This window comes from Mustela lutreola, chromosome 8 (genome assembly GCF_030435805.1).
Source record: "Mustela lutreola isolate mMusLut2 chromosome 8, mMusLut2.pri, whole genome shotgun sequence".
NCBI lineage: Eukaryota > Metazoa > Chordata > Mammalia > Carnivora > Mustelidae > Mustela > Mustela lutreola.
Genome location: NC_081297.1, coordinates 133,356,756 through 133,645,113, shown reverse-complemented (window position 1 = coordinate 133,645,113; position 288,358 = coordinate 133,356,756). Strand labels below are relative to the sequence as shown.

Here is a 288,358-nt window from a genome sequence, read left to right as displayed (position 1 = left end):
AAAATACATATAACGTACCCAGCTTTGTTTAGAAATTGTCTGAATAGTTTTATTAATTAATTTTATTTCTGTTACGCTCATTTGATTGTTACAAACAGAGGTTCTTCAAGTTATTTCAAACCCCTACCACCACCTGTCCCTGCAACTAACAAGCAAAGTGCTCAGAATAGGGTGTTCCATTACGCTTAACCATTATTATTTTTTTGTTAAAATATGCCAGTGTCATAGACAGTAGCTACACAGATCTCCACCCTTCTCCCAGGGCAGTTCCGAACTGGGTCTGGATTTCCTCTGTCCTGAGTCACCCCAGTTCTGTTGAGCAGTGTGTTGTGTTCCCCCTTAGTGGGGAGTGTCTACTTTCTCAACTGCCATCCATATTCCCTTTTTGGCAGATTGTTGTAATCTCAGTCTCTAACCATTGAGAATTGGTTTGAGACAAGGGTTTTTAATCAGCAAACTTTGCTCTCTTCCAGTATCCCCTACCGTGCTGCTGTCACTTACTCTAGATGCAAAAGTTGCTTTCCTTCAAGCACCATCCTTCTGCATTCTCACAGCTTCCTGCTTGGTCCTCCTGGATTAGCACACGTGTCCTTTGTTCCTGTCATCTGTTCTCAGTGTGGTACCTCGAGAGGGGCTGGTTGCCTCTTGAGTGAGAAGATTCATGGCTGGATTGGAATCTGCAGTTTTCCCATATTGGGAAATGCAGAAGATGAGCTGAGACCCTTCCTGGGTGACAGTGTCCTCTGTGACCCCAGGATTCTAGGTTGTTAGAATCTTGTTAGCTCTTTTCTCTACATCATGCTTGCTACTGAGATTTCAGTCCTTGGTCACTTTGAGTAATAAAGCATTTCATGTCTGCATGCCAAGAAGGGGGTCATCACCTTCACCATCATCGTCTCTGTCATCACCATCCTCCTCCTCTGCATCATAAACCCAGGCACAGCTTTTATATGGGCCAGGTATTTTGAAAAATATTTAGCTCAATTTACTTAATCTTCCCATGAGTCTATGACATCCGTATTATCGTTATCTTATCACCACCCCCACTTTACAGATGAGACTGAGGCAGAGAGAGGTTGAGTAGCTTGTCTAAGGTCACAAGGCTAGTAAGTGGCGGAACAGGGATTTGAACCTAGGTAGTATGGAGTCAGAGGCTGATGCTGAGGCATTTACGTGACATGATTTTGTTCTTGAATCTTGAGCAAGGTTCTTACGGACCTTGTGAGGTGGCCAATGGAGCAAAAGTTAATGCTTCTGAAGTAGGACAAACCTAGCAGTTTATATGGGGATCTATTGTATTTTTTTGCTTTTCTGGAAAAAAGGGCAGAAATAGGGGATTTAAGGTTGATTTTCTGGTTAGAATTCAGGTTTCATTCTCTCAGCAGTTTTTGCTAGATGGAAGAAGAAAATGATCGCAGGGTAGCAGCTGGGTTTTGATCTTTCTTGAGTATCAGTCTAGAAAATTGAAACTGTTGCTTCACATACTTTCACAAATCAAACAGCTCCTAGAATTTTTCCCCTTTCTGAATTTTTACTTTGGGAAGTAAAGATTTAGAAAAAGGAAGAATAATCATATGTCCCTGAAAACTTCCAGTAGGAGAAATCAGTGAGAACTCTTTGGAAATGCTTCCTATCCCAACTGGACAGAGTCCTCTCTGTCCGTGTGGTCCTTGATAAATCTAGATTTAAATTTAGATATTGACCAACGTGGAGCAAATAAGACTAACAAAACAGGCTTTCAAAATCTTGGTTCACAGTATTAAATCTCAGTTTTATCGTTAAAGATAATGTCTTGGTAGGAGAGATGGATTTCTCTGCCTGAGCATGTGGTTTTCATGTAGAGTAAGAATTTTCAACAGAATCTAGTTTTATTAAACAAATAGTTTGGGGTTCCATTCACCTGGATGTTTTTTGTGTGGGTGTGTCTATGTATTCATTGGGCAGAATTTTTGGCACCCACAGCATCTTGGCCAGCATACAAAATACTTCCTTCTCTCCTTTACATCTTCTTGTAACATTGAAACAATTCAATAGCTATTTATATTCCAAATATATAAATGATTAAAAAGGAACTCATGTTTGTCTTCATTTAAAAAAAAAATCTCTTTTTTGTACTGATCTGCTGAGCAATAACGAATTCTTTTTCCTTTGTCCTTCTCCCTTCCCTGCCTTAGGGAAGAACATCTTGTGTTTTTATGGATCAAAAGACTTCAGTTAAGCTGGGAGTAGTCTATAATTTTTAAATCATGTTTTGAAATAACTTCTGTTTAAAAAATCTTCAAGTGAAAGTCTAAATGTTTTATTTGGCTTGATTTATATAGAGATAGCTATCCCAAATACCCACCTTTACTTTGATTGTGTAGGCATGAGTCTTACCTAACAGGATGATTTTTTCCCCTTGATTGTTATCACTCTATAAATTTCACTTACCTATTCATTTATTCAACAAAGATTTATGGAATGTCAGACACTATGCTGGGCTGGGGACATAGAAGTGGACAAGCCACACTGCATCGTGTATTATTGCCTCCATCATACTTTTGCACGTATTACCTCACCTAAACCTTATTTCAAAATAGGTTTGGCAAAGAATACAAATATTGATTTTGTAAATGTGAAAGTGGAGGCATAAAGGGGTTGAGTGATTTAGTCAGGGTCAATGAAATAGTATGAACTAGTAACAGATGCCAGGTAATCTCACTCTATTTGCCTGTTAGGGTAGACTGCCATTCTGATATCTGATGCCTAAGGTCATGGGTGGGTTATCTGTGGTTCACCTAAGTCAGTCAATTAAAATGCTGAACTGAATTGGGTGCTATGTATTGCCACACTGAAAGAAAGCTCTGGTTGCAGAAGTCTTGAAGAGCAAGTATAAAGAATATGGTTGAGATTAACCACAGGCATAACTTGGACCAGAACTGAGGGTTGGGTCAACAATTCCCAACAGAGCATATGCATGGTCAACTGGCCTTGTTGAACACGGCATAGTACGTTTTGGCTAAACTGGGTGGATCAAGGCTCCCTATTCCATATGAAAGATCTTAGCCACGCGCTAGGATCAGGCACCACATCAGCACTATGGAGCATGTGGTGAAGCACTCACTTGCCAGTCCTGCCTCAATCTTAGTGGCTTGTCTCGGTCTGGAACGATCTTCCCTAAAGAGTCCATTCGCTAACTTCTTCATTTCCTTCAAGTCCTTGTTCAAACCCCCTCTCTCTATAAGACCTGAGTAGATCACTCTATTGAAAACTGCAACACGCATCCCTCCCACCCTGCTACTCCCACTTCTTCTTATCCTGATCTTTTTCTTTTTCCTTGCATGTATCAGTTTCTAAGCCACCCTACAATTTGCTTATTTGCTGTACATATGGTTAGTTCTCGGTCTCTCTAATTAGAATATATGCTCCTTAAGGACAAGGATTCCCCCAAATTTGGAAGAGTGCTTGGCGGATACTAATGATTGACAGAGTAACTAACTTATGGAAGTGAAATTTTCTCAACTGTATAGAAAATCAGTTTAGATAATTCAACTAAAATACTGCCATCTTCAGAATATTAAAAAAATTTTTTTAAATTTCTTTTCAGTGTTCCAGAGTTCATTGTTTATGCAACACACCCAGTGCTCCATGCAGTATGTGCCCTCCCTAATACCCACCACCAAGCTCACCCAACCCCCCACCCCCATCCCCTCCCAAATCCTCAGTTTGTTTCTCAGAGTCCACAGTCTCTCATGGTTTGTCTCCCTCTCTGATTTCCCCCAACTCACTTCTCCTCTCCATCTCCCCATGTCCTCTGTGTTATTCCTTATGCTCCACAAATAAGCAAAACCATATGATAATTGACTCTCTCTGCTTGACTTATTTCACTTAGCATAATCTCTTCCAGTCCTGTTCATGTTGATACAGAAGTTGGGTATTCATCCTTTCTGATGGAGGCATAATACTCCACTGTATATATGGCCCATACCTTCTTTATCCATTCATCTGTTGAAGGGCATCTTGGCTCTTTCCACAGTTTGGTGACCATGGCTGTTGCTGCTATGAACATTGGGGTACAGATGGCCCTTCTTTTCATTATAAAACATTCTCCTTTTTTTCTTTAAATTCTCTAAGCCTCTTATGGAATCAGTTTTCCCTGCTCTTTGTGCCACTTTGCTCTGCCATAGCACCTTCCTCGAAATGAATCATCTGAAATCCCCTTGGTTTGTGTTCCACATTTTATTCTGTGGGATTATTATTCTTATTAGATTACTATTTTGATATCTACAAAATCAAATTCTTGCAAGTATGTTAAATATGTTTCTATTTTTTTATGAGCGAAGTGATTTTCATCCATAAATTCTCACTCTTTCTATGTATCACATATATGGTTCAGAAAAGAGAGCTGGTTTGACAAACCAGGGTCTGGCTCCAGCCCCGCCCCAAACCACTGACCCTGTCCTTGAGCAAACATACCACCTCCGTGGTAAAGTAAGAGAACGGGAAGATGGGATACTCCCTCTCCAGCTCTACATTTACAGGACTGGGAATATTTCTTTTCACACTTCTCAGCCCAAGGGAATTGTTTCCACTTCCAAACTCCTCCTCCTCTTCCTCCTCCTCCTCCTTCTTCTTCTTCTTCTCTCCCTCTCTTTTTTAAAAGATCTTATTTATTTATTTATTTACTAGAGAGAGAGAGTTCACGAGTAGGCAGAGAGGCAGGCAGAGAGAGAGGAAGGGACACAGGCTCCCTGCTGAGCAGAGAGCCCAATGCAGGGCTCCATCCCAGGACCCTGAGATTATGACCTGAGCCTAAGGCAGAGGCTTTAATCCACTGAGCCACCCAGGCACCTCCCCAAACTTCTTTAAGCCTTGAACATTTTGGTGGTTGACTTGAAAGCAGGGTGCATCCCGGAGGAATATGGCTAAATCGTTTTCTCCTGCAAGTAATCCAAATTGCTCCAGTCCCTCAAAATTACTTTCTCAAAGGAAACAGAAGGATTCTAGGATTTTGAAGAAAGGATAGTGGGATATATTTAAGATAAGATTTATTGCAATGGCTGAATTTTGCCCACGTGATTTCATTAGCCTACCAAGGCAGATATCAGGTTGAACCATATGCAATAGTCACTATTTTAGGTTAAAAAAAAAGACTAATACCAGCAACTTCACATAGCATGCCCTAATTTATATACGTGTTTAGCGTTCTACATTAAATTTTTAATCTTCTTAGAGAAGCACCCTTAGTACATTGCCATTCCTTAAGGACTGAATTTTCCAGGAAGGACATCATTGTATTGGGGCTCAAGGGGCTATCAGTTTTGGTAGAAATGTTGTGTCTTCAGGTAGCAGGTACATTGGGGCCCAGGCATTCCCTCCCCGTAATGCTTCCCATCCTACAGAAAGGGCTGAACAAACAGATGGATGAATGCCCATGCCTTTACCTGGCCCCAAACACCCATCCTAGTTCCTCTGCCTTGGGCTTTGAGAGGGTAAATAGAACGCACCAGTTGTTATTAGGAACTGACAGGGCAAAAGGGCTTCCTGCACACTCATCAGATACTGGCCTTTTCAGGAGTCAGCTTTCCCAAGAGGGCGATGTGTCCAAACACATGCATCCCCGTCCTCCTGGCCCTTTCCTCTTCCTTTGTTAGTTTAAATCTTTCCATGAGGCAGACTTTTTTTTTTTTTTTTTTTTTTTTAAATTTTGTTTTTCCTTTTTGTAGAGACCAGTCAGCAGGTCCTGCTTTCGGCAAAACTGTAAAGTAGGCAAAGTTCCCCTTGAGCTTCCTCCTCTACTTCCCATTCAGGGTTCTTCCTCTCCCACAGTCAGGCAGTCTGTCCACTGACATTCCCTGACACTACCGGCACCAGCGCTCAACCAGGTGCCTTTCTGGTTGGGATGTTAGCCCATGAGAATATCCTGATTCTTCTTGAGGATTCATGGTTACTTAATTAATTGTTATGAACCATTTGGTATTTATATCATCATATTTCGTATTTATGTGATCATCATGAACACTAATCTGCTCAACTGGCCTGAATCATTTTTGTTTCTTCTCTTTTCCTCACTGCTGAGATCAGCAATTCCTACCGAATCCACCTGCAATGGGTCAGATCTGATGGATCTGACCACTTTTCATCTCCACCACGATGGTCCTGCTTCAAGCTGTCCTCATCTCTTGCTTCCATGATGATGGTGGTAGAGCTGCAACCTACCTGACACACTTCCTTTCGCCTTTGGCTTCCCCAGCCCATTCTCCCAATAGCGGTCAGAGTCATCTTTCAAACGTGCACGTAAGATCAGGCCTTTCCAGCTTACAACTCCTGAATGACCAGCACTAACCAGAATCAACCTGCTGCTATGGCTTTGGGTTCTACTGGGTCTGCGCTCCAGTCTTCTCTCTGGCCTCATCCTGGAGCGCTCTGTGATGCTCTCTGCGGCAACACCCACTCTGCCTTTACTCTGTGCCTCTGACGCCCCAAGTGAGTTCCCATTCTTGGCATTTTGGGGAGCTACTCCCTTTGCCTGGAATACTCTTCCCCCTGCTTTTAGCATGGTTCGGTTTTTTCCCCTTGTCTTCAGTTTTCATTTAAATGTTGCCTCACAGGGAAGCCACCCCTGACTATCCAAGCTAGTGTGGTCATCCAACCACTCTGTCACATTACTCTGTTTTGTTCCCCACATAGTACTTGTTCCATGTGATAGCAACTGTGGTTCCCTCACTGGAATGTAAGGTCCATGACAGCGACTGTTCATAGGCATTTCTGCAGTGGCTAGAACATTGCCCAGTGCATCATAGACAATCAAATTGTTGTGAATGAATATGTAAGTATTACATGCCTGGCACTTAACACTTACTATATTATTTAATCCTCTCAAAATTCCCAAGAGGAAGGTACTGTTATTGTCTGTATTTTACAAATCTGAAGATGGAGGCAAGTAGAGACCTTTAAGTAAGGGTGACTACATAACCTGTGGGATCCTGTGTGAAATGCAAATTCAAGGTCACTTATTAAAAGAACACTTAAGAATTAAGGCATTAAGGAGGGCTTGTGATGTGATGAGTATTGAGTGTTATACACAACTGATGAATTGTTGAACACTACATCTGAAACTAATGATGTATTATGGGTTGGTTAATTGAATTTAAATTTAAAAAAATTAAAAATTTCAAGACAGAGGCAGTTGTATAGATGAAAGGGGTTCTGGAGAGCTAGGAAAATTAAACAGAGCAGTGAAACATTGCAGAAAGTAAGCCACAGTGTAAAGGTGAAATGTGAGAAGGACTTCCAAGAGGTGGGGGTTTGCTAAGTGGTTATCCAAGAGGAGCACTCCACACAGAGGGAACAGAGATATAAAGGCCCTCATGTGGCTGTGGAAATGGGAGCCAGGAGGTAAAGGTCCTAAGTGAGGATGATATTGGAGAAGTTGAGTAGAGGAAAGACATAATCTGGCTTCTGTAGAAAGCCATCATCCCAGCTGCTGTGTGGAGAAGAGATCTGGGAGGGGCAAGGGTCACCTCCCAGCAGGCCGTAGGACAGGCCAGGTGAGACAAAATGGTGGCCTGAGCAACAGTTGGAGCTGAGGAGATAATGGGAAGGAGTTAGCTTCTTGGTATATTTCTCACTGAGGGTCAAAAAAGTTGCTTATAGTTTGGATGTGGGTGAGTCAGAAAGGGAGGAGTCAAGGAGGACTCCCACGTTTTTGGCCTGAGAAATTCTAAGAATGAAGTTGCCGACCATTGAGATGGGAAGGTGGGAGCAAAGCAGGTTTTTGTATGTGTTGGGGGGGATATTTAGGAATTCAATCTTGGATATGATAAGTTTGAATACTTTGTTAGATATCCAAGTGGAGTTGTCAAGGGATAGTTGAATAAATGAGTCTAGTGTTCCAGACCAGGGCAGGATATCCATACTTGAGCATCATTAGCAGTACGGGTCATATTTAAAGCCTTGGGACAGGGAGTATCCCCAAAGGAGAGAGTACAGAGAGCAGACTGAGCCTGCGCTCTGACAGTCAGAGGTGAAGGAGAACGGGTCAAGGAGGAGGAATGCTCACTGGTGTTGAGTGGTGGTAGAAGGTGATATATGGTGAGGATGAATGCTTTGCTTTTGGACTCAGCAACATGGTGGCTTTTGGTGAACTTGACGAGCAATTTCAGTGGAGAGGTAGGGAAGAATGCCTGAATGGAGTAAGAATGGGAGGAGAGAAAATGGAGACAGAGTAGATCTCTCACTGTGTTCTGTAGTAAATGAAAAGCAAAGAAATAAGGCAGTAACTGGCAAGAGTGGTGGGTGCCAATGAGTCAAGAAAAGATGTTTGGAAGATAACAGAAATAACAGCATTTTTATATGCTGGAGGAAACATTCCAAAAGATAAGGAAAAATTGATGATAATCACAATGTCAATACCGAAAAACTTTCCTTTCTATGTCATACTATAATTCACCACCTGGTGTTGATGGGATGTTTCATTACTGAAATGGTGGTTATTTCTGGTCTATCGGCTTTTGTTTGGAAGCTATCTTTTCCCCCTCGCCTCCCCTCTCCTATCTCTTCTCTTCTTTTCTTCTTTGGAAGATTTCAAATGTCAACCAGCCTTTTCTCATGTTTGTACTCCAGATGGAAGGGAGATAAATTTGAACCAGGTTCCATGATGAAGGTCAAAAACTAATACGTGGTCATGCATACACGTGCCGTGTTGTCTATCCTAAGTAATTTAAAGTGTACTGCAGGCAGTCTGGTAGCTGGAACTTGGTGACTTATGCCCCAACATCACCTATGTTCTCCCTCTAACATTCCCATCTGCCATGTTCCCTCCTGGAGTCCCGGCCGCCATTGGTTCCTGAGAGATAGAGCCATCACTGGCTTGAGTGGCCTATAAGGTCCCCCCTGGACTTCTTGCCCTGTGGGGCTCTGAGGGAGTGAATGCCTTCCTTAGAGATGCAGGGTGATGTGGTGCTGTCACAAACTTTCAGATAACACTCAAAGAAGCCTTTGGAATTGATCATTCTTATAAGGACTGTAGAAACTGTCCCTGCTCCCCTTCCCCCAGGGGATTTACTTGGAGACAAGTCTGGGAAACCAGCTTCAGGTAACAAAGCCCAGATACAAAGGTGGGTCAGGCCAGATGGAGACATCCAAACAGTGGGGGGATGCATACTGTCTCCCTGGTTACCAAGGAGTATGGGCCTCACTCTTTGGGAGCCTTTTGGGTGCCAATCCCAATCAAGGTGTAATAGGCTAGTTCAAATGTCTACTAGGGTAAATTGTAACTCAGTTGGTCACCTAGTATCACTGTGGAGTTTCCTGTGTGTGTGTGTTACAATCTCATTGGCCACCTGTGTGTGGCCAGGCTGACTGCATGGTTTTTGCCCTTAAAAGCTAGACTGTGAAACAGAGAAAGGTCGCCCTCTCTTGTAAGAGGTGTGGCTCCGAACATTGGTTAGATTCTTTTTTTTTTTTTGTTAGATTCTTGATGCTTGGCGCGAAATAAAGCTTTGCTTGACCTTCACTTTGTATCAGTCTCGCTCCTTTAATCACAGATCCATTATTGGGGCATAACAATTCTCAATGTCTTATCCTAAGATATAAAAAATCATGAAACTATCACACTTTCTCCAGTTCATGGATCGTATAACCTTTGACAAGCCACATAACTGTCAAGGTTCTTGGGCTTTTCAACTAGATACTTTTGTGTTGACTTTTTTTTTTTTTTTTTAAATCAATCTAGCTTCACTAAGTCTTCCTGGAGATCTGAAGCAGAAATTTTCTGTTTTCATTTTACTTTTCTTTTTGGTTGAGGACTACTAACCTAAGAAAAATACAGTTCAAGGGTACATAAGTTAAAAGGCAATCATTTTCTCTCCTTTTTTTTTCTCATGGCAGTAAAATGTATGTAATAGAAAATTTACCATGTTAGCCATTTTTAAGTGTATAGTTCATAGCATTATGTATGTTCATATTGGTGCAGTATGACACAGATATGTGATGCAGAATATGCATCATTACTCATCCTCTCGAACCGAATACCCGTCTTTCCCAAACTGAAACTCCCAAACAGTTGCTGCTCTTGCCCCCGCCCTCAGTCTCGGGCATCCACCACTCTACTTAGTGTCTGTATGACTCTGACTACTTGGGATGTTTCATATAAGTGAATTACACAATATCTGTCCTTTTGTGTCTTGCTGTCTTCACTTAGCAAAATGTCTTCAAGGTTCACCGATGTTGAAGCATTTGTCAGAATTTCCTTCCTTTTTAAGGCTGAATAAGATTCCACTGTTTCAATCTGTCATACTTTGTTTACCCACTCATCCCCGAAGAACACTGGGGCTGTTTCCACCTTTTGGCAATTGTGCATAATGTTGCCAGGAACGTGGGTGTACAAATATCTATTCGAGTCTCTGTTTTCAAATCTTGTGGATATATACTCTCAAGTGGAATGTTGTATCATCTGTTAATTCTATTTATTTATTTATTTATGAGAGAGAGAGAGAGCGAGAGAGCAAGCGAGCAGCAGGAGAGCAGGGGGACAGAGAGAGAGAGGGTGACAGAGAATCTTTTTTTATGTCTTTTTTTTTTTTTAAGATTTTATTTATTTATTTGACAGAGAGAGAGAGATGACAAGTAGGCAGAGCAGCAGGCAGAGAGGGGGTTGAAGCAGCAGGCTCCCTGCTGAGCAGAGAGCCCCATGCAGCGCTCAATCCCAAGATCCTGATACCAGGACCCCAGCTGAAGACAGAGGCTCAACCCACTCAGCCACCCAGGCGTCTCAAGACAGAGAATCTTAAGCAGACTCCACACTCAGCACAAAACCCAAGGTGGGGCTGGATCTTATGATCTCAATATCATGTCCTGAGCCATAACCAAGAGTCAGATGCTCAACTGACTGAGCCATTTAGGATCCCTTATTTGTTTGTTTTGAGGACGAACCAGATTGTGCCGGTAGGTCATGAATTTGGGAGAAGCTTAGCTGTATGGTTTGTGAGGTTATAGTTCTTTGTGTAATTTCTGAGGACCTGCTATCCTCAGAGGTTGTATCAGTGTCCATTTCTATCAGCAGTGCACAGTGATTCCAATTTCTCCACGGCTCGCCAGCACCTTGTTATTTTTATTTTTTTTATAATAAACATTCTAATGGGTGTGAAGTGGTATCACAGTGTGATTTTCATTCACATATACCTGATGATTAATGATGTAGGGCATCTTTTTAGGTACTCACTGGACATTTAGATCTTCTTTAAATAAATGTTTATTCAACTCCTTTGCCCATTTTAAAATTGCGTTTTTTTTGTTTTTGTTTTTGTTGTTGTTGAGTTGTAAGAGCTCTTTACATATTCTGGGTTGTTTTTTTTTTTTTTTTTGAAAGGGAAAGCTACTTTAATACTCAAATGAACAAGAAAATTCAATTAACCATAACTCTGCACCCCCTCCCCCAGCATTATAGTTTGTTAAAACCTGGCTCATCTATGCCCTCAAAACCCCTTGTGCAATAAAACCTTTTGATGTGTTCAACTATGACAGTTTTTTAGTCTATTAAACTTAAAGTTATGTTTTATTCTACTGAGTATCACAGTTGTATGGCCTCTCTCAGACCCATGTTCCCTAGTTCTAGGTTCTACTTTTTTAATTATTATTATTATTATTATTTTATTTTTTATAAACACATATTTTTTTATCCCCAGGGGTACAGGTCTGTGAATCACCAGGTTTACACACTTCACAGTACTCACCAAAGCACATACCCTCCCCAATGTCCATAATCCCACCCCCTTCTCCCAAACATATTCTGGGTATTAATTTCTTTTCAGATATATGATCTGCAAATATTTTCCCCCATTCCATGACTTACCTTTTCATTCTGTTGATAGTGTCCCTTGATGCACAAACATTTTCAAATTTTGAGGAAGTCCAATTTATCTACTTTTTTTTGTTGTTGCCTGTGTTTTTTGTGTTACAGCCACAAATCAATGTTACAAAACTTTTCCCTAATGATTTCTTTTAAAGAGAGGGAGTAGGGAGGGGCAGAAGGTGAAGGAGAAAGAGAATCTTAAGCAGAGTCTACACCCAGGGCTAGCCTGACAGAGGGCTTAAATCTCACAACACTGAGATCATGACTTGAGCCAAAATCAAGAGTTGGGCATTTACTTAATTGGCTGAGCCACTTTAATGATTTTTTTTTAATTTTAGTACTTACATTTTCATAATTTTGTATATTTGTGTCCTTGATGTAGAAAAAGTTGTACTAAAGCTGTTTCTTAAAGAACAGGGACCATTATAGTTTATTCAATAAATATGTTGATTAAAACTTTTCAGTTGAATATGGCCAACAGTCAAGGCGGCAAAAACCTGAAGGATCAAGAGAGTAAAAAACACGAGACAACTAAGATACAGGGTAAGCAATTTCTTCAATCGGCCCACGGAGTGTGTGTGGGGTCGGGGGCGGGGCAGAGGGTGAACTGCACCTACCTCAAGTTCCTTCTTGCTGGGGAGGAGTTAGCTAGAGACTGATTTTAGCTGGTAGCAGGGTACACTGCCTGACCTTAAAACGTGTTTTCTATTGTGAGAGAGGTGCCTTCTGGAATCATGAGGGCAATTTCCTTTTTAAAGGCACCGTGTCTGGCAGCCACTGAGGAAGGTCTTCCATAGAGGGGAAGGAGGATGTAATGCGACAATTTTTAAAAATGGTCACATTGAAGGGGAGCCTGGGTGGCTCAGTTGGTTAAAGCCTCTGCCTTCGGCTCAGGTCATGATCCCAGAGTCCTGGAATCGAGCCCCGCATCCGGCTCTCTGCTCTGGGGAGCCTGCTTCCCTCTCTTTCTCTCTACCTGCCTCTCTGCCTATTTGTGATCTCTGTCTGATAAATAAATAAAATCTTTTTAAAAAACGGTCACATTGAAGAGGAAAAGCGGGACGGTGATGCTGGCGGTGAGGAGGTAAGTGATAGAATGAATTCTGCCTGATTCCGTGAGCCTGGAGTTGGCTGAATGTTGTGAAAGGTGGCGTGTGAATTGGAAGAGCCAGTCCCTAAGAGAGGCAACCTTGGGAGCAGGCTAGATTCACTTTGGTACTAGATGGACTTCCTTTGGGAGCCAGGACAGGACACCTGGAGCAACAACTAGGACCGGCCAGCACCTGGCCTCTGGCACCTGCAGCATCTGTCTTTAACAGTGACCCCGTGTGGCGACAAGCTGCAATGACCGTACCCAAGACCAATTTTTCTCCTAGCCTGAGCGTGGAGTCTTACTAATCTGCCTTTTGGCCTTCCCTTTTGGACTATACATTCTCCTGAGGTTTGTGGCCCGCCAGGAGATGGGATGGGGTGGGATCCTATAGAAAGAGATAATAGATTCCACATAAAATAAGGTTCACGGGGCCTTGAGAGGTGTTTTGAGAAAATAAACAGTTGCTTCTGGTTTGTGGGGAAGTTCATGCTGGTGATGTTTTAGTTAAGTGAAAGGGCATTTTGGACTTTGTACTTGGTTCCCTCCTGCCACCTTACAAGAGAGGATTTGCACTCACAATAAATGGAAAATGGAGCTTTGGATCTTTGCTACTTTTGGTTTGTGTGTATCTCTGGTTGCTAATATATGAAGCTTCCAGCTTTCAAAAAGTTCATTTCCTCCAGGGTGAGCTAATGGATCTGATTTGGGTAGTAAAAGAAATTATTTTTCCCCCCACAATCTCGTGTCAATTAAGATAGGAGGAGAGGTGTGTATGGAGGAGAGAGGGCTGCATATGAAAAGAGAGAGTGGGGAGAAGCTACGGAAAGATCGGGCAGCTAATACCTTCTTTGAGGTGAGGGCAAAGGATACAATGTAGGTCTAACACACCAACACAGTAACAATCATAAGTATCTGTATAGTCTTCTTAAGCATTATGCATTATTCTCAACATTTACATAAATCAATCCACAAATCTTCAACAATCTTATGAGGTAGGTACTATTTTTGTTCTTTATTTATCAGTGAGGAAAACAAAACTGTAATGTGCTCAAGGGAAATTGGTAAATATTGAGGTTCAAATCCAGGCAGTTTGGCTGCAGATTCTGAACACTTAACCTCTCCTTTTATTGCCTCTTTGCCATCAACAGAATTGGGAGGACAGAAGAATGGAGTTTATTGGCAGCCAACAATAACAGTATACCTTAGACAAATTTAGTAACAAGCAAAAGAAAACCCAAGTCAAAATGATTTATACCAAAAGGGGATTTATTGGCTCACACAGATGGAAAGTCCAGAGATAGGCCTGGCTTCAGGCATGGCTTGATCCAGGATTTAAGTGATATCCCCAGTATCCATGTCTTAGCTCTGGATTTTGTGGGTTGGCATCATTCTCAGACTACTTACTGATGCCAGAATTTCAGACACACTTCCTCTATAAACCCAATCAATGGGGTATCTTTTCCCCAGAATTCCCAGCAGAAGTAACTTATGCATCATTGTCTCTGATTAAAGTAAATTCCCATCTGTGATAGAGACAGACTCACTGTTTACTAAATCCAGCATCTCTTTCTTCTGTGTAAACATCTAGGCTACATTTCTCAACCTCTATTATAGTTAGATGTGGCCATGTGACAGAATTCTGGCCAAGAAATTTGAATAACAGTGAGATGATCTTGAGGCATTCTTTTCTTTCTGGCTGACAGGAATGGACATGACCCCTAGAATGACTTTGGATACATGTGTTTGAGATGGGTGGATCAACCAAATAGAAGGAGCCCGAGTCCCTGAATCGTTGCATGGAGGAAAATCAATACCACCAATTAAGACTCTATTCATGTGAACAAGAAATAAACCCCTATTATATTAAAGCCATGGAGATTTTAGCGTTTTGTTTTTCATTTGTTGTTGTTGTTTTTGTTTTGTTTTATAAAATAGTTTGCCAGTATGGCTAGAAGGATGGACTATATGTAAACTAATTAGGATCCATCCCTGGGATGAGGAAAGGGGTTCTTAGATAGATCACATAGGTGAGAATGGGGAAGAGGGGGCTTCTTGGAGGAAATTCAGTTATTAGCACTAGAAGGTGATAGAGATGTTGGGCCAACAACAAACGATCAGGGCAAACTAGAACCAGGAGACCAACACCAGATCTCTTAACCAAGGATACCACAAATTGCCTTCTGGAACAGCTGGTCTACCACTTGTTTGAGGCCCTTCTTCAGTTCCTCAGTCATCAGGTCTTACTCAGGATCCCAATGTAAGACTGCCCAGCACAGAACAACTGCTAAGCTCTGTAGGCAGAAACAGAAATCAAAGATGAGCCTGGACCTTCACAGCGCTGGCATTCTCTTGGGGGAAAGTCCAGGCATTCATATTTAAGCTAAGAATTTTGATGGAAGCTTTAGCTGGAGATTGTGTTCTGATAATCTGATTCAGCCAAAGCCTTTGTCAAATCTCAAAGCCAAATTCAAGTTTTAGTTGCCAAAATGACTACGTTCATTGATCTCTCTGAATGTTGCGGTCTACATTTCTTATTGCAAGATTGGGAATCAGATGCATGCTTTTCCTTTGATATAACTAGAGGCAAATGCACCATTTTAGTCTGCCCCCTTTGTTCTCTATTCTTTATATTATCTCAATGTAAATTCAATGTATCTTCCACCATCACCAGCTTCCTCTCTCCTTCTACTGCTTGAATAGGACAGAGGATGGGACACTTGGAGCCAACTGGCAGGAACCCAGTACCATTGTATCTGATTTACAAGTGATATTTATGCCCTATTCATTCCCAACAATGGCTCAAGCAATTCTCCAGGACAATAATAGAGCTGACACATCAATGTGAAGTGGTTGTGACTTCATGAAGACCTTGATAGGTCAGGATCAACAATAAATCAGCTGCTTTCTAACTATTCATGTATTCAATTCATTCATTTTTTTCAATGTATATTTACTGTTGACCTACTATGTGGCAGATGCTGTTCTAGGTTCATTCTTTTCCCTCTGGCCAGGGTCAGCAAATTTTCTTTTTCTTTTCAAGATTTTATTTTTAAGTAATCTCTGCACCCAATGTGGGACTTGAACTCACAACCCCAAGACCAAGAGTCGCATGCTCCACTTACTGAGCCAGCTAGGAGCGCCAGCAAACTTTCTCTCTTTTCTTTCTTTCTTTCTTTATTTTTAAAAGATTTTATTTATTTAGTTGACAGAGACTGAGCTGGGAGGGAGGAAGTGGTGGTTGGGGAGAGCATAAATAAGAGCAGCAGGCAGAAGGAGTGGGAGAAGCAGGCTCAGAAGGGAGCTCAGTGCCATTCTGGGCTTGATCCCAGCACCCTGGGATCTTGACCTGAGCCCAAGGCAGATGCTTAACTGAGCCACCTAGGCATCCCTCCTCAGACTTTCTTCATGAAGGGCCAGGGAGTAAATATTTTAGGCTTTGTAGGTCCTAAGGTCTATTTGGTAACTATTCAACTCTGCCACTGTAATGCAAAAGCAGCCATAGACAACATGTATGCTGTTGATGAGGGAGCAGGAGGCTGGCTGAGGACAAAGCAAAAGCTGGCGCCTTGCACCCCCTCTTCACCCTTTCCCCTCCATAAGTGTAGCATCCCTCAGGCAGCCCTGACTGCCAGGAACAATAAGCAAATAGTTAACTTGCAGAGCTCACAATCCTGCTAGACAGGAGTCTCCCTTGGCTTACAAATGTCCTAAATCTCACTAACAAAGACGATTGATAGCAGGATTGTGACACCCCACCAAAAAGTCTCCCAACTATCTTAATGTTAATGGCTGGTCTAAAGACAACATTGATCCAGCAGCAAGGGCAAGGCCTCCGGCAGGCCTGGAACATCCTGGAACCTTGTAGGCCCTCTTTAGCATATGAAAACTCCACTGAAACCTCCCTTCCCCTCACCTTCCCCCAACAGCAGGGTACATAAGCTGCCATCCCTCACAACCCCGGGGCAGCAGCTCTTCCTGCCCACGGGTCCTGTCCCTGTGCTTTAATAAACCACCATTTTGCACCAAAGATGTCTCAAGAATTCTTTCTTGGTCATCGGCTCCGGACCTCAGCCCACCAAACCTCACCTAGGTTCTAGAACTTCATCACTGTGAGTGGGGTTTATTGGGTTTCAAATAAAACTTTATTTACCAGAGCAGACAGTGGGTTTTGGATTTTGCCCTGTGGGTTCTCATTTATTAATCCCTATTCTAACCTAATTCTAATCCCACTTCACCTCCATTCTTCAGGAGATTTCATCTTCCTTTCCTCCCAGAATTGCAGAGAAAAGAAAACCAGTAGCTAATCTATGGACCAAATCAATTGAGATCTGCTTCCAAAAGATCTGTAGCCTCTCAATCAGTAATAATCATAACAATGACAATGCTATCAACAACAGCTGGCAATTATATGGCACTTACTGTGTCTTTCAGTGCTTAGAATCACTTTTCAAATAGTAACTCCTTTTCTCTGATTAGAGAAAGGGATTGAACCTGATGAAGAGAAGATCTAGGAACTAGAGTATATATATATATATATATATATATATATATATATATATATATACACACACACACACACACACACACACACACTTGTCTTTGTCTATTGTTTTTAGTCTTAACATATATTTGGTAAAATAAAGAATATCTCATATTTCCTGGGCTCTAGAAGGTGCCAGATGTCAGGTGAGGTGCTGTTCATGCCTTATGCCACTCAGCTCCCTGTAGCCCTTTGGGGATACAATTTTTTACATAAAATGGGTTTCTATATCCATTTCCTAGCTGAGAAACTTAGAGCTCCAAGTGGTTCCATGACCTGTCCCCTCAAGCAAGAGAGGACTTGCGACTTGTTCATGCCTCCAAAGCTTATGCTCTAAATTGCTTTGCGCTAAGGACTTGCTCTGTCTAGAGGAGAAGTCACAAAATCCACCAGACAGGAATGTGGATTTTACTGTGATTGTATTTTATTTTTTAATGAAAAAAAAAATTATCGTAGTTGTGCAGACTTCTCTGATGGCAGAACCCAAGACGGTTTTGTCCCCTGGTGCTTTGGCATTACTATGACTGTCATTTACAAACACAGTGCCCAAGAGGCCTCATTCAATCAGCAGTACAATGGGACGTGTGCAGACGTAAGTGCAGCTGCTCTGCGGAGGAATGTAGTCTGTGGGCCGGACCGGCCTTTATCAGACTGAGCCCGGTGGCGGGAGTAGGGGTGGCAGGGTGGCGGGGTGGCTGCGTTAGGCAGAGGACACATGCTGCTCTTCCACCGTGGAAGTTGACAGCCACCCTGCTTGCCTGGAAGGGGTGGTCTTAACCCATAGATTAGATCTTGAAAGCTGCCTCTTTTAGTGCCTTTTTGTTGTGTGGCTCAAAAGAGCCGCTCAGCTGGTACAATCGCTGTCAACAAAAGGAAACTCTAAAGGGCTGCAGGGTAGCCCGCCTGGCAATGGCTGCGGCCAGAAGTGGACTCTGTGGAACATGGATACTGAGTCACAGTGTGAGAGCTCAGCTTCTCCTGCATTTTTCAACGAAAGGTTCTACTGGGTCATGCACCTGCTTTGAGGACGTTCCTGGCCTCCGTGTAAGCCACTGGCTTTGCGGAGGCATCACTTCTTCCTGGTGGAGCCCGCATTTGGTGTTCTGTGGAAGGAGAGGTTTCTCTTATTTTTCTCAACTCAAAGTTATACAAAGTCTCAAATGACTTCTTTCTGGATGCGGGAGCGAAGATTATCAGAGAAATAGTGGGAATGATAATGATTAGGTTACAGAAAATCTGGGCTTTCGAGGCAGTCTTGTCCCAAAACACTAGGTAACCTTGAATTGTTTTTTTCAGCTGTTTGGATCCTAGCGGCCTTATCTGTTAAATAATGGGGTAGACAGGGACTGCTTTCAAATTCCCTTCATAAATGTTATGGCTACATATAAACGACCTTGGAAAAATTCTCGTTTTAAATATTGCTATGGAGAAATTGTAATGAGAGAGGAAAATAAAGTCTATCCTCTTATGCCTAGTAAGATTTGTGGATTGAGACTGGCCATGAGTCTTGGGGTTGAAGTAGAAATGCAAGACAGAAGTCAAGTCAGTTTCTCTCTGTAATGAGCCTGTTTCTTTTGTATCTGTGTAACTTTTTCCTTCTCTTAAGAATGTAATCATTTTGGGGGCACGTGGGTTAAAGCCTCTGCCTTCGGCTCTTGTCATGATCCCAGGGTCTTGTGACTGAGCCCCACATCAGGCTCTCTGCTCAGGGGAGCCTGCTTCCCCCTCTCTCTCTGTCTGCCTCTCTGCCTGCTTGTGATCTCTCTCTCTCTCTGTCGAATAAATAAATAAAATCTTAAAAAAAGAATATAATCATTTTTTAAAAGATTTTATGTATTTATTTGAAATAGAGTGAACAGGAGGGAGAGGGAGAGAGAATCTCAAGCAGACTCCCTGCTGAGCATGGAGCCCAATTCGGGGCTCAACACAAGGCTCCATCTCATGACCTGGAGATCATGACCTGAGCTAAAACCAAGAGCTGGACACTTCACCAAATGTGCCTGAAATTTAAATTTAATCATGAGTCTTATATTTTATCTGGTGACCCTACCTCTGGGGAACCAGGCCTTTCCCATTCTGAGTCTATGGGCTTTGGGTGACAGGATTTTCACTGGCAGCCGTGCTCTGAGGGGTGACCTCACAGTCCCACAGGCCACTTGGAAGTAAATGCACCCTGAGAGAAGCCAACGCGGGGAGAGCAGAGTTACGAGATTAAGAGGAGAGAATGAGCCCTAATTATATTGGACTTTACCCATCAGGTCCTTAACAAGATTTACCCCTGGGTTTTCAGTTAATTGAGCCTACAAAAAATATCTTTTTCTTAAGTGGCTTTGAGTCATATTCTCTACCTTTTGCAAATCAAATTGTTCTTACGGATCTACACCTGTTATTTTAAGACCTACTTTTGCAGCCTCTTCTAGTGGAGAGTGGAGGAAATGAGAAGGGACCTAATGTCTCTGGCCCCTGTTGTGCACTCACTGCACATTGTCTCACTCAGCATTCCCAACTCTCCCCGCAGAGAGATCCTATTCTGGCTTTGCAGACAAGAAAGTCGAGGCTCAGATAGGGGAGCATGGCCTTTAAATGAATAAGCTAAGAGGCCAACCAAAAACTGTTTGATTGAAAACCTGCACTTTCCCTCACATGCAACAGTTATTAAAAGAGAACGAGGCTAGGGAGCCATGGGCAAACATCAGAGAGAGAGGCGCCATCCAAGGGAGTCACTTAGGAGGAGAAAGTGACATTGAATGCACCAGAGATTTCCAGTGCCAATACATCTTCCCTGGGCAGTGTCCCTTTGTGTTTTCATTTCTTGTGGTTCTTGGAGAAAGGACAGACAGAAGTGTCAGGGACAAAAGCAATCTATAGAATATGACACCTATCTGACAGGAGTAAGAGATCTTGAGATATGCAAGAGTCTGCTTTCTTGTATTGATTCATTAAGCAAAACATTTATAAAATTGAAACTCAGAGATTGTTCCTCATGGATGGACTTTATATGAGGGGCTGTACAGGCCATGTGTTATGGGGTTGAAGTCTGGAGTAGAGAAAATTGCCTGGTTCCTGTTCTTTACCTCTGCTTTTATCCATAACTTTTGCAGTGTAACTTTGTAGAACCCTCCCTGTTTGACCTTGAACTCTGGTCTATGTTTTGCTGTTGCCATGGGATGTTAGCGGATGTGATGCAAGTAGAGACTTGAAATTGTCTTAAGCACTGGGACTTGATCTCCTGATTCTTTGCCATAACCATGAAAATTGTGCCAGGAATGGCTTACTGGAGGATGAGGGACAAGTGGGACAGAGGTGAGTCATCCCAAGAACTGCAGCTGAAACCAGGTAGCTGACTCCCAGATACATGAATGATCTGAGAGGAGATAGCAGAATCCCAAGGCCAAATCTCAGATGAACTCAAACATGTTAGCAGTAAATTCTTGTTGTTGTATGACAATGAGGTTTTGTGGTTATTTGTTATGTAGTGAAAACTTACCACATGGACTCAGGGAATTTGACTTCTGTCACAGCCTTTAAATGCCAGGCATGTTCATAGTGCAACTAGGCCTCCAATGCTATTCTAGATCTTTTCTAGGATGGAATATAATTGGTTCTAGTGCACTAAGGTAACTTACAAGGGAACAAGAGAATATCTGGGATTAGTCCAGGATTTATACTCCTGGTACTGGACCAAAACCAGATTGACCTTGAGGCTGGGGCTCCAGAGAGGTACTTATTGACAATTCACTGCTCTGTTGGACATAGGTACCTGTGAAGGTTTACTTGTTCCAGGAACCTGAAGAGAATATGGATACTGATCAGGAGCACAGTCAATATAAAAGAAGCTATGAATTGACTGCCAAGACTTAGAAGAGATGTCAGAATAACCTATTGATCAAACAAATCCAAATTGCTCGTTGTAGCAAAGGATACTACAACACTGACAGTCTTAATAACATCAGAGATGGGGAGGCCCTGCATCAAGGCAGGAGACTTATAGTGCTTTTGAGGTCTGACCTGTTGGTCTTTCAAAGCAGGGATCTGATGGAGAGTGGGCACCCATTGAGATACAGTGGTTTAGGATTGATGCACAGAGCAGGGTGAGGTTCAGAAGTGAGCCCTTAAAAGTAAGCAGTGGTTTGATGACCCCGGTTGAGAGTTCTGAGAAAGGGCCCACTGCTCGTTAAATAGCCTATTGTTTGGATAAATGGAATTTCAGAAAGTTCCTGGAACAAACAGCTAAGTTGTTTGGATCTTCATCTTCCGGGACTAGAAATTTCTGAAATAGTAAAGTTGTGCCGATAACAAGTGTGGAAGGGCTGAGTCATGCTGCTGGAGACAGTCAGCTGTGTTGTGGTGGACACTTTTGGTCAAACCTGCATTCCCACCATGTGGGTTGGGAAGTTATGTGACTTTTCTGAATGTCCCCCCTTCACTGGTACAGTGAGGATCATGATAGTTCCTTTGGGGAAGTGTTGTTGTGGAGACTGAAGGTGATAAAGCATGGGATGTGCTAACACAATGCCAAGTTTGCAGGAAACGCTTGATAAGTGGGAACCATTTCCAATCAAATGACTTTAGCAACAGTTCTGAGGTGTAAGGTTTTTGTTAATCCAACTGCTGGAGCGAGAAAGGAAGAAAATGTAACTGCTTTGCCTGGAACAGATATCCTGGCACCAGCAACCAAGGGGAATGGTGTGAGACACCTAGATAGACTGAAAAGGTGAAAACTAAAATGAAGTACTTACAGCTTCATGGACTTTTAGCATTATAGACTGATTTTTGCAAAGCCTGACTCAGAGATCTCCTGCAGCAGAATATATAATAATTATTTGCTTTAGAGCTTCTAGAAGGGATACAATCCCAATGACTCATTTTGGACTTCTGATGGCCAAAACTGTAAGATAACACATCTGTGGCATTTAAAAAGCCTACATTTGTGGTAATTTGTTTCAGTAGTGAGAAAATACTAATATGGAGGATCCATACTTTTTAAAAGTGTAAAGAGTTCCTGAGACTAAAAAATTTGAAAGGTATAGGTCTAGATCATCTAGATCAATGCTATCAGCAGAGAGGAATGAAGCAGAAATAGGGAGAAAGGCAAAGGTGCAGCCAAAGACTATGGTTTAATAGTGCCAAGTACCCCCATAAAGCATTGTTTACAAAAAAAAAAAAAAAAAAAAAGGGAGGCCTGGGTGGCTCAGTTGGTTGGGCGGCTGCCTTCGGCTCAGGTCATGATCCCAGCGTCCTGGGATCGAGTCCCACATCGGGCTCCTTGCTCGGCGGGGAGCCTGCTTCTCCCTCTGCCTCTGCCTGCCATTCTGTCTGCCTGTGCTTGCTCTCTGCCCCCGTCTCTCTCTGATAAATAAATAAAATCTTAAAAAAAAAAAAGGTAAAATTAAAAAAAAAACAACAAAACAAAAGCAATGCAAACTTTGTGGATTTTGTACATTGAGCTTCCTTCCAGTTTAAAGAAAGGACTGAACTGCACAGGGCTGCCTGGCTGGCTCAGTAAGAGGAGCATATGACTCTTGATCTAAGGGTTGTGAGTTCAAACCCCATGTTGGGTATAGAGATTACTTAAATAAAATTTTAAAACATACAAACAAAAAGAAAAGAAAATACACAGACAAATAACCACACACACACACACACACACACACACACACACACACACTCTTTTGGAAGGTGCAGGGTTTGAACAATGCAGGTCTCCTAAATTAACTCTTTCCTGCACAGACCCTCAGCTCATTTTTTACCTCTTTGCACAAGCCTTCCCTAACTAGTCCAAATTTGTCTAGTTTGAGCTCTGTAGACTCTCTGGACAAAACACTTTCCACAGTTCTAGCCTTAAGATTGCATGTGTTATCTGTTTAACAACTGTCTGTTTCTTGAACTCTTTCTCTAGTGAAGGTGGGACCATGTTTGTTTTTGATTGCTTGATACCTCCCACACCAGTAGGGGGACTGGGCCTGGTACATATAGAAGCTGAGTAAACATTTTTTTGAATGAACAAATAAACAAAGAAATGGAAACACACCTGTTATAGGTTCTACAAAGGAAATGAACAGGGATGATTAGTGAGGCACATGGGTGGATGATTTTAGATGAGTTAGTGAAGGAGAACACTTTCAGAGAAAGAGTTCTGAAAGATAAGGAGGAAGCATACATAGAAAGTGTCTGGGCAGAGTACTGGAGGAAGAGGGAAAAGCAAACACAAGGATCTGGAGCCTGGGAGATGCTGGGTCCATTCTTGGAACCAACAGGAACTAAGTTCCCCAGAGCATTGAAAGTGAAGAGGATAGTGGCTTAAAGTGAAGGCTGGAGAAGTCTTGTGAGCTAGGAGAGGGAGTTGGGATTTCATTCCGTATGCAGCTAGCAAAGATCTCCTGAAGGGAGTCACATGGACTGATTTATGTTTTTGAATAATTTCCTTAGTTGCCATTTGAAGAGTAGGTTGCAAGGCTCGAGAGGGGAAGTGTGGACAGACCCCAGACACTGTGACAGTCTTGTGGGAGATGGTGATGGGAGATCAGGGAAGTAGCAGTGGTCATGGAGAGTACAGACTGATATAAGGTGTGTTTTGGACTCAGAACTAGCCTTTTGGGGTTTCTGGGGGGCTCAGTTGGTTGGGTGTCTGCCTTTGACCGGGGTCATGATCCCAGGGTCTGGGGATTAAGCCCTGCATCTGGTTCTCTGCTCAGCCATGAGTCTGCTTTTCCCTCCCTCTCTGCTTCTCCCCATGCTTGTGCTCTCTCTTTCTCTTAATTAAATAAATAAAATGTTAAAAAAAAATGAAAAAAGAACTCGCCTATGGTGGAGGGCAGTTTGGGGTTGAGAAAAAGGAGAGCTCTATAACTTAGTGTGTGTCTCCTTGGAGTGATGTAGTAGATGTTGAAGTCAGGCAAGGCCTGCTTAATTCATTTGACCATTTTCTAACACTGCAGTGAAATTGGCAGGCAGTTAATATATTAAGAATCCCTAAAGAAGACAAAGGCTTCATGTTACGCTTTTTGGTTCTAAATTGCTTCTAGCATGGTACTTTTGCAATTTGTATTTTAGTTTGAGTTCCTCAAGAAGCAGACTCTCAGACAAGGACTCCAGAGGAAGTGGTTTATTTGGGAGGGAGATAGAAAAGGACAGGAAGGGAAGCATCCATCATGGAGCAGCTTAGTGCTTTGGGCAGTCAGGGGTTAGTCCTGCTGGGAAGTCACTGATCAGAGAATCCCAGAGAGGGATTGGGGCACATACTCCTCAACTCCCATCAGGCACGGCTTGCTGAATACCTCTGGGGAGTCTTGCTTCCCAGCCCTCCACCTTCCCATGTGCCCTAAGCAGACCAGGCTCTGGTGGCCAGAGGAAACTCACAGGCAAAGAGTTGCAGGTGTTGGCACTTGGTGGCTGGGCCGAATTGCACCAGAATGGTAAAGCATAGAAGAAGTGACATTACCTACTGCTGAAATACTCTATAAACTGAATGCACTGTGGCTTTCTTTCAAAGGATTAGATAATTGCATGAGTGAGTATAGACAGTTTTAGTTTGGAGCTTTTTTTTTTGAGTTAAGACACTTAAAGGTTTTTTTTTTTTTTCTAGCTAAGATATTATGGACATATTTTATGTGATTTCTAAACTTTGTGTCCTTCACTGGGCTCCAGCTCTCTTCCTGTAATTTTTTTTTTTTTTTTTTTTTTTTTTTTAACTTGCATGCCTCTGGGTGAACTCAAGTGGTTTCTTGGAATTGAATATTTTCTTCTTTTGCTCTTGGATGTGTGTTGGTTTCCTAGGACTGTCGTGACAGATCATAATACACAAATCTGTCCTCTCACAGTTCTGGAAGCCAGAAGTCTGAAATCCAGGTGTTGGCATGCTTTCTTGAAAGGCTCCAGGGGGATTTTTCTTGTTTCTTCAAGGTCTTCCTTTGTTTGTGCCTGCATAACTCCAATGTCTCCTCTGTCCTGTGATGGCCTTCTCTTCTTCCTCTGTCTCTCCTCTCTGTGCCTCTTAGAAGGACACTTGTTGTTGGATTAAGGGTGTGTCTGGATAATCTGGGGGTGATTTCATCTCCAGTTCTTTAACTTAATTACATCTACAAAAACTGTTTGAGAAAGGTGACATTCATCGGTTCTGGGGATGAGAACGCGGACTGCTGCTCAACCCACTACACACCCTATGAAGGTCTTTTTGTTAGTTTAAATCTTCTGACCTTCACATGAGCCAAAAGTTTCCAAAGAAATGTAGCTAATGCATATTTTCAGGATTAGCTTGCATGAGGGTTCCTCAACCAGGTTAATTCTGCTAAGCTGCTGCTACTCTGCTCAGGACTATTGCTCTAAAGATAGGTGAGCATTTTCCAAACAGAAGAAGAAGCCTTTGATAAAGTAACTCAGGACTAACCTCTCATGGGGATGATAGGATGGTTAGTTTTATGTGTTAACTCAACTGGACCAAGAGATGTTCCAATGGTTGGTGAAACATTAGTATTGGTTGTATCTGTGAGGTTGTTTCTGGAGGAGGTAAACCTTTGAATCAGTAGACTGAATAGAGATCTTCCTTACCAAAGTGGGTAGATATCATCCAATCCATTAGGACCTGAATAGAATAAAAAGGTGAAGGAAGGGTGAATATGGTCTCTCCTTGAGCGGGAACAGCTTTCTTCTCACACCTTTGCTGCTGGCTCTTGGGTCTTTAGACTCAGACTAACACCATTGGCTTTCCTTTTCCACCAGGCCTTCAGGTTTGGGCTGGAAATACACAAATGTCTTTCCTGGGGCTGCAGCTTACAGATGTTGGGACTTCTCAATCTCCATAATCATATGAGCCAGTCTCTCTTAATAAATCTCTTTCCCTGTACCTCTATGTGTCATATTGGTTCTGTTTCCCTGGAGAGCCCTGACTCATGTACAGGGTTGTCTAAGCTCTTACCCTGATATTCATTATGTCTCAGCCCTTAACTTCAATTTATGAGATTTCAGTCATACGAGGGTCATAGCTTGGCAGTGATAACAAAATAATGATAGTAGGTATTGTTTTTGAGTGCTTAGAATGTTCCTGACTACAAGGGATCAAGGAAGGTTAAATATCTCCATTTTTAGATGAAACCTGAATTTTTGAGAGGCTGAAATAGGAGATCTCTCCTATCGGGAACCTGATATGGGACACAGTCAGGTTTTGTACCCAGGGCTGTAGGACTCCAGAGCTTGGTTCTTCCCACCAGTGCATGCTGTATCTCAAGGCAATAACCCCCACTCTTCTAGGTTGTGTATTTATATCTAGTGGATTTCAACCAGTGGCTAATAAGACTTGGTATATGAACACCCTAGTTCTTTGGAGGTATAAATCCAAGATTCGTGTTCTGTACCAGGGATTTTAAAGCTTTCTTGTACATACAAACACTTACAGTTTTGTTCAAAATCTGATTCTGACTCAGTAGTTTCGAGGTGGGACCTGAGACTTGATGTTTCCAACCAGGTCCTGGCAATGCTGGTGTGGCTAGTCTCCTTTCCATTCCAAGTGTGGTCCTCCTGCTAGCAGCACTGGCAGGTCCTGGGAGGTTGCTAAAAATGCCAGTTCCTGGGCTCCACCCCAGACCTACTGAGTTAGAATCTCTGGAAGGTGGGGCTCAGGTGCCAGGTATTTCTTCTGCCCTGCAAATTTAAGAAGTCCTGCTCCTCACTGTTTTTCCATTGTCTGCAGTTGTTAAGTCCACATGGTGGTGACCTTGAAAAGTACCCAGCATTTCCTCACTTGCCTTCCGAATCTTACTTCCTGATTCCTACAAGGTATTTCTCATGGCATCCTAAAAGAGTGATTTGTACTTGAATCCTGGTCTCAGGGCTGCCTTCTGGAGAGCTCAAACTAGGGTAACACTCTATGTTGTTTGCTTAATTATTGATCTTATATTGTGATGAAGCTCCATGTAAGATGTGTTTAGCTGAGTAGCACAAAACTTGTATTTTCAACTCTTGTGCCACAGGATGGTCTTCAGCCCCCTCAGCCACCCCCGCCCCCTGCCCCACTTCCATCCCTGTTTCCTTTCAAGGCTACACTTGTTTATTTTGGTCTAATGTCATTTATATCAGAGATGGGCAGATCACGTTACCCTACTGGTGTAAATACCCTGTGTATTGGAAACCAGCTATGCCGAGCTGGTTATGTATTGTCCATAGCTACTTTGGAGCTACATCACGGAGATCATATGGTCTACAAAGTAAAGGCTCTTTTCTCTCTTGTCCTTTACAGAAAGTTTGCTGACCTCTGATCTACATATCCCACTTCTCAACCCTCCTGTCACCCAACTTGGGAGAGCCATTTTCTGGGCTTTCCTCCTGAGGCCTTTGCTGGGCCTGTCAGGTTGGTGTAAAGGAAAGAGCACTGGACTAGGAGTCAGGAGCCTCCTGGCCTGAGTCCTGGGTTGTCACTTTCCACCTGGGGGATGATGAGACAGTCACTTCCTAGAGCTCAGTATCTCCTCTGATAAGGACCACCCTGGATGGGAGTTGGGCAAACTCACCAAATCAAAAGAACCATCTGAGCACTTACTAAAAACAGATTTCCAGGTTCCACTTTTGACTATACTGAGCAATTGGGACTAGGGTGAGGCCCGAGAATCTGCGCATTTGCCAAGCAGGCTGAGAGTCTAAGAACCATTGACCTAAATCATCGCCAATGAACTTTTGGTGCTAAAGTGCCATGTGGCTATAAATAACACTAGTGAACTGGATTTCTTTTAGGGATATACACATTTTGTGCATAAATATTTTTATTCATGCTGTGTTGCTGGCCAAGGAGCTGGTATTATGGTTGTCTCTTTGACTCATTCAGAAGAAGTATGGGAAATTTCCTTGAGGTTACAACATTTCCTTGTAGATTGTGTTGCTTGAGAAGCTTCTTTGTTTTATATAAATATAGTATATAGTAGGATATATAGGACTATATAGTATAAATAGTACATCCAGGGAAGGATGGATAACCAACTGAAGTGTGAGTCCTACTACTTTCTTATATTCTCCAAATGTTTATTTTTTGCATTCAGAAAGGGATGTATTCAGATAGGATTAGACTAGTGGTTTTCCACCAGGGGTGATTTGTGCTTCCCAGCATCTAGTAGGTGCAGGCCAAGGATGCTGCTGGACACCCTACAATGCATAGCACAGAACCTACAACAGAATTTTCCAGGCCTGCATACTGATAGCCCTGAGGTTGAGAAACCCTGGATTAGACCTGCGTGCTCATCAACATTTTTGACAGTGTGAGTGGACTTAGGATTTGTACTGAATGCCCAGTATTCCTACCTCCAGCACTGTGTCTTCCATGAAGTCTTCCTAGACCTCACTGGATTCCCAGAGAGACAGCTCCTTCTCACCTTTCTCCTGCAACAATTGGTCAACCTGTGGCAATTGTTCATTTGTCTTCTCTCCTTTATTAGTCAGGTTCTCTGGAAACAAAGGACTTATAGGATCTTTACAGACATACAGCAAGAGAGTTAGGATGAAGGATTGGCTTATTGATTATGGAGGCTGAGAAGTCCCACCATCTCTGGCAGCTGGAAACCTAGGAAACCTAGTGGTGTAGCTCTAGTCCAAAAATGGCAGAAACAATCAAGAGACAGATTCCTACATTCCCAAGAAATATTAAAAAAATATTAAATATAAAATAAAAATAAAAAATATAAAAATGTAAAAATGTAAATAAAAACAAAGAGATATAATTTTCTGGCTATAAAATTTTAGGCAAAGTTTCAAAAATAATAATTATTTTAGCAAAGGTATAATGCATACATATGAACAGATGAACAGGTGTAGAAAGAACTGAAATAAAAGTAAATCCTTCAAAATATTAATTCTGTATCATCAGTGGATGAGATTATAGGTGATTTGAATTTTCTTTTTTAATACATTTTGGGGGACATTTTTGTAACACGCAAATATTTATTACATTTATATGTAATACAAGAGTAGTTTTGTTTTATTTTATAATTTTTATTTTTTAAAGATTTTATTTTTTATTTGACAGATAGAGAGATCACAAGTAGGCAGAGAGAGAAGGGGAAGTGGGCTCCCCGTTGAGCAGGGAGCCTGATGTGGGGCTCAATCCCAGGACCCTGAGGTCAGGACCTGAGCCGTAGACAGAGGCTTAACCCACTGAGCCACCCAGGCTCCCCACAAAAGTAGTTTTAAAAAGAAAGTTCTGATCTCTTAGAGCCGTAGAATTACTAGAATATCATTTCTGAGAAGAACACTTGCCATTTTTCCGATGGAAAAACAAAGACCTAGAGAGTGAGCCGCTGCCCCAGGTGAAACAGGCATTCAGCAGCACTTTAGAGACAGCCTTAAAACAACAAAGACACAAAGAAAAGGTGCATGTCAGGGTCTCAATGGCCACCTGAACAGCAACTGAAAATCCAAGTGATTCTATAATATGTAGCGATGTTGTTTGTATGGGTGTCTTGAGGACTGGCATATTGAATAATCAACTAAGTAACAAAAACCATATGGTAACTCTGAGTGATAAGCTGTGTTTTAACATTGATCTAGCCTGTTATCTCAGAAAAAAAAATCCACTAAAGTACTACTTTCAATTTATTGGTGGATTTGTTTTACTAATTGCCAGGAGTCCCTTCTCCTCCCCCCTCCCTTCATCCTCTTTTTCTCTAGGTCTTCCTTCCTCAACATCTAAGGAAAGTCATTTGTCTGCCAGGAACTGTACTAGGAGCTGGGTAATCTAAAATGAGCAAATAAATAAAAATGCCCCTCCCCGCCCCTGCACACAAAGCAGTGCAAGTAAAACTGGTAAAACCTGAATAAGAGCTTTATCTTTGGGCTCTAGGCTCTGCACAATGGTCGGTGAACTCCGTCCAAGTTGGTTCTCCCCGGTTTCCAAGGACTAGTTCCAAGGACGCTCACCACGAGATGGCAGCAGAACATAAGCCATCCAGATGGAAGGCCCTGCAGCGGTCCCGTGGTCGGTAATACTGGAGTCCTAGCCTCCTGTTTTTGACTGGGGACCAGGACTGGCACTGCTATCCTGACTTATTACCTACATGATGACATACACCAACAGACAGAGTTAGGAGATGATGTAAAAATGAAGTAGATAAATCAATTCCCTGGCTTCATTCATTCTGTCATTAGTTGGCAGAGTGTATTCGTACTTACAGTGAAGTTCACAGTTAAGGAGAGTTGCATATATGCCCATATTGCAAATGATGTTGATGGTTTCACATGTTAGGGGCTCACTCCATATCAAATCTTATTAGATGGTCATTGTTTCTGCCTTATAATGTGGCTGATTGGCTGGCACTGGGAATAGAGGTATTTTCTTCTTGTTTCCAAGTATTAGTTTGAACCATATTAAGTTGTTATTTTTCTTAGGTAAAAACTGAACAAGTATTGGAATATCATGTGAGTTACCTTTAGATGCACTCTCTGCATGCATTTTCTTTGGCAGAATTTTTTTTTAAAGGTTGTATTTATTTTTTTAAAAAAAGGTTTTATTTATTTATTTGAGAGAGAGAGAGAGAGAGAGAGAGAGAAAGCACAAGAAGGGGAGGGTCAGAGGGAGAAGCAGACTCCCTGATGAGCAGAGAGCCCGACTTGGGACTTGATTCCAGGACTCCAGGATCACGACCTGAGCTGAAGGCAGTTGCTTAACCAACTGAGCCACCCAGGTGCCCTCTTTAGCAGATTTTTTGGTAACTGCCCATTTTGGAGGAATTGATGATCTAAGTAAATCACATAACATACATCTATTCCCTGGGCCCCCTGCTATACAGAAAGCATACATTCAAGGTACAGACCATGACATCCCCATGCTGTGGAGCTCTTGCTTCTCCCTCAGACTTCCTTATGTACCTTAAGAGACCACTTCTGACCTTCTGACAGCCCCCAGGTGAGAGCTGGAGTCAGTCCAGTGGAGTAAAACCTCATTTTTTTCCCCTCATATTTTCAGATAAAATAATGTAACTCAAACATGATATTTTTATGACTGTAAATTATTTTGCAATCCAACTTACTCATTGTACAAAAGAGGAAATAGGCCATGACAATTTCATTTATATTCCTTCTTTGGAGGAAGGTGACAATTTTTATTCTATCCTGAAAATGCAGCAGGGGAGAAAGCTTTAAAAAAATCCTATTCTTGGATTCTCTCCTGGAGACCTATGTGGTCCCAGTGTACAAACCTTATTCCATCATCCCCAAAGTTCCAGAGACCTTCACTTTGATGCTAAGATTACAGACTTTGTGATGTGGTACCTTATATATTTTCAGGCTTGGAAGAAACTGTGCTTGAGGAAAAGTTCCTTGAGTTCTTCCAGTCCCTGAAGCAGGTTGGGGCAGTGGACATATCTAATTTATTAGTTTCTCTTTCTCCCCCAGTGTGTGGTTCAATGTCTTGCATCTAGAAGGTGGTTAATAAATACTGAGGTGGACAGAATTTCCATGTAAGACATTTGATTTTGGACAACAACGTCCTGTGTTGAAAATTTTATCTGTAAATGTGTAGTAGGATGTGAGGGAGAAGCTCTGCTTCTGAGTTCAGTCCAATAGAACTCTCTGCGATAATTGAAAGATTCTCTCTTTGAGCTGTCTGACGCATTGGCTGCTTGCCACAAATATCTATTGAGCACTTGAAATATGGCTAGTGTGATTGAGGAATTTAAACTTTAACTTTACTTAGTTAAAGTTTAAATAATCATGTGTTTAGTGGTTACATGGACAGCATTGAAGATCCAGATGGTAAATTACTAAGTTGTAGTAGCTTCAAACTTCAACACTTTTCCTTTCTCTTACAATGACACCTCCTTCAAAGCACCTCACCATTTTGTACCCATACCATCAAATGACTGTCCAATTTTCTCCCACTCACACATATCCCTTAAAATCTCAAGAAATATTCTTTATTCTGTTTATTTTGTTCAGTTCATTACCTAAACAATAACAAGTACAAAAAATTCTAAAACCAACCAGGAATATAATGCTAATTGAAATAAAGGGTTGATTGCATCAATCTCTTTAGGAAGATGTGTCCTGGGTTCTTCCAGAGGGAGCAGTGACAGGACCATTTGGCTGCAGCTCCAAACTCAACAGAACTCCAAATTTTGGCTCCTCTTTAAGGGCAAATGTGTAATCTGATCTTTCAAAAAATATATCCATATAGCTTCCTTTGCCAATGGAAAGGTTAGTATTGAGTCATTACATGATGTATTTTCTGGATTCAGTTCCTTGGATATGCAGTCACCTGTTTAGCTCCCGCCCATTCTACAAGAGATGACTTCATCATCACCTCCTCATAATGAGTGTCCTGGTTTCCCTTGCTAATCAGATTTCCCTAGGATGCTTTCTCTCAAAGTTTGGGCCTCTATTCATAGTGTTGGTATAAAGACAAATAAAATAATGCTTGGTAAGCACCCATTTAGTGCCTGACATATATGCTTGTCACATACTAGAGGCACATTATTCCTGCCCTAGAGGCACATGGAGAATATGAGCCATATTGATGGAGAATATGAGCCATATTGAAGTTCATCAATACTGAGCTTTGGGTTTAAGAACCAAAGCAAAATTATAAACAGATGGAAAAATTCCAAGGTCACAAGTAGGCCAAAGTGAGTACCAGAAGGATGGGCTGCAATGTAAGTATAGAATAAGACAGAGGAAGTTGTTTAGGACTGTAACAGGGAAAGAGAAGAGTTTGCTGTATATTCATTGTAATTTAGGGCTACCCAAATGGAAATTTAAAGGATTGTGCAGGACCATCTTGTCAACCCCTTTATAGTTGGACAAGGTAATATCTTAACCATTGAGACATTTGTCCATATTACCTCTCAGTCCTTGTCCATAGACTTATTAAACTTGTACATATTCAGAAGGATATTTTGTTGTGCATTTCATGAACTTGTGTATTTTCTCTCTTTTCATAGTATTTTCCCCTATTTCTCACATCCTGTCTTAGCCATTCTGAAATAACCCAAACCATTTTGTATGTAGGCCTTTGCATCTTTCTTTATGCTCATATCCATATACAAACAAATGTGTATTTCAAGCTTTTTTAAATATTTATTTTTACCTAAGTTGAGTTGTACTGTATACTTTTATTTGCTACTTGTTTTTCATATGTCATAGATATACAACATCTGTTTGAATCACTCATAAAAAACTGAGATATGTTGTGCTGGATTTGGAGTCTGTTCGTATCCCAATTTAAAACAAACCAGTTTTCTATTATTGTAAGAACAATAATAGCATACTCTGAATTACCTTCCACTGAATTACTCAGTGCAATCTTGCAGAATACACTTTTCAAAAGTCCTAAAATTCACTAATGAGCTGCTAGGAGGAAAGGAAATCAAAGAGGTGTACAGATTTCTAATGACAGTTCCATTCTGAGGACATCGACATCTGCTGAAACCCCAGTGAAGTTTAGTGTTGATTGCAATGAGAAAAAGGAGAAAAACTAGATTCCACTGAAAATGAGAAAAATAAGAGACCCAAATATGGCTGCTACCCCTTAAGCCAACAGAAACTGAGAATGTAAGAGGAAACTAAAAATAAACTGCCAACCTCTCAGGAGGGAACAGCAAGGAAAATGGTCTGCTTTGAAATGTACTGGATGAAGAGAGAAAAACAATCAATAGATGAATTTTTTAAAAGATTTTATTTATTTATTTATTTGACAGAGAGAAATTACAGTTGACAGAGAGGCAGGCAGAGAGAGAGAGAGAGAGAGGGAAGCAGGCTGCCTGCTGAGCAGAGAGCTGGATGCGGGACTCGATCCCAGGACCTTGAGATCACGACCTGAGCTGAAGGCAGCGGCTTAACCCACTGAGCCACCCAGGTGCCCCTCAATAGATGAATTTTAATAGTAGAGTAGACACAGTGAAAAGGAGAATTGATGAATTGAAACCTAGATCTGAAGAAAGTATCCAGAATGAAGCACAAAGATATTAAGAGATGAAAAATAGTTAAGAAAGATTAGGAGACACAAGGCTAGCGTGCAGTGGTCTGATATTTGGAGTTTCAGAAGAAAAGAGGAGATAAATGAGGGAGAGGAAATGCTCAAAGAGAGAGTGGTAAGTATTTTTCAGAACTGATGAAAAGCACTAATCTTCATATTTAGGAATCTAATCCATCCCTGTCACAGAGAAAGGAAAGAAATACACAGCTAGAAATATCACAGGCAAACTTTAGAATTCCTAAAGAAAGAGAGTATCTTAAAAGCATATATACAGAGAAAGAGACTATTTATAGAAGAATGGCAATTGAATGGGATTGACGTCTGAACAGCAGGAATGAAAGCAAGTAGAGACCGTGGGTAGAGAGAAGGGAATTCTGCAGCTCAACTTTACTAGTGAAAGTGTAATAAAGACACTTCAGAGAAGAACAAAAAAAGAGTCTGCTACCAACAGACTTTTACGACAGAGAATTCAGAAAGTATGTCCTTGAACAACTTAAGGTGTTCCTAGATGGAAGGTTCATGGATCCAGGAAGGTGTGAATAGTGAAAAAGCTGTATATGTGTATCTCTATATCTCTATATCTGAAACAAACATCAATTATATGAAACATTTATAGTGAGAAGCCAAATAAACAGAACAACAATAGCATGCAAATTAGAAATGGCTGATTGAATGAAAGCATTTTAAAGCTTTGCATTTCATGGCATGAGGATAAATGTACGATTTACTTTGGACTTTAATAACTTAAATAAGTATGCTGCAATCTCCATGGGAATATGAAATAATAGAAATAGTGACTATAAATTCTAAATTGCTAAGAGTCTATGGAATAAGAAAGAAATTCAATCCAAAAGAAGGCAAGAAAAGAGGAAAGAAACACAAAAAGTGAGACAAATAGGAAATACAAAATAAATTGGTAACAGTAAGCCCCAACATATTTGTCATTGCAAAAAATAAAATTGTATATATTGCAGTTAAAAGACAAAGATTGTCAGACTAGATTTTTTTTTTTTAAAAAGAAGCAAATTTAAAACATCAGGATACAGAAAAACTAGAAGTATAAAAAGTGATGTAGCAGGCAAATGCTAGTCATAAGAAAGCAAGCAATATTCATAACTTTAGACCTTAAGGCAAAGAATGCTATGAGAAATAACGAAAGTTACTATGTAATGAGAAAGGATTCACATTATGAGAATATAAAAATTCTAAATGTGTATTTGCCTAGCAACGTACCCTCAGAATGCATAAAACCAAAATTAGCCACAAGGTAAAAAAATCAACAAATCCAATATTATACTAGGAAGATTTTAGTATGATTTTCACAGTAATTGATAGGTCAAGTAGATAAAAGTATTAATAATATGAATGAATTAGAAAATACAAGCAATATATATAATCTCATCCTGTTTAATAAAGTGTGAAACAAAAAAATTGTTTCATGGGGTGCCTGGGTGTCTCAGTTGGTTAAATGTCTACTTTTGGCTCAGGTCATGATCCCCGGGTCCTGGGATTGAACCCCATGTTGGGCTCCCTGCTCAGTGGGGAGTCTGCTTTTCCCTCTCCCTCTGTCGCTCCCCCTGCTCATGCTGTCTCTCTCAAATAAATAAATAAAATCTTAAAAAAAATAAATGACCAAGAACCAAGGATATTAATCCAATTCCAATTCTGTAACTGAGTATCTATATCGTATCTCTACTTATATCTAGATCTATCTGAAGATGGACTGCCCAAGTTAGATTCTGGCTCTGCACTCAAATCTCCTGCATCTTAGTTCCCTCTTTTGGAGATGATATCATCATATTATCATATGGAGATGATAATAATTGTACTGACTACATCATCAACACGAAATGAACTAATACATTCAAAGTCCTTGGAACATGTACTAGGGCATCAATAAATGTTAGGGATTGTTATTGTTTCGGAGAGAGAAAAGAACTTTGATGTCCTGCCTTCTGTTTCACTTTAATTTTCTCATGCTCATTTTTGCTTCCTTCTCTTCTGAGAGAATTAGGAAAGGGCTCCTTCACCTCTTTGAGTCCTTCTCCTTCACTAAAACTCTGAATCCTTTCCTCATCTCCATAACTTCTGTGTCCTCATTCTATAAACTGTAATGCTCCCTCTTGCTTCTCCCATTTCTTTGTATCAGTAAGGTTGGGTCAAGAAAACAGAATCCATTGTAGATATTTCAAGCAGTGAAATCTATGTTATAGGGAATTAGAAGCTCCCAAAACTATGGGGTTGGGTCAAGGTCAGGAACGTCATTTCTAGCTTTCAGGGAAACAGATTATTCATGTCATATTTCCCCCCATCTGAGGCAACTTCCCTCCCCTTTGATAAGTGAACTCTATTGAGCCTTCAGGGTTTGGCTTCTTAATCCCTGTGTCTGGGAAGACTACTCTAAAATATTAGCCTTCCATAGTCTCCTAAGTTCTGGCAGAGTGACACGAAGGCAGGTTACTCACAGAAATTGCAGTTGCCAGAGAAGCATCCTTTTCTTGTTCTGGTTTACTGAGTTCAATTTCCATAGAGTGAGGTACAGAGGGCCCAGTGACCTCTGTACATGTGTGGATTGGATCACAGGAGAGAAACCCAGAGTTTAGAGAACATGGATTTTTTTTTTTTTATAGTGGGTTGCAAGCAAATTTGCCCCAAATTTACTCCAAGGAGAGATATTATTTTTATTATACTAGACAGTAAAAAAAAAAAAATACCAAAACAAAAATCCTCCCTTTACTCTGGAGGGAATACTGTATCTTCCAAGACGGTTTGCAATGCAAACATCCTTGAAGAGACAGTGTGAGCAAAAGGGCAGTTAGTGTTTCTGCTTGCCTGATATGTAGAGATTTGAGAGATGCATGAAGAATTGTCTCGTATCACTTATTACAGCCAACTCTAATTGCTTGTTCATTTGACATTTTCTCTAACTGCACTGTAAGTTTCTTTTGGGTGGGGTATGTTCTCTTTCCATTCCTTTATCCCGAAGATGGTGTTTGGTGCACAGTAAATGTGAAGCGAATATTTGTGGAACGGATGAACGGAGGGATCTCAACATCTTTCTCCTTTCCCCTCTTCCAAAGCACGCTAGCTGGATGTATGGAGTCTCAGAATAATCGTTGTGATATTTGCTTGAATCTTAATTCTGTCTCTAGGCTGGTGAATAGCAAATATTTCTGATAAAAGAAGAATCTTTAAATACCCATCAAAGAATGTTGATAAAACAATAATATCCAGGGTGCCTGGTGGCTCAGAGCGTTGAATCTCTGCCTGCAGTTCAGGTCATGGTCTCAGGGTCTTGGGATCGAGCCCCTCATTAGGCTCTCTGCTCAGCGGGGAGCCTGCTTCCCCTTCTCTCTCTGCCTGCCTCTCTGCCTACTTGTGATTTCTGTATGTTAAATAAATTTTAAAAAACTTAAAAATATGATATCCATCAGAGTGAATGCTGTATGAGGATATTTGGGGAAATAATAATAGATGATAATATTATTGGTTGAATCAAAGAAGTAAATTTATGGACCACTCACTCTATGCCCAAGAGTGGGGCTAAGCACTTAATATAATTCATTAATCTGTACAAGGATCCTATGAGGTAGGTACAGAATAGCCCCATTTTGGACAAGGGAACAAGGCCTAGAAAAAGTCAGGCTTGCCCACTACAGCGCTTTAAGCAAGTGCCGGGCTGGAGTTCAGACCCAGGCAGTGACTCTACACAAAGCATCTCTATGCCCATAAAATGTCATTGATGGAGGATTATCATTTATTGAGAAGGAAGGTGGCAGAATATTAACCTGTGTTATGCATTTTCGGTGGATCCTTCTCTGATTTTATGATCTGAAAATTTGTAGCTTGACAAGTTTTGTGTGCTTGAATGAAACCAAATTGCTGATCTTTAACCCTTTTTGCCCTACAAAAATGTCAGCCTCATGTAGTTCAACCTCAAACTTCTGCCATAAACATGACCTTAGAAATTGTTGTTTTCAAAAGGCAGCTTCAGAAACTTTAAATACCCCGAGTACAGTGTGTGCTTTGGGTCCCCAAACCAGACTTGTCACCACAGTTTTACTATTTACCTAGTCCCCGAGTCACCCAGGGGACCTTATCATGGAAAATAGGGACCAAGGAGAGGATGTTTCTTAACTGAGACCCATATGACCAAAAGCACAGAAGAAAAGAACAACCATGTAAACTATAGCAGGGACTGAAGGCGCCCAACTAGCGAGCCTCCCATCCGCTGAGAGGCCTCCAGGGGGTTACAAATATTAAGCTTTATACTGTCAGAATGAATTCCTGCCTGGAAATCTGAGGGGACAATTTTGTTGTTTCCAGCAATGACAAATCACCACAGTATTCAATAAGTAGAGTCATTACTGAGTTCGAGGACATAACCAGCATTGTTGCTCCAAGTTAATATTCGAGGCTAAATATTCATTTACATCATTAGTGTTATGAAATGCAGCCAGAACATATTCAGTAGCTCAGTCTGTTAGCCGACTCCATCTGAAAGGAATCACAGCCCGTCAAGGACTGAACGGAAGGCTGAACTTTTGTTTGATTGGCATTGGTTCCATTCATGCCAGCAGACACACAATTCCCCGTTGTCCATGTGATCCGTGCTTCACCTTGCCTGTGGGGCAAGAGCGGTTTGATGTGACCTCTTTGAAGGCTCAATGGGGCATCTCACCCCCGTGTTAGATGAGGCTGGCAAGCCTAGATGCTACTAGAACGGTTACTGCGGCCGTCCGTTTCTCTGCATTCTACCACAGAGAGGGTCACACATACTAATGATAATTTAATAAGCATATCATTCCAATGGAGATGACAATGTTTGATTTTTCCGTGGAGGTCGTAGATCTGAAAGTCATGAGGTTTCCGTGTCAGTGAGTCATGAGTTCGCAGAGAATTCAACAAAATCGAGCGATTTTCCTCCCTTATTTAGTTTTCTTTCATTCAGAACATCATTTGTGGTGAAGTGCTGCCGATCAAATACATGACTTTTCTTCTGATGGACAAAATGCAATTTTATAAGTTTATCATGTCAAAGGTTTTAAATGCAGAGTATAGGAAAGAAAGTCCAATCCTCACCATTTGGTGATAATCACTATTAGTATTTGTATATATCTTTCTAACCCGGGCATGTAAATGAATCCATTGATAAAACAAATTACATGTAGCACACATACTTTTGGCATCAGGCTTTTTCCCCCTGCTTCGTATGTCATAAACGTTTTCTCATCTTGATGAATATTCTTCTCTTCCCTGTTCTTTTGTGGCTGTTTGGTATCCCATGACGCAGATGGCTATGTACATCGATGGGACTTTTCATACATAGGATGTAGAGGAAAAGCAGTAGGGTTGGAATATAGAGCTCTCAACCTAAGCTCTTTAAGGGTCTCAGTTTCCTCAACTAGAAAATGGGACTACTAACATTGGCTTGGCTGCCTTTTTGGTATGAAAGTTAAGGGAGTTTCCATGAAGCATGAAACAACAACAGGGATTCTTGTTTTGTTTTTGTCACTTTTTAAAAAGCTTTTGTTTATTTGACAGAGAGAGAGAGAGAGAGAGAGAGAATATGAGCACACAAGCAGGGGGAGCAGCAGGAGGAGAGGAGAAGCAGACTCCCCACTGAGCAGGGAGCTTGACACAGGGCTTGATCCCAGAACCCTGGGATCATGACCTGAGCCAAAGGCAGACACTTAACTGACTGACCCACCCAGGCACCCCCAGGGATTCTTGTTTAAAGGTGTCTTCATGGGGCACTTGGGCAGACCACCATACCAGAATCAGCCTTCATCATTTGGTCTTAAAAACAGAAATATGAAACAACCAAACATCACCACCCAAGTTACGACAAAACTTTAACCCTACCATGTCTCATTATGCAGTTTTAAAATTTCGGTTAAAATAAACTTGTTAAAGAACCAGGACGCTCTTTTAGGGATCTGTTGTCTCTTCAACAAAGAGCTAACCCAGAGTGACTAACTCAAGCTCCTGTGTGCAGATTTGATGAGGGCTTTCGTCTTCAAACCATGTCACTGATGGGCTTTGATATTCAGTGGGAATTCAGGGAAGTCTCTGAGGTTCCAGGAATTAATATGTTTTGATGAATGCTAGCTTTTAAGAGTTCCCAGGTTCAAATTCTCTTCCTAAAAATGTAGTAAAAGGGACTTGCCTTTCATACCACCAAAATCGTGAACTGGGAGAAAACCCAGGGTCCTCAGTATTTCCAGTCCCAAAAGCAATCCTTTGCTTTAAGACAACAGAAAACCCAGTTTAGACAAGATGCTCCCTGGGGTAAGCAGCCCTTGACCGAGTTCTTACTGCTATAGACTTCCCAAAGGATTATCTCACATGGATTATCTGACAAGAGGGTAGGGCTGGCAAGAAATTATTCTCTCCTTCTTACAATGTGCAAGATTTTTTGGTCGTGCATTGATCACAACCCAGGGTGAGGCAGGGTTTATTAAAAAAGAAAAAAAAAAAAAGGTAAAAGTAAAAAAAAAAAAAAGGGGGGGGGCGAGGAATCCCACAATTTAAACCCTTCCCATTGCTGCCCAGACTGAAAGCTAGTGCACCATTTTTAACGTTAGCAAGAAAGTCTTTTGGAGGGAAGAGACACACATTAATTTTTGTTGCAGAGAAAGATGATTAGGAACAAGTTCCAAATCCTTCAACTTGGAGGAGATGAACTTGCTGGATACGGCCTCCTCATTGTTACAGTGATCCCCCCTCCCCCCTTTTCTTTTTGAAATAAGTCCCCTGGAATTGTCAGGCAATGTGGGAAAATATTGTGACAAACATGGCTGTTTACGTTTGTGGTGGGGGCGACTGTTTTGTTTGCAACTCGCTGCCTCTGCCCCTCCTTTTCATGGTTGGCGGTTCCCGACAGCTCAGATTCCTCCGCTGACATCTGTTATAATGAGAGCTCTGACGGGAATAGATTTGCAAAATGATGGACTCACAATGGGACGGGAGCTGTTCCCCAAACTTTCCTTGAGATAAGCAGATGGGATCTGAAAATAGAGCATTTGAACCGATTAGGTCGAGGTGAACGGATTTATTCAGCGCACACTGAAGCGCCATTCTGCTCCTACCCCCACCCTACCCCAACTTCTCTCCCTACCCCCTTCAGCCCTCGACGACCCCCCCACCCCACCCCCGTTGAAAAACAGGACGGTTTCCGATGGCTTCCTTTTTTTTTTTATTTGCCTCCTGAACACTTGCCTGGAGACAGGCCCCTTCCAGTTCTTACAGCAGAAGCATGCTGGGTACTTACCTTGTGCCAACCGTCTGAACAACAGAGAGAAACCACCCCTCATGCCTCATAAAGAGAAGCGGGGGCAACACATGGGGCTTTCCCACTCGTCACAAATGATGGCTGTTTGTGCTAGTTAACCTCTTCCAAGCCCGGGTCAGCTCCTGCTGGGAGGCAGGGGCAAGCTGGAGAGAGTGAAAGCCTGGCAGACCCCAGAGTCGCCAGCACGCCTCGGCCCCCCAACACACGCCACTGCCTTGCTAGAATACCAAACGAGCGTGCGGCCCACTCTTCATAACTCAGCCTGGCCCCATGTGCTGGTGACAGTTCAGATTCCAGAGGAGGACGGCTTCCAGCAAAACTCACACTTCCTGATGCCTTTGATCTCCTGGAAGCCGTCACCTTCTCTTCTCAGAGGAGTCTCTGTGAAAGGGTTCAGGGGAAATATTCCCACCCCCAGCCTTTATTATTTCCAGCGTCTCAACAAGTGCCCCGGGTATAAAGAGAAGAAGGCCTTGCACTTCTTAAACCTAAAGTCAAGTCAGTGACACGCATTTAATAACTCCTGCCCCAAAGCGTATTGATGGTAGCCCGACTAGGACAGGATGACTGTAAGGCATTCAGTCCTAAGATGTGTCTCTGGGAAGCATCCTGAAGTGTCAGAGGGGTAGCGCTCTCTGATGAGGTAGGAGAGGGGGGCAACTGCAGAGGGAAGTTTGGGAGCTAGCTTTTCAGGGGGCAGCAAAAGCAGAAGACTGGTCTTTCTGTCCTGTTGGCATGCCACTAGTCACAAGAGAAATCAGATTTCTGCAAATTATAGGCTGAAACGATAAGTGGGAATGCATCTGTTAGAGCCATCAGCGTTCTGAAGAACAGAACACATACCCTTCAGTTCTCTGGGGAAATCCAGCAGTCGGTAGAGCTCCCATTTCTCAAATCTCCCCATCCCTGACTATCTCCTGCTACCAGCCTAGTCCTGTGGATTATTGTGCTAACTCAGCACAAGGCTCTTGATGCAGCCGTATTGTTCCTATTGGGGCATTTACCTGGCAGCGGATACCCTGAGGATGGAGAATGAGCGGAGACACAGCTGAAATAGTCCACTAGCCCTGACAGCTGTTGGTGGTGAGGGGCTCTGACCTGAGCCACCACAGCACTTTTATGGATAAATCAACAACACTAACATTTCAGGGGTTGCATCCTGAAGGAATCTGACTTGGAGTTACATCCCTGTTTCTCCAGAACAAATTGTAAGGGATCCATAGAGCTTAATGTTTGTGGTTGTTGACAGTGGTAAAGAGAAGAGTGAAATAAGTGAACACACAGGTGATGTCTGAACTACTTGCATTGGGATTATTTGAGACAGGTTCCATGTAGGAGGCAGGGATTACCTCTGTTTTGAGGTTATGTCTTTCATGGAAGCTCTCAGGTACTTAGAAGAGAGACATTTATTGGTTCTCATAAGATCATGGGACAAAATATTAAATTCAGTTGGAGTCAGTGATTTTTTTAAGGGTCTAAGCATATAGTCCTTTGGAAACATTACTTGGTAGAAAAAATATTGAGTTTTGGATCCAGAAAATTTGAAATTTGGCTCTACCACTTTCTGGCTGTGTGTGACTTTGAATCTTCTCGGAGCCGTGGTGCTGTGGAATGAATGTTGTGTCCCTCTATAATTAATATAATGAAGACCTAACCTCTGATGTAATAATATTTAGATGTGATGTATTTGGGAGGTGATTAGGTCATGAGGGTGAAGCCCTCATCGATGGGATTAGTGTCCTTATAAAAAGAGACACAAGAGAGATGATTTACCCTACACAGAGAAAGAGACAGAGAAAGAGTGTGGTTCTTGCAAGCCAGCGTAGCTTACATATGGTTTAAAAACCCCCAACTATGTTTTATTCTGACCGAGGAATATGTTATTTCTCTGAAAAGTAGTATCATAATTTTGCTGTTAAGATTATTATTATGGTTTCTCTGTCATTTTTTGTTGAGGATCCAAAGGTATAAAACCAGAAGTTCTGCACTGTTGGAAGATGCAGCCCACTACCGTGGTCGGTTTCTCGGAAACCAGCGCCATTGCTTACGAGACGCATCTCAGGAGACACTGCCACCACAGCCCAGCACTGCCTCTTACTGGCTCTGTCATATGGAGAGTTCTGTAACGACCTCGGGCATCCTCCTTTGGTAACCGTATGGTAACCAATGTGGTAACCGTAATTGCGCTTACTTGTTAGGGTTGTTATGAAGACAAACTGAATTAATACATGCAAAGTGCACAGACCAGTGCCATGTATCACCCCTCTCCCTGCCCCCCACTTCGTCACCATCACCATCACCATCACCATCACCATCACCATCACCATCACAATGATGGGCAACTCTATAGCCAAATCTCGGTGTGAGTTAAGAAGAATTTCTAGAGGAGCTCAGTTTTTGGTTCAAAGAGCATTTGCCACACTGCTTCTTTAAGACTCAGGAACGCCACGTAATAGATCTCATTTAGCAGTGGGGCCAGGTGTGTTTTGTGACCGGCGTCCCTTGCGCTCAGGAGGAGGCAACCCTGACTGACACCAGATGTAGGTATTGTGCATGCTGGGCTTCCTTTGTCCCTATAGCACCATAGGTGTCCCTGGCGATATTTCCTAGAGGTCTCCCGTGACTGTGTTGGTGCTTATGTTTACCCACATGCTATCTGTTGATGGATCTGGGAACGGGACTTCTTGGCAGTCATTTGTCAGGAGATACCCTGTCAGGGAACAGCCCATGCCATGGTGACAGATACATGTACTTGGCGAATCACACATTTCAAATAAATCAAAGTTGATTAGGTCCAGTCTCACTGTGTCACTGGGCTGAGAGTCATTTTAATAAGTGGCAGGGTTGATGGCTGCCTGGCTTTGCTAGGTTTGTTCACGAGTGGCATTTTATTTTCTTATTTTTTTCTTTTCTTTTTTTTAGGTTTATATTTATTTATTTGACAGAGAGAGATCACAAGTAGGCAGAGAGGCAGGCAGAGAGACAAGAGGAAGCAGGCTCCCTGCTGAGCAGAGAGCCCAATGCGGGCCTCGATCCCAGGACCCTGAGATCATGACCTGAGCCGAAGGCAGAGGCTTAACCCACTGAGCCACCCAGGCACCGCATGGGTGGCATTTTAAAGGGAGGACTTGCTCACGGTTCTCGCTGTTACTTGGTGTGACTGGGGGAGGATGTGCACGTGGAGACCCGGAAAGCACATCTCCCTGATTTTGGAACAGAAAGGGCACATTTGGAAAACATGACCACACATGTCTCTCTTGCCCCCACTCTGTGCCTCAGGGAAGCATGGCTGGACACAATGGGACCCCGTTCTTGCCAACGTTTTGATTCCTTTCTACACACCTAACCTCTCCTCCCTGGCAAAAGGAAGGGATTTGGCTGGCGGAAAAGATGCAAGTCACTGGGTTTGTCTCCTCTTTCACCTTTCTTTGCAGGTGAGTTAAAGGCCAGAGAACAAACAGGTGATAAAAGAAAAAGGAACCCTTGAAAAAGGATAGGCAGCATCGGTCTTAGGGGCTGCAAAAAGAAGCGAAAAGACAAGGTCAGGTTCTGTTACTCTAAACCTGCTTAAGCTGAGCGGAAAGAATAATTGAATTAAATTGGCAGAAGAAAGATCTTTTGAGGAGCAGGGCTTGGCTAACGGCTATGTGTTCCCCAAGTTTATAGCACGAGCCGTGTCCCCAGAGGTGCCTATCCAGTGAGTGAATGAATGAATGAGTGAATGATGGTGATGATAAGGTCTCAGAGGCCTGGATTTTGATCTTCAGTTCATCACTTAGTATCCCTGCGGCCTCAGGAAAATCTCTTACACATTCCGAATCTGTTTTCTACCTTTAAAATAAAACTTATAATACTGCCTTTCAGGATTGTGGAGAGGGCTAAGATAATACATGTAGGCACTCGGTGCATAGAGGTTAATATTAAGCAACTATTGTTTTCTATTAATATCACTTAAAACAGGAGTTGTCAAACTTTTGGAATATGGGTGCCCCTTTGTAATTAGAAAGTAGTTTGCAGATGCCCCCATGTTAATCTCCTGTTGGAGATTATACATCCTGGCTGAAATCAGTATCACTTTAATTAATTAATGAGTTTAGAGAGGAAGGGAGAGGTGCAGAGGGGAAGGGAGAGAATCTTAAGCAGGCTCCACTCCCAGGGCAGAGCTCAATGTGGGGCTCGATCTCACAATCCTGAGATCATGATCTGAACTGAAATCAAGAGTTGGGCACTTAACCGACTAAGTCACCTAGGAGCCTCAAATCAGTAACATTCTTTTTTTTTTAATTTAAAGATTATATTTATTTATTTGACAGAGATCACAAGTAGGCAGAGAGACAGGCAGAGAGAGAAGAAGGGAAGCAGGCTCCCTGCTGAGCAGAGAGCCTGATGTGGGGCTTGATCCCAGGACCCTGGGATCATGACCTGAGCTGAAGGCAGAGGCTTTAACCCACTGAGCCACCCAGGTGCCCCAAATCAGTAACATTCTTAAATGAATATTTCTCTAAGTAATCACAACTCATCTACATACATACATGAAAGATGAGCCATTTATTCTCTCTGCATACAAGGCACAGTGCTCAGAAACATTATCATGTGTTCTTGCAACAGCCTCACTGACTTCCAGGAGCCTGGGAGCCACCAGTGGAAAAGACAGCTCTAACGATGGGTGGGCCATCTTTAGAAGAGAGGATTAATTTATCTTAGCATTGGTAGTAAGTCGTGTTGGATGGATGGTCTCGCCGCACAAAAATGGTCCTTCAGACTAAAATCTTTCCAAGTTGGGATTATTTTCCTCTCTGAGAGTGAGAGTTTTGTGCTCATGTAGCCATAGGAGCTTGCTAGATACCATCTCTTCTCCTAACAAGGGGACCGCTTTCCAAGCTCATCTGCTGAGGATAGAAGAGTAGTCTTTGTGGATGTTCTATTTTTCTGTGTGCTTTATAATCAAAACCATTGTGAACTTGTATCTTAGTAGAGCCCGAGATGAGGGCTTGTTTGCAGGTAGTTTATTTTGGGAAGTGATTCCAAGGTGTGTGTGGGGTGCTTGCTAGACAGAGTGAAAGTGGGAAGGCTGGAAAGCCTTTTGAATGTATTATTAGCTGGTTACTGCTGAGAGCAACTGGAACCAATGCCATCAGGGACATTTTAAGAGGTGTGTAGAATGTACCTCAAAATTATCCCCTGAGGCATGTGAGAGGAGGGCATTTCTTTCACCGGCTCCCATCTTCTGATGGTCAAAGGTGACGCCATAGGATCTTAACTCTCTTTTCTGCCTAGGTTTGTACAACATATCAAGATGACTGGATGGGGCTGATGAAGAAATGGGGGTGTGGTTGAGGTACAAGATTGACAGCTGGTGCCACAGCAAGGGCTGGGTCAGAAAAGTGAGCCAAGAAAACAGGAAGTGGGACACAGCAGGTCCCCAAGCAGAGAGACAAAGCACAAGGAAGGAGTGACTAATTCCTTCCGTAGTAGTCCCTGGGGAAGGTTTTACAGGGAAGACACTAGATAATCAGGCTGAGGTCTTGAAGGATGAAGAGGAGCCCACCACGGTATTACAGGGATGAAGGGCATTCATGCAAGACACAGAGAGACAAAAGGGCATGTGTGGTGTGGGCCTGCCCTCGAAGCCTTCACATGCCTACTTTCTTTCAGGGGTTCCTGACTCAGGCCACTATTTCACTTTGGCTTTTTATTTGTTTTGCTATGATCATAAAAAATAGTTATTCTGGATGGATTATTACTGTAAGGGAATACTAGAAATCAGGGATTACAGGGAAACCAGGGTGGCTCAGTTGGTGGCTCAGCGGTCATGACCTTGGCTCAGGTCATGATCTCAGGGTCCTGGGATCAGGCCCCACTTTGGGCTCCCCACTGAACCAGGAGTCTACTTCTCTCCTCCCTCTTCCTCTCCCTCTGCTTGTGCTCTCTCTGTCTCTCTCTCAAATAAATAAATGAAATCTTAAACACACACATACACACACCAGGGATTACCTGTAGGAGGGGTTTTTCCCTGGTCAGAAATGAATTCAGCCCTCTGTGACTGAGGTCTATGTGTGTCCCCTGCATCCTGGGACTGCTTGTGACCAGGAATTGTGGGTGTTTTGTGCCCCTTTCTAAGGTGATGCTGAGCACCAGGGTTTTCCAGTCCTCTGTGATGCCTATCCTAGAATCCCTATAATACAAGTTAATTCTATTCACGGCTCACCCTCTACATTGGTTAAACGGAGCTTGTCGGTTGTCACGTTGAGGAATATCTGGGCCGCTTCAGCAGTTGTGTCATCTCTTACTTCCAGCAGTCCTCTGTGGTGTCTGTCTCCTGCCACCACCAGATGGGCAGTGTCCTTGGTCTTTCCACTCCTCTTCCCATACAGTAGCTCTCCGAATGGGATCTCATAACTACCACTTCTGTCTCAATGTGGGTTCCTCAAATCCATGGCCTTGTCAGACTCATTTCTCATGGCTAGATCCCAGCATCTCCTTGACTTCAGTCATCAGTGAGCAGATGTGTGTGTGTGTGTAGCAGGGTTTGGTTGAAAGGTGGGAGGGTTTCTTGGGATGTTGGAAATCACACAGCTAGGTAACTGCTTATTCCATTAAAGCATAAAGCTCATGCATGTGTGGATCTTTTATTTATCGTGTGTCTATTCCAGTCCAGGCTTGTGTCCCATTTCCCAAAATGTCATTGCATCAACTCTATGAGAAACTCATCATGCCTGTTGTGTGGAGGAGGCAGCAGACTCATAGGGTTGAGTAATTTGCCCAACATCACATAATTTTTAAGTGGCTGAACTAGGCTCCCTTCTAAGCATTAAAAATGTAACTGTTAGGGGAAAAAAAAAAAGCACAACTGTTGAAATAAATTAAATTGCTATCTGCTTAGGACATGTTACTAAGTACCTAGTACTTTGATACTTGGGGAACAGTGTGAGGGATCAACTTTAAGTAATAAACTTTTAAATAATAAATAACTTTATATAAATGTTTAAACCAGTCTAAGAAGATTTTTTGTTTGCCACCAAGAAATCTGACTGGTTCAGCGTTAGATTGTGGCAGGTCTATGAACCAGTTTATGGCTTGGGGTTCAAAGTAACATCTGTGTATTGTTCCCCTGACAGAAGTGCTTTAATTTCTGCTGGGTTTTCAAAGACATTAAAGTATTTCTATTACCCTTAGAATATTACTAAAAAAAAAAATTTTTTTTTTGTTTTGTTTTGTTTTCTGATTCATGATGATAAGTAAGAAAAAAAACGAAAGGGAAAAAAATACAGAATTATTATCAAATGTAATTAATTTACATGTCCTTTCAGGAGAAATTATTTAAAATTATTTGCAGTGAATTTTCTTTAAAATTTTAAAAAATGTCATCCATGACCCTTTATTCTTTCCTCTAAGCAGGGCCTTTGCTTAAGGCTGTCTTTAAATGCTAAATGCCAGAGATGGGAGTTTGATAATGAAGAAATATAGGAAGTATATAATTCAGTTTGAAAGAATAGACATTCCCATTAAAAAATCACTAATTCAAAGCTCATGGTAAAGCCCACGGGCCAACCTCTCTTCTGTTACTGGGCTCTCTTGTCCTTTTTTTTATTTTTAGGATTTTAGTTATTTGAGAGAGAGAGACAGCATGCAGCATGAGCAGAGGGAGGGTCAGAGGGAGAAACAGACTCCCTGCTGAGAAGGGAGCCCCACATGTGGCTCAATCCCAGACCCTGGGATCATGACCTGAGCTAAACTCAGATTCTTAACTGACTGAACCACCCAGGAGCCCCCCTGTAGGTATCTTTTAATCAGAAAAAAAAATCAGAAAAAAGTTTTAGTTCATCTGACTCCAACCATTCACCTGAAATGGTCTATTTAATTTGTGGGTCCTCCATCAGGTGGATCATGTCATTCTTGAACTTCAAGCAGGCTAACTAACATTCCATATTTGACATTGGCAAAGGCATCCTAGAGGCCTCCTTCCCACCCTGCCCTTGCTGCTGTAGCCTTGACGACTTCTGCCAAAATCTCATGGGCGAGCCACCTGGGCTGCAGGCTGCAAGCTTCCCAGTCCATAGCTTTGCTGGTCTGGGGTTGCTGACTTGCAGTGAAGGCAGGGCCATGCGGACATGCAACTCCATGGTTAGTTAATTCTACTGGTTTGACCAGGGCCAGCAGAAGAAGCTACTTGCCTGTCTTACCCAGAAAGTTCTTAAGCAGACAGTTTTGGATGCGTGTATAACTACAAAAGAGAAACATGTATTGGGTCTGTCTTACTGTGTCACTAGACTGGTTTGCCACAACTTCTTCCTTCTGTGATCATGTTATCCCTGGACAGGAATAGACAGAAGGGCAGCTTTGTCTGACTGCTGTCCTGGGCTTCCATGGTGGTTCCCTGAGTAGCCCCATGCTGGTAGGTTCTCTTGAAAAGGGATGTTGTGCCATGGCACACGTCTGTGGTCAGAGCTAGGTGAGAACCTGTGCTTCCGATAAAAACAGGTAGATACAAGTTGGTGTTTAATCAATAAGTAGAATACCCGCTGCTTTTGTCATCCATTTACCCTCCAATACTAGAGCCCTGTTTCTCTTCAGCCATTTAAGCCTACCAATTCATCAACAGGCTACTTGAACTTGAACATCTATTAGGCCGTCTATTTGGCTTCCCGTTGGGCTTACCTCCTAAATTCTTTGTATGTGGAATTTTTGTGTTAGTCGTTTTTTGAGAAAATACCAATTGGTAAAACAAATGAACACATTTCCATCTCTTTCGCTTTTGGTTTATTTTTAAATGTCAAGATAAAAACATCAAACGCTTGTGGCTTCTTTGAAGGATGGTCTGTCCGTAGGTTGGTCACATTACGTCTTTTAATTATCATAATAACATTTTAAACAACTTGTCAACTTAGGAATTTCTTATGGTTGCAGGTCCTCTGTTTGTTGCTGTAATTTTTTAAAAGTTTCCTCAACCTTGTTAAGACAAACTTTCCAAAGACTAATAATCTTTATAACAAAGCGAAAAACTTAATCTGACATCCATACCTATTCTACATCTTTCTTACCCATGATGTTCTCCAGAGCACGAGGAAAAATATTATTCAGCCTTCCTCTAAGTGGAATTGTTGGCGAGTTAAAAATCCAGAAAGCATTCCTACTGCCCTTATAAACTGGAAATTAATAGCCCTCCTTTCTTTTTAAAAATTAGATTATCGTTCCATTTTGCATAAAACGTTACATATGGTAGCTTGCTTTCCTGTTCCAAGGAAACATTTCTTTCTATTAAACATGGTTTGCATCTACAACTTAGCATATCATTAGAAAGCAAGCAGTTTGAAAACATAATATTTGTATTTCACACTTTTTTTTTTTTTTTTTGGAAACACCCCTTCTGTAGCAGTTAAAGGCCCTGATTTGCACTTCACTTGATGAGGGACCAGTGCGCTGAGGGATTTAGCTTTTCAAGCTCAGATTCAACTCCACTGTGCTGGAATGGAATACAAAGTACAGCTCTGCATTCATTATCACTTAATTATACAACTCGTTGGGTTTTCAAAGGCATTTTCCTCCCCAAAGCGAAATCTGTGCCAGGTACTTTTGTTTCCCTGAAATGACATTTTATATGAAAAAAAAAAAATTAAGTCTTCTTCCTGTTACAAACTGAGGAATATTCTTAGGTCCCGTCTTTTCCTAAGGATCTACAGGAGAGCTCAGGCCGCTCTTTATTATTTTCTTTTTCAATAAGCTGTTCTTCAGTGGAAAACAGCGATGATAGCTTTTGTCTTTCAAGTGATTAGCCCAAGGGGCAAATAACCCAACTCAGTCTGTGCTTCCCTGATTTCATATTTAGGGCAAGTTTAAGAGTCACTAACACAAAAACTGAGAACAATGAATCTTTACACTCCTTAAACGAGGGTGTCTCCACCTCAGCACTATTGCTATGTAAGGCTGGACAGCTCGGCTCATTGTTGTGTGGGGCTGTGTTGAGCATTTTGGAAGTTTAGTGGCCTCCCTGGCCTCTACCCACAAGGCTCTTGGAGCATGCCCCCCCCCCCCCACAAATTTGTGACAACCATCAAGGTCTCCAGACATTGCCAGATGTATCCTGGAGGAATAAACGGGTCCTTCTTTGAGAACCACTGGTCTAGAACTATGAGGGACTAAAATCATAATTATTTATGTGCTAAGGTTTTGAACTCATTCTCTGCAAGGCTATTTGAAAATAGTTTTCTAATCCCCGGTTCTTCATCTTCTGGCAGACTGTTTGGATTTAGAGGTGTTATGCTATTTCCATCGGAGAGCTTGGGTGGAATTAGGACAGCATCTCCCGGCTTCTGACCTCTCCCACCCCCAGCTCCCTACCCCTGTTACTACCTATTTTCCACACAGCAGCTAAAGCCATGCTTTAAATGACAGGAGGTGACAACTCTCCTCTTTGCAAAACACTCTCCCAGCTCACTCAGAGCCAAAGGAAAGTCCTTACAATGTCTAGGGGGTCCTTCGAGATCTGGCCTCCATTCTAACTCTGACTTTAGCTCCTGTGGGTCCTTTCTAGCTGTTCCATGGCTCTGCCCTGAGCCTTTTCACCTTGGGATTTTTGCTCTCTTCCTGAGAGAGGGAGCTCTGTCTTCTTCCTCAGAGAACTGCATCGCTACCTTTTGCTTCTGCTTATTTATTTATTTATTTGACAGAGAGAGAACACAAGTAGGCAGAGAGGCAGGCAGAGAGAGAGGAGGAAGCAGGCTCCCTGCTGAGCAGAGAGCCCAATGCGGGACTTGATCCCAGGACCCTGAGATCATGACCTGAGCCGAAGGCAGCGGCTTAACCCACTGAGCCACCCAGGCGCCCTTGCTTCTGCTTTTGACTTGGATGAGGGATCTCTCTTTCTTGGCCCATCCCCCACTCCCTACCCTCCTCCTTCTCCCAGTTTATTTTTCTTCAAAACAGAGGCCACCGCATGATGTAGCACTTCCTTGTTCATTTTCTGTTTTTCTCCACTAAAGTATGAGCTAAGGTCCGACCTTGCTGCTTGCTCAGGGGCTGTGTCCCGGTGCCCTGTGCACTGACTTGTCCAGCAATGCATCTGGTGCTCAATAAATATTTAGTAAAGAATTAAATACTCTTTGTGTTAATAAAATGAGTTCAAATACTTTGGTTCTGTCTTCATTTTCTTTCCAAATTAGAGTCCTCCCGATCTTAATCCCAGTCCCGAGATGGACTATGATCTGTGCTCCAAGAAAGAGCCCATTTCCTAATCCTGGTGGGATCTTGTTATTGTTGTTATTTATTTGAGGGGGAGATTGATCATAGAGCTTGCTTTGTTAATCAGGACTTTTTCCATTGCAAAGGACAGAAAACCCAACTTAAGCAAAGAGGGGAAGATATTTGCTCATGAAACTGAAAATTCAGGAGCCCGTCTGGCTTTAGGCATGGGTGGTTCAGTTGTGAAGTCACATCCTCAGGAAACTCTCTTTCTTGCTCTGCCCCCTCCCTGCCGCTTCGTACTCTTGTCATTCAAGAGCAAGAAATGGCCAAAAGGAGCTGCAGGGTTCCCTTCTATCGGTTTAGCAAACCCCGTGGAGAGCAAGTTCCCTTATCCTTCCGGTCCATGCAGACATCCCGGCTCTCCCTGGTCTGGCTGGGGCCACTAGGTCTTCTCTTAACCTGTTATTGTGCGGGATCTGGGACACATGCCCCATGGGGTATATGAACAAAGAGCAGAGAATGAGCATTTCCCCAAAGGAATATCAGCAAACTCTCATGGAGGAAGCAGGAATGATTGCTGGGCAGACAGAAGAGCAAATGTCTCCTGCACTAAGACCAGATTCCCTTCCACTCCCAACTACAACTATCCTACAGATTCCCAGAGCCTCAAAGGAGGGCAGGCCCACTGGGCTGTTTGCTATACATTCCATAAAGCAAACTAAACTCTGTGAAAATGCAACAAGAGGGAGAAAAAGGTATATATATTAGTACTTGTCACGGATAGTGATAAAAGGAAAATATGGCTAACCCACTTGGGAAGGGGTCAAGTTTCCTCAGAAGCGGGCTCTAGTATGAACACTCTCATTTCCCAGATTGCTGTCTAAGGATACTGGGTTTGGGTACCTTCAGGACTTCTGTTTTGCAGAGTAGACGAAGGCACATTTGAAGCAAGAACTTGACTTTCCAAAACGTACAAGCAAAACCAGAGCTGTTCCTTAAGAAGAAATGGTCTATATTTTAAAAAGGGTATTTATATATTTAAAGACAATGTAGATGCACCTGGCTGTGAAAATGTTAAATATTTAAGGAATAACCGTTTGAAAAAGCATGAAAGCATCACAGTACCAGGGAATGTCACATTACTGGTCAACTTGGAGGCCAAGGAACATGTGTTTCCCTGGCAATGCCTGCAGGTATACTAACTTTTGAAGATAAAATAACTTGTCACTGGCTCTTTTGAGTAATCAAATGCATTTATCTATGCCTCTAGAGAGCAAGTAGAAGTAGAAGTAAGTAGAAGTAGAAGAAAGAAGGAAAAGGGGGGTGGAGCGATGGAGGGAGCCAGCCTGGAACACCTTGCATCCCCAACTGAGGGTTAAAAGGTAATTTTATAGTGTGACAATCTTTGTTACATCTTTGTTACATATATTTTATAATATATTTATATAAAATTGTATTATGTTACAACTTACATAAATTACAAATATAATTTTATTAAATATACATAACATCTGTTTTAGTTCTTGGTTCTCTTTTACTTCTTAGACCTTCCAAACATCCCTGGGCTCCAACTGAAGGTTATAATGAGACTAACATCTTGGGTAAATGAAATTCTATTTTCTTTTCAAAGATTTTTTTTTTTTGTCCCTCCTATTTATTCTCGGGTGGCTTTAAAGATGACAGCTTTACCAGTGAGCCTCTTTTATTTTTTTTTTTTTAAGATTTATTTCTTTATTTATTTGTGAAAGAGAGTGCACACCAACAGGGGCAGGGGTAGAGGGAGAGGGAGAGAGAGAGGGAGAAGCAGACTCCCCACCCCCCATTGAGCAGGAAGCCTGGTATGAGGCTTGATCCCAGGACCCCAGGATCATTACCTGAGTGGAAGGCAGATGCTTAAGGGATGGAGCCACTCAGGTGCCCCACCAGAGCCTCTTGAGAGTCAGGATGGGCAAGCCTGTTCCCTGGCCTCATGAAAGGGAACCTTGATGACTCTCCAAAGTGGTTGGGTAATGTCTTTCATTTTCTAGCTTGGGACCACCTAGCAACATGCAGGCTCCTGGGAGAGGGGAGGGCTAGACCTGACCTGCAATGGACAGGATATAAAAGAGAATCTTGGTGGGCACAAGCAATTTGGAGGATGGAACATGAACCAGATTGCAGCCATTAAAGAAAGGACCATATGTGGGATTATTAATGTCACATAAATGTTTCCTTCTTTCAAATATCTATGATCTGGGCTCTTGGAAGCCTATAGCACAAAAGGAAGGAACCCAAAGCAGGAGAAGGATACTATAATTTTATCACAAATTAAATGACTGCTTCCCAGGGATTTAAAGAAAATTTTGTCTCCATGTCAGAACTCCCTAGGTTCAGAAAGTCTAAAGGTGTAAAATGAAAAGAGATATGGAAATTGTTGTGGTGGGTTTAGGGAAGAAAAGAAAAAAGTCTCTCTCTAAGGATTTATTATATCCCACATCTGGGTATGACTTCTGACAGCTAGCTCAGCTGCACTGCTCCGTAGAGGAATTCAGAATAAAAATGCAACTTGGTCAGGGGTCAGTGTAGCCATGCATAAAATCCAGTACCTGCTTAGTTCAGAAATCATGCTAAGTTGGTTCAGGCTTGGAAACCTGCTTTGTTCAACCCATTTTCTTTCTTTGGCAGTATCATCTATATTTTACACAAGGGATTTTTTAAGTTGTTTTTTAAATTGCACTTTCAAGCCTGACTATAGGTGTTCAAGCTTGGCTCAGGGATCGAGATTTATTTTTTCCCTTTGAAGATGGCAGATTTGGAAATATTCCAGGAAAACAGTTCTTCCTTGAAGCTCTCAGTTGGGTGGTGATTAACTTCAGAAGCAGTGAGTTATTTTATAGATTATTCCTGTATTCCCCTTCCCCCACACCATTCTTCAGCAACAAACATTATAGGATTGGAGCATAAAGTGGTTTAGGGTTGCTAACTGCTAAATGGCACAGATGGGAAGGGGCATGAGGAATCCCTGGAAAAGCTCACTGTAGGCATACAGCTACTGCTCTGAGCCCTTTAAAAGCATTACTTCATTCTAATTTTCAATGCATTGGGTTTAAATGCCACCTCAATCACCTATTGGCTGTGTGACTCTGAGCAAGTTACTTAATATTCTCATGCCTCAGTTTGCCTCCTCTAGAAAATAGGGAGAGTAACTGTAGCTACCTCAGAGGGTTCTTACCGGGGCTAACTAGAACCCTTACAATACTTAGCATGTACCCGGCACAGAAGCATTTATAAATGTTAGCTATTATTAAATTTCTTAAATGATTACTACCATTTTAGAGATGAGGGAACTAACACTTAGAGAGATCAAATAATTTGCAGAAAGACATACAGTTGGCAAGTGGCCACCCCAGGACCTGAATCCAGGCATCTCTGCCTCCAGTACTTTGGTTATTGGCCCTTGATATTATGTTGCCCTAAAGGAACTTACAGTGCAGGAGGGAAAGTACATATATTTATAAGTAACTGTAATTTACAGAAAAAGAGGGAAGGTCCAAGGGGAGATTCTGTCCAGCTAGGAAGATGAGGGCTGTTTCAGAAAAGAGCAGTATCTCTTCCTATCATTGTTCTGAACAATTCTAACACTGAATTGCATTTACATTAATTGGAATGCAACTGAATTGCCTTTCTAGTTATTGGTTGTGGGTTTTCAAATCTGGCTTGGGACATTTTTTTTTTCTTATGTAAGGGTTAATTTTGGAAGGATACCATAAAAATGACATCCCCAGTGGCTTCAATATTGCTCCAACTCACAATCACTTCTCCATGCTTCCCCGATTCAACCCGACTAGAAAACCATCCCACCACTTACAGGATCTACCGAACTTGGCTGATCTTACCACCATGTTCCATTTCTTCCCCTCTAGCCTTTGTATTTTCATAACCATCAAGTAAGATTTTGATCTTATAATTCTTCATGACATCAGACATTGTCCCAGCGATTTTTAGGTGCTCACAGCATCTCCAGCTTTCTTTTTAACATGTCTGCCTTTTCCCCATCCTATTCATTTGCCGCAGTCACCGCTAGGCAATAATCCTTCACTTCATCACTTCTTCAAAGGGGTTAGAGAGACTTTTGGATTTGTTTCTAACAGGTTCTCTACAATTTTGTTTATAGCGATTTTTGGGTATCACAGAACAGGCAAGGAAATGATAATAATTTACTGCCACAAATTAGGCTGGGTTTTTGGTATGGTTTGATCAGGACTGAGCTGAACTACAGTAACCCAGAGGGAGCAACACACTAAAGATGGACCACAACATTCCTTAACATGCATGATGTTCTATTCTTATTCTTTCCATTATATCATGGATGGGATCTCCCCAAATTGGAGAACATCAGAGGTAGCTTAATAAAAGCATAGTACGACAGCCCCCCACCCCACCAGGAATTCTGATGTGGAGGTCTGGGGGATTATCTAAGATATGTCACAAAGGGATATGCTAGAGAGTTGTTGAAGGAGGGTGGTAGGTATGAGAGCTGCTGTGCTACACTGTGGATGTCCAGGGAAGGCCTGTCTGAAGATGTATAGTTGATTCATGCTGAGACCTGAATGAGGCGAAGGTATCTATGGGTATGTGGTAAAGAACATTCCAGGCAGCAAGAGTATGACTGCGGTGTGTGTGAAAGAGAAAGGGAAACAGTGTGACTGAAGAATAGGTAGAGTGTCCAGATAACATAGTCCTTTAAGGACCATTTTAAGGAGTTTGTGTCTCATTAGAATGACTCTGTGCCATGAATTGATTTGCATTTTAAAAAGACCACTCTGTGTGCTCTGTGATGCGTGGTATGGGTAAAAGCAGGCTGAAGGCGACTTGGGAGTCTCACTTAGAGCTGATTGGAATGGAAGAAAGAGTGGGAGCTTGCCCAGTGAAGGGAGAATGTAGTGGAGTATTTCAGGAAGAAGAATGGCAGGTGCGGGGCCCTGAGGTGGAAAGATTGTTGTAGAAACCGAGGGATGGTAGAGGAGTGCTTTCAGAGGAAAATGGAGAACAGATAACATGAACTCCAGGATACCAGGATAAAAATGCTAAGTATAAAATATCAGCTAGGGTGGGCTGAAGGATCTGACATCTTTTGTATGACTAGGTTTTGTAGGCAGAGGCATTTTTCATTTGTTCATAATGTAGCCTGCTCTGATTTTCCCAAGAAAATCCAGAAATTTGGGGTTTTGTTTTCTTACTTTTAAATTTTGGCAAGCTAGTTTTTATTTTTATCTTTCATTAAGTTTTTTTTTTTTTAATTATAATCCAGCCTAGTTAACATACAGTGTAATATTAGTTCCAGGTGTACAATACAGTGATTCAACACTTCCATACAACAGCCAGTGCTTATCAGTGAGTGCCCTCTTTAATCCCCACCTCTTATTTCATCCATCCTCCAACCCACCTCCCCTCTGGTAAACATCACTTTGTTTTTTTATACTTAAGAGTCTGTTTCTTGGTTTGCCTCTCTCTTTTTTCTTTTGGCCATTTGTTTTGTTTCTTAAGGTCCACAGATGAGTGAAATCATATGGTATTTGTCTTTCTCTGATTTATTTCACTTACCATTATACTCTCTAGCGCCACCTATTTATTGCAAACAGCAGGATTTCATTTTTTTTAATGGCCAAATGATACTCCACTGTTTATACCATATACCACATCTTCTTTATCCATTCCATACAGAAACACTAATTCAGAGGGATACACTCCCCCCCACCATGTTTATTACAGCATTACTTACAGTAGCCAAATAATGGAAGCAGCCCAAGTGTCCATCGATAGAGGAATGGCAAATTAGTTTTTAAAAAACAAACATTTTTAAACTCTGTGAGCTAAAGAAAAAGGTGCCTGTGGGATGGATTCCCACTATGTGGTCTTTGAACAGCATGCCAACCTAGTGATGCCTCTGTGAAATTGGGGACAGTCTCCTGTTCTCTATACGTACCTGCGATCTCAAGGAAAGCTGTTATATTATAGTGATGACTGTGATGAACACGGTTCTGCCAGAGTTGTGCCCTGTATAGTTGCCCAAGTTAGCAACCCTACCTTTGAAAAGAATACAGAGTTGGAAGAAGTGACAGGGGAACATGAAACAGAGAAGGACAATGGTATGTTGGAGTCAAGTTGCACTGGTTCATCAGAGCCGATTGGGCACCCATTTTGCAAACTCTGCACTCACTAATGTCACCTCAGAAGCTGAAGTCCATCATGGTGGGAGTATTTACACCAGGGATATTGGCAGATGCTACAAATCAGGGCTTTATCCTCTCAGAGAGCTGGTTGTTAAACATTTACCAGGGCACCACTGGACTAGATCATCTCATGAAGGGCTTCAAGGACTTTAAGTATTTGGATTTTACACTGTAGACAAGGGAGAGACAAGAAACTAACCTCTACATTCTTGGCCTCTTCTTTCAAAGAGCCCTCCACTTCTGACCTAAGTAAAACCTTGTTTTCCTTTGAAGAGATGTCTGCTTTTGCACCCTGCTGCTATGGATGTCTTCACCCTTGCTCATCTGTGTCCAGGCACAAAGGAAAGAAGGGAACAATATACTTTGATCCCCCTCAGTCTCTTTCAACCACTACTTCTCTGATCTCCAATAACCTCCTGTCCTTTGGGACTCAGTATGTTTCTTTTCTTTTCTTTTTTCAGGTTCTAGGATTCATTGTTTATGCACCTGACCATTAAGTAGAGTTACTGCTGAACTCAAATGAGGGCTTCGGTACCTTCCTCTAAGACTTCCCATCCACACCAAGGGTCATCGGCTCCCTGGAAGACTCACTGCTCATGTGGATAATCTATCAAGCACCTTAATCTCATGATCTGGTCACGTCACCAATGTCAGGGACATTTCACTTCTGCTCTACCTGAGACAGACCCAGAGTTGCACCCTGGAGAGCAGAGCCAATTTTGGAACTGATGCATCTTTGAAATGTGATTATGAGGACACCTTTACTGCAGGGTTGAGGTAAGGGTTAAATGACATGACCTATGGAAAATGTCTAGTAATGCCAGGCAAATAAAAGGCGTCCAACATGGGGCACCTGGGTCGCTCAGTGGGTTAAGCCACTGCCTTTGGCTCAGGTCATGATCTCAGGGTCCTGGGATCGAGTCCCGCATCGGGCTCTCTGCTCAGCAGGGAGCCTGCTTCCCTCTCTCTCTCTCTGCCTGCCTCTCTGCCTACTTGTGATTTATCTCTATCAAATAAATAAATAAAATCTTAAAAAAAAGGTGTCCAACAAATTTTTCCTTTCCTTATCTTTTGTTTTCTTTTAAAGATAGAAGTATAATCTTGAAGCTCTGATATTTCTTCCCCCTTTATTTTGTAGTATCATTTGAATTTGACATAAATGGCTCATGTGTATGTAGTAAACTTTCTGGTAGGTGACATCTCTAGGAATCTGTTTTCTTCAGCACTCAGGAGCTTCTGGCATCTGATATTATTGGCAGCAATTGTGCTAACATGCACAACACAATACCCACCCTTTTAATTACAGAACATTCTTGCAGTAAAGTGACACTGATTCTCATCTGATTAATATTTATAGTTTTCACTTTTGGCTAAATGCCAGCTATCTTCATCATGTGAATTTTGTTGGCTTCCCAGCTCCCCTTTGCTGCCTCTCTTCCATTAGCTTATTTGCAAGAGCTTATATCTTTGTTTTACCCAGTCCATAATTTGTGGTTCCCTTAGGTCATAGGCTTTCTACCCATGAGGGGCTTTTAATCAGCAATTGTATCTAAATATTAGTGAGCAATATTATATGTGAATATTACGTGCCTTTTAAGAACAAGAATTCTCACATTTGAGGGAGTGTAAGCAAGAGTCACTGTTCACCATCACTTTGATTACTGTGTGCAAATTGGTTCTCCTGGTTATTAATTAAGGGAGTACGGGACCCCTCTCTTCTGTGCCCTCCTTTTTGCTGTTTTTCTTAATCTTCCATTTGCTTCTCTTAGAATCCAAAAATCTATATTCCGAGATCCAAGCCATATTTTAACTAGTCACTGCAAAGGAATTTGTATTTTTTTCACAAACTTTTGCAAGCGTGGGAAGGTGCTGACCATAACAACAGCTGTGATGTACTTTGTTATATATATTATCATTTAAAAATATCCAAATCCAGATGTACCAGAGGTGAAATTATTTTCCCTGAAGTAAAAAGACCATACATATTAAGGATTCCATCTTCAAAGTCTCTTTATCTTTCATTTCAGTATGATTGTCACTGGTCTAATTTAAATCCTCATTATTTTGTGCTTGGACAATTTCAATCGCATCCTAACTGTTCTTGGCTTCTTTCCATCCAAACTTGCATCGTCATATCCAATAATTTTCAGTGATGACCCACAGACCATGGCACTGGTTTTCAAAGAGTGGTCCAAGGGGCATGCTGGGTTCCGCAGCAGTGTCTAGAAAGATTGTGGCCAGAGGGGGCAGGGTGTCAGGTCCTACCTCTGTTTCAAGTAGGGCAGCTCTGTTTTGATCAATTTTATTATATTTGGGTTAAATATAAAGCAAGCATTTTGCTGTTGAGAATTTTTTGGTCCTGAAGAAAAGTCTGCCTTCTTGCATGATATGCAAATCCCTCTTCCACATGCCTCCACACTGGCATTCCCCCTACCCCTCTCTTCTCCTTATATTGGCTTACAGTGAATTGCTCACTCATCATCCCTTTAATAGCATTTCCTGGAGCCTTTGTTCATACTATGACATCTTTGCCTGGGTTTTCTTCCCTTTGTCTACTTGAAAATTACATCATTTATTCATTTAACAACAAATTACTGAGCATCTTCTATGTCCGTGACTTTTTAGGTGTTGGGGATTCCTGCTAATTCTTCATGGCCCACTTTATGACCTCTTTGAGGTGCTATCCGGGCAGATTTATCTGATGCATCCTCTTTACTTCCATGATACTTTGTCATACTGGTATTTTCTAATTAACTACATTATGCTCTAGTTTTTTGTGTGTTTTTCTTTTTGTGAGAGAGATATCCCTACTTATTTATGGATATTTTTTTCCCTCTTATCATAGTTCTTGATTAGTTGCTCAAGAAAGGTTTATTGGGTAAATGAGTAAAGAAAAGACTTTTTTGTTTTGTATTGTTTTTTTAAATCTATTTACCCCTGCTAAACAGTGAGTGCCATAAGGGTGGGATCTTTGTCTAGCTTGCCTGACATGTGGCAGGTGTTCAATGATTATTTGTTGAATTGATGAAGAGTTCTCATCTCTGCTGTGAAGCTAGCAGCTGTCGGAGTAGGAATAGAGTGGATAAAAGGCATTTCGAGGTGTTCTTGGTTTGGAAAGTGCTCCCTCGGGAGGTTTGTGGTGTTGAGAGTGCCCTGGGCATCCGCGGCTACTGTCTTTAACAGTCTTGGGCTGGTTACTTATATTTCTGTTTCAGTTACTTTGCTGTTAGAATGGATGGTTGGTCTCAAACTCATCCTCTTTTAAATAGGAATAATGCTATGATTCTCTGTATTTGGAAGCACAGCTGACCCTTGAAAAACACAGTTTTGAACTCCATGGGTCCACTTATATGCAGATTTTTACAGATTTATAAATATATTTTCTTTATGATTTTCCTAGTAACTTTTTATTATCTAGCTTATCTAAGAATACAATTTATATACATGTAACATACAAACTATGTGCTGTTTTTGTTACAGGTAAGACTTCTTGTCAGCAGCAGGTTATTACTAGTTAATCTGGGGGGAGTCAAATGTTCTACATGGATTTTTGACTATGTGGGATATCAGTTCTCCTAACCCCCACATTTTTCCAGGGTCAACTATACCTTGTGAATCGAAGAGACTGCCTTCTCAGAACTCTCAACTTTAATCCACAAAAATCACAATTAACAGCAGTTTCCAATAGGTAGAATTTTCTTTATCTTTTAAGCAAGTTAATACATTACATACTTTTTTTTCCCCTTCGTCTATTATGTCAAAACACATGGGTATTTGTATAGTTGACTTTCTTCTCTTACATATAAATGATAGGAACAGCGAATAGATGGTGGCAACAGCCAATTTTAATACTATAATTTTAATTGTGAAAATAGTTTTATGTTCATATATAGAAATCATAAAGGATGAGAGAAATCATTTTTGATGATTCTGAGATATTAGTGAGAGAAATACATAGGATCGATATTATCACCTTGTATTTAGTGTAACTTTACATAAGGATTTGGTTAAAGGAAAGAAGAATGGCTGGAGTCAAAGGAGAAAATTTGAGAGGGTTAATGCACAATTTAATAATTTCTTCAAAACAAAGGGTTGCCTGGAAGAGAGGACAATTTCTCTGTTCCTTCAGAAAGCAGAACTGTAGGAAAAGGGTTGGAGTGACTAAGTTAGTCAAAGAAAGACTGTTAATTCTCAAAAGTTGTCAGCCCCTGGAATGAGATCTAACAAGGCAGGTTTGGGACTTTCTTGATTCAGAGATCTTTAGAAACAAGTTGGGATTTTACCCGGCTGGAAATGTTTTAGATACGGGTCTGGAAGGTCCAACCTGGGATTTGGTCAATCTCAACTCTTTGCTGCTTCAGGTTATTCTGCAAGGGAATAACAATGCTTAGCCAGCCCAGAAAGAAAACATGATATATTACCAGCTGTGATTAGAGCTTAATAACGCCTTGCTACTCTGGAGTCCATGGAAAACTTTGGTAGGAACGGGAGTTTAAGGGGCATGGAATCCTTTGGCAGATAGGAAGGACCTTTGTTGGTGGACTTTGGAGCAACGTAATCCTAAAGCAGACTCTCGTTTCCCTCCACGGCCTCGCTCTGCCCCCTGTTGGCTGCATCGCTCATTGTACTCCCGTGTTCAAAATTATTTCCAGTGAGAACAGGAGTAGGTAGAAAGGGGATATCAGGATTTCATTCCCAGAACTACTTTTTCCATGGAAAATGAACCCGTTTGGGTAAATCTTGGGCCCATCCTCCCGCAAAGAGCAAGTGTCACACATATTCTGATGTCAAAGGCTACGCCAGTCTGGGCGTTGGGCGGCAGACCAAAATATCAGATGAGAGGTGTGGAAGTTATCGGCAACTTAGGTGACAGGAGCCAAGGAGGGTCTACCCGCCATGCGCACCCCATTGTGGTTGCCCAGCGACTGCGGGGCGCTCAGAACGGGGGCGTTGCTCAGAATGGTTCCAGGGACCCGGTTGGGCAGGTCAGTTTCTCTGCAGGAGGCTGCAGACGCTCGTCCTGGGACATGGCCCCAGAAGCTCCAGGTAGACGCGAGGGTCACAGTTCGCGCCCTCTGGGTGGGTTCAAAGGGCGGGATCTTTTGCTGTTTGCTCCTCCTCGGGACACCAGCCACCTCTGCCAGTGAAGGCGGCTCGGCTGTCTTTGCCAAGCCGGAGGGGCAGCGGCGAACTGCTGAGCCAGCCACTGTGGTCACGGGCCCCCTCCGCCAGGCCGACAGTCCCAGGCCAGGGGCGGCCGAGGAGCGCCCCGCCCCCGCCGCCGCGGCCCGGACCGAGACGCACACGCTCCTTAATCCCCCGCCCCACGTTGCCCCGGCGACGGCCCAGACGAGCAGGTGATGCATTGACAGCGAGCAGATGGTCCCCCGCGGAGGCGAGCGCGGCCCACAATGCGCCCAGCGCGGCGATCCCACTGCCGCCCTCCCCCGCCCGGCCGGCCCTCTGCGGCCCGCATGCTAATACGGGTGGTGGTGGCGGGCGGAGGGGGGCGGGGGGTGCGCCGCGGGGGCGGGGCCACAGGGGCTGCGGAGGGCACCCCGGCCGTGCTCTCTGCGGTGCGGCGCGCACCTCGGCCTTGTGAACGCGGTTCCTAAATCCCTGCCCCAGAAGAGTTCCTCTCTTTCAACTCCCCGAGACACACTCTCCTCCGCCCAGCCTGCTCCGGCTCTCTCCTAATTCCCCCCAAGTGGTTAATTTCCATTGAGATAAACGCTTAACCCCCTCCTTTCGTGGCCTCACCCCTCGTCTGCAGCCCCTACCCGCATCTGCTCCCTGCTGGCATTTAATATTCAATCTTGGAAGACCAGAGGAATGGATTTACCATCACACATTACCCCCTCGCCCTTGCCCACTCCCTGCTTCTTAGAGTTGGCGCTGACACTTGCTAAATGTGTACAGACGTATTATTTATCTCACCGCTCTACCCCCCTCCCCGCAACCCCATGCTTCAGGATCTCTTAGGCAGCTTCTCTTGGCCTTTCTTCCTGGAATTTCAAAAATAAATCACTCTTCCCCCGCGACTACCGTGCTGCTCCATCTAGGGAAACCCTCCCATTCACATACCCTCCTCCTCCCATTCATTTGACACCCCCCCCCCCTTCTCTACCCTATTCACCGCTGTGTGGCAAATTGAGGCGATCTTCTAGTAAGGGCATGAAAACTGCTAGGCACTATTCACAATTTTAATACTAACTTCATAGCTGTCACATAAATTCATTCCCGAGCCTACCCTATAATGGCCAAGAAGAAACTTTAAGGGAAAAAAAAAAAAAAAAACCCACAAAAAAACAACACTGAAGACACTGCTATGGTGTCTTTCTTTGATTTGCAGGTGTTTTTTTGAAACTATTACTACAGTAACCATAGATAGCTTTTTCTAGCTGTCACATAGGGTGCTTTAAAAAAATCCTCCTTTTTATTTTACAGTAGATAAAAAAAAAATGCCAATAGGCTTTTAAGAAAAGGAATAGAGAGAGAAAGAGAAAAAGACTAGTGAATAAAGTTAGGATAATACTAGGTCACAGAGCTGTCGAAACTAATGTCATAGTGCGGCTGCTGGGCAGGAGTACAGAAAACTTCTTGTTTCTTGATTTTTATGGAGATTTGGTCTAAGGCACGGAGCACTCTCTGAACAGGTTTAGAACAAGTGGCAAAGAAAGAACTCTTCACAATAAACTCCCTTCTGATGGGCTTTATGCCCGCAAACACCTGTGATTTACAAAGAGGCATTGCAGGGGACAAAGGGAGGCGAGAGGGTCAGGCTTTGTGGGGAAATGATGCCTCATGTACCCATGGCCCTAAGGGATGGTTGTTTTATTTTAAAACTTGTCTTGGATGCTTGCTACACAACCTCACAATGAGAAAAGAAGCATTAGACTCTTCTAGTGCCGCCTAATGACTTCTTCAAATGCTTGTAACTCATTTTGAACTTTCATTTTGATAAGTTCTCAAACTGGAGAGTATTGCAGTTGCCAGAATTCAAGGAAGATCGACTTACGTGAAGACAGGAAAGCTAGAAATCATTTCATCAGACTTAGAAATAAGTGTTCAGAATGTTCACTTGAGAGGTGGACAAGATTTGTGTTTATTAATAATTTTATGAACTTTCTTCCTCTGATGAGTTTGATAATTTTATGTCCGTTTCCTTTCCATTTCTTGCTTCCTCCCCCTTCTCCTATTTTTTGAAGTTTTATTTTCATGACTTCTTATGGATTTGGCTCTCTCTCTGTTTTCTATAGTTTCTTTCCCTCTAATTTAGGGGTTCAGGCAAAACGTGAAAGCACAAGGCAAGGACATAGGAATTACATACAAGTCAGGGAAAATTTCTTTTGGACAGGGTGACCAAAGAGAGACCCTTCAGAGATTGCTTGTCTAAAACAAGGGAAGGAACAGAGGGAGACTCAAGCAAGTGGAGGTCTGTGAAGAGGCCCTAAAACAGGAAAGAGCTTCAGGGGTCCCGAGTCACTGAGAGAAATTTGGTGTGCCTGCACACTGGGAGTGGGAGCTGGATACCGTGAGATCAGGCGGAGACATGGGAAGTTGTGTCAGGCATGAGAAAAGACTGGATTTTACTCTAAGGGAAATAGGGAGCTACTGAAGAATTTTAAGAGACTCTTAAGAGAGTTTAAGAATTTTAAGAGAGAATTTAAAATCCTTAAAGACAATTTTAAGAAGATCGTTACTGCTGCTGTGAGGAGTGTGGATAGAATGATGGAAGAGTCGGAGGTGTAATAGCTAGTTAGGGAGATGATAGAAGGCTTTTGTAATAATCCAGATAGGAAATGATGGTGTCCTGGATTAAGGAGATGCTACTGAAAATTCAGAGAATGGATGGATTTGGGACTTAGCTTAGAGAAAGAACGATAAGACGTGATGAATGAGAGTGTGTGGGTGAGGTGATGGGGGAAAGAGAAACCAAGGAGAACTCATAGGTCTGAACAACTTGGCAGATGGTGGTTACATTATGGAGATGGGGAGTGACACATTATGGACGTTAAGGACTGAAAAAGAGTATGAATCAAGAATTCTGTTTCAGGGGCGCCTGGGTGGCTCAGTGAGTTAAAGCCTCTGCCTTTGGATCAGGTCATGATCCCAGGGTCCTGGGATTGAGCCCCGCATGGTGCTCTCTGTGCAGCGGGGAGCCAGCTTCCTCCTCTCTCTCTGCCCGCCTCTCTGCCTACTTGTAGTCTCTGTCTGTCAAATAAATAAATAAATAATCTTAAAAAAAAAAAAGAATTCTGTTTCAACATGTTAATTCTGAGGAGGCCACATAGAGATGGTAGGCTTAGGAGCCAACACCTGATTGACCCTATGTTGTCATCATTCCCTAGGCTTCTCAGGATCAGTTTTGTGGCTTGGCGTGAAGGCATGAGCGGGCTAATAAGATTCCTGGCCTCCCGAATCCCAACTGGATATCCTGAGACAGCTGGTGGTTAGCATCACCAGAGTTGCCGAGAAGTTATGAGCTGGAAGAAGAACCATTAACGATCGTGGTCGAATGACTGACATGAATAAGCAGAAGCTATGAAAACTGGTCCAGGAGGAGGACGTAATTTGTTAGAGAGAGAGAAGGTGGCGGGGGGAGGAAAGTTCATATTAAGAAGCTGTAATATGTGGGGTCCCTGGGTGGCTCAGTCTGTTAAGCTTCTGCCTTCGGCTCAGGACATGATCCCAGGGTTCTGAGCTTGAGCCCCGCATAGGGCTCCCTGCTCAGCAGTGAGTCTGTTCCTCTCCCTCTCCCTCTCTGCCTGCTTGGTCTCTCTCTCTCTCTCTCTCTCTCTCAAGTATATAAAATCTTAAAAAAAATCTTAAAAAAAAAAAGCTGTAATATGTGACTAGAGAAATATTAGAGGGAAGATCTGTGCAGCCATGCACTTGACGTCTTTACAGTTGCTTTTGACCCAGGCTGAATCTCTTCTCTTAGGCTGTGAAACAACAATGACCTGCAAATTGCTATAAAGATGATTTAAGAAAAAAGGACAAACCACAAGCACATAAAATTGGGAATGGAAAGAGGTCTCTAATATGTTAGGGGTTATGTTTGGGAAGTCAGTAATTCCTTTCCCCCCTTCAGGGTCCTGCTTCATAGAGTAAACATCTGTTTTGCATCAACTTCTCAGCTCTGTTAATGTAGGCCAGAGGACTCTCACAGTAAAGAGCTCCCTGGTAAAAATGAATTGGGGATTGAGGCTTAACTTTTAAGCTAGCATGGGTTTCCTACTCTCTCCATTCTGAGTTGACTAAAGATAACTCACAAGTCACAGTGGAGAAGCTGAGTAGATGAAATAGTGTCTGGGAGGCATATTGGCCGTAGTGTGAATTCTGCTTGCCATGTAGAAATCAGGAGCTTGCCAGAACCCAGGTCTGTTGTGTCTGGACACAAGAAAGCAAAAGAGGAACCAAGAGGGAAGCCTGAGTGTCTCAACTGGTTAGGAGTCTGCCTTTGGCCTGGGTCATGATCCCAGTATCCTGGGATCAAGTCCCACATTGAGGTCCTTGCTCAGCAGGGAACTGGGCTCCCTCTGCGTGATGCTTCCCCTGTTTGTGCTTTCTCTCTGTGACAAATAAACAAATAAAATCTAAGGAAGAAGAAGCAGCAGCAGCAGCAGCAGCAAGATAAAGACACACAGTGAGAGATATACCCTTATTACTTTTTAAATTTTATAACTACTGGTAAATTTGGCCCAATAATTTCTTTTTTTTTTTAAGATTTTATTTATTTATTTGACACAGAGAGAGAGATCACAAGCAGGCAGAGAGAGGCAGGCAGAGAGAGAGGAGGAAGCAGCCTCCCTGCTGAGCAGAGAGTCCGATGGGGGGCTTGATCCCAGGACCTGAGATCATGACCTGAGCCGAAGGCAGAGGCTTCAACCCACTGAGCCACCCAGGCGCCCCTTGGTCCAATTATTTCTTGTGAAGGAGGAGTGTTTGTTTCTAAATTTTCTCTAGAGAAGTGGAATAGAAGCTACTATACCTATAATTCCAAGGAAATAGAATGGATAAACCAGTTTTCTCTTGCTATAGTAAACAAAGATTTAAAATATAAGAAAACACTGTGTAGAATTTTGTGTTGATCTATCCAACAGCCTCAAAAATTATTATATTGTATTAATAGGCAAAATAATTAAAATCAACTCAAGGAGAAATGGAAGACCCAACTAGAATAGCCGTCATGACAAAAATAAAAATGGTTTCAAATAATTGACTCTAAAAAAAGTCTCTGAGCCCAGACAGTTTTACAAATGAGTTCTTACAATGTTTTAAAGAATTAGAAGTTCCACATTATAAATTATGTTGAATTAACTAATTGGATGCCAAATAATAGTATAAAATTTAATTGTTAAAGACATTAATAAAGATAAGTTGAGGGGCGCCTGGGTGGCTCAGTGGGTTAAGCCTCTGCCATCGGCTCAGGTCATGATCTCGGTGCTCTGAGATCGAGCCCCGCATCAGACTCTCTGTTTGGCGGGGAGCCTGCTTCCCCCTCTCACTCTCTGCCTGACTCTCTGCCTACTTGTGATTTCTGTAAAATAAATAAAATATTTAAAAAAAGATAAGTTGAAATAGATAATAAGGGTTTTCTATTTCTAAGGAAACTGTAGATGAATTATCCCATATTATTATCTATACTAACCAAATACGCTGGATAAAATATTTTAAAAACCAAGTATCAGTGAGTTAAGAACAGTGGAATAAACTCCAAAAATATATAAGAAAGACAATAATTTAAAAGACAGAATAAAAATTAATCAATCAGAAAATAAACATATAAACAGGATCAATAAAAATAAAAGTTGGCTCTTTGAAGAGGATAATAAAATTGATAAGCCTCTGGCAAGATTTATCAAGAAAAAGGAGAAATGCAATATAAATAACATTAAGAATTTTAAAAGGAGCATATACTGAATAGATTAAAAACACAAGTGGATATTACATACACTGTAATGTCAGATTCGGAAACTTAAAAAATAAAAATTTCTTAAAAAACACAATTTACCGAAATAGACTCAAAAGAAATAGAAAACATAAATAGCCTTAAAATCATTAAATAGATTAAATGAGTAGTTAAAAAATTTCCCCACACTAAAAACATCAGAAGATGGTTTTACCAATATAATCATCCAAATATTTAAAGGGCAGGTGTTTCAATCCTATGCAAACTCTATCAACAATCAAAAAAAGAGAGTATTCTCCAAATCATTGTATAAGGGTTACGTAACTTGATAACAAAACAAGGCAAGAATATTATAAGGGAGAAAAAAGTCAATTTCCACATGATCATTAAAGAAATAAAAGTAAATAAAACAAAATATTATCAGACAAAATCCAGCCATATGCTAAAAAAAAAAAATACATTATGACCAAGTTGTTTTTATTCCACGAAGGTCCAGTTGGTTTAATACTAGAAATTTGATTAATGTGACATCACTTTAACAAGTTAAAAGGAAAAAAAAATGATCATCTTACCAGATGTAGAAAACACATTCAATAAAATTGATCATTTCTTTCTAATGAAAAAGCAAACAACTCATCCCTACCCCAAAGGCTTTGCAAATTGGAAATAGAAGGGAATTTATTTAAGCTGATAAAGCAATCTACAAAGAATAAATAAATAAATAAATACACCAAACTTTGTATTTGTTGGGAGAAATGTATAGATTCCTGTTTACATCAGGACCAATCAGGCATACATAGCTTTTGCAAAGGCTGAAGCTTATGTTGTTTTGGAAGCTCCGTCTCCTGAGGGTTAACAACTTGTCATGTGTCAAAATTACCTCCTCTATTTTTTGCAACTGCAAGCACCTTTTTTTCCCCAGCACCTTTGCAATGCAATTTCCTGTCTTAACTTCCTTTTGATTGAAATACTTCATAGTTCAATCCTCAATACCATAATTTAAAATATGTACCTATGTAAAAATATGTACATATATAAAATATGTATTTTTTATAATTATAAACTGCATATGATAATAAACATAAAAAATTTGAGACTTAGAGATTTAGGTTATTTCATTCTGAGACCTTCTTTTAGTCTTTGGTAGTTTTAGGTCTATGGCAGAACTGGAAAGTTGGTACAGAGATATCCAATATATCTGACCACACAAAAGCCTGGCCTCTCCATGGTCAATGTCCTCCACCTAAGTTGTACCATTGTTTTAATTGATAATCCTATAATGACACATAATGTCACACAAAGTCCATAGTTCCCATTTAGGGTTCATTCTTGGTGTTGTTCTATGGGTTTGGACAAATGTATAAAGACATGAGTCCATCATTATGGTACGACATAGAACACTGTCACTGTCCCCCAAATCCTCTATTCTCTGCCTATTCATCCCATCTCCACCAGTCCCTGGCAACCATTATCTTTTTACTGTCTCCACAGTTTCACCTATTCCAGAATGTCATGAGTAGTGCATTTAGTTGAAATCTCAGTATGTAGCCGTTTCAAATTGGCTTCTTTCCCTTAATAGCACACATTTAAGCTTCCTCCATGTCTTTTCATGACTTGATAGTTTCTTTTTATTGATGAATAATATTCCATTTTCTGGATATATCCTAGTATGTTAAACCATTTACCTACTGAAGGACATCTTGTTTCCTTCCAAGTTCTGGCCATTATCAACAAAGCTGCTATAAACATACATTCATGTGTAGGTTTTGTATGGACATGTTTTTAATCTCTTCGAGTAAATACCAAGAAGCATGATTGCTGGATTATATGGTAATATGTTTAATTTTGTTATTTTAAAATCTTTTATACCAATTTATTGAAAGTGTTTCTCAATTTCACTAGGCTTTCCCTCTCTACCTACAATACTCTGTAAATCTTAATGATTTTTAGAGCTCACAGGGGCTGGTGCAAGCAACCTTTATTTGCTTTAGTAAATAAAAAATAAATGTGTCTGTGGGAAAAACACAGATGTCCAATATTACAACAGCTGTTCAACACTATATTAGAGATGTAAACTAGTGAAATAAGATAAGAAATTTAAAGTATAAAAAATTGAAAGGAAGAAACAAAACTCACGTCGTCGCAAATGGCAAGATTTCATTTCTTTTGATGGCTGCATAGTATTCCATTGTGTATAGATACCACATCTTCTTTATCCATTCATCTGTGGATGGACATCTAGGTTCTTTCCATAGTTTGGCTATTGTAGACATTGTTGCTATAAACATTTGGGAGCATGTACCCCTTCGGATCACTACATTTTTATCTTTAGGGTAAATACCCAGTAGTGCAATCGCTGGGTCATAGGGTAGTTCTATTTTCAACATTTTGAGGAACCTCCATGCTGTTTTCCAGAGTAGCTGCACCAGCTTGCATTCCCACCAACAGTGTAGGAGGGTTCCCCTTTCTCCACATCCTCGCCAGCATCTGTCATTTCCTGACTTGTTAATTTTAGCCATTCTGACTGGTGTGAGGTGATATCTCATTGTGGTTTTGATTTGTATTTCCCTGATGTCGAGTGGTGTGGAGCACTTTTTCATGTGTCTGTTGGTCATCTGGATGTCTTCTTTGCAGAAATGTCTGTTCATGTCTTCTGCTCATTCCTTGAATGGATTATTTGTTCTTTGGGTGTTGAGTTTGATAAGTTCTTTATAGGTTTTGGACACTAGCCCTTTATCTGATATGTCGTTTGCAAATATCTTCTCCCATTCTGTCAGTTGTCTTTTGGTTTTGTTAACTGTTTCCTTTGCTGTGCAAAAGCTTTTGATCTTGATGAAATCCCAATAGTTCCTTTTTGCCCTAGCTTCCCTTGCCTTTGGTGATGTTCCTAGGAAGAAGTTGCGGTGGCTGAGGTCGAAGAGGTTGCTGCCTGTGTTCTCCTCAAGGATTTTGATGGATTCCTTTCTCACATTGAGGTCCTTCATCCGTTTTGAGTCTATTTTCGTCTGTGGTATAAGGAAATGGTCCAATTTCATTTTTCTGCATGTGGCTGTCCAATTTTCCCAACACCATTTATTGAAAAGGCTGTCTTTTTTCCATTGGACATTCTTTCCTGCTTTGTCGAAGATTAGTTGACCATAGAGTTGAGGGTCTATTTCTGGGCTCTCTATTCTGTTCCATTGATCTCTGTGTCTGTTTTTGTGCCAGCACCATGCTGTCTTGATGATGACAGCTTTGTAATAGAGCTTGAAGTCTGGAATTGTGATGCCACCAACTTTGGCTTTCTTTTTCAATATCCCTTTGGCTATTCGAGGTCTCTTCTGGTTCTGGTCTCTTATTTTTTCCATTTCTTTGAAAAAAATGGATGGTAATTTGATAGGAATTGCATTAAATGTGTAGATTGCTTTAGGTAGCATAGACATTTTCACAATATTTATTCTTCCAATCCAGGAGCATGGAACATTTTTCCATTTCTTTGTGTCTTTCTCCATTTCTTTCATGAGTACTTTATAGTTTTCTGAAGATAGATTCTTAGCCTCTTTGGTTAGGTTTATTCCTAGGTATCTTATGGTTTGGGGTGAAATTGTAAATGGGATTGACTCCTTAATTTCTCTTTCTTCTGTCTTGCTGTTGGTGTAGAGAAATGCAACTGATTTCTGTGCATTGATTTTATATCCTGACACCTTCTTAAATTCCTGTACAAGTTCTAGCAGTTTTGGAGTGGAGTCTTTTGGGTTTTCCACATATAGTATTATATCATCTGTGAAGAGTGATAGTTTGACTTCTTCTTTGCCGATTAGGATGCCTTTAATTTCCTTTTGTTGTCTCATTGCAGAGGCTAGGACTTCTAGTACTATGTTGAATAGCAGTGGTGATAATGGACATCCCTGTCGTGTTCCTGACCTTAGCAGAAAAACTGAAAGTTTTTCTCCATTGAGAATGATATTTGAGGTGGGGTTTTCATAGATGGCTTTGATAATATTGAGGTATGTGCCCTCTATCCCTACACTTTGAAGAGTTTTGATCAGGAAGGGATGCTGTACTTTGTCAAATGCTTTTTCAGCATCTATTGAGAGTATCATATGGTTCTTGCTCTTTCTTTTATTGATGTGTTGTATCACATCGATTGATTTGCGGATGTTGAACCAATCTTGCAGCCCTGGAATAAATCCCACTTGGTCGTGGTGAATAATCCTTTTAATATACTGTTGAATCCTATTGGCTAGTATTTTGGTGAGAATTTTTGCATCTGTGTTCATCAAGGATATTGGTCTGTATTTCTCTTTTTTGATGGAATCCTTATCTGGTTTTGAGATCAAGGTGATGCTGGCCTCATAAAATGAGTTTGGAAGTTTTTCTTCCATTTCTATTTTTTGGAACAGTTTCAGGAGAATAGGAATTAGTTCTTCTTTAAATGTTTGGTAGAATTCCCCTGGGAAGCTGTCTGGCCCTGGGCTCTTGTTTGTTTGGAGATTTTTGATGACTACTTCAATCTCCTTATGGGTGATGGGTGTGTTCAGGTTTTTCTATTTCTTCCTGGTTCAGTTTTGGTAGTTTATATGTCTCTAGGAATGCATCCATTTCTTCCAGATTGTCAAATTTGTTGGCATAGAGTTGCTCATAGTATATTCTTATAATTGTCTGTATTTCTTTTGTGTTGGTTGTGATTTCTTCTCTTTCATTCATGATTTTATTTATTTGTGTCCTTTCTCTTTTCTTTTTGATAAGTCTGGCCAGGGGTTTATCAATCTTATTAATTCTTTCAAAGAACCAGCTCCTAGTTTAGTTGATTTGTTCTATTGTTTTTTTGGTTCCTATTTCATTGATTTCTGCTCTGATCTTTATGAATTCTCTTCTGCTGGGTGGGTGTAAGGTTTCTTTCTTTTTTCTCCAGCTCCTTTAGATGTAGGGTTAGGTTGTGTACCTAAGACCTTTCTTGTTTCTTGAGAACGGCTTGTACCACTATATATTTTCCTCTCAGGACTGCCTTTGTTGTGTCCCACAGATTTTGAACAGTTGTGTTTTCATTATCATTTGTTTCCATGATTTTTTTCAATTCTTCTTTAATTTCCTGGTTGACCCATTCATTCTTTAGAAGGATGCTGTTTAGTCTCCATGTATTTGGGTTCTTTCCAAATTTCCTCTTGTGATTGAGTTCTAGCTTCAGAGCATTGTGGTCTGAAAATATGCAGGGAATGATCCCAATCTTTTGATACTGGTTGAGACCTGATTTATGACCCAGGATATGATCTATTCTGGAGAATGTTCCATCTGCACTAGAGAAGAATGTGTATTCTGTTGCTTTGGGATGAAATGTTCTGAATATATCTGTGATGTCCATCTGGTCCAGTGTGTCATTTAAGGCCTTTATTTCCTTGTTGATCTTTTGCTTGGATGATCTGTCCATTTCAGTGAGGGGAGTGTTAAAGTCCCCTACTATTATTGTATTATTGTTGATGTGTTTCTTTGATTTCATTATTAATTGGTTTATATAGTTGGCTGCTCCCACATCAGGGGCATCGATATTTAAAATTGTTAGATCTTCTTGTTGGACAGACCCTTTGAGTATGATATAGTGTCCTTCCTCATCTCTTATTATAGTCTTTGGCTTAAAATCTATTTGATCTGATATAATGATTGCCACCCCTGCTTTCTTCTGATGTCCATTAGCATGGTAAATTCTTTTCCACCCCCTCACTTTAAATCTGGAGGTGTCTTCAGGCTTAAAATGAGTTTCTTGGAGGCAACATATAGATGGATTTTGTTTTTTTATCCATTCTGATATCTTGTGTCTTTTGATTGGGGCATTTACGTTAACATTAAAGGTAACTATTGAGAGATATGAATTTTGTGCCATTGTATTACCTGTAAGGTGACTGTTACTGTATATTGTCTATGTTCCTTTCTGATCTACTATTTTTAGGCTCTCTCTTTGCTTAGAGGACCCCTTTCAATATTTCCTGTAGAGCTGGTTTGGTTTGCAAATCTTTCAGTTTTTGTTTGTCCTGGAAGCTTTTAATCTCTCCTTCTATTTTTAATGATAGCCTAGCTGGATGTAGTATTCTTGGATGCATGTTTTTTTCCTTTAGTGCTCTGAATATTTCATGCCAGCTCTTTTGGCCTGGCAGGTCTCTGTGGATAAGTCTGCTGCCAGTCTAATATTTTTACCATTGTATGTTACAGACTTCTTTTCCCGGGCTGCTTTCAGGATTTTTTCTTTGTCACTAAAACTTGTAAATTTTACTATTAGGTGATGGGGTGTGGACCTATTCTTGTTTATTTTGAGGGGGGTTCTCTGCACCTCCTGGATTTTGATGCCTGTTCCCTTATTAGGGAAATATTAGGGAAATTCTCTCCAATAATTCTCTCCAATATACCTTCTGCCCCTCTCTCTCTTTCTTCTTCTTCTGGAATCCCAATTATTCTAATGTTGTTTCATCTTATGGTGTCACTTATCTCTCGAATTCTCCCCTCGTGGTCCAGTAGCTGTTGGTCTCTCTTTTGCTCAGCTTCTTTATTCTCTGTCATTTGATCTTCTATATCACTAATTCTTTCTTCTGCCTCATTTATCCTAGCAGTGAGAGCCTCTATTTTTGATTGCATCTCATTAATAGCTTTTTTGATTTCAACTTGGTTAAATTTTAGTTCTTTTATTTCTCCAGAGAGGGCTTTCATATCTCCCAGGAGGGTTCCTCTTATATCTTCCATGCCTTTTTTAAGCCTGGCTAGAACCTTGAGAATCATCATTCTGAATTCTAGATCTGGCATATTACCAATGTCTGTATTGACTAGTCCCTAGCCTTTGGTACTGCCTCTTCTTCTTCTTCTTTTTTTTTTTTTGTGGTGAATTTTTCCACCTTGTCATTTTTGTCCAGATAACTGTATATGAAGGAGCAAGTAAAATACAAAAAGGGTGGCAAAGGCCCCAGGAAAATACGCTTTAACCAAATCAGAAGAGACCCCAAATCATGGGGGAGGGAGAAAGGGGATAAAAAGAGGTTCAGAAAAGAAAAAAAAAAGAAACAATTAAAAAAAGAAAACAAAGAAAAAATATAAAAAGGAAAAAAAAATATATATATATTAGATAGACTAGTTAAAAAACATTAAAAAAGAAAAGGGTAAAAGTTAAAAAAATTTAGCAGCAGAAGAAAAAAGTTGAAAAGAAAAAATAATAAATTAACTGCAAGACTGAAGAATCTTGGGGAGCAAGCTATGAGTTCCGTGCTTTGCTTTCTCCTCCTCTGGAATTCTGCTGCTCTCCTTGGTATTGAACCTGCACTCCTTTGTAGGTGAACTTGGTCTTGCCTCAATTGTTGATCTTCTGGGGGAGGGGCCTCTTGTAGTGATTCTCTCAAGTGTCTTTGCCCCAGGCAGAATTGCACCATCCTTACCAGCGCCTGGGCTGAGTAATCCGCTTGGGTTTGCTTTCAGGAACTTTTGTTTCCCGAATGCTTTCTGTAGGGTTCCGGAGGACGGGAATGAAAATGGCGGCCTCCCAGTCTCCAGCCCGGAGGAGCTGAGGGCTCGGGGCCCCACTCCTCAATGTGTCCTGAGAGAATAACACCCAATCACTCCTGTCTCCCTGGCCTCTGGCTGCACTCCAAGCTCACCCAGACTGTGACCAGTTCAAGGTAACCCTAAGCTGAGAGCTCACTCCTCAGCTCTGTCTCTGTAGCTGGCTTCCCCATTCTAATACCTGCAAGCCCTTCCCCATTCTAATACCCAATCCTTCTGTGACCCTGCAGGACCTGGGGCCATGCTGACCCCACATGGGCTTCACCCTGGTTTAGCCTCTGGAGCAATGTCCCTCAGCAGAACAGACTTTTAAAAGTCCTGATTTAGTGCTCCATTGCTCTGCCACTTGCTGGTAGCTGGCCCCTCCCCCCCATGGTTTATCTTTCTGTCACTTTGGATTCACTTCTCCGCCAGTCCTACCTTTCAGAAAGTGGTTGATTTTCTGTTTCTAGAATTACTGTTCTTCTTCTTTTCAATCTCCCGTTGGATTTGTAGGTGTTTGCAATGTTTAGATAAGCTATCTAGCTGATCTCCTGCTACCTGATGTATTATCAGCCTGCTACTTCTCTGCCATCTTGACTCTGAATAGCATTTCTGTACTCTGCAAATCACTAGAAAATTTTTAATTTGAAAGCTATTGTTTATAATGTGAAACAACCAAAACCAACAAAACAACAAAACCCAACAATACTTAGGATTGTATCTTACAAGAGGTGGTCATGAACTTTATATAAAATGGCATAACATTTTATTGACAATCTTTGGAAAGAAATATGTTCATATTTAGGATGGCTCAACATTAAAAAAAAAAGTCAGAATTCCCCATCGTTGCAACATTGTAAACCTGCTCTTCTTTCTCCATCAATCATTTATAGGGAGTTGAACTCACCAGATGGATTTCTAAGTGACATACTATGGAGCAATGGGAGAAGATGCACTCCTGCTGACTATGTATCAGAGGACCCTTAACAACAAGGATGCAGGTAGTGTATGAGAAATAATACACTTTTATACATTTTAGCTTCATTTCAGCCAATAATTTTGATTCTTAATTTAGTGCCATTTGTTGTATTTTGGAATATTCTCTTGGTTTCCATATTTATCCACATTATTGTGAATTATAGCATAATTTTACATGCCCTCATAAAAAATATATGTATTTTTGCCACCCTAGGGACACATTGTACCTCAGCTAGGAAAACCTGGAGACACAGCCCATGTTTCCTTTACCATTCTTTCTTTTGTGTACTTGTAAGGTGACCCTAGACCATTGGGGTGGGGCACGTGTACTCACTTTAAAGTAACCGATGTTGTTCTTGACAAGTTGCGTGAGTCAAAGCTTTTCAGTACAGAAAGAAACTTTCTGGCATAGAAGGAAAGCAAGAATTGTCTGGTAATGTTAAGAATGATATTACACAGATTTCTATTGCTGCTGTAACAAATCATCACAAACTTAGTGGTTTAAAACGATGAATTTATTATTTTACAATTCTCTAGGTCCTAAGTCTGGCATGGGTCTTACCAGATTAAAATCAAGGTGTTGGCAAGGTTACATTCCTTTCTGAACACTTTAGGAGACATTCTATTTCCTGGCTTTTTCCAGCTTCTAGAGGTTACTCGCATTTTGTGGCTTATATCATTTTATTCCATCTTCAAATCCAGTAACATCAGATCGAGTCTTCCTTATATCACTCTAACCTCTTTTACCTCCTTTTCTAACTTTTTAAGGACACTTGAGATTACACTGGGCCCACGTAGATAATCTAGGATAATGTCCCATTACAGGGTTCTTAACTTAATCATATCTGCAGAGTCCCTTTCACCACATAAGGTCACATTTTCTCAGGTTCTGGGGATTAAGACATGGACATCCTGGGGGTGAGTTGGGTGAGTGGGCTGTTTAACGTCACTTCCTGTCCCCTTCACCTGCTCATTCTGCTCTGGCCACACTGTCACACTCCAGAGTCAGTACTCATTATTCCCGTAGTGTAGAATGCTGTCCCTTTCAAGGCTGTCCCCTTTAATTTGCTCACATATCTGCCCAGATATCCCTTCCTCAGAGGGCTGGCCTCTACCTGAAGTCCATTCTGTGATTTTCAACCTCTTACTATGTTTCATTGTTCTCCATAGTGCTTCTCACTACTCTCCGGCTTCCTTTCTGGAAAGTAAGCTCCTTCTATATAACTGACTTGATCACTTTGGCTCTCCTGTACCACCCAGTGTCTAAGCCAGTGCCTGGCACATAAGAACTCAAGTAAAGGCATGAATGAATCAATTTCTTACTTTCGTCTTTTACTTCAGTGAGCTGGACCAAAATGAAATCTCTATAACTCAAACTATCAGTTGAATTCAAATCGAAGTACAGAAAGCATGACCATTACACTTAGCTATTTCACTGAGAGTGCTATTTGAGTATATAGTCTAAGTAACCAGATTAAGACTAACATCAGTTAAGTGTGAACTTGATGTTCATCAATGTTATGTTTCTGTGAATGCTCCTATTATTGGTTATAACTTTTGAGACTAGAGATTGATCATAATGATGACAGTAATAATTACTATCACCTTTATTGCCTTCTATGGAAATGCCTGGTACTAAATCCTTTACATGGATTCTTTTATTTAATCTTCTCACTCCATGACATCACAGAGTGTACACATTTACTGTTTTGTTTACCCCAGAAAATTATTTCCCCCTACTCAACACTTCTTTTGGGAAACTACTTCTCACTTCCACTGAGTGGTCCTAGAGGCAGCCCATTTACAGTACCCCAGCTATGCATGGGCATGTGACCCTGTCTGGGCCAATCAAAGTGGGGGTCTGGAGGTTGACACATAACCTCTGTCAAACTGATCAGAATTCTTCCCATGATTTTTTGGACTCAGGCTGGGAAGAGAGGTTTCATTTTTCTCTTGAGTCAAAAACTGCCAAGGATATGAGCCCACAGCTTCCTGTGGTCTGTGGAGAAGTAAATCATCAGAGAAAATGGAACAAAGATTAGAGTTGAAAAATCCTCACTTATACATTATATATTTTTTATTTTTCCTGTTTTACCAATGAACAAACATATTTCAGAACAGTTAAATAATTACCAGAGCTCAAGTAGCTAGTAAATAGCTAGTAAATGAAGGACTCTGACCCTAAGTCAGCCTAACTGCAATAACCATCTTTTCTTTCCCTTTGCTGTACTATGTCCTGGTACCCCAGATTCGTTAAAGATAGCTACTCTTGCCCTTCTACCTGGTTACCGAAAACACACAGCAGGAAAAATTCATGCTCTGCAGTACTAGAAGGGGACATTAAAAAAAAAAAATCTATACATCTTATATTCTGATACATTTGTTCCCTTGAGGCTCAAGGACTCGCTAGAATGACAAATATGTTCTATATTTTGTACTAATTCCACTGGAGTGGGAGTGGCTTCTTAGACCTTTGTGTTGATAAGGATTCTGAGGCTTCATCTTGGCTAGCAGAAGAAGAAGTGGAGGAAGTGGAAGAAATAAGCTACTCATTATCTCTATGCTTCATAATGTTTGATAATTTGGATGACATTTTTGGAACTATTGAGCTATAAATTGTAGCCTACACCTTTTTCAGGGAGTGGTGAAAGAAAGGCTCATTATTCAGTTCAAAGAATGTTTCAGTTGTTGGTCAAGGGCTCACCTGTGTTCCAGGCCAAATACCTTATTTATCTCTTCTTTATCAAACACCTTTTACAAAACTCCCAGACAGCCCTATCCCACAGGGGATAGGGGCAGCAACATGACCTGAATTTTTAGATTCTAGAACTGAATGTCATTTATTGGAACCTCTCTTTTCTGGTGAAGGGGTGCTAAATCACAGCCACCCTGAAAAATTGTCATGTGCTGGTATTGTTGAAGGTTTTCTTACAATCAAATTGGGCCTCGCATTTTGTTGGGTGGAAGTTCCATTTCTTCATCTTTGGTCCAAGTTACTTAGCAATGGCCATCAAACTATGCACCCACCATATTGTTTTGCATGTTTGACTAGAACATTGACAGATTAATAGGAAGGGTAAATAGCAGAGCACAACTGCAGGGGCCCAGTGTGGGGTGGCAGGATTGACTGCTCTGGACTTTGTTGTGTTTGCTCAGAGGAAGCCACAGCAAAAGCCTGCTGGGAGGAGGTGACCCGGGTCACAGGCGTTTGTTTCTTGTCTCTATAGAAAACAATTGTCTTCTCAATGGAAGATAGCTTTTTCTGAATCTACATGGTTCCACTGAGGAGGAAGCATTTGCCATTCCAGGGTGCTTGCTAAAACACACACATACAGATAAAAGGCCACACAAAAGTTCAAATTTACTGTATTTCCCCCGAGAATCCTTTGTCTGATGTGAACCAGCCTAACTTTGGAAAGTTTATCTAGAGGGTCTCTAAACCTTCACTGCTTCATGGTTAACTCCCAATATTTGATGTCTTTAAAGTTTTTATGAAGTTTCGAAATGATCCAACCACCTTTCCACACCTCTGATTGATGAGTGTGGAATCCATTTCACGTTTAGCACTGTTGACTTTGTAGACTCTGGCTTTGCTGGAAAGCTATTTTGATCTCGAAATTGTTCTATTTGGAATTAATATGAGTGAAATATGTAAATGGTGAAGAAAAGTCTACTGTGCAAATTTGAATCAACCAAAAGTAGTGTAGTGGATCTATTTAAAGGTGTGAACTGTGTTTCTGGTTGATAGATTTTATTTGTTTGTTTTGAAAATGGCTGATTTTATATTTGCAGAGTTTTAGGAGTTTTTGGAATCAGGTTTATTTCTAATAGAAGAGTTCAAAGGGTTCCACACTGATTTTTGATTAGTATTTCTTGATCTTTCTCTGTGTTTCTCTCCCTAATACATAATAATATATATTGCAAATAAATAACATGTAATCATTATTTTTGCTATATACATTATATCTATATTCTACCTACCTACCTATCTGTCTATCTAATCAGCCAGACCTTCTTCTGGATTTGGTGGGAAAGAGGTGTGAACAGGTGGCTCTTTAAAATTCCTCTTTTTGGTACTTTAATTAATTTTGCTTTGTCATGCTCAACTGCCTGTGAACTCTATTCCACCATCTCTCTCCATCTTCACTTCCTTTTCTCTCTTCTTCACACTTTTGCTTACTTTTCTCTTCTGCCTTCCATCTCCCTAGAGCTCAGATCTTGGATATTGTATGGAAATGTTACTACTGGTGGTTTAGTGGAAGCCATTTTAATTCCTGGCTGTTTACTTCAGGTTCCACCGAGTTATATGTACCTCGTCAGCAGAAACCCACCATGTGGGGAAAACACAACTCAAAAAACTCTGAGGAATAAAAATTTTCATGACACTAAAAACTGGGATCAATCTGAGAATGAAGAAAAAACAAGGCAGCTGCACTTCTATGAGAAACACTCTTTTATGGCATTAAAATCCTCTGACTCTGTGCTACTCCAAGCATAGTTCTTGTCCTTAGGGAGCTGACAGACTTGGGTTGAGGCATGAGGACAGATCATTATTCAGGAGAGTTATAAAACAGCATATCCAGTGCCATGGTAGAGTGACCCCAGGAGGCTGTGACAGGCACAGAGGAGACACCAACTCTAATTTCTCAAGATACAAGAAGATGCATGTATAATTGTTTGCCTTTGTATTGCAGCTTAATTTAAACTCCTTTGCAAGGCATAAAACAAAGCAAGAGCAAATATTTAGTTGATACCTGTATTGTAGACACATGATAAGCCTTGGGGAAAGAGCACTTGACTGTGGATGTAGAAATCACATCTGTCACATTCTCTGTGTAGGGTGTGAGCCTGACACTGATCCTGGGACTCCATGAATAACTGTGGAATGAATAGATGCATGACACAAAGCCCAAAGACCTTAATTACCAGTTATCAGCTGTGTAATCTTTAGCATGGCTGTGGGTCTCTCCAAGTGTCCCATTTCTTTACCTATCAGATGACTCCATAATGTCTGCCCATGTTCCAGTATGATCATAAAGTCAAGTCCTATTTATTGAGGACCTACTATGTGGTAGGTACTAGTCTAAGGATTTTCATGTGTTTGCTCATTTCATCTCCACAATAAAAATATGAAGAAGGTAATACTATTAACTCCAATTTACAGATGATTATGTGTCATCAGTTTTTTTTTTTTTTTTTGGACTATAAAGTCCTTTATCATTTAAATAAAAAGCATTGCCATTAATATCGTTCATATTTCCAAAACAAAAGCATGGGAATAGTCTTCTAGGACGTCCTATCTCTTGTCTGTGACTCTCTGGCTGTCCTACACTCAATTCTGACTGGGAGAATATTTTTGATATCCATTTTAATTAAGGATCTTTGGATCATAAAGAAGTGAAAGCATTTCAAATTTTCAGGAAGATCAATAGGTCTTTATTTTGAGTGTACATGTTACTGGAATTGGAAAGCCAATTCCCAGAATGCTAGCAGGACAAGCTGCCATGCGAAGGGCCAGCTTCTCTTTGACAGAGCACAGGGCCTCTGCTTCCCCAAATGAGCCCTCCATTCTCCTTTCTTTTCAGTGGCATCTTTGTGTTTTTCACCATTGTTCTTTGTCACCAAGGCCCTTCCAACTCCAGTGATGCCTCAAAAGATGGGTTACTTCCCTGTTGTATTCATTCTAGTTTATGTCTTTGGTCCAGCATATTTTCTCATGCAAATTCACCTCACAACTCTTTAGTCACCAGAGGGTCTGAACAAGGAGCAAGGAGGGATCAGCAGTGTTCTGTGCCCTTGAGCCTCCTGGGGGCTGTGGCTGGTTCCTTTCTAGAAGGAGAGGAAAAAGGCAAACCTGAGACGGACATCTGTCCTTCATCTTATTCCTGTCCAGCAACTGGATCTAGTGTGAACTGAAGCATCAATTTTATTGTTTGCTAAATTTACCCAATAGAGCTTTTTTTGCAGAGTCTCACATTACAAAGGAAAGAGGTGGATAGAACTTTTTCTTTTATTAGTTTCAGAGGTAGAATTTAGTAATTTATCAGTTGCATATAACACCCAGTTCTCGTTACATCAAGTGCCCTCCTTAACATCTATTACCTTGTTACCCCACTCCCCACCCACTTCCCTCCAGCACCCTCAGTTTGTTTCCTAGAGTTCAGTGTCTCTTAATGTTTGCCTCTCTCTCAATTTTCATCTTATTATATTTTTCCTTCCCTTCCCTATGTTCATCTACTTTGTTTCTTGAATTCCACATATGAGTGAAATCATGTGATATTTGTCTTTCTCTGACTGACTTATTTTGCTTAGCATAATACCTTCTAGTTCCACCCATGCCATTGCAAATGGCAAAACTGCATTCTTTTTAATGACAGAGTAATAACCCATTAAACACACCCTCCCCCCACATCTTTTTATCCATTCATCTATTGATAGAGGTCTTGGCTCTTTTCATATTTTGGCTATTGTGGACATTGCTACTAGAAACACTAGGGTTGCATGCAGCCCTTTAAACAACTGTGTTTATATCTTTTGGATAAATATGTAATGGTGCAACTGGAGGGTCATAGGGTAGCTCTATTTTTAACTTTTGAGGAACTTCCACACTTTTTCCAGAGTGGCTGCACCAGTCTGCATTCCCACCAACAATGTAAGAGGGTTCCCCTTTCTCTGCATCCTCACTGACATTTGTTGTTTCCTGACTTGTTAGTTTTAACCATTCTGACTGGTGTGAGGTTTTGATTTGTATTTCCTTGAGTGGTAGAACTTTTAAGGATTGTTTCTAACTGAAAAAAAAAAATTAAATGAAAACTTTGGTTTTTAACCTGTCGTTAAATAAGAAAATGGTCTTGGGGTAATGACTTCCCAGATTTTAAGTCCAATTAGAGAAGGTGCAATGATTTTGTAGTGTCTGTGTTGTCAACAATTAGCAACAGGTTATGTAATTGATTTGATACATTACTACCTACGTTTTAAAAAATGGAAAATAAACAGAAAAGAATAGGGGTTAAGGTGCTGTGTACTTGAAGGTATTCATTGTTTCTTGGCACTTTTATTGCAATAATCTATGTGTGGTCGTGTTCATTGGTCATGGTGGAAGATGCATTTTTAACTATGGGATGTGACCAAAAGATCTGAAAAGTACTGATAATGGTTAACACCTGAGTCTGGGGTCCTGTGGTTCCTGGTTCAAATCTTGACTCTACATTTTGGAGCTATGTTACTTTGCCTCACTGAACCACAGTTCCCTCTTCAATAAAATGGGTTAAGAATATTAACTCATGCAAACAAGATGCTAAGGTAATGCGGGGAAAGTGTTTAGCATAGCATTCAAATAAATGGTAGCTTTAAAAAAAAAAATTAAATTGACCTCTGCTAATTATTACTTGATTGAATGTGGAAAGTTTCTGGAAATTCTGTACATTCAAGATGTGGATAGGCATCAGGAACTGGGAAATTGATGGCAAACAAAAAATAGCACAGAAAACATTTGACATTTTAATGTCATCTGGAAAATCCATTTCTAGGCCCCTTCGTGTTCTGGGTGAATTTAAGTCTCTTTTTCAATGCAACCATCAACAATATTCATACTAAATATTGTTACAAATGCCCCCAATCCAATCCTCAGAGATTTTTGGAAGTAAGGTAGGGGAAATGGTAGTTCATGGCCTGGTGAGGAAAAGGAAGAAGTGGAGAATAGTTGTCTTAGTCCATCAGGGCTGTTATAACAAAATACCACAGACTGGTGGATTGTAAACAACAGAAACTTACTTTTCTCAGTTCTAGAGGTTGAGGTCCAAGATCAGGGTGCTGCCATGGAGGAATTCTTGTGAGGACTCTCTTCTGGGTTATGGACTGCTGACTTCTTGCTGTGTCCTCTTGTGGTGTGAGGGGACTTCTCTGGGGCCTCTTTTATTAAGGGCACTAATTCCATTCATAACACTCCTCACGACTTCACCACCTCTCAAGGGTCCCATCTTCTAAAACCATCACACTAGGCATTAGGATTTCGACATATGAATTTGGGGTGTGGGGGAAAGTCACAAATATTCATAGCATTAATGAAATAAGATGGGGCTATTTCAGGTACTTAGTGGTGTGCGACAAATGCTTCAAACATATTGTCATAAAACAGCAGCATTCTATTATGCTCATTAATTGTGTGAGCCAGGAATTCAGCCAAAGCACAGAGGGATGGCTTGCTTCAGTTCCATGATGCCTTGGGCATTAGCTTGGAAGACATGAAAGCCAAGGTTGACTCAAATGACTGGGTGCTGGAATGGTCTGGAGACTTCTTCACTTCTCTGTCTGGCATCTGGGCTGAATGACTTGAAGGCTAGGTTTAGGTAGAGCAGTCAATCAGCACATCTATTTGTAGCTTTTCCATATGATGTGAATTTCTTCATCATATGATGGCCTCAAGAGTGGTCAGACTTCTTACGTGGTGGCTCATGGCTCCCAGCACAGGTATTCTTAGCGAGTAAGGAGGAGGCTGTATTGCCTTCTGTCACCAGGCCTTGAGCATCATGTGGCATCACTTCTCCTGTGTTCTATTAGTCAAAGCAGTCACAAGCTTGTGTAGATTCAAGGCGAAGGGCCATAGAACCACCTAGCATCAGGAAGAATTTATGACTGTTCTCAAGACATGACAGGGTCAGATGGAGAAGATGTTTGAATGCAGAAATTAAAAGGTGCTTTTAGATGGGAAAGGTGGTATTACAGAGAGTCTTCAGTCAGGCCATGACTTTCATGTTCTTGTCATAAAAGGCAAGAAGGGAGGCAACTCAGGATGAAAGACAAAGAGGCAGGAAAGTGTCATTCGTATTTGATTTTAGATTGTCACTTGAGATATTTTCAGAATGGACTGAGTTTCCTCCTGACAGTTGGCTCTATTTAACTCAGAAACAAATTTGAATTTTGGGACCCTTCTTCTCCAAAAGGACCCTGTGGGAGATGTGGAAGTTGATGGTGAACTGCGGGGTGCGGGAGTAGCTGTCTTGTGCACTGCTGTAAAGATGTGGACAATGGATGGGGAGGAAGTTTATCAAATGAGCATCAGAAGTCTCTTCTATATCTCCATCTCTGCTTTGCAAAAATGGGATGGGAATTAGAGAAATTCTCAGTTTTAGTTCCAAGTTCATCACTAAATGTTTGCATGACCCTGGACAAACCACTTCACCTGGTGGATCATGTGCTCTGTGAGGTCACTTTCAGTTCTCAGTGACTGATTTCATCCCTTCCCAAATGGGCCAGATATGTTAATTTTATGAGCAAACCAAGCTATACATAATGCATTTTCTATCTATAAACTGAAAAAGTCACTTTCCATCTGTAATTTTGCCTGTCAAATGAGCACAGATTAAAAACTGAATGTGGCTGAAGGGCATTAATATGGGACTCCTGTTCTGTCTAATGGCTGCAGCTTTTCTGGAAAGCAATTTGACTCAATTTTATGTACCAAGTATGTTGACATGTCCATATCTATTGATACCATTCATCTCTTCTGAGAATCCATCTTAATAAAATAGGGTGTGAGACCAAGATTTCTGTACAAGGATGGTCCCTACAATGTATTTATAGTTATGTAATAATGGGAGCCACCGCTGTGGTCCCCTAACAGGAACATTCTATGACTTACAGTGCATACAAACAATGATATTAGGTGACTATAAGAATCAAATTAAAAAAAAAAAAGGATTCATTCACAATAAAGTTGCTTACAGTAATTAAATTCTGGACAGAAAAAGACTGGAAGAGGGCACCTGGGTGGCTCAGTAGGTTAAGTGTCTGCCTTTGGCTGAGGTCATGATCTGAGATGGAGCCAGGCATCCGGCTCCCTGCTCAGCCAGAGTCTGCTTCTCCCTCCCCCTCTGCCACTCCCCTTGCTGTGCACTCTCTCTCTCTCTCTCTTTTGCATGCACATGCTCCCCCCCCTCTCTCAAATGAATAAATAAATAGTCTTAAAAAAAAAACTGGAAGGAATGGAGTCAAGATGTCTAGATAGAATTATTGGTGATTTTATCCCCTTTTGAGTTGAAAATCTTCATAATCAGAAAAGAAAATGAGTAGTATTGATAGATGTCTTTTATGTATTTTTTTTTTAATTTCCTTTTTGTCTTGCTCTTGACAGAGTGCCCTAAAAGAGAGCTGTCAGGTTAAGACCTCTCAGAATTTGAGTCTTCGGAACACCAAGCCTTCTTCCTGAACCCTCGCCAAACTCCTTGCTCCCTCTCCCATCCAGCTGGGCTTCCCTCCCTGGGCGCTGGCTCTGAGGTTGTAAGGTGGGGGAAGCGGGCAGGACAGAGGTGTCCAGCAGGTCCAGTGGGGAAAAACGTTTAGCAGCGGATCTGTGAGTGGCTGTGGGAGACTTGCAGGCACCAGATAGCCTGTGGGCATGCATGTGGTCTCCCTGAAGGAGGCCTCAAATCTCTGCAACTATTAGCTAGATTTTACTGCAGTAAATTACCCTTGCTCTGCAAGAACATTAACAAATTACCATGAAAATGCTGTCCTCACCAGCACAAATGTCTCTCAAACACTCACTTCAGTGGTTTTTTTTTTTTTTTTTTTTCTGCACTATAAGATTCACTTGTTAGTTCTACAGAAAAGGGGAGCCTGAGTCTCATAATTTGCACTTTGGGTGAATTCATCCTCCCCCTCTTTTTTCCCCCATAGGGTTTGTTTTCGAAGCCGGCTTCGCTTGTAAAAGACAGGAGCAGTTCTGTGGGCACTTAAAATGGGGGGAGAATTCCAAAGTTGGTGCCTCCTGTTACACACCAAGAATGAGGAGATTGCCTCTTCGTCTGAGTGAGAGAGGTCTGAGTTAAGATCAGTGAGAATTTTACCCATAACACTCTGATTAGGAAAACCCCCACAGTTTACATTCTAGAAGTTTGCTCTCTGGTGGATAAAATTACTTAACCATTCTATGAATAACTATCACATGCATTACGTTTACAGTTCTTTGGAGAATAAACACCTTTCTTCACCCAGGGAATCTTAAGCTGTGTAGAGGGTAAGTCTGGGATTCAGAAAGGCAGGCCCCATTTATGAGGAGGAAGACCATACTTTGCACATCAACTCCTCTCTGAATGCTAGCTAGAATTTTAGGCTTTTCTGAACATTACATCTCATTAAGAAGTAAAAGCTGGCTTAAAAAAATCAGAAGGGTGATGAAATAAATAGCAGGTTATGAAATAAAAAATAGTATTCAAAATAAACATTTATAGGTTGAACTTCTGTTACCAATTAAAGTTTTATTCTATAAGTGCAATCATGTTCAGACATAAGTTATTTTGGGGGAAATGTTATATGATTTATTTTGCATTTTTGAGAGTTCTTGTTTTTCTACCCATTCCACCCCTTGAGACTAAGTTAGAATTTTAACATGGCATTTCAGAAACAATGGCCTTGGAAGCCAGTTTTCAATTGTGAGAGTCAGGTGTCTGAGAGAGAAAAGATCCTTTTGAATTCTAAAGACTTTCCTAGCAATAATGTTGGCAAAGTGACCAGAGCTTTATCATTACAGAGTAGATGGATCCTGGAAAAATTATCTGGCAGCTTCCTTCCAGATAGACGAGAGATAGAAAGACTTTCTAAGCTAGGGAGAGGGGGAAGGGGAGGGCTGATGAGATATGGAAGGGAAGGCCCAGAAGATGATGGGCTGTGAGAGAGAGAGAGAGAGAGAGAGGAAGCAAAATGAAGCAGCTCTCATTTGAGAGGGCTGTAGGGGAAGTGAGATCCTCAGTAAGAATCTGGGTTCAGATAGAATAGTCTTCTTAATGTGTTCTTCTAGATCAGCATCATCAGTTGAGAACTTGACAGAATTCCAAATCTTTGGACCCCACCCCAGACATACTGAATCAGGACTTCTGGGATGGACTTAACGACTTATATGTTAACAAACTGGTATTGGTTAGGTATTGGTGTGTAACAAATTATGCAAACCTCAGAAGCTGAAAACAATGGATATTATCTTTCAGTGTTTGAGGGTCTGGAATCCGGGAACATTAGCTGAGTGCCTCTGGTTCAAGGTCTGTCATGGGGCTGTGGTCAAGCTGTTGGTTGGTCTGCAGTCATCTTGAAACTGATGTAGTCTTAGAAGGGATAAAAAATGACTTCTGTGTTCTATTCTTAAGAGGTGGGTCGTGACTTCAGCTCACATTGGAGGGTATTACACAATGTATGAATACTAGGAATGAGGGATCATTAGGGATTATTTTAATGGCTGTCTACTACAAAGTTCTCCAGGAGACCCTGATGCACTTCAAGTCTGAGTAACACTGAGTTACAGTAAGAGGTCAAGAGGACCATTCAGAAAAAAGTCTGAGAATATAAGGAATTTTGTACACCATGGATTAGGGATTCCAGAGGGCACAAAGAAAGGACTTAGGGTTGTAGCTTTGAAACATTTTTGATGGTGTCCCACATTAGAAAATATATTTTTCATCCTTATCTCAGTAACACACACACACACACACACACACACACACACATGCACATCCCTGCCCCCACAGCTGCACATAACAATATTAATCTCATTACATGTGATGTATTTCCTTTTCTACTGTATCCTGTCTTACTCTTTCATGTTCAATCCCTTTGCATTGTACTCCATTCCATTTTCTCTAAATAATTGGTGATTGTATCCCACTAAACTGACCCTATGATATGCCAAGAGGTCATAATTAGCAGTTATAAAATATTTAGGAGAGTCAGGGAGAATTAGAAGATAGGATCAGAACAGAAAGCAGATCTCAGTGAGTCTTGATAATCCTGGCTGATGCTCAGGCACGGTGCTGAGCATTCTATATAGGTATATATCTGTATATATCGTTATATATATAACGATATATATATTGTATATACTGTATATATTGTTATATATATATATCGTTATATATATAAAATGATATATATATATATAGATGTATATTATATATCATTCTATTACATTTGGAGGAGCAGTTTCCTTAATACAAGGGGAAACTGAGGCACAAAGAACTTAAGCACTTTGCCTGATTCCATAGAGCAGGCAAGTGACCCACCCAGGATTCGAACCCGCCAGCGGCAGCTCCAAAGGCTGGCTCTTCATGATTACCACCTTCTTGCTCAGGACATGGCCTGGACCAGGGGGAGGTGAGAAACAAAAGGTTCATGCATTGGTTTTTAGGACATTCTCCACTGATGGACTTTTGTGAGTAATGTGATCAATGACCCTACAACATCTTTGATAATACTTAGCCATCACACTGACAGTGCTTTCATGGATGTGCAGACACCCCTAGTATTCTTCAAATCAAGTCGGGTCCATTGGACTTCCATGCCTTCCATGGCAGAGTTTACCAGCCTGGCTCCCTCATAGTAGGTAATGCCCTTCCTAATGGCAGCAATACTTTGTCTTTACCCAACGAGTTTGCTTTCCTGTATTTTAGTCTGGTAGACAAGCTCTGTGTGTGGCTTTTAGGGGACATTCCAGTTGGAGTTGCTAAAGAAGGCAGCCTACAGTAGCACCCTATTGTGTGTTGTGGTATTAGGAGGGTACTTTGGTTTCTGGCTGTAAACAATGTTTCTTTGTCTGGACTTCAGGCCATCTTCCATACCTTGTCAAAAATGGAAATAACACCCAGCTTTCTAGATGATGTGTAGATGGATCAGCAGAGCTAAGTCTTAAACTCCACTGTATCTACTCGGGTTCCAGACTAAGCAAGCATGCAAAAGATTTGGACAGTATGAATGTGACTATTTCTCTTTAAAAATCTTACATTTGCATAACACTTTGCAATTTCCAAAGCTTGTTTTCATATACTTCTTTTTTATAATCCTTAAGAGTATTTTAAGATTAAAAAGGGGTGGATAGTTTTTTTTTTTTTTAAGATTTTATTTACTTGTCAGAGAGAGAGAGGGAGGGAGAGAGAACGCACAGAAGCAGGGAGAGAGGCAGGCAGAAGGAGAAGCAGGCTCCCCACTGAGCAAGGAGCCCTGATGTGGGACTCCATCCCAGGACCCTGACCAGAGCAGAAGGCAGATGCTTAACTGACTGAGCCACCCAGGCATCCCCAAGGGTTGATAGTTTTATAACCAGTTTTCTGTTTGTGGAAATGGAGACCCCAAATGTTAAATATATCATATGAATCCTAGATGTGGAAAAGTTATGTATGTATGTATGTATTTTAAAAATTTACTCATTCATTTATTTGACAGAGAGAGAGGGGGAGTGAAGGAGAGGGAGAAGCAGGCTCCCTGTGAGGCTTGATCCCAGGACCCTGGGATCATGACCTGACCTGAAGGCAGATGCTTACTTAACCCGCTAAGCTACCCAGGCACTCCTGGATGTGGCAAAGTCATTTAACCTAAGTCTTTGTTTCACAAAGGAGGGAACAAAAGCCCAGAGAAGTCAGGTGGCTTGTTCAGGGTCACACAGCTAGTAAGGGCAGAGTTGAATCAAGAATTAAAGTCTCCTCGTCTTATCACAATCTGCTATTGCTAATCTAATTTCCTGAACGTAAGTGCAGACATGGCAAATATGGTATCATTTATGTCCACATGTCTATAAGTGTTATGGAAATGTTTTATAAATGCAAAGTGCATCTGGAATGCAGTCTTTGCATATTTCTCTAATCAGGAATGTATTGTTCAACTTCTTCAGAGACCTAAAATTTCCAGACTTTAATTTGTAAGCTCATGATATTGTCTGTCCTCTACATGGACGATGCAATGCAGGATTATGTTGTTAGGGGATTATGAAGAGCTATTTGTCATCTTCAAAGTAAGGGGAAGCTCTGATGTGGCTTGAAAAAAAAGACACTATTGTTAATTGTCTGAGCTAAGTGGCTGGATTGCGGGCAGTTTTTGCATTCTCTCTAAGCATATGTTTGAAATGGCATATTTGCATTTAAGTGTGAGAATATAAAATGAAATTTCATCGTAATGCAGTGAATGTGGTCCTAAAATTGTATTCTTATAAGACAGATTGCTTCATTGGAGGTTAGTGGAAGACAGTAATTTTAGTCGACCTGTCACAAGGACCGCGGAAGTAAAGATTCGTTTAATGGTGTTTTCAACAGACAGGATATTGCACCAAGGAAATACCTAAATGATCACAAGTGTTACTTCCTAACATACCTTGGATCTACTCATGCCAACGACAAGAATTTAAGTTTGTTAGAGGCTAGGAACCAATCGTCAATTACCTGATCTCCAAATTCACATTTAACATATGTGCATTCACTCACATGTATATATTTAGCTCCTCTAATTTACAGGTAGGACTTTCTTACTAAAGTCTGCTTATAAATAGGTTGTTTATTTTCCACCTGGAAACATGTACTAAGTGTTCAAAGCTGAGCTCAGTCCTGCGGGTAGGCTCTGAAGCCAAACTCAAAAACATTTGAAAACAACACTGTAAGGGTCTATTTAGCCAGAGCGGCCCCACCTCAGTTGAACAGCCATTTTGTTGTTTATGCAGTAAAACTTAAATTGACCCTGCACCCCCCAGGGGAACTTAATTAAAAGCAAGTCCAGGAAACCAGTTCCCGGTAGCAAAGCCCAAATACCAGGGTGGGTCAGGTCAGGTGGAGATAACAGCCCAAATGCAGGGATGAGTCTGGTCAGGTGGAGACATCCAATCAGTAGATCCCACATACTGTCTCCCTAGCTACCAAGGAGTATGGGCCCTGCCTTTTGGGTGCCAATTCTGACCAAGGTGATAGGCTAGTTCAAATGTCTATTATAGGGTAAATTGTTAATTCAATTGGTCACTTATGTGTGACCTAGAATGACTGTGCAGCTTTCTCTGTGTGTTACAATCTCATTCGCCACCTGTGTGTGGCCAGGCCCAACCACATGGCCTTTGCTCTATAAAAGTTAGTCTGTGAGGCAGGGAGGGGGTCGCTCTCTCTGTAAGGGGCAGCCACGACCGATCTGTTTGATGGTCGGTTTGATTCTTGATGCTTGGCGCGAAACAAAGCTTTGCTTGACCTTCGTTCTGTATCAGTCTCTCTCCTTTGACCATGGACCCATTCTTGGGGGACCCAACAACACTGCAGCTCCCATGGCATGGATAGTAATTTCAGTAAGTCTCAGATCCCAGTCCCCAGGTCCCAGTGCCCCAGGCTCCAGCACTGGGTCTTTTTTCACTGAGCTGACTAGGTGCTAATCAAATCTACTCCTGCTCTGGAGTGCACAGTGGGACTGTAATTTCCAGCCTCACTTGCAGGTAGATGTGGCCTTGGAATTTGTGCTGGTCAACAAGATGTGAGTGTGGAAGCAATCGATTCCATGCCAAGGCTTGGCCCAGAAAAGTCTCCCAGGATTTCCTATATTCTTTTCTTTTCTGTTCACTAGCTGGAAGAGAAGGTCCCCAAGTCTCAAGGGGCTCATCCAGTAGAGGTTCCTGAATGATTGTGTGGAAGGCTGACTGTTACATATCTTCAGGGATTGTCAGATATGCAAAAAATAAATTTCAATTGTGTGAAGCAGTTGAACTTTTGGGATTTATGTCTCATAGCAGTGAGTGTTAACAAATACTCTTTTATGAATCCTGTGCCCACAGAGTTAAGCCACTTTGGTCTGAGCTTTTCAGGAAGACGGGATGGCTTAGGGTACAGGAAGCTCTCAAGGTAGCTGAGGAGGAAGGCTTCTTGCAGCAGAGGTATGGAGAAGGACAAGGGTATCAGGGTCCTCAAAATTGGGTGAAAGAGTGTCCTCTAGCTGTGGCAACAGTTTCAGGTAGAGCAAAGGCAGTGTCTTCAGCATCTCTGTGCATTGCTTGCTTCATGTAATATTTCTTAATTGAGAGATTGGTGCTACACACACACACACACAATCATTTTTTTAAACATCTAAATTTTAATTTAAGATTGTGTCAATATCTGGAGAAAATGTGAAACCTAATTAGGAAGCTGTGGTTACTATAAGAATTCCCCTCTCTGATCTGTTAGGAGGCCAAGCATGATAGGGATACTGAAGCCCATCCTGGGAGGCAAGAGACTCTTCTGATGGCTGACTTTGGCTTGAGGACTCCCAGGCCTTCTAGATGTATTTTCCATAGACTGTGTGGCAGTATAGGAAGCTTCCACCCAGCCTCCACTCTTTTCCTTTCTCCTTGCCTGCAGGGGTCAGACTTGTTTCTCCCCATTTTTTTCAAGAGTCATTTCCCCTAATACTTTTCTTCATTGTTTAATCTGTTGTGGCATCTTCTTCTTGGAAGATCTGAACCAACACAAAAATCATTCTAATCTGTTTGGAGGTATAAAAAGGGACCAATTCTCTTAAAATGTGAGGGAGCTGTGGTTGTCTCATCTAGTTCCCTGACCAGGTGTGACTCCATTGCAGAGCACGACTTGGCCCTTGAGCTATAGATGGCATCTTGGGCAGAGACCCCTGTGGTCCACTCAAGAAACAGGACCAGAGTCATTAAGAAAGAGAATTTTTGCTTTTAGGTCCAGGGATCCCTGATGGAGATGGGGACAATAGAAAAGGAGGAACATAGACTAAGACCTTGCTCAGCTGGATGTTTTCCACAGGGATCTCTTAGGATTATTAAATGGAAATCCATTTCTGGTAATATTTTCACCCCAAAGAAAGGATGATGCTCAGACACTGTAAGAAACATCACAATCTGGTAAGAGGCAGAGCTGGTATTTGAACCCAGATCTCAGTGTCACTATTTGTTTTACTCTTTCTAATTTGCCACATGCCTCTTTTTAGAGAGCAGTTTTGCTGTGAAATCTTGAAAAAGCACTGTCTGTTTTCTTTCTTATAGGCTGATGCTAGAAACCTACTAGTTTCAGAGTCTGGAGAAGGAAATACCTCCTCCCATGGTTGTTGGACTCACCCCCGCCCCCCATGTCTTCTTTATGTGAAATGTCTCATAATTAAAAAGTACAGATTCTATACAGACACAGAAGCTTTTCAGTATAGACCACATTTCCAAAAGTGGTTATTATGCATGGATGTGCTTGGAGAATTAGATTTCTGTGCTCTTGACTTTAATTGCCCTGTCTAGATATGTGATTAAGCTTTTGTTCTTTGTTTCAAGATGACCAGTCAATGGAGTTGTGTGGTTTTCATTCTATCTGAAGTGCAGTTGGAGGACAGGCAACTGAGCCCGCTGCTTTTCCCCACTTCTCCTTCCTAGTTGCTATGATTATTATTTCAATATATTCAGGTCTTATTAAACACCAAGACTGATATAAAATAGCACTACACTATGGCCAATTTTTTAGCTATGTGAAGTTTTATTTTATTTTTTTTAAAAAAGTCGTACAGGAAGATAACAAAGACTGAAAATTTTACTTGTGCCTTTACCCCACCCCACCAAGACAGAGCATATAGATGTAAAGTTTGTGGGAAGTCGGGGCAAACATAGTTTAACACAAAACTGTAGGGCCCTGTCTTTGAACATCTGTTACTATGGCAACTGATTTAAAAGCTTGAAAGATCAGGTTTTTTAGGCAACTTAACTAGATGTTTTTGAAAGTATGGGAACTAAAAATATTTAAAAAACAGACCCTTGTAGATCCCCATTCAGCTGACCTGGCTGACACAGCAGTAAGGCATTGTTGTGACAACTGGAGAGAATGCACAAAGGAATGTGGCTCATAAACAACAGCTCCAGCCAGGAGAGCTAGCCTGGGCACTAAGGCGGCCATTTTCTCTCTGTTTTCCAAGAGATGGTCAGCTGGGCGGAGCTTACAGACTGCCGCCCCTCCCGCTCCAACTACAGCAGTACAAGGGTGCTATTCGCTTCATCTTCTCTGCACCTTTCAGTCACAGATGAAGGAGCCAGCTGACTTTCTCATGGGGCACAAGCATGGAAATGAGAGAAGTGAACTTCCTCAGAGAAATACAGTATGCATCTTGGAGGTACCTTCTGTGGATAACTATGCTAAATGTGACTTTCTTGGAGGAATATGATACAGAAATTGAGACTTACCTGCATGTTCATTTGGAATTGCAAACTACCAGAATTCTCTCTGTTGCATCTTATGCATAGGTTCAAAGTAGAAAGTAAACAAATAACAGTTTCCAGGGACGACAAACAAAAGGGTCCAAGTTCTATGAACACAGTTCTTCAGCCATACTGGTGAACACAGTAACTGAGGAAAGATTACAAAAGGAAGAGGAAGCCTCAGGGTCATGCATCCTTCCCTCTGTGTCACAAGTGGACCATTTAGGCTTCTTAAGAATTGCATATTTAAGATGGTAATTGGTCAGATAATCTTTGAGAAGTCTTTTCATCATTCTTGTGAATTTTTCAAAGCAGATTATATTACCTTAAAACTCAGACCAAGAAAACAGAAATCACAAGTGACTGGATGAAGGATTTTACTAGCTTATTAACTTACTGCATAAAGTCACACATAAGAAACATCCTTAAATCTGCAAGGAATTTCTGTTTATTTATTTACTTGAGAGAGAGAGACTCTTGAGAGAGAGAGAGGGAGAGAGAGGGAGAGCAGGAAGAGTCGGGGACAGGCAGAGGGAGAGAGATAATCTAAGCCTGCATGCCCAAGGTGGAGGCTGATGTGGGGCTTGGTCTCACCACCCTGAGTTAGTGACTGAGCTGAAATCAAGACTCAGGCACTTAACAGTTTGAGTTACCCAGGTGCCCCTGTGAGGAATTTCTAAAAGGAAAGAGAAATGGATAAATTCAGACTTAAGAGGAAAACTATACCTCGATTTCCAAGGTCTATTGAAAAAACAACCTCAGTCTTCAAGCAAGAATTGATTTGTAGAGAAATGTTTGCAGTACCATGTAACTAACTGGGCAAGTGTCAGAAGAAATATCCGGTTCAATTTCCAAACACTTACTTTATGTTTTGCTGTTGGTTCTTTTCTCATGTATGCTGTGTTTTACTGTTTGCCTGAAGAAAATGGTGGATATGGAGTTAAAAGTCTGCTTTTCCTGGTATAGTGAAAATGGCAGCTCTCAAACTCTGGACTTTTGAACCCAAACATTAGTGAACTGAGGCAGGAATGAAATGTCTTTGTACTGATCTTTGACAAGATTTGAAAAATCCCTGTTGTTTCCAGAAAATGTCCTATAAATGTCAAAAGCCATCATATTCAAAGGGGCTGTGTTCTAGAGTCATCAGCAACAGCAACATCTAGTCGGCAAAGAAGAACACATAAGTCTGGGATTCTTAGTGAAGTTTATCCTGGATAAAGTAAAAAGGAATATTGTACAATAGATGTTTTTAATAGAAAACAAGTAGATAATTTTAAATATCTCTTATTAAACTCATAAGTACTTACTCTAAGCTTGACAGGTTAAAAAGTAACATGCAGATTCACATCTTTCTTTTCCCTCTTTCTAAGGAGATAATAGGATGAAAAGATCCATGGGCTTATCCTTAAGAGAAAAATCAGTGAAGGTAGAAAGAGGAACCTCACATCTTAGGGGATATGAGGGAGCAAGGAGAACTCTCAGACAGTGTGAAGAGGAACAGAGAAGAAAGGGCCATCCAGGATGGTGGAAGGAGACCTGAATAGTGGGAGATCTGTATGGTGCAGACGAGAGTTTATTTGAGGAAGAAGAACAAAAGACTGCATAAGCAAAGATAAAAAACAATGGAATATTACTCAACCACAAAAAGAATGAAATCTTGCCATTTTCAATAACATGGATGGAACTAGACAGTATTATGCTAAGTGAAATAAATCAGAGAAAGACAAATACCATATGATTTCATTGGTGTGGAATTTAAGGAACAAAAGATCACGGGGGGAAAAAGAGGAAAACCAAGAAACAGACTCTTAACTATACAGAACGAACTGATGGTTACCAGAGAGGCAGTGGGTGGGGGGATGGGTTAAATTGGTGATGCGGATTAAGGAGGGCACTTGTGATGAGCACCAGGTGATGTATGGAAGTGTTCAATCACTAAATTGCACACCTGAGATGAATATTACACTGTTTGTTAATTAACTAACTAAAATTTAAATAAAAACATAAAAAAATTTTTAATAAACATTGCTTTGAACCCAGGAAAGGTTTATGATGGACATTTCTACTTATTCCATTCTTCTTTGAAAATTATATCACTCCAGAACCATAGTATAAGAGCCACTTTTTTGTATGAGTAATTCAGATGAATTTAATCCAAGAAACATTTGTAGGTGTGAGAGACTGCTATGTGTGTACTCAGTTCATCATTTTGAAATAGAAGTCTCCATAGCTTCCTTTTACATGGTTTTTCTTCCTAGCCTCTTTGCTATGTTATCTGAAAGATAAAAAGATGAGAAAGGCAGTTTTTCTCTCTGAGAGCTAATAATGTAGTAGAAAAGACTTGTATGTTCCTTGGTGTAGCACTACTATGATTGTCAGCGACAGTTATGTATATATGTATATATATTTGTATATGTATATATATATATAAAATAACAGTTATATGTAAGTGTTGTTCTAATTGTGAGGAGAATTCCAGCAAGAAGACAAGTAGATGGGATTGTTATTGCTGTTGTTGCAGGTTGGTGATGAAACAAGGAACTCTTCAACAAATGGTGCTTGGGCAACTGCTGACTCCTAGATATATCTAGATTATCCTTAGGAAAAAAAAGAAGTATAACTCTTTACTCATACTTTACATAAGAATCAATTCAAGATAGATTAGAGACTTAAATATAAAATACAAAGCTATAAACATTTAAAACACAATATAGGGGTGCCTGGGTGGCTCAGTGGGTTAAGCCTCTGCCTTTAGCTCAGGTCATGATCTCAGGGTCCTGGGATCAAGTTCTGCATCAGGCTCTCTCCTCAGCAGGGAACCTGCTTCCCCCTCACTCTCTGCCTGCCTCTCTGATTACTTGTGATTTCTCTCTGTCAAATAAATAAATAAATAAATAAATAAATAAAATCTTTAAAAAAATTAAAAAAATAAAAAATAAAAGCAATACAGAAGAACATTCTCATGATCTCTAGCTAGGGAAGATTTTTGAGAACAATACATAAAAATATCAATCGAAAAGTCTTGATAAGGACAATGTATTAAAAATTAGTTCTGTTCAGTTAGACACCACAAAGAAAATGAAATAATAAGTTGAAAAAGGGGAGAAGATATTTATAATACACATGATCCAGAAAGCATTAATACCCAGGATATACAAACAAGTCTCAATAACCACTTTACTATATATATTCTTTTATATATGCCAAATATATATATTTAAAATTATAAATATACAATTTCTGATATTTTATTTTATACAATTCTGATATTTTACACTTAAAAATGACAGTAATGCAGTAAACATTAAATATATGTATGTATATGTACATATCTCCTGATAGAGGAGAAAAGATGTTTATTTGTATAATTGAAACACCCATAAGGAGAAACTAAATGTGGGTGAGTCTTCAGATAGAAATGAATGAGTCCAGTAGTCAAAAATTATTATGCCTATGGAAAATTAAGTAACATAATTAGCAGTTATTATTTTTTTAAAGATTTTATTTATTTATTTGACAGACAGAGATCACAAGTAGGCAGAGAGGCAGGCAGAGAGAGAGGAGGAAGCAGGCTCCCTGCTGAGCAGAGATCCCGATGTGGCACTGGATCCCAGGACCCTGAGATCATGACCTGAGCCAAAGGCAGAGGCTTTAACCCACTGACCCACCCAGGTGCCCCCCAACATAATTAACAATTAAATCCAAATATATAGTAAGCATAATTTAAAAATACATTTGGACAACTTATAAAAATCAATTATGTATTTATACATTAAGTACATAGGAACACTCAATGAATTTCAAAATTTGCTATCATAGAAGCCGCATTGATGACAATCATGCAATAAAAACTTAGAAAATGCTTTCATTTTACTCTAAATTTTTAATTTGGAAGTGTAAAATTAAGAAGTAAAGGGTAATAAATGGAAGCCCTTCATATCAACACCAACCAGAGATCAGCCATACAGGGGCCAGGGAAAAATATCTAGCTTTTGGTCGCATTTAATTAAAAACAAAAAACAGTAAGAAAAAAAAGAAAGAATCAAGCTTTCAACCTAAGAAGCTTCTAAATGAGTAACAACATCCACCCTGATCATTACAGTTACTGAAGATAAAATTATTGAAATGGGAAAAAAAGCTAGTAAATTTGACCCATAAAACCAAAAGTTGAATGTTTGCAAAAAACAGTAAAATATTTGTCATATATAATAAAGAAAAAAGAGAAAGAATGGAAGAATTTTTATTTGATACAAATAAATGTATCAAATTGGTAAGACACAAACATATTTTAGAACATTAAAATGAAGAAGTACAGCATTAAATCTATAAATATGTAATAACATTTCAAGGATTTAGCCACGCGCACTCGATGTGAATTTAAGTGTGTAGTAATCTCTGTCTTTCACAGTCTAAGGCCCTGAAGAAAATAAACTGAAGACTGATGCCAACTCAACATGACTTCATATGCCACCTCTGGTAGTGTTTATGGTCCGTGTCTCCCCAGTGTATTTGGGTAAGTTCTGCTGAGCAAGATGTTGGCAATGTTTCTAATCAGCATTTGATTACAGATGCGCTTTGTTTGGCCTGCATAGCATTTACAAATTATTTCTGAATTATTACCAGTTTTTTTAAAAAAGAAATCCAGAGATCTTACTTAAAAATCTAGGTTTCTGGGGCACTTGGTTGGCTCAATCAGTTAATGGTCTGACTCTTGATTTTGGCTCTGATCATAATCTCAGGTTCCTGGGATTAAGCCCGGCATCAGGCTCCGTGTTCAGTGGGGAGTCTGCTTGAGATTCTCCCTCTGGCTATCCCCCAACCCCCTTAAAAAAATCTAGATTTCCATCACAGTAAAACTGGAGTTAGTGAGGGTTGGGTGGGGCCTGTGTTTTTCTACCTCCTGCATCTCCTGTGGAGTGAGCGGGCCTCAATTTTAATCCCACTTCTGCCACACACCAGCAGGATTGTTTTGAGAAAGTTACCCTACTCTGAGTGTGTCAGTTTTCCATATTTGCAGGGTGGAGGAAATATTTGGCTTATAAAGTGATGGTTCAGGTTCATGGGTGTTAACTAAGGTAGAGAACATGGACACATCAACTAGTAGTTTCCTCTCTACCCTTTGTTATTGTTCTTATATAAAATCACTGCCAGCTGTTATTTAGTCGTAGAAACAAGATGTGCAGCACAATTATTTGACAGAACATTCTGTAGTAAGTCATATCCTCTGCTTGGTTATTTGCACAATGATCTGCATGCTGTTTGATTTGGGTTTAATCTCATGATTAAAGCCTCTGCTGGTTGCTAGCCATGCACCTTCTCACTAGCTTGTGAACTCAAGACCTGTTTCTTTTCATGACCTCCCCTAGCCTATCTTCATCTGTCATCTCTCTTCATTAGACTGTAAGCTTACCTAGGCCCCCCTTAATCCTCCATTCTCAGAATGTTGGGCAAATCTTGGCATCTAATAGGCAACTCATTCATATTTGCTAAGTGACTGATTTTAAGAGATTATTATATACAGAATTATATATTACCTATAATTATCTATAGTTAAATATAAAATATATAATTAATATATTTATATTATGTTCCATAATATGAATATAAAACTAAACATATAATTATAAAATTAAAAATATATTATGAGACAGAAACAGTGTATGTATAATTTCCAAGGCAATTTTCCTTTCAAATAATATGAAAAATTGTTTCTTTACTCCTTAAAGGATCTGTTATTTCTTAGTTCATTTGTTCTTTCATTTTCTTTTAAAACATCATTTGCAACAGAAGGAAAGCATATAGGACAGTGTCTGGCACATAGAAGGAATTTATTTGCTCATTCAACAAATTGATCTCCACTATTGTAATCACAAAGTAGTGTGATTTATTGATTTGTTAAAATATAAAAAATAAGAGGCACCTGGGTGGCTCAGTTGGTTAAGCGTCTGACTTCAGCTCAGGTCATGATCCAGGAGTCCCAGGAAGGAGCCCGGCATTGGGCTTCCTGCTCAGCAGGGAGTCTGTTCCCTCTGCCCTCATCCTATGTGTGCTCTCTCTCTTTCTCTCTCCCTCTTTCTCAAATAAATAAACAAAATCTTTAAAAAAAAAGTAAGCATAAAAAATAAAAATTCAGTGATTATCAAGACATGCATAGAAAGGTTGCACCAGGACCTACAAGGAACTGGCTGAATGGAGGGCTGATTTGATTTCAGCAGGAAGAAGCCATGATGAAATAATCTAGCACACCATTTACCAGACTGGAACACCCACCACAGGGTTTTCCAGGGAGAACTACCTTGTTTTCAGCCTGCTGAAGATCTTGGGAGATCTGCTGGCTTGCACATCAGTAAGGTTCAGTGCTTGCAGATGTCGTTGGTCCCAGAGCTGTCATACCCGTGTGATTGTGGCCCGGAAAGCAGATAGGAGATCATCAGTTACTTCTCTCCTTACTTTTGCGAAGAAATGGCAGTGAGTGTGCACATGTGTTACGGTTACTGGCTGGTGTGATCTTGTAAGAATCAGATTTCACAAGATGGAATAGGGAGTAGGGTAAAGGTGTGAATGCGGAGGAAAACGAGCGTGTTGTGAAAATTTTAGCGGAAGTTGTATAGGTTATGATACAGGTTCTTGATTTTTAAGAGAGAAGATTGTTTTGAACAATTGCATTTCCTTTCTAGTGGAATGACATTTCTCCCTTTCTCAACAGAAGGTTCTGTTTTTCTTTTTGTCATTTGAGAACACATTCCCTGATTTCACAATTACCCATCTGAAAATTGCATGGGACCTGAAACATGAAAGACACTGTGGAGAACATCCTGAAGGTGGGGTCTTCTTTGCACAGCCCCTACTTAGTACAGTTCATTGTCGTGGCAGCTGAGGACTCTTCTGTGCTGAACTGTAAGGGTTCTTGTCTGATCAGAGCTGTGCTGGGTGCTGCTCTAGACCTCAGAGGCTGTTGCTCTTGGGTGGCAGATCCACGGAGTTGTCTGAGTTCAGAAATGTATGAAAAATAGAGACATATGGAGACGGAAGAAGAGGTGACAAGTTTTTGGGTATGTGTGGAAAGCGTTTCTTGAAATAGCATGGTTTGACGTTATTGCTCCACTTTCTCTTTTTCTTTTAATAATCAAATTTCAGTTCAAAGCCTTTTACATTTGGAGAAAAAAAATTTTTTTTTCATTTCTGTAAAATCGGGTTTGTATTAACATTAACAGCAGTATAAAAGTACAAGACTGTCTCGCAAAATGTAAATTTCCTCCCCCCTTTTTTGTCCATTTTTCTAGTTAATGAAATTTCCAATGAACTTGGGTTGGCTAAGGGGTGTTTAAAATCTCATGACCTTTTGGGAAAGTACAATACTAGGAGTCTAAATACTTGGAAGGAAATAATATTGCTTCTCAGGGAGCAAAAGTAATTGCTTGTCAATGACAAATGATGCTGGTCATATAGCCAATTGTTTGCTTGCTATATAAGTGCATTTATTCCTTTCCCATTTAATGGTATGCATTAACATTCCCAAATCAAAAATGATGGGGATAGAGTAAGATTCCACCCACTGCAAGCACAGAGCAATAGCACATTTTTCAGGGTGTGTTCTATGGGCAAATGGGAAGTTAATAGATGTTAAATGCTAATAAATAAATAAATAAATAAATTCCATGGTCAAAGTTTTGGAATTTTGACTAAGCCAAAGTTTACTGCAACTCATCAGGAAGGAAGCTATAGTATGCAGAGATTGCCACACTGATTTGGCCCCAGGACCAGAGATCTGAAATCCTCTTTTGATATGAAGTCAGACAGGTCTAGGTTGACCCCTGTGCCACTTTGGGCAAATCATAAAATCTCTTTGAACTCTGGTTCATTGGCAAAATGGGTCCAATAGCACACACTCCATGGCTTTTTGAGAACATCAAATGAGGTAATGCATATAAAACACTCAGCAAAGCTACTCCATAAGAATAAATGTTAATTTAAAATTATGCCTTTATCCCAAATTTTGGAGTAGGGGTCTATAGTGAAATACCCATATGCATGGGACTAGGATTTAGAAGCAGGTCCTGCTACTTTCTGACTAATCTCAATAAACCTCTTAACTAAAAGAATTGGGTTCCTGATGCCTTCACCTTAAAAACACCATCATCATCATCATCAATGTCATCATCAAAAATAACTACAACAACATCTGTGCTCGTTTACAAAGCACATTTATGAGAATCAAGTTAATTTTAAACTTGTTTTGGAAACTCTCAAACATCATGCCATTTTATCCACCAATTCTTCAGTATGTATCATTAATACTTCATACCGAAATTTACATCTCTCTGTATTTGCACATACTTACCATGCTATTATTATTCCTGAAAAAATTATCAATAATTCATCAACATAATGTAATGTTAGTCCACATTTCTTTTACCCATATTGTCTCAAAGTGTCATTTTTCCATTTCATAAGATTGGATGAAGTATCAAGGCAATTGCACATACTGTGTATGTTGTTATATCTTTTGAGTTCACTTTTATTTGTAACTCTCTCCTTGTCTTTTTCCTTCCAACCCATACCACTCTTTTGTAAGAAAAAGTGGGTTATTTTTTTGCAAAATGTTCCATATCCTGGATTTTGCTGATTGCTTCATGGATGTGTCTTTTAACTTGTTCTATCCCCTGTATTTTTGTAGACAGGTAGTTGGATCTAGAGGTTCAGTTAGACACTGGTGCAATTTTTATATCTATCTATTTAGATAGATATAGATATATGGTATATCATGTATCTATATCTATATAGATATCACCTCTTCTTTATATAGATATATACAATATATATCATATATATATCACCTCTTCTTTATCCATTCATCTGTTGATGGACATCTAGGTTCTTTCCATAGTTTGGCTATCGTGGACATTGCTGCTATAAACATTGGGGTGCATATGCCTCTTTGGATCACTATATTTGTATCTTTAGGGTAAATACCCAGTAGTGCAATTGCTGGGTCATAAGGTAGCTATATTTTCAACTTTTTGAGGAACCTCCATACTGTTTTCCAGAGTGGTGGCACCAGCTTGCATTCCCACCAACAGTGTAGGAGGGTTCCCCTTTCTCCGCATCCTCACCAGCATCTGTCATTTCCTGACTTGTTAATTTTAGCCATTCTGACTGGTGTGAGGTGATATCTCATTGTGGTTTTGATTTGTATTTCCCTGATGCTGAGTGATGTGGAGCACATTTCATGTGTCTGTTGGCCATTGATGTCTTATTTGCAGAAATGTCTTTTCATGTCTTCTTGCCTATTTCTTGATTGGATTATTTGTTCTTTGGGTGTTGAGTTTGATAAGTTCTTTATAGATTTTGGATACCAGCCCTTTGTCTTATATGTCATTTGCAAATATCCTCTCCCATTCTGTTGGCTGTCATTCGGTTTTGTTGACTGTTTCCTTTGCTGTGCAAAAGCTTTTGATCTTGATGACATCCTGATAGTTCATTTTTTCCCTCGATTCCCTTGTTTGTGGGAAGATGTTGTTGTGGCTGAGGTCAAAGAGGTTGCTACTTGTGTTCTCCTCAAGGATTTTGATGGATCCCTGTCTCACATTGAGGACTTTCATCCATTTGGAGTCTATTTTTCTGTGTGGTGTAAGGAAATGGTCCAATTTCATTCTGCATGTGACTGTCCAATTTTCCCAACACTATGTGTTGAAGAGACTGCCTTTTTCCCATTGGACATTCTTTCCTGCCTTGTTGAAGATTAGTTGACCACAGAGTTGAGGGTCCATTTCTGGGATCTTGATTCTGTTCCATTGATCTATGTGTCTGCTTTTATACCAGTACCATACTGTCTTGATGATTACAGCCTTATAGTAGGGATTGAAGTCCTGAATTGTGATGCCACCAACTTTGATTTTCTTTCTTTTTTTTTTTTAATTTTTAATTTTTTATAAACATATATTTTTATCCCCAGGGGTACAGGTCTGTGAATCACCAGGTTTACACACTTCACAGCACTCACCAAATCACATACCCTCCCCAATGTCCATAATCCCACCCCCTTCTCCCAAACCCCCTCCCCCCGGCAACCCTCAGTTTGTTTCGTGAGATTAAGAGTCACTTATGGTTTGTCTCCCTCCCAATCCCATCTTGTTTCATTTATTCTTCTTCTACCCACTTAAGCCTCCATGTTGCATCACCACTTCCTCATATCAGGGAGATCATATGATAGTTGTCTTTCTCTGCTTGACTTATTTCGCTAAGCATGATACGCTCTAGTTCCATCCATGTTGTTGCAAATGGCAAGATTTCATTTCTTTTGATGGCTGCATAGTATTCCATTGTGTATATATACCACATCTTCTTGATCCATTCATCTGTTGATGGACATCTAGGTTCTTTCCATAGTTTGGCTATTGTGGACATTGCTGCTATAAACATTCGGGTGCATGTGTCCCTTTGGATCACTACATTTGTATCTTTAGGGTAAATACCCAATAGTGCAATTGCTGGGTCATAGGGCAGTTCTATTTTCAACATTTTGAGGAACCTCCATGCTGTTTTCCAGAGTGGCTGCACCAGCTTGCATTCCCACCAACAGTGTAGGAGGGTTCCCCTTTCTCCGCATCCTCGCCAGCATCTGTCATTTCCTGATTTGTTGATTTTAGCCATTCTGACTGGTGTGAGGTGATATCTCATTGTGGTTTTGATTTGTATTTCCCTGATGCCGAGTGATATGGAGCACTTTTTCATGTGTCTGTTCGCCATCTGGATGTCTTCTTTGCAGAAATGTCTGTTCATGTCTTCTGCCCATTTCTTGATTGGATTATTTGTTCTTTGGGTGTTGAGTTTGCTAAGTTCTTTATAGATTCTGGACACTAGTCCTTTATCTGATATGTCGTTTGCAAATATCTTCTCCCATTCTGTCAGTTGTCTTTTGATTTTGTTAACTGTTTCCTTTGCTGTGCAAAAGCTTTTGATCTTGATGAAATCCCGGGAAAAAATGAACTACTGGGATTTCATGATTTTCTTTTTCAACATTCCTCTGGCTATTTGGGGTCTTTTCTGGCTCCATATAAATTTTAGGATTATTTGTTCCATTTCTTTGAAAAAACTTGGTGGTTTTTTGATAGAGATTGCATTAAATGTGTAGATTGCTTCAGGTAGCATAGACATTTTCACAATATTTGTTCTTCCAATCCATGAGCATGGAACATTTTTCCATTTTTTGGTGTGTCTTCTTCGGTTTCTTTCATGAGTACTTTGTAGTTTTCTGAGTAAAGATTCTTTGCCTCTTTGGTTAGGTTTATTCCTAGGTATCTTGTGGTTTTGGGTGCAATTGTAAACAGGATTGACTCCTTGATTTCCCTTTCTTCTATCTTGCTGTTGGTGTATAGAAATGCAATTGATTTCAGTGCATTGATTTTATATCCTGACATTTTCTTGAATTCCTGTATGAGTTCTAGCAGTTTTGGAGTGGAGTCTTTTGGGTTTTCTGCGTAAAGTATCATATCATCTACAAAGAGTGAGAGTTTGACTTCTTTGCTGATTCAGATGCCTTTAATTTCTTTTTGTTGTCTGATTGCTGAGTCTAGGACTTCTAGTACTATGTTGTATAGCAGTGGCACTAGTAGACATCCCTGCCATGTTCCTGACCTTAGGGGAAAAGCTCTCTGTACTTCCCCATTGAGAATGATATTTGCTGTCGGTTTTTCATAGATGACTTTGATGATATTGAGGTATATACCCTCTATCCCTACACTTCAAAGAGTTTTGATGAATAAAGTGATGCTGTACTTTGTCAAATGCTTTTTCGGCATCTATTGAGAGTATCATATGGTTCTTTTATTAATGTATTGTATCACATTGATTGATTTGTGGATGTTGAACCAACCTTGCAGCCCAGGAATAAATCCCACTTGGATGTGGTGAATAATCCTTTTCATGTACTGTTGGATCCTACTGTCTAGTATTTTGGTGAGAATTTTTGCATCTGTGTTCATCAAGGATATTGGTCTGTAATTTTCCTTTTTGATGGGGTCTTTGTCTAGTTTTGGGATCAAAACTGTTGGCCTTATAAAATGAGTTTGGAGTTTTCCTCCCATTTATATTTTTGGAACAGTTTCAGGAAAATAGGTATTAATTCTTCTTTAAATGTTCAGTAGAATTCCCCTGGGAAGCTGTCTGGACCTGGGCTCTTGTTTTTTTGGGGGGAGATTTTTTTTTTTTTTTTTTTGGGGGGGGAGGTTTTTTGATGACTGCTTCAATCTCCTTGTTATGGGTCTGTTCAGGTTTTCTATTTCTTCCTGGTTCAGTTTTAGTAGTTTGTATTTCTCTATGGATGCATCCATTTCTTCCAGATTGTCAAATTTGCTGGCATATCCAATTTGCTCATAATATGTTCTTATAATTGTTTGTATTTCTTTGGTGTTGGCTGTGATCGCCCCTTTTATTCATGATTTTATTAAGTTGGGTCCTTTCTCCTTTTTTTTGGATAAGTCTGGCTAGGGTTTATCAATCTTATTAATTCTTTCAAAGAACCAGCTCCTACTTTTGTTGATTTGTTCTACTGTTCTTTTGGTTTTTAGTTCATTGATTTCTGCACTGATCTTTATTATTTCTCTTCTCCTACTGGGTTTAAGGCTTCTTCATTGTTCTTTCTCTAGCTTATTTAGGTATAGTGTTAGGTTGTGTACTTGAGACCTTTCTTGTCTATACACCTTCCTCTCAGGACCACCTTTGCTCTATCCCAAAGAATTTGAATAGTTGTGTTTTCATTTACATTTGTTTCCATGAATTTTTTCAATTCTTCTTTAATTTCCTGGTTGACCCATTCGTTCTTTAGTAGGATGCTCTTTAGCTTCCATATATTTGAGTTCTTTCCAACTTTCCTCTTCTGATTGAGTTCTATTTTCAAAGTATTGTGTTCTGAAAATGGGTCACAGTGATCCCAATCTTTTGGTACCAGTTGAGACCTGATTCGTGACTCAGGATGTGATCTATTCTGGAGAATGTTCCATGGGCACTAGAGAAGAATGTGTATTCTGTTGCTTTGGGATGGAATGTTCTGAGTATAACTGTGATGTCCATATAGTGTATTGTGCCATTTAAAACCTTTATTTCCTAGTTGATCTTTTGCTTAGATGATCTGTCCATTTCAGTGATGGGGGTATAAAAGTCCCCTACTATTCTTGTATTATTGTTGATGTGTTTCTTTGATTTCATTATTAATTGGTTTATATAATTGACTGCTTCCATGTTAGGGGCATAGATATTTAAAATTGTTAGATCTTCTTGTTGGACAGATCCTTTAAGTATGATATAGTGTCCTTCCTCATCTTTTATTATAGTCTTTGGCTTGTAATCTAATTTGTCTGAGATAAGGGTTGCCACCCCAGCTTTCTTTTGATGTCCATTAACATGGTAAATTGTTTTCCACCCCCTCACTTTAAATCTGGAGGTGTCTTTGGGTCTAAAATGAGTTTCTTGGGGCTCCTGGGTGACTCAGTTGGTTAAGCCTCTGCCTTTGGCTCTGGTCATGATCCCAAGTCCTGCATCAGGCTCTCTGCTCAGCAAGGAGCCTGCTTCCCCCTCCCTCTCTCCCCATCTCTCTGCCTACTTGTGATCTCTATCTGTCAAATAAATAAATAAATAAAATCTTAAAAAAATAGTTTTTGTAGACAGCATATTGATGGGTCTTATTGTTGTTGTTGCTGTTTTTAAAATCCATTCTGATACCCTGTGTCTTTTGGTTGGGACATTTAGCTTATTTACATTTGCGGTAACTGTTGAAAGTTATGAATTTACATTCAGGGTGACTATTGAAAGGTATGAATTTAGTGCCATTGTATTGCCTGTAATGTGACTGTTACTGTATATTATTTCTGTTCCCTTCTGGTTTGTTACTTTTAGGCTCTCTGTTTGCTTAGAGGACCCCTTTAAATATTTCCTGTCTGGCTGATTTGGTGTTTGCAAATTCTTTTAAGCTTTGTTTGTCCTGGAAGCATTTTTTTTTTTTAAATCTCTCCTTCTATTTTCAATGACAGCCTAGCTGGATATAGTATTCTTGGCTGCATATTTTTCTGGTTTAGTGCTCTGACTATATCATGCCAGTCCTTTGTGACTTGCCAGGTCTCTGTGGATAGGCCTGCTGCCAATCTAATATTTCCACTATTGTATGGTACAGACCTCTTCTCTCTGCTTTCAATATTTTCTCTCTGTCACTAAGACTTGTAAGTTTTACTATTAGATGATGGGGTGTGGACCTATTGTTATTGATTTTGAGGGGGGTTCTCTGTGCCTCCTGGATTTTAATGCTTGTTCCCTTTGCCATATTAGGGAAATTCTGTACTATAATTTACTCCAATATACCTTCTCTCTCTCTCTCTCTCTCTCTCTCTCTCTCTCTCTTTCTTCTTCTTCTTCTGGGATCTCAATTATTCTAATATTATTTTGTCTTATGTTATCACTTATCTCTTGGATTCTCCCTTTGTGTTCCAGTAGGTTGGTTGTCTCTCTTATCCTCAGTTTCTTTTTTCTTTGTCATTTGATCTTCTATATCACTAATTCTCTTTTCTGCCTCATTTGATTGCACCTCATTAATAGCTTTTTTGATTTCAACTTGGTTAGATTTTAATTCTTTTATTTCTCCAGAAAGGGATTTTATTTCTCCAGAAAGGAATTTTCTAATATCTTCCATGCTTTTTTTGAGCCCAACTAGCACTTTGGTAATTGTCATTCTCACCTCTAGTTCTGATGTGTTACCAATATCCATATTGATTAGGTCCCTAGATGTCAATACTGCCTCTTTTTTTTTTTTTTTTTTTTTTTTTGTGGTGAGTTTCTCCACCTTGTCATTTTATCCAGATAAGAATAGATGAATGAGACAACAGAACAATAAAAGGGTGGTGAGGACCCCAGTAAAATATATGTTAACCAAATCAGAAGAGATCAAAAACTGGGGGTAGAAGTAAGGGAGAAAGATAATAAAAAATAAAATAAAAAATAAAAAATATATATATTAGACTGGTGAATAGAACAGAGCCACACACTTGATTTTGGGTGTATTCCGGTCTCTTAGAAGAAACTACTTCCCAAAATTTTAAAGAAAGAAAAACTTATATATATACAAAAATAAGGGTAAACATGAAGAGTTGGACTATGACTGTAAAGATGAAAATTTTAAAAAATTCTAAAAAAGGTATTGATAAGTTGGTTGAAAAAAGAAAAAAAAGAAAGAAGAAAAAATGTCATCAGGTTGGAGAGTAGAACAAAGTCATATGCCAGATTTAGGGTGTATTTTGATCTATTAGAAGATAGTAATCAGTAATCTGCTCGGGTTCACCCTCAGTAGCTTTTGTTCCCTGAACCCTTTCCATAGAGCTTTGGAGGATGGGAATGAAAATAGCCGCCTCCCAATCTCTGCCCCTGTAGGAACTGAGAGCTCAGGGCCCCACTCCTCAGCATACCTTCAGAGAAAAGCAGTCAATTCCTCCCACCTCCCTGGTTTCCCACTGCACTCTGAGCTCACCTGGCCTGTGACCGAGTGTTTCTATCTCTGGTGCATGGCCCTGTTTGGAGTCTCCAAACCCAGCTGATTCCTGCAATGTGCTCCTGCACTGCTCCTTCCAGAGGAGGAAGGTGAGTCTCCCCGGATCTGCCACGTGTAGGGTCCTTGCTCAAAGAGTAGTGGTCTGACTGTGTCTTGGATGGTTTAAGATAACTCTGAGCTGAGAGCTCACTCCTCACTTCCATTTCTATAGCTGGCTTCCCCAGGCTGACACCTGGCAGTTCTGTCACACCAGAGTCTTTCTGTGACCCTGCAGGTCCTGAGACCACACTGTCCCTATGAGGGTTCCACCCCCTGTTTAGCCTCTGGAACCATGTCCCCCAGTGGAGCAGACTTCTGAAAGTTCTGACTTTGTGCTCCACTGCTCCACTGCTTGCTGGGAGCTGGTCTCTCCCACTGCTGTCTATCTTCCTTTCACTTCAGATTCACTTATCTGCATGCCCTGCCTTCTAGAAAGTGGTCAATTGTCTGTTCCTAGAATTGCTGCTCTTCTTCTCTTCCAACTCCTGTTGAGTTTGTAGGTGTTAGGAATGGTTTGATAACTAGCTGAACTCCGGGGACCTGATGATATTCCAGTCTACTCCTCCTCCATCTTGCTTCCTCTGGTCTAGCTATTGTTCCTTGAGCACTTATTATGGGTCACATTATTACCTTATTTCAACTTCAAAATGACCCTCAACTTTGACTTTTATTATGGTCATTATCATTCCCATTTTTAAGGATGAGGAACTTGAGGGGAAAAAGAGGTTATTACACAAGAGCTAAGTGTAGGATGTAGAATTTGAATCCAGTGTTTATGGTTTTGCCCCAATATTTTGCTGCCTATGATATTTAGGTAAATGTTTTATAAATGGTAGACCTCCATAAAAGGTTAGATATTTGTTTGGTGAAAATAGCATGGTCTCTAGAGTCAAAACAGCCTCTATTTACCTTTCGACTTCATCACCCCCAGCCCTGTGGTTTTGGGCTCCTAATTCCTATTAGTCACAGTTTTTCAATCAACAAAAGAGAAATAATGATGTGTAACTTGATGAAATTTTGTGAGTATTTGAGAAAGCATTAGAGTCTATGGAGACTCTAGCACAATGTCTGAAAGCATAGATTCTAGATCAATGGTAACTATTATGCCGGACCCCTCACAGTCTCTTGCATACTTTCATACTCAGTGAGTTTTTTTTTCTAATTTGATACTAGGTAGTTACTCTCAAGGAATGGAGACAAAGGGGTAGTAGTGGCAGGTTGCATTATTACAGCTAACCCCAGAGATACAGATCTAGTTTGTAAATACATTTATCAGCTCATCCCCACGCCATTTATTTCTTGCCCATGCTGTTTGAGAAACTTGGAGAGGCACTGTCTACAGGGCAAGCAGGATCACAGGTGGAGCATGTCCTCGAAGGGCTTCACTTCTGCATGGTGACTGATATCGATGTGTTTCTAACAAGTAGGTACCAATGCTTCCCATCCATCCATTTGCCAAAGTAGGCCAAATGTCACCCAATACATGCAATTATAACAAAAGTATAAACTGCACAAACCACCAGTGTCCTGTACTTTAAAAAAAAAAAACAAAAACCCATCTTTGGTTGATAGAGCTGAGTGAATTTTTATATTAAGCAAATAAAAAGACATTTTGTATATACATTTCAATAGAATTACAAATTACTCAGAAATAATTTTCAACTTGTTATCTTAAAAGGGGATGCCAAGAGCTTTGACTTCCTTTGGAACGTTCATTTGCCATAATTCTTTTTTTGAAACTCATTAAATTTTAACTAGATGCACACACTTTCTGCTCAACTTGGGGGAAAACATATTTTAAATATCTGTCAAGTCTGTCATCATTGCTCATAGAAATGTACCTAATTGTAAGCCTCGAAATGCTCATCTGCTCAGAGGAATGCGAACATGTCAACCAGAGAACACGCAGGGGATGCACATGTACAAATAGAGGGACACAAAATCTTCTCAGAAGTTTCCCGGTGCCTTAAAACTGGAAGGCTCAGTTTGGAAATTTTTCACTCAACCTTACTAAGGACTTGGGGGGTGGGGTGGGGAGAGAAAACCCACTTATCTTAAAGATTCATGATTCAAACGCCTGATAGAATCTGCAGTTTCCATAGTGCCGGGCTCTAGATTTCCCTTTAATGTAATTAAGCCTCAAGATTTATGAATACAACAGGCCAGAACTTGATCCGTGTTCATTTTCAATTACTGCAGTGAAAGGGCCCTATCCAGATGTCTCTATTTACAGCATTCAGGCAGGCCGGACCAGGGGCCGAGGGGGGAGGGCCCACAAATTGTCACACTTGTTAATTCTTCACAGAGGATACTCAGCCGAGGTCCTGGCTTTGACCCTGTGACAAAAGGCTGGGGGCCCCCGGGGCAAGGGCATCAATGCTTCCAGGGACAACACGGTGACCTATGGGGGTCACTCCCTCTGCTTTGTAGGTATTTGTGTAATAATGGGGTCCATTCCTTATTTTTATTTCTGTTACAGTTCTGGGAGCATCCAAGGGAAAAGACTGGCTCTGATGTGAAAGACAAACATATATAATGAGAGCATCAAGTGTCCCCTGGCAACAGTAACCACGATAAAATGCTACAGGGGAAATACACAGTATGCAGTGACCCACATAATCGGGCCTATTTTGGGAGCATTGTTTTATTTTTCTTTTGAAGCGTGTTGTGTTTTTTTTTTTCTTCCTTTTTTCTTTTCTTCTTTCTTTCTTTCTTTAAATATTCCCAGGTCTGCAATTTAGTTTTGCTGGGATGATTGGAACACAAGTGTCTTATCTACTTGTTACAGTTATAGTCCTGCTCATGTGCATGTGGATTTTCAACCACCAAATACCCACCTGCTAGGGCGGCCTAAAATATTCCATTTTATTTCCATTATTTTTGCTTTAAAATATTTCTGTGCTTTCTATGACCATTCTACAGGTTTCTTAGACGTGTGCTAAGTGTTTTCTTACACTGATGTGGGCGCTGGCATTGAGGTATCATTTTAAAAGGAAAATCCCACACAAAAGGCTTAGAAATAAGAGCCCAGCGGGAGTCTCAGAACCTCTAATGAAATGAACTGCAGCCAGTAAAAAGCCCCAAATCCTACCCCACACTTTTCCTCTGTGGCGTGTGTCCGGTCCACCATTTCATAGTCTCAACTCACAGACCAGAGTCGTTACCTTGTGAAAAAGAATGAATTGGGATATTGCTTCTGCTGAACAATAATTGGCTGTTCTATTAACGGGATACTCAGGAAAATGGAATTGTTGGCCAATTCTCTTCCATTTCAGGAGGCTGTTTCGTGAAAGTATTGCAAATCTCTCCCTGATGAGCCCCTTTAAATCAATTTTGGGTTTCTTTTTTCAGTCATGACCTTCACAGGACTCAAATTCATTTCTGTCAATTTAAAGAGATTTGAATGGAACAAGGGATCATTCAAAAATAGAGGTTTTTTTTACCCCCAGATTTATTCCACTCTTGCCCCTCAGACCGACATCTTTTTCTTTAAAAATTTGATTTAATTATTTAATAATTTTCTTTAAAAATTGATTTAATAATTCAATACTAAATCCAGTCAGATTCAGTAACATTTCTCCTGCTGGCTCCAGTGAATATATTTCAGATACAAATGGCATCATTTCTGACCATCTAGTATTTCCTCTTTTGGAAGGTGCGTCGTACGAGGTATATAGGGCCCGAGAATAAGGGCTCTGAAGCTTTTTGTGACTAGTCATTCCTTCTGGAAAGCTGTTATCTTGACAATTCCAGCAATTGATCTGAACATTTTATAGAGGCACTTGTGATCACTCCGACTGTACTGCGAGGAAATCCCAGTCCTGTGGTATATACTGGAGCAGTTTTCCTCAGAACAGCACTGAGACCATTCGAATGGATGGGGATATTTCTTTCATTAAGTTGTATTTACTTAGTTCTTTTGCTATTTCTGATTGCTCTATTGATTATCAGTACATTTTGTTTTCTAAAGTATCTTCAAGTTTACATGGATTTGGTCTTCCTCTTCTTGTGGCCTCTTTCCTTCTCTCTCCAGTCTTTTCCTCCTTCTCTCTTGTTCTCATTTTCTATTAATCTCTGGATTTCTATGTTTTTGGTTATGACGATAACGACCATGTAAAATGGTTGTATAGGAAGGGCCGTGCACCTTTTTCCCTTCCTCACATACCCTTTGGTTTTTAAAAAAATGCTATTTTGAATGCAGTATATACCTTTGCATAATTTTGTACAGCTAATAATAATTATGGAAATTTCTGTTGCAAAAAAGTCCCCACAGCTTCAGTTTTGTGCCAGAAAACCTTTTGTGTAAAATCCCTTGCGTTAAAATCCCTGCTCAGGCAAGATCCCTGCTCTCTGGAGGGATGTGATACCAGGGTTGGGCTCTAGGAGGCAGAGCTATGGCAATGTATCCCCAGAGGACACCAGGAATGCGAACCACTCTCCTGTAAGGTTCTCTGAAAATGCAAAGGTCAGGCTGGAGAAGCCAAGTTCAGTTAAAATAGTGGACACAAACACGTCTGGAGGGCTGGCATGGGCACAGAGCCAACTCAGAGAACTTGGGAGCCCCGCCTGCAGAACTCTGGGCTGGGGCCATTCTGAGAGCTGGGGGTCACTGAGATCCTTATAATCATCAATGGTGTAGTCTCCTGTGTCTTACTCTGCCTCTTGTCTATTGCATCCCATAACCCCTCCACATTTGGGGCCTAGGTGGTCTTTCTAAAATGTATCTTTGCTTTAAAAGTCGCACCTTGGCTTCAAACTTCTACTGCCCTCCCACTGGCTAGAGGATAAATTCCAAACTTCTTTACAAATTTGTAAGGTCCTTTGCCATGGTAAACCCTGCTTCCTCTCCAGGTTTTTTCTGCCACTAAACTCACTTTCTTCTCACTTCTGCCATTTCTCTGAACTATTTTTTTTTTCTCTGCACATGCCATCATCTTTCTGTCATTGTATATGCTGCCTTCCTGCTCATCCCCCAGTCTGAGCTTCGTTTGGACGGAGCTTCCTTTAGGAAGACTTCCTGCACTTTCTGGTTTCCCTGGACCAAGTAAACAACTCTCCTCTAGTATAGCAATTGTGTGGGACACGTCTATTGGATTTTCTCTTTCACTGGTGGGTTCAGAAAACCAGAAGCACATGGGTAGAGAATGCTGGGTGTTTGTCAACAGTAGAGACAATATAAATAAGCCATTTATGCCTTATAAACATGGCTACCAGAAAACCCCCCAAACCCAAAACTAAAAAGCCAACAAAAAACGTAATAGAATGTGGCATACAGAAAACGATCTTCTTGGGGCTCCTGGGTGGCTCAGTCTATTAAATGTCTACTTTCAGCTTGGGTCATGATCCCAGGGTCCTGGGATCGAGCCCCACATCAGGCTCTCTGCTCAGTGGGGAGTCTGCTTCTCCCTCTCCCTCTGCCTGCTGTGCTCCCCCCAGCCCCCACCCCGGCTTGTGGTCTCTTTCTCTCTGTCAAATAAATAAAGAAAAGAAAAGAAAAAACCAAGCTTCTTAAAAGTTCTTAAAACTTAAAACTTCTTAAAAGTTTTAAAAAGTGTTCCTGCATCCCGCTTGGCAGTTGGCTATAAATCATGAGTTTTGTCTGTGGTAAATAACTGGTTTATGCCAGATCCTCCTGCTGTATCCAAGTAGCTGCTTGTCATCTGCTGCTTGATGGAGATCAAATGATCCTGGTAGCACTGTGTGTTGTCTAAGAGTCTCTAGGTTTAAATGAAGGCTGTGTACCCTTATCTAAGAAAAGTACATGCCTGCTGACATCAGGCTTTTACCATCATTATTTTGGAAACTCAGAGACCCATGTTGATTATTATAGAAATTTTCAGATGGAAGATTGTTGTATTGAGAAAACAAAATATTTTCCCAGTCAGTGAAAGGAGGATTTGGCTAGGTAGTACTTTAGAAATAGATCTGGGCTGAGATTAATTTAAATGCCACTCCCATGCTAAGTATAGAAATTAATGACGATTCCAAACAGCTCTAGGCTGTAAGACAGGGAAGCAAAGTTATCTTTTAGAAATGTCATTGACAACAAAGTTGTACTAGACTAGAATCAGGGTTCAGTTGATGTTCTTTTCCAGAAAATTAATGTCTAGTGACTTTATTAGATGTTGTTTCTCTTACTTTGATCTCCCGTATTAGATACACTTTCATTCATCTAACCACTGATTCATCCATCCATCCATTTACCTATTCATTCCTTACCCTCCCACCCACCCATCAGTCTGCCATGTTTCCTTCTATCCATCTCTGCATCAGTCCATTTATCACACAGTAAATCTTTTGTAAGCATCTACCCAGAATGAGACATTCTTAGTTACAGAGGAGATTAAAGAACAAGCAAAACAGTCTCTCTTCTCAAAACGCTAAAGGTCACTAGTGGACTCTTAGATCACCACAGCGGGGTCCTAGATAGACTAAGGGTAGACTATGAATGTTGCTGTGCACTGGAAAGCGTGAAGCATGGTGCAAACAGTGAGGTGGGTGGAAGGGGGACCTGGGGTTGTGTGCAGGGGAAAATGGTGGCTCTGGCTAGAACCATAGCTTGGATAAAGGGACAGAGGTTCTTCAGTGTCAAACAAAAGAGTGTGGAGAAACTTTGGTGATTTCTTACAGGGGAAAATAATGTGAAGGCTAACTAGTCTTTAGGAAGATCAATCCAGTCGACTGGGGAGATGGATTGGAGGAGGGGAGAAGAGAGAGATAAGAGGCAGAGAGACCCGTTAGTGCTTCAAGATAATTAGGTTGGCTCTGATCTGGGTCACTTACAACACATGGACTGGGCCACAGTTAAGTTAGGGGACTTTCCCATTCAACCTCCTCAGGTATGGTCACATGTCAGGATAGAAGAGAGAAGTTATGGTTATGTTATTCTTTTTGGCTTATGTTTAAGGTTGACTTTCTCCTAGATATTTAGGAGAGGGATTTGTTTATTCAAAAGAACTGTTCTTGAGCTAAGCATTCAGGTGGCTTTTGCTTAGAAGGAAGATAGAGTTACCAAGCATGAGTTGGAGAGTGGGGGAAGGAGAGGCCCTTTCTCTTAGTAAAATAACATCAACCTTAGAAACCAACCTTTGTCCTTGCACATACTAGTTGTAATATCTTTTGTGTAAGTACTGTGAAAACAAATAATTGACTCATTAGTGATGTAGCTTTGAAACACAGCATACTGGATATGGAAGGCTAAAACAGAGGTGAAGAATTTTGGAACAATTCTCAAGGTCACTAATATGAAAGAAAACAAAATTGGAATCATGCAAAGTATGGAACAGTAGATTCTTTTTATAGAGCGATAGAATGTTTGTAAGTTACTTCAGAGAAAAAAATGTCTTCACTGTCTTGGAAGACAAATTGTTTCAACTCCCTGCATACATCAGTAAACACAGCACATATATGAATAAACTTGCCCCTTTTTGGTAGTGGGCCACTGCAATGCTTTCTTCAATGTTAAGAAAATGTCTTGTCCCCATGAATTTATTATCCCTGCATAGCCCCGTTGAAGATAACCAACCTCAAACCTCATTGCAGAAATGTTTTCTGGCTACCACTGGATTTTCAGTCTCTCAAGAAAATTGTCCTAATATGTTGAGCTCAGCCCAGGGTTGGCTGCTTGTTGTCCCCTGAAATGCACTAAGCCTTCGGTTCATAGAATGATCTCTCAGATCTTGAGGGCTTGCCCAGCATTTCAGACCAACTGAAAAATTCTGGGAGTCAAACTCTTTTTCTACACTGTTTTTATGTCAACTTCTGTATTATGTATAAAATGCACATGTCTTCATGGAATAACACACATTTTTATTACTAAAAAAACCAGCAGCCAAAATGATACCCCACCACACACATGCATATGCACTCAGTTGCAAAAAGGCCAGGAACAAACATTTTCAAATGAAGACAAAGGTGCCTTAGGAATCACTGCTAAATCATTGGGACCCATCGGAGAATGAGGACACTTGCAAGAGAAGGCAGAGGGGTTTTCTCTTCCTGGAAACGGGGGCGGTGGGGGAGATTGAATAAAATTTGGCACTTTCTCAGTGTAACAGCTGTGCCTGTCTCCACAAGAAAACACCATCAAGCAATTCGTGAATTCATGTTAAATAATTGCTCTTCACGTAAGGTGACTATTGTGTTCTGTCCCTCATTATGAAAATCTTGTGGTCTGATTTTCAGCACATTTAATCCTGTTCAAAACCAAATTAAACTCTGAAAGCATATGTTACTGTAAAGTATGAGTCACAGACTGTCATGATATTTTGCAGAAGATTATTCAGCAGCTGTCTTAAAAATAAAAAAGCAAAGAGCTACATCTACTCTCTGCTTGTTATGTGCCAGAGCCTATATTAACTGATTCATGGGCCAGCATTAGGGGAGTGTGGCGGGAGAGGCAAAGCTTTGCATTCAGAGGGTCTGGGATTAGAACCCACAACATCACCTTTTACCAGAGAAGAGAGCTCTCCTGATGGGAGGCCTGCTTCACTGTCTAGAAAATGCTGGCAAGAGATAGTTGGCTGAGCCTCCCCTGGGCTGACCCTACATTCCCCAGACAGTGCTGGGAGAAAGGGAGGCTGTTAAAAAGAAGTCACCTAATGGCTCTGATGTCTCAGACTGTGGCTTCCTCCCAGTAGCAGGGTTGAGTGGTTTAAAGGACACGTGAGACAATGTGAATATTTTGTTACAAAATGTATTAATTTCATTGACTTGACCAGAATCCGCAAGAAAAGAAAGGGGTCTCTGATGCCAAGAAGTTTTCGACAGGCATGCTTGGATTTATAATATAAACAATTACACCCTTCTAAATATATATTTTTTATTGTTTCTTTTGGTTTCCATAAAATATCCCCCACCCCCCCAGAGAAAGCCTATACCCCATTCAGGGTACAGGGCTACCTACCTCGCCAGAGTAGGCTTGTTCGTGGCCATCTTTATCACCATGAACATCGTGGTACCCTAGGCTACTCTCATTGCTGGCCGTGCAGCTCTTCTTCAGCTGAAACCAAGTATATACAGGTCTGCTGGGCTGCTGGGGTTGAAATCATGAAGTGATCCTTTACTCAAATCCATTACCTCTTACAGACCCATGTGGTCTGACATTCAGAGGTCTCCACTGTCCTTGTATATTTGGTGCTCCTATTTGGTGAAGATTGGCATTCTCTCAGATTGTTAAAAAAAGTTTCTTTCTCAAATAAACTTTAACTTGTGAGTCAAAGAGCTAACGCATGTGGATGCCTGGCACATGTAGGTGTAGGTGTTTGATAAATGTTTGCTTTGCTTTTGTTATTAGTCATTGGAGGTCACAGAGCTAGAAAGGAAGGAAGAGACAAATGAAACATGTCAGGCTCCAGAGCCCATGTTTTACCCGCCTCACATACGACTCAGCCTCTCCTGTGAAAAGAAAAGCCAAGTTCACTCTTTTGATATAGAGATTGGTATCTCTCAAATTTTGTTCCAGTTTATCTGATAAACACTACAGAGTGTGTTTGTATCACAATGATATTTATTTGGTTATTACTGTATAGTTGAGGTAAAATAATCTTAGTGTTTAATTGAAAGGCTGTTAATAAAACAGGGCTTGGCTGTGTTCAATGCATTTCTCATTTTGATTTTGAAATATGACATTTTGCTTGTGCTCATTCAAAGGTTAAGAATTTGGACCTAGTTAAAATGTTAGTGAACAGAAAGAGTTCCAGAACATGTGATTTATAAGGCTGGGGTATCAGATGGTGTTTGCTGCCTTGGTAACAAGTCCAGTTGTGGCCCCTGTGTTTATGTGTCATCTTACTTAATTATGCTCTACAAACTCAGAGCACCCTAGTTAGTTGTGAGGGCTCATTGCCCTGATCACTCAACCCATTATCAGGAGAAATAATACTGGGCTCTCTTATGACCTGTATTTATACGAGTAGGAGCAGTGGATGGAATTCAAATGATCAGGGTTTTTTTTTTTTATGATTTTATTTATTCATTTATTTGAGGGGAGGGGAAGAAGGGGGAGGAAGAGAAACAAGCAGACTCCCCACGGAGCATGGAGCCTGACTTGGGGCTTGACCTCATGACCCATGAGATCATGACCAAGATCCGATGCTTAACTAACTGAGCCACCCAGGTGCCCCTCAAACGATCAGTTTTATGTCCTTTTTCTCTCTCTCCCCTTATCTTTATCACTTTCTAATTGTCCATATCGTAAATTTACTTTCTGTAATTTTATTTTTGGATAATTTCTGTATTTTATAGTACCTGATGATACTATCAAATGGGAGAAAAGAATAGAGGGTTCTCTAAAGAATATATTGCTATAGTTTTGTGTAATCAAATTGACAGTAAGTCCTCCTTGATCATTCCTGCTTTTAAAATGTGTGCTTATTGAGAAAGATTAATAGGGTTAAACATATATCCCTCTTAGAAGAGTGTTATTGCTATAAAAGAGTGATGATTTTTTAGGTACACAGAGAGTTGATTAGTTGCATACGAGCTTGTATCATGGATAAGACTGGTAAATGAATCTGCCAGTGTTCAATCGAATGTTCAATAGAACGGACGAGAGAGGTTGGGAACCACAGCATGGTCTTTTGTTGTTCTTCCATCTTGAAAGGAATTAAGATATTAGTGAAAGCTCCTGGGGGTATATTTAGAGGTATTTTGAGGAGAGATTTTAGTGCAAATCCCTTATTTAGTAGCTGAGTATCCTTGGGACAGTCAGCCAATCTCTCATCTGAAGAGAGAGCATAATACCTACTCTGCAGGGTTGTTGAGATGTACTCAGTAAGAGCTGATCCCTCTTTTTCCTTAACCTAGTGCTTAACTTCTAAGACAGTGAATGGATGTGAGTTTAGAGAGTCTTCTACTTTTAACCAGATTTGCCAGACAAAGGTTGCTCTGATCCCTATGGTGAGATCCTCTCTGGAAGTAATTGTCAGTGGTGCCAGTCTTCCAGCTGTACTTGCTGGACAATGTTACAGCCCCAAATGTTCTTCTTGCAGCTCTTCTCTAGGCATTATCTAGAACAAAGATGGTAAATAGAGGCATACATTCCTCATCCACATGGGACTTGGCTGTGCTGTTCAGAATCATGCAATCAGTCATGGTGCTCTTTCTCTAGAAACCTGGAAAAACTCAATGTCCTGATAACATTCCAGGCAGCCAATACCAATTGATCTGAGTTGATGTTCAGGTTGGAGGGGATTTACTCTTCTGACCAAACAGCTCTACAGGAAAAAATTTATAGCACACACATTTGAACACAATGATGGACACTCAGCAATAGGCACAAAAATATTTCTACCTTTTATTTACACAAGTACAGAGAAATTAAATGAGTTACTTGAAATCCCAAGTTGGCTACAGAACCAGGATTAAAACTGGGGGCTCTTGATCTCAAAATTAAGGCTCCTTTTGTCTAAGTTTTCACTCTGTGCTTATGAAAAGGTTGCCTCCCTGCCAATACTACATGCTGGATGACAAGATGGCAGTAGTCCTGGGGGATTCAGATGTCAGCGAGGATGTTGGATTAAATGGTTTTGAGGATGTCTTCTGGGCTCCAGATTCTAATATTCTCCCAACACTGTCACTGAGGAATGCAATTTCCTAAACAGGAAAAGTCTCAGGAAGTAAGTTCCATGTCCGGAGCTCATTTATAATTACATATACAAGACGCTAAATAAAATTTTGGTTAATTAGCTTTTCTCTGGTTTCATGAAGCACAGCTAGTACTTCTGACCATGTCAGTGTGTTTGCTCATTGAAAGGTTGTGAAAATGGTGAAATTTGGAAAGTAAGGATTGCTCTATAAATACTTTTACTCTTTTAAAATCAAGGAGCTTCTAAATGCATGAGAGTGATCATTTTCTTCTTGGTAGTGGAGAAATCTTATTCCTCTAAATATCATTTTTAGATAGGCTCTGTAAGAAAGTTGGCAATTGAAGATAATTCATGACATATCAGAAGTGCACATCTGTCCGTTTCTGACCACAATGAATATTAAGTAGATTTTCAAGTTTTTTATTATGGGTAACACAGTGATGTTCTTATTGAACCTTAAAAGCCATAGTGAGCCTCTCTTGTCTCCCATCTTCCCCTTGCAGCGCTGTAAATCCAACTTCTGCCTGTCCTATTGTTCAGAAAAAAGCAGCCATATTGTGCTGATTGGTATTAAATTAAAGCAGAAAGAGAGAGACACAAATGTGGAAGCCCATCTTACCAGCAGGGATACCGCTATCTTTTATTTTGCATTTTGGGAGGGTCAGAAAGTCATGACAGGCATCTGACCTCTGATAACCTCTTTGGTGCTTCTGTGCGCAGTTTTGGGGGGAAGAACTTAATTAAATACAATTGAATTTCCCTGCTAACATTGCCACTGAAAAGACTCCTTTTAAATGGCTTGGTGTTTGCTGGTGAGGAACAAACAAAGATGCTTCTTTTGTTCCTCAAAGAAAAGTTAGCATATGTTAGTTAAGGATTTGTGATTTCTTTGACTAGACTGGCGGGTTCCTAAAAATTCAATGAGTCTTCTGAAATGAGACCCACAATAAAAGATAAAGCATACAACTAGCTAAAACTCTAACTCTTCTTATGCATGATAATTATGGTGGAGGTTAGTGTTTTTAAGACTTCACTATGTTTTTTTGTACTCAAAGAAAAATGAGGACCTTAGATTTATGATGAAGTTGCTAATATTTGGCCACAAAAAATATAACTGGTTTGTCTCTTGGATTCTCCAGCTACCAGAAGAAAAGAACTGCCGGCAGTTGTATATCTAGTACTATCTGTTAGGAAACCATTAACAAGAGGTGTTGACAGAAAGAATATGCAGTTTTTGGTTATGAACAATTTATCATGCATATTAATGCTGATAGGAAGCTCATCTACAAGTTACAGTTTAATAAAAAGCAATAACCATATAAATATGTGGGTTAAAAATCCATTTTCCCATTTTGATAATGGGAAAGTCCATTTTGATAATTACTAGGTAGTTATTTGTTATTCTTAGGGTTCTGAAATCAGAGGAACTGAAGAATCAATTTTATAATCAAGACCTAGAGAAAGAGTGGGTTATTTTGTTCAAGTTTGAGTCTTAGTGCTCATTTTGAGAGGAATCAGGTTTGTGTCTTAGATGCAAAGAATCTTTTAATCCCACATGATTTTGTTTTCCTTGAAGAGAGGATTAGAATGAGAAACTGATGCTTTTGAATTTAAAGTTGACTATTGTGTGTCCTAAGCCTACTTCCTTGACTCACACCCTCTTCCACTATTTGAGCTTTCTCAGGTTTCTCTAATTATTTAGAGGGTGAGGGGAAGTCAACACTTGACCCTGCTGACCTGTCTGGCTTCTGTCTCATCTCTTGTTTAATACTCAAGGTTGAACTGCTAAAAGTAGTGTGTGCTACACCCACAGCTTTTCTTTCCATGTCACTATCTCTCTGGAGTCTAGTCTCTAGGTTCACCCATGTGGGGTACTATGTACCCCAGCTGAAGCCTCCAGCTTTGGGGCCACCATGTTAGGTTGAAAGCATGTACCCTTAGCAAGGGTTCTAAGCCAAAAGGATAAATGGAGGCTGAAATCCAGGTGCATTTGCAGCTCCATCAAACCCTGTCATGGGGATGTATCGGTGAAGAGAGGGCAACATTTTGTGTTTTGTAAATTGCCTGAAGGCTCCACATTTCTATTTCCCTATTTCTATAAAGAAATGCTCACACCCCATCATGGCAAATGTAAATTTTTTTTTTTTTTTTTTTTTTTTAGTAGCAGTTAAATGACCTAAGTGAGGATTTCAGAGTTCTCTCTTGGTTTCCATTTTCTCTTCCAATCTCAAGGAAAAGCAAGTATTTGCTTTTAGCATAGTTGATCCCCGAGCACTTTGCAAATGTTTCCACAAAGCCAGCTGCCCTTTATAGATCCCCCTGGGAACCTTTCTTTTGGTTACTAACCCTTAAGCACCCACAAACCCTATTTGTGAAGATATTTGTCATACGGGAAGGGTCCATGAATCTTCACATTTTCAGAGGAAAATGCTTAACTTCCAGTTTGGAAAGCTCTGTCCTTTGGCCAGGACCTTTAGGCTTGCCTGAAGACTAGCTTCTCCAGCCAAGGGAAGACAAAAATATGCAAAAAAACCAAACAATACCTCTGTAGTGTATATTGGCTCACTCTGGTAGGCTGGAAAACTCTTGAGAAAATTCATCTTGAAAGGTTTCTTGGATTTTTTAATAATTTTGGAGCTAAGTTTCTGGTTATGAGTATTGTAGTCACATGGAATCTCAAGTTCACTTCATTTGCTTCCTCATAGTTCAGTACTGATTCTTCCCTGGGACTTTCTTTCATCACACCTCATTCTGCTCTTTCCCCTGGATGTGTTTAAAAATGCCAAGTGTTAAAATGAATAAAGGACTATAGTCAAATACTAGGAGGAATCAAATTGCAAAAATTGTCAGTGGCAGAGCCTCCGTAACTCCTGAGATGCAGTGCTGTCCAAAAACCTGATTGCGGATTCACATATCTAAGAGGTAGTTCAAATATGTCGACTCTGTGTGTGTGTGTGTGTGTGCACGCGCACACGCATGTATGTTCATGCCTGTGTGCACAAACAGAAAACTTGAACTCTCCAGCCCATACCACCTGTTTTCACATCATTGTTGTCACAAAAAGGTTTTCTTTCTTTCCTTCTTTTAATTAGCTGAGCTGTCCTATTTTTCAGTAACTTGCCTCTTCCCTAACATACAGGCCGTAACCGTATTTCTTTTCATTAGACCTGGGCCTCGTTTGTCATTTATACCATACTTTTGCCTTTCTCTTTCATTTTGAAAGAAAGAGAGGTTTTCCTATTATTTTAGAGCAAAGCACCTCTGGTTTATGTGGCGACTCTTGTGGCTTTCTAAATGCACTTGATTTAGCTTTCAATGTGTAATTACTGCCAAACAAGTTAATTGCTTTATAAGTGTCCAAAATTCCCTGGTTTAATTTTGCTTTCATTTACCAACCTTCATTATACATCCACTGTTCAACATAAACACAAATGATTGTTAATGAATGCCTAATGCCATATTCATTAGAAAATCAGGTTAATGACTGGCAATGAATATCCCAGCTCCTTTATTCTTCCAAGACATTTTTTTTTGCTTGTTGATTACAATAGTTTTTTTTGTTTTTGTTTTTGTTTACAAAGAAATTCTACCTGCAGTATAGGCTTGCTTTAAAGTTCAAGATAAAGCTTTTCTAAGAAATCAGAAAACCCCAACCCCTGATTCTTTCTGCTTACCTATGTCTTTACCCTTCAGAAAGAATCTCCTATAAAATGGAATAGTCAGAATAAACATCATTCCCTTGGACTATTGGCTATCATAAAGCCTTATTGTTTGGACAGCAAAAGTCTCAGGATTTTTGTATACAGGCGTTCAGGTGGTGCACTGAACAACTTGAGGAGGTATTGTTTGCTTTGCACTCTGAATGATGTGGAATGTGTTATCCACAATCTGAATAACTCAGGCAGTAGCCCTGAGAAATCTGCATTGAAATATGTCACAGCAGTGTCACTTGGGAAAGCATTCAGTGCATGCTGCTAATTGCCCTAGACAAGAATTACTTTCCAGAAGACAATCAGATATGTGAAGATACATGGTTGGAGTGCATGGCGGAAGGTCCATTGAGGAAGAGAACTGAGGTCCACATCATGGAGACGGGCCGATTCTTGTTTTGTAAGTGAGACCCCTTCCCTTTCTCACAGATGTGGAGTTGCTTTCCAAATCAAACTTGACAGCTGGGTTTTGAGGGCCATTTGTGTGCTGACAACAGAACAGAGGATTATGTATGGGCTTGAGCACAGAACCCAGGTGCTAAAATTTGGTCACTGGCTGGTTGCTACATGCTGGTGTGGACTGAGCAGTATCTAATAGGAATGTTGGTGATGTAGTATTCCTTCCAGTTCTTATGCTCTGTGACTCTTTTTTGGTATCATGAGTCAGTCCACCTACATTCTTTAAAACTATTGATTGGATGCTTACCATGTGCTTGGCATGGATTTGATGTCAGGGATATTGTATTGCACACACATTTCCTGGTGTTGTGGGAAGAAAACAAGGGTGACTCAATGCCCCAATGCACTTGTCAGGTAGCACCAGGGTGGTATACTTAGTCGCTCAGTGTCAGCACTCTGAAATCTTGTTATGCTCCCCACTCTTCTTTGGATCTTTTTTCTTTATTCTTCCATCTGGAAACTTCTACTTCTCTTGCCACAGTCCTTTTGTTTTGGTATTTTGATCTCAGAGACACCCCTGTCTCTCCCAGTTTTGTCTCTTTTTGGGGTTCTGTTTCCATCAGCTGAGTCTGCATCATCTATAGTCCTTGGCTGCACCTATGTCTGTACTCCATGTGTCTGTCCCTCATAATATTTAGGGTCACTGAACTTTCGCCTTAATTTGTGTGGTTCTCTGAGTACTAATTCTACCTTAGACTCTTTAACTTCCTCAGGGAAATCATGTAGTAGACTAATTGTTTTCCTGGTGTCTGGACATATGCTTGTAGCCTGGTCATAGATCTGTTAGGATATTGTCTTCATGACAACAGGCTTTGCAGGTCAATGAGAAGCTGAGGCATGATTTTAGCAATTATTAAACAATAAAAGTTCAAGGACCTGAAGGTTGTGACTAAATAAACAAATAGAATATATCAAATTGAAAAGCAGAAGTATGAAAATAAATCCTGACATTATCTTACCGAGGTTTGATATTTTAGTATCAAAGTTCCAGGATTCTATACCATCGGCACATCCTCAGGGTGACCCCCAAATGGACCTATGGTAGGAATTGTATATTTGTATCAGTCAGGTTTCTGCTATGATAATTCTGCACAGCAAACAACTCCAAAATCAGTGGTTTTCAACAAGCAGCATTTGTTTCTTATTTATGTTCTCTGATCTGCTTGTTGGCCATGGCTCTGCTATGCTCAGCAGGGACTGGCTTAAGGCCATGGGTCTAGTCTATTAGATTTGTCTCCTTGTTCTGGGACCAGTGACTACTTGGGGCATGTTTTTGTGTGTTTGTTTGTTTGTTTTCTCCTAGCTAAGATGGAAACATAAGAGACCAAGGCAAACCCTGTGTGTACATTTAAAGCTTCTGCTCCTGTCATGTGTGAACATGTCACTGGCTAAAGCAAGTCATGGGGCCTAGCTCAACATCAATGGGACAAGGAAACACTTCATTTACTCAGGTGGGGAGGACTTCAAAGCCACATGGCAAAGGATATAAATGTTTAAATCTATTTCATCCTACTATATTACAAGGTTCTCAAAATACTTCATTTCTCTCATTCATAACATTTGTTCCAGTTGAGATTTTGCATTTTTTGGTATGATACTTTAGCTAATGCCTGTGTTTTCTTCTGGACCTTGAAGGTAGGAATCGTGTCTGTCAGGATTCACTGTTGTTCCCCCAACACCTAGCACAGTGTTCTGGAAGATATCAGGTACTCAATGAATGAAGAGCCATTGTTCAAGTGAATTAGCTTCTAGTGTCCCTAAAAATTATCACAAGAATGGAAATATATCTTTGTGAGAATTACTGGTGTGATACTAAGGCCTTGTTTCAAACCTTTCAGAAATCCTCTCGCTACATTTCCATTGTGAGACCTGCAACCCTATGGGAGAGGAACATATCCCATGCAAATGTGAGTAAGTAGAGTGGTGCTATGCAAAATGGTGTCCATAGTGGAATTGTTTTGGTTTCAGTTGCTGGATGCATAAGAAAATTTGTATTTTGCTTTTACCTTATAACTGGGAAAGATTTTCTTTTAAATTTCAAAATAAGGAGAACATTAAAAGACATATCCTATGGAGTTTTGGATCTCTGAGATTTATAGTACATTTTTATCTTTTCTATGCGGATATGTAACTGAGAAAATAACTTATTCATTGGATAAGCAATAGTAGAAGTCACCGCACATTAGGTGTGTGTGCAGTGCTTGTGTGTGGCACAATGTACAGAAACTGGGACAATAATGCCATCTAATATAATCAATAACAAGAAACGACTGAGTTCATCAAGTGAAAGACTGACATGTTTGTCATGTTCTCCCCCATCCCATATTCTACCCATATAACATATCTCATGTTATATGCTAATGACGTCCTGTTGGTGAGAGCCACAGTGTTTGTTGCTACAGCATGCAAATGCATGTCTATAAATGACTGCAATGTGCACATGGAGATGGTCGCCATGGCTGACCTGTCCAGTTGTCATGGAGCTGTGGGAACTTCCCAGGTTCCTCCCACCAGAGCTCTGTGGACAAAAGTAGGATCTGGAAAGAAAAAAACCTTTCAACCAACACTTAAATTTACATCCAAAGGGCTCTAATTGCCTTCATTTCCTTACTATTTACCACACCAGAATGGCAAAGCCCTTTGGAGAGGACCACACAGCTCACTGACACTGAGGAAATCACAAAGTCCCAAGCATGTGTGGAGAGGGCCATGCTAATTATGTCTTCCAGAGTTTCTGCTTTCCAAAATTTGGGAAGCAGGATTGCTCCAAATTACTACTTGTGGAGAAGTAGCATATGATAACTGCAAATATTCAAGAGAAGAAATCAAGAGATGTGAAAAATCATATTCTAAGAGTAAAGAAGAAGGCCAACTGTAGGAAGAGGAGAAACATGACCTAGTTGCAAAAATGTGACCTGGTTTTCTAACTGTTCTTATATACCACTAAAGCACAGAATGTATCTAAATAAGGTGTCTGAAATATGCGCTTCTACCAGTCATTTTTCCATTTGGGCTTCAAGAACCTCTTAAGAATTAACCAGAGGATTCCATGACTTTCAGCATGGACTGTGTTTAGGAGGAAACAGACCCCAATGAAGTCCCTCTATTTCACCACTAGTATTTTAAGGCTCTAAGAAGGCAAAGCTTTGTGGAAGGGGATCACAGGCCCATTCACTTGACAAGGAGTGACACACATCATAGAGAGGATTGGAGATTGCTAATTAGCTTATACTATAGAGGTAGAGCCCTTCTCAAGCTTATAGACGGTGCCACCTGGGTGCCTAGCGCGCTCTTCTTCCTACAGCTTAAGTGAGCACCAGGAAGCAAGTGCAGGCCTACATGAGATCAGGAGGTTGACATAGCTGGATCCTCTTTCAAATTGTTTTGTCCCCTTTTTTTCTTTCTCTGTTTTCTTTTCCTTCCCCTTCTCTTTCTGCATTTGTGTGACTTTGGAGGAATTATAGAAGAGGACTAAGAGATTTTGAGATGTGTATCTTCTAAAGACTTCTGTGTTATTTGTCATTGTTTTATTATACTGACTACTATACACTTTATTGCATATTATATAGTATAAATTGTATATTATATCTTGTACATCATATACTACATATAACATATCTCATATAGCATTAGATATCATATCTAATATATTGCCATATATTACATATATTACATATTGAATGATCTCTATTTGTATGTGTATATTTTCTAATTCCATGCATGGTATATTAGATTTACTGACCACCTATGTTGGTCAGAAGGCTCTTCTGAAAGCAGCAGTAAAGAAAAACTCTTTGCCTTCCAGGAGCCTGTCATATAATGAGGAATATAAATAATGGATAATTAAAAAACAAAACAGTAATTGCAGGTAGTGAAAACTGCAACGCTGTGAAGAAGATAAATAGAATTAATCAGGTCAAAGATGATGTGGGTGGCAGGAGTATATGGCCTTAGTTAGGGTACAGTGGTCTGGGGAGTCCTATGTAAAGAGGTGATATTTGAATCTAGTCCAGAGCTGTGAGAAAGAGACACCCAGGTAACATTCTGGTTCACAGAAAGTTCTTGGAGGCAAACTATTCCAAGCAGAAAGGACAGACTGAGACAGATTGGGTTTAGAACACTGAAGAGTGGACAGAATGTGACTGCACTGGAGTGGAGACTGGAGTGGATGGAGCAGTGGCAGGGGCCAGAGCACAGAGGGCCTCCTGGCCAGTGAAAGGACTTTGTCTTCTACATGCAAGGCACAACCTGTAATGAGAGTTTATTTTATAGCAGGAGATGAAATGATCTGATTTATTCTTGAATAGGTTCAGTAGGTACTATATGCAGGATGAATTTTTGGGAAATAAGAGACCTTGAGTCCCATTAAGAAATTCTTGGATTGTATCAGAGAGGGGAGACAGTGGCTAGGACTAGGTTTGTAGCAGCTGAATGAGTTGGAGGAGGTAGTCAGACTTCAGAAATATTTTGGAGATGGAACTGAAAGGCTATCATAATGAATTGAATATGGGGTGTGAAGAAAAATCAAGGAAGAGTTTTGGACTTTTGGCCTAAAACCTGGGATGGATTGTGGTGGAGGTGGTGGGAATCTTGAGAATAGGTTTTTGAGGGAGACCATCAGTGGTTGCATTTGAAGAATGCTAAGCTTGAGATGCTTAGTACTTAGTATCTCGGTAGTTAGAACTTAGTCTCATGGTCAGACCTTGCTGCAAGAGGGACAGGGAAATGTCCGCTTACTGGGCACATCATAACCTCAAACTAGGGTTCCAACATAGAGGATGAGAGGAGAATGGATGTGGGGGTAGGTGCCTAACAGTATCTGCCGTAGAAATAATAACAATACGACCCAAAATATGGTTTCTAAAAATAATTACTCTGGAATGATTCATGAGCCAAAGAAGAAATAATGATGAAAAGTAGAATACTCAGAATGGAATGATAATAATTTTAAAAGTGAGAGATGCAGCTAAAGTGGTTCTTAGAGGTAGACTTATACTTTAAAAGTTATCATAGAGAAAAATGAAGGTTGAACAATAGAGAGTGAGGCATTCAATTTAAGGAGGAGTTACTCAAACAACAAAATGAATTCAAAGGAAGCAGGAAAAAGGAACTAATCAAAGTAAGAGGAAAAAGTCACCAAAATAGAAACCAAAAAGTACAGTTAGAGATAATTAACAAAATCAAAAACTTGCTATTGGAAGGAGTGTATAAAATAGATAAACCAACCAAGATGGATCAAGGAAAAAAAAGGAGAAACAATATTATGGATGAAAAGAGAAACGTAAGTACTAATACAAGGGAAACTTATAAAACCTGGAGTCAATACTATAAATAACTTAAGTGAACAATTAAAAACACACTATTGAATCAATATCCAGAAATTTCCATTTTCTCAAAAATAGCAGGCCAAGAGTTTTGAGGCTGAGTTATTAAAATTTCAAATGTCAGATAATCCTTATATAGAGGAAAAGGAGAGCCTCTTCTAAGTTATTTTTTTTTTGAAGTTGGCAAAACTTTTAAAATAAAATGGGATACTATGGATTAATCTCATTTATGAAGACTATTATATTAAATACTAGCAAAATCAAATTCAGTAATGTATACAATAAAATATATCATAATAAAGTAGAATTTATTCTAGGGATACTAGAAGAGTTTCTTATGAAAAAATCAATTCATGAGATATATAGCAAGAGACTTACAGAGTAGAATCATATAACCATGCCAGTGGATATGTCAACATTAATTTATGGGAAATAAAGCCTCTTTTATGAAAATGGGAATAGAAGGGAACTTCCTTAACTTGAAAAAAATCTATAAAAAACTACAGAAAAAATAATTAGACTTAATAGGGAGCCTTCGGAAGCATTTCTATTAAAGTAAGGGAAAATAAGAATGTTTACTATTATTGTTTCTATTAAAAAATGTCCTGGGGACCAAAGCAATGAAATATAAGAAAAAAAAGATATAAAAAAATTTTTGGGGGGGAAATAATATTGATTATATACCTTCAAAATCTAAAATTATTTCATAATATTAAAACTTATAAATTATTAAAACCAAAATTATAATTTACTTTGGAATAGGTATAACAAAATATTTGTAAAGCATATATGGATAAAAGTATAAAGCATTACTTAAGTGTATATAAAGGAGGGTCTGAATAAAGGAAGAGATGCTATGCTAATGAGTGAGAAGATTATCATGGAATTTTCCTGAAGTTAGAGTGGGTCATACAAATTGCATGAAAGAGAAAAGACTAAGAGTAAATGAGAGAGTTATGAAGAATAAAATGTGGAAACTTTCTGACCAGATATTGAAATTTTTATAAAGCCATAATAAGACAGTGAGCTCAAGCAATGGCTGATGGGGGCACCTGGGTTGTTCAGTGGGTTAAGCATCCAGCTCTTGGTTGTGGCTGAGGTCATGATCTCGAGATCATGAGATCGAGCCCTGTGATGGGCTCTGCACTCAGCACGGAGTTTGCTTGACATTCTTTCTCCATTCCTCTCCTTCCTCCTCTGCTCCTTTGCCTGCTTGTGCTCTCTCTCTCTCTCAAATAAATAAAATCTTTAAGAAAAAAAAAAAAAGAAGAGGCTGATAGAACATAGTAGAATACATACTGCTTTCTGGAAAGGATGACTTTAAGTGGTTCCCCATTTTAATCATGGAGCCATATCAATGATTGTACACTAAACACATATTTTAAAGTCATGAGCTATTCAAGGCTTGTATATAAGCTGTCGTGGATTCGAGTGGAGAAAGATGCAGTAGAGGTAGTCAAAAAACAAGTTAGTAACCTTGCAATGGATCATTTCCACAGCAAGGGGTAAAACAGTCATTTGAAGGAATGAACCAGGAGGTCGCTAGTCATGGGTGAGCTGAGGACTGTGGAAAGTAAGGTAAATGTAGGACGGGTCATGAGAGTTATGACCTAGACAAGAGCATCAGTTCCTCAGCAGGTGTGTGTGAGTTAGATTTGCACAGGGAAGGCATTTTTAGATCTTCCATGAATGAGTTATTTGAGAAGTGGTGTGTCTTCATCTCAGCATGCCTTGGTAGCAAGCTGATTCTCCATCTCCTCTGTGATTTCAGCAGGAAATGAATCCAGCTGTGGCTCAGATGATCTGGGGACACATTTTATGTTCGACTAAAGTGCTTTGGCAAACTTTTAAGTGTGGCCTCTAAGTAATTTTAGAAATGTTTTCCTTTTCCAATATCCACTATGAATATCTGAGAGAAAAGAAGAGGAATGCCCATTCACTTTGACCCAAAACTGAAAAAAACTGGCCCAGAGGATAACTGGAGAGTCAGTGTCCCACAGAAATGACACAAAGGTGGCATATCTGCATCCCTGGGGGAGGTCCTCTTAGAGACTCTGCTGGTGCCCAGGAATGTGCTCTGCCCAGAATCAGAGGGCACAGAGCTGGAAAGGGTTGCATTGCAGAGGTGGAACCATAGGCACAGAACTATGAATGAATACCTCATGCTTTGCCTTATAACAGACCTGGGTTGTTGTCAGTGTTAAATGAGTTAATTAGGGTTAGGTGTTTCATTCATTCAAAAAACTATATTAAGTGCAATTTATACCAGGCACCGTTTTAGGCTTTTAGCAGTGAACAAAACAAATGACCTTGACTTCATGGAGATTCCATTCTAGTGTGAGAGTTAGACAATACACTGAGAGGTCAGATACTGGTAAGTACTGTAGAGAAAAGGTAGGATCACAGAATGGGGGCATGTGCCATTGTTGAGTGTACCAAAAAGGATTGTTATTTGCACTCAACAGAAGCTGACTCTGGTTGATTCATCAGAGAAAGGATTGAGCAAAATAAAATTGGGTGGTTCACAGGATCTGTGGGAGGGCCACGGAACCAGATCTGGGGGTAGGCTTCCTGGAAGAGTGATTCAAAGAACATGGTACAGCTGATCGAATTAGTGGCCATCTCCATCACCTCCACCACTGAAAATGAGATGCCACAGTTTGCACTGCTGTCATTTCTGTAGGATGCTTGAACTTGCAGCAGAAAGAGAAATAACTTCCTGCCATTACCTCCCATGTTACTAATTCATGAGTCTGGCTGCTGGTGTCAGTGCCTGGACCTTGACAGTGTCCCTTTCTCAGATTTATTTTAAGATTCAACAAGTTAGGGCTAATAAACAACTTCAGCAAAGCTTCAGTAGGCAAAATCAACATGCAAAAACCAGTTGTGTTTCTGGATGCTAGCAAAGAAGAGTGAAAAGGAAATTAAAAGAGTTCTATTTACATATTTATTCCATTTATGTATCTAGGAATAAATTTGACCAAAGAAGATTAGGATTTATATGTTGGACACTATAATAAATGCTGAAAGAAATTAAAGACCACCCAAATAAAGGGGCAGGCATCTGCATTCATAGATTAGAAGGTTTGGCATTACTAATATGATAACATCGTCCAAAGTGATCTACAAATTTAATGCAATCTGATCAGTATCCCAACTTTCCTTTTAAGAAATAGAAAAATTCATCCTAAAATCTATGGAATCTCAAGGAACCCCAAATAGCCAAAGCAATGTTGAAAAAATACAAATTTGGAGAGCTCATACTTCTTCATTTCAAAACTTATTACAAAGCTATAGTAATCTAAACTATGTGGTACACTCATAAGGTTAAACATATAGACCAATGGAATAGAACTGACAGCCCAGAAATAGACCTTCACGCATATGGTCAATTGATTTTTTTTTTTTTAAGATTTTATTTATTTTTTTGACAGACAGAGATCACAGAGAAGCAGGCAGAGAGAGAGGAGGAAGCAGGCTCCCTGCTGAGCAGAGAGCCCGATGCGGGGCTCAATCCCAGGACCCCGGGATCATGACCTGAGCCGAAGGCAGAGGCTTTAACCCACTGAGCCACCCAGGCGCCTCTGGTCAATTGATTTTTGACAAGCATGTTAATACCATTCAACGGGGAAAAGGACAGTCTTTTCAAGAAATTGTACTAGGAGAGCTGGATATTCACATGAAAAAAAATGCAACTGGATCTTATACAAGATATGCAAATTAACTTAGAGTGGATCAAAGACCTAAATAAGAGTTAAAATGGTTAAAATCCTAGACGAAAACAGGGAAAAATTCTCATTCATTGCCATTAGTATAACAATGATTTCTTAAAGATGATACCAAAGCAGAAACAACAAAAGAAAAAATGAGCTGGATTTTAACAGAATTAAACACCTTTGTACATCAAAGGGCTCTATAAAGAGAATGAAAAGACAACCCACAGAATGGGAGAACATATTTACAAATTATATCTGATAAGGGGTTAATATGCAGAATAAATAAAGAGCTCTTACAACTCAACAACAAAAAACAAATAATATGATTTAAAAATGGCCAAAGGGCTTGAATAGACATTTCTGTGAAGAACATATATAAATGGCTAATAAACATATGAAAGGATACTCAACACCATTAGTCATTAGGGAAATCCTAAACAAAACCACAGTAAGAAACTACTTTACACCCACTAGATGACCATTATTAGAAAAACAGAAACAACCAAATGTTGGTAAGAATGTGGAAAAATTGGGGGTACCTGGGTGGCTCAGTCATTAGGCATCTGCCTTCAGCTCAGGTCATGATCCCAGGACCCCGGGATCAAACCCCGCACTGGACTCCCTGCTCCATGGTGGGCCTGCTTCTCCCTCTCCCACTCCTCGTGCTTGTGTTCCTTTTTTGCAGTCTCTCTCAAATAAATAAATAAAATATTAAAAATAAAAAGAATATGGAAAAATTGGAACCCCCTGTGCATTGCTGGTAAGAATGTAAAATCGTGTAGCCACTATGGGTATATACCCAAATGAATTTAAAAAAAAGACTCAAACAGATATGAGTATGCCAATGTTTGTAGCAGCTCTCTTTACCATAGCCAAAAGTTAGAAACAACCCAGCGTCCTCAATAGGTGAAAGAATAAATATACTGTGGTATATACATTCAATGGGCTGAACAATAAAAAGGAATGAAGTTTTGATACATGCTACAATGTGGACAAACCTTGGAAACATTACGCTAAGGGAAAATTATTGTATGATTATACTTATATGCAGTCTGTGGCTCCAGCGTTGGAAACTAATCAGATGGCTTGCTGAATGAATATGCAAACATCGGGTAGAAAGAAGAGGGGAACTCAAGGGAAGTTCTGTATTTTTCATTCATTGAAATAGAAAGGATGGAACTGATAAACAGGTCCTTGGACCATCAAGTTAAGAAATTCATGACATATAGAGGAAGTATATTCCAGGTAGAATGAACAGCAAGTGCAAATGTCCTGAGACATTAAGATAGGATAAGATATTGAGGGAATAGCAAAGTCACAAGTGGAGAGTACTAGATGAAATGAGAGATAAGAGGACTTCCTTGTTGCCTGGACAGTCCAGGTTTATACCTGTCATTTCAGGATAATTGTCAGTAAGCTCCCTTTTTATGCTAAAAAGCGTACTGAATTGGGGCGCCTGGGTGGCTCAGTGGGTTAAAGCCTCTGCCTTCAGCTCGAGTCATGATCTCAGGGTCCTGGAATTGAGCCCCGCGTTGGGTTCTCTGCTCTGTGGAGAGCCTGCTTCTCCCTCTCTCTCCGCCTGCCTCCCTGCCTACTTGTGATCTCTGTCTGTCAAATAAATAAAAACAAACAAAAAAACACATACCGAATTGGCCAATACCATTGTGTAGATGCCAGATCCTGTTCAGCCTGTCTGTCTGACAGTCTGTATCTATGCGGGTTCCAGTCCTTTTCGGTTCAGGAAGAAACCAATGGGGATTGTACTCTGAATAAGATGAGGAGCCCCTGGAAGGCTGTGAGTAGCAGGATGTGACTTTGGTTTAACAGGACTGTTCAGCGGGCTTCTTGGAGGTTGCAGACAAGTTTGCAGGCGTGCATTTCTCTCAGGAGATGGGGCTCCTGCAGGAAGAGTGCCCAGGCAGCTGGCCTGATTCTCAAGGTCTCCTCCCAGGTCTAACAACTGGAGCCTCGGGCAAAACTTCCGGGTACCTGAGGGTGTTCAACCCACTTCAAAGCTGCCTTGCTTCCTGAGAGAGCGACGGCGACCGCAGTCTGCTCGGTGTCTTGTAAGCAATCCCACACTGCAGGACTGGTTGCTAGAACTCAAATCCCGTTAACTTCCTTCTGTGATACACACTTTGTGCCTGAGCATCAAGGCCTGACATTAATAACAATTTCTGGAAGACTGTGAGTGGCCAAGGACTCTGAGCGCTTAGACAGCCTCCTTCACTCACGGTAGAGGTGACGTCGTTCAATGAACTTCAGGGCTTTAGAGTGTTGAGAAAGGATGAAAGAAGCCAGAGAAAACCTGAGGGGCAGGACAGGATGGATTTGCAAAACACTGGTTCAGTTCCAGAGTCGAGTTTGGAATTACCATCGAGCCCTTGACTATATACTCCAGGTTCCTTAGCAATGTGACGTTGAGGGTGCTGGCACCTGCTTTCAGGTGGCTGTTGCTTGAATGGGTGGCAAATGGAATGAATGGTGAAAGATGGAGATGGTACAAGCAAACCCTGGGGTCCGATGGCCTGAGTTCAAGTCTGGCTTTGCTGCTTTCCACCCTGGGAGATGCCCTAACTTCCTCATCTTCCCATGCCTTGTCTTCCCCTGCTTTCGCTTCCTCATCTGTAAGATAAGATAATGATAGCGCCTACCTCATAAGGCTGTTGTGGATTTAACATACATGGCCTAGAGCAGTGCTGGCACATGTGGAAAGTCTGCCACACATGTTAGCTTTTGCTACTATTCCTTCTGACTAAGGCACTGTTTATGCCCCTCTTTCTCATGAGAACACTCCATTTTTAAAAAAAAAAAAAAAAAGAATGAAACTGCTGTCCTATTGTTTGTTTGTTTTGGACTTTTGGAAGTTAACTGGTATTGCATCTTATAGACTAAGACGTTGAAGGTCTTTGGAGGCTGGTCCATTTTGATTGCAGTGATTGAGCATGTTGTCCTCTGTTTTGGGAAGTAGGTGGATTATTTCCTGTGGAGGCCTCTGTACATCCATCAGCCAATGTTGCTGGTTTTAAGCAAAGTCAAGCTTAGCTTTTATCTCAGATTTTCACTTTCCTTTCATATATGAGAAAAATCAAACTAAACTTCTGAAATTTCAAGGGAAAACTTTTTTTTTTTTTTTTTTTTGGTTTATTTAAATCTGACTAGACCGGTAAAATTTAGAATCCTGGTGAACAGAAATGATGAAATTGATTATCCTCAGAAAAAATAAGGCAAGGATTCACTCATGTAGAAGGTGACATCATTACAATTCATTATAATCATTTAAAAACTTTATTGAGGAGCACCTGGGTGGCTCAGTGGGTTAAGCCTCTGCCTTCAGCTTGGGTCATGATCTCAGAGTCCTGGGATCGAGCCTCGCATCCAGCTCTCTGTTCAGCGGGGACCCTGGTTCCTCCTCTCTTTGCCTGCCTCTCTGCCTACTTGTGATCTCTCTCTCTCTGTGTCAAATAAATAAATAAAATCTTAAAAAAAACTTTATTGAGTATTATTTGGATATAGTTATGAATCTGTTTTACCTGAGTAGTTTTCATATTCTGTTAATGGGTTACTTATATAACACAAGAACGAGTATATCTCAAGGAAAGATATATTTGGATGCATTACTCATCATAAGTATAATTATTGTTTAATAATATTATGAAGGGCTGATGATGAGATGCAGGTGTTTAAACATGCGGTGCCCATAGATTTGACGTGGTATTCAGTTCTAGGCATATACATTTTTAAAGACTTCTATTCACCAAGGAGACAATAAAACTCTATACAATGGTAAGTGTGTTTGCTAAAAACATGACGTGACTGGTTAATTTTTAATCTTTAGATTTTAAAATGGATTTTTTGGTGTGTGTGCATTGACACTTGTTTCTTAACTTGCTGGTCTATACTTTAAACTTTAGCGTAAAAAATAAAACAGATAAAACCCACCTTTCTGGGCCCTTACAATTATCTCTGGAAGGTGATGGGAGGGTGGAAGACACATGTGCCTTTCGACTTCAGACTATGCAAATAAACTTCAGAGTGGTAGTCTGAAGTTTTGACACGTATTTTCTACTTAGAATTATTGGTACCTTGGGAAGGAGGGAGCTCAAACTTCTCACTTTCGAAGTGAGAAAGCGGAGGCTGGAGAAGGTCATGATTTACCCAAGGAAAAATTGCTGGTGGACCACACTCTTCGTACACTCAAACTTGAACCTTTTAATTGTTGTTACAGAACTTTTCCTAACATGCTGTGTTGCCTCCTGTCAAATGTGAAACTCTAGCTATTTGAATTCTTGATTAATATATCCAGTCAATAGACACTTTTGAGTATCGACTATGTGTCTGTTCTAGGCTCTAGGATCTCTAAATTCTTAAACTTGGTTTTGCTCTTTATTCTATGGGCTAATGTTTCCTTCATTAAGTTCTGTGAGTGTGTTAATATGTTTGTGGCTTATCTTAAATTTTTAGCCCTTAATTGGGAAGGAGCTAAACTGGGAAAGAAAATTTCCAGTTTTGAATTAGGAAGAAACCAACATTTACTGAACACTGCTATGCACTTCATAGGTGCCTTTATGAAAAACTTACGAGCTGGCATTGAACCCTAAAAAAAGAAAAGCTAAATTATTTGATGAGGTTTCAATATCTTTTAAGTTAGAAAGCAGGGAATTTGTTCACCCACAGTTAAGATAGTGTCTGGCATCCAAACCACTTAAATTTTGTTGAATGAGTGAATGCATGTGTGATTGATGGGCTCTAAACTCAGGTCTATATGGCTCTAAAGATCTTTCCACTATATTCATTTACCTTTTTTGTATCCCCTAGGGTTAGAAACATACTGGCTTTAAATACCACCTAGCGTATAAGCAATGTTTTCATAAAAACTTTTGCTTATAATGGCATATAAATTCCCTAAGACTTAGAATGCTCACAAATCTGTCATTATATAAATCTTTGAAGAATAAGAAACTAGATACCTAAAAAATTAATTTTTAAAATTATCATCAGAAGATCGAAGGAGATATCAATGAGCATAATAGAGCTGTGAATACTCTTCGAAATCCTGGAGGCATGAATATGCCCTCTTGATTTGAGGCAGCTCTGTCTGCATTGTGACTTCCAAGCTCTTCTGGTAATTTTCCCAATCCATGAAAGGGTCACAGCACCCAGACCTCACTTAATTAAATGATTTACATGGATGTATGATTTCAGTTCAAAATAGCTTACATTTCCCCGGGCTAAGCAACTTTTTGATGTTACCTCATTGTATCTTTCAATGGTTTTTAAAAATATGTTCCCATTTTTTAGGTGGGGAAAGTTGAATTCAAGAATGGCTAAGTAGAGGGGTACCTAAGCAGCTCAGTCTGTTAAGTGTCAGTTTCTTGGTCTGAGCACAGGTCATGATCTCAGGGTCCCGGGATCCAGCAGCACATTGGGCCCCCCACTTACTGGGAAGTCTGCTTGTCTCCCTTTCCTTCTGCCCCTCCACCTGCTCATGTTTGTGCTTGTGCCCTCTCTCTTTTTCAAAAAAAAAAAAAAATAAAAGTTAAGTAGAAATTAAATCCCATAGCACAAGTCCAACTACTACATTACCTTGGTTGTGGTTTATTTTCACACTCCCAGTAATTTGCTACCTTATTCATTTAAAGAATGAATTTAAAGAACATGCATTACTTATTATTATATTATGTGAAGCTGAGCCAGAGAAACACAAGTCAAATGGTGGCATCTACATTTTCTCACGTATAAAGAAATATGAGAACCAAGTTTATTCATTGCAGCATTCACCAAAACTCAGAAAATATTTATCAACAGGGACTGGTTAAATGCATTCTTAATACTATATAATACTATAGCCTTTAAAAGAATGAGGCAGGATGCTATGTGCTGATGAGAAGACATGCCCTTGATGAATCAATAAGTAGAAGAAGCAAATTGTAGGCAGTTAAGTATCATATTGTGAGAAGGGTGACAAAGACAAGGTGCATATGTACATTCAAAATCCTTGACCTTCCTTCGATGCTGAATAGATCAGAAAACAAAACAAATGAAAAAGCCAGACAAATGTTTATCCTGAGGTCTAAATAAAACTCCTCTCTTCTTTGAATGAATTTTGAACCAGTGAGAAGACAGAGAAGGTGGCTGATAGATGTTGAATTACCAGATAGGTTAGGAATGTGATTTAGGTGTTTGGGCAACATGGGCTTTCTGTTCTGACCTGCAAAATGGCAGCCTTGCCTGAACTACCATGGTAGAACTTGGAAAAGGGAGAACTCCCCAAGGGTGTTTGGAAACAGCAGACTCTTCCTGATAGGCTTATCTCATGACTAAAAGCAGACTGGAATCACCTGCTTTTTGTAGACCCCAAAGAAAAAGGAGAGTGCATTGAATTAAGCATGCTCAGTTCTTTTCTCCAAATTCCCTAATTAAGTAAAAATCTCTAGGAATTGATGAGAAGGCAGGAGTGATTTGCAGGCAGGGTCTTCTCTCCAGGACAAAACTGGAACATATGTTTTTCTAAAAAAAGTGAGAGGTTTTAATGGGGGAGGACCTACACTCCTCATGTGGGAATTTGTTCCTTAGAATGAAGCCGCCTCATTCTGGTGTTCAGAGGAGCTCTAACCAGATCACCCACCCAGAAGTGAAGCCAGTCAGTTCACATGCCTTGACCACCTCTACCAAGCTCATGGTCATGGGAATAAGCCTTGAATTCTCCAATAAGAGAAGCACATCTGCACAAACAGAAAGGAAACTCATCAACTAGGCTTTTATTCATAATATAGGCATACCTTGTAGATATTGTGGATTTGGTCCTAGACCATTGCAATAAAGTGAAAACCACAATAGAGTCAGTCAAATAAATTTGTATTGTTTTTTGTTGCTTATAAAAGTTGTTTATACTCTACTATACTCTACTAAGTGTGCAATAACATCATGTCTTAAAAATCCAACACATATATAGATTAATTAAACTATACTTTATTGTTAAAAAATGCTAACCATCCTCTGAGCTTTTAGCAAGTAGTAATCATCAATCACAGATCACCATAACAAATATAAGAATAATGAAAAAGTTTGAAATATTGTAAGAATTACCAAAATGTGACACAGATGCACCAAATGAGCAAATGCTGTTGGGAAAAATGTGCTGATAGATTTTCTCTATGCAGGGTCGCCAAGAATTTTCAATTTGTAAAAAATGCAATATCTGTGAAGCACAATAAAGAAAATGCTATAAAAAGAGGTATGCCTGTACCAAAGATGGCCAATACTTAAGGGAAACCAATTGCACAAAAATAACCAAGAAGACCCAATAGAGAAATTGGCATTGGAAAAAACAGATATAATTCAGAAGCCAGAAGATGATATCTAATTAGCGCCTTCTGGGGAATTCTGAGAGAATCCATGAAATAAGAACAGCTGTGTCCTTGAAAAAGAAGCCCTCAACAAACAGAAACTGTTCATGGACTCAAATATATGCTTGTTAAAAGTAAATAGTTTAACAGAATACTGCAAGAAGAAGTTGAGGAACGTATTCCAGAATGTAAGGCAAGAATAAAACATAAGAAAAATGCAAGAGGAAAGTTAAGGCATGGGGAATCAGTCAAAAAGTCATCAAAGCAAATATAGAAGATAAAGAAGCACAGGATAGACTTGGCCTGAAGCACCAGTTCTTCCTCACTGGTGTATCAGTGAAGCTGCAAGCAGGAGTGTGTAGGGTTGCCATGCCTAGGCTCTGATCCTCCTCTTCTTCCATCAGGTTCTGTGTCACCCTTTCTCCTACTTCTGCTGTTCCCATTGACTTCTCTCTCTCTCTCTTTAATGTTCAATTAGCCAACATATAGTACATCATTAGTTTTTGATGTAGTGTTCAATAACCCAATGTATCCAAGGCTGGAGAGCTCATTGTTAGTGCCTGAGACAGCAGTGGAGCTATGCTGACCAGTCTTTTTATTTATTTATTTATTTATTTATTTATTTATTTATTTATTTGACAGACAGAGATTACAGGTAGGCAGAAGCAGGCAGAGGGAGAGAGGAAGGGAAGCAGGTTCCCCGCTGAGCAGAGAGCCCGATGTGGGGCTTGATCCCAGGACACTGAGACCATGACTTAAGCTGAAGGCAGAGGCTTAACCCACTGAGCCACCCAGGCGCCCCTATGTTGACCAGTCTTAATGAACCTTTTGCTTCAGGATGATGTCAGAGTAAGCACTGTTGTAACACAAGTAGCCTGAGTATAGACTTCATAGAATAAATTCTGGACATGCCAGGGGAAAATGATTTGAGCTAAAGATTAGAAGTTTGAGATCTAAAACCAAATCAAGTTATGAAGATGAATAAAATTGATAATCTTACATATATTTAAGTTTGGGGTAGAGAAAGCCATTTGGACAGTTATTTGAATTTCTGTGTGACTCATTTTCCTCCTCTGTAAAATGGGGAGAGGAAAGTACTGATTTTATTGGGTTACCATCTGATGAATTCACAGGTCTGAAGTGTTTATAACAGTGCCTGGTCTATACATAGTACTCAAGGGTTTGTTGTTACTGCTATATGATGAATAGCAGATTAATAACAAAAGTTATTCCTAAAACAATAAAAAATCTAGAGTTAAGGACAATCATGCCATCTTTCCCTTCTAAAAACAGTGGGAGGATCTCAACACTCTTATTTTAGAAATATCACAACTTCAGTTTCTTTTCCTCCTTCTAATTAGATCTGCTATTATATATCAAACTTCTAACCCCTAGTTCAAAATAACTTTTCCCCTCTGAATTCCCAAAATTTATTCTTCATGATATATACTCAAGTTGCTTGTTTGCATTAGTACAGCAGTGATCACTCTGACACCATTATCTTTGCCAAGAAGTGCTTTTCAATCTTCAGATTTTCGATAATGTTTGGTGGGAAGCATTGCATTTATTTTCAACAGCACAGGATTAAGAAATAATACTTTATGAAAGAAAAAATACCTCATTGTATAAGCTTAGCATCTGTTTTTGCAATGACCTCAATAGGTAACTCTGAATCCCCTTTGGTAAATTTCCTATTAGAATTCTGGCTGGTCTACTTCTTATTTGTTAGAAATAACTTTCACCAGAGGAAATTGGGCAGAAAACCTTGCCAGCATATTTAACTTCTTGTCCTTTAAGAAATTATACTTTGATTTTAGAGGTTTGACTTTGCTAGATAATGAAATTATCATGGTGGAACAAGCCATAGAAATAATAAATACAGTAATTCTTCTTTGCCTATTGTGTGTCTTTGCTATTCATAAATTTTAGGACCTTAGATATTAGATACACTTACGTAAGGCCTCACGAACGGTAATTATCTTTTGGCCAAAGAAAAAGCCCAAACGAATGCTAAGCTGCATTATCGCTTGGCTTCTGACATGAGCTGATAATCAGATTTTCTTGCTTAAATCCATGGTGCTCGAACAATGCTACCCACTGTCTGTGCTTCCCGATATTACCCTTAATTAGAAAGAACAGAAACACAAATCTGAATTATTTCAAAATCTGGTTTCCATGGTCAGTGGTTTGAAGGGCTTAACTTTATTATAAATAAACCTGGCTTTATTGGCTAATGAAATCTGAAATGTGAAGCCTGGGATAGAGGGAGTGTAATACTCTGATGTTTACACATCAAAATATCCAGTGTGGGCAAAGTGTTTTGTAATAAATCTTTGGATAATTGAATTATGATTCCTTTGTCCAAGTACAATCTGAACCTCAACACTAAGGAGAACCTGAAAGGAACTTCAGTTTATGTTTTCTTTAGAAGTAACACCTTTACATTTAGTAATATATGTACCCACAGCTGTCAAGGAGGTGTTGACCTTTTTATTTATTCTCTTTCACTTTAGTATTTTTTTTTTCTTTTTGCAAATTTGGTCCATAGTTATAAGGGTGTGATGGTCTGGATGTATTAATTTTAAATATTCACATTGGGCTCTCTTTGCTACATAGAATTGTGCATGGACTAGCTTCTGAGAAAAACAGATGATAGAATAAGACATCAGCTGTACTTTTGTTTATGCACTTGTTAAAAGAAGGTGAACAGTAGGCAAGGATGCCTGACCCATTTGAAGGGCTAATTAGTAACTAAGTGGAGATGATAACTTTGTTCTTTTCCTGGAAAACATCATCAAGATGCTAATTCCTAGAACTGCTTGTAATGTACATTGCATGTAAGGATCTCAGATGCTATTGACAAATGTACATATACACATGTATACATCACACAAGTCTATTTATACATATGTCCTATATTATAAATAGTATATCTTTATATATATGTTGCTTCTATGCAGATGGTGGGGGCCTAAGTATCGGTGTGTTTGTAAACTGTGGCCCTAATTCCTTTTATTCTTTGTTTAATGGTATTTTTTTTATAAGGCCCTATCTTTTCTTCTTTGTGAATATTATCTTTTTCCTTTCAACCCTCATTAATATTTTCTCTGTGCTAGGCACTTTGCGACTGCTTTCTCACTTAAACATTCAGGGCAACGGGAATTACTCTTCAATCTGTTTTCCAAATGAGGATATTGAAACTTAGAGAGCTAGAATAATTTTCCTAGGATCACGTATCTGGTAAGGGGTGGAGGCAGACTTTCAGTGCAGGTATTATCAATTCCAAATTCCACGATCTTGAGTACTGGTTGGACTGTCCCATCAAAATGTATGTTAGCTTCTTTTAGTTTATTTCCTTTGTCTTCTTTTCAGTTCTGTCTCATTGGCTGGGATAGATAGGACTCTTTCTCCAGTGTTCAGGGACCTAGTTGGATGTGTCTAGAGTTCAGGTTCCTGTACTTAAGAGTCATCGTGGAGCTAGGTACTTGTGGAGATATTGGGGTCTTTACTACTTCCAGGGATAGCAATCATAGAGAAGCCTTTAGAGCCTCTGGTGTTCCTGGTAAGAAGTATCAGAAAGATACCATTTAGGGGCGCCTGGGTGGCTCAGTGGGTTAAAGCCTCTGCCTTCAGCTCAGGTCATGATCCCAGAGTCCTGGGATAGAGCCCCACATTGGGCTCTCTGCTCAGCGGGGAGCCTGTTTCCCCCGTTCTCTCTGTCTGCCTCTCGGCCTACTTGTGATCTCTGTCTGTCAAATAAATAAATAAAATCTTTTTAAAAAAAAAAAGAGAAAGAAAGATACCATTTATATCAGCTGGAAGGATACTCTGGGACCAAGAAATGGGGGGTAAAACATCATCTAACCTAGACAATATAGAAGAGTGAGCAGTGAGTCGTAGGTGGTTAAACATGGTAGACTGATGACATCTCTCCTCTCCCTTTCCCCAGACCCTTCAGATTCAACAACAGAACAAAGCCTCCCAAATGGTATGTTGCAAATGGGTCACAGGTAGGCTGAGATATTAATCGATTTAGTCCTCTCGGTAGTGTTGTGAAGGGTAGGATAGCAGGTAAAGTCAGACCAGTTGCCTTGGCCTTGAATAGTCTTATCCATTTACCCCATTGCTCCCTACAAATGTTATATATTTTTTGTCTCATGTGATTTTGAAAATGATTGGGAAGCACTGCTTTAAAACAAAATGCATTCACCCACAAGGTAAAAAAAAAAAAAAAAAAAAAAGAGAGAGAGAGAGGAGATAACATTGAGTGAGCAATTTCAACAGTTCTTTTGAAAGCTGTCAAATTGGTTAAAATGTGGTCACTGACCTAACAGAAGGAGTGATTCCCAACACAAGTTTACACAGGGATGCTACAAGGAGAAGTGAATCAATTCATTCTACTCCCAAGAAACCTGGAACTTGAAGGTTTTTCATAACAGGCACAGGGCCTAAAATAAAGGGCCAGCGATAGTTTGGTTCAGAGCTCCATTTTTCCTTGGCTCACCCTGTAGAGTCAAGACAAGGATTTATTGTCTGGCAAAATTAAACTAGAGAGGCTCTCAACACAGGGACACTGGACTCAGAGATGATGTGGAATCTCCAGACAGGGATTTCTTGAAATTTTAGGTGGTAGTCTTGTGGGAACTTCAGGCCCTTTTCCCTGTTGTATTCCCAGAATTTTAACAGCCAGATAAATATTTCCTGGGCTGGTATTTGGAGCATTCTTCTGTAGAGAAGGCAGAGAAAAGCCCTTCACATTCTGACATTGAGGGATCTGTCATGGGAAAGGCAGGCTCACTGCCTGATGCTACAGTGAAGCCCAGTAGTTAACAAGCCTTGCTCTAGGGAACCCAGTTTGCAGGCTGCATTTTAGTGCCTTACTATTAAATATCAATGGGTAGCCAAGATTGCAAATAATTTTTTTATGATTTTTAATTTTCAGAAGAATCTTTCTGCTGATGCAAATGTTTCTCAAGCTGTTAAGAATATTTTTATAGACAGTGACAACATTGGGATACATTTACGATAAATTGTTTTGAAATGTAAATTTTAGTACATCTAGAGTTGAAGATTTTTGCAGGCAATATTTTTAAAAATATTTAACTCTTCATACACATTTGTTTTGTGTAAATCTGAATTTAATTTTGAACTTAAATTTATACAACAGTATTTCCATGTTTCCTCTGATATTTCTGTCACTTGTGGAGGTCTTACAAGAAACCGAAGGTGGCTTAATGATTTTCATATAATTCAAAACATTTGTTATGCAATTTCAGGAAGATCATCCTAACTCAGTGCAATTAGGGAGGTTGGTTTTAGCTCCTTACTCTGTGGCTTACTACATATGTTAACAAAAGCAGAATACCTCTTTCTTTTAGTTGTGTTTGTAGCAAGTATCATATTTTTCATTTCGAGAATAAGGAAAGTACCTAGGATTTTCAGACTCAGCTAATTGGAGAATGATGCCAACTAAGGCAAAGTGGGCATCATCTTTTCCAGTATCAGTACCATCTTTATCAGAATTAATCAGTTTAACCCAGAGTGAAAGAAACCATTCCATGACCGCAGACTGCATTTTAAATCCTCATGTCACTAATACATGTCCCCGGGCACCAGTCAGAGCAGGAAGAGGTTTTAGTTCACCCAACTCAAGCCGTTTTATCCAAAAAGCAATTCAAAGCCAACTTGTGCTTGCCACGTTGGTAAGGTGCCACGTCGGTGAGGTGACTGTGGCAACCCCAGACTCTGTACTCTCACCGTCAAACCTTGAACCTGGAAGTCTCAACAAAAATCTCGTGATACTGGTTCTGAATCTCAATCCCTGTAGCCAACAGAATGTAATGCACTGTTGTGCTCAGATAATTTGCTTTATCCCTGAAGTCTGGGAGTCTGGGGGGAGACACACATGTAAACCAAAGGCATCATGATTTGGAGTCACATAGATGTCTAAATACTTGGTCCTGGAAGTAGAATCAAAGAATGTAGGGGCTGAAAAGGCACACATACCTTCCCCAGTGGTGGTGGTCATAGAGGCTGTAACCCTTTTTTTGGAGGAGACATCTGCTTTGGGTTAGAGAAAGGACTGAAGCTTTCCACATAGACCACTTTTGTCCCTGCACTCATTTGCCACCTGCACTGGACGGTCACCATGCCTGGCTGCATTTCTTTTCACACTAATGTTCAGTGGGAAGAGATTAAGAGCAAAGATCAAGATCACACAGGGCATGATCCTACTTCACCAAATGGTGGGTAATGCTTCATGTAGAAGAAATGATCGTTTTATTCCATATTTATGTTCAGACCCTGGGGGTGATATTCTAAGTGGCTGCCTTCAATCACAATTTGAATTTCCTGTTGCTGAAATCCCACCCTTATTTCTTGTTGTGGGTCTTCAGGGTCGGTTAAAGAATGATTCTGGATTTTCCCAAGTCAAATTAAAGAACTCTCTGTCAAAGAATAAGTTTCGTGTGGAAATCCAAACCGTTCTTTCTGGACTGCAGAGGTGATATATTTTCATTATCCCATGGGGACCGTGTTCAGTCAGAGAAGCTCCAATTTCTGTCCTTCTCTTCTTATGTCCTCTCATTACAATTGCTGCTAGGTATCCTGAAGCTGGTGCTTCCCCTGCAGATTGCCAAGAGAGAAAGAAAATACACTGTCATTGGCTACTGTACTTAGAATGGTTCCTAAACCCAAGCAAGAAAACCACGGTGATGTTGGCAAGCAAACAATTGAAAAGTACAGGTGCTGGCAGTATGCACAGCCCTAAAATCAACATGACTTAGGAGGAGAGGAGGTTGGAGAACAAAGAAAGGTGCTTTTCATTCAGAGAAATTTATTTCTTTTAAATATTTGCAATCTGCAGCCGATCGCATAGGAGGCCACTTGGCATTATTTCCCCACAAAAGGGAGGGCTGGGTGGTAATGAGCAGATGCTTGAGTGGCCTGTGGCGTGAGGTGCGCCATCCGTCAAGAAGATCAATATTGACTGTTCTTGTATCTTTGTGACGAAAGTTTGCTCTTCTTAAACAAAACAAAACAAAAAAATGGTGGGGGTTGTGCTTTAATATATAGACCGTGGATTTGACTTCAGGCAGTAAATCAACTGCGAACAGTGAGGACTGCACAGACAGGACTAAGTCTCCCCTTCCCCTGCCCAATGATAACATGTTCAGTGTTTTAAGGAGTAAAATATATCCTTAAAAAAATTTAAGGAGTAAAATATATAAGGAGTAAAATATAAAATATAAGGAGTAAAATATATGACTCTGACCATCTTTTCTCCATCCATTCTTTTTCACTTCAGTTAAATCATACCTTGAAGATACCGTATGAAAGTCATGCTGTACAAAATGTGTTTTAAACTACACACTGAAGTGGTTCACTTTGACTCCGCCTATATCAACAAAGCAGCATGTCTTATGTAGCAGAGAGTGTGCTAGGCACTGGAGAGACCAAGATGAAGAAGACAGTTGCTTTTTTGTGCCTCAGTTTCCCCAGTTTGTCAAGCTTAGATCACAGCAAGAATTCTGGTTATGACCAGCCTCCTATACCGTGGCAAATGATTTATTCTTTAGATCAAAGTGTCATCTACATCTTTGACATGCATTCAAATCAGCTGAGGACTCTGTTAAAATTTGAGTAGGACTGACTAAAGCCAGGCCACAGAATCTCTATTTCTAACCAACTCCCCAATCGTAGTCTATGGATTTACTTTGAATAAGAAACATCTACATATTACTTTTATCACTCATGTGTATGATGCTTATGAACTGTGCCCATTCCTGGGCCCCCCTCTCAAATTTTTGAGTCAAAAATCTTCATTTTAACATGTTCCCCAGGTGATTTCTATGCACAATAAAGTTTGAGAGCCATCAATTAGTCGATGGGAAACCATTGAACAGTTAAGAAGGTGAATGTTATTGTCTATTATTGTATTTATTCTATTGGATTTTAGGAAGAGAAGGTGAAAAGGGAATTCCACTGAGGTGAATGGTGGGAACTGTAGCAGGGGGATGAGTCTGAAGGACATTGAGATGGGGGGGCTGACAGGATTTGGTTATGAGTGGATCTGGGGGTGAAGAAGGTAGGAGGAGGCCAGGGTGACTTTCCAGGTTCTGGTTTGGATGTCTGGATTGCTGGCTGTGCCAATGATATGGGGAAGCAGGACCGTGTGGGGTTAAGAACACAGAGTCGGGAGTGGGGAAGAGTAGATTTGAGACCCATCTTCAGCGCTGACTTATTTACATAGCCTTGGTACGTTAATTTTTTGTCAACAAAACATGGTTGATGGTTTTTATGAGGTAATATTAGCCCCTTTTTGCAGAGGTAGAAACTGAGGAGTAAAGGGTAAATTGTCCAGCTCCTATGTGTGGAGAGGAGTGGGGGTGGGTTTTCCACATACAGCCTTCCTTGTTGGATAGTCCCTGCTCTGAACCTTTAGCTCCAGGGTTTCTCCAAGGACAGATGGGCTGGGGTAGTTAGCGGCATTCATTTAGCCACTCAAAGTTTTCTCTCACTTCATGTTCTCTCAAGGTCTCTTACTGTCACCTCTGAGCCACCTCCTCCCTTTAAAGTGTAGCAAGCCCCTCCCTTTCACTTCTCTTCGCTCATCTGAGATATTTTCAAAAAGAGTTTACTTAAGATGGAACAAATACCTCTAGAGATAAAGCAAAGGCTGACAGCAGTGGAGACTTCCAAGTACAGGTGTCTGACCTTGACTCAGTTTATCTCTCACATCCTGTTGCTGGTGCAGCTGGCCTGGGGCACTGGGTTCCTGGCTCTCATTCCACCTTTTAACATATTATGTGTCCTCTTAAGTTTCATCCCAGTAGGTCTGTCCTGCCTCCTTGGTCTGTAGTCATGGCCAAGGAAGAGTTCCTCCTCTGTTCCGTCTTAAGACCCTCCCTCTCCGCTTCAAGTTTCTGGCTTGAGAAACAAGCTTTTTCCACAGGGAATGGCTGGGGCTGGGGGAATATGGCTGTGGGATGAAAATCTCAGCCTTCAGGAAAGATCCCATTCCTCATGCAAGGGTTGTTTGGTCTTATAGACCCAGTGAACTAACACCACCTTAAACATATATTGATCCAAACAGTAATATCCAATCATATCCAAACAATCAACATTATGCACAAATGCTAGTGGGCAGTTGGTGCTGATTACATGTTTGTTGAATTGTTTAATTTCAAATTGAATCAGGCCATCCTAATTTATGACCTTGCTCCTATTAATTATCCAATATCTTTGCATCTTTCTTCTCTTTATTTTCCCCTTTTATTTTTTATTTATTATTTCAAGGAGACAAAGCTCAACTTCAAAGCTTGCCCTGCTTCAATCTTCTGTCATCCTTCTCTATGCCCTATGTTTCCAGTAACTGTACTCAGAATCACCCACATCAGGATATCACATGGCTATGACATCTCTGCTTTCAAATCTTTGCTTTAAAGTTACCCAGTCCAAGAAGGCATCTCTTATTTATGTATATAAATTGGTACATTATCCTCAACATTTTCAATTCCCCTTATCTTGTCTTATTTTTCGTTTTAGGAGTAAAAAAATTGCCACCTGATATATTATAGATGTATTTATTTATTTTTATGTCACCTTCACTTAACATGTCAATTTCATAAGGACAGAGATTTCATCTGTTATATCCCCAGTTTCTGGAACAACATCCAGCATATAGTGTAATTCAATAAAAATTTGTTGAATGAACAGATAAATAAGCTAATTAGCCCCTTTAATGAAATATATGGGAAGGATGTGCATATGTAGGTACCTGGAGTCAATTGCAGTTACTATCAGGATTATCTTATTTAAAAAATAAGGAATATTTTAAAATAATATTTCATTTATGGAAGTAAGCATTACAGGTGGCATGGATTATTTCCAGAACCATAGACCAATTTTATTTTGTGTATTTTTCCCTTTACCTTATAGCCCAGCCCTCTTCATGAAAGAGCTGCCTTACCTTGCTCCAGATTCACTGGTCACATGAAGAATTTCTCTGAATCTCTTAAACTTAGAAGTTTATGTTTTCTACATTTTCCAGGTAAATTCAGAAATAATGTCAAGAAAGACCAGAGTTTCTAAAGAAGCTCTAAAATATGTACAGGTAAAAGCATAAAGACTTTATTGAAGAACACTTGAAATATGTTACAAAGTAGCAACAGTAAAGATTTCATTGGCTTGTGAAGTTGGTAAATCCATGGGACAGACTGGCTCAGAGCATGGCTGGATCCACTGTTCACTGATATTATCATGATTTTCTTTTTCTTTTTTAAAAAATGTCCATATTGATATAATTCTCATTTTGAGAATGCTAATGGATAGCAGTAATGGGTCTTGTCAGCTACAGGTTTATATGATTCTTAGAACTTGTCAGTTCAAAAATAGAGAAATCCTCTTTTGCTTGGCATCTTTAACAGTCCCCACCTCCTATCCATTGACTCTGCTTGGTCAGATCTGAGTCTCCTGTTCATTCCTGGAACAATCAGGGCGTGTGGGAGAATAGAGCACAGCAGTCAACGTTTGCTACCCCAGCATTTAACTCTGACAGCTGCATTTAAATTACACAAAATCGTGTGTGTGTGTGTGTGTGTGTGTGTGTGTGTGTGTGTATGTGTGTGTGAGGGGTAGGGGGAAGGAGAAGGGGAAGCATAGTTTCCCAAAATAAATTGATACAGGACAAGCAAAAAGTATTATTTTGTGTCAAACCAAAATAATAAGTGGTTGCATTAATTACATTCTATACAGTGCTGTCACAATAAACTATTATGAAAATTTTGGACCATTTCACTAACTTGAAAAGATAAATGAATTTATATGTCTTAACTAAGAGAAAAAAAGTTTTTAAGGCGATTGATAAAGCTGATAACTGCTACACTCTCATTTGGAGAATGTCTTATTTTAGAATGTATTTATTTATTTACTTATATTTATTTAGCAATCAAGTTTGTTGCATATATATAGATATCAGGACTGTTTGAAAGGTTTTATTGATTTTATATTTCCAAAGTTCTGGAGTAATGTGGTTTAAATGGGATCCTGTCACCCTGTGATCTCCACACAAACTCTTCTTTTTCTTCTTCTTCATCTTTTTTTTTTTTTTTTTTTTTTAACAGAAGTTAGGAAACCATGTTTGTGTTGGTGGGGTGGTGGTGGTGGTGGTAGTGGAATTCATTCATATGGCTCAAAAGAGGTTTATAGTGAAAAGTCTTGTTCCCACCCTTGCTTCAATCTGCCTCATTCCCCCTCCCCCATAGGAAGCTGCATTTTCTGGTTTCTTGGCAATCCATCCACATTTTCTCTAAGCAAATAAAAGTGTGTCTGTGAGCAAATAGAAGTGTGTGGATTAGTAGCAACATTCTGGACTTTGCTGTCTTATTGAACACGTTAACTTGGGGCTCTATACACAGTAGTACACTGAGAGTTTCCTCTTCCATTTTTCTTGCAACTTCAGAGTAATATATTTTATGAATATACTTTAGCTGGTTTTCTTTGATAGACCCTACTGATTCTCCCTCCCCTGCCAAAAACCTCAATGAAATAATTAGGATTTCTCAGCCTTGATGGCTTGTATTAAAAATTACTGAAAATTTTGACCCAGTCCACTTTTGTTAGTTTTACAGAGAAAGAGTAATTTAGGATTCGTTTCAACCAGCTAATGTAATTCAATGACAACCCCTTAATTCTTTTTGAAATACAATGGAAGAATGGAAAGTAATTGCCACTATCAGTATCGCAAAAATGTGTGGCTTCAAGAGTCAGTATACTAGGATCTGATGGTTGAGAGAATGGGTATAACTTTGAGAAGTGTCATGGTTAAAACAAATACATGGCTTGCTCTGATAGCTCTAAATTCCTTGCCATGCTGATATTCATCTTAAATTTGGGGACATGAAGTCTTTAAGCATGCTAGAATTGAGGGGGAACCAAGGAATGGGGATATGAAGAGAGCAGAGACTTTTCCAGAGATGAGGGTCTCACCTGGCCATAGGCAGGACAGATGAGCAGCAGTATCTTGGTTCTGGGAGCCATATCTTGACAAGGGCAGAACCCTATAAATAGCAAGGAGAGCAATTAAGGTTAGACACCTAGGAGCTGAGGAGCGTTGAGCTAGTTTGGTTTGGTTGCTTGGCAATGAAGAATGATTACTTATTTACTTATTTATTTTTAAGCAAGGAAGTAATGTAATTTGATTTTACCTAGATTTGTGTATTTACCAAGATTTGTATATTTCATGTGTTCAGAAAAGAAAAAAAAAAGAGATCAGTGTGACTAGAATATAGTTAATAAACAAGAGAGCTGTATAAATTGAGATTAGACACAAACAAGGTCCATATTGTAAAGAGCATTTTTAGGTGACCATCAGGAGTTTTGGATTTTATTCTAAATACAGTGGGAGGCCATAGAAGATTTTAAGTGGAGATATACCATCTTCTGGTACATGTTTTAAAATGATCCCAAAGTGGTTGTTTGGACAATAATTATAAAGAGGACAAGTGAGGAATCAGGGAGACCAATGAGGGGACCACAGTAAAAGTCCCAAGTGAAAGATGAAGGGGATGCAGATAGCCATCATGGCAGTGAAGATGGGAATAGATGGATGTTGGAAATAAATTGTAGACAGATAAAACGAGTAAGACTGTGGATGGTTAGGAAATGGGAATAAGGGACAGGTAGGAATCCAGAACGATTCTCATTTCTTTGGCTTGAACCAACTCGACAATGGTACTGTCACTTACTGGGCTGGAGAATTACTGAGTGAGGACCTGTTTTAGGGAGAAAAGTAAGAAGTAGAATAAGACCTTAATTCTATCATACTCAGTCACAAAGTTTGGGAGCTTTTGGAGATTGCTGTCTTAATCAGTCTAGAGCAATTACTTTCACCCTTGAAATGGCTTCTCAGAACTGAGAGCTAAGCACTTCCCATGTCCCTAGGTGTGCTTTGGGAAGGTTTCTGTGCTTACTACCCCATAATATCCTTCTGTTTGTGTTAATATCAGCCTCAACACAACGCATTGTCTGGAAAAGTCTCACCAAGATTGGAGACTCCTGTATTACAGACCACAAGGGCTTCCTGGAGAAGACTCATTTCTCCTCTTCCCAGGTAGAATATGAAGAGAGGAAATGGCCTCAAAATGTCTTAGTTTTTTCAAACATATCTCCTGTCAGTTTGCAGAATCACATCATAGCCAACCCCAGGTGGATAAAACTGACTGGGTCTTGCAGAGACAGCTTCCTCTGTTTTCCTGAAACTCTCTTGCTCTTTCTTTGCCATAGTCAAAGGCTCTCATTCTTTTTCTGCTAAAACTTGTGAGGAAACTCTTGGATTCTGAAAGGACTCTTTCACTTACCCTGGTGAAGAAATGCTGGCTCTCACTGGAACCTTAAATGCTCTGTACCTTTCTCACCACTTTCTTGCAAGAGCTCAGAGTGGGATTTGCCATCCACCCATTCCTTGCTGAAAACACTTCCCGTGGGGGTTGACAGAAATCTGCATTTGGGGCAATTTCCAGTTGTTTGGCTTTTGAGGGGAAATAGTGCAAATATAAACCCAAGGCTTTTCTTGGGAAATTTATGAAGCATCTTGTAGAAAGGGAGGGGGAGAAGGACATTTATCAAAGAGCCTGTGCTGCTGGTCCTCATATAAATGCTCTTTCTCCGTTCCTACCAGACTCAAGAATACAACTCAAGCACAAAGCAGAGGAGGCACTGACAAGTGAATGCAATGGTGCTTTCTAACCTGTGTGGATTGAAACCACACAAATTTTGATTCTGTAAAGTCTTCCTTAGCATGCTGGATTAATCACATGGATTAATAAAACACAATTGCCTCCCCTCCCTGGTGCCTCCTAGCTTTTGTACTTGCCTTCCCCCAACTCCCTTCATTTTTAAATTCTATGGAACTCTCAGGGGAAAAAAAGCATTTTCTGCGAGTATCCTGGCCATTGGTTCATTGGTTGAACCCGCCTGGGACGATGGCTCTCCGAATTTTTCAGTGTGCAGACCTCTTCTCTGAGCTTGTATAGCAACCTCTGTGCTTTGGGGAGAACTCAGGGTGTCTTTTGAACCCCACACTTTGCAGAGTTCGTTGTGAGTGAAAATAGCACACTGCAATTATTTACATGTAAACACAAGCAAAGACTACTTTAAAGGGGTTTAGTACTTGGTGGAGGATATTAGTTAAGGGCTTGGTTAGGGATATATATGTTGGCCTCAACTCTATTTAGCCTGTTTAGCTTCCATGAACCCAAGCCTCCCTGTCTTCTGGGATAACATCAGCCAGCCTATGTCTAATTCAACAGCAGCTAAACTTGACAAATGTGATTAGCGTGTCAGCCATCATTTTACCACTTCATATTCACTTAATCCTTACAGAGACCTTAGGAGACATCATACTATCATTTCTATTTTCTGAAACTGGGACCAGAGATGTCCACTGTTTGACTCGAGGTCATACCACTGCTAAGTGGTAGAACTGAGACAAGGCAGATCCAGCATTCTCCCAAGTTGTGATCCTAACCATTGTACCTCCTTGCCTAAAGCCAGTTCCTTTCAACCTAGGTCAATGCTGTCTTCATCCAGTAGGTAGATTTCTAGGCTATGATTGAACTTTGATTTGAACTTCATGAACTTTGTCTTTTTCAAAATGATAACATGACAGACAATTTTCTATTTCAGCCTCCAGCTCACAGTTATCATTCATTAGGGGGAAAACCCTGATGAAACCTCATAGGGAAAAGCAACAGAGAGGAAAAATGGATGGAGAATAGGGAGCAGATAGTAATGTGAGAAAAAGCAATGTCTTGGAATGGATGGGCATTGATTTGGCACCTTGTGCTTATGCTTGAGTGCCATTATGATGTGGTGCAGGGGCTTGGTTTTACTCTTCAGGGTCTATCTCCTGTACAGCCCCCTCTTCCCTCACCTTCCCTCAGAGGGAGAATTCTTTCTTTTTCCTCAGTCCACTTGGTCTCTTCTTCAAATTTATCAGCAAAGAATTCTGCCCTCATCAATTAGCTCCTTGGCTTTTAATATCAGACCAGGCTAATGGTGAGTGAAGAAGCAGGAAAGTAGCAAGGACAAGAGAAGAAGAAAAATGATAGTGTGAAGGGGAGGCAAGAGGAAAGGACAGGGAACCTGTGGTGCCAGCTGGTGTGACGGGGGGACGTTGGGGGTTTGGGAGTGGGGCAGCATGGTGGGGGAGATATGGGGACAGCTGCTATTTTTACAGGAGAGAGAATGAGGGGAGAAGAAGGGCAAGGAAGGAACAGAATGAGGGGGGAGACGGAGGAAATAAGGAAGAGTGGAAGAAAGAGGCTTTCAAGGAATTTGCTGTGCCTTATGCGTCTAGACCTTCTTCAGTATCTCTGAACTAGACTGAAATTAAGATGGAAATTGATTTTCAAAAATCTTTAGACACCCGTTAAATTTATTTTATCTAGGCACATCTAGGCAAAAAGGGGCCACATATGGGATCCCCTCCTCAGGGTTTACCCATCTTAAAATCTCCAGGTTGTGAGCACATGCATCATCTTTTTTTTTTTTTTTTTTTTTTTTTTTTTTTTTTTTTTTTTGGTCTAACTTGAACCCCTTCGCTAGAATATGTGACCCATGACAGTTGTTTCTCTTTGCACATACACAGTGTAGCTATTTTATCTCTTCACTTTTGATTCAAAATAGTATTTTCTGAGTGCCTGCTCTGTGCAAATCAGTACCAAACAAGACGTAGTTCTTGGCATTTAGAACCGGCTTTTAGGAGAGGATGCAGAAAATAAGCCACTAAAATATATAAACAACATAATTACAGATTGTGCAAAAAAAAAAAAAAACCCATAGTAGAAGTAAACTTGGAACAATTCCCTGTAAAAGTGACAGTTAAATCTGGATCTGAAAAATAAGAAGGACCTAGTTACATGAAAAGCTCTGGGAAAAAAAGTACGCTATGAATTTTTAGGGAAAATGTCTTGGAAATATATTTTTAATTAGATTTCTTCACATATCTATTTTTTTTTAAAAAATCAGAATCTTGAGGAAGATTAATAGAATTTATCAATATGAACAAAAGAAAGAAAAGAACATTCTAGTGGACATGTGGGATAATGACCAAATTGCTAACACTTTTATTGTTGGAGGCCCAGAAGGTGAGGAGGAAGAGTGAGAATGAAGAAGTATTTGGAGGAATAAAGGCTGGAAACATCCTAAATTTGGTGAAAAACATAAACCCACACATTTAAGAAACTGAGAGAATCCCAAATGGATTTAAAACATAAATCCACATTAAGATGTATCCAAATTAAACTTCTGAAAACTGAATATGAAATAAGTGTATTCTCTTACCCTTAAATCCCTGGTATACATTTTAAAAAGTGAAGATTTAATGTTTTAGGGGCAGGGAAAAAGTGATAACTGGTTGTATCAGCAGGACACAGCAAGAAATATTTGACACAGTTGAAAGGGTTTCACAGAAAGTAAGTTAAAGTCTTGCCTATCTTGAAAGGAATGACATATTTATCTTTTCTTCTGAGGGAAGATTTTAATCTCTGTGTACCTTTTCCTCCCACTGTAACATGCAGATAATAATATGGTCTTACTTTAGGAGCTACCTTTAATATTTTATAAAATACTATCCCAACTGTAGTTCTATGATGAAAAATTTATACAAAAGGTGTATTTTGACTTTTCCTTCATAAACAAGGAATTTAGCAAACTATGCTTACTCCCAGTACCTCTTAACTTCCTGGTCTTCAGTTATAGAACGTGGAATACTATTTTTAGTAAATCTTTGATTTAATTAATTATGAATACATTAATTTTAATTCAATTACATATCCTCTTGTATCTGAATCATATTATTTACCACAATTCTTTAAAACCAGTCTATAAGGGGCCTGGGTGGCTCAGTGGGTTAAAGCCTCTGCCTTCGTCTCAGGTCATGATCCCAGGGTCCTGGGATCGAGCCCTGCATTGGACTCTCTGCTCATCGGGGAGCCTGCTTCCTCCTCTCTCTCTCTGCCTGTCTCTCTGCCTACTTGTGATCTCATTCTGTCAAATAAATAAATAAAAATCTTTAAAAAAATAAAAAAAATAAAACCAGTCTTGTATATGCTTACATTTTTTTTCTATATTCACCCTCAGCTTTCTGCTCTTTCATTTTTAATTTTTTTTTAAAGATTTTATTTATTTATTTGACAGAGAGATCACAAGTAAGCAGAGAGGCAGGCAGGCAGAGAGAGAGAGAGAGAGAGAGAGAGAGGAGGAAGCAGGCTCACTGCCAAGCAGAGAGCCCGATGCGGGACTCGATCCCAGGACCCTGAGATCATGACCTGAGCCAAAGGCAGCGGCTTAACCCACTGAGCCACCCAGGCGCCCTCATTTTTAATTTTTACTCTTGATTAATTTTTCAGCTTATTAGGGACATTTTCAAGTAAAATTGTATTTTATTTTATTTTTTAAAAAGATTTCATTTATTTGACTGAGAGCGAGAGAGAACATACAAGCAGGGGGAATGGGAGAAAGAAGCAAGCTTCACACTGAGCAGGGAACCTGATGCCAGGCTCAATCTGAGGACACTAGGATCATGACCTGAGCTGATGGCAGATGACCTGAGCTATAGGCAAACACTTAATGACTGAGCCACCCAGGTGCCCCTGAAGGAAAATTTTAAAGGAGCATGTTTACTTGGTTTGCTGTTTTTTATTCTGGGTGAGCTTCTCATTTGTCCTGCACATCAGTATTCTTTTAAATCCAACCAGCAAAAAGCCTGCCAAGTCTAGTGTGGGGGGGCTCTAATCTTGAACTAGTCCCCCCATGCTAGTAAGACAGCCTCATCTTCCAGAAGAAAAGTGTGTGGACATCTTCATTAGTAGTGTATGTGTGTGTGGACATCTTCATTAGCAAACTCTTCTCAGAAGCCCCCAGAAGATTTGTTTATAAGTCTCATTATGTTTAACTAAGTCATGTGTCTTCTACTTGACCAATTACACTGGATGGAATGATATTACCATAGGGATTTTCCCCTGAGCTGCGAAGAGGGCTACTTCTTGAAGGTGTGGATTCCTGAATGAAAGGTGACCTCTCTTTGTAGAGAATACAGTTTCTTCTGCACCAATAGTGTCTGCTGCATCTTCCTTACTTCTGATTTTTTTTTTTTTTGTAATGTTGGTTACTCCATTTAGTCATCCAAAGAAGATCTTGATTTTTCTATCAGACATTTAATTTATTTGGGATTGTTCCTCATCTTACCCTGCTTTGTCTTCTCTCTGCTTACTGTTGTTTTGCCGGTCATCCTGGTGTCTGTACCTGTTCTGTAAGGCTATATCTTCTTTCCATTAAGGATGCCAAGCTCTGTTTTGTTTGTTTGCTTGTTCCTAATGCAAAAATCATTTCATCCTTCTCCATCAGCCACTTTTACTCTCCTTTTATATTCTAAGCTCCTCAAAAATCTCTTTTACTATCCAGAGCAAGAGTACATCCCTTCCTATTCATTCCCTACCCTGAGCCCCAGACCATCTAAGCATCTTGGCAGCTGGATTTACCATCTTGTCTTTCATCATAGAAGTGGATAAAATACATGAGTCTTCTAGCCAGCCCTGGACGTCTGCTTCTGTGCAGCTGTCCTTACATTCTTCCGAAACTCTTCACATCATCTCTCTCTTACTCAAAATCTTTCAGTGGCTTCTGATCACACATTCCTGTTCTTAAAAGGATGGACTGGTTGGAGGACTCTGCCTTTTGCTGGTCAGGAAAACCCATCTGTGTCTATGCTGCCGAGCTCTGTTTTTGAAAATTCCCAAAGTGATTGATTGCAGGATGGTTTTTGTGAGCCATTGGGATGATGCATTCTCTCCTTCATTTTGCTGTATGTAACTGCATTTCTATTTTATGAGCATTATATGAATTCATATGTTTTTCATCTTTGAATGAACAGGATTCTTTCTGGTCCTTGGTGCTTTCCAGAAGACATGATGTACAAGTATCATATGCTTCTGTTCATTATCCACTCAGAAGTTGTTAGAATCTTTTTCAGGCCTGCTGCTGAATAGTAAGGTGATGGTACAGACCTGTTCCCAGGTTTAGCTTCCATTACAACCCTAAACCCACCTCCACCTAGCAGTGCTTTCCTTTGAGAAGCTGGAATCTCCCACCCACCACCTGATTCTCTGATACTCATGGATTATAAGAGGGATGACAACTCCAGGAAACATTGTTACCATGAAGCTCTTCTCCGACCTAACACTTGACATGTAAGGTCTACATCTTTTGGCCACTGTTCTCTGTCTCTCATACATCCAAGCACAAAGCTAGGGCAGGGACTGGAAAAATACAGAGCCTACCTTTAAAATCACTGGGCACAATACATAGAGGTGACTATTTTTTTATTGTTGTTTTCTTTTTATCTTGACCACAAACCCTGGACTGTGTTGGGGAAGTGGACAACTGGATGGAGGCAAAGCATCTCCCTCCTATTTTCCCATCAGCTGGGGCTATTTTGTTAATTTTCTAAAGTATGGATATTGCATTGGAAGTTCTCTTTCTATGTCATTCTTCATAAAAATGCCCCTCAGAATCCATCATGGAGTGTCTTACAGGCTTAGAATTAGTAAAATGTGAGGAGAGGCTGCACCTGGGAATGATCGCTGAAAGTTCACACGATTCTTCCAATAATGGATTTTTACCTGGTCGTGTGGGGATCATAGAATTTTTGCCATGTAATCTCATTTACATTTCATAGCATCCATACAAGTGGCAATTCCAAGAGATGGCACAGATAGTCCGTGGCACTGTGTTATCAGCTCTGGGATGGACTGACAACAGCTTTTCTCATACTTCTAATCACTTGATACATCACTTCATTTTTTAACACTGAGTTTATCGCCCCTTTCTCTCCCCATTAGTGTTAAAGAATAAGACTACACAGATAAGCAAAAATGAATTTTTTAAATTTATTTTCAGCATAACAGTATCATTATTTTTTCACCATACCCAGTGCTCCATGCAATCCATGCCCTCTATAATACCCACCACCTGGTACCCCGACCTCCCACCCTCTGCCACTTCAAACCCCTCAGATTGTTTTTCAGAGTCCATAGTCTCTCATGGTTCACCTCCCCTTCCAGTTTATCCCAACCCCCTTCTCTCTAACTCCCCATGTCCTCCATGCTTTTTGTTATGCTCCACAAATAAGTGAAACCATATGATAATTGACTCTCTCTGCTTGACTTATTTCACTCAGCATAATCTCTTCCAGTCCCATCCATGTTGCTACAAAAGTTGGGTATTCGTCTTTTCTGATGGAGGCATAATACTCCATAGTGTATATGGACCACATCTTCCTTATCCATTCATCTGTTGAAGGGCATCTTGGTTCTTTCCATAGTTTGGCGACCGTGGCCATTGCTGCTATAAACATTGGGGTACAGATGGCCCTTCTTTTCACTACATCTGTATCTTTGGGGTAAATACCCAGACACTTCTCCAATAAAGACATACAAATGGCTATCAGACACATGAAAAAATGTTCATCATCACTAGCCATCAGGGAGATTCAAATTAAAACTACATTGAGATATCACCTTACACCAGTTAGAATGGTCAAAATTAGCAAGACAGGAAACAACATGTGTTGGAGAGGATGTGGAGAAAGGGGAACCCTCTTACACTATTGGTGGGAATGCAAGTTGGTGCAGCCTCTTTGGAGAATAGTATGGAGATTCCTCAAGAAATTAAAAATAGAACTTCCCTATGACCCTGCCATTGCAAGAATGAATTTTTGATATTATGTCATTTGGAACTTGTCTTCACTCATAAATACCTTGTAAACTAGTCTTTGCTTCTACCTGTGACTTTGTCAAGGTGTTTTCAGACCGGATAAAGAAATTCCCAGGACCAATGTCATAGAGCATCTGGATACAAGAGGCCTATATAGTGAAACCATGTTAGTTGCTAAGGACTTCTGCCCAGGAAGGCTCCACCACTGGAAACAGATTCATTTGTGTAGGACCGCCTCCTGAAATCACTCTTTCTAAGTCACTTCTTTGCTAACTACATCTGGTAGAGGCTCATTTGATTTCAACATTCTCTAGCATGGTGTAGAGATGATTTATGAAAACAAAGCTCTGTTAAATAGTTGACTTTGAACAACACAGTTTTAAACCACATTGGTCTACTCCTATGCAATTAAAAAAAAATGTAGTACAGTACTGTAAATGTATTTTCTCTTCCTTATGGTTTCCTTCATAACATTTTCTTTATGCTAGCTTATTTTATTGTAACAATACAGTATATAATACATATAACATACAAAATAAGTGCTAATTGACTATCTATGGCATTGGCAAGTCTTCCAGTCAAAAGTAGGCTATTAGTAGTCAAGTTTTTGGGGAGTCATAAGTTACACACAGATTTTTGGCTGGACAAGGATTGGTGCTCTTAGTCCCCATGCTGTTCATCAGCCAACTGTATACAGTTAAGTGCTAGTGTTTATAGTATTTATCCACTCATGCACCACAGTTATATGCTGTAATGAATTAAGGTAGGTTAACCCATAGTTATACCAGCAATAATGTATTATTTATTTAAAGATTTAAAGTTTGAAAACTTTTTGATGTTTAAACATCAATTTTATTTATTTTTATTTTTTATTTAATTTTTTAACTTAAATTCAATTAGCCAATGCATAATACATATTTAGTTTTTGATAAAATTTCCAGTGATTCATTAGTTGCATATAGCACCCAGTGCTCATCACACCATGTGACCTCCTTATTGCCCATTATTGAGCTACCTTTGACAAAAAATTTGATAAATTTTAATTTAATATATGATGGAGTATGATTAAGGACAGTGATCACTGTCAAAACTGTGGAGGATTATCCTGTGCTGCTTCTGTATTTGAAAACAACAGGATTTATTTTCGATGACTTTGTCACTTAACATTGGAGGAATCTAATTAATAGTGTACAATGCAAGTATTTCTACTATGAAAAATTCATCACAGAAAGTGTGTCAAAGGAGTGAGAATTCTCAGATCCTCCTAACTTGACAAAATGTATCATTGTTTCAAAGACTTATTTAGACTGTCCCATATGCATAGATTTTATCATAGGGTTTCAATCATGGAAAATGTATGACTGTATATTCTGCTTTAACTTACCATCATATCATTTTTTTATAATGCCCCATAGTTCAGTTCAACAAATATGTTTACATTTTCTTTCAGTGGCTCAACAATACCCAGTTGACCTATTATCACTGAATTAGTATTATCATTAATATTATAATATTATCATTTCTCCCTTATGGGACATACAGGTTGCTTTTACTCATTTTTTTTCCTTTCATGAATAACTTTGAAATGCTTGCCTTGATAGAACTCAAGAACCACGTTAACATCAACTATTAATAGGAATGTCAGTAAGAATAGCCCCAATGAAGCATCCAAGATTTAGGAAGTTCTGAACAGAGGCAAATATAATTCCATCATTTGCTGATTGACTAGCTTAATCTGCAAATGTGGTGACGTTAAAAACACTGCTGGGTTTGGCAAGGGGCTGGGATTACAATAATAATAGCGGTAGTAATCATAGGAATGAGAACAACAATATCAACAATGATGGTAGTGATAAGAATGACATCTACAGGCGTGCCTGGGTGGCTCAGTGGATTAAAGCCTCTGCCTTCGGCTTGGGTCATGATCCCAGGGTCCTGGGATTGAGCCTCACATCGGGCTCTCTGCTCTTCAGGGACCCTGCTTCCTCCTCTCTCTCTGCCTGCCTCTCTGCCTTTGTGATCTCTGTCTGTCAAATAAATAAATAAATGGCATCTACAATTTATGGGGCACTTTATGCTGAGTGCTCTTCTAAATGCTTTAAGTATATAAACTCATTTGACTTTCACAACAACCTTATGAGTAAGATGCCATTATAATTTTTATTTTATGGAAGGGGAGACATACACAGAGGTTAAAAATTCCTTGTTATTGTAGTGCTGATTAAGATTTCTGTGGTGGGTCTCTTTCTCTCAGAAGGAGATATGGGCAACAAAGCAGGGGTCGGCATCTTTGTTGTTGACTGAAACCAGATAGGCAAAACCCAGAGCTTTCCTGGTAGAGGGAAGAGACTGTGTGGTCTTTGCCACCTACTGGTGCTTTCATTGATCAGCCCACGGAGTTCTCGGATATAGTTCTTCATGGAAGACTTCAGTGTCCATTGGCTACACTCTGGCATCATCATGAACATTTCAGCAGTGGCCTCTGTGCCCTGAGAACACAGCTTGGGAAAGTTTGAATTAGATTAATTTTCATCTTTGTAGATGAGGTCAGGAGAATTTCTTTATTTTGATCCAAGACCCATATTCCCTCTTTATTTGTATCACAAAGATGAAAATGGCTGAAAATAACTTCATTTTATACAAATGCAGGAGGGGCCTCAGATACACAGCCTTGCCCTGTTTTGATCACATCAGCTGACAACTGGTAACATGCCTGAGCCGAGCTACTACTCCTTGTCCAGATTTAAAGATGAAAGAGATAAAAATCTTTCCTTCTGGATATGTACATTCAGGGAGCATGGATACACTAATTGGTAGTGATTATTATGGTGCCAGTTCAATGAATTTGTACCATTAATGCTAGCGACCCTGGAGAAAAATGTTGAACTTTCTCCCCATGATTCTATTCAAGCATTACTAAAATTCTGGCTTCTGAAATGCCATAAAAAAGCATGTCAGGAAGCGTTCCTTAGCTGGCCTAATTGATTCTCTTAAGATTGTTCAACTACATAACGACTTTTATAAATATTCTTTTCGAAATGGAGAACTTTGTCCATAGTCTTATTTGAGAAAAATCTTTGATTTCAGCATGTTTCCCTTTTTAAAGCGATGTTTTAATTTTGCTGCACTGAATTGCTTCCCCCCCCCCGCCCCCAGGGTAAAAAGAAGTCAAATTGAATTGATTTCTGTGTTTCAAATGCCTACATAGAAACATAATGAAAGACGATATTAAATACCTCCATTTTTTATGACAAGGCAATTGGGGAAATCATTCTGTGTGTGCTGGGGTATAGAAGAGTTTTGCTTTCATTCATGAACATTAGAATTTCATTTCATTAAATCATATTGGCAGCAAACATTGGTATGTTGGAAGTGGATCCCTCCATTTGGATTTGTACTAAAATTTTGATAGCCTATTTTCCTTTTATTGTTTTCAATGTTACAACATCTCTACTGGGATTTTAAAATTCTCTGCTCACTGATATGGAGTATGAGTTATAAACAGGGGAGTGGGCAAAGTGTTCTCAAACACTGTTCTTGAATCTGTCCCTGGTACTTGTCTGGTTTTTTTCTTTCGGGCGTCTGGAAGGGTGGCAGAGACCTGGTGACAGGACAATGAGGTTTTCCTATCAATGCTGACCCTCAGAAACAGACGTCATCTCTGTAATGTAATTCAGTCCAGCTGTCTCTGCATTCTGGAGCTTCCATCATGGAGTTTTATTCAAGAGTAGGCTTGTTTTTATAGAAAGAGGAAAATGCATATTTAATCTTTGAATTTGCCTTTGTATTTTTTTTTAACCTAAAAGAGTTAAGATGTTTTCTAATTTGCAAGCTTTCTGATTAACTCTGCTTAAGCTTCTTCAGGAGTATGTATTATGAGGTAATAATACAATATAACTCAGGCAGATTTGAAGACTAGAGTTTGTGTATATAGAACACCTAGTACAATGCTCAGCAAAAGGGATCTCAATGCATATTCATTATTCTCCATCACCTCTCTTTATTTGAACATCATTTGTAATGGGATCCAATAAGACATCATTCCTTGTCTAGATCTCAGAATAAAATAACATATCCCATACTAAATAGGATGAGAGGGGAAGTCTGATTCTGACACTTGATATCTTTATATCATTTTCAGTCTTAAAAAGTTGGTTCTTCTGTTAAAAGTAAAAGGTTGAGAAGGCCCATGAATCTTTTGAGTATCTGCTGAATTTTGAGGTTCCTCATGTGCCACATGTATCTAACCCAGTACCTGTCCACCTGGGAGATCCATAGAAATGCATACATGCCGGTGAATTGATCAGCTTGATGTAGATATATATATATATATTTTAATAAACATATATTTTTATCCCCAGGGGTACAGGTCTGTGAATCGCCAAGTTTACACACTTCACAGCACTCACCAAAGCACATACCCTCCCCAATGTCTATAACCCCACCCACCTTCTCCCAACCCCCCTTCCCCCAGCAACCCTCAGTTTGTTTTGTGAGATTAAGAGTCACTTATGGTTTGTCTCCCTCCCAATCCCATCTTGTTTCATTTATTCTTCTCCTACCCACTTAAGCCCCATGTTGCATCACCACTTCCTCATATGATCTCCCTGATGTAGATATTTTATCCATCAATTTCATCCGTTCATCCATCCATCCATCCATCTTTATCTACCTTGCTTTTTCTTCTTTTTCCTCCTCCTCTTCTTCTTTACTTTATCATAATCGTCATTACCATTCACCTACCTATACATTTGAAATACTGATTATGCTACATATCTAATAGGTGCATGGTAGGTAGCGGCTATCCTAGAACAGGAGGAAACTGAGGGATGATGGGCCTGTAACACCAAAGTGTAGTCCCTCCAGTTAAGGGAAACTTTCTTTCTCTCTTTCTTTTTAAAATGTAAATGGACTTAAGATAGGTGACCTTTTAATCAGGGCCTAATTGGCATAAAATAAATGGCACATATTTAAGGTACACAAATGTAATGAATTTTGACATACATAGACACCTCTGAAACCTTCAACACGTTCATGACCGTGAACATAGCCATCATGCCCCCAAAGCTTACTCCTTTACCTTGTAATCCCTCCTTCTGGTCCTTCCATGCCTCCCTTCCCTGGGCCATCCACTCAATGACTGGTCTGCTTTCTGTTTGCATTTTCTGGAATTTTATGAAGGTGACATCAGGCAGTATGTCCTCTTTTTGGCAGGGAAAGAAGAGGCCTATCTTCTGTCACTGTAATTATTTTGAGATTCACCCACGTTATTGCATATACCTGTATATGCAATACTGGTATTTATCACTGTTCAGTAGTGTTGCATTGTAAGGTGTAGTGCAATTTGTTTATTCACTCACCTGTTGAGAGGCATTGGATTGTTTCCAGTTTGGAACTATGACAAAGTTAGTGCAAACGTTTGTGTATAAGACTTCAAACGGACATATGTTTTCATTTCTCTTGGATAAATACCTAGGAGGGAAGTGGTTGGATCATCGCGTAGTTGAACTTTTTTCTTCCCTGTTGGTTTGGGCAAAGTCACATCAGCAGTGTTGGGAGTTCCTGTTGCTTCACAATCTCTCCAACAGTACACTGGTTTTGATTTCCATTCAAACAGGTGTGCAATGGCTTTCATTAGCATATTAATGATATTAATTGATAGTGAGAATCTTGTCACAGGCTCATTGTTATTCACATATCTTCTTGGGTGAATTGGCTATTCAAATTTTTTGCCAAGGTTTCCCTGTCCTTTGGCACAGCTCAGGGATTCTTTGAAGGCGGTGAACTGGACAGTTTCAGTGATTACCTCAGTTTCTGCCTCCCCTCCAGAGTCCTTGTGCTTTCCGATTTATGTTAATTTTTTTCTAACAGCTTTTTATTAAGTCCTTCCAGCTTTCCAAGACATACTGTTAAAGGCATTTTGTAATGTGACAATAGTTTACTTTATTGAAATTCTGATTGAATAATATGAGTGCAGATGATCCTTTGAATATCACTTGAAGTTCTGAAATAAATGTCCTTGCTAGAATAGCACACAGATGAAATATAAATTCAAATGTGTATTTGAATTTACTCAATAAAATATGTATCTCAATATGTCACCCTGCCTAAAAGACCCAAAATGCAAATAATATTTATGTCTTAAATTGTTCTTATTGTGGAAGTTAAGAAAAGTCCTCTAAATGTAATCTGTTTGTAGTTTAAAAAATCAGTAAAATGATGAAACATGGACATATTTATGCTTAATGTGAATGAATATTCCAGATTGCTTTTACAAAAATGTGCTTTTCTATGAATCCTTTCCCCCCCCTAATTATGTCATGTTAGTCACCATATAGTACACCATTAGTTTTTGAATCTTTACCACAAAAGAAAGATGAGTCGTGCACTGAGGCTAGGTGGCTATGTCTTAAGGGGATTGAATTCAGCTAAAAGTTTGATAAAAGTGATGGAATCAGTCAAAATGTCTCCTGTCATCTTCCTCTTCTCCTGCTCCCACTCCTGTTGCACTGTTTCCCATTCTAACTCTTTCTGCAAATGTATGCATCAACCAGCCTTCGTGAACTGAGACTCAGCCAGAGAATCCACCTCTGTTATTAGATGTGCTTCAGGGACCCAAGAACTATAGGCAACAAACTAAGTCTGTGGCCTGAAAACTGAAAGGGATAAAGTGTTGGGAAACAAATAGAAACACTTTAGGAAGTTCTTACCTTGAGAAAGGGCTTTATAAAGAAATACAATGTGGAAGGAGAAGATTGTAATGATAAATGCAGCAGAGCAATTCCAGATGACCAGGAAACACTTCTTCAGTCCTCGTTAGAAGAACTTGCTGTGCAGAAGTCAGATGCTACTCTGAACTTTGCCAGGACGACATCAGTTTCAAGTGCCTAAGTATAGGAGTAAAACACAGAATCTGAGATTTTGAGTTCCAGGAGTTGGTGAGAGAGTTGTTATAGATGTTCAAAAGGAACCTGGAAATGTGGGTCTGTTTCTTGTCCTACTAGAAAGTTTTGGTTGTCCTCTGCAGAGGGGAGATAGGGCCAGCAAGCAGAGAGGGTAAAGTTTCTAAGGACGCACAGAAGATGAGACAGAATTCCATGGCTGTGCTGCTTCATATACTAACCACTAGCCACATCTAGCAATTTAAATGTAACTTAATTAAAATAAAATAAAATGAAAATTGAGTTCCTCAGTTGTGCTAGCCACATTTCTTATATTTGTCAGCCAGATCTGGCTAGTGGCTGCTGTACTGGACTGCATGGATAGAGAACACTTTCATCTGTGTGGAAAGTTCTTGGACAATGCTGCTTTAGGGGAAGCTGACATTTTAGAAGCTGGATGGTTAGACAGAGATGAAAGGAAAACCAGTAGGCAGAAAATGATAACATCAGAAATGTGCAGGGAAAAGCAGAGAGGACAATGTGTAATGAGACTGGGGAGGTTATGGATGTAAGGAGCACGCAAAATAGCAAAATGCGGCAAACCAATTTAGTGAAATGCTGCTTCGTGGACAAGAAGGAAGAGGACATAGAAGACATAGAAGCTGGGTGGGGTCTCTGGGCGCAGTGATGACCGTCTGGAGAGCAGTTTCAGGAGGGGAGGCAGAATTCAAATAGGATTAAGGAATAAACTAAGAGTGAGAAAATGGAGGCATTCAGAGTGGGCCCCTTTCACCAAAAGATTGGTTGTACAAGAAAAGAGTAAGTTAAGATAGCTAAATATCAGATATCAGAGCGAAATCAGCTCAGTTGTTCACAGGTGCAGAAGAAGAGATGGAAATCTCCAACAGAAACAGGGACAGTCAACGCAATGTGAGGCAAGAAGGGGCAGAGGATGAAAGGAGGAAGCCGGGCAGAGGTTTCCCTGTGTCCCGAGGATGGAAAGAGGATGAAGAGTAGATGCCAGGGGGCAGACGGGCAGTCCATGAAGGGGTTCCTGGTAGAAGGCTTCATCTTCTCAATGGTGTCAGGGTCAACATGACGTTCTGGGCTTGAGGAGCACAGAGGAGGTTTGTCTGGCCACCATGGCAAGGCCACAGAGATGAAGTCCTGAATGCAAAGGAACTCATGCAGTATCTCCTTCCAAATTAAATGTTGGTTTTCTGGGGGTGTGAGTGGCTCAGTTGGTTAGGCATCTGCCTTCAGCTTGAGTCATGATCCCAGAATCCTGGGACTGAGCTCTGCCTCAGGCTCCCTGCTCAGCGGGGAGTCTGCTTCTCCTTCTCCTTTTGTCCCTGCTCCTATGCTCTCTCTTTCTCTCTCTCTCACCTGCTCACTCTGTCTCTCAAATACTTAAATCAAATCTTAAAAAAAAATATTAAATGTTGGCTTTCTAATGGAAACTTCTGGAGGCAGTATCTTAACCCCAGATCATGACTCCCTGTAAAGAAAAAGAATTTAAGGGACGCCTGGGTGGCTCAGTGGGTTAAAGCCTCTGCCTTCGGCTCAGGTCATGATCCCAGGGTCCTGGGATCGAGCCCCGCATCGGGCTCTCTGCTGGGCGGAGAGCCTGCTTCTTCCTCTCTCTCTCTGCCTGCCTCTGCCTACTTGTAATCTCTGCCTGTCCAAAAAAAAAAAAAAAAAAAGAAAGAAAAAGAATTTAAGGGTAACCTAATAAGCACAAGTAGACATACATTGGGCAAGGCAATGTGAGTAGGGGCCTGCTCCACCCTCCCTAGAATTAACCCTGACTGTCACCTCCTATTTACCCAACAAGCTCATTTGAAGCTGAGCAGTTTTTTTTGCAGGGGACTATTCAGAGAATCATTTTTACAAAGCAGCCATTTAACCATTGATTAGGGAGGTTAGGAAAAGGAGAGTGGGCTTGGACAGGTGGCAGAGTGCCATGGTGCGTGTGGCTTACTCTAGGAGACCCAGCTAGAGGGACACAGTCCATGTGAGAAGCCATATCCTATATTAAAATTCCCTGCCCCTCCAGGTTTCCAGTCTGCTGCTCCTCACGGCACCAGACCCTTGTCCCAGACCTACATCAGGGACTTCTAAGCTGCTGAATATGAGCAAACTTTTCAGCTGTGCACAAAGGGAAAGGTAACACTGCAGCAGACTAATGCTGCAGGCAGTTCCTTCCTCGGTGATGCGGGACTTGACACTTTTTGCTTTGGCTTCTCCTGGGATATCTTTCTGGGCCATAGACCAATCAGAACAACTCTGCTTTCATGTCTCCAACTCACATAACTGTAACTTTCCATTAAAATATTTTTGATTATGCAGCAGAAGTACTTCCTTTAAGAGCAGGTTCCTTGGTGAAGCATCCCCCACCTTCCCTCAAGGGGCTAAACTTTGAACTAGATTTGATGTCCACTGACAGGATGAAAATAGGATGCCAGAGACTTGGGAATGGTTTGTTGGACCAAGTTATTGCTAATTCTCCTTAGGATGGAAGCAGAAGGGGGCCTGTTTCTAGTGCCCAATATGATCCATGAAGAAAGCCACTTTAAGCTGTTTTATTTTTTCTCCCCCAGGGATGCATTGTTAGGGTTTTATGAGTTGATACGTATGGGGGAAAAAAAGGCTTGCTTCAAAGTAAGAGAGTAGACCCATAAGAAACTCCTTGCATGTTCCAAGTTAGCATTTGTTAATGGTTCCTTCAAATCAGAAACCCTGGGATTAAGCAGGTTTGATGTTTTGAGAATAAATTCATGGACTGTGAACTCAAAAGTAGCCAAGCTTTGACATCTGCTTGGTGTTCCACACCATCGGAGGGAGTTTGCATGACTTATTTTTTAATCCACGAAATACCACAATGGAAGTATTTTATTCCTTTCCTACTACATTTTACCAACAGAAAGGAAACAAACTTGGAGGAATCAAGAGAGAGGTACTAATGGCGAAGTGTGGAGGGAAGTATGACATAGATGACTTTCAAACTATGCTGTTGCCCCTATATTTTCTGGCTAACGGTGTATGGAAAACACTTTGTCAGCTGCTCTTTGACCCAAAATAGAGCGTGTTTTCCCTACACTACAGATTTTAGAGCGGAAATACATAAAAACTAAAATTTCTTAAGTTACTTAAAATTTTAAAATATTTGTGTGATTATTTATTTATTTATGAGTATAGTTAGAGGCCAGTGGTAGTCAGAGGGACAATGCCATTAAATGGATATAATGTCTAATATCCACTTACAGTGCCCTCTGGCAGAGATTCTCCAGCTGTGATCTAGAAAATACTCATGGTTTCTAGACTGGTCTTGCACCATATTCAAGATTATTTATTAGTATTGAAACTATTCACTCAATAATTGCTTACTGAAAATTTATCCATTATAGTCCCAAGCATCTACCAAGAATACAGCAGTGAGCAAAAAGAAGCAGTCCATGTCTTCAGTGTGTTTAATAATCTAGAAGGTGATGCCGGTGTTATTCTAACTGATCATGAATGTAAAGAGAAAATGACAGTCGTCATTCATAGTTTCTGGCCCCGATTCACATTTTGCTTGTGAGATTCCTCTCAACTGTCTCATTAAATCAGCACCCCTCTGGTGATTTATTCCAACAAAGCATTTCTTTTTTACCCGCAAATAAGAGGGAGGATCTTTAGGAACTTCTGACATGGTACGATGCTCTGCAAACTGAAGATATTTGAGAACCACTGACCTATAGCCAGACTCTGAGAATTACATTAGAGAACATGACAATTGCCTGTCTCTTTTTCTCAGGCTTTGTATGTTTGCATGCAGCATTTGCACGAAGGCCAAGGTCAAAAAGCAGTCAGACTTCAAAAAAAAAAAAAAAAATCTAAAAAACTTATCAGGAGTAAATCAGTGTTGCCTCGCCCTAGAAAATACAAAGATGGGTACAAACTTAGGTACTTTTGTCTTACAGCATGTATACTAAATGCATGTTTATTTTCTGACTGCACGAAGATCTTTTTCTCTTGAGAGAAAATTGCCTATTAAGGCATTTACTCTTGGGATAGTGAACTTGAAATCTTAACTGGGTTCCTAAATCATGCTAAGAACATCAAGTGCATTTTCTGTTGGAGCAAGGAGGTGAGTGTTTAACAGTTAAAGAGGCCCATAAGTGCATCATCCTGCTTGAGACAGTAGTAATGGCATTCAACATAAATTTATGCTTACCTCTTATGCATCAAGGGCAAAAAAGCATCCTGGTGCTTGACTTTGATGTCCCAATCTTTATGTGGACTGAATTCATCATTTTGAAAAAAAAAAGAAGAAGAAGAAGAAGAAGAAGAAGAAGAAGAAGATTGAAGCCATTTTATTAAAAGAAAGATATTTGGTTGTAAAATCTGGTCATCGCTCATTGGGTTGTAGCCTCTCATGAAAAAAAACAAAACAAAACAAAACAAAACAGAAAAACCCCCACAAAATTATAGTTTGCTTCTAAATGCTATGGACTCCAGACTGTCACCTATTTGAAAGCAAGCAAAAGCAAACGGGACAGAGCTTGAAGCTGGAAAAGAAAACACGCGCGCGCGCGCGCACACACACACACACACACACAACGTTTGTTAATGTATAGGCATTCAACTCCCACTGTTCATTAACACACATATTGCTAATGCTTGGCAATGAAGCGGACATTTTTCTTGAGTGGGGTCGAAAAACTAATTATTCGCCATATGGTGGTTGGCTCAGCAACAATTGCTGAAGCCGTGGAAGCAAAGGGAAGTTGGCCGAGCGATTTCTTTGGGCAGTTTGCACAGCTCTGACTCTCTTGACATATGCCATTCATGTGGCCTCTGGAGAACAGATGGGCCAGGGCTGGGAACGGAGGGGAAATCATGGCTGGGATCTGGTGGCAGCCCCTGTCTCTTTATCCTTCAGAATGACTTGGAGTCACATGGCATGTGAAAATAACAAGTAGGGGATTGTACTCAGAGAACTTCCCTGCCTTCTTTTTATAAAGCCACGGCGTAATTTTGACTGCCTTTTCGTATTTTGTTTATTAAAGGGATCAGGATTTTAGATGAAAGAGATTCCTTGGTTGTGGGTAGGGTCTGGCCTATGCCAATGACACTTGCTCATTGTCAGCAGGAAAAATGCTGGCAGTTTGATAAGGGATAAGAAAATAGAGGGTTTTTTAAATTAAAATTTAAATTACTCTTTATTTGTTCTCTTCCCGTTTGTAAATCTCACATAGGCAAGTTAAGATAAGAGCTGGTTTAGATTCAGGATACTCAGACCTCCTGAAATGAGTTAGTGTGGGCTTTTTTATTTTTTTCCTCTCCTGAGGATCCAATGCAGGAAAGCCAAGAGTAATGGGCATGTTGTGCAGGCACAACTTGGGTGCTTTCTGGATTTTACATTCTCCTAAAGAAACAAAAGAGGAGAAGGAGAAGATATTGCCAATTAGAGATTAACTGGGCATTTATATGCATAAAAACGGCTTAAGCTAAAATTGTTCACTCAGCAACTTAAATTTTAATTAAGAAGCCCTTGCAGTTAGGGTACCAAAGTTACAGTCCTAGGAAGGTATTTGTGCTCCTGTTCTTACTTTTTCAATTATAGCCCTGATACTCCTACTAAATATGAGACATTGTTCTTGGTCTTAATTCTGGAGATTGACTTCCCAAGCTGACTCCTCACAGAGAGGCATTATGAATGCCAACTACAGTCGTTCACATTTTGTGAGCTTCTAAAAGCAAAATCACTTGGTGATTTGAAATTGAAGAATTATAGATCTTTTTTTTTTTATTTTGATTTTTTACATTTCAAATTTCTATCTTTCAAACTTTGGTGCTAATACAAGATGGTATTGAAAGAGGACAGTGGAGTTTTTTTTAGCTCATCTGGGAAGTTGATGCTTTGAGTTTTTATAGCCAGAGCACAGTTTCCCTACTAGAGCTGAAAAAGGAAAAATGGGTTTTGTTCTTCTTTATGTTTCTTTCTTGTTTCTGAAATTTATTTTTAACTTTTTTTTAAGGAGATATTTATTTGTCTTGGGATGTTGGGAGAGAGAAAGAGGGAGAGAGCAAGAGAAGAGCAGGGGCAGAGGCAGAAGGAAAAAAAGAATCCCAAGCAGACTCCCTGTTGAACGAGGAGCCCTACCCAGGGCTGGATCTCAGGACCCTGAAATCACAACCCGAGCCAAAACCAAGAGATGGTCCCTTAACCAAATGAGCCACCCAGGTGCACCTGAAATTTATTTTTAACTTTGGCTAAGTTTTAGGCAGAAGGCCATGACTCTGTTCTCAGATTTGTGTAGTTTTTCCTTTGCTATGAGGCAAGCATGATCAGCCTTTTCTATTTTCATTTCTTGCCATCTGAAATTCCTCTCTTTGTGTATCGTGTCTTCAGATTACAAGTTATGCAGTTTGGAGTGGCTTCCTAAATATTTGTTTGATTCTCAAAACAGAGAGACAGACTGGTTAATTCAGGGTCAGCAAAGTTTTTCTGTAAAGGTCAGGGTAGTAAGTAGTTTAGGATTTGCAAGGCATTGGTGGGCCATATTTGGTCCCTGGGCCATAGACTGTGGGTTTACACAGTGTTGCTGTGCAAGTGTTGTAGTTTGTTCAAGTATTAACATCTCTCCAGCCAGGTCATTTTTCATTTCAGCTTCTCTTGATCCTGCTGAAACCATCCTTCAGAGTCCCTTAAAAACTAATGTTCTCTAGCTCTGCCCCCATGGCTCAAAGTGTGGTCTGAGGACCAGCCTGATGGGCGTCACCGCTCAGGAGCTTGTTGGGGATGCAGACTTTTCCCCAGACCTCCTGAAACAGTCTGCTTTTTAAAGAGGGAGTACTGGGCAGACAGCAGAGCCCACTCAGAGAAACCCAACAATTCTCCAAGGCCACGCCTCTAATAAGAAACCAAGCCCAGATTTTTCTTAAGCCTGTCTCATTAAATGCCTTACTCTTAATCATTTGGGTATAGTGTCTATGTAGATCTAGAACTCTGGAATTTGAGGATCCACAACCAGAATCTTCCCAAACTGGAGTGAATCCTTTCAATAATGACTTTTCAGCAGCAAGATGGAAACTGAGACTGGGTCCTTCCTAACAAGTCCTGTTAGTGCTTCCCATGCATCTGCTTCCTGTTCTTTCCAACTATTCCTGCATGGAACCCTCCCTCCTTCCAACTTGTGTCTCTATACAGTTCATTCATTGAGAGGATATTTTTCAAGTGCTGTATGAGTTTCCTGGGGTTGCCTAAGAAATAGCTCAAAGCAAGTAGCTTCCCCCACACAAGTTCATTCCCTCACAGCTTCGGAAGCTGGAAGCTTGAAATCGAGGTGTCACACGGCGATGCTCTCAGCAGGCTCTAGGGGAGGGTTCGCAGGCCACTTCTTAGCTTCTGGTGCTTGCCAGCAGCTTTTGGTGTTTCTCCACTTGCAGCTATGTGGTTCTAACCTCTGCTTCCATTACCAACTGACCTTCTCTCTGTGTGTCTCTGGGCCTCTTCTCCCTGTCTTAGAAGGACACTAGTCATTGTAAATTAAGAGCCCTCCTTACTCCAGTATGAGCTCATCTTAACTTACATATTAATTTCACCTCTAAAGACTTTTCAAATAAGGTCACATTCGCAGGTGCTAACAGTTAGGACTTTAGCACCTGCTTTCTGGGGACCCAATTTAGCCCCCGACAGGCATTCCTGAGGATACAGTGGCAGACCAGCTACACAGTTTTGCCTTTAAGGAGCCTCTATGGAATAGAAAGAAAAGCACATAAAATATTTTCAGATAGGGATGAGTACTGTTTAGAAATCAAACAAGGTACCAATATAAAAACTCAAGTAGCTCTTTTCGCTGGTGAAATTGTTGAAGGCCTCCTTGGTTTCCTCCAGATTTATTGAGCTATGATTGACAAAAATTGTATCTATTTAAGGTGTCTAAGATAGTGTTTTGAAATATTGTGAAATGATTACCAAAATCAAGCTAATTAACACATCGATTATTTCACATAGTTACTCTGTGTGTATGTATGGTGAGCACCCTTAAAACTTAATCTTGTAGGAAATTTCAAGGATACAATGTAATGTTATTAATTGTAGTCACCATGTTGTACATGAGGTCTCCAGAACTGAAAGTTGATACCCTTGGACCAAGGTCTCCCCATTTCCCCCACCACTCAGCCCCTGGTAACCACTTTTCTATTCTCTGTTTCTATGAGTTCAGCTTTTGAGATTCTACATATAAGTGAGATCATTGGTATTTGCCTTTACATGTCTGGCTTATTTCACCCAGCACAATGTTCTCCATGACTCCAGCTTCATCCATGTCATTGCAAATGATACATTTCCTTTTTTCTTAAGGCAGAATTATATTCTATTATCCACAGATACCACATGTTCATTATCCATTCATCTGCTGATGAACACTCTAGGTTTTTTCCATATCTTAGCTACAGTGAACAATGCTGTGATGCGTGTGGGAATGCAGGTATCTTTCTGAGACATCTTCATCTCATCTTCATTTTCTTTGGAAATATACCAGAAGTGGGAATGTTGGATTACACAGTATCTTATTTTTAAGTTTGTTTTTTTTTTAAGATTTTATTTGTTTATTTGAGAAAGAGTGAGAGAGAGAGAGAGAATACCAGAGGGGAGAGGTCAGAGGGAGAAGGAGACTCTCCACTCAGCAGGGAGCCCCATGCGGGACTCGATTCTGGGACTCTAGGATCATGACCAGAGCTGAAGACTGTCACTTAACTCATTGAGCCACCCAGGTGCCCCCTTACTTTTAAGTTTTTGGAGAACCTCTATATTGTTTTCCATAGTAAGTGTACCAATTTATATTCCCACCAACAGTGTATAAGGGTTCCCTCATCTCTATATCCTTGCCAACATTTGTTATCATATAACTTTTTGATAATAGACATCCTAACAGGTGTGAGATGATATCTCACTGTGGTTTTAATTTGCGTTTCCCTGGTGATTGATAATACTGAACACCTTTCCGTATACCTATTGGTTATTCATATGTCTTCCTTGGAAAAGTGTTTATTCAGGTCCTGTGCTCATTTTTTAATCAGTTTGGTTTTGTGGTATTGAGTTATATGGACTCCCGTATATACTTTACTTATTAACTCCTTATCAGATACATGGTTTGCAAATATTCTCTATCATTCCATAGGTTGCATTTTGATTTTGTTGATTGTTTTCTTTTTTGTGCAGGAAATTTTAGTTTGATGTAGTCCCGTTTGTTTATTTTTGCTCTTGTTTCTTGTGCCTTCTGATCTTTTTAGTTTGCTAGTACTTTGTTGATGGTCTTGCATCTATTTTGGTCAGGGATATGGACCTGTGATTTCATTTTCTTATTGTATCCTTGTCTTGTTTTAATATTGGGGTATGTTGGACTTATAAAAAGAGTTTTGAAGTGTTCCTCCTCTTTGATTTTTTTTGAAAAATTTGAGAAGGATTGGTATTAATTCTTCTTTAAATGTTTGAAAGAGTTCACCAGTAAATCTATCTGGTCCTGGGCTTTTTGTTGTTGTTGTTGGGAGATTTTTGATAGTTAAGGACTCTTAAATGTGAGCCATCTCACTGTGCTGTCCTTAGTTTCACATTTTGAATCACTTGCACTTCGTTGCTTAAGGAATTTGCCCAAAACACTGATTTCACTACTCTGACTTATTTCCTCTGTAATAAATTTTAGGTTTGGTGAGTGAACCAGAGAAGTCATCACTTACTTTATGACCTATAAGAAAGCAACTTTCGAAGAAAGCTTTAGTACTGTTATCAGTGAAATGCCATTATTATGAAAATTAAATGAGCCAGTTTACACACAGTGTCAAGGCCAGGACCCAGCACTCAGGTCCTTGATAAACAATTGCTCCACGATGTGTGATTTTTCATTTCCTTCTTTTACCTATCCTTTATACCTCTTTTTGCACAAATTGCTTTTATTGTTGCTCTCCTAATTTCTTTATCTCTAGATCTCTCCTAGAATTCCTTCCTCCCAATTTCTATTAATTGAAACCCTCTCCATTTTCCAGAGCCCATCTGGAATGCTGAACATCTTTTCCCATACTTCCCTCTGTGGAGTGTGGAGAGGTTAGAACCCTTCCCTATTCTGACTCTCCATAGGACTTTATGCCTCACAGCCTGTACTGCTGTATTGTATCCTAACCTACCTCCCCTTGTGGGCAAGAACTATGTCTACATTCACCTCATTTATTTAACTCTACCTTTCTAAGCTAGTGATACATTTGATTTAGCCCTGCTCACTTCCCCAGCATCCTTGTTCTTCATGGTGAATTCCGATGCTGGGCTCCTCTGACTATCCTGCTTTTCCAATCCTACCATATCTCTCCCATCATTCACAATGCAGTTCTCTCTGTATGTGAGTGCTTCTACCCCTTTACGTCAGTGAACGAACACGCTCTTCCTATGTCCCCCTTTAGCTCCTTGAGTTTACCTTATCATCATATTTTCCACATTGTCTGAAAATTGCAGTATATGGACCAGACATAAATGAGAAATAGCCTTGTAGAGTCCCTTTCCACCTAACAATCCCTCAAACGTTTTATGGAGAAATGAGTGGACTCTTCCTTGCAGTTGGAAGTATTTAGTGCTTTCATCAGGGTTAACCATGAACTATTATATCTTTTATGTTTGTTTTATTAAGAAAGATATATATACCAGTTAGCAGATATGAGTCTTCTCTACCATTCTAGGTACTTTATGTTTTTAAGATAAATGTATTATTTATTTGGTAATAGACTTGAACTTCATGAACTTCATCAGGGATTTTCTGAGGGTTAGAACTGTAGTTGAAGAACTATTGGATATATTAGACTGGTTCTCTTTCTGTAAGAAATTTACAGTTGATGGTAGTTGTTCTGCAGGCCTGATCTAGGTATTAGATATGCTTGGTGTTTCTTGTAAAACACTGAAAGATAGAAAATAAATAAATACATACATACATACATACATAAATAGAAAGATAAATGGAGGAGGGAAGGAAGGAAAGAAAGAAAGAGAAAGAAAAGGAAGAAAAAGAAAAGAAACAACACTAGGTGGGTATTGAGGATTTTTAGTTTTTGTTTGCAGAACAAGTAACTGACTTGTTTCTGTTTGTGTTATTTGCTTGGCCCATAGACATTTGAATTTGTAACTCCTTGTCTTTAGGTAGGAACAAGATATTTGAACAAGAAGCAATATGTAAGAACAAAAGCAAAGCATTCCATGGTTTACCAGAAACTTTCTTACACATTGAATTTGCTTCTCACATCAAGTTCCTGAGATAGATGGCAATAGTTATCTTTGTATTATGGGTGATATTACTGAGGTTCAGAGAGTTTTATTTCAGTTCTCCTGTCATGAATGAGCTAGTATTCATCTCTAGGTTTTCTGTCTCTGTGTTTATTTGCACCCTTACAGTCATTAAAAGAGATAGTGGGTTGTTGTTCAAAACATTTGCTGCCCTGACTTGTGGGTAGATAATGCTTCTCTGCCTCATTGACATAAGGCTGGCTATGTGATTGTTCAGGCCAGTGAAGGACAAACAGAAGTGTGTCACTTCTTGGCTTCTTTTTCCCCTGCTATGATATGAGCAGTATCCCACATAGAGACCACTCCTTCTACACGAGGCTCAGAATGAAGCTGACATTGAGCAGGGCTGAAGCTAACTTGCTAATAAACATGAATTGTGAATTATTGAGCACCATTCTTTTATTCTGTTAACCACTGAGACTTGTTCGTTATTGTGGCATAACCTGACTTGAAATCAGATGCTAGGTGATTTCCTATCAGCAGTAGGGTCTAGAGGAGTGGTTTAGAGAACAATAATATCTACATAGGCTAAAGCAATCTGGTGTAAACCTAAGGCAATAATGCATGTCTTCCTTAAACATTTTAGCTTCCCTTCCCTTCTAAGATAGATGAGGTCCTGTAATTCCACAGCTGTGCCATGCTGTAGTGCAAATGCAATGGATAAGAGATTTCTTTAGCTCTAACTATCTTGTGCCATTTAACCTTGACGAACTTAGTGTTTCTGGGCCTCAGTTATCTCATCTGTAAAATGGGAATGTTAATGTTTGCTGACTCTATATCCCAGAACTACTACGGGAGGTTCCTATCCCATTGGTTCAGGGTTCCATGACAATCTTTATCACACTATGTGGTGATTATTTAGTTGTCTTACTGTCCCTAGGCTAGGGCATCTAGGGGGTAGAGATTGGGCTTCATTAATTTATTGCTCTATGACCAATGTTTAGCACAATGCCTTGCATGTAGTAGATAGTAACAATGACTTGTTAGGTGAACTTTGAAAGTTGTAAGTCCTCTTTGAGAGAGAATGATGCATGGAGAAAAGGCCTTTCTAGGAAGTGGTGTGCGTGTCTGGGACAGGCAGCTGATTGCACTCTCACTGAAGCACACCAAGCCATGTGCACATCCAAAGTATGGGAGTGATGGAGGTTTGGAGGGAGGCAGTCACTAATACTTCACCATCCAATTGACAGTAAACACAAGGAGGCAGAATAGCATCAGTGCTTCAATGAATGGTAAAGCTAGGTGGGAGAATGTGGCAGTTTTCCTGGTGTGCTTACAGCATGGGCAATGGAGGCATCAAGTGAAACTGCCCTGAATAAAAGCAGGCTTATAAGAAAATAGCAATGTGACAGAAGGCATAGATTCTTTTTCCCACTTTGGGGTACAGTGATCCTGGAGCTGATAATCTGTCTAGTTCTGGCCTGAGGAAGGGAGTAAGGTGAGGGGTAAGAGGGAGGAATGGTGAAACCTTGACGTTGAGTTCCTCCTAAGCTTAAATTTAGATTCATGGAAACAAAATAGGTGAGGAAGACATAAATAGTCTTTGCAAATAGAGAAGTCAGGTAAGGACACAGATGATTGTAATTCAAAATGACACAGGTGGTGAGATAAAGCCCTCAGGGGAGTTAGAGCAGGAAAAGATAACGAAAAGTCATACAACTGGGAAGCAGAAGGTGAGGATTTAGGAACAGCAGTGACAGTGGACAAATGGCTTTCATCCTTTCCCACAGAGTCATGCTTGTCTTGGCCAACCATCTACAATAAATTCAGATCCAAATGGTGCTTCTATGTTGTGGGCCTGAGCAGCCAACCACATCAGTTTAAAGTTAATAGTCACAGATTATCCAGACTTTGACACCAAGGGATTTATTGAGACTAATGGGTCTAATCCTATTAGAACTCCCTGTGCACTCCTGGGAGCAATTCCTTTACCTCCAACCTCCAAAGGAACTACCTCATTTTTGAATTTACAAAATAAGATAAGATAATCTGAAAATCATTATTGGTATTTAACACAGATGCATGCCTGTGAAGTCAAGAGCCACACCCTTTATATATAGGTCCATCTGGAATAAGATTGACTCATTGAATTCTTTTCAGTGGGATATGAAAAATAACTGAGATTCCTCCCAACCCACCACTATAAATGTAATAAAAATGCTTTGATGCTGGTCCGAACAGGAAGGAAGATATAAAACCACATGAGAGTTATTTGTTAATTCTAACACTTCTATACTTGGAGAAAGGTAAATGAGCAAAGGCAGTCCAACAACATTTTTATTTTAAAGTAGGTTCTATGCTTAGAGTGCCCAAAGCCAAGCTTGAACTCACAACCTTGGGATCAAGACAGGAGCGGAGATCAAGGGTCTGATGCTTAACCGATTGAGCCACCCAGGCACCCCAAGGAAGTGCAAACAACATTTTTATCTCCCTTAAAGTTTAATGGCACTTCAATTTTCTTAAATTTTTGGAATTGTAAATCTTATCTGTTTTGAAGTTTGACGTCTTGACCTGACAAAATGAGTCATTTCACTTGGCCATTTCTTTTTATTGCTTCTGTCAAAAAACTGTCCAGAAGGAATGGTGATGTTATCACACAGCCATATTATAGAGTCATAAAAAAGTCTTGAAGGGATATTGGCATGGCAAATGTCTAATGTTGGAGGGTTAAGTTTAAAATATAAAATCATTTATATTACTATAGGTGTCATATATATCTTCATGGATATACATATACTTTATACATTTTATATATATCATATCAATACATATATATATTACAATAATCCATTTCTAGACAGAGAAAGGAGAAGACTGGATAAAAATAACATAAAAGTGGTAAGAGTAGTTATGTATTTTTTCCTTGTTTCCATGTCTTTTCTTTATTTGTCAAATTTTGTACAACAAATATGTATGCTTTTATCAGCAAATGAAAAGCCTTTATGTTTTATAAAAAGTAATGGCTCCTCATTTTTTCTCTTTTGGACTATCTTACTAACCATTGAAACAGCAAGGTGACAAACTGAAAGATGTTAGAAATCCTTACACACAAACATACAGCTCTTACACTTGAAAAGCATAGAGATAAGAGCCCTCCATGTGTCCCCATTGTGTTAAGTACCACCTCTTGTGTTGTCATAGCCCTGAATGCCTATCTGCCTTGCTACCCTCATCACGTCATTTTATAATCTCTGCACTTCCTTCTTTCTCCTTCACTAGGTCTGGATATTCCAAAGTGCACTAACCATGCTTTCTTTAGTTATCTTTGTATTCCTAGTTTTGGAGGTGCAGTCCTTGGAACATACTAGGTGCTCAATAATTGATTTCAATTCAGAAACATCCAAGAAATACAAAGGTGGTCCATCTCACTCTCTCCTTCTGAGGTACTGAATTTACTAGTATTGGAGCACTCTGTGGAATTGATCCACCCCACCTAGAAAAGTCTGCCCTTTCAGAGTTCATTCCATTTTTTCAACCCCATAACTTGCATGAAAACCACTGCTTGAGAGGCAATCTTTTCCACCATTGCCCATATATATATATATATATATATATATATATATATAAGAAAACTTGTCTTTCTAAAGAATTAAGATGTGTTCTGTTCAAGAAATGTTTTCACTCCCAACAGTGTGAAGTTTCCTCAAAAAAACTGAACACAGAGCTACCTTACAACCCAGCAATTGCACTACTGGGTATTTACTCCAAAGATACAAGTGTAGTGATCTGAAGGGCCACATGCACCCCAATATTTATAGCAGGAATATCCACAATATCCAAACTATGGAAAGAGCCTAGAAGTTCATCAACAGATGAATGGATAAAGAAGATGAGATATACATGCACAAACATACACACAATGAAATACTATGTAGCCATCAAAACCTGTGAAATCTTGCCATTTGCAACAATGTGGATGGAACTAGAGGGATTAGGCTAAGCAAAATAAGTCAATGAAAGAATGACAATTATCATATGCTCACACTGATATGAGGAATTTGAGAAATAAGACAGAGGATCATAGGGGAAGGGAGGGAAAAATGAAACAAGACAAAATCAGAGAGGGAGATAAAACATAACAGACTCTTAATCTCAGGAAACAAACAGAGGGTTGCTGGAAGGGAGAGAGGTGGGAGGAATGGAGTTGCTGGGGGATGGACATTGGGGAGGGTGTGTGCTATGGTGAACACTGTGAATTGTGTAAGACTGGTGAATCATAGACCTGTACCCCTACAACAAATAATACATTATATGTTAATTAAAAAAAAAGTTTTCACTTAGTAGAATCTAACAGTGGGCAAGGGGTAGAGTTTTGGGAAGCTGGGGAGATGCATCTTCCTAGTGTGAAGGAAAGACTTGTTGAAATTGTGGAGGCATAGCTGGAGGAGGATGACTGAAATAAAAGTATGTTAGCTTGAGCGATACTATTAATATCATTGCATAGACTGAATTTGGAATATAGGACTTTCTGATATTTTTATCTGCTCAGCATCCGATGTCTCTTTTTTCTAGTAACATCACCCTCCTCCCCAATTCTCAGTCTCTGTAACTTAGGTGGGGCTGACCCTACTCCTACTTTCATGAGCATATATGACCAAATGAGTCCCACCAGAGCATCTGATTCTCTTGGGCATTGTAATATTGATTTGAGCGTTGGTATCTGACCCAAAGCAGGCCATAAGATGCTGTCCTTGCAGTTTTGCTGAAACTATTGAGAAAAAGAATCATTTTTTCCTGAAGAGACTGCTAACCTGTTAAGATGTTGGCCTGGAACACAGGTGATCATTTTGTCACCATGAAAGAGGAGACTGTCAAGAATGAAGCCAGTGCATAGAAAAATGGTGAGACTTGGATCTGAATCTTGATGACATCATTTCTTCATATCTGAATTCAGTCATTCCTGAATCAAGATCATCCTGGATTTTTCAGTGTAAAATAATAAACTCATTTTTTTTGCTTAAGCCCATTTGTGTTGGATTTTGGTTACTTTCTATGAATGGAGTCCCATTTAATACAGAGAAGGTCTGTCTGTTCTCACTCCATCTGTGGAACTGAATTCCTAGTTTTGGACCCATCTTTGGAATTGATCCACCCTCACCCAGAATAGACTCCTTTCATCAACATTCAGTTCTTCCCACAGTGTGACTTGCATCCTCCTGGAGGACCCCTGCTGTTGGACAGCAACCCTTTACCACCATTACCCTCCTATACTGATTGAAAAGATGGTGTCAACGTCCGGTCTTAGTTCTGTCCTTTGGAGTCACAGAAACTAGAGGTCTTTTCTCTTCATATATTTGAGGGTTTCTGTGCATCATGTCTCTTTCTCAATCAAACTGATTTTCTCCAGACTGAATATCATCTCTCCCCATAATATAGAGTTTTTCTTTGAGTGTGATCCACAGTGTTTTCAGAAAGACTATAAGACACTCAGTTTACCCTTCAGAATATTTTTTAGTATAACCATGTCCCATACAATATAATGTTTCTTTGAAATTCAGGCTTACAGAGGCATTCTATAGGTTATTTGCTTAACCTGACAACCTTTTCCACACATCGTTTGAGTTAGAGTCACCTAGGAGCTCCCCACTTTAGAGGTCCTGACACTAAAGTTTGTTCACTGGAGTTTGAGAACCACTTCTTTAACCGTTTCATATACTCCTACATGTCCTACTTTGGGCATACTTTGGTTGGTTAGTGTTCCAAATTTTTGAAACTTGAGCAGTTAAGCAACATTTAGGCTCTGGGATATTTCATAAAATGAATTGATTGTTTTTTTTTTTTTTTTTTTTTTTTATATGGCAGACATTGGTCTAGGCAATAAACATTAAGAGTTCTGCCTTATGGAATATACATTCTGGTGGGACAGCCAGACTGTAAACAAGTAAACAAATAAGTCATAACATAATTTCAAGCACTGGTGAGTCCTATGAGGAAATGTAAATCAGGGTAAGGAGAGACCAATGAGATTAAGAGATGTCTTTTTAGAGAAGGTGACCCAAGAGGCCTCACAAAGGAAGGGGGATTTGCACAGATCCTGGAGAAGACAAGAGAAATAATATTCTAAAGTAGAGGCACCAGGAACGGCATGGAGCCTGGGTGGGAACAAGCTTGGAGTGGTCAAGAAGCTGGAGTAGAGTTAAAAAGATGGAGGGTTGGAAGGTATGTAGGCAGAGAGGTTAAGAGGGGCCCAGATTGAAGGCCTTGTGACCATGATAAGACATTTTTATTTTTTTTGTAAGTGCAATGGGAAGTGGTCGGAAGGGTTTGAGTGAGGAAATTAACAGGATCTGATTTCACTTCTATGGGGATCCTCCTGGTGGCTCTATTGAGAATGAACTGAAGAGCATGAGAATGAACACTAGACCTTAGTTGTGAGGCCAGTAATAAAGGTTTGGTTCTTGCCTTTGACAACCTGTTCTTGTCTTGGTGATCTTTTCCCAGTGTTCTCAAGAGCACCACATCATGACAGTGAAAGAACATGGGCTCTGTAGCCAAACGGCCTTGGGTTTGAATCCCAGTTCTGTCAATTACTATCTATGGGGTGCTGCCCCAAATTCTTAACTACACTGGGCCTTGTTTTCTTAATTTGAATAAGTGAGGGTCATAATTATACCTACCTCATTAAGCTGTTGTGGGGAATTAAATCAGTTTATATAAGTAAAATGTTTTGAATGGTTCCTGGCCCATCACAAGCATCCAGTAAATGTTAGATTCTATTATTATTGAGTACAACATCCTCTTTCTTGCCTTAGGACACTGCTGTCCATTTTCCTCTTCCTTCAGGCTAATGTCTGCTCATCCTTCCTGCTTTGAACTGTCCCAGGAAGCCTTTCTTACCACTTTCATCACATCCTCTTAGGCAAAACAAGTCACAAGACGAGCCCAGATTAAGGGATGGGGAAACACACTCTATCTTGAGATGGGGCTAAGTCACACTCCAGGAGAAAGTGTGGAGAATTAGGGCCATTTCTGCGATCTACAACCAGAGAAACCAGGAGAACTATTGGCGAATGTTGCCATAACACACTCTTTCAGTCATCTCCATACCCAGAGGACCCTGTCTCAAGACAGTTTCAGCATCCTGTTGTGACCGTCTACCTTGGTGTTGCGAGACTCCACTCTCCTGTTGCCCAGAATGCTGGCTCTTCTCTTGGCCATATTCACTGGCTTCTAAATGGCAACATTGCCAACAGCGGTCTGCGTGCACGAGAGTGGGATGGGGGATGGGAGGGAGAACCTATGTTCCAGCAGCCATGTGCTCCTCGGGCTGTGTACTGAGTACTCAGTGGAGAACACTGGGGTTTGATGCCAGATCTGAACGGCTCGGGACCACAGGCCTTGAGGTCTGTAAACATCAGATGCTTTTAATGCTGCCTTTCTTGCTTTGCCATGGGAGCAGTCGCTCAAAGAGGGAGTCCCTCCCTCTGCCCGTGAATGAGGTCTGCCTGCCAACACCAATTCCAGCTGTGAACATGTAATCAGCTCTTCTATGGCCCCAAAAGGGGAGTCCCAGAGGCCTAAATTTAATTTTCATGCATATTTGTCTTCTCCCTCCACTTTATGCAAACACTATTTTGTCGCCAACACAGGCGCCAACTGTTTTGTTTGGATAATTGCTCGAAGTCAACCCCAAACTACAGGGAGCTCCTTTTTTCAGAAAGCACATTTTGGTTAATTTTCGGTGAACCAAATGATATCTTCCTTCAGCGCTTCCTTCAGGGTTTCAGCAATGATTTCTGTAAACATTTTATTCATTCTGAAGCAGTTCGACAACAGCGTTAGGTTTATTCTCCTCCATCCTGGGTCGGTTGGAATGAGCAAAGAAAACAGGAGCTCGGCAGCCCCGCGGATCATCTGCTACTGCTGTTTTTCTTTCAAATAATTCACTATTCATCTTGCCACAATCAGCTGGTCCTAGAGTGGCTGTAATAACCCAAGTAGGGGTTTGTGGCCATAATAGGGAGGAAGGGAGAGAGAAAAATGAACCCTTGTAAAACAAAGATCTTATTTTTATGGAAATGAATAGAAACTCTGAAGTAAGGATGAGACATATGGAAAAGCATAAAATATGAACAGAACGTTTTAAAATAGAAGGTCCTCAGAAATGCTCCATATGGCCCAGCCGTATTTAAGGTAACAGAAAACAGTTCACGTCGCAGCTGCAAGTGTTCATTCCTGGGGTTCAGGACTCAGTTCACAAAACTGTACTCTCCAATTTGTCTTGAAGAATGCTTTCTTTGTCTAGCTCCAGGGGCTAATTCTCTTAGGGTTTGGGGGGAGAGTTAAATGAGTAAGTTATTAATTAAGACCGACAATTTTAATTAATTGTATTTCATTCTTAATGAAGGGATAAATTACTCATAAATGATCTCTCCTCCTCCCTTACTTAATAATCAATAGTTATGAAAGAGTTATGAAAACTTCATGGAGTTTTAGAGCCTCTTTAGAGCTTAGGAGATCTACATATTAGAGCATAGTAACAACACAGTGCTCATAAGGGAAACATTATTCTAAAAACAAAACGACCCTGGACATTCAAAGGGCATCTCCTAAAAGCACAGCTCAATAATTAAGGCTAGCCCACAGTTACTATCTAAAGAGCCAACCAACAAAAATCACACATTTTACCAAAGATTTTCTGATTTTTACCATGGTATTAAAAATGACTTGGGAAAATCAGTGTGAACATCAAATGAGTTTTGTTATTTAGAATTCTCCATAGATAATATGCGTCTCAGTATTCTTTTTGCCCTGCAGAGAATGAAAGGAAGATTTAATTCACCAAATATGAAACTAAGTCATGCTGAATGCTTGAATCATAATACGTCCTATGCCGGCCTTACCATAGGAAAGCATTCTTTTTTAATATCCTGTGCTAGGGTATAACACAAATCTTTGGATACTGGCTTTGTTTTTTCATGATTTCCATCTGAAATTTGAATGCAGAAGATGAGATAGAAGGAAATGGGAACATAATAACAGAATGAAGGAATCTATTTTTTTTTTTTTGGTATGACCTTTTTATTTTTCTGACAACAGAAGTCTCATTCTTACTTTTCTTGCCTCTTTAAGTTTGTAAATTCTGCCAGAACGTTTACCATGCCATTGTAGTGTCATTCTGTTCTCATTTTACTTTGTCTGTACAGTCCTGGTCAACTAATTTCATTTTTCCTGCTGCTAAACTGCTGGTTTTTTTTTTTTTTTTTTTTTTGGGCTGAATTGACTGGATGTTTGGCTTTGTGTAGACACAGCCTCACTGTAAGTTGGCCCCCTAATTCAATAATTCACCATGAAGACTGGTTTTCATCCTCAGTGTGTTGAACAGGCATCTAATCAACCATTAATTTCCTTTTTGTTGGATGAACATAGTAACTATTTCTTTCCTTCTGATGAGAAACAGAGGCAGAGAGGATTAGGGGTTGCCCTAAGTCAGAAAGGGAAGTTGCAGAATTTAGCCTCAGGAACCCGTACAGTAGGAGTGAAGTGGTAGAGAAAGGCCAGAATTTCTGGGAAAAAATACATGGAGAAGAACTAATAGGTAGGTGCACAAATGCAGTGCTAGACATGGCTCTCAGCCCTTTAAGTCAAGCCTAGAAGGTTCTTTTATCAAAGAGTTGGACGACCTTGGACAAGTCTCCTAGATTCTCTAAGCCTATTTCTTTATCATCCCAGAGTGAAACCGATTGAGTGGAACTGAGCAATATTTTATCTTTTTATAATGCATAATTGTAATATTTCCAATGACAAATGTAAAATTATGCATACTGTTATTTGGTGTCTTGTCATTTTCATACTTGTCTTTTGAATTTATTAAGGGATAGTAATAAATTTTACCATATTTATGAGGATAAAAGTCTTCACTACTTATCTAAGTAACTTTGTTATAAGCACTCCACTTATTTAAGAGAAATATCAGATAAGCCTAATAGCAGTTTAATGAATTTAGACACTTGTGGTGGAGACCAATTCAAAATTTAAAAGAAGTGCAGTTACAGTTAACATAATACAATACTCTTGAATAATTTGGGGGGACCTAGGTGGTTCAGTCTGTTAAGTGTATGCCTTTGGCTCAGAGGTCCCTCAAGTCCTGGGGTCCTGGGATTGAGCCTTGTGTCAGACTCCCTGCTCAGCAGGGAGTCTATTTCTCCCTCTCCCTCTGACCCTCCCCTTGCTCCAGCTCTCTCTCTCCCTTTCAAATAAATAAACAAAATCTTTAAAAAAAATTGACTAGTTTTATTAAAGCTGACATCATGGATATCAGTCTGAATTATAGTGATCTTATTTATCTAAAGTAAATGCAATTTGGGCTGAAGCCTCAAGGATGATCTGAACCAGGACTTATGAGAGCTTCTAGGACCTCCCATCTCATGCTTCTCATTCTTCCTGCATGTCACCTTTATCTTCAGAGCAGCATCTTCAACGAGGACAGAAAACATGGTCTCTGATAACTCACAGCTCATATTCCAGAGCATCTCTTTCTAGAAAGGAATAGGCATGTGATCGCATGGGTTCTAAGAATGAAAATATATTCAAAGAATCTGGTTGTTCAAGCTTGGGTCAGTTGCACAAAACTGTGTAAGGGAGTGTGGGGTATCATCTTAAATGATTTTCCCATTGTAACTGAAAGGAAGAATATAATAATATAATAATATGGAAACTCCCCTTTAAACCACTTTGAGTCATAGGATCTTTGTCCCAAAGAAATAATGTGTGCGTATGTCTGTGTGTGTGTGTGTGTGTGTGTGTGTGTGCAGACAGAATAAAACACGATTACTAAAGTTTAATAAAGCATTGACAAAAGAAATTCTTTTTTTAGAATTTGCTTAAAATATTATAATGGTTACTTTTGTCTGTTAATGAATTTACTTAGAAAACATTGCCTCAGCTCTCTGAATGCAACATGCTAGGCCTTGGGCTGGATTCAGAAAAGTATAAAAATGTAGATTCTTTCCTCGATTAATTTACAACTTGTTTTGTTTAAAAAAAAAAAGGACATACCTAAGACTTTAAAATTTTTAAAAATTATTTATTTAGTATTTTTGAGAGGGAGAGGTAGTGGAGGAGCAGAGGGAGAGAGAGACAGTCTTAAGCAGGCTCCATATCTAGTGTGGGGCCTTGATCTCATAACCCAGAGATCATGATCTGAGCTGAAATCAAAAGTCAAATGCTTAACTAACAAAGCCAACCAGATGCTCTATCAACTAAGACTTTGAATTATAATGAGGTTAGGGTCTAGTGAGAATACAGGAAGAATTAGAACCACTTACCCTGAGTGTTGGGAAAGCACTGTGAACATAGGCAGCAGGGAAAGGGTTCATAAAAAGAGTGGTACTTACCCTGGGTCTTGAAGACTAATAGGAGGCAGACAGGTAGACAGCATTCCTTTGGAGGATATTCTAAGTGGAGTCAATGTACAGCATTGGAACGAAGACTCAGAGCCAAGGCAAGCAGCTGAGTGTTTCGAAACAATTTCCTGAGATATTATGTACGTAATTATTTTGCCTAGAAAATGCCTTTTTCAAAGATAGTTCAAAATTTGGCTTCCTTTTATCCCTTATTTGGTTATGCCTTGTTCTGAAATAATAGAATATGAATTTGTGAGGCTGTATTATAATTGGTTGATACCTTGTCTATAGTACAAAAAAAGTTAATTGTTCCAATGCTAAATCCCTTCTTAATGTGCATAAGAATTTCTTTCATTTCACAGAAACTTATTATAGGTCAAGAGGTGATAAATTAAGACTTTGATCCTGTTTTATTATTGAAAGTTACTATTTATATACAAAAATTTATGGAGTACCTACAAAGATGAAATTGACATATCCTGTCTCTGTCCTCCTGGAGCTTGGAACAATTTTGAAGGCAGGATAATTTGATAAGCAATTTCAAGTGTTAATTGTTATGATAAAGCAAGTCCAAGGAACGATGAGAACATGCAGCAGAATGAGAGAAGCCATTCAGAAGTTAGGGGAAAGAGCAAGAAAAGGAGAGGAGTAGAAATTGGTCAGAGGAGCAGGGTCTGTGAAAGAGATGCCACAAAGAAAGAAAATGTCTGAATGTTAGGATATAGTATTGAAAGTATGATGTATCCAAGGAACTAAAAAGAACTCTCTTCTTTCTCTTTCCATTTCCTCTCTCTCCCTCTTGACCCACACCATGACTATGACGGAGGTCAGAGTGACCTAGCTGAGAGATACATGCATTTTCACTACTCTTTCTCTGCCTTATTTTTTCAGATTTCTTAAGTTGAAATAAATTCCAACTCTTTTTCAAGATGGTGCTTAACAACCAGAACTCCATAGTTCTAATATCAAACATAGACCTGTTCTGACCAAGATTGTCAAACAGGGAAGCTTGCTGTCTGCTCTTGGGTTTAGTAATAAATGCATGTGACACAATTTGTTCAATTCTGCCATCACACTTCACTTTAAATAGCCTTTACCCAAGACTCAGTGCTGTCAACAGACCCAGATCTTGAGTTCTTTTGTACCAACTGTATTAGATCTCACTGATAGAAATTTCATGGGCTTGTTTGTCTTTACTATTAAGAAGACCATTCAAGACTCTGAGATGTTAAAATAAGTAATTTCTCTTTTCAGTGTGGAAGGCTATTCCTGTCAAGAAGAGATGCCATTTGGTCTAATGATTACATGTTATTAAATTAATAATTTAATTGGATTGCCTGATTATTCTAACCCCTTATGGCCTTGAGGTATATTCCTTTAAGATGATCTCTTACCATAATGTCTGCTGCTGATTCAGAGTAGTGAAAGGATATTTCTTAAAAGAGGAGCTCATCACTCAAGATCATTTGCCTCGTTGGTGTCAGCCATCAGGCTAATACATTTATTTGGACAACAGTAGGTTCTGACAGAACTTAGAAAGTTCTCTTTCTCAGTTGTGAAATATGATGGATGTGCCATACTGGTGACCTTTACACAAGGCCACATGTTAATATTCAGGAACTCCCTTTTGTTGGCCTCAAACAATGGCTGTCATTAAGAAAGCTTGGTTTGCCAATATGCCCTCTGTTAGGATGCTGGACCACTCCTGATTGGTCACCAGGAAGTATCATGTGCCTTTGATGGAAATGACATGGAAGATGTATGGTCAAAGTGCTGTGCTCAGCACCACTGCTGTGCAGGGGAGAAAACCACTATGACCCAAATAGCCCTGTGCTCAAACAATGTCGCACCAACCAAAGACAACATATTGGGAAGAAAAATGCTTGTAAACTGCGTGTGTTGGAAGATGTATTGGCCAGACGGCCATAGGGCAATCTTTGAACTATAGAAATCTTTAGAAATATTGTTTGGTCCTGAAACAATACTTACAAACCTAATTAATCAAGCATAGATGGTTTATTTTCAGGCTTTCCATAGTGTGTTTCTTTAATGCAAGAAAGGGTTTGTCGGGTTCTTTTTGCTGTTTCACAGAGGCACGTAGAAACTCAGCATGGGCATTCATGTTCATACAAGTTGAAGCTCTAAATTTCAAAATAATATCTACATAGATCTCTGGTGATCCCTTCAACAAAGGCCGAGATTGGGGGGTAGCCTGGATTCCTTTTTCAATTGTTCCTGATTCTATGTGTGATTTTTCTTTCCACACTTCTTCATTTTATTTGTCAGAATCAGAATCACTTATTCACAGAATCATTGAAGAAAGAGCCTTATTTCTGTTGCATAATCTAGCTTGAGGAGAAAACACTTTTTCTTTTCTTTTCTTTTTTTTCTTTAACAGAATACCTATCATGAAGAGTTACTTTCCTGAACATGTACTACTGAATGGTGTGATTTAAATTGTTTTCCAGTCTTAGTATCATATTTTAAAAGCGTCATTGGGAAACTGCACATCCTCCAGGGGAAGGGTGAGAGATATGAACAACATTTCATGCAAGAAATCTAAGGTGCCATCTGGAGTGATACCATAGGCAGGTAGCACAAGCCTTTGTGTCTCAAGTAAGCCGTGGCTGAAATAAGCTAATCACTCAAATAAAAGAATTGTCCAAGTCCTTAGTTTCATGCAAAACAGTGCTGGGCCACAGTTTCAGCAAGACATGAAATATTATACTGGGTCATGCCAGTTGAATGGTATGAGTACAATCCCCGAGGGTCAACTCCTGGTTATTTATTTAGAAGCAGGTTATCAACTGGGTGGATTATTCAAGCTCCCCACGGTGTCCTCCAGGGCTAATGTCACTATTCACCAGCTGGTTAGACTACGAAGAGCAGGAAAAGGAAAGGGGTTAAAATTCAATACATGCTTATAAACTTGGTAAGCAATTCAGATGAAAGATTTGGTGGGAAGAGAGATTCTCGGGCTCATTAATTTCAGGAAGATACGCAGATTAAAAATGCAGTAGCAGTACTCTTTTATACTTGCCCGAATGGTGAAGATTGAAAAACATAGTCAGGTAATAATAGCAAGTGTTGGCAAGGCTGTGGGACAGTAAGAAGCCTTGTACATAGCTAGTAGGAAAGTAATTTGCTAAGAAAACAGTCTGGAAAACAGTGGGCTCTGTACAATAAGGTGGAAGATTTGCGTACTCTGTGGCTTAGCTATTCCACTTCTAGAGAGACTAGTATACATGAAGCAGGAGTTGTGTGCAAAAATGTTCAGAGCAGCCTTGTCTGTAATATCACACACCAATCAATAAGAAAATGGATGACTAGGTAGTGGATATTTATATAATGAAGTTGGGTTGGTCTGTGGATTTTTTTTTTTAACTCTGCATCTATGTCTTGCATAGTCTGGTAGACATATTAAGCTGCAAAATATGAAATTGCCTATATTTGACCATTTTTGTCCTACAAAATAGCAATTTCATATGTTGACATAATGTTCTAAAAATAAGGAAAAAACATGTTCAGTGTAGTTAAGAAATATTCAGAGACTCACAGGACTGGAGGCCTGGAGAATAAGACTGGAGAATAATGAATAGATCATGTTATTTCATCTATAGATGAGGAAGCCAGGGTCTAGAAACTTTCATTCAGTGAATCCATGAGAAACTGAGTACGTTGGTTCCCAAATTATGCCCTGTGTTTGAAAGAATCTGTCGCCTATCCAATCCACTTCTGTGTTCCCTAGGCTGGAAAGTTTTGTGATTCTGTGAACTTAAAATTGAGAAAGGTTTATGTATCATGGGGAACAGGTGGTGTCATGGGAGGATAGTGAGGTATGTTTGAATGCTCTTCAGTTCTGATGTTCTGGTATGTAATGAGAGGCTGACTCTGTGTGTCCTTTTACTAGAGTGATATCAGAAGAAGAAACACCCCTCTTGCAGAAGGCAGGGACAGGCACGGTCACACTTAGCAGAATACCTGAGCTATGACAGGTGCCTGCCCCTCCAGTGGCTACTTCATTCTCCCACACCCATGGTAGACATCAGCAATTTCCCCATGAACAAAGACACAGCCATGGAACTCTTTAAAAATTGGTTCCACCTCCAATTTGGGCTTCTGATGTTTGAGATGAAACTTGTTTGCCCTTTTTTATAAGGGACAATGCACTAGAGCTGGGATTGTGGTTGTGATGAGCTGAGCAATGTGGACTAATCCCAAAGGAGAGAGAAGGTAAGTCATTACTCTCAGACAAGTCTGCAGAAGGGGAGGATGGAGGTTGATGTGCACAATGGAGAAAAGTAATGTTGTAACACTGAAGAGCATCCATCAGAGGGGTGAGAGGTCCATTCAATTGTTTATTCCAAGAGAAGTTTCTGAGTATGAACTTCCTGCCTAGTGTTTGAGAAACTGTGGAGAATGATTCAGAGATGGTACTTGCCCTCATAGAGCTTACATTCTAGCCAGGAAGATTGGCATAAACTTGTATGATTACTTATATAAAATATTATTGTAATATATTGAATAAAAATAAAGCAGAGTACAGAAGCATGATGGGGTCAGGAGGCCATTTGGAAATGAAATGGAAGAGTAAGCTTCTTTGAGAAACAGTTACCTTTTAGATTAAAAATAAAAAAAAAATAAAGATTTTACTTATTCCTCTTGGAGTTCTTTTCTTTATGTAGATCTGAATTTATGACCTCTATTATTTTCCTACTCCTTGAGAAGTTGTTTTAACACTTCTTGTAAATCGGTCTGTAAACAATAAATTTTCTTCACTTTAAAAAAAATATATTTTATTCATTTATTTGAGAGAGAAAGAGAGAGAATGAGTGGTGGGAGGGGAGAAGCAGGGAGAAGCAGACTTCTCGCTGAGCAGGGAGCTCAACTCAGGGCTTGATTCCAGGACCCTTGGATCATGACCTGAGGTGGAGGCAGATGCTTAATTGACTGAGCTACCCAGGTGCCCCTCTCCACTTTTTTATTATTGTTTGAGGAAGTATTTCTTCTTAAGTGTTGAAATATATTTTTGCTGGATATAGAACTCTAGGTTGGTGTTTTGTTTTTTTTCTTCTGGTACTTTGTGAATATGTCATTCTACTCTCCTCTTGTTTGCAGTTTTGAATAAGAAAACCACTTTAATTCTTATACTTATTCTTCTAAAAGGGGCTCCCTGCCTTTCCCCACCCCTGATTCTTTCAAGATCTTCTCTTTGTGTTTGGATTTCTGCAATTTGAACATGATATGCCTAGTGTAATTTTTTTTTTTTCTTTTTGGTGTTCATCTTACTTAATGTTCTTTGAGCAGCCTGGATCTATTGTTTGTGTCTGCCATTAATTTTGGAAAGTTCTCAACCATCATTACTTCAAATATTTCTTCTGTCTCATTCTCTCTCTTTTCTTCTTCCAAGAAGGATGTGTATGTTGTATCTTATAAAATTGTCCTACAGTACTTGTAAGTTCTGCTCTGTTTTTTAAATTTTTTAATTTGAATTTTCCCCCATTCTTTTCTCTTTGCATTTTAGTTCAGAAGTCCTTACTGACCTATCTTCATGCTCACTGATTCATTCCTTAACCATGTTCAGTATACTGATGAGCCCATTGAAGACATTATTCATTTTTGTTTCAGTATATTGTATTTATAGCATTTCTTTTTTGTTGTATTTTTATTGTATTTCATTTTTAAATAAAAGCTGTATATATTTAAAGTGATGATTTGATATACACACACACATATATAGTGAAATGATTACTACTATAAAGCTAATTAAAATGTCATCTCCTCACATAGTTACCATTTTTGTGTGTGTGTGATGAGAGCACCAGAAAATCTACTCTTTTAGCAGATTTCCAGGATTTGGTACAGTATTATTAACTATAGTTACTATGCTGCACATTAGATCTCTAGATTTATTCATCCTATATAACCACAAGTTTGTGCCCTTTGACTAGCCTCCCATTTCCCCCACCTCCCTGCCCCTGGTAACTTGTGTTCTGCTCTCTGCCTCTATGTGTTCAACTTTGTTGGATTCCACAAATAAGTGAAATCAAGTAGCATTTCTTTTTGTTTCTTTTAGTTTCCATCTCTCTGCTTACCTTACTTATGTACTCTTTCTTATGTACCTTCTCTATTAGAGCCCTTAGCATATTAATCATAGTTATTTTAAATTCCCTCTCTGATAATTCCATCAGTGTCAGATCTGAGTCTGGTTCTTAGGCTTTGCTTTGTCTCTTCAACTGTGTTTCTTCTTGCCTTTTGGTATGTCTCATAATGTTTTGTTGAAGGCCAAGCTGGATATATGAAAATATAGGAACTGAGATAAAGAGATCCTTGGTGGTAGGGGGTATTGATATGAATCTGGCTAGGTATTGGGTTGTGTTTAATGTTTGTTGTAGCTATCGGTGTTTGAAGCTTCATATTTCCTGCATGTTCCCTCTCTATTCTTCCTCAGAGTGAGTCTTTGTCTTCAGCTCTTTCAGCTATAATATACTAGAGACCTGGTGGTATGATGATAAGGTGTGGGTGGGGAGAAGCATTTTATGATCTTATTATTAAACCTCAGTATTTTAGGAAGTCTGTGTTTCTGGGCTGTGACATTCACACATATTTCTTGTCTTTTACTTCCCTTATGTGAGACAAGATGGCTAAACAGGGCTGTAGTGGAATAATTGCCCTTCCCTGGGCTGAGATAAGTCTCTGGTATGTCTTTGCTATAGAGAATGCTCTGGGCATATTTTACAATGACTATTCTTCCCTTTTATGCATCAGAATTGTAAAAGAATCTTTCTCAGGTCCTCAGCTTGAGGTGGTTCTTCTGCAGTGGGGTGCTGTGAGTGGGATTCTTCTAAGGCAAAACCCACTGAACTGTAGAGACCCCCTAAAACTGCACCATCAGGAGGTTCTCACTCTCAAGCTACTCTACACTTAGCCTCCAACAATTCATCAAAATTACCATTTAAATGATCCTACCAGTTTTTGCTTCAGAGGCTTCTACTCTAGGTAAACAGACCTTGATTTGAATCTTTAGATTCACCTGTCTCCAGATTGTTGGGTGCCAGTTTGTCCTGTGAACTTAATTCTCAGAAGGGTCCAAGTAAAGCTGTTGATTTTTAGCTTGTTTAGCTCCATCTTGTTGCAAGGATAGGAATGTCAATATCCAAGCTGTTTCCATGTTGGAGCTGCAACTGGAAGTCCATTTCTTATATTTTCCTCCATTTTTGTTACCATTATCCCCATTTTACAGATGAGACAGATCCAACACAGACTCTCTAGCTCATAACTGCTATATAAAACTGCCAGGCACATCCAAGTTACATTACTACTCACTTGTCTGACTGCCAACTGCCTTCTGACTGACTTCCATTCTTGTCCCCTTCTGCCCACTTTTCCTTAGAGAGTTTTACAAAGGTATGTGCTACTGTCATCACTCATCTATGTGAAACCTTCAGTAGCTTTCCATTGCACCTTGTGCAGTCCTGCCCCTTTGCTTCAGCTCACTTCCATTCAGCCACTGAGGCTAGCACTCTTGGGAACACAACTCATTATTTGTCATGCTGAAATGCTCTTTTCCCTACTCCTGAACAAAAAAGTCTTTTTCAGTCTTTGGGTCAGTCTCAGAGTCAATGTTACCTTCATGGATCTCTACCTATATTTCTCTGTCTCAGCCCCTTGAATTTTCCTCGACTTCACTCACTACAGTTTGTAACTGCTTAGTTATGACCTGTTTTTGGCATCTTCCCCAGGAGCTTGCAAACTCCATGAAGGCAGGGGTCACATTTGACTTAGTCTATTGGCCCCCAGAGCTAAATGCAGGGCAAAACACATTAGTAGGCATTCGAGAAATATTTTTGAATAAATAAAATGAGGCAAACCCCAGATGGATGGAAAAGATATTATTTTCCACTTGAGTCCTTATTGCTGAAAGAGGTCATTCAGGAGCTATGGAGGGAGACTGGAAGGAAAATTTTCTTTTCTTTTTTAAAGATTTTTACTTATTTGACAAAGAGAGAAACAACGAGAGAGGGGGCATAAGCAGGGGGACCTGGGAAGGGAGAAGCAGGCTTCCTGCAAAAAGTAGGGAGCTTGATGCGGGGCTGGATCCCAGGACCCTGGGATCATGACCTGAGCTGAAGGCAGATGCTTAACAATTGAGCCCCCCAGGCACCCCAGAAGGAACATTTTCAATAACAACAACAACAATAGTAACAGTGAAGCCTTGCTGAGTACTTCCTGTGTGCCCGGCACTGCTTTGAGCCCTTGTTTATTAACTTACTCTGCATTTGAACCTCATCGCGTAGGTATTATGATTATTGCCACTTTATGAATGAGAAAACTAAGACAGAGAGCAGTTGAATGACTTGGTCCTAGTAACACAGCCAGGAAGGCGTTAAGAGAAATTTGGTCCAAGGGGTCTGGGTGCAGAACTTGTACACTTGGTCTTAAAGCTCTACCACTGCTCAAGGCTTAATGCATCACAGCCTCCTCTGTAAACTCAACCCCATTTGCTTTCAGATGACTCTCACTCCATAGCTAGGAGAAATGGTGTGAAGGGACAGATTCCATTTAACTCCACTGTGTGGTTTAAGAATCTTTTTAAAGAGTATATTGTTGGAGTTTTCAGCATTAATTAAAGACCTATTTAAGGGTTGTATTTTATTTTCTACGAAGGAGATGACATCAATTAGTTTTAGCTCCTATTTGTACCAACAGTCAAGGACAAAATGAGCTTTGGGAAATTAATCATCTCTGGATTTTATTCCCCTTCTAGGATAGTTGCCTCTGGTCCTCCCATAACATGAACATGCTAACTAGAAGCCCAAGAAAGCAAAGAGAGGATGGGGAGACACACACATCGGAGTTATATATTAAGGAAGTTTGCTGGGCATGGATGCAAAGGCCTGTGGCGCCGTGCCTGCTGATATTATAGAGAGGCTGAAAGTGCAGGAGCTAAATGACTAGAAAATGAATAAAATGAATAAATCAGAATCTGTCATGACTTATCATGAACTATTTTGCTGCTCAAGAGAAAGATAAATTGCTTCTGTAGAAGACAGTCAGCGCTGAGGCTTATTTTATTGTACCTTGAAATCTCCTGTCTGCCACAATATTACTTCCAATGAAATTAGCAGCAGATGGAAGACCTGAGTGGCGAGATGACAGGTGGAGTCGCCTACACATGAAAAGAACTTGCAAAACTGGGATAATGGGAAGAATTTTTTAGCAAACAACATACCACAAAACAAGGGCCTCAACTAGTGAGAAAAGTTGGAGGGGTGGCTGGGGGAGCCTTGACAATGTAGGCTTTCATGGGAGCGAATTCCAGATATGGGGCCATAGGCAGGTGCCCTTTCTTCTTTGGCACATCAGAAGCCCAGCTGATAGCATTGACTACGGCCCAAAGCATGGACCCTAGGACAATGTCAGATCTGTGATCGGGGCCACTGCTTGTTAGTTGTTATTGTGCACACTTCTGTCCCACTCTTCATCAAACCCAGTGCCCATAGTTTGCTCTGGCAATACTGGGATTGATTGTGCAGTAGAAAAACAAAACCCTCTCAAAATAAGATGTAGGTCTCCACCCCAGCTTCTGTGATGCTTGGCGAGTGGGGTGGAGAAGGTGCTTTCTTGCTGACTTCAGTTTTCTCCTCAGAAAAATGAGGATGCCATAGGACTATTGTCAGTCTCAAGGGAGATTACTGATAGGAATATGCTTCAGCATATTCATGATTGCTTGGACTAACTCATAGTTACAACAGTACCTGAAATTTCTAGTGAGTGAATTAGACACATGAAAGTTTCCCTGCTCACTAATTATAATCCCCATAGGGCTTAGAAAGTACAGGTCCTGGGGTCCTGGGACCACATACCTGTATTTTTCAAAGCATGCCAGTTACTGACTAATGCACAGACAGGATTGAAAAATACTGCATTAGATTCAAGGGATGGCTGACCTGACAGAGTACTTGACTTGAAATCATGAGCAGTGGATTTTGGCTCAAGTACTATTACTATTTTGGTGGGAAAATTTGAAAACTTAAAAAAAAAAAAAAGACTGGAAACCATTGGAGATTGCAAAATGTCCTTCCATTTGCCACAGTCTTTTGTTTGTTTGTTTAATGTTAAAACAACTGGTTGTTCTATTCAATTCAGGCAACCTGGAAAATGTATCAGAGAGGAAACTTGAAATTCACTCTGGTGTCCACGAGGGGCTCCGCATTGCTATGCTGAAGTCCATTTTGCTATAAATCAGCTGGTCAATTTAGTCTCAAAATGATCCATTCTGTTGACCTGAGTACCCTTTTGTCACTAGAGTAGTACCTAGTATCTGATAGGAGCTCAGTAAATATTGGTTGAATAATTAAATAAGTATAGTCACCACCTGTCCCAACACCATACAAGGAGGCTTTAATAATTATTTCCCATATATAGTATTACATATATCCATGTGTATAATATGCTTATTATATTGTAAATACAATGTTACTTATTTGCTCTTCTAATAAGCAAGGAAATCTCTGTTGCAGAGGTAGTGAGATTCAGGTTCCTAGAGGCATTTAAAAAAAAAAAGATGTTATTTATTTGAGAGAAAGAGAGAGAATATGAATAGGAAGAGGGGCAGTGCAAGAGGGAGAAGCAGACTCCCTGCAGAGCAGGAAGCCAGATGCAGGACTCAGTCCCAGGACCCCGGGATCATGACCTGAGCTGAAAGCAGACATTTAACTGACTGAGCCACCCAAGCACCCCATAGATTCCTAGAGGTATCTAAGCAGAGGTGGATAGTGAGGGTGGTGGGGTACAGCCTCAGATGATCTATAAGATCTCTTTCAACTCCTAACTTTTAGGATGTGAAGGTGTGTAAAGTGTCTTTGAAACTTCCATCCTGTTCTTGAGGTTTGACAATAAAACAAGGGCAGATCAAATGCCGCTGGTTCTAGTGCTATAAAATTTCCTCTGGGAGTAAGAGTCCCAGAGCTACTGTTTTGAAAGATTCCAGATATTGCTTTGCATTTAGGAAAGCCTGATGTATTTGTGTACCGTTTGAATTCTGGGCTTTAAGATGAAATGAGGCAATCAATTAAATATAAATAAAAGTTCAGTCTTCCTAAAGTGTTGACGGTGACAAGACTTCTGGAACTCTAAAATTTGCTTATGCACAAAGCTTGCACATGCATCCCCATGGTGCACAGCTGAATATTTATAAAATCAGATTCTGAGATGAAGATGGTATGAAGGGAAGCAAATGATACTGTGACTTTTACAGGGCTGGCCATAGGCCAAAGATGCAAATTGATGGCCTGTGGTGATTCAGAGAGCAGATGTGTTTTGTGGAGCCCACACTGTGTTTTTTAAAAAAATTGAATGAGTTACCAACATTGAAAAATTATAAGTTTTTACATATATAAAAAATATATTTCTGTTTCTCCTGAAAAGCCAGAAAAATCTGTCTGCACTGGGACCACCTGCCCTCAGGCCCTCAGGCATGGTCTGAGAAGTGGCTGGCCCCAGTTAACAAGACATATACTCCCAGGGTACAACTCCTTGGCCTTTCCTCTCATTTCTGCTATCTGCAACGCCCCCCTCCCCCGAGGTATTTGCTTTGATTCCTCCTTTTGTAAACAAGGCTGTGGTTTAGGAAAAATGTGTCCTGGCACCCAACATGGCCAGCATCCTCTTTGCCCCATGCCCACAACTTGCTAAGACTTGTTGTGCCCTGGCACCATTGCTGCCACACAGTAGAACTCCTGCAATAGACTCCCTTCCCCTTCCCATTCCACACTTCCCACCTCTTGGTTTTTCCTTTTTTCTACTTTCTACTCCCCAAATCCGAACATCTTTTTTTTTTTTAATTTTTTTTCCCCCAGTATGAAAAGGGCTGCTGTTAATAACTGCTCTGGGACAATTGGAACTATTGTGGATACCTGTTTCCTAGCACTGCTGTAATAAAGAATCACAAATGGGATGGCTTCAAACCAAATTGTTTTCTCCCAGTTCTGGCAGCCAGAAGTCAAAAATCCAGGTGTCCGTAAGATTGGCGCCTTCTGGAGGTTCTGATGGAGAGTTCCTTTCATGCCCTTTTTTGAGCTGCTGGTTATGGCTGTAATCCTTGGCATAGCTTGGCTTGGAAATCCCACACTGCTATCCCTGCTTCCTTCATCGCGTGGTGCTCTTCCTTTCTTCCTGTGCACCCCTGTTTGTTTCTCCTTCTGGTAAGGATGCTCATCATATTGGATTACGGCCTCACTCTAACAACCTCAACTTGATTACACCTGCAAAGACCCTATTTCCAAATAAGGTCACATTCCCAGGTGCAGAGGGTTGGGACTTCAACCTATCTTCTTGGGGGACACAATTCAACCCATTAGCTTCAAACCAGCTTTCTGACCTATGAAATGGACTTAATGATAGCATCTGTTAGTTATAGTTTATGTGAGGACTGATTGACCAACCTGTCTAGCCCTTCATACAGTGCTTCCAACAGAAGCATGTTCAGCCTCTTACCTCGCTTACCATGTCTTTTCCCTCTTCACCTTCTCTCACTTTGGCACCCAGGTTCTTGGCTTGTCATTTCTGTTTTCTCAGTGTAGAAATACGAAACAAATAACCCATATATTGCCTGATTTCATTCTTCTTACCATTAGTTTCAAAGGTAATATTGAAGTGCATTCTTTTAAACTAATACGTTTGCCTTTTTCCGTGTCTCCAGGAAAGATTCAGACTCCAGGAGCATGTAAAAGCCTGCTTTGTGCCCACCCACACACCATCCCGAGGTCTCCAGTTTTGAGCGCAGCTTCTTTGGAAGAAGAGAGCCATGCAGAAGCCAGTTCCTTCCAGACACCATCCAGTGAATGTGACGAGGCCCTACTGATCTTCACTGTCAGACGAGAAATTAAGAGAGCCAGAGCAGCACCTAAAGAGGCTTGGAAGAGTCCAGTTTTGACAAAGAACATGACAAAAAAGCCTATTAGATCCCACTCAGTCACTCCTTTGGACCTGGAGGCTGCAGGCACGCACATCAATAGGCATGCGAGAGTTCAGAACTGGCCCTCCTATAATTCTAGGGGAGATTCTGCCCCACTGGGTAAGGATTACTTTGTGGTTTTTGCTTTTTTTTTTTTTTTTAATTAATTAGCTTATTTCAGAGAGAGACAGAAATAGCACAAGTGGGAGGAGCAGAGAGTGAGAATCTCAAGTAGACTCCACACTGAGCGCAGAGCCTGATGTGACTTTGAGATCATGACCTGAGCTGAAACCAAGAGTCAGATGCTTAACCAACTACCACCCAGGTGCCCTGACTTTGTGGTTCTTAATTCTTTGTTTCTCTCTTCAGTTGGTCACACTTTGTTTTCAGCTTCATGTAAACAGTAAAATTACTGACTCAATGGCAGATCCTGTTCTAGAAAGTTCTATAAGAGCTATATCAGTCTTCTCAAATGGAAGTCTACTTGTTGCCAAGTTACTTTATTGGAAGAGAGAACAAGTGTGATTTGATGACAAGTAACATGATGATTCAGGTATTGCACCAGAAAATAATGACAATGACAGTTATTGCTCACATATCAATCAGTCCAGCCCTCATTTAATTAGCTCTCACTATGGGCCATACACTGTGCTGAGCATTTCACATTATTTCCTGAAACCCTCCCATAACACCTTTAGGCAGGTCATGTCATGATCTCCATTTTACAGGTAAGAAAATTGTGAATTCATAGCACAGGATAACATATATCATATATCATATATCATATAACATCATATAACATATCATATATGATGACAGTGTCTCAAAATTGCTCAAAGGAGGAATGAGTAAAAATAAAGAAATGTACCAGAAGGAATGAGCTTTGAAACCAAGGACACCTAGGCTCAAATCTATCTTCTCCCGTTTCTGTTCTGTAGCCATGATCAGTCCTATACACTTTCTTTGAGCTCAATACTTTCATCTGCAAACTAACAACAATTACTGTTTTTAAGGGATGTGGTAATTAGAGAATTGATGTAAATGAACTTCATTGAACACAGCAGGGACCAAACAGGAATGGGGTGATGGTGGTGGTGTTTATGGTGCTCTTGTTCAGGCTGGAGGTAAGAAAATGTGAGGGAACAGTTGATATTCCAGATGCTCTAGAACTGTCATGTAGAAGGATGAGATTAATTTTACATAACTTTTTTATTGGAAACTTTTTTGGGTAGATTTCACTTCATAGGTTTATGAAGTTTGTTGGAATGGACCAACAGAAGAAAGAGACCGGGGGCGCCTGGGTGGCTCAGTGGTTTAGGCCTCTGCCTTCGGCTCAGGTCATGATCTCAGGGTCCTGGGATCGAGCCCCACATTGGGCTCTCTGCTCAGCGGGGAGCCTGCTTCCCCCTCTCTCTCTGTCTGCCTTCTGGCTACTTCTGATCTCACACTGTCTATCAAATAAATAAATAAATAAATAAATAAAAATCCTTAAAAAAAAAAAAAGAAGAAAGAGATCGATTTTTACTCAATACAAAGGAGAATTTTCTTTGAACTAGAGGATAATGTCCTGTTTGGACTAGAAGTGGCAAAGGAGGGTCCGGTAGACCCTCATTCAGAAACACACTCATGCAGAGATCACTTCATTCTAGGAAGCTGGGCTTGAGGATGGGATGCTGAGGGTGCTGGTTCATCAACTTTTTTTTTTTTTTTTTTTTGGTCTTAGTATGTGTATTGCAATGTGCTAAAATCTGGACATACATCTTCAGTTTTGATCCATATGGCCATCCTCTGAGACAGGAACTGCCTTTTTTTTATGCTTTAGATGCAGAATCTGAAGGTCAGGGAGATTCTGTAACTTTAGGGCTGGAGCCAGGATTCAAGCCCTCTATTTCGACTCCAGGTCAGAGTATACCGATATTGATTTCAAACATGACAATAACAGCTCTTGGGTATGGAGCACTTACTATTTACTAGATGCTCTACTTTTAGCAGTCCTCTCTCAGACACTTAACTAGTTTGCTTTTTCACTTCCTTCAAGTCTTTATTGAAATTGTTTCCTTTGTGTGCATTATTTTTCTACTTTGGATTTATTACCAGCTGACACTCCCTCCGTTCTTCATTTGCTTCTTTAGTCATCCACTTTCCCATCCCCAACCCCTTTCCCCAAAACAAGAATGTAAGCTCTTGTAAGTGCAAAGATATTGCCTGTTTTATGCTTCTCTGGATTTCCAGTGTCTAGAACACTGGCAGACATATAACAGACAAATTCTAATGAATGAATAAATGAACGAACAAACTTAATCCTATTAGTGACCTTGTGAAGTAGGTAATACAATCCTCATGGTTCAGGTAAGGACAAAGAGGCTTAGGCCAGGTGATGTGCCAGGATTTGAATCTACGATGGTCTGACACCAAAGCCTTGTTGATTCCATTACATCACACTCCCTAAGAGAGTTACAAAATGCATCATTACCGAATTGCATTCAGGGAAGGAATTCCTATTCTTTGTTTATGACGGAAACCTGACCTGTCTTAACCTGTCTAGGTTTTATTCTGTTGCTCCAAATTCCAGAACCACATCCATGTTCTCCTATGGAATTCCCTTGCACTGATTATTGATAGCAACGAACTGGTCATCTGCCATGGCTGCAAATCCAAATCAGCAAATATCTATCAAGACTCTAGTTTTCAGAAAGTAGTGTGTCTGCCATTCTGAAAGCTCTCACTTACATGGAGATATTGAAATGCCATTCCACTTTTATTTCCAGGAAATAATTCTTACACTGAAAAATCAAAGTCACTAAAAGTTTTCCAGTGTTTGATTTGGGTATGATGAGTGTGTAGTGAGAGATGCCTACTACATACCAGGCACAGTATGTAATGAGCTAATTGAATTGCCTAGATATAGACTGGCTGTTTGACACAGGTACCATGCATTTTTAATTTCATGCATATATTTTTTAAAGGTGAGTGCTCCTGTAGGTTGCTCCAAATATCCTATATATTTACGTGCTATTCAAAGCCCTTTAAAACCTGTGCAAAGTGATTTAAAGCACATACATTGTCTTAATTTACTACTGAAGAATTAGACTTTATGTATGTCAATGGGTAGAATTTCTTGGGGAAAATCTATGCAAAAGCAAATTATATATATATGTATATATATATATACACACACACAGATACTATATATATATATATATATATATATATATATATATATATATAACAGTATTGACTGTATTGTAAAAATCCTCAGCTTTTACATAAAAATTATTTGGGCAATTAAAGAAAAACATCAAATTGATTATTAGTATTAGTGTGTATGGATGTGTTGTATAGGTCTGGACCATATTAACTCCCTGATTGTTTTCATTTTCAGCTGGTTGAAACTTCTAATAAAACTTATATAATATTGCCTCTTGGGTGTTTAAATTATCAGTTGGAAGTCTACATGGGCTGTGGATCTGTTTGCTTTGTCCGCTGTCTAATTCCACTTAATTTTCCACTCAAACTTTTCCCTGATTTAGAATTTGTGGTCCGATTTTCGTCACCAATTCTGTTTCCCTCCTCTCTTGAGCCGTTTTGAACAGCTTTCCTTGAACTAAAAAGTGTTATGAGGAGTTTGTAAAAATGATTTTTTTTTTTTTTTTTTTGGAGGGGGTGATTTTAAACAACAGGAAAGGAATAGATATCATTTTATTTGCTTAAGGCAATGCCGGGGAAGCATGCAAAGAGAATGTTCGGGGCCTCTCTCTTTCTCTCAGCACGTTGCAAATGTTGATTTCTCCAACATCAGTTATCAGCCGAGCTTTTCTGAAAGTCGCGGCAGGGCGGCAAGGCCGGTGAATTCCGCACACTTCAGGGCCACTCCTCCCTTGTCTGTCTTCCAGGTCCCGCTGCGAGGCCTTCCACTGCCATCGGCCTCTGCAGGAAAAGCTAGACCCCCTGGGCTTCGTCGGGTGTCCGGAGTTCCTCGGAGCTGGAGCTGGAGGACAGGAAGGCAGTCCCAGCAGGAGCTCAGGCGGACCCCCATCGCCAAAGCCGGCCCCCGGGCGCGGCCCTGAGTCCGGCTGGAGGAGGCACAGTTGCCATGGCACCAGAGATGCTCCCCAAGCATCCTCATCCCCCGGAGAAAAGGGGGCCCAGGGCGGACGCCTCTCTTCACGGCAATCTGGCAGGAGCTCCCCTTCCTCTGCGGGCCGGTGCTCCCACCCATCTCCCCTCAAAGAAGTTAATCAAGGTTCGCTCGTCTCCCTCTGCCCGCCCACCCCAGCGTTTCCATACGGTTTGTTCACAGACCCCTCCTAGGCCGGAGTTGGGGGTGGGGGGGGGGCGGTGAATGCTCACTTACATTGACCGCTGCGAGGGAATTGTCCGCGGGTGCTGCCCATCTTCAAATCAATGCCTGCCCAGAACAACAGAAAAGGCCTCAGATGTACTGGTTTCCACAGAACCATTGTTAGGCTTTTGTGAAGCAGTTTTGAACCTAATAAATAATGTCAAAAGTCTCTATCGCAGCCAAAAATGTTCCTTTAGAAGCATTTCTAATAGTATTTTTGTTCTGCGGTGTCTCCCAGTGTCACAAAGAATTTGTGCCTCACAATGGGGATGGGGTACATCGCGTGCCACTTTGCAATGCGCCCGCAGGGATTGGACCCCTCTTTGTTTTGCTCTCACAGGTAAACGGTTTCATTTGCCAACTTGAGCTTTGGTTTAAGGATGTTTTCTAAGGGCCTTTTGAGTCTCTAAACAGAGGTTTGGAAAACATAATTGAATGTCTGTAATTTAATAGTTAACATGAAATTTGATTACTCCTGATGTGCCTAGGGGAATTCTTCAGACTGTATTAGAGTTTTTATGTCAGAAACCTGAAGCTGGATCCTCCTTTGAGGTCCTAAACACTTGGAACTCAGTATACTGCAAAAAGAGATGCTGAGTTTTCTTATTTTGGAATAAAACAACAACAACAACAACAAAACAACAACAACAAAAAAACACACCAGTGGAGAGTCTTAGGCAATATTCTATCAAATTGGTCATTTGGGGCAATATTTTTTACTTCAGTAAACATAGTTTCAATGGCAGCTTTTTCCATGCTTTAATGCAGAGACTAACTTTATCACATGAGTTTATGTTTTTTTAATGTAGTATTCTTTTTTTCATCATTGAAAGAGAAGCACAAATTAATGAGACCATACATGCATGTGTAGTTTTACACTCAAGTTCCTTGCATTTTTTTCCCTAGGCTTGAATTCAGAGAGTCTCACAAGTGGAGTTTATAATTCCTACTGCATTTTCCACTGTTCAGTTCAAATTAATGAATACAGTATGCCCATATTCAGGACTTATCAAGTCTACAAGTCCAAATTTAAGTCTCAAAGTTTTAATAGGAATGAAATGTTATAGCTAGTAACTGCTTAATATTTAGAAGTCTGTTTAGTCCTTTGAGGATGATTTGATTTCTTAGCATTCTCTAGGGGGTAATGTATTAAAAAAAAAAAAAAAAAAAAAAAAGATACCGAAGCTTTAGAGCATTCCTTCTTCCAGACAATGATTTATAAATATGTTATTTTTATTAGTTATTTATTAATGTGATTTTATTGTAAGAGAGCAAACAGGTAATCAGTGATAGTTGCTGTAGTTCCTTGAGGGGATAGTGGCATCTGCTCACTGGAATGCAGATGACAATCCTAAATTCAACTTCATGTCATTTGGTTGGAAAGAAATGTGTGGGTTGGGGCGCCTGGGTGGCTCAGTGGGTTAAAGTCTCTGCTTTCAGCTCAGGTCATGATCTCAGGGTCCTGGGATGGAGTCCCACATTGGGCTCTCTGCTCAGAAGGGAGCCTGTTTCCTCCTCTCTCTCTGCCTGCCTCTCTGCCTACTTGTGATCTCTGTCTGTCAAATAAATAAATAAAATCTTAAAAAATATATTAAAAAAAAGAAATGTATGGGTAAACTCATGGCTTTATGTGAAATTTTGATTCTGGGATATTTTAATTTGTTATATAATTATGAGTTTAGGACAACTGCTATTTTTTCAGATAAAGAAACTATTGCTTTGCTTGAAGGGATTCTAAAACAACTAACCAGAAATTTGTAATGGTCAATTGTAGCAGTAGGAAGTGTTTTAATACAGTAAATATATTCTTTCATATGTGGAAGTACAAAATAGTGAATTTACTAAAAATACAATAGAGTAGAAACAATTCTATTCATAATTGAGAAAGGGGATACAAGCAAAAGATGTGAAATATGTGATATACCATATTTTATCATTTTTAAAAAATTTTTTATTTTTTATAAACATATATTTTTATCCCCAGGGGTACAGATCTGTGAATCACCAGGTTTACACACTTCACAGCACTCACCAAAGCACATACCCTCCCCAACGTCCATAATCCCACCCCCTTCTCCCCAACCCCCTCCCCCCAGCAACCCTCAGTTTGTTTTGTGAGATTAAGAGTCACTTATGGTTTGTCTCCCTCCCAATCCCATCTTCTTTCATTTATTCTTCTCCTACCCACTTAAGCCCCCATGTTGCATCACCACTTCCTTATATCAGGGAGATCATATGATAGTTGTCTTTCTCTGCTTGACTTATTTCGCTAAGCATGATACGCTCTAGTTCCATCCATGTTGTCTCAAATGGCAAGATTTCATTTCTTTTGATGGCTGCATAGTATTACATTGTGGATATATACCACATCTTCTTGTGGAGAAAGGGGAACCATATTTTATCATTTTAAAAATTTATCTTTTGGTAAGAGAGAACAGGGGTGAGGGGTGGGCAGGGACAGAGGGATAGAGAATCTTAAGCAGGCTCCAGCAGAGTGTGGAGCCCAACGTGGGCCTTGAGATCATGACCTGAGCTGAAATCAAGAGTCAGATGCTTAACCCACACAGGCACCCTGATATACCGTATTTTAAAGGAGTTTCCCAAAGTGTGTTCCATGTGTATCTATCTATCTATCTATCTATCTATCTTATCTATCTTTCATCTATCTATATTAAAAAATAGCACCTGTCAATCAATATCTTGCAATACTAGTGTCCTGTGGAACACTTATGAGAAAACTTTGCTTCAACTCTATTTTAAATACACCAGAATTCATATAAACAGGTAGGGTTCAAAGTAAGGATTTCTTTTCAAAGGTAGTGAAGAAAGAATCAGAGCTAAAGAAAGCAACCCTTATTAAATACCTCCAGGGTCCCATTATTCTTTGGAGGAATGTAACTAGCTGTTATGGTTATTTTTTTCTCATTTTGGGTGCACAGGATTGGGAGAAGGTTAGTCAATCCAGCCATGATCATGTTTTGACAGTGATAGATGAGGAACATTTCCACTGTGACTGTTAGAGTCATGGGCTATGAGCATTCAAGTTCTTCTGAATGACAACTACTTTTGTATTAGAATTTATACTCAAACACACCAATATAAATGTAGTTAATCTTTTCCAATGCAATTATTTCTGAAAACAATGTTGAATTAAATAGCATAATTGAGGACGAATCAATTTTAGGATACAAATTATATGTATTTACTTATAGTACTGTCACTGAGGAATAGAATAAGGTCCTATGGTATAAAATAATTGTTACTAAGATTCTGATTTATAGCTTGCCTGTATTTCTTCAGGGGTGTCTGATTTGACTTATGGTACATTTATTACACATATTGTCAGTGTCTTCTAAAGAAGATAATATACCAGTTTGCAAAAAAATGTTTTTCTGAAAGTCTCATAGGAAAATAGATATTGATCAATCTTTTTTAAATTGGTGTGTTAAAGAAGCTAAGTGCTTAACACACTCTAGAAAGTGATATTTACAAATGAGGAATCCTTTTATAATATAAAAAATAAATATTTATAATGACAGATAACATTTATTGAGTGTATATTATGTATTAGGGACTGTTCTAAGCATTTAGTAAATACGAATTCATCTAGTGACATGGTGGCTTTTTTTTTTTAGTAATATTACTAATGTCTATTTCACTGATGGAGGAAGCTTTACTTCAGCAGTTATAAGACACATATGTACATGTGTATGTATATAGACACAAATACATAAACCTTTAAAACTTTATTATTATATGTCCTAGGGGCGCCTGGGTGGCTCAGTGGGTTAAGCCGCTGCCTTCGGCTCAGGTCATGATCTCAGGGTCCTGGGATCGAGTCCCGTATCGGGCTCTCTGCTCAGCGGGGAGCCTGCTTCCTCCTCTCTCTATCTCTCTGCCTACTTGTGATCTCTCTCTGTCAAATAAATAAATAAAAAATCTTTAAAAAAAAAAAAACTTTATTATTATATGTCCTACAATTTTATTTCATATATAAGACTATCTTATTACATACTGTATTATTAAAGCTGACATGTGTACATATATCTATGTGTGTGTATTCGACTTATACAGATAGCATCTATACATCTATAATATATAACATGTTATTGGTCCCTAAGTGAGGGAGCTATAGAAACTCTATTTATATCCCTTTCCTCCTGACAGCAAGGTGCAGCGTGGGAGTTGCTAACTGTGGGTTGACGTCACTTAATATGTTGAAACTCTTTGAAGAGCTAAGTTGGGTCAGAGACTTACCAAATAGTTTTTTGTCTGACCCATCATCTCTGTGAACGAAGGTTCAGAAAATAAGGGAAGAGTGGAAGGATTTGAGGTCCATTAAAGATGACATCACTTTCTGAAGGCAGCGCTGGAGTTCACTGAAATCAGACTTTGTGGAAGGGATGGGATGTCAGAAAGTGGGGAGCTCAGGAAGGTGTTGGGGTCCATCTAGATACAAAGAACCAAGAATTCATTCTAGTAAGTGTGACCTGAACATAGTGTCCCTCCATCATTTGGCTGGAGTTTCATCACTGTGAAAATGCGATGACATGTTTTGTTCACTGAAAAGGTGAATTTGGGAATTAAAGCATTCTGAAAAGAGAACATGCAAATGCAAGTCATTCTTGTGTGACTAATATCAACAATAACTGTCATAAACATTATCCTTGGTTATGCAGAGCTACTTTAAGGACTTAACAACGGCGGCTCACACTGACATAAGTATTCCTTCTGGTGACCATGCAATCTATCACGTCCCTCTCTGAGAAGATTTTATATGCTAGTTCTTTACCTTCATCACAGCACTGTGGGGTAAGTCGTGGTATCCCATTTACAGATGAGGAAACCAAAACACAGAAACAAAGCAATTTGTTGCAATGATGTTTGGCTCCAGCACAGATGCTTGCAGACATTCCATATTTAAAAAACAATGTACACTGGGGCGCTTGGGTGGCTCAGTGGGTTAAAGCCTCTGCCTTTGGCTCAGGGTACTGGGATCCAGGCCCACATCTAGCTCTCTGCTCAGCAGGGAGCCTGCCTCTCATTCATCTCTCTCAGCCTGCCTCTCTGCCTACTTCTGATCTCTGTCTGTCAAATAAATAAGCAAAATCTTAAAGAAAAATGTACGTAGCTGAGAAATTAACAAATCATTCCATTTAGAATCTCCAATTTGGAAAAGTTCAGTTGAGAGCACAGAATGCCAGTCAGCATTCTCTATCATCACATGCTATCTTTTGGTCCAACTTTCTATAAAAGTCTCAAACTACCCAGATAAGATGTGGAATAAGGCAAAGTTTTTATGAACTAGAGATGGGATGTTAAGGATTTAAAAGTCAAACAGTCTTTTTTTTTGACAGGGGCATTTAGCCCATTCACATTCAGGGTAACTATTGAGAGATATGAATTTAGTGCCATTGTATTGCCTGTAAGGTGACAAAACCCATCTATATGTTGCCTCCAAGAAACACATTTTAAGCCCGAAGACACCTCCAGATTTAAAGTGAGGGGGTGGAAAAGAATTTACCATGCTAATGGACATCAGAAGAAAGCAGGAGTGGCAATCCTTATATCAGATCAATTAGATTTTAAGCCAAAGACTGTAATAAGAGATGAGGAAGGACACTATATCATACTCAAAGGGTCTGTCCAACAAGAAGATTTAACAATTTTAAATATCTATGCCCCCAACGTGGGAGCAGCCAACTATATAAACCAATTAATAACAAAATCAAAGAAACACATAAACAACAATACAATAATAGTAGGGGACTTTAATATTCCCCTCACTGAAATGGACAGGTCATCCAAGCAAAAGATCAGCAAGGAAATAAAGGCCTTAAATGACACACTGGACCAGATGGACATCACAGATATATTCAGAATATTTCATCCCAAAGCAACAGAATACACATTCTTCTCTAGTGCACATGGTACATTCTCCAGAATAGATCACATCCTCGGTCCTAAATCAGGACTCAACCGGTATCAAAAGATTGGGATCATTCCCTGCATATTTTCAGACCACAATGCTCTAAAGCTAGAACTCAACCACAAAAGGAAGTTTGGAAAGAACCCAAATACATGGAGACTAAAGAGTATCCTTCTAAAGAATGAATGGGTCAACCGGGAAATTAAAGAAGAATTGAAAAAAATCATGGAAACAAATGATAATGAAAATACAACGGTTCAAAATCTGTGGGACACAACAAAGGCAGTCCTGAGAGGAAAATATATAGCGGTACAAGCCTTTCTCAAGAAACAAGAAAGGTCTCAGGTACACAACCTAACCCTACACCTAAAGGAGCTGGAGAAGGAACAAGAAAGAAACCCTAAGCCCAGCAGGAGAAGAGAAATCATAAAGATCAGAGCAGAAATCAATGAAATAGAAACCAAAAAAACAATAGAACAAATCAACGAAACTAGGAGCTGGTTCTTTGAAAGAATTAATAAAATTGATAAACCCCTGGCCCGACTTATCAAAAAGAAAAGAGAAAGGACCCAAATAAATAAAATCATGAATGAAAGAGGAGAGATCACAACTAACACCAAGGAAATACAAACTATTATAAGAACATACTATGAGCAACTCTACGGCAATAAATTTGACAATCTGGAAGAAATGGATGCATTCCTAGAAACATATAAACTACCACAACTGAACCATGAAGAAATAGAAAGCCTGAACAGACCCATAACCAGTAAGGAGATTGAAACAGTCATTAAAAATCTCCAAACAAACAAAAGCCCAGGGCCAGACGGCTTCCCGGGGGAATTCTACCAAACATTTAAAGAAGAACTAATTCCTATTCTCCTGAAACTGTTCCAAAAAATAGAAATGGAAGGAAAACTTCCAAACTCATTTTATGAGGCCAGCATCACCTTGATCCCAAAACCAGAAAAGGATCCCACCAAAAAAGAGAGCTATAGACCGATATCCTTGATGAACACAGATGCGAAAATACTCAACAAAATACTAGCCAATCGGATTCAACAGTACATTAAAAAGATTATTCACCACGACCAAGTGGGATTTATTCCAGGGCTGCAAGGTTGGTTCAACATCCGCAAATCAGTCAATGTGATACAACACATCAATAAAAGTAAGAACAAGAACCATATGATACTCTCAATAGATGCTGAAAAAGCATTTGACAAAGTACAACATCCCTTCCTGATCAAAACTCTTCAAAGTGTAGGGATAGAGGGCACATACCTCAATATCATCAAAGCCATCTATGAAAAACCCACCGCAAATATCATTCTCAATGGAGAAAAACTGAAAGCTTTTCCGCTAAGGTCAGGAACACGGCAGGGATGTCCATTATCACCACTGCTATTCAACATCGTACTAGAGGTCCTAGCCTTAGCAATCAGACAACAAAAGGAAATTAAAGGCATCCAAATCGGCAAAGAAGAAGTCAAATTATCACTCTTCGCAGATGATATGATACTATATGTGGAAAACCCAAAAGACTCCACTCCAAAACTGCTAGAACTTATACAGGAATTCAGTAAAGTGTCAGGATATAAAATCAATGCACAGAAATCAGTTGCATTTCTCTACACCAACAGCAAGACAGAAGAAAGAGATATTAAGGAGTCAATCCCATTTACAATTGCATCCAAAACCATAAGATACCTAGGAATAAACCTAACCAAAGAGACACAGAATCTATACTCAGAAAACTATAAAGTACTCATGAAAGAAATTGAGGAAGACACAAAGAAATGGAAAAATGTTCCATGCTCCTGGATTGGAAGAATAAATATTGTGAAAATGTCTATGCTACCTAAAGCAATCTACACATTTAATGCAATTCCTATCAAAGTACCATCCATCTTTTTCAAAGAAATGGAACAAATAATTCTAAAATTTATATGGAACCAGAAAAGACCTCGAATAGCCAAAGGGATATTGAAAAAGAAAGCCAACGTTGGTGGCATCACAATTCCGGACTTCAAGCTCTATTACAAAGCTGTCATCATCAAGACAGCATGGTACTGGCACAAAAACAGACACATAGATCAATGGAACAGAATAGAGAGCCCAGAAATAGACCCTCAACTCTATGGTCAACTAATCTTCGACAAAGCAGGAAAGAATGTCCAATGGAAAAAAGACAGCCTTTTCAATAAATGGTGCTGGGAAAATTGGACAGCCACATGCAGAAAAATGAAATTGGACCATTTCCTTACACCACACACAAAAATAGACTCAAAATGGATGAAGGACCTCAATGTACGAAAGGAATCCATCAAAATCCTTGAGGAGAACACGGGCAGCAACCTCTTCGACCTCTGCCGCAGCAACATCTTCCTAGGAACAACGCAAAAGGCAAGGGAAGCAAGGGAAAAAATGAACTACTGGGATTTCATCAAGATCAAAAGCTTTTGCACAGCAAAGGAAACAGTTAACAAAATCAAAAGACAACTGACAGAATGGGAGAAGATATTTGCAAACGACATATCAGATAAAGGACTAGTGTCCAGAATCTATAAAGAACTTAGCAAACTCAACACCCAAAGAACAAATAATCCAATCAAGAAATGGGCAGAAGACATGAACAGACATTTCTGCAAAGAAGACATCCAGATGGCCAACAGACACATGAAAAAGTGCTCCATATCACTTGGCATCAGGGAAATACAAATCAAAACCACAATGAGATATCACCTCACACCAGTCAGAATGGCTAAAATCAACAAGTCAGGAAATGACAGATGCTGGCGAGGATGCGGAGAAAGGGGAACCCTCCTACACTGTTGGTGGGAATGCAAGCTGGTGCAGCCACTCTGGAAAACAGCATGGAGGTTCCTCAAAATGTTGAAAATAGAACTGCCCTATGACCCAGCAATTGCACTATTGGGTATTTACCCTAAAGATACAAATGTAGTGATCCAAAGGGACACATGCACCCGAATGTTTATAGCAGCAATGTCCACAATAGCCAAACTATGGAAAGAACCTAGATGTCCATCAACAGATGAATGGATCAAGAAGATGTGGTATATATACACAATGGAATACTATGCAGCCATCAAAAGAAATGAAATCTTGCCATTTGCAACAACATGGATGGAACTAGAGCGTATCATGCTTAGCGAAATAAGTCAAGCAGAGAAAGACAACTATCATATGATCTCCCTGATATGAGGAAGTGGTGATGCAACATGGAGGCTTAAGTGGGTAGAAGAATAAATGAAACAAGATGGGATTGGGAGGGAGACAAACCATAAGTGACTCTTAATCTCACAAAACAAACTGAGGGTTGCCGGGGGGAGGGGGTTGGGGAGAAGGGGGTGGGATTATGGACATTGGGGAGGGTATGTGATTTGGTGAGTGCTGTGAAGTGTGTAAACCTGGTGATTCACAGACCTGGGGATAAAAATATATGTATATAAAAAATATATGTTTATAAAAAATAAAAAAAAAAAAAAAAAAAAAAAAAAAAAAAAAAATAAAAGTCAAACAGTCAAACAGGGACCCAGGAAAGAGCTGGTTGTTCGGAAAGACTTGACATTAAGAAAAATTCTCCAGTGTCCAGAAGGTGGGTGGCATCCCTCCCCCACAGGACAAGGTCATTATGAAATGCAAGCCCCTACATCAGGACTTCAGTACAAGCCTGTCCCTATGTCTGGGCTTTTTCTCCTATCACTTCCTCCATACTCATCACCCTGTGTTTTCCTACTTCTACGGGAATCAATCTGATTTTTAAGTCAGTGATATTGGGGTGAGTAATTATAAAGTGTTTATTGGGTGCTTACTGTCCTAGGTAGTCCTATTTGAGAAGTGTGACTTCACTCAGCTGCATTTATTGGGAATTCCCCAGGTGCCAGGCACTGGCCTTGGTGTTGGGGATATTGACTAAAAAGTACAGAATTCTTTTTCTTGACAAGCTCCACCTGGTCTAAGACTCAGTTCTTTCATTCATTCAATCTAATTTATTGAATACTCATGATATTCATTATAACATAGTGGTGAAAGCCATTTTGGTGAAGTAAAACCTAAGGAGTGAGACATGAAATAATGACACGATGATGTTAAGGTCTATAGTCCTTTAATCGTTGTTCAGAAATCCCAAATCTCAGAAGACTGAAAATTCTTTTCTAACTCATTGGACATCGGCTATGACCCAGACTGGAGAAAGGCAATTTATAGCTTTGTCTCACTTAGTGTGAACCGTCATGTATTTTGATAAAGATACATTAATATATTTAATTATGGGATGTTACCTTGGACCCTAATGGATAGTGTTACATGAAACATAATTTGTGCACCATTACATAATACATAATTTATGTACTATCATATACAAAAACATTTAAATTCTCAAACTCAACCTGGGGGGTTTTGGAAAAAGGCTTTTGAAGTTCTCTAACAGATAAATACAGTGGGAGCTTATAGAAGGGAGAAGTCAATCCAAGTAGGAGCTGGCACAAGCTCCCTGTGGCAGGATTTGGACTTGATTTTGAAGGATGGAGGAGTTGAAAGAACAAGGTAGTGAATGTGATGGAAAGTAATGATGGCAATGATTGGAAGTTCCTTGTTGTTAAATAAGGAACATATACACTTTTATGGGGCCTGAAGGTTATACATTTTGAGGGGATCTTTTTAAGGAAAATAATGCAAAATTATGGACATTGTTAAATGGGCTGGGAAAGACCTTTGCAGATGAAAAGCTCAGAAGCTTAAGTTTTAGTTATTTTTTTTAGTAAATCCATCTTTGAGCAAGGCTAAAAACGTAGATCCTTTATTTTACAAAGTGAAATATACCTATAGATTTATGAATAAATACGTATGTTGGTAATTGGAGGAGAAAAAACTTGAGATCTTGCAGGAGAAATGAGTGAATTTGACTGTTTTCATCTTTTTGATTTGTTTGATATTTTGAATATTGATAACCACAACAAACTGTCCTTTTTTTAAAAAATCTAGGCATAATATGTATGACCTTTGAAAAATGGTTCAAAGAGTTTTTTTTAAAGAATGAATCTAATTATGCTTATATTTCAGAATGGCCTTTCTCAATTTTCTCATGTTCGATTCTGTAGCTAGTCAACTTCTAAAGTGGTAAGACTTGACAATCATAAATAATTTGATATACTTAAGTGGCAAACTCTTTAAAGGAGAGAAGAAGCCATATTTCATTAAAAATGTTCTTTTTAAATAGGCAAGTCATAGACTGCCTTTAGATTTCAGGGGATACACTTGAATTTAAAAAAATCTTTAGAGATGAATAATTCAAGATTAAAATGGAAATTTCAATTAGACTACCTAGCAATAGTCTTTTCCGAAATTATGCACGTTGATTTCTATTTATTCATAAAAATAATACTGATAGTTAAGGTTTTGTGAGTACTTATTATGGGCCAAGGACTGTTCTGATTTCTTTGCCACAGTGTATCCCCACCCTCCTTTCTTTTTTGTATCTTTCATTTTGTTTTTGCTTGAAGCTCTGACTGTCATTCTTGCTTGGCTTCTTTTATTTATTTTTAATAGGTTTATTAAGGTATAATTCGCATATCCTACAAGTCCTCTTTACAGTGTACCCTTTGCTGTTTTTTTTTTCTTTTTAGTATTTTCACAGATCTGTGCAACCATCTTTACAAATAGTTTTGCATTTCTATCAGCTCATATAGAAACTTTATACCCTTAACTATTATCTTCTCCCCTCCTGGCTCTAAATGATCACTAATCTCCTTTATTCTCCTACTCAGTTCTCTACTCAGGGAATTCAATATGAATAATAAGATTATATAATACGTGGCGTTTTGTGGCTGGCTTTTACATTTTACGTAATTTGTCAAGATTCATCCATGTGGTAGCAAGTGTCGCATTCATTCCTGTTCATGACCAAACAATATTTTATCATGTGCCTGGACCATACTTTGTTTCTGCGTTCATCAGTTGATGGACATTGGGGTTATTCCCACTTCTTGGTCATCCTGGATGATGCTGCTATAAACAATTGTTTGGTAGTTTTGGAGTAGGCATATGTTTTCATTCCTCCTGGAGGCAGTCTCTGCATTAGTCCTCCCATACTCCCATGGTTTACTGTGGTTATCCCCTTTCCCACAGGTGGAAACAGAGTTGCGAGGTTAGAGCTCTTGTCCAAAGTCATGTGACTTGCGCAAGGCGGAGCCAGGCCACACATGTCATGCTTCTCTCTAGACCAGCTCCTCTCAGAAGGGTTTCTAGGCTCTCCTTTTAAGGACGTCTAAGAAATTGTACAAAGGTAATAACTGCCCTTTAAATACACTCACCCTCTGCCATTTACCTGTCATCTGACTAAATGCTACGCTCGTCTCCTAAAGTGCATCCAGAAAATATCATTTTTACAAATGTTATAGCCTGCAGGGAATTAGCACCCATTGCACATTTTACATCATTTTAAAAACAAATAATTACGTTTTCCCCACTTTGCCCCAAATGACTTATGTTTCTAACAGGCAACATGGCAAGAGGTTCGAAATGGCAAAGACCATCCCAAAACTGTCTATTAACGCATCCCCCCGCCCCCCGCCAATTTTTCTTTGGGATGAAGTCAGTATTGCGTGTTAGTTCCTTCCTTCCCACACCTCCTCTAGGTTAAAGTTGAATTCTTTGAGATCGCGATTTTTTTTGTGTGTGCGACTTTAACAATATTCCCTTCACATGTCCTTGCATAAGCCCAACAATTGCTTGTTGACCCATTTTAACCTCTTTTGAGCGTCATCTTCAAAGTGTAACTGTCCTTGACAATGAAAGAGACCTTCCTATTGTCTGGTCCTTCCAGGCAATCTTTAGCACTGAGCTAAATGGCTTTCAGATGGAGGAGTTGGCCAGAGGAAGGAGACAAAGTAAGCTGTTGTTCCTGAGTGACTTTGCTTAAGTTTCCCTTTTCTCTCTTAGAATGGTGCCTTTCTATAGAAGATGACAGACGTTTTGACAGGTGCAATATGCTTTGAACTGTTGTGTCCGATAATTCTTTTGTCTTGGTTTTTCCCAGCAGAGTGGTACATCTTAGGATGCTGATATGCATATTGTTTGCTTTTCATTTAGTGTGGTGAAGCCTTCCTTCTCGCTTTCCCTCCTCTTCAGTCTTGAGGCCCTTTGCACGCATGTCACTAACCCAGACGGGAAGGCAGGCACTGGTGCAGGAACATTTCCCCAAACCTCCCCCCACTTTTTTTTTTTTTCTCAAAATGGAAATCGCTTCTCACATAGTTTTTGCATTATTGTTTAAAAAAATAAAGAAAAGAAAAAGAAATTACTTAGAAAAGAACAAAACACAGTGACACATCAGACGCAATGGCCAGCAGAGCTAAAAACCCTAATAATGATAATAATACCTAAAACATATTGTGTCAGATCTTATGCTAAAACCTTGACATTACTTGTCTATTGTGGAAAAAGTGGAAATTATCTATGACCTAATAACCCAATGACAACCATTGTTTACATTTTGGAGCATATTCTTTCATACATTTTTCTTTGCATATTATATTTTGCACTTTCTTGGGAAAAATGAACCACACTGAATATGCTGTTCTTTACACTGATTTTTGTCCCTATCACAGTGAATGTGCATATCTTTGTCAAATTAACAAATAGTTTATATCATACCATGTTAAATGTCTACATCGAATTTTTTTGTACCATCATAATTTAATTAACCAATTCACTGTGTTAGAGCATTTTTGGTACTTCCAAGTGTCACTATTGCGGTATTTTTTGTGATTAATATGATGAATATATCTTGTATATTCTTAAATGTACTTTTCTGATTATTTTTATAATGTAAATTCCTGAGAGTGGAATTGCTGGTGAAAATGCATGCAAGCTTTAGCTTTTGATTATCTTTTGCCCCTGTCCAGAAAGATTCCCAAGTATTTCATCTGACATGCTCTCTGACTTCCAGAACTTAAAAAAGAGGTGATGTTATAAACGAGTTAGCCTAAACAAAAATAGACACCAAGGATCCTGAATTAATCATTATGCCTCTTCACCTTTTATCATGGTGAATTAGAGCTACACAGATTTTTCTGCCTTGGTATAACAGGGGAAAGTTTTTATTTGACAAAATAGGGGACTTCTCTTATTTTAGGAACTAAAACTGAGAGCTTCCATGTATATAATGAAATAACACTAATTGTCCCATATCTAAACTGATATGGAAGCAGAAACTCAACATTGTCCTATTTGTTTCTCTGGATGTCCTTTTGTGTATTTTCATTAACTGTGGTCATTGCCTAGTACCTTGTACCAAGTATGACCAAGAAGAACAGGCTGAACCAAGATAGAAGGGAATCATCAATAAATAAAATAAAATAAAATAAAATAAAAATTACCTGGTTCCCTATAATAAGTAATTTTACTTTTTGTTTTAATTCATATTTTTTATTTTTATTTTATTTTTTCATAATTTTGTGTGAAAATTTTAGAATTGGTGAAAGAATGAACCTAACAAGGAATTTGGAATTGGAAGTATTGCTAACATTAAAAATAGAGAGATGTTGGGGTGCCTGCCTTCGGCTCAGGTCATGATCTCAGGGTCCTGGGATGGAGCCCCGCATTGGGCTCTCTGCTCGGCAGGGAGCCTGCTTCCTCCTCCTCTCTCTCTCTCTCTCTCTCTGCCTGCCTGTGTACCTGTGATCTCTGTCTGTCAAATAAATAAATAAAATCTTAAAAAAAAAAGAAAGAAATAGAGAGATGTTGAGATGTTTATGTATCTACTTTCAAAACCAGTTAAACATACTTAATATAAAGTGCTTCCATACAAGCAGTGTTGAGCAGAAGTCAATGAAGAGCAAGATCTGTCACAAGTCTGACATAATGGCATCTGGTTTAGAAAATGCCTGAAAAATCAAAATACTGAGCTCTGTGGAAAACGATGAATGAAGTATGGCATCTGTGGTTTGGACTGGAAAAGAAAGACAAGATTAAATGTAAATATTTATTGAAAACAATGAGAAAAATTACTTAGAATTTTCAAATAAGGACACATTAAATTGTGTAGAATGCTACATGTAATTTTTATTTCTAATTTGTTTTTCTTGTAAACTGTAAGATCAATTTACTCTTCTTACTTGGTGACTCCTCAGTCTCCACCCATTGGCCCCCACCTCTAGCTTTCTATTTTGTCTTACACTGTGGCTTGCTACAGTCTGAACTTAACGGTGGATATAAAACATCAGCATAGGTTGTGAATTCTGTGGAGTGGGAAGAGTTACAAAGTCACTTCTGCTTTAGTTGAAGCAGCAGGACACTGGCAGTTTGGCAGGCCATGGGTCACGTGATCCGCTGACCTCTATCTGGGCTCCGTGACTCTGCCTAGTAACAATTGATTAATGGCGTATGGTAACTCTGAGAACAGGTCTCATCCGTTCCCCTGAGTTTGAAGACTTCCTCATTATCAGGCCTTTCACTGCTGCCCTTAGGAAATTTTACTCACAAATTAGGTTGAACAAAGTCTTCTCAAAGAAAATTATTTTCGGTGTTTGGTCATCAGGGAGCAGAAGGCCTGATGGTCATTTACTGCACTGACAAAGGGTATGGGAGGCAAGTGGCGATTATAGGGCCCGGACACTGTTTGGGCCTCCTCCCTCTGTGCCCCGGGGCTGGGTTTTCAGAAGAGGCAGTGTAATGAAAACTCTCACTCGAGTGACAAGTTGGCCTCAAACTTTTTTGGAGTGGGGACAGAATATCTGATTTTCGTGCTGGCATAGAGGTTATGTACACATTTGTTTATTAAGCTTTAGTATCCAATAGCCATCTGGATTTGTGACAGGCACTGCTAATTGTCTACCCAATACTCATTCTTTGCTTCTTAGTAACAGAACCCTGGTTTTGTTTAGGGCAACAATATGCTAGGTTCAAAATACTCTCATCTCCATACTTCCTGGTAGCTAGAGTCATTGTGTTAACCTGTTCTGGTGGACAAGTTATAAACAGAATTCTACTGAAAAAGCTGCCGTTTTCCTGATACAAGGAACACACACAGTTGGCATGTCCTTTGTCCCTTAACTTTTCTCCTTCCTGCTTCATGACAAATGCAATACCCAGAGAGGGAGGAGCCATTTCCTGACCCTGAGGACAACGGCCACAGGCAGAGGATGGTACAGCTGGGAGCTAGAAGGAAACTGAGCTGAGGGATGAGCCCTGAATTCTCTGGATTTCGTCTTATGTGAGAAAGATTAAACTCATTTGGTTAAGCCACTGAGGTCTGCTGTCTATCATATACAATTGAATATGTTCAAATCCCAGCCTATCATTTTGCACTTGGGTGATGCTCTCTGGACCTCGGTTTCCTTCATCTACCAGGTGGGGTTGGCAATAGCTGTCCCTACCTCAGACAGTCGTTGTGAGGGTTCAGTGCAGCGGATAATGTGTGTCAAAGTCTTAGCAGAATATCTGACACGTGGAAGGTGCTAATTGTGTATTAACTGTTATTATTATTGCTAAGGATTTAGCACGGGTGGCCATTAACTCTGATGTGCCACTGTGTTTTGTTTCTCTCAATATTCAAGTTTATCTCATCTTTTCAGAATCCAAAAGATGATCAGGTATTTACATTATTTACATTGAGCTAACATTTACTTCATCATCACATGATTCACTTCTCATCTATTGTATATGTACCCAGTCCATGGACAAACTGCTGAATCACAAAGTCAAATATAAACTATTAGACATAATTGGATTATGACTTTTTAAGATTCAAAATCAATTAACATAGAGCATTTTATTAGGTTTTTTTTGGAGGTAGAATTCAGTAACTCATCAGTTGCAAAAACACCCAGTGCTCATCCCATCACATGCCCTCCTTAATGCTCATCATCCAGTTCCCCCATCCCCCCACCTCCCTCCCTCCCAGCAACCCTCAGTTTGTTTCCTGGAGTTAAGAGTCTCTTACGGTTTGTCTCCTTCTCTGTTTTCATCTTATTTTATTTTTCCTTCACTTCCCCTATGTTCTTCTGTTTTGTATCTTAAATTCCACATGTGAGTGAAATCATATGATATTTGTCTTTCTCTGATTGACTTATTTTGCTTAGCATAATACCCTCTAGTGCCATCCATGTCATTGCAAGTGGCAATGGCTCATTCTTTTTGATGGCTGAGTAATATTCCTGTGTGTGTGTGTGTGTGTGTGTGTGTGTGTGTGTGTGTGTGTCTTCTTTGTCCCTTCATCAGTCAATGACATGATTTGCGTGGCTGTTTCTATTTCCAGAGGGACAAAGAAATTGGACTTTTTAAAGGGAAAACAAGCCATGATTTGAACCCAGATCACCTATTGAGTATTAAATTAGAGATTTCCCTTTGTTACCAGGGGCAAGGAATCAAAAGTTCTGCTTGTAACCAAACATACATGATAGATTTGGAAGTTATATCTACCAGACTTTTGTGCCATTCAACTAACCAAAGAAACTTTGGAATTCTGTGTTGTCAACAATCAGAATACTTTTATTTAGTAACCCTTCTATGCCAGGATGGAGGGATAAACGTATGTCAGACTGACAGCAAGCCATTCCACAGATAATTTGAGTCTGTTTTAGGTATTTTTTTTCTCTCTTACCCTTGAAGTGCATTTTTGTAACAATTTTTTTTCTTTAAACATAAGCTTCAGGAGACCTGATTTCTAATTTAAATTCCTTATTACCCTAAATAAATTATTTCACTTCTCCGGGCCCTGGTTTTCTTATTTGGATAATGAGAAGAACTTTCAGAGCTGATGGTCTATGATTCTATGCTTTTTCCAACTTTACCAAACTCCCCCCTACTGTACCTATCACATCTTGGTTTACCTACTTTCAATAGTGTCCTTCCTTTTCACTATCCCATAGAATGCCTTAACTTACTCCAATTCACTACCATACTCTGTGATCCATTCTTTTTTCTTTTTATATCAGACCTTAGAAAAGAGGGACAAACAGATCTAGAAGCTGAGAGATGTCTTAATTATAAGAAGAAACTACATATGTTTTGCCTCTTTATTTGCAAAGTCATAGAAATGGTAATACTGATGATGATGGGGCCATTTTGGTAACTCAGTCAGTAACTCAGTCAGTTAAGGGTTTGACTCTTGGTTTCAGTTCAGGTCATGATCTCAGGGTCCTGGGATTGAGCCCTGAGTTGGACTTCATACTCAGTGGGGAATCTGCTTCTTCCTCTATCCTTACCCCACTCTCTTTCTCTTGGGTAAATAAATATATCTTTTATTTTATTTATTTATCTGAGAGAGAGAGAGAGAGATTGATTGAGTGTGGGAAGGGTAATGGGAGAGAGAAAGAAGCAGACTCCCCACTGAGCAGGGAGCCCAATATGGGGCTCAGTCCTAGAACCCTGAGATCATGACTTGAGCTTAAGGCAGACACTTAACCAACTGAGCCACCCAGGTGTCCCAAATAAATAAATCTTAAAAAAAAAAAAAAAAAACTGATGATGATAGCTAAAGTGGATTGATTACTTAGTATGTGCTAGTCCATGCTAAAGCATTTTATACATACCTCTGGCCACTGAAGTATCAAAGAAATCTGTTGGGCTTCTCAGGAAAGACCTACTCATCATTGTTAATGGAGAGGCTCATGATAAGTCCCAGTTCAGAGCAGCAGCAGCCATTTCTACACTAGGAAGGCAGGTCAAGAGAGTTCTAGAGATGCTGGATAATATCCCTGTGATTGCTAAACAGTGAATGGACAACCCACCTCCAGACTTCTTGTCAACAGAATAGCAAATAGTTACATGATTTAAGTCAGGTTTTTTCCCCTTGTAAGCAAAAGCATTCCAACTGATATAAATGATTACATGCCAGGCAGTGCTAAGCCTTCTATACCTTATTTAATCCCACAGCAATTCCAAGAAGAAGGTACTCTCACTTCCCTCAATTTTGCAGGCGAGGAAACAGATTGAGAGAGCTCATGCATCAGACCCAAATCACAGACTATTAGTGGCTTTGTGGTGTTCCCATCAGGCCCTGAACCACCTGTGGTCAGAGAGCATCAGTCACTCCTCACTACTTCTAGGTGGCAGGTAGATCTCCAGAAAGCCAGTGGATTACTGAATGAATGCTCTATTTTTCATGTCTAGTTCACTCTACCTTTTTTTTTTTTTTTTTAAATATTTGTCTTGGGCAGATATAAGGTCATGGTCAAGAGATGATACTTGTGAACAAACCCTTCTGTTTCCAAGCAGGCACAGTGGAATAAAAAAATAAGAATTACAAATAATTGCTTATATCTATTGTAGTATTGAAATTTTGCAAATGTGAGAAGCCCTTGTCATGTCACTTAATGTTGATTTGATTAGGAACACTCAGGTGTCAAGACTCAGGAGAATTTCATAAATTCTGCCACAAGTCTTTGATGATACTCTGCGGCTCAAAAGCTCTCCTCATCCCCAAATTTACCTAAATGGTATTTTAGATGAAGCCGGCACAAAGTTTTCAGGCTAACTTTTTTTCCCTCCCTCCTAATTAGAATGGACTTTTAACAAAATATGTATTGCATTTGAAAATACTTGCAAGTTACTTTTTCTCTCTCCATCTTGGTTTTCTGGAACTGAAAGAAGACAAACTATTTACAAGCTTGTTCATGCATTCTGTCATTCACAAAACATTTATTGAGCAGCTACTACATGTCAAGGAAGGTGATAGGCATCTGAAACAGACTGGTATGGAAAGAAAACATTACCTTTCTCCTTAAATGTGAATAGAACCAAGTAATAGCACATAGAATCAAGAAGTAGCACAGATGGCCCACAAGAATGTCTGGGTAATATGTGATATTCAGCACCTGACCAGATGGCTTTCAAATTCAAATCTAGGAAAACGAAAAGTAAAATGAAAATGGTTTGGCCTAACTTTTTCTTCTTTCCTAGTAAATATAAAAGACAACAATTATGGTTATGAGCTTTATTAGTGTAATTAAAAGTGGTGGCTTGCTCTTGAAAAAGGATCTTGAATAGAAATATATTTGGTTTTTCAACAAATGTGACCTTAAGTATGTTACATAAATGAGTTGATAAGGTGTTGATACACTTTAAGACTCCTGGTGAAAGTTAACACTGAATTCAAGTCAAATCTTGGGCAAGTGATGATTTTGTTCATCAAAGTCAGAGGGAGTCTCCAAAGGGGGAGCTGGCTCTGGTGGTCGGGAGGAAAGCCATTTCCTTATTTGCTAATACCAAATCAGAAGAAGAATGGAACCAACTTCCTGAAAGACCATTTTCCCCATGTGTGCATGCAGGTACACTTTGGAAGGATCCATGGCACAGCTAAAGAAGGGCCTTGCCAGTGAACAGTACTGATCCAGTGCAAGCCTCCTAGAATTCTGATGAGAATCCCCCTTTGTTGGTCGCAGTTGATGGGATGCTTGGTTAAGCTGTGCAGGCCTCTCCAGGCTCTACTGGTTAGAGCCAAGCCCTCAACTGAGGGATGTGACTAGACTTCACAACTTTGTTTGAGTAAGAAGTACGAGGAAATCAGAGTCATGTCCTGATGCTCTCTCTCTAATATTAGATGATGTTTTCAAATAAAAAAATGTCTAAACTGGAAAACCATTTTATCTTACCCATCCCACTGGTATTGCCTAGAGAATTCCAGCTCCCAATGTATAATTTTCTGCCTTTGGAGATGAAGGCTAGTGGTATTGACACTGCAATTTAATACATTTTTTTCTATAGTAACCCTTCAGCCAATGTTTTTGTAATTTACCCTTAGTTTTACAACTCCTTAGAACTATATTCTGAAGATGAGAACAGAGCACTTTAACATACAAATTAATAGTTTTTCATAAAACTAAGTGGTCCTATGAGATATTTTTGCTCTCCCTAAAAAAATGGTTATTTATATTTTAAAATTTTCATTTTTGAATGATTTGTTAAATTTTCTTACCATCTCTGCCCAAGGGAAAAAAAAATCTTGCTAGAATTTTGATTGCACATTAAGCAATATTGTACATTAAGCAATTTTGAGAAAGAAATTTACTTTAAAAAATGTTGTCAACCTATTAATGAAAATGATTTATTTTCCAATTTATTCAGGTCTTTGTTTTATCCCTTAATAGAGTTAAAAATTGTCCTGTTCAGGGTCAGATGTGCTTATTTATCAGTGGTACTCAAGTGTGGTCCAGAAGCTCCTAGGGCTCCCTGATACCCTCTCAAGGAGCCTGCAAAATCAAAATAATTTTCAGAATTATATTAAGAAGTTATTTATTTTTTAGTCACATTTTCCAGAAGTTAAATGACATGTGATATAATAGACTGAACACAGAAGCAGATTTGACAATTAGCCAAATGTTAGAGATTTCCAAAAATTCCAATGCCATTCTTACTAATTTTTTGGAAACACAGCTATTTTTCATTTAATAATATTACTCATGTTATATGTAATAACTTTATTATAATTCTTAATATTTAAATTAAATTTATCATTGTTAATGTTAGGGTCTGCAGTAACTTCCCAGTGTGTAAGTGGGTCCTAAAATTTAAAAATTGGAAAACGTCTGTCTCAGGTTACTGTTTGTTGCTGTTGCAAGTGGTATTTTATTTCCTATTACATTTGCTAGTTGGTTATTGCTATTAGCATTTTAAAAAATAAACTTTATGTTTTAGAATAGTTATGGATTTCCAGAAAAGTTAAGAAGATAGTACAGAACACCCAGTTTTTCCTATCGTTGGCATCTTACATTAGTCTGGAGTATTTCATACAAGTTAATACACTGATATTAATATATCATTATTAGCTAAAGTCTGCACTTTATCCAGATTCCCTTAGTTTTTACCCAGAGCCATCTTTCTCTTCCAGGATTCTCTCCAGGATACCAACTACATTTAGTGGTAATGCCTCCTTAGGGTTCCTCTTGGCCATGACAATTTATTAGACTCTGTTTATTTTTGATGACTTTGACAAACTGACCTTCCCTCAATTAGGATTTGACTGATGTTTGCCTTATGATTAGGCTGGGGTTGTGGGTTTTGTGAAGAAGGTAATAGAAGTCCCAACATGACTTAGTCTTGATGTTAACCTTGATCACTCAGCTGAGGTGGTAGTTGTTGGGTTCCTCCCCTGTAAAGTCATTCTTTTTATTCCCTTTTTATGGTCCTCTTTGGAAGGAAGTCACTATGGGCAGCCCAAACATAAGAGATAAGGAATTAGGGTCCATTTCTTTGAGAGATGAGTATTGTTTGCAAGTTTTTGCTGATTTAAGTTATTGATGCTTTGGCTGATTTTTGTATTCAGGAACCTCCTTGAACTTTATTGTTCTAATAGTTTTTTTGCATTTCTTGGGTTTTCATTGTAAATTGTTATGAAAATTTTGTCTTTTCTCTTTCATTCCTTATATCTAATTTAGAAGATGTTTCATGTTGAAACACTCCTTTAGGACTGTATTGGTCAGCTTTAATTAAGTTATGACATGATAAGAAACATTCTCATATCTCGAGATTTACAAAATCAAGATTGATTTCCTATTTATTTATTTATTTATTTAAGATTTTATTTATTTATTAGACAGAGATCACAAGTAGGCAGAGAGGCAGGCAGAGAGAGAGGGGGAAGCAGGCTCCTTGCTGAGCAGAGAGCCGGACGAGGGGCTTGATCCCAGGATCCTGGGATCATGACCTGAGCCAAAGGCAGAGGCTTTAACTCACTGAGCCACCCAGGCATCCCAAGTTTGATTTCTTGATTATATTCACTCATCGGTAGCAAGTTGGTTGCAGTTGGCTGCAACTCTGTCTCCCTTCTTTAGTGATTCAAGTGGAAGAAGCAGCTCCTATCAGAAAAAGCCTTCTAGGGGCTCCTGGGTGACTCAGTTAAGGATTTGCCTTTGGCTCAGGTCATGATCTCAAGGTCCTGGGATCAAGCCCCACATCAAGCTCCCTGCTCCACAGGGAGTCTGCTTCTCCTTCTGCCTCTGCCCTGTTCATGCTCTTTCTTTCTCAAATAGGTAAAATCTTTATAAAAAAGAAAGAGAGAGAGAGAGAAAGAGAAAGGAAGAGACTTCTAATGGAAAAAGGAAAGGAGCAATGGCTCAAGTAACTCTTCAAGCTTCTTGTTGGATGTGGCCTGGCCAAACTTGGTGACAATGGAGTAGGAAGTCCACTCTGCTAAGGGAAGGATCCCAGGATACAGCTCATTAGAAATGAGCCTGGTAGAGAAGACAGGAAATAATTAGAAAGGGTATTATGACCTTCCACAAATGCTACGAGTAATAACAATGAAAAGAGAAGTCATACTTTTCTTTTTCTAACATTAAAGGAAAAGAGTGAAAAAAAAAATTTTTAATTACGTGTAATTCTTGCTTTCTGTCTTTGGTAGGTAAGTAGCTTCTTTCCAGGTTACAGAAGTTCTTTCCTATTTGTTGTTTTAATTTAAAAAAAAATTGATGTTGATATTGATAGTCATTATAGTTTTTCCAGTATCTGTTGAGGTGAACATGTAATTTCCCCTTTGATTCATTAACATAAATTAAATGGCATTTTAAAAATATCTATTTTGGGTGCCTGGGTGGCTCAGTGGGTTAAGCCTCTGTCTTTGGCTTAGGTCATGATCCCAGGATCCTGGGATTGAGCCCTGCATTGGGCTCTCTGCTCAGCGAAGAGCCTGCTTCCCCCTCTCTCTGTCTCTGCCTGCCTCTCTGCCTACTTGTGATCTCTGTCTGTCAAATAAATAAAATTTAAAAATCTTAAAAAAAAAAAGATCTATTTTGCTTTTTGGGGAAAAAACGTGCTACTTGACTATGATATGTTTTTAAATATTGGATTGGGCTTATCTAGCCAATATATTATTTGGGATTTTTGTTTCTATTCTATGAACTGAGTTTGTAAGTTTTTTTTTTTTTCTTATATATCCTTACTGTGTTTTGGTATAACTCATAGCCTCATAAAATGAATTGGGCTGCTTTCCTTATTTTCCTGTGCTCTAGAAGAATTTATCTGAGATCAAGATTACTGGTTCTTTTAAAGTTTAAGAGGGAAATGAGAGGTGTAAACTTCCAGTTATAAATAAGTCACAAGGAAGAAAAGTACAGCACAGGGCATATAATCAATAATATTGTAATAATGTTGTTTGGTGACAGATGGTGACTACACTTACCATAATAAGCATTTCGTAATGTATATAGTAGTCAAATTATATGTTGTACACCTAAAACTAATATAATATTGTGTGTCAACTATACTTCAATAAAAAAATAAAGTTTGGCATAAAGTTATCTGAGCTAGGGCTTTATTTTGGAAGGAAGAGAAAAGACCTTCTGCATATAATTTCATTGTTTTTAATAGATGGTGCATTCAAGGTTTCTGTTTCTTCTTGTGTCAATATTGGCTTTTTTACATTTTCCCCCAAAACTGATGTGTTTAATATAGGTTTAAAAATTATTGATGTATGGTTATTCACAATATTCATTTATGGCATGAAAGGTAACTATTATATCCTTTTTTCCTAATTCTATCAATTTTTTTTCTTTGTTAATTAAATTGTTTTCAATTTTCACAAAAATTTATTTTCAATAAAATTATTATCCCTAATGCTTATAGATGAATTATCCCCAGAAATAAGGTTTTTCTTTTCAAAGGGTCAGCCATAGGAAAATGGAGATATAGGATATGCCAATAAAAATACAGAGTTAGGGGGGCGCCTGGGTGGCTCAGGGGGTTAAAGCCTCTGCCTTCGGCTTGGGTCGTCGTCCCAGGGTCCTGGGATCAAGCCCCACATTGGGCTTTCTGCTCTGCAGGGAGCCTGCTTCCCACCCCCCCCCACCTTCCTTTCTGCCTACTTGTGATCTCTGTCTGTCAAATAAATATATAAAATCTTTAAAAAAAAATACAGAGAGTTGGTGTTTAAGGATTAAAATTCAACTGAATTTAGGTAAGGCATTTACTTTAAGACTTTTAAATAAACCATAGATGACGAAAAAGAATGATTTTATTTCCCTCCAAAACTTATCTCTATTGCGCAAAAGGAAACTCTAAAATGTTCTAAATGTGGATAGCACCAAGTAGTTAAGATATCAGGAAGAAAGAGTGTTCAATTCTGGCATATCAGTCAGGACTCTGGAAACTAAAGGAAACTAATTCCAAATTGAGTGAGTATTTGGCTAGATTGAAAGAATAACAGCTGGAAACTTCTGCTTATTAAATTTGAAAAAAAAAAAAAAAACCACAGTATTTCTGGGTCTTTTTCTCAGGCAGCAAATGCTAAAATTTGAGAAGAATCCATTTATTCAGTACATATGAAAATATGGTTTCCCACAGTGTGTACGTGCAGGCACACACACACACACACACACACGCTCACAAACCCCAGGAAAAATAAGTACCTATTTCTATGCCCAGATGAATCAATGTATGATAAATCAGGTTCCCAGATCAGCCACAATGAAAAAGGAGAATGAACAAGGGATTACCCATAAGCAGCGTTACAGCTCTGTAGGCTGCAGAATGGAGAGACCTAACATGAGACTTCCAGGGGAAAGAGAAAAAAATTAAGCCTTTCGTATATACTGCATATCATACATACTTAATAACCACAGAAACCCAGAGAAACGGGTTTTATGGTTCTCAGATTAAAGATGAGGCTTGGTTTATTTACCTTTTTTCATTTTTTGAAAGAGAGAGAATGAACACCTTTTTTATGTGATAGATACATAGAGCATGAAATTTATTATTTTTACCATTTGTAAAGTGTTTAATTCAGTGTCATTTAGTACATTCCCAATGGCTTGGTTGTTTTAAAGATGTACCTAAGGTCGGCCGTCTCATATGTGGAGACATAGGAATATCTGACTCCAGAGAGCCAAGGAGACGTTTGGAGCACAGACATTGTGGCTGAACTGAGCTTGAATTCTGCTTTGCCACCTGACAACTGTATAGCCTTGGATATACTACTACTTAACCTCTCTGTGTCTCAAATTCCCGATCTGTAAAACAGACTTATTAACAGTACCTAAATCCTTGGGTTCTTGCGAGGCTTAAATGAATGCACAGTAAAGCATGGAGAATGATATCTGTCCCAGACTGTGTCCTTGTGAATACCCTCTTGTGAACCCAGAAAGGAGAGAAAATGCTGAAGCAGGGGTGGGCATAGGAACGCTCTTGGGAGGACTTTTCTGGACCCTGGACAGCACTCTGAATACTTACAATTCTGTTTTCCCTTCTTGGACTTGAACTTCCTAGTTAAAAGAGCCAGTATCTGGAGACATTCCGTAAGTGTGTTATTTTGAAACTGCAAATATGTCAGTGCTGCCTCAGACCTATTCAGTAATCCAGCAAGAGGCTGGGGCTTCTCCTCTTCCCCTTCCTGCCCCTCCCTCTGCCTTTCCCTCCTCCCCCTTCTCCTCTTTTTCCTTTCCCTGTTTCTGATTTCTGAGGTTGCTTGTCCTATTCCCATACCACCTCCTTACTATGCCTTCGACTTTTAGACATTGCATCCTGCATTTTAATAAACTTGACAGATTTTCAGTCATGGGATTAGGAATTAAATGGCCCAGACCTTTCGTTTCCTTAATGAGAAAATGTGCCAGGAGAGCTCAGTGAGGTGCTCAAGGTGACGGAGGAGGCGGAGCTAAAATGACAGGAAGCCAGGGAGAGTCCTCTTGCAGTAAGAGTGGCCTGCTTGCCTTTACAGCAGTGGGGGAAGGGCACTATTTAATGATGTGTTCATTTTTAAAATAATTATTACAAACAATCATTATGGCCACCAACATTTTATGTATCGTTTTAATTAGAAATTAATTATGTATATGCAACACCTTCTTTCATTATTACCTTTTTTTTTTAACGTTAGTGACCCTAAGTGGAAAAAGAAGGCCATGCTCTTTTCCTTATCAAGCTGAACCCTGGCCAAAGCCTTCACCTCATGGGTCGCTGGTGGATCCAGGCTGGAAACGTGAATTTGAGCGTCCAGATGGTCTGATACTGAGTCACACCAGCACAGAAAGAGTGACTAATATCCTGACAGTGAAACATCAGCAGGTGTTGAGATTTAAGGAGGAAAACAACCTGTATTAAAAATACTCTTCTATTAGTGTCTAACAGGGAACACACTTGCTTAAAAGGTAATATAAAAATAAGCTGGAACAAATGAGCAAACTAAACTTCATGTGTGAAGATAATGAACTTGCCATTTATTGGAAGCAGAGAGCCTGACCAAGTACTGAGCAGAAAGCATGCTTGGATGACAGTCAAGAGACAGAGAAAAGCAGGTCACACACTTGTCAGGAGGCCTGAGAGGTCCTGCCGTGGCCTCTAGCCAGCTGTATGGCCCACCTACCCGGGCCTGTTTACTCCTGGGTGAGAGGAAGTGTTCAGATGGACCAGTCTCTAAATTCTCTCTAAAGAGACTTTCAATGATTCAAAGTCTACAGCTCTATCTCATTTTGATCTTACATTACTTTCTATAAAGCTTACATTCTGCAGGAAAAAGAAACCACTGCCATTGCTGTGGCAGGTGTTGGAGGTCATAGGTTAGAAAACAAGAGTGCTCTTTATTGGAAAAGTAGGAAATGAAATCCAGTTTTCAAACCAGTTTCCCATGAGGGGTATTTTGACTTAATGACTGGGTGCCTAGGCCTTGGAGAAGATCCTGGTGCCATCACTGCTGAGCTGTGTGTCCTCGATCAAGGTGTGAAATTGCCGCCATCCTTGGCCCATCATCCCGTGGTGAGTGTGCAGTGATTTCATACAGTGCTTGGCACACAGTAGGCACTCAATGTTTTTGTCATTCTCTTACCAACTCAGCAGATTGCCTGACTGTCTCTTTAAGGTCAACACTGTTGAGTCAAAGCTAAAGAACTAGAAATAACATAGTCACGGTCATCATGATGGCTTAGGACGGTGTGTTCCTCTGCCCACCCGAGGTTCTTCCATGACGCCATCTAACGTCATGCTTCATTTAGTCATGCTCATTTACACCACCTCTCTAATCTCACCTCTTGGGTCTTTCATCACTGCATTCTGTGTATTAATAAACTTGACAGATGTACACTCATGAAATCAGAGAATCCGTACTTTTCATTTCATAGATGAGAAAATATGCCGGGAGAGTTCAGGGATGTGCCTAGCCTTACAGAGCTGGTGATGGAACCAAACTTCTGCTGTGAGGGAGCCGTAAGTCATAGCCATATGGCCACATTAGGGTTTGTGTTTGTTTTTGAAATAACGATCAAAGGCTCTCAACATAATGATTGACTCCTCCAATGGCTGGTGTCCCTGTTCTTACTCCAGTTTTAACAATCCAGGCTTCCTGTCACCCACCCCGAGTTCGCATTTACCCCACAGTCTTGAAGCGCTAGTCAATAGTTCTGAGCATTCTCTGTACACTGTCTTGTTTATCTTCCCATAAAAATTAAAGGCCTCATTGTCTCCATTTTACAGATGAGTAAACTAAGGCTCAAAAGGAGTGTCTTGCTGAGTCACATGAGTGGCATGGAGGCAGACTCAGGATCATAGCAAATGGAGTTTTGCTCCTCTGCAATGCACCTTCCTGCTCTCCCTCTGACTCAAAGCCACTTTCTAGAGCCACCTGTTTGACACAGTCACAGATAGACATGCAGAGTGGATTTAATCTCACCTCTCTCTGAAAATTGGATCTGAACATTGTGTCTTCCCAAGGACAACTATTTCGAAGTGGCTTGTCTAGTTGTTGTGGTTAAGCTCTTGTACTCAATCTGGTAACAAGTGATTTCCAACTTAGAGTGTAAACAGGACACCTTCAAGCCCCTGTCCCCATCTACAGAGGAGGCCACAGTGGCTTGCAAAAACTGCACAGCTCTTTGTGACACACAGCAAGGTGCCCTTTGGCTATTTTAGAGCTGAGAGAAAAAAAAAAAAAAAAAAACAGTTCCAGAATTACTGCTTTGTCCCTATCAGAGAAAAGAACACAATTCACATTTCTGGGTTCTTGCTTTTGTCCTTTATTTCATCATTCTTTCCTACCCTGCTCTAGGAAACTGTCAAAATTATCTCACTTAGCTATTGCTGTAATTAAAGAATAGCAAGAGGTTTCAGTTTTTCGCTCCTTTTATGTATCAATCTGACATGATTGCGATTTTTTTTCATTTTTCAGACCTAAATGTAAAATTGAAAACAGGAAATGAATAATCAAAATCCAATCTGAGGTTTCTTTAGTTTTTCACAGTTCTGTAGAATTTTTTTCTTTTCTCCTTCCTTCCCTTCTTCCTTCCTTCCTTCCCTCTGTCTCTCTCAGGGTCTCTCCCCTCCCTCCACCCAGCCCTGCCCAATCTAGTAGAAATGTTTTCCATTCCTTGTGTCTGGTGTACTCCTACGGATATTCTGAAACCCATCGTAAGTGTGACTTTTTCACTTTCCTTCCCTTCATCCCCGAGTAAGAGCTGCTTTTCTGTATCTTCATAGTATCCTAAATCATGTTTCTATCAGAGTGCCTTGCCATGTTGTATGATAAATATTTGCTGCCAAATATTTATGGATCACATGGTTCCTCTACTCAAATCCTTTAGGGACTTCTCATTAATTTCAGCATCAGTTCCCCAAATCCTCACACTGAAATCCAGAATCCTTTGCTGTTAAATCCTGAGAACCTTTCATTCATATCTGACCATCCACACTTTCATCCTGAGATCCAGACATAAAGCTGAGATGCCAAAAAAAGGGTTATGCTATTCATATTTATATATCTGGCCCATTCTTTCCTTTGTGCTTAGAGGACCTCCCTTCCTCCACCTTTGGCCAGGAGACATCTGAACGTCACCACTCTCAGGAGCCCTTCCTGAGCCCACCTGGCTCCCAAGGTACAACTTCCATGCTCTCCCAGAGCACTCCTTGTACTATTACCACCATGCTAAGCATTCTGCATTGAATTTTTCTCTCCCCCACCAGACTAAGTCTTCAGGGGAGAGTCTGGGTCTTCTGTCTTTCTCCAACACCCAGATGAGTGCCAGACACTTTTTGGGTGCTCCATCAATCCTTGTTGAATTTAATAAATTAAGAACATCCATGGCCAGTGGTGATTCCAATAGTCATTGCATGAATAATAAAAGCTGATGTATAAACTTGGCATAGGATAACCTGTGGGCAGACAGATGTTAAATAACAGACTGATTCATAAAACCATGACTACGATTGCTACCATTGCTATTCTTTTCTTCTGAGTTTTGGAGAATGAAACACAAGATGAGTATGGCCCTATTCAATGTGGTTGGCTTGGGCAGCCAGACCAGAGTGCTTCCCCAGAGCTCAGCCCAGGTGTTTCCTCTCAAATGAAGCTCCAGCCACACTTCACCTTTGCTTTACCTTGTCATCTGTCTACTCTGGACATTTATTTGCTTTCACTGACCAGTTCTTACTCAACTCTGATTTTTTATTTGACTTTGGCAGGTGTATAACATCATATTTTGAGGTAGTGCATAATTGTTTTAGAACAGTACTTCATTTTGCAGGTTACAAAACTAACAGTGATCCTTGAAATACCACAAAGATAATGAAGACAAAAAGTAAACACCTCTGAAGTTGTAGTCAGAAGTCATTTCCCTCCTAGTTTCTGGTTACTTTCCCTCTTAATTCCTGGCAGGCTGCAATCATAGGGCTCTGGTCGCAGGCACCAAATGGTAATTTATCATCTTTCTTGGCAGGCTTCCTGCTTCATCCTGCACCTGCCTTCTTGAAAGAAAACAAGACATCAGATACTTATTCAAATAATGGAATAGCTGATCAACTAGGTCTCCACACAATAGTGAGTTATCCATGATAAAAGAACAACTTTTTCATGCATTTTATGTGACATATGCATCCTTTCTCTTAAGATTTATGAACCCATGACTATTAGTATTGTTAATATAATCAAACCTTTTACAACCTCACTCCTAAGCTTAAACTTATTATCAATTGGTTGCTGGAGGGGAGTCAATCAATTTCATAAATGCTTAAACACCTGCACTCTCTTTGGATCGGGGGAGAAAAATCAATACTAAGTCTTCATTTTTCTCCAAGTATAATGCAACCAAATCTTGCTTACAAGTTTAGGAGGACTTATAATTCAGACAGCCACACTTAACAGACATGGTGACCTTGATCCTGAGTGGTGGTGGTGGTGGTGGTGGTGATGGTGGTGGTGTGTGTGTTTTAATCACTCTTCCCCTTTTTTATTCCTGAATCCTAATCAAAGAGCAGGCCACTAAGAGGAAAAAAAAAATGAAACAGGCTTTGTTAATACCATTTAGAATTAAGTTCCCATTTGTGGTGTGTATATTTTGCAACAAACATTTATTACATCCCTATTAAAGAGGCACGGTGCCAGGCCCTGCATATAGGAGGTTGCCTGAGATGGGCTTTTGCCCTCAGGAAGTTCCCCTAGGTGAATGAACAAAGACCTGTAAACAACTTATTCTAATGGTTATATAAAATCAGATTCATGTAATTGCTGAAGGTAGGGGAAAAGAAAAGAGGACAAAAGCAAAGGAAAGGTAATGGAAAAGAAAAAAAAAAAAGAAAGGACAGCTTCTTAGATGTTAATTGCTGGTACTAATTGCAGGCTAGGACCTCCACTTCTGGAGGACATTTAACGTTTTCAATATATGGTGAAAACACGGAGGCAGGTATAAGCATTTTTAAAATACTATTAATTCCTTTTTGGTCACAGCTTTTTATTTCTTTGATATTTTGGAAAGAAAAGATGTTTTTCAAAATGTAGAAGGACTGTGTCATATGGAGGAAATGCTTACTCATCACAGGGAATTAACCAATGTTCACTTTTTGCCCTTTCCACTTAAATCTTATTTAAATAAAAGAAATAGAATGTTGCTCACAAACTTGAAGTCACCTTGGTTCCTTTTCCCACCCCAGAACTGGCCCTTCCTCCCTCTATCTGGGGGCAGCTCCTTGCTGAATTTGCTGTTCATGTGTTTATAAGTATACGTCACTGACTTACTCCTTGCTTTGTCATCTATAAAACGAAGCCATTGAGGCTAGCTGTCCTTCCCATCCAAAGGGGCTTGCTTGAGCATCAAATCCAATCCTGATGTGAAAGTGCTTTGTAAACTGAAAATTATGACTAAAAGGTTATTTATTATTTTTAATGGTGTTACTCCAATTTATGAATAATGGTCACAAGGCTTATTTGCTTATAACTTTCATAAACTCTCTCACACACACAGAGACAAACACACACACACACACACACACACTGAAGCTCCTTTTTTTCCCTCTCAGTCCTAGGCTCTAATATCTACCACGTTAATATGTGTTATTGGAATGGTGCCAGGCCCACTGTAGGTTGCTCAATGAATGCTTGTGGACTGGATGGTGTCTCTCTTTCCATCAGATGCTCAGCAATATGAGGCCAATGTCTATTTTCATTGCTGCTGGCTCCTCACTACCCGGAACAGTGTTGCTGAATTGACTGGAACCAGAGGAAGTTTCCAGAATGACGGCATCCTATCTGAGACAGGAAGGATATCCAGGATTTCCACAGGTGAGCGAATGATGGATGGACACTGCCACTGGGAATAGCGTGAGAAAAAGCTGGTAACACTGAGAACAGGCACCCTGTGCTCCTTCTACTCTGCTCTTTGTATGCTTCTCCTTGGATGTGGATTAGAAGGCATTCCTAATTAGCATATACCTTTTTAATAGTCATATTTTCTTTGTAGTTAAGTTGCAAAGCAAAATGGCTGCCAGGGGTTAGGATAATTACTGTCTGGCCTTTCTTGGAATTTTCCCCAGATACCCTAGAAGGTTATTTTTCCACTTTTTACACCTGGTGTGCTGTTTGATAGTGTGACACCTGGTGACTGGAATTTTCTAGCTCCCCACCTGCTCACAAAATATGTTATTTCTTTAATCTAAAAATACTCTACTTTTTTTTTTTTTAAAGATGTAGAACAGAAAAGAATGAAATTAAAAAGTTTGAACAGTCAAATGAAGCAAGAAACATTTGAGACTAATCTGGGTTCCATCTGACTAATGTTTTTTACACCCCAAATCTATAAAGAAATGGAAGATATAGCCCCCACTTTTGTGCATGCTTATCTTAACCAAGCTGACATTCCCTTGATTTGCTTTTTATTATTTAAAAAATTTCTTTAGAATTTAAAGACCATAGAGGAACACAAACACAGCTACTTTAATAATAGAGAAAAAGAACTTTGCAAAAGGGGCTGCTCAGATGAGCTAATCTAATAGAAATCTCCCATCCCGGACTTCTCTGGTAACACAGAGAACGTGCACGTTCTCCTCGGTAATAGCAGTCACCTGGATTAGCCAGGGCTAGGCCATCTGCCTTGTAACATAAAGGATGCAGACATAAATACATCCCATCCTGTGGATTTTGTTTTATGAGATCGCTTCTTTCTATTTTGGATATCTGGTTTTCAGAACTCTGGTATCATTTCTAAATAAAAATATACTTTTGTATTGAATTATGGTGATTTGATATTAAAAAAGATCTCTTCAATAATACACTTGTCTGGTACCTTTAGGAGCTTTTTGTGGGAGGTAATCGAAGGAAGACACAGTGCCTGTCCTCTAAGTGCAAATTCACCACAGATGATGTTGGCTAATTTGTCTGGACAAACATCATGTCCTCCGCTTATAAAGCTGACAGGTGACACCCCAAGAGGAGTCTTCCCACTAAATGTCAGTGAGAGGATATCTGTTTAAGATGATCAAAAGTAGCCTTGGTCAACAGATCTTCCAAGACAAGATGTTCAGGTAGACAGAGTTGTGGCAGTGGCATGTGTTCTGTGAAAGTCAAACCAACACACCAACACACAAACTTGTCCAAGAAATTTCAAAGGGTGTTAGTGGGCAGTGTGTATGGACTGTATTTTCTCCAATAGATGCTAACTCTTGTCTTCTGCCTTTCCCATTGTCCATGTCTTCTACCCAAAGTGTATCTGTTTCTACGTACCGTACTGTCATTATGTTCAATGCCTTGACTTTGTCATCTGTAAAATGACATCAGTAAAACCAGTCCCCTGTCTGACCCCATGGGGCTTTTTTGAGCATCAAAAAGATACTGGATGTAAAACCCCAGTCTCTTTGTTAATTTTAAATTACTATTAAAACAGTATTTACCATTTTAGTTTCAAAATATGGGAAGTACTTGTCTGCCACTTTGGTAAAATGCAAACAGGTCAGGGACATAATCAGTCTTGTTTGTTGTGGCATCCCTGATACCTGGCATAGCCCCTGACCCCATGGAAGTCCTGGATAATATTTGCTGAAGGAAAGCAAGTTTTGCAAAGAATGAGCAGTGATGTTGCTTAGACCCATTTGCCTAGGTAGCCAGGTCAATAAAAGAGAGGAGGAGAAACCATCAGAGATGAAAATAATCATTTCATCAACTGAAAGCAGCATATGATGAGAGTGTGCTATGGCTCTAGCTCTAGACTTTAATTTTGGAGGTATAAATAAATAATCACTTATTAGTCCATCTGTTTCCTATTCTTCTTTGGGACAGGCCCTACAAATTCCAGTCTTTAAGTAAACTACTTGAAGAAAAAGATAGAATAACCTGCAAAGTTGTGGATTGTTGGATGGGATATGTCAGACTTCAGGAATTTATAGGCTAAACTAGTTCAAATTATGTAGAGTGGCACTGACACCCATTATTCAATGAGCTAATAAGAATGTGTCGAGGGTCTACTGTGTGCTAGGACTGTGCTGGGGACGGCGGGTGCCAGGGTCCATAGGGTCCTCTCTTTGTCTCATTGGGGCTTGTGCTGATTAGATGGTGGTAGTTCATTTCCTTTCTTATTCCTCTGGGGCACGGCAGTCAATGGGGTAGTCCACTCTGAATTAAACCTCTTCCTCTTCTAACCATCTCAGCAGTATCTGTGACAATGATTTATTTCATTTTAGATCAGGTGCAGTGACAAAATTCATTCTATTGCTGCACCACTGCCCCTCACCTCTATGACCTAAAACCAGGCGAAGCTTCAAGTGCACATTTACTCCAGGAATGGGTTCTAGAAGTATCGTCACTCTCTCAGGTTTTAAGCTAACAATGCAGAGCATTAAGTAAATATATTCCAAACCAAGGTACGTGCTGATGGCATGAACTCCACCAGAACTCAGTTTTGGGGGGGAAATTGTAGGGGGTGGGGCAGACCGTGTTTCACAAGCCAGCGTGAGAAACATAGAGGACAGGGAACCCATCCCCCAAGCCTGGTGTAGAGGATGAAAAATAGCCCCTATTCCTAATTCTTATTCCTAATAAGGAATGGCTCCAGGGGACAGTCAGGTTGCAGTTAAAGAGCAAAAATGAGGAGGATGTTCAGAGAAGAAGTTGCCAGTATGGGGCATTTGGCAGCTGACCAGTCTTTCCCAGGCTGCAGGGGAAGGGTCTGGAGTCACGAAGGAGATAGAATCAGATTAGGGGATGTACAGAGATGTATAAGGGTGAGAGTCAGACGACATGGGAGGTCCTGGGGTCATCAATAAGTATGCAAGGGCACGTCAGTGTTAGCCTTATGGTCTCAGATGCAAGCCCGGGTGAGAAGGCTTAGTGTGTGGAGCAGGAGGAACACAGAGCCTCGCGGGGAACACATGACCAGGCTGTCAAAGGTCAATATCTTCTTGGAACATTTATGGCTCTGCATGTGTCTCCCTGTCCCCCGGTTCTGTCCAGATAGAAAAGATGACATCATGGCAGGCCAGCAGTGAAGAGACCATTAAAAAAGTTTAAGTTTACTTAAATAAATTTTTTTCTTGTGGGTGGCTGTTCAGCTTGGCCACCTGCTTAGTGTACCTTGAATAGAAGGTATTCTTAAGATAATATTCCTTTTTGCTCCCCTTTTATACATGCATATGTGTTTGTTTTATAAAATTGGATAGGCAGAAAAAATATAAGGAGAAAAGTAAAACCATGGGTAATTCTATTACTAAAAAACAGACCAGGGGCACCTGGGTGGCTCAGTGGGTTTAAAGCCTCTGCCTTCGGCTCAGGTCATGATCCCAGGGTCCTGGGATCGAGCCCCTCATTGGGCTCTCTGCTCAGCAGGGAGCCTGCTTCCTCCTCTCTCTCTGCCTGCCTCTCTGCCTACTTGTGATCTTTGTCTGTCAAATAAGTAAATAAAAATCTTTAAAATAAATAAACAAACAAAACAAAACAGACCAAACCCATCAGTATGGTTATAATCACACTTATAAGTTTGGTCTACTTTCCTTTTTTTAGACTTAAAAAAAAAGATTTTATTTATTTATTTGACAGAGATAGAGAGAGATAGATCACAAGTAGGCAGAGCAGCAGGCAGAGAGAGAGGAGGAAGATAAGCAGAGAGCCCGATGCTGGGCTTGATCCCAGGATCCTGAGACCACAACCTGAGCCAAAGGCAGAGGCTTAACCCACTGAGCCACCCAGGCACCCCGGTCTACTTTTTTGAGACTAGAATGTACTACCTCACACACCCAATTTCATTTTACTGAACTGAAATTAGACTGTAGCCAATTTAACCTTTTCAAAACTTGACACAGTAAGGAACCAATAAATAGTTGTTAAATAAGGGGAAAACTGAAAATTACAGAATTTAGTACAGAGTTATACCTTCTTAAAAAGTACTTAAATTTATTTCCATTCAAAGACTAATTTACTTTATATACATATAAACAGAAAAGCTTTGCAGAATTTTTGCATGAAGAATCATATATGAGGATGCCCGGGTAGCTCAGTTGGTTAAACATCTGCCTTTGGCTCGGGTCATGATCCCAGGGTCCTGGGCTTGAGTCCTGCATGACAAGTAGCCCACTTCTTCCTCTGCCTGCCCTCCCCTTGCTGTGTGCTCTCTCTCTCTCTCTGATAAATACATTTTGAAAAATCCTAATAAAGGAATCTTATATAAATTTTGATGGGGAAATAATTTACAAATAAATAGGAATTATGACAATTACTCTTAGAGTAATATGGTCTCATAATCAGAGACAGAGTTCATGGACCCTGGTAAGATACATCAAATAAAGTGGTAATGAAATGCTAAGGAGGTAAATGATATAATTAAGAAATTTCGTAGCAAGTATTATGTTTATCCTAAGTATGACACTCCTAAATTTTCTGAAGGAAAATATCAGAAGAAATAATATACTATATTTAGGAAAACTATCCTCAAGTTTGTTAAGGTGAGAATTCAGCAGACTACTAACATGGACATGAAAACTAGCTGAATTTGGCCCTATTGCTGAGACTGAAGATATGCCTTCAAATCCACCACTATATTAAGGTGGAGAAACTCACCTCAGCTTCTTGGAAATGATTTCTGAAAAAGCCATGCAAAAACAGACACACGTTTGCATGGCATCCTAATTGTGATTGTCATACTTTGGCAAAGCTCTGAAGATCTCTTTGCCCACATTTAGTGAGGACCACATGATATTCAGTAAATTAATCTCCTTGCTATATTTGTTTGGGCTCTTGTGGTTTATTATTATTATTATTATTATTATTATTAATTTTTAATTTGCTGGGTCACCTTGTACTCTTTGCCACTGGTTAGCATATCCTAATTTTCCCAGGGAACAGTTGAATAGATAATCATTTACTTCAGACAACCTTAATGCCCATGACTTAGAAGGTTCATTCAGAAGCCAAAAGAGCAGAACTAATACACAAAGCTTGGTGTATCTGGTTGCCTGGGCGAGTCGACTTGCCTTGCATATGTGAAGATATTAAATTCCTATCCAGTTAATTAAAAGAGCTTCTTCATGTGTCAATGCAAGACCTACTCCATAAATGGGGCATTAGGGGTTTACTCATGTTTCAGGACACAGCACACTCTCCAAGTTTCTCACACTTTTAAAATTTGTTTGTTTTGTTTTATTTTTTATTTTTGTTTGTTTGTTTTGGAAGTGCCTGCTGGTCACCTGTGCATTTATTGGCAGCAGACTTCAAATTTTTATTAAAAAACAAAGTTGATATAGTTCTACAAAGATTTTTTGGGAGAGATAACTGGTTGGTTTTAATTTATTCAGATTATATGTTTTCCTTTCCTCTGATGTTAAGGTGAAAAAGTACCAGTTCAATTTTGAACAGAGCAATGGCAATATTTTATGGAGAGACTGCAAAGTAGTAAATAAGAAACCAGGTGCTGCTGTTCAACAGACACAGGTATAAGTCCCATTCCATTACTTAATATGCAGTTGACTTTGACTTTGGGAAAGTTACCTAATTCCTCCTAACCTCAATGTGCCAACCCTAAATTGAGGATGATAATTGCACTTCCCTCACAAGGTTGCGTTCAGGATTAACTCCTATAGTTCATATGAAGTGTTCAGTACAGTGTTTGAATCATGATAAAGACTCCAACAGCTACTACTGTTACTACTTTTGGCTGTGAGACAGAAGAATACCTGAAAATTTTAAAACATGTTTGTGAATACTATTGCATTTTATCATCAAATGGGAAAAGGGTGAAGTCATTCACAATGAATCTTTGATAAAAGGCTACATTGCAATTAAATTTGCTGACCTTCTATGCCAAAGTCTTCTACTCTACCTTTGTGGATAGTCTAAAAAAAAACCCAAACCGTGTATGAAAACTGAACATCTCAAAATATAAAGTTATTTTATATCTAACAAGATAAGAAAACAAATGGAGGGAGAACCCATTTTGTTATTGTCAGATTCCAGTTCAGGGTTTTTATGTTAATAGTGAAATCTGAGACCTGACAAAATACTGGATTACAGACTCTAAAACAGAATCAACTAAAACAATTAGGAGTCAGGGTTACAATTTTCATTTATGTCTTTCAGTTTCTGGATCCTTTAACCTATTCAGCTGGCTGATAGGTTTACTTTAATCATTACAACTTTCTAATTAATCTTGATGTCTGGTAGGGTGAGGACACCATCTTGTCTCTTTTTCTCGTTTTTATTTAGATTCCAGTATGGTTAACCTTCAGTAGAATATTACTTTCAGGTGTACAAGATAGTGATTTGACACTTCAACACAACCATCTTGTCTTTTGAAATTGTCTGGCTGTTTGATCTCTCATGCAAATTTTAGGATCAATTTGAAGGGTTTGAGTTAAAATTATGTTAAATTAACAGATTAATTTGAGGAAGCTTGATATGTTTATAATGCTAAATCTTTCCACCCATGAATGTAGTGTCTTTCCTTTTATTTTAAGAACTTTCTGTGTCTTTAAATGAAGCTTTATAATTTTTTTCCAATAAAATTTTGCACATATTGACTTATGATCTCTAGAGGTATCATATAGGTTTTGATGCTATTATCAAAGGTACCTATCTGACCTTTCAGAATGAGGCAGGATTCAGAAAAGCTTTTCTATTGTCACAAAGCTCCCTGATTATTTTTGTTGATATATGGAAACAAACATTTTTTGTATATTGATCTTATATCCAGAACTTTAAAAATCCTTATAAGTTCTAATAGTGTTTCTTGTCTCTTGGACCATCATGTCTGAATGATAACATTTTTTAATGCTATTTATTTTGTATATTTTTTTGCCTTTAAACTTTTGTACAGGTTTGAGCCCTGGTATGATGTTAAATAGAAGTGGTGATGGGGTGTCTCCAACTTGTTGATGACTTCAAATTGAATGCTTTATCATAAAACATCCATTTGCTCCAGGTTTTTGGTATGTGACATATTTCTTGCCATTCTGATCACATTTTGATCTGCGCTATGATATCTACATTGTCAGAGCATCCGTACCAAATTCTTTCCCTCAAGCTCTTATTTAGTCTTAGGTCCCCACTCATTTAGGTTGTTTGAAACTTACTCTGTACTAAATTCCCCAGGAAGGGCCTTTTGGAAGAGTATTCCATTAGTTCTCACATGTTGGTAACAGCTTCTCTGTGTCTGGTATTCTTTAAAGTCATTTTCAATGAGTATGAAAACAGTTGCTCATATTTCTGTCCCTTAAATATCTATCTTAGTGATGCTATTGATTTTCTTTTGGAATAAAATATTACTGTTAAAAGTCTGGTGTAAATGCAATAGATTTCCTTTATAAGTCACATGGTCTTTTTCACTAGATGCTCAAATGATTTTTTCCCTACTTCTTTAAAGTTTATTGGTTTTGCTAGGATTTTTCTTTGCTATTGGTCATTTTAAGTCAATGTCAGGTAGTCACTATGATGTTTCAATATGGGGTTTCAAACTTTTTAAAAATAATTTCAGAGGAGAGTTTTTTATAAAAATTAAAAATGTTTCTACTTTTTATATTCTTTTGCTCTGGTTTTATTCTTCAGGGACTCCTAGTATCTGTATGTTAGATCTTCTTTGTCCATCTTTGTATTTGTCACTTTCTCACGAACCCTTTTTAGTATCTTTATTTCTTCTGATTAAAAAAAAAAACTTTTCATTTTCCATTTCCTTTAATTCATTCATTTGCTGTGTGTTTTTTCCACCAGTATTCCTTCTATTTTATTCTTAATTTCTTAAACTGTATTTTCTTTTATTTTTAATTCTTTCCTGAGTTCTTTTAGTTTAGGTCTCAGCTTGAAAAATTCTGATTCATGTTAATTTTTTCATATCCTATATAATTTTCTTAATGTCTTTTAACTTATTTTGAAACAGTATATTCCATGTTGATTTGTTTGTGGACATACTTTTCTGGCTTTCATCATCTCTAGAAATGTTATGTTCCTTATTGCCTCATTTCTTATGACTTTATATGGGATTTTACCTTGATACTTCTTTTTTGCTCATTTTTACATGAAACTAATTTTCCTGACCTTTCAGGCTGAGGCAGGATTCAGGAAAGCTTTTCTAATATCACAAAGCTCCCTCTTCTGTTATTTTTATGTAACATTAAAAAATATAGCTTCTTGCTCCCTAAGATTTTCTGACTGTCTTCCTTCCACTTGGATCTGAATTCTTTCTTTTTTAATCTTAATTTCCCTTAAATTGCTCAATTTTATTCTACTTCTAGTGGTTTCTCCACAGCATGGTTTCTTTATTGAAAGAAAGCCCATTTCAGGATTGAGAGTTCATAAGGGTTAAGCTGCTCCAACCCTTTCAATCACTTGGTTTCAGAGAGAGAAAAATTCATTCTTGGTTTCATCTGGTGGTTTCAAATTGGCCCACTGTGCTTCCTAGTAAATAACTATCAGTTTTTTGGGGGTTCTGGTTAACATTAGACACAACCCTATTTGCTTCCCTGTACTTTGTCCTGCAGAGATGCTAATACCATATGTGTCTTGTGGTTGTTGGTGGTTTGTCTCCAATTGCTTGTATTATGGGTACATTGTTGCCTAATTCTATTGTAATTTTGTACATGGATCTTTGGTTTTGCCATTTAATTGCTGTGACTGCTTTGATGTGTGGAGGGGGGATTAAAACAAGATCAAAAACTACACTGCTACTGTCACTACCATTTCCCAAATCTTTAGATTGGGCTTTAAAAGCAAAAACCACAAATACAGTAACACATTCAATTATTTTTTTAAATACCATTCAATTATTTTTTAATAAGAGGTGTATCTGTGACCTAGTTATGCAGAAAATTTTAATATAAAGGGATAGAAAAAGATACACCATGCATTTATAAATAAAAATATAACTGGAATAACAATATTAATGTAGATTAAATAGACCTTAAGATAAAAAGAATTATTAGTAAAAAAAAAAATCATTGCATAGAAAACAATTTACCAGGAATATATAAATCATGAAAATAATCCCTAAGAAAATAGTTTTCCCTAAGAAAATAATCCTTAAAACTGTATAGAGCAAAAACTGAAAGAAACTGGCAAATCTGTGATTTACAGAGACAATTTTAGCATATCAGTCCCATGCTTATTATGATGATCTAAAGAATATACAGAGAGAATCCTTCACTAAACAATTGTAGGATATGTTTTTTAAAGATATATGGAAATTTATAAAATACAAAACTATAGAAGTTCACAAATGAAAAATCAATATCAGGGTTAATATTTCATAGGCCATATTCTTCAACCACAAAACAAAAATAATTGGACAGCAAGATTATCCCTCTTTCCAAATCCACGTTTGGAAATTTTAAAAACACCCATAATATACTATGAAATAAAGATAGAATATAATGAAAGTTTAACATATTTAGAACTTGAGAACAAAAATACTTACTGCAAAACTTAAGGCATACAACTAAAGCTGTAGTCTTAAATGTATATGCCCGAAAGAAAGATAAATAATTAATGAGTTAAGGGTTCCACTCAAGAAGCTAAAACAAACAAACAAACAAAAAACCACAGAATAAACTCAAGGAGAAAAAGAGCACAGTATTTTGAGAAAAACACTAATAAAACAGAAAAAAAGAGATTTAAAAAGATAAAAGATGGTTCCTTGAGGATTATCAATTAGCCAGAATTCTAACAAGATTCATTCTTGTAGAGTTCACAAAACTGTGTTGAATCTTTTAATGATTTTTAAAATTTTGAACCTAGTTCATTTGCAACAATGTAGAAAAATTCACGGCACTTCTTTGAGACCGTTTGGTACTTTACTTCCCTCAAGGCTGCATGTCTTGCACGTAAGAAAATACAAGGAAATCCTTACATGAATTTACCTCTTCTGCTATCAGGAAAACAAATATCACATGCATAACACATGGAGATTTTTAAAAGGAGAGTGTAACTGAACATGACAAAGGAAAATACAGTTGCTGGTAAACAATAAATTATTTGGTTCTACAGTTGCGTTCACAAGTTAATTCCTTTAACTAGCAAGATCACCTACTGTATTTAAGCTATTTTGTTTTCCTTTTAACAACTTTCAAGGAATACAACTTACCTAAAAAATGAGTAACTCCATTATAAACTGTACACCCACCAGGGAATTCAAGTATTGAAATCCCATCCATTCAGCTTTTCTCTTTAAAGCCATGACATAGGTACTTCCATGGTCCTGAGCTTGAGTACCTCCTTCACTGTTGAGCTCTAAGCATCTCACTCTCTTCACCCTGGTCTTGATTCTGGACATATCTTCTTTTTTTTCCTAAAGCTGATCTTAAAGTGTGGTGGAGCCAGCCAGGGAACAGAGAGAGTAATTGTAATTGCATTGAACACAGTCTCAGAGGTGGTACCTTTCAATCATTTTTCATATATGAGTCTGACGAATGTTAGGTCTGTGATGTAGGGAGTGTGGAGGAGGAGAACAGTCAGCCTGCAACAGGTGACAGGATGTCGGTGTCAAGCTGCCAGGCTTGAATGGATACTTGCTAACACAAATACAGTTTATCTAATCTTCACAATATTGTAAAAAGGATGCTATTATGATCCCCACTTCCAAGTTGTTCAAGGTCACAAGGCTACTAAGTGGCAGAGCCAAGGTGGGCATGTAGGCAGTCTGGCCAATTCCACTGGCCAAAAGATGAATCTTTTCAATGCCCCTCTAATTGAAGATGCAGGTCCCACATCCAAACCAGCTACCTGGAGAGTAAAACTTGGCTATGCTGCCATCCTTAATTAGAAACCCAAGCTCCCCCATATACCTGCATTGCCTAGAACTGCTCCTCATGTTTCTCACCCTCCACCCCCATCACATTTCTCAGTGGGAAGTTGTGCATCGCTTATTTATCCCTGTATGCCCCGCTCTATCAGGTCAGCCCTGGGAAATCATTATCCTCTCTTCTCAGTGATAGGGAAAGTCAACTCAGTGATAGCCCAAAGAGGGGATGTGGAATCAAGTATGTCTGGGGTGGAGTATACGCCTATGACCTCAGACCCATTGTAGAAGCTCAATAACTTACAGACTGTATCACCATGCTCTGTATCACCAGGGGCATGGTGATACAGTCTGTAAGTTATTTTATACTCTTTTCATGCTGTATGTATTCATTTGTAGAATCAGTATGATAATGTTAACCTACCTCATAGGTGGATCATGAGAATTAAATGAGATACGGCTTCATAGTTCTCAGGACAGGGCCTGGTATGTAGTAAGCACCCAACACAGATAACTTCTGTTGCTCATTATGGGTATTTTACTTCCTCAAGCATCTAAGTTTATACAGCCAGGGATGGTGGACATGCAAGATACTTGCTGAGCTGTGTTCATAAGCCAAAGAGGGTTCCCTTGGGTCTCCCAAGGGATTTCTCAGCAATAAATAAAGCCAGAAGCAGCTCCCTTTGGGAACATAATACTTCATTTATTCCTATAAGCTGAGGTTTCTCTGTGTCTCCTCTCTAGGCATTCATTTGTCTGGAAAAGGCAGTGGGCTCATGACCTATTTCTTTCCAAGAATCTCCAGGACCTTTACATTTCTTATCTTCTAGAAATATTTCTAAGACACGTAGACACCTTCCTTCTTGTTCCTGGACATTTGGGAAGCTCACACCCTTCTTTAGCTTTGGAACAGGAAAGAGAAGGTCAGACGTTGTTGTTGTCAGCCCCTTACACTACTTCAGAAGAAGCTCCCCTGTGGAATGCGTAGGGACATCTTTGCTCTTGTCTCTTCTTTGACACTGGGAGCAGGTTTGCTAACTCTTCCTTGGCTCAGGTTCTTTCTCCCCGTTGTAGGGGATCACAAGTGGTTTAGCCCAAAGAGGGGATGTGGAATCAAGTATGTCTGGTGGGGAGTATACGCCTATGACCTCAGACCCATTGTAGAAGCTCAAGTCAGACAAACTTGTGTCCAGCTCTATGAGCTTAAGCTCCTCCTCCTTTTATCCTCAATTTCCCTATCTGTATATAAATAATGTGGTAGGTAGGAATTCTTTGTTCCTTGGGATACAAATAAAATGAACTCAAGCATAAAAATGTCAGGACCCTCTCTTTGCTTTCTGAGAGTCCCTTAGAGTGCTTATCTCTCATGGTCACATCACCGAGATTTTGCTGGACCACCTTTCTACATGTAAGCTCCACCCCATCATGTTCCTGTTCTCCCATTTTCTTGACCATTTTCATTTTCCTTGGGTTCCTGCTAACATCCACACCTTCAGGATTCCAACTTCTATTCCAAGCTGTTTATCAAGATCTCTCCCCCCAATCATAGAGTTTTTGTCCTAAAAAATGTTTTGATGTCCACCATTAAGAACCTGTATATTTTGGCGGGTGCCTGGGTGACTCAGTTCATTACACATCTGCCTTTGGCTCAGGTCATGATCCTGGCATCTTGCAATTGAGCCCCACATAGGGTTTCCTGCTCAGTGGGGAAGCTGCTTCTCCCTCTGCTTCTGCCCTTCTCCCCTCCTTGTGCTCACTCTCTTGTGCCGTCAGTCTCTCTCTTTCTCAAACAAATAATATATTTGAAAAAAGAAAATGTATTTTTTATTTCATCATATATGAAAATTTGATTTCGTTACACTGTTAAGATCAGAGAGATTGATAAAGGTCTGGTATTGTGCTATGTACACAGTAGGGAGCAATGCACACATATTATTGGCAATTGTGAAGATAAACTGATACATGGGAAAACATTGAAAAGACTCTGACACACTGTAAATGTAATGTGTTCTCATTATCAGTGCTCATACTCAAGTCCTAATATATGTTATACTGTGCAGGCCATGTTCAAAATTTGTTGAGATAATGATAGTACATGGTCAAGTTCCTATTTCTTTGTTTGAGAAGCCTTCTTTGGAGTAGGAGATACCTAAAGAAAACTAAAGAAAATTTCTTGGGCACAGGCTTAGCACAAGGACTACATGTATCAGAACAGGGAAAAAGGGACACCTGGGTGGCTCAATTGGTTAAGTGTCAGCTTTTGGTCCAGGTCATGATCCCAGCATCGGGCTCCTTGCTCAGTGGGCAGCTTGGTTCTTCCTCTGCCTGCTGTTTCCCCTACTTGTGTGCACACTCTCTCTGACAAATAAATAAAATCTAAAAAAAAAAAAAAATAAATAAATCAGGGAAGAAAATTCAGGTTTCATACAAGACATCATTATGAAAATGTTAAAGGAAAAAAAATGCAAACATTAAATCAAAGTCCCTTCTTTGAATGGCAGTTGATGACATAGAAGAATATTTGGACTTCCAAAGCCAGCATTCCAGGACCAAATGAAAAGGCATGAGCACCTAAACAGATTCTTAGTAAGAACTACATGAGATCATTGACAGTGCAAGGTTTCTGAAGATGATCAAGGATAAAATTAGCACAATAAAAGAACTTGCTATAGTGAATAATGTCTTCAAGAAATATCAGTACCAGAACTCCAGGGCAGTTGAACAGCAAAAGAAAAAATTTATAAAGCAATCCAGAAGTTTCAAGGACACTCTGAAAACCTCTTTTAAAGATGGCAAGGCAATAAATATGTTTGTAACTGCCAGCTGACTCATTCGTCAAACGGACTCAATACTTCAGATCTTCCCAGCTGTGGCCTCCTAGTTGAACATGTTAAGAGATGCACTTCTCAGTTGAGTACTGACCTGCCTTACTTGTAAATTTTCAGGTTTGACTGTCTAAATAACCAGTCTCTCTTGAAGGGATCAAATCCAGGATATTATGGGATTATTGCCATCTTACATCTTATTTTTGTAAAATGTAGCTTAATCATAATCTCACACTGAGGATTTTACATCACTTTTGCTAGTATCATTTTTTAAGAATTATAAGTCAAAAGAATTTATGCCCTGATGTGTCACTCTATAGCATTCCTTACACGAATTGTAAATATTAGTGTTTATGCCTTAAGTTTTAACTTGAATGCAATTTAGGATTTGGTAGTAAATATTCAATAAATACTTTATTTATTGGGATTTGGTAGCAAATATTCAATAAATACTTTACACCTGTTGAAATAAATACTTTACATCTGTTAAAAAAAAGAAAGAACACTCTATGAATTATGGATTAAGGAATGTGTTGCAGGTGTGGACTTTATACAACATGGAAGGAGCTGGGGATTAAAGGGGAAAGGGAGGACCAGAGAAGAGGCACCCATCACTCATCCTGAGACATAGGTACCAATGGACTATTTGGAACTTGAAGAAAACTGGAAGCTCGGTACTCTCAGCTCCCAGAGTAAGGGTGTGAAAGGGGCTGGTGTAGAAGTCTTTTGCCTCCGTGGACACTGTTCTGTGAGTTTGAAACCAAGTTCCTTCTGACAGGCTTAGGTTTGCTTTTGGTCTGCAAATCAAGCAGTGGGAACAAACTGGAATGTGCTGATACCCACGCAACTGAATTTTGCCACCTCTAGCCACAATTACCTTTAAGAGTATCGTGGCTACTGCTTCACTTCTGCCTTCTAAACCTCCCTGAAGTTTCTTTTTGACCAACTCTTCTCCAGTACTATATAGAAAGGAGAGTCAAAGAAGTGGAATTCCAGCTTCGCCAAAAGCTGATGCAACATAAAATCACCATAGTTCATAGTGGAGATGGGGCCTTACCTGATGTGAAGTGCTTCTTTCTTTTTTTTTTTTTTAAGGTTTTATTTATTTATTTGACAGACAGAAATCACAAGTAGGCAGAGAGGCAAGCAGAGAGAGAGGAAGGGAAGCAGGCTCCCCGCTGAGCAGAGAGCCCGATGTGGGGCTCGATCCCAGGACCCTGGGATCATGACCTGAGATGAAGGCAGAGGCTTTAAACCACTGAGCCACCCAGGTGCCCTCCAATAATACTATTTCAATCCAGTGGAGGAAATGGTAGGAAGACATCTTTCATGTACTCATTAATTTATTCATTTTGTATTAAAAAATAATCTGCCATATTATCAATGCTCTTTTTTTATGGCCAGGAAATAGAGAAAACTATTATCCATGATATTATATAGTTTAATGTCTTATTTCTAGTAAAGCGAGTTAAGGGGTTCAATCAACAGGTCTTGGAGGTAGAAAGTGAGAAGGGAAGAATGAATTCGAAGATGACTACAGGGGTTAGAAGAAGAATGTGAAAGAGTATATCAAATTCAAGGAGTCAAGTTCACTGAAACTAGAGTTAGCATACAGAGAGAAATAAAAATTAGTAAGATTTAGTGAACTATGAGAGAAGAGCAAGGCAAGAGTTGAGGCTTTCAATCTGAGAGATAATGTGGTTGGTGGTTTCATTAAATGTGACACCAGATACAGAACATGAATTTGGGGAGAAGATGTGAATTCATATTTGCAGTTATGAAGACATTGGAGAATGCCGAGTGGAAGTATCCAACAAGCATTTTCACTGTGTGGATCTAGAGAGCACCAGTCCCTCCTGTTCTTCTCTTATCACAGCATTAATTACATTTGCAAGTACTCAGTGCCTACCTTCCATGTTAGAAGGAGTACTCTTTGAGGTCAGGAGCCACATCCTGCTTTTGCTTTGCTGTTACCATAACATATCAAGTAGTGAATGGCATATTGCAGGTGTTTAATATTAGTTGAGTGCAATTTAAGAGCCCCAGAAAAGGGTATCCTTTTAGAGCACCAAAGAAGGGATCTGAATTTGAGATATGGATTTGAACAGTGCTTGAAGCCATGGGAGTGTATGGATTTATGCAAGGATATATACACAATGATTAAAAAAAATCCCCAGGGCATGTCTTGAAAGTGCACTCATACTCAAGGAAATGGCAAAGAAGAAGTATCTGGTAAAGGATTCTGAGATGAAGTGATTAGAAAAAGTGACATTTGTGAAAAAACAACAACAACAACAAAAAAACCCATCATTTTAAAATAAAGCTTGCTTTTGAAGTCTGCTATAAATCAGCCTCTACAGGGATGGTGGCTTTCCCTTTCACCTAACATCCTCTTGAAGACCAGTTTGATTTGCTTTTATTCTCTTCCTTTTCTCCTTTGAAGAACCCTTGAACTCTATTTCATGAACACTGTGTATTCATTGTTCACCTCTTCTTTCCCTGGATTATCAGCATATTGCATTCCTGTGTCCATAATAATTGTTTTCTTCTGGGATGGGCAGAGTGCAAAACTATACCAACTGGATTGTATCTCCGAATATTTTCTGGTGTATTGGGGGGAAAGTCTTACCTTTCCTCCTGAAAGTGAGGGTGAGAGGTATGAGGTTTGGGACCACTTAAGCCATCTTGCAACAATGAGAGGGGAAGGGAGCCAGCATGGAAGACGGAAGATATAACAGACAGGAAAACCAGGGCCTGGTGACATCACTGGAACTGCCAGTCACACCATGTTTAAGGCAAGCCCTATCTCTATTGTAGGAGCTGATAAACTTCTTTGCATTTTTATCTCAGTGTCTTAACTGACATTTTAGAAATAAAATGTATTAGAGTCCTTTATAAAATTACACACACACACAGAGAGAAATATTTAATTTTTGTAAAAATGGGAAAAAAATTTATTTACCTCAAACCAGATCATGACTTTAACTGTGCAGAGACTGATGTTCTGTAGGGAACATTGTCATAAATTGAAAAAAAACTTTGTGGGTGTAATGTGGCTCTCTTTCTAAATAGCAACCAGCCCTGCTGAGTCAATGTTGACCTATGTAACTCTTTCCTGGAAGGCAAGAAAATCTAAGGGTTGACTGGTTTGTTCACTCACTCTGGCTTTTGTTTCCTAACGAATGGGTAATATTAGTCTTTCAGTATGATAACATAAAGCTGACTGATTTGCATCACTTAGTATTGTCCACCCTGTGTGTTTGAGTTTGTTCTCTTATTTAATAGGAACTGTACTGAAACTAGGTAGTCTCTGTTTATTCAGTGGCCTCTTGTGAGCGCCTGCCTTCTCTCCTGGATTGAGTTGGACCAGGAAAAAGAGAGATATGGGATAACGTGAGGAGGTTTTCTTAGCTACTGCAGACATTCCCTATCCTTTACCACTCCAAAGATTTCTGATAAGGCTTTTGGTGTCTTTAGAACTCTACTCACTCCAGCCTGCAAGAGAGTTGATTTTTGTCTCTTGCTTCACTTACAGTGACATTCTGTCCCAGTTATGTAGTTTTAGTCAACTGCCCTCTTTCGCCATGTCTTTGAATCATGGTAGCCTCGTATTGGAATCCCCATTTATTCTCTGGTATTTATACATGTGAACTTTGGGAAGCATTCTCCAGGCTCTGCTATTTCATCATCTGGAAAGTGGGAAGGGTTGTAAGTAACTTGCGGGTTTGTTGTGAGAAGTGAAGTAAAGAAACGAAGTGAAGAATGTCCCTCTTAGTCTCTGGGACTGTTCCCAAGCTTGGACCACCCTCCTCAGACTCATCCTTTCAGAAAGCCCTCACTCTGACCTGGGTCCTCACCCCAGTCTGTGCACACCTCTGTGCAGCACAGGTTGGGTTGGGTTGTGTTTCTTGGTCTTCAGATCATTCTTATTAAACCGCAGACTCTTTTGGAGGTTTCATTCTGTCTTCAATATTTGTATTCCCAGGGAATGAACCATGAGTAGAACACCAGCAGGGGTTCGATAAATGTATGTAAAATGTTAAAAGAAAGAGAAAAGGAATTAATTATTTTTAAAAGTCGACAAGTATCAAACATTGTTAAGGAACTTTCACATACATAATTACATTCAATTCTTTCAATCAACCAGTTTTTCAGATGGAGAAGAGACAAAGGAGTCATGTGATTTGTGTAAGGGCCCACAGCTAGAGGGCACCAGACCAGAATCTCATTTCATTTCTATTTGTCTCCAAAGAGATTGCCTCAAGACAATAGAAAAACCAAGTCCTTATGACTTCCTTAATCTTTGGAATTATCAAGGTTACTCTTACATCTTTATGTTTCTCAAAGGAATGAGAAAATCTTTTTATATAATATGTAATACGTATTATTCATATATCTATATTACAGAAGCATATATATGTGTACCCATATGTATATATAAATATCTTTTTTTAAAAAAGTTTGGAAGAAAGACAACTTAATTTTCAAATTAAAACTGCTTTGTTGGGGTGCCTGGGTGGCTCAGTTGGTTGAGTGAGTGCCTTCAGCTCAGGTCATGATGCCAGAGTCCCAGGATTGAGTTTTGCATCAGGCTCCCAGTTCTGTGGGGAGTCTGCTTCTCCCTCTGATCTTCTCCCCTCTCATGCTCTCTCTCACTCTCTCTCTCAAATAAATAAATAAAATCTTAAAAAAAAAAACCTGCTTTTTCACAAGGAATCCTTAAATGAATAATTGTCTTGCCTTTACTTGAATTCTCATTTAGCTGTGAAGACTGTGCCAGATAGTTTAAATCAAACTATTAGTAGTTTATGACACCCAATACTCATCACATCACATGTCCTCCTTAATGCTCATCACCCAATTACCCCATGCCCCCATCCACCTCCCCTCCAGCAACACATCTGATAAATTATTGAACACTACATCTGAAACTAATGATGTACTATAAGTTGGCTAATTGAATTTAAATTAAAAAAATAAATCAAACTATTTTAAGTACTTTATTGTTGACTTACTGTAATGTCAGGTCATGATGTTGACTAGTAAATATTCAACATCATCATGTTGATATCCATAGATGTAAATGAGTAAGGGTAGTGTATGCTAAAAATTCATTATATAATGATGAAACATTTGAGAGGAAAAACCAATTAATTGTTTTAAAAAGACAATGAAGTTGCTTTCTTTTCATAACTGCTTCTTATAAATGTTGAATTTACATCTCCAAGGAGTATTAGGTTTTGAGCATAGAATAAAATGCTAAGGAAAGGTAGTATACCACAGTGATTAAGAAGACAGATGAAGTCAGGAAGACTTGGGTTGAGGGGCTCTCTCATTGCGAGTGATTTGCAGCATGACCTTAGGGTAGATTGCTTCTCTCAAACATCAGTGTTCTCATCTTTAAGATGGGAATAACAATAGTGTATACCAGTTAGGAGTTTGGAATGATAATCTATACAATAGGACGGAGCAGAGCCTGGCACACAATGAACACTTAAGAACTATTAGCTATTTTTTTCCTTTTATAACTGGTCTTAAGTAGCTCATTATGGCTAAATGATATTTTAATACAAATTTTACATTTCCAGTCTGTATAGCTAAATCCAACCACTAGAGATTAATACAGAGTAGTCAAGAAGCTTACCCGTCTGGACTGGGGCAATCAGGCAGAGTCCCAGAGAGAAAATTGTTGGGTTAGGTTAATCTTAAAGTGTGGAGAACTCATGAGAAAAGAGGAAAGAATTGGGGTTTGTGTAGGGAATGCAAACTGGCCTGGAGATAGTCATGGGAACTGGAGGGTGAGAACGTTACTACTGCTTTCTCATTTCAACCTCACAGCATTTCAACACTTAATCCCAAATGGAATAATGAATAGCTACTTTTTGGAATTGTGTAAGAAATACTGACTTCACAAATGATATGCCTATAACATAACATTTCTTTTGAGGGGAACTTGGGTGGCTTAGTCATGTCCAACTCTTGGTTTTGGCTCAGGTCATGATTTCAGGGTTGGGAGATCAAGCCCTGTAGATGCTCCCTGCATAGGAAGCAGTCAAGATTCTCTCCTTCTGCCCCACCCCCCACCCCACACATGCCTCTCAAACAAACAAACAAACAAATAAATCTTTTAAAAATATTTCTTGAAATAAATTGAATAACATTTTAGACAGGAACAAAATAATTTTATGCTGTCAGGGAAAAAATGAAATCTTTGTTTTTGCTCTATTGAAATTTGAAACTGCTCTATTGAAAGCAAAACTGTAGAAACCTCAAGTCACTTACTTAGCTATGTTAGCTTGTGTTTTATGTGTTACATGTGCATTTCTAGTACATTTTCTCAGTATCAGTTGATTAAATGTTAACTCAAAATATTAACATGATGAGGCTACTGATAACAGGTTTTTTTTCTGGTTTGTTTTTTTTTTTGTTATTGAGAAAATGGTGCTTGTTCCTGTGAGAAAGAGACCTTCATTTGACCAAGTTAAGAATTTCCAGGCTTGAAATTTCTTATCAAATATTTACTTTTACCATTGGTAAAGACCATAAAAATTTTGTGTCTTGCAAGGCATAGATTATCAAGATAAATATTAAAGGAACTGAAATAAATTATTGCAAGTAGAGAAAACAAAATATGATAATTTTAATTAATGTAGGTTTTATAAAATTAACTATGCATATTAAAATCAAGCTTTCCTACTGATGAATAAATACCATAGACTCAGAAATTTCAGACCCAGAGGATTTTGGTGTTTCCGTATACCTGTAAGGATGAGCCTGGAGGCTCACACTGAGTAGGGAAGAAGGTTTTGTAAAACATAGTTCAAATGGTCGCTTTAAGCTCTGCATTTTTATTCTTCTCTGCTTTCTCCTTCCCAGATTCAAAGCCTCCATCTGTTGGGCCCAAAAGTGGGTTGTTTACTCTGACCGTATGAATGGATAATCCCTTTCTCTCAAGGACTAAGTCTTTAAAAAGATATTAAATCTTTGCACGGTTGAACTACTTTTATGACTTCATTTCCAATATTTGGAATGTTTAGGTTCCAAGGGTTATATCCACACTGTAGGCAAACAATGACATCTTTTTTTTAAAAAATCAGTTTAATTAAGTTTGATCACATATGGCACAGAGTCATATGGCATAAGATCATTTGAATATATTCTGGTATTCTTCCAAATCCTTTAAATCCTGCCTTCTTAAAATAGAAGTAATTGCTAAAGAGGTAAATTAATGTATGGCAAATGTTTATCCAATGAAACTTCCTTTAGCAAAAGTCACTTCAGTTTCCAGTTGTGTTCTCTCAAAAGAAACTGACAATCCAATTTCATTTGGTACGGGGAGAGTTGATATCCTCAGTCACATGGCATCTTTCTGCCACAGTGTTCTTAAATGACTTTTCTTAGAGTTACATAGAATGCTTCCATGTTTTGACTTTTAAAATATTAATTCATTTTGGATTTACTTTGACAGAATCTGTAACCTGGAATTAAGTTGATAGTTTTAGGATGACTTATAATAATTGGTTAGCAATCGAATTACTGCTGATCACTTCTGTTCTGTCAAAAATATGACCAAATTAAGTAAACGTTATCCATTCTTTCGGCTGCTTTATTGGCTAATTCACATTTGTCTTTCCTGGATGTTCTTTTGGCCCATCCAACTGCTTCAGGGTCCAACTAAAAGGCCCCTTCTTCCCTTTAGAATCTAAATTGCTCTTGCTGGAAACATCTCGTTTTCTATTGTCTTAAGGCACTTGGTCTGGCCAGGTGCTGGCACTTAGTTGCCAACATACTGCTTGATCCAACAGTTATTTGTTTAAGTATTATATGTCTGTTCTAAATTATTACTAATTGAGGACAAAGGAATATTGTATACATTTGTTTTTTTAATCTCTCCGTAGTGACTTCCAGGCATCAAAGCTTAATATATATTTATGGAACAAATTAAGAATTTTTGCTCAGTTTTTGGCTCTTACAATTGCAATCTTTGCAGTAGCTTCCAACTTTAGGAGGAATAATAATCAATATCAGTTATAAAGTGCTTCAAGTACTCACGACATTTTTTTTTTATTTTTTAAAAATATTTTATTTACTTATTTGACAGAGAGAGATCACAAGCAGGCAGAGAGGCAGGCAGAGGGAGAGGAGGAAGCAGGCTCCCCGCTTAGCAGAGAGCCCGATGCGGGACTCGATCCCAGGACTCTGAGATCATGACCTGAGGTGAAGGCAGCGCTTAACCCACTGAGCCACCCAGGCGCCCCAACTCACGACATTTAAACACACTTTATACATGTTATCTTATTAATCTCTTGAATAACTGTCTACATTAAGGGATTATTTCACTCTTTTCACATGAAAAATGTGAAGCTCAGAAAGGTTAATTAACTTGCCTGTAATTGCTTAGCCAGTGTTTAACAGAAGTGGAATTCAATGACACGTCTTTTTGACTCCATAGCCATGCTCTTCTGTGAAGCAGTTATGTCCCTCAATAATTACCAGCACCATACAGGTAAAAACACTGGAGCTCAGGGAGCTTAATAATTTTGTTTAAGGTTCTATAGCAAATAACCACTTGTAATTTCTTCACTAGGTGGGTTTTCTAATGTCTGTTTCCAATGAATTCTTCTTATCTTAAGGTAATAGCATTAGATGCTTTTTATACGGTTGGGGTGTTCAAGTTTTGAAAAATACATTCTTTATATCAATCCTCTGGGATTACTTAAATTCTATTCATTTCAGACAGTTATTAATTACATTTTCTCTGATACTTGGTGGATATAGGATAATACAAATAATAGTCTCTTTCTTTTTCTCTTTGCTTCTGTTTACTGCATACTGTTAAATATGTTCTTTGAAGAGATGAAATAAGACTTGCTTTTGAAATCAGCTCAGATAAAGACCTTTTACAAAAAGATGTTTATGTATTTGGGAATTATCATTGGTTATTTAGCAGGAATATTAGTTTGAAGATAGTGTATCTTGACACACTGGATACATCCCTAAATTAAATGGAGAATATTAATGGCATCAATAGGGGTTGAGAGTGAAGTGGGAAAAGAAAGTAAAAAGTACATTGTGTCTAAGTAAAAAAAATAAGCTATATATGTGGCCTTGGAGTCAAGGCAAGGAAGGACATTTTGGTGTAGTTATTTATTTACAATATAGTATGGTATGTCTACAATACCATTTTTGGTTAGAATTCTACCTTGATATTAACTCAAGTATTTTCCACCTCTATTTTCTTCTTCATGAACGTTGGGCATTGCTTAGGGGAGGAGGTAAACTTGAAATTGATAGGTAATTGTCAGAACAGGTCTTCAGGAGCTAAGAATGAACACATGGGAAGACTCCTGTAGTACAGGGAGTGACACCATCACTACCCTTGTCTAAACATCCACGCATGAACCAAGCTACACATGGACCAAGCCATGCAAAGCAGATGACCTCAGAGGGAAAGCCATTCAGCTGGTGGAGGGACTTGGAGGAGATGGTCTCCATCTTCTCAGAGGGCATAGCTCTTCCCTGGAAGAATCCTTCCAGGGAAGTTCAGGTGGCTGAATGTTTTATTTGGTCACCTCATAAATGTGATCTACTGGAAATTAGAGACATGAAGGCATTCAGAGGTCAGATTCTTTCTTCTTCTTGTGTGCCTTATAACCCCAAGTTCTCAACTAAGTTGCACATTTGAATTCATTCTGAGAGCTTTATCAGATACTGGTGCCGGGGCCACACCTCCCAGAGATTCTGATTTATTTAGAATGAGTGTAGCCTCTGGAACAAGATTTTTAGAAGCTTCTCAGGTAATTCTAATGTGCAACTAATATTGAAAACCACTGTCCTCAAGTACATCTTTCCTGCTGATATAACACATTCATTTTATGCTCTTTCTCTTCTGACATTGCCATAAATAACAATCATTTTTCTAACAAAACATAAGCAACTTTACTTTGTTCTCTACAGCTGGGGAAAAAGGGACAAACCTAAGCATTTTCTTTTTTTTTTTTTTTTTTTTTTTTTTTTAAAGATTTTATTTATTTATTTGACACAGAGATCACAAGTAGGCAGAGAGGCAAGCAGAGAGAGAGAGGAGGAAGCAGGCTCCCCGCTGAGCAGAGAGCCCAATATGGGGCTAGATCCCAGGACCCTGGGATCATGACCTGAGCCGAAAGCAGAGGCCTTAATCCACTGAGCCACCCAGGTGCCCCAAACCTAAGCATTTTCATAGAATTAAATCTAGAACTAAAAATAATTGTCAGTACATTGTTAAGCTTATTGTGGATAAAGTTTTGCTAACAAAAAGAAACATTTTCTACTTGTAAGGGCATGATAGATCATTAAGTGTATAATTATAATATTAATATGCCTTTCAGGCAGATTTTAAAAATGCATATGGTACAACACTGAATAAAACAAAGCATTATTTCTTGAATATTTAATTGAATTTATTTTAATGATTATAAAAAGGTTATTGTGAACAGTTTTGCAGAGATTGCATAACGTACAGCATGGGGACATTTGCCAACTACTTGCCTTTTTCAAAATTTTGTTTTCCCATTATGATTTCAAATACATTATATAGTAGGGTTTTCCTTACCATTCAGATACTCAGTGATTTCCCACAGAAATCCAGGGAGTTAATTATGATTAAATGACAGTAAATGACAAGTAGTAAAATAAGAGTATTATAATATAATAATACTGAAGATCATAATTACCATAATAGGTAAGTGTCACTAAAATTGGATTTAGGTAAAATCTATATTAATAAACTTCCTTTCAATGTATCAGGAAAATTTAATATTCAATATAATTTTATTTTGAATCTTTTTGGAGAATGAATCATCACAAACATAGTTTTTGTATACATGTGGATTTTCTTATATTTTTCCCCTAGTAGCTACTGAAATATTTCTTTTTATTTCTTGAAAATGATGTTTAATCACTTAACTGAAGTTGATTGCCATATATTTCTATTCCAAATGTTGGGGTGGCAATATCTTGTTGGTACACATCTGATACTTACTTTATTGCAGATGGTTAGTGGGATAAAAAGACTTCTTGGAAATTAGTATTTTGGTGTTTAGTGACCTTTTAAGATTTTTTTAGCAGTAAAGAGAAGTAATTTGAAAACTGTCATAAACAACATTTTTTTAGACAGACTAACGTGTGGCAATATATTAAAAATAATATATCACAGGATGAACTTTTTTATGCAAACTAATACTATAAAAAAGTTATTGCCATGGTTATATTGGTGTAGAAAACACAACTTAGCTATTGATACAAGAGTTACTGTTTTAAAAATTAAGACCAAAATTAAGTCTGGAGAAATGCTTCATACTGCAAATGGAAGAAAATAAATTTAGGTGAAACACAAATCCAATCTCCAGTGTCCTCACATTTTCCCATGTCAAAAAAGGTGGGTCTCAGAGCCAGGTTCCAGTGCTGACTTTGGAAAGCTCAGGAAGAGAAGGTTAGCAATTAGTTCCTTTGTTGGTTTATTGGAGGAAAGAAGTTAGAGAATCCCGTGATTCATGTTCTAAGACTTGAAATAATAGTTAAATGCCATGAACCAAATGAAGGAGAAGAAAGAGAAAAAGATGCATCCATCACGGCAAAGTGTTTCTCTCACCACAGCTTTCATTTTTAATTGTCCTTACAGGAACTTTCTAGACTAATTAGGATTCAGCAAATGTTTAATTAAATGAGTGAATAGGTATAAACCCATAGGATTAATAAGGAAGATCATGCTTTGAAAATTTATAACATAGATTAATAGATAGCCTTAAAACAAATGAATTTAACTCACATTTCAAGCTTGCTTTTTTTTTTTTTTTAACATATAAGGTATTATTTGTTTCAAGGGTACAGTTCTGTGAATCATCAGTCTTCCACAATTCACAGCACTCACCATAGTACATACCGTCCCCAATGTCCCTCATGCAGCCACCCTATCCCTCCCAGCCCCCTCCACTCCAGCAATCCTCAGTTTGTTTCCTGAGATTAAGAGTCTCTTATGATTTGTCTCCCTCCCCAGTCCCATCTTACTTCATTTTCCCCTCCCTTCCCCCATGAGCCTCTGCCTTGCCTTTCAAATTCCTCATATCTGAGAGATCATATGATAATTAATTGTCTTTCTCTGATTGACTTATTTCATCAAGCTTGTTTTCAATCCTATATCTGTGCTCCTGTTAGTTTCAAGCCCTGAGACACAGCAGAAGCCATGTGGTGTTGCAACTCCATATCCCCAGCAATGCCCTACAGAGTGTCTTACTCAGAGTGGGTCTTGAGCAAATATTTACTAAATGAACAAATGTAGAATTTAAAGATGGGAAAGATTTTCAGAGGGAATTTGGTTCAACCCCCCATTTAAAGACCAGGAAGATGAGACCTGGAGAGGAAAGTGACCAACCAACGGTCACACTGCTCTTAAGATCAAGGCTCTGGCTGTGACTCAGATTTCCTAACTCTTGTTCCAGCACTCTTTCTACTCCACCTTCAGAAGGTAAATACAGAAATTTGCCAGATATTTTTCAAATTGCCCGTGGAAAGTGGTCTGATGGCAGGTGCAGCCACCGGACATAGTTATTTGATCTGTTCAGTTGTATTTACTTTTCAATATGTTTGCTTTCTGTACAAGAGAGACCAGCTCCATTAGGTAAATGACTAATCCACTAAAATGGAATCTAAATAAATGAAGTGGCATCTTAGTGCTGCCTGATGTTATGGGGTAGGGAATGGGAAATGCAGGGACAGGGGAAGGAGGAAGTAACACTTAAAAAAATTTTTTTTTAAATGAATCAGCTATGTTTTTCACAGAGATTTTAAAACAATGTCACGGAATATTTTGAATTGATGATTTTTATAATCTTCTTTGTCAATAAATTTGATCATTTTCCTCTAAAGATATAATAGAATTTAATAATAAACAATGCATAATCACAAATAAATGTAATGCACATTTTATTAGATATTTGCCTTTCTTTTAGTGACATTATCTGAATGTCTTTTCATAGTGGCTGAATGATATAAGAACATAGATTTCTACCATGAGAAATTTGTTATATCAGCCATTCATTCATTATTTCATCTATTTACCAATATGTATAGAGCATCTACTATGTCCTGAATGTTATATTAAAACTTGGAACACAAAGTCAAAAGAACTACAGTACTTGACATCTAGGAACTCATTTCTTAGGCAAGTGTACATATACTTAAGTTCAATGAAATGTAGGAAATGCTTTGATAAAGTTACATACAAAATATTGCTTATATCAAGGAAGACATGCCTTTATTTCTGTATATGGAGCAGAGTGGGAACACTTAGGAAAGCCTGCAAGGATTGGATTGAAGTACATTGCTTGGACCAATCTGGAAGCAAGAATTGATTCTGTTATCCTGTTATCCTGGGACATGAAACCCATTGTCCTTGTAAAAATAAAAACTCCAGCTATAGGTCTATACATAATCCAACTAATATTGTGGTCGGTGGGTACCATTACTTCAATTCCAAGTAATTGAGGAATAAGTATGACTCTTCACAGCTCCAAATTTTGTAGGTAAAGATATCAGAACTCTGGAGTTATATAGTCTTAGGTTCAAATACCCAGCACTATAATTTGCCAGCATGTGTCCTTCTTTTTATGTCTCGGTTTCCTTATTCACTAATGGTGATAATAATACAAACCACATCTAAAGTTGATGTTAAACCCATATCTTGTGTCTAGCTGACATCTGCTAAGACTTTTTGATATCTGGGTCATATAGGCTGTGTGGAAGTTTGAGGGTCTCCCTATCTGACCCAGATTTGTTGTGAGGTCTAAATAAGAAATGCTTGTTAAGGCCTTATCTTACTACCTGGCACATGGTGACACCCAGTAAATGTTGATTTTTGTAATATTAATACTAATATTTATTATTATAAGTAACCTGCTACATGGTAAATGCTCAGTGGTGTTTGATAACTCCAAATATGAAGTTCTCAGTAAGGGTCTGTGCATATGAGGGAAGATCCCTAATCAGTGGGTTGAATGTCTAGTTTTCAGAGTTGTGTTTATTGGTAATATCTCCTTTTCCTTATTTATCCTTATTTCTTTCCACAGTTCTTCTAAGCTGGAAACTCAACCAGCCTCCAGATGGAAATTCAGGCACACTTTATCTCTAGCTTTTACCTTCATCCTGACAGTAAAGCAACAGCTTGCCATCTACATCCTCAGGATCTTGTTCCCCATCCCCCAGACCAAGCCTTAGCATCTCTCCCCCTGACACTCTTTTCCAAGGAAAGCCACCCACCATCACCCACACACAGCTGATTGGACCAGGGATGGACAACTGACCCAAGGGGAGTCATAGGCTAGCTATCTAACCACCTCTGGCCAGTGCAGAATGAGATGGACCAATCCCTGACTCTTTCATGAGTGATATGTAAGGAGGAGACAAGTGAGAGTTGGGAGGAAGGTGAGAGGTAATCAAGGACTGAAGCTAGAGCAGTTGCTTAAAACCCTAATGACTTTTAGGTTCTTGTCCTGATGATGATGGTGATGAAAAAAAAATAAGAAAATGATTATAACAACAGACAGCATTTCTTGAGTGTTTTGTAGATTTTAGGCAATACTTTAAGCCTTAATATGAGTTAGCTCAGTACTTACAGGAAATCCACAAGGAAACCTATTTATAGGCTTGTAGAAACCTTTCATAAGCATTTATTGTCATTCATATATTCTTGAGGGTTTAAGAGACTGCAATCCCAAGGAGACAACCTGAGCAGAGACTCCATGCCACTGCCAAGCACAGGCACGGTGGCCCAGTCTCAGTTGTACTATGGGTCTCTGCTGTCAGCCACACTCAAAGTCTGCAGTGCTAGGGTGAGGGTGGTTCCTGAATTGCCTGCTTCTCTTTACTCTTTTAGACTCCACCCAGCTTATAGTTGGCTTCTACCATCTTGATTCAGACCAGGGTACAGATGATTCCCTGGTCCTTCCTTTTCTGATTCCCCAGAAATCAGAGACCTGTCCTGACCAGCTGATCTGCCGGGGCATCCCATAGCCTCATTGTCACCACTTTGCACTTATGGAACCTCTATTCCCTTCGTATCCCTACGTCGAGGACATGCTTTCTGCCAAAGAATGACAGAGGTCCTAGAATCAGCACAGCAGACAGGCTGCCTCCCAAATGAACAACAGCTGCTGGGCCTTATGGTCAGGACCTGTCTCTTCAGGGGTGATAACTGGGGCCTTTACACTCCTCAGATTGTGCCCAGACCATCTAACTGCTATCTAGTCCAGCACTGCTCAAACTTTAGTGTGGTTACCAGAGGGACCTTTTTGCATATTCTGCAACAGAAGACCTGAAATTCGTATTTCCAACAAGCTCTCAGGTGATACCAAATATGCTGGTCCATACAGCAGTTTTGGGGAAGTAAAGCTCTGGAGCAGACTTCTTCCATAATGAACCAAAGTGTAAGTATCTTGGACTTTGCAGGCTATAGCATCGGCATTGTTGCTACTCATCTGTGCTATGGTAGTGGGAGAATCATAGGCAGTATATCCACAAATGGCTATGGTTGTGTTCTCATAGATTTTTATTTTCAAAAACCAGTAGGGGCTTACTCTACTCCAGGAGGTAGATTTGTCTCTCCATATTTGTCTCTCTGTCCATATTATAGTATATTTGTTACACTGGTGACATCAGTAAATGGCTTCTCTGTATCTATGCCCTTTGCAATATGACTTCACAGATCGTTTCTTTAAGAGACAGAATTTATTTCCTTTTTCCTTGAATTTAGGCCTTCCTTGTGACTTGCTTTGGCCAATAGAACATGGCAGAAGTAGCACTGGCCAATTAGAGCTCAGTTCTCAAAAGGCTTTTTGCACTTCTGCTCTCTTGGATCTCAGGCTCTACCAAAGGAACAAGTAGTGTTCCACTAACTAGCACAGGATGAGAAAACACAAAAAGGAACCATGAAAAATGGCAGATGCAGAGCTGTTGAGAGATGCATGGAGGGGGCCAGCCAGGACCAGAATGGCCCAGCTGAGCCCAGTCTAAACTGCCATGGTTCAGAACCATAAGCAAACTAAATAACTTCTGTTTTACACCACAGAGTTTGGGTTGGTTTGTTATGCAGTGAAAACTAACTGATAAACACCTACTATGGGATAAACTACATAAATTATCAAGAATCCTTCCAACTATCAACTGATTAAGTTTAATCCCCATTTTATACATAAGGAACCAAGTTTCAGCTAGTGAACTTGCCCAAGGTAGTCTGGTGGGTAAGTGATAAAGCTGGAATTTGAACTAATCCCAGGGCTGAGGCTCTTGTTACTATGCCAACATCTCAGTTTGGTTTGCTGGTCCCCTCTTCATCTCCATCGACAATCACAACATGTCCCTGAACACACACACACACACACACACACATACACACACCATTGTAGAGGAATTGATACTGGAAGTTCAAGCCCACCAGGAAACAACAGCTCACGTGGATGATAAGGGGTCCCTTTATAACAACTCTACAGACTGTGTGATTTCTTCCTGCACAGGCTACATGTGTTACATTTCAGAGCATGCAAGTTTAACTTCCAATATATCCAGACCCACAAGTCACCAAGCTACTTTAGGAGCATTGACTTCTGTGTATCTGTGTAAAACTTAAAAAAGAAAAATGGCCCTTCCTTAAAAGAAAATATTAATGTACATGCTGCAGTGTGTGGGCATTGGGTGAGGAGTAATACTTCCCTGGACACCCTATATTTGACACTCTGCTGGATCTTCCAGGTCTATAGCCCTTTTGGTAAGCACAATTTCTGGTCTCACAGATTTAATGAAAGATTGATTTTCTTCTTTCCCAGACAAAGATAAACCTCATGAAATGGTTATTTAATTCACAACACAAAAGCATGAAAGCCCTCCTCAAAATTAAAAGAAGTCTTCACACACACACACACACACACACACACACACAAACAAAGCAGGTTCATTCATAGTAATAGACCACTTTATTATTATTTTTTTAGGGCAATAGAACTTTGCTAATTCTCACTAATGACAGAGGAGGCCCATTGTAGAAGAACCAATTTTACTGATTACTGAATCGTATAAAATATTCTGAGAAAGAAATGAAATCTTGGTCATTCAAGACCCTGTTGTGGCTCCATGTGTCTTGCTGAGAAATAGGCAACCACTGCTGTTTTAATTGGGAGAATAATCAGGTTTGCAGTTTAGTGAACTGAGATAATCACAAATGCTATCCAAGTGCAAACCTACATTTCAGCCAGTATTGAAAAAGACACTTTCAGGTGATAAAAACCAGTAAGTCCCAAGGGGCGAATCAACAACTCACTGAGTACAAGGTAAGTGTTTTTAGAAGTGGCTTTAATTTTTAAAGCTTATAAGCAAATAAGTCTTCAAATTACACTTCAAAAAGTTTGCCCATGGGGCACCTGAATGGCTCAGCCATCAGGTCTGATGGCTCAGACCTCTGCCTTTGGTTCAGGTCATGATCCCAGGGTCCTGGGATCGAGCCCTGCATCAGGCTCTCTGCTCAGCAGGGAGCCTGCTTCCTCCTCTCTCTCTGCCTGCTTCTCTGCCTACTTGTGATCTCTGTCAAATAAATAAATAAAATCTTAAAAAAAAAAAGTTTGCTCATTTGGCCACGTTTGACCTAAGAACATATTATCTCAATGTACACTTAGAATCCCAGTATTAACATAGTATTTGCATAAAAGGTCAAAACCAGATGTGGAGTTGGAATACTTAACTCAAAATTGATGATTAAGATGCTGAAAAATATGGTTAATTAAAATGTTTAAATCAAATGAACATATTCATACAATAAAAAAAGAACAATAAAACACTTGGAAAATGCAAGAGTCCCTTAAATATTATCTCAGAACATTTCAGCAATGGCAACTGGGAGATGGGGACCCCCAGAGAAATTGTCTTGAATTTGACTGAGAATGGTTTCCTACTCTTTTTCTGGGGGAATCAGGAACATTTCTGAACTATTTTGTCAACATCAGACACCACCAGAATTGGCAAGAATCTTAAACAAGTCACTCTGAAGTTATGACATATATATTTTTTAAGTTAGATTTTCTACATTGTTTTATTTGAGAAACACATGGATTCATCACTTAAATGAAGATACGGTTGTATTTGGATCTCCAAGAACAATACTAACGTGATAGGAAATCAATACCTACCATAGGAGAAAGGCATTGTTCTAGAAGCTTTGCATAAATAAACTCTCTTAATGCTCATGTCAACACTATTAGACAAGTACTATAATTAGCCATCAGGGAAATTCAAATCAAAGCCACATTGAGATATCACCTTACACAAGTTAGAATGGCAAAAATTGACAAGGCAGGAGACAACAAATATTGGAGAGGCTGTAGAGAAAGGGGAACCCTCTTACACTGTTGGTGGGAATGCAAGTTGGTACAGCCACTTTGGAAAACAGTGTGGGGGTTCCTCAAAAATTAAAAATAGAGCTACCCTATGACCCAGCAATTGCACTACTGGGTATTTACTCCAAAGATACAGATGTAATGAAAAGAAAGACCACATGCACCTCAATGTTCATAGCAGCAATGTCCACAATAACCAAACTGTTGAAGGAGTTGAGATGCTCTTAAATAGACAAATGGATAAAGAAGATGTGGTCCATATATACAATGGAATATTACTCAGCCATCAGAAAAGATGAATACCCAATATTTGCATCAACATGAATGGAACTGGAGGAGATTATACTAAGTGAAATAAGTCGAGCAGAGAAAGACAATTATATGGTTTCACTTATTTGTAGAACATAAGGAATAGCATGGAGGACATTAGGAGAAGGAAGGGAAAAATGAAAGGGAAGAAATCAGAGGAGACGAACCATTGGAGACTTTGGATGCCAGGGAACAAACAGAGGGTTTTAGAGGAGAGGGATGCGTTATAGCCCAGTGATAGGTATTAAGGAGGGTACGTATTGCATGGAGCACTGGGTGTTATACACAAGCAATGAATCCTGGAATACTACATCAAAAATGAATGATGTACTGTATGGTGACTAACATAATATAATTAAAAAAATAAATGAAACTTCTAAAATGACAGGTAGAAAATTATTTTCTTGACCCTCACATTGAGCCTCTCTTGATGTCTCTACCTTGAGCCAGTTCATGTTGGAGAAAATGAAGACAAATCCAGCTAAAGACAAAATGCGATTTGACTTGTCACAAAACTTGCTATGGGTGTGAACTGAGTCAAATTGATTCAAGTTGTTTTAGTACAACAAATCTGGAACATCTGGGTCTTGAATTACACAATAATTAATGTAAAAAATGTCAGTAATATTTATGGAAGTTTATTCAGATGTTAAATTAGTTTGTTTTAACTCAGAACATTTATGATGTTCAGGCAGACAGACTCTTTCAAAGTGATTTTTAATTAGTGAAGTTGCAGCCGTGAATGTTTTTGCATTTAAACATGGAAATCTGCATATTCTTTTAGCATTTATATATTGGGCCTTCCTAGGTAATGTTGGGTTACAAAAATGCTAAAGATTAAGTTCCAGACCTCAAGGTCCTTAGTAAGCCAGTAGGAGAAATACTATGCGTTCACAAAAAAATATGCAATGCAAAATAGGACAATTCATAACTGAGAAATAGAGCAAGTGCTGAAAGGGTTCATTAAGAACACAAGAAGTTTTGGTACATGTATGTTGGTTGGGGAGCTTTATCCTAAGAGGAAGGAACAGAAGGAGGAAAGGCAACTCATGGCAGGGAAATAAACCAAGTGGTCCAATGTGTCAGCAATGGTGAATGTGTGAGGGATTTGTGGGAAATTTTAAGAAAGTAAATTAAATGCAAAGTTGTGATCTTCCAGCACACCAGTCGTTAAGTGGAATGTGCTGTGCACCAACTGGGCATGGGCAGGCGAGAGAGCATCATATGTTCCTCTTACCCATGTAGATTTTTTTCTGAAGATATAACACCATCAGAGCCCCAAGTACTCTTTCTTCCGTCCTCCCATTTCCTCAGCAGTCAAAATCAGACAAAATTTATAAGCTAGACAAGACCTGAAGAATAAAATGAAAGATTATTCTAATGGACAAATATGTAGTAGTGCCTAAGCACATGAGAAACAATTCTAGACATTGGTCACATTATAGATCATAAAAGATACACCATAAAATTTAAAAAATAGTGTGTTAAGATTACAATTAGAGATTGATATAAAAAGGGATCATTGTTTAAAACTCAATACATTTGGAAATGTAAAGTATACTTCTAAATAATTTATGGGTTATAAAAGAATTATACTGAAAATTGGGGTGTAAGTACAATGTGAATAATACAAAAGGTACTTAAAGAACTTACAGGACGCAACTATAGCAGGAAACTTTATATTCTTGAATTCTTACATCTAGAAAAAGGAAGACCAAAAGTTAACAAATCAAATCTCTAACTTTAGATGCAAAAAGAACAGCATAATAAGTCCAAAAAATTAAAAAGAAAATATATTTAATATGAGAACAAAAATAAATTAAAAAGCAAAAAAAAAATAATAGAACTGAGAAAATCAATAAAGCTAAAAGTTAATTCTTTTACATGACCAATATTCTTGCCTTTGGCATGATCAGTGGAGAAAGTCAGAGAAGGAAAAATCAATAATATTAGGAATGAAAAAGGGACATGATCATAAATTTCTGTAAATCAGAAATTTTAAAAGATAATAAGAGATAGCTACAAATATCTTTGCACCCAAAATTTTGAAAACATATTCCTAGAAAGTTACTGCAAATAATGGACGCAGACTAAAAATTAAATAGAAAATCAGTGTGGTCTAATTCCAAAAAAAAAAAAAAATTGGATCTGTTGTTTAAAACCTTCCCACAAAGAAAACATCAGGCCCAGATTATTTTTATGGGCTCTAGAAAACATTCAACAAATAGCTAACTCCAACTTAGAACTTTTTTCAAAAAAAAAAAGTTTCACTTTCCTGCTTATCTTATAAGATAATGTAAGATTGATACCAGCAGACAAGAAAACTATAACACAGGGAAATCAAGTTAATTAAATTAATAACTCAACTTGTAAATGTAGATGAAATCCTCAAAAATCAGTAACAAAGCAAATTCAGAAATAAACTATATAATTTGAACTCATTCCAAAAACAGGTATTTGGATCAACCTCAGATAATCTATTATTCTAATTCATCATGTAAACAGATAAAGAAAAATCAATAAATTTAAAACATATTTATTTAGAAAAAAACTCTCAGCAAACTAAGAATAGAATAAGCTTCACTTGGCAAAATATATCTAATAAATATTTACTGAAAACTGTAAAGGAATTCTCTTTAAACTCTGCAATAAGACAAAGATACTCACTGTAAACATTTCTAGTCAATCTTATATTAGAGACTCTAGACAGAGTAATAAAACAAGAAAAGAATGGAAAATTGTAAAAATGGAAAAAGAAAGAAACATGTTTTAATAAAAAGAATTTACAGTTTATGAATGAATAAATGATTTGAACAATTTTGTAGATAGAAAAGAAGCTGATGGAGAGGGACAGCTTGGAGGTATAGAAGATGAGGGAAATGTTGGAGTAAGATTCCCAAGAGAGAAGCAGGAAAGGTAAGTCTCCTGAGCGTGACGGAGCCCCCTTCTTGAATCCTACACAGGGTAAATTCACTGCTGTATTTGCTATGTTAGATGAGACGTCTAGGTGGAGCAAGAAGTAGATCTACACAGAGATGGGAGAAATTGTTCTCTTGGGCAAAATATACTCATTATGAGGGAAATGTATACTTTAAATTTCTATAGCTATTAAAATTTCCATAGCTAGTATTTCAAGATCTACCAAGGCAGCAGCCTTCCCTTCATCCCCAGTCCTACTGCCTATACATTTTTACCTGGAAACCCTTGATGAGATTATCTACTACTATCTGCAAGCCTCATGGACACTGGTAGCTATTGGTTGCCCTCAAAAATAAGCATATATAATCTTGGGTCTGATTTAGACTTAAGCCTATCCCCATTTTTTCTTGCCTGCTTCGTAGTCTCAGCATAAATTACAAATGTGTAGATCTTTACTGTAGGGCACTCTATCCAGTAAGGATCCCCAACCCTGATATTTAGTCTCCTTCTACTGAGGTCACGGAATCAAAGAATTGGCACTGGAAGGGATGATGGAAGGAGGCTTTCCACATTTCCACTCTTTCTGGAGATGAGTGGACAATAAATGCAGAAAGTCAAGGACCCTCAAGGGATTTGCCCATGATCATGAAATCAGAAACAGAGTAAAAGCCTCTGATTCCCGATTAGTGCCTTTTTCTCTACCGTGAGCAGCTACCATTTGGGAGATTAGTGTGAAGGATAGTAAGGGATGGTACAGGATGAAGGCACAGTCCTTGACCTTTAAGTTTGCACAAATAACAGGCCTAGTCCCAGGTAATTATCTTGTTGGGAGGTTTTTTTGTTTGTTGGTTGGTTGGTTTTGTTTGTTTGTTTGTTTTTTATTGACTAAATGCTGAAATGAGTATGTAAGTGAGTGCAACAGAAGATTTTTGAAAACTGGGACTGGATTTTATTCATTTCTATTTCAGCACAGTACTTAGCGCATGGTAGGTTTTCAATAAATGAATGCTATTTGGCTATTGAACCACAAAATACTTAATATGTTTGGAGAAAACATTTCCTAGAATCTGGACTTAAAGTAGATGTTTTATAGATTTTTCTTTGAGATGGGGTTGGCGGTGATATAACATTTTTCAAAATGTTGCTTCATTAAAAAAACAAAAACAAAAACAGAAATACAAATGTTGGAGTTCTCAGTCAGTCTATGCTAAATTCCATCTCTCTGGAATGTTCTAGAATCCTCTCTAAGTGGTATTTTTTTTTCCCTATATGGTATTTTCTCCCAACTTATTGCCAACATTTGTATGGATCTGACCAAAATAAGACCAGTATTTCCTGAATCATTTGACATTCAGCTGTTGCTGAAGATGTTAAAACTACAAGCAAACCTGCTAATCGTTGGCAACAAAGCAGCTTAATCCTGGCTGACCAGCGATTTGTTTTGGAGCCTGTGGAGCAACAGAGAGATTCAAGTTTATAAAAAGAGGTAAATAGTCAGAGATTAGAAGCAAAAAAAAAAAAAAGGAAAAGACTTCTTTCCCCCAGACCACACACTGATAGGGAATCTTCCTTGAGCAATTGTTTGAGAATGTTTCATGTTTCGTCCCCCTCCCCTCTCCTCAGATTCACTGCCCATTTCTCTCCCTTCCTCAACCACAGAAGGTTTGATTGACACTTGTCACCACTGATAGAGGGAGAAAGATGTTTGGGGAAGGGAGGAACGGGGAGGGAGTAGCAGCCTCGTTAAAAGCAGCCGTCCTCAAGAGATGATTCCTTCTTTCTGCATGTGTTTTGTCTCTCTCTAAATTATTCAAATCTGGGTGGCATCTAGGATAACTGGCATTTTGACACAGCTTAAGGGATTGTCTCCCTAGAACTATTGAATTGAAACTACCACCCTTTAAAAAAATGTATAAAGAGATCTTTGGTATAATCTGATACGTCTACAAATGAAAGGCAGTTTCATGAAAAAGCCCTTAGATATTTTGGACTTATTATTTTGTTTCATCCAATCTCACAAGTAATCTTTACTAGCCTGAGAAAGAGAAAAGCTCTTACTTGGATTTCTTTAAAGCATATGTATAATAGCTTGGTGGATGATGGTTTGTTACACAGTTGAGGCAGCTGGTTGAGAACATAGGTGTGGATTTTCATGGCCAGAAAGATTTGCCTTTGTTAGAAATATCTTTAGTGTAGGATATAGAAGGAGTGCTAAGGAATTGGGGGGATCTCCTTATAGTCCCAGATGTGCCACTGTCAGTTCTAAGGTCTTAGATAAGTCACAGAAGGGCTCATTTCTCCTACTGGTGGGCCCTACCTCCTTCCAGATTTAGGGGTATGTAATTATTGGCTTATTCTGTTATTCATTCATTATAGTAGCATTTTTCTGTCTTTTGTGGATAGAGATACTTAGTGTAATTTTAAAACTTTAGTTTAGGTCAACAATCGTTTATTGATGCCTCTGGGTCAAGCACTATACTGGGCACCACAGGGGTGTGTGTGTATGTGTGTGTGTGTATGTGTGTGTGTGTGTGTGTGTATGTATGTGTGTGCACATGTATATGTGCATGTGAGAATGGGTGGGGCAGATGCTAAGGTAAGCTTCCTGGCTCCTATACTCTAGGAGTCTGCAGTTTTCACCTCATTTGTTGGCTTATTTAAATTTCCTGTCAAGAAGATCCTCTTACCATAGGGTCAGTAAATTTAATCATTAAAAACACAAGATGCCCAGTTAAATATAAAATTTAGATAAGTGACAAATAATAATTGTGCAATATTTGGGGCAAGCTTAGACTAAAACATTATTTGTTGCTTATCTGAGATTCACATTTAACTGGGCGTCGAGTATGTATTACCTGGCTACCCTGAATGAGGTCACCACTGAGCTCTTCCCTCGGATGTCGGAAATTTTGCTCCTATCAGAATTTTTGAGTCTGAGAGGAAATTAGAGATATATTTCTTTCACCTGGTAGGATTGGTTTATTCATGCATTACACAAACACGTGTTGAGGACCTACCATGGGCTGAGAGCTAGGCTAGGTCTTGGGGATACAAGTGGAAGAAGAAAGCATAGCCCACGGTGTTATAAAGGTTATGGTTTCCTGGGAGGGAAACAGACATTTTAAAACTAATCACATTTAATAAGGACTTAATTCCAATTGTCATAATGCTCACGAAGGAAAATGTAAGGTACAATGAGAATGTTTAACAGAGGTACCTCATCTCATCTTGGAGGTTGGAGCAGGCATCTTCGAGGAAGTGATCGTTAACCAGAGACAACTGGGTTCTAGAGAAAAGTGATCTAGACAGAAGAGCCACTAAGGGGTTTTTGTTGCAGCCATGGGGATAAATTCAATCCAAGGGAAATAGAAGTAACAGTGAATAGTTTGTTGTTTGTTGTTGTTTGTTTGTTGTTGTTTAGTATAAATGCAAGAGCAGCTATTACTACGGAAAGGATCATGTTTCTAGAATCAAATATTAGTGTTGCCAAAGCCCATGTAGCAGATGCTCAGATCAGAAGGAAGGGGGCAAGACAGAAAAAATTGTCTTGGTTTCTTTGTCAGGATGCCAGTGCGTCTGTGCTCATTACCAAGAGCCCATGATCTGTGAACTTAAACACAACTGGGAGAAGTCGCCCATCAAGAGAGCAATTCAACATGTTTTTTGCCACTTTGGTATGGTGGGTGGTGTATTTGTTTTCTAGGGCTGCCATAACAAAATACCAGACTAAGTGGCTTAATTCAACAACAGAAATGTATTTCAGTTCCAGAGACTAGAAGTCCAAGATAAAGATGTTGGAAGAGTTGGTTTCTCCTGAGGTCTCTCTCCTTGGCTTGAAGTGGCTGTCTTTTTTCTGTGTTTCACATGATCTTTCCCTCTGAGTGGATGCATGTTTATGTCCAAATTTCTTCTTCCTATAAGGACACTAATCATATTGAATTAGGGGCCTCCCTAGTAACTTCATTTAACTTAATCACCTCTTTAAAGACCTTGTCTCCAAATATAGTTATATTCTGAGGTCCTGGAGGTTACTTCAACATGATTTTGGAGTGGGACACAATTCGTTCCATAACATGTGGCATGGAAAAACAAACAATGTTTGTTACCTCCTCTCTCAGAAGGATAGGCAAATGGGCTGGCTTGCTTTCTGTGCCACCGGCTCTCAAAATCCAAGCCTTTAGGAAGGACCTCAAGGATACTGGGTCCTACAGACACTCTTAACCAGGATTATTGTTTTTGGTGGGCAGTGCTTGGATAGAGAGGGATGCCATGATGAAAAGAATAAATCTTCAGAGATTACAGCTTTTTTTTTTTTTTTTTTTTTTTTAGATTTTATTTATTTATTTGACAGACAGAGATCACAAGTAGGCAGAGAAGCAGGCAGAGAGAGAGAGAGGAGGAAGCAGGCTCCCCGCTGAGCAGAGAGCCCGATGCGGGGCTTGATCCCAGGACCCTGGGATCATGACCTGAGCTGAAGGCAGAGGCTTTAACCCACTGAGCCACCCAGGGGCCCCGAGATTACAGCTTTTTAAATGATCAGTAGCTGTTACCCATTAAGCTACTCATTTATTTTCCATGGAGAGGAATAGGTAAGAAAGGGGCTAAGAGGCCAGGAGTGTTACATTCATGGAGGAGGAGATCCATCCATGTGGGAAAAAACCCTGAGAAATGGTTGATTAGTACCAGTATCATGATCAGTCTTTGCACTATTATTGGTACTGATAGATAGTATCAGTATTTGTATTAGTATTTGTGCTAGTATTGATATCAACATTATTATCAATATCAGTGTCAGTATTTGTTAGCATTAAAATTGGTGTTGGCATTAGTATTAATATAATAAAACATTTATAACAATGTTTTGGCACAAATAGGGTCTCAGGAAATGTTAATTTTTTTTCCCACTTCAAACTTCCTTTCACTGAAAGTTCTCCTTTTGTTTTAGGGAAAGACTGATTCTCTTCCTTCCAATAAATATTTATTGAGAATCATTTTACTGAATCAAATGAACTGCCATTAATCTTGTAGTGTAGAAAAATTCTTGGTTGAAAAGGACTTTGAATGGTGGAGTTATTCTTGGGGAACATGAGGGACTCCCTCCCCCCCCAACCAACCAACAGAGAAGGGAAACTTTTTTGGCAGTTTCAGTGAGTTGTTGTCTTGGAGAGAGGAGTAAAGCGATTAGGGCAGTGATAGCGGTGGGGGGTGGGAAGGGTGGCATGAACAGAACTCCAAAGTCTCCAGCCTTACAGAGACACAACAGGAAGCGTAAACAGACATTTCAGGAGAGTCAGTTAGAGCAAGGGTCTTGGGGTTTTCAGGGGTGTCCCTTGATGATGACATTTGTTTCCATACAACAAACAAAGGTGGTGGGGACATTCCATCATAAGATGTCTTGCCTGAGGACGATCGGCCCTCCTGCAGGTTTGATTTTGGTACGTTTTTACATCAGCAATCTTATTACTCGGGATTTATTTTTTGAGTAACATCTTGTCGGCCTACTTTGTTAAATATAGAACACCACATGCTAGATAAACTGGACGTTTATGTGTGGGGGATAATTGAGCTGTTCGTGCTGAAATGAAGCAGGATGTCAGTGGAAACTGCGTTTGTCAGTTTTTAGAAAGGAAGTTATTTATTTATTTATTTTTCTCTTTTTCCAGATTTATTGAGACATTATTGTCATATAACATAAGTTTAAAGTGCACATATTAAACTCTGAAATATTCACCACAATAAGGTTATCTAATAGATCCACTAGCTCACATGCTTACCAATTTTTATGTGTGTGGTGAGTTTTACAATTTACTTTCTTAACTTTTAAGTATGTAATACTGTATTGTTAACTAATCACCTTATTATATGTTAGATTCCCAGAAATTATTCATCTTATAGCTGGAAGTTTGTACCCAACATCTCCACATTTCCCCCATTTTCCCCAGCCCCTGGCAATCAGTATATTATTAATATATTTATTTCCAAATTAACATTCGGAAATAATTAATATTTATTTCCAAAATTCAGCTTTTTTAGATTCCACATATAAATAAAAATACACAATATTTGTCTTCCTCTGTCCAAATTATTTCACTTGGCATAATGTCTTTGAGGTTTAGCCATATTGTCAAAAAGACAGTATTTCTTTCATATGGATGAATGACATTCTGTTTTATATATATATATATATATATATATATATATATATATATAACACATTTTCTTTATCCATTTATCCATTGACAGACAGTAAGCGTATTTCTATGTCTTCCTTAATTTGAATAATGCTTCTAGGAAAATGGGGATGTAGATATCTTGTCAAGATAGTGATTTTGATTCCTTCGGATACATACCCAAAAGGGAGATTCCTGGATCAAATTGTAGCTCTAGTTTTTAAAATTTTATTTATTATGTTATGTTAGGTACCATACAGTACATCACTAGTTTTTAATGTAGTGTTCCATGATTCATTGTTTGCATTTAATACCCAGTGCTCCATGCAATCATGCCATCCTTATCACCCATCACCAGGCCCACCCGTCCCCTCCTACACTGTTGGTGGGAATGCAATTTGGTATAGCCATTTTGGAAAACAATGTGGAAATTCCTCAAAAAGTTAAAAATAGAGCTACCTTATGACCCAGCAATTGCACTACTGGGTATTTGCCCCAAAGATACAGATGTAGTGAAAAGAAGGGCACGTGCACCCCAGTGTTCATAGCAGCAATGTCCACAATAGCCAAACCGTGGCAGGAGCTGAGATGTCCTTCAACAGAAGAATGAATAAAGAAGATGTGGTCTATATATACAACAGAATATTACTCAGCCATCGGAAAGGATGAATACCCAACATTTGCATCAGCATGAATGGAACTGGGGGAGATTATGCTAAGTGCAATAAGTCAAGTAGAGAAAGATAATTATCATGTAGTTTTATTTGTGGAACATAAGGAATAGCATCGAGGACATCAGTAGAAGGAAGGTTCTTTGAGGGGGAGGGAGATATTTAGATCATTGTTACATGCCATTTTTTCTCCCCTGCAAGGTTAAATATCATTCAACAAGTCCTCATGAAGTACCAAAGATATCCCCTAAGTCATCACTACAAGACAAAAAGAAAAGAGAGAGACAAAAGAGAAAGAGAGAGAGAGATCACAATATACCAATAGATTATATAACATGATCCTTACATTTATATTCTGTGAACTTAAGGAGAACTAATATTCTAAAGTCTAAGAATTCAGTCATGGCAGCTCAGGTGCAATTGTTCAGAGTACAGTAGTGCCCCCCTCATCGGTGGGGTGACATGTTCCAAGAACCCAAAGGGATGATGGATGTTAGATGCCTGAAACTGTAGATAGCGCAATACACACACACTCACAGGTATATGTGTGTGTGCACACATATGTATGTGTACATACATGCACACACATATGTGTACATATATATACATATGTGTGTATATATATGTTTTGTGCTATCTATAGTATATATATATACATATACACACATATATGTATATATAAAATTTTGACAAATATATACATAATGTTGACATCAGTACTAGTACAGATACTAATATATGTATATATAATACTAATATATGTATGTAAAAACTATACATACATACCTATAATAAAGTTTAATTTATAAATAAGGCATAATAAGAAATTAACAATAATTAATAATTAATAATAACAATAATTGATTAATAATAAGCAATAAAATAGATCAATTATAACAATATATTATAATGAAAGTTAAGTGAATGTGTTCTCTCTC

The 288,358-nt window shown here is 39.5% G+C and overlaps 1 protein-coding gene and 1 pseudogene across 1 annotated transcript; both read left to right on the top strand.

Moving 5' to 3' along the window:
- Window positions 1–64,045: 64,045 nt before the first annotated feature.
- On the top strand, window positions 64,046–212,943 carry C8H12orf42 (chromosome 8 C12orf42 homolog). Its single transcript, XM_059186689.1, is given in 6 exon segments — window positions 64,046–64,144; window positions 78,404–78,511; window positions 130,610–130,678; window positions 155,100–155,211; window positions 208,176–208,550; window positions 212,324–212,943. Coding segments are annotated over 5 exon segments (1,011 nt in total). The 5' UTR covers window positions 64,046–64,144; window positions 78,404–78,505; the 3' UTR covers window positions 212,773–212,943.
- Window positions 212,944–248,141: 35,198 nt separating this feature from the next.
- Window positions 248,142–258,994, top strand: LOC131839841 (programmed cell death protein 10-like; annotated as a pseudogene).
- The last annotated feature ends 29,364 nt before the right edge of the window (window positions 258,995–288,358 follow it).